Raw genomic sequence first — 288,358 nt, forward strand, 5'->3', positions numbered from 1 at the left:
CATAAGAACATAAGAATTAGGAACAGGAGTAGGCCATCTAGCCCCTCGAGCCTGCTCCGCCATTTAAAAAGATCATGGCTGATCTGGCCGTGGACTCAGCTCCATTTACCCGCCCGCTCCCCATAACCCTTAATTCCCTTATTGGTTAAAAAACTATCTATCTGTGATTTGAATACATTCAATGAGCTAGCCTCAACTGCTTCCTTGGGCAGAGAATTCCACAGATTCACAACCCTCTGGGAGAAGAAATTCCTTCTCAACTCGGTTTTAAATTGTCTCCCCCTTATTTTGAGGCTGTGCCCCCTAGTTCTAGTCTCCCCGACCAGTGGAAACAACCTCTCTGCCTCTATCTTGTCTATCCCTTTCATTATTTTAAATGTTTCTATAAGATCATCTCTCATCCTTTTGAACTCCAACGAGTAAAGACCCAGTCTACTCAATCTATCATCATAAGGTAACCCCCTCATCTCCGGAATCAGCCTTGTGAATCGTCTATGTACCCCCTCCAAAGCTAGTATATCCTTCCTTAAGTAAGGTGACCAAAACTGCACGCAGTACTCCAGGTGTGGCCTTACCAATACCCTATACAGTTGCAGCAGGACCTCCCAGCTTTTGTACACCATCCCTCTCGCAATGAAGGCCAACATTCCATTCGCCTTCCTGATTACCTGCTGCACCTGCAAACTAACTTTTTGGGATTCATGCACAAGGACCCCCAGGTCCCTCTGCACCGCAGTATGTTGTAGTTTCTCCCCATTCAAATAATATTCCCTTTTACTGTTTTTTTTTCCAAGGTGGATGACCTCACATTTTCCGACATTGTATTCCATCTGCCAAACCTTAGCCCATTCGCTTAACCTATTTAAATCTCTTTGCAGCCTCTCTGTGTCCTCTACACAACCCGCTTCCCCACTAATCTTTGTGTCATCTGCAAATTTTGTTACACTACACTCTGTCCCCTCCTCCAGGTCATCTATGTATATTGTAAACAGTTGTGGTCCCAGCACCGATCCCTGTGGCGCACCACTAACCACCAATTGCCAACCTGAAAAAGACCCATTTATCCCAACTCTCTGCTTTCTGTTAGCCAGCCAATTCTCTATTCATGCTAATACATTTCCTCTGACTCCGCGTACCTTTATCTTCTGCAGTAACCTTTTGTGTGGCACCTTATCGAATGCCTTTTGGAAATCTAAATACACCACATCCATCGGTACACCTCTATTCACCATGCTCGTTATATCCTCAAAGAATTCCAGTAAATTAGTTAAACATGATTTCCCCTTCATGAATCCATGTTGCTTCTGCTTGATTGCACTATTCCTATCTAGATGTCCCGCTATTTCTTCCTTAATGATAGCTTCAAGCATTTTCCCCACTACAGATGTTAAACTAACCGGCCTATAGTTACCTGCCTTTTGTCTGCCCCCTTTTTTAAACAGAGGCGTTACATTAGCTGCTTTCCAATCCACTGGTACCTCCCCAGAGTCCAGAGAATTTTGGTAGATTATAACGAATGCATCTGCTATAACTTCCGCCATCTCTTTTAATACCCTGGGATGCATTTCATCAGGACCAGGGGAGTTGTCTACCTTGAGTCCCATTAGCCTACCTCCCTCGTGATAGTGATTGTCTCAAGGTCCTCCCTTCCCACATTCCCTTGACCAGCAATTTTTCCATGGTTTTTGTGTCTTCCACTGTGAAGACCGAAGCAAAATAATTGTTTAAGGTCTCAGCCATTTCCACATTTCCCATTATTAAATCCCCCTTCTCATCGTCTAAAGGACCAACATTTACTTTAGTCGCTCTTTTCCTTTTTATATATCGGTAAAAGCTTTTACTATCTGTTTTTATGTTTTGCGCAACTTTACTTTCGTAATCTATCTTTCCTTTCTTTATTGCTTTCTTAGTCATTCTTTGCTGTCGTTTAAAATGTTCCCAATCTTCTAGTTTCCCACTAACCTTGGCCACCTTATATGCATTGGTTTTTAATTTGATACTCTCCTTTATTTCCTTGGTTATCCACGGCTGGTTATCCCTTCTCTTACAGCCCTTCTTTTTCACTGGAATATATTTTTGTTGAGCACTATGAAAGAGCTCCTTAAAAGTCCTCCACTGTTCCTCAATTGTGCCACCGTTTAGTCTATGTTCCCAGTCTACTTTAGCTAACTCTGCCCTCATCCCACTGTAGTCCCCTTTGTTTATGCTCGTTTGAGACACTACTTCCTCACCCTCAATCTGTATTACAAAAAAGGGGAAGCTCCACCCACCATCTCTCTCTTGAGGTCTTGGTAATAAAGGTAACTGGTCACAGAGTGACCTTCTCTCAAGTATGGGCCTCGTGTGCATTTATACTGTATAGTAAGGACATATTAGCACGGAAGAGGCCACTCGGCCTGTCGAGCCTGTGCCTGCACTCTGCAAGAGCACTTCAACTAATTCCACTCCCCCGCTTACCCCTTAGCTCTGCAAATATTTTTATTTCAAGTTCTTATCAAATACCCTTTTGAAAGCCACGATTGAGTCTGCCTCCACCACCCTTTCAGGTGGTGCATTCCAGATCCTAACCAGACACTTTGTAAAAAAGGTTTTTCCACGTGTCGCCTTTGGTTCTTCTGTCACTTAAATCTGTGTCCTCTAGTTTTCGACCTTCCACCAATGGGAACAGTTTCTCACTACCTAGTTTGTCTAGACCCCTCATGATTTTGAACATCTCTATCAAATCTCCTCTGAACCTTCCCTGCTCCAAGAACAACCCGTTTCTCCAGTCTATCCACGTAACTGAAGTCCCTCATCCCTGGAACCATTTTGATAAATCTTTTCTGCACCTTCTCTAAGGCCTTCACATCCTAAAGTGCGGTGCCCAGAATTGGACACAATACTCCAGTTGAGGCCGAACTAGTGTTTTATTAAGGTTCATTATAACTTCCTTGCTTGTACTCTATGCCTCTATTTATGAAGCCCAGGATCCCGTATGCTTTTTTAACTGTTTTCTCAACCTGCCCTGCCACCTTCAACGATTTGTGCACATATACCCCCAGGTCTCTCTGTTCATGCACTCCCTTTAGAATTGTACCCTTTAGTTTATATTGCCTCGCCTCGTTTTTCCTACCAGATTGTATCATGTCGCACTTTTCTGCGTTAAATTTAATCTGTCCACTCGTGTCCACCAGCCTGTCTATGTCTTCTTGAAGTTTATCACTATCCTCCTCACTGTTCGCTGTACTTCCAAGTCTTGTCTCAACTGCAAATTTTGAAATTATGCCCTGTACACCCAAGTCCAAATCATTAATATATATCAAGAAAAGCAGTGGTCCTAGCACTGACCCTTGGGGAACACCACTGTATACCTTCCTCCAGTCTGAAAAACAACCATTCACCACTCCTCCAGAATTTTGTGTTTGCTTGGAGTAATGCATCATTGCCGGGACAAGTTGAGAAAGGAGTAATGGTAATGGAAGCAAATTCCTGCTTCTAAACTCCCTCACCTGCTGTTTCATCAAGCAATGTGAAGTGTGATTTTCAGGTGACTGTGGATATAGATGGAATATTTGTACAAATTAATCCACAACTTTTTTTATGCTCTGCACGTTCCAGGGGAAAATGTCATTTTAAGTAAAGCCAAAAGTTTAAGTATACGTCTATTTGTACTCACTAAAATGCAGCCATTTCTCTGATTGGCTCTCCAGACCTATTGCTGATTGGTCCTCTTGGAGGATAAGCCACAGCCTGACGTTCCTCTGGAATGTGTAACTGGAACCGCCCAGCCCAAGTTCTCAGTGAATTTCCAATTTGTAATCGATCCATTTTGACTTCAGGAGCCACAGAGGATAGATCTCCCCAAAAGCCATCAAGTTCCAGCCGAAGTCCCTTACCCCAGCAATCCCTCCGCCAGCTGAAGACCCTTACACAAGCGTAAGACCTACCCAACCCCCCACTTCATAGATGGGGCATTGTGTGCGGATTGTTAACACGTTTATTGGGTGTGAAGTGAATCGTGACAGTGCTGTGACTTCTGGATTTCATCCACCCCAACGATGTCCCTTGTAACACACACACCGAGCTTGGTGCTTCATGCACCAGGGGGTAGGCAGAACCTCTCCCCTCTCCAATCCCCCACCCCCACCTATGTCTCTCTCTTCCCCCCCTCACCCCTAGCTCTCTCTCTCTCGCTTCCCCCACCAAGCTCCCTTCCCTCGCCCCCAGGCTCTCTCTCTTGCTCCCCCCCTGCAAGTTCTCACTCTCTCTGTGCCCCCCACAAGCTCTCTCTCCCTCCCCCCGCCACCAAGCGCTCTCTCTCTCCCCCCAAGCTCTCTCTCGTCCCAAGCTCTCTCTCCCCCAAGCTTTCTCTCCTTCCCAACAAGCTCTCTCCCCCCCACAAGCTCTCTCTCTCTCCCCCTCCCAGCTCTCTCCCCCACCCCACAAGCTCTCTCCCGAAAGCTCTCTCTCCCCCCTCACCCCACAAGATCCCTCTCCCCCCCAACAAGCTCTCTCTCTCCCACCCCACAAGCTCTCCCCCCAAACTACCTCTCTCCCCCTCAAAGCTCTCTCCCCCCCAAAGTTCTCTTCCCCCCGAAAGCTCTCTCCCCCCACAAACCTCTCTCTCTCCCCCTGCCTGCAAGCTCACTTTCTCTATCCCCAGTCAAGCTTTCTCTCCCCCCAGCTCTTTCTCCCCCCCACAACCTCTCACTCTCTCCCCCTTCCAAGCTCTCTCTCTCCCCTCCCCCCCACCCCCTAGGATCTCTCTCCCTCTCCCCCCCAAAAAAGCTCTCTTGCACCTGCCCTGAAAAGTTCCCTCTTTCCCCCCCACAAGCTCTCTCCCCACTCCACAAGCACTCTCCCCCACCTCACCAGCTCTCCCCCCCCCCCAGAAGCTCTCTCCCCCCCCAAGCTCTCTCTCCCTCCCCTCCCCAAGCTCTCTCCCCCCTCCCCCACAAGCTCTCTCCCCCCCAAACCTCTCTCGCTCCCCCCTGCCCCCAAGCTCACTTTCTCTCTCCCCCCCAAGCTCTCTCTCCCCCCCAAGCTCTTTCTCCCTCCCCCCAACATCTCGCTCTACCCCCCCCGCCCAAGCTCTCTCCACACATCCCCCAAGCTCTTTCTCTCCCCCCCCCACTCCCCAAGATCCCTCTCTCCCTCTCTCCCCCACCCCACAAGCTCTCACTCACCCCCCCACCCCACAAGCTCTCACTCACCCCCCCCACAAGTTCTCGCTCTCACCCCCCCACAAGCTCAGTCTCCCCCTCTCCCCCCAAGCTCTCTCCCTTCCCCCCCTTCAAGCTCTCTCTCCCTCCCCTCCCCAAGCTCTCTCTCCCTCCCCCCCGCATCAAGCTCGCTCTCCCTCCCCAAGCTCTCTCTCTCTCCCCCCAAGCTCATTCTCCTCCCCAAGCTCTCTCTTTCCCCCACAAAGCTGTCTCTCTTCCCCCCAAGCTCTCTCTACCCCCCAAGTTCTCCCCCCAGCTCTCTCTCTTTCCCCCCAAACACTCTCTCTCTCCCCCATCCACCCCAAACTCTCTCTCTCCTCCCCCCTGTCATGTATCTCACATTACTATATATAACTGTATCTTACCATGCTATACATGACTGTAACTGGATTTGACCTGTAACAATAAGCATACCTTACCACAAGGGGTGCACTTGCAGGAGACACTCCATACCTGTCCCACTGAGGTACATAAAGGGAGGTCTCAGGCAAGTGCAGCACTTGAGAGCTGGAATTAAAGGTGCAGGTCCTGAGTGATCTTGACTTCAGCATGTGTCTCATGCAAGTCAGTACATTAGAGTCAGGACTTAACAGTGGCGACGAGTTACGGGATCACAGAATCCACAGAATGGCTACGAACAGCTCAGATGAGAAATACAATGCTGGAGACAATTGGGATGACTTTATAGAAAGGCTCCAGCAAAGCTATGTGACCAAAGCCTGGTTAGGCGACGATAAGGCAGACAAGAGAAGAGCCCATCTCTTGAGCAGCTGTGGCTCGAAAACATACACTTTAATGAAAGACCTGCTGGCATCCGAGAAACCAGCAAGCAAGTCATTTGAGGAGTTGAGCACACTGGTGAGAGACCACCTGAAGCCAGCAAGCAGCCTACATATGGTCAGACACAGGTTTTACAACTACAGATGCTGTGTGGGCCAAAGCATACCCGACTTCGTGGCTAAGGAGAGAGAAGTACTGAGAGACTTTTTTATTGAAGGAATAGGCCTTGCAGGCATATTCCAAAAGCTTATAGAGACTAAGAACTTGACTCTAGAGGCAGCAGCACTGGTCGCACAGACGTTCTTGGTAGGCGAAGAAGAAACGAGGCTGATCTATACTTCGGGTACGACAACCAACGAGGCATCGGAACAAGGTGTACACATTGTGAAACAAACTGCTACCCCCACACACACACAAAGGCAGGAGAGCAGGCCTTCAACAGCAGACAGTGGCTCCAGAAGCCATCAAAATCAAGGGCCACATGAACGGCCGATCACACCTCATCAATCCACAATGCGAGCAATCTACAACAGATTGAGAGAAGCTCAAGGGAGATCAGCCAGACACAGCTCATCCTTCGGAAACAATGGAAACGGTGTGTGTCGGAGATGTGGGGGAAGGCACTCAACCAGGGTGTGTCGATTTCAGCATGCCGTTTGCAGAAACTGCAACTACACAGGGCATCTGGCTCGCATGTGCAGAAAAAAAGCAGCTCGGCTGGTATACAAATTGGAAGGGTCGGAAAGCGGACCAAAAGACGGTTGGAACAGTGCATGGGATGCAGAGGTACAGCGGGTTAACACGATTAATGTCCACTGTTCTTACACCAAAATGCCTCCAATTATGATGAGGGTTCTACTCAACGGGATACCCGTCAACATGGAACTGGACACGGGAGCCAGTCAATCGCTCATGAGCGTTCAACAATTTGAACAGCTGTGGCCGCACAAAAGCAACAGACCAAAACTCACAAAGATCGACACCAAACTAAGGACCTATACTAAAGAAATCGTCCCAGTCCTTGGCAGCACCATGCTCTCAGTCACACACAAAGGGATGGTGCACCGACTTTCCCTGTGGATTGTCCCCGGGGATCTCCCAGCCCTGTTGGGGAGAAGCTGGCTAGCAGAACTTAATTAGAAATGGGATGATGTTCACGCCATGTCGTCAGAGGAACGGACCTCCTGCTCAAAAGTTCTAAGCCATTTTGAACATCTCTTTCAGCCAGGTGTGGGCACCTTCAAAGGGGCTAAAGTTAGAATCCACATCACACAGAATGCCAGGCCGGTCCATCACAAGGCTAGAGCTGTGCCTTATGTGATGAGGGAAAAGATTGAAAACGAACTGGACCGGCTTCTGCGGGAAGGCATAATTTCTCCCATGGAATTCAGCGACTGGACAAGCCCCATCGTCCCTGTCATGAAGCCTGATGGATCCGTGCAAATCTATGGGGATTACAAGTCTACCATAAACAGAGTCTCCCTACAGGACCAATACCCGCTGCCCAGAGCGGAGGACCTATTTGCCACATTGGCTGGAGGAAAACTTTTCTCGAAACTTGACCTCACATCTGCGTATATGACGCAAGAACTGACCGAAGAGTCTAAGCTACCACCACCATCAACACATATCGAGGTCTTTTTGTGTACAATCGATACCCATTCGGCATCAGGTAGGCAGCTGCTATATTCCAGCGCAACATGGAGAGTCTGCTCAAGTCCATCCCGGGGACGGTTGTGTTTCAAGATGACATACTCATCACTGGCAGGAACACCGACTCTCACCTCCGCAATCTTGAGGAAGTACTAAGTCGATTGGATCGGTTAGGCCGAAGAGTTAAGAAATCCAAGTGTCTGTTTCTCGCACCTGAGGTTGAATTTTTGGGCAGAAGGATTGCCGCTGATGGAATCCGCCCAACCGAATCCAAAACCGAAGCGATTCGCCTGGCAACCAGGCCCCGGAATGTCTCGGAACTGTGTGCCTTTCTCGGGCTACTCAATTACTTTGGGAACTTTATGCAGAACTTGAGCACGCTGCTAGAGCCTCTCCACGTGCTGCTCAGAAAGTGGTGCGATTAGTTTTGGGGGGACGCCCAAGAACGCGCCTTCAATAAGGCATGCAACCTTCTGTGTTCCAACAGTGTTTTAGCCTTTTCTGACCCAGGTAAAAAGTTAGTCCTTACGTGTGATGCGTCAGCGTACGGGGTCGGGTGCGTTTTACAGCACGTCAATGATGCGGGTAAATTGCAGCCGGTTGCTTATGCCTCCAGGTCACTTTCGCGGGTGGAGCGCGGGTACGGTATGGTTGAGAAGGAGGCGCTCGCGTGCGTGTACGGTGTCAAAAAGATGCACCTTTTCGGGGCCAAGTTTGTGTTAGAAACCGATCACAAACCCCTCACACCCCTACTATCCGAGTGCAAGGCAATCAACACCAACACCTCGGCACGCATTCAGCGGTGGGCACTCATGCTGGCGGCTTACGACTACACGATACGGCACAGACCAGGCACAGACAACTGTGCCGACGCGCTTAGCAGGCTACCCCTGACGACCACAGAAGGGTCCGACAAACAGGACTGTGAGATGGTCATGGCAATCAATGCCTTGGAATCCACAGGTTCGCCCATAACGGCTCCCCAAATCAGAGCCTGGACGACCAGTGACCCCACGTTATCTCTAGTTCAGAGATGTGTTTCAACCGGTGCCTGGGCAGAGGCTCGTGATGCCTGCCCCGAGGAGGTCAAACCCTTCCATAGGCGCATGCATGAACTCTCACTACAGGCAGACTGCCTGATGTGGGGCAGCCGAGTAGTTATGCCCTTACGAGGCAGGGAGGCGTTTGTCCGGGAGCTCTATCGCGAGCACCCGGGGATCGTCCTTATGAAGGCCATAGACAGATCTCATGTCTGGTGGCCTGGCATTGACGCGGACTTGGAGCTCTGCATCCGTCGGTGCACCATTTGTGCCCAACCCAGTAATGGCCCCAGAGAGGTCCACCTAAGCCACTGGCCCTGGCTCACCAAACCGTGGTCGCAGGTGCATGTAGACTATGCGGGCTCATTCATGGGCAAAATGTTCCTTGTAGTCGTTGATGCATTTTCAAAATGGATCGAGTGCACCATTTTAAACTCGAGCACCACCTCCACCACTGTGAATAGCCTTAGAACCATGTTTGCAACGCACGGCATTCCTGACATATTGGTCAGTGATAATGGTCCGTGCTTCACCAGCACAGAATTTCACGATTTTATAGTTGACCACGGTATAAATCACGTTAAGACGGCACCTTTCAAGCCGGCCTCCAATGGCCAGGCAGAGCGAGCAGTGCAGATCATTAAACAAGGCATGCTCAGAAAGCAAGGTCCCACGCTGCAGAGCCGCCTGTCGCGACTGCTGCTGGCATACAGATCTCATCCGCATTTGTTGACTGGGGTTCCTCCCGCGCAACTATTGATGAAACGAACCTTAAAGACCAGGTTCTCGTTAATCCTCCCAGACATGCATGAAATTGTTGAGGCTAAGTGTCAAAAGCTAACTGAGTACCATGACCGAAATTTGAGGGGGAGGTGGAATGAGATAGGGGACAAAGTGTTTGTGCTAAATTATGGCCGGGGTCCCAAATGACTTGCAGGGACAGTAACAGAAAAAGAGGTAAACAGACTACTGGTTGTACAAATGGATAATGGCCAAACCTGCTGGAGGCATGTAGACCAAGTAAAAAGTAGATTCACTGATAACACTGAAGAACCAGGGGCAGACTGCAATGTGGAACTCACACCACACCTGGTGGACAGACAGGTGGAACAACCTGAGGAAAGGGCAGTCTCAACAGACAGCCCAGGCGAGATACCAGCAATCACACTTAACGAAACGGACAGCCCAGGCGAGATACCAGCAATCACATGGAACGAAAAACAGGCACCAAGGCAAACAAATGAACCACAACTAAGACGCTCCACGCGAGAGCGCAGACCGCCTGAGAGACTGAATCTATAAAGGCAATAAGACCTTGGGGGAGGGTGATGTCATGTATCTCACATTACTGTATATAACTATCTTACCATGCTATACATGACTGTAACTGGATATGACCTGTAACAATAAGCATACCTTACCACCAGGGGTGCACTTGCAGGAGACACTCCATACCTGTCCCACTGAGGTTCTAAAGCGAGGTCTCAGGCAAGTGCAGCACTTGAGAGCTGGAATTGAAGGTTCCGGTCCTGAGTGACCTTGACTTCAGCATGTGTCTCGTGCAAGTCAGTACATTAGAGTCAGGACTTAACACCACCTAAGCTCTTTCTCTCTCCCCCCAAGCGCTCACTCCCCCCACACCCCCGCCAAGCACTCTCTCTCCCCCCCCAAGCTCTCTCTCTTCCTCCACTTCTAAGCTCTCTCTCTCCCTCTCCAAGCTCTCTCTCTCTCCCCCCCCCCTCTAGTTCTCTCTCTTCCTCCACTCCCAAGCTCCCTCTCTCCCTCCCTCAATTTCTCTCTCTCTCTCCCCCCCAAGCTCTCTCTTTCCCCCCAAAGCTCTCTCTCTCCCCCCAAAGCTCTTTCTCTCCCCCCCACCCCCAAGCTCTCTCTCTCTTCCTCCAAGCTCTCTCTCTCTCCCTCTACTCCCAAGCTCTCTCTCTCCCCACAAGCTCTCTCCCCCCCGCAAGCTCTCTCTTCCCCCCCAAGCTCCCTCTCTCTCCCCCAAAGCTCTCCCTCTCCCCCACCCCAAGCTCTCTCCCCAACCCCCTCTCAAGCTCTCTTCCCCCCTTGCCCCCCATGCCCCCAAGCTCTCACTCTCCCCGCTTGCCGCCCGCTCTCCCAGTGCTGCGGGAGCCTTGGGGACCACGGATGCTCAGTGGACGCAATGTGGTGTTGGTTGCATGCGCAGAAAAGGTTTAGTGGGAATTGTGCTGGGGCGGGGGTGAAGGGAGACTTAATACAAATAGTTTCTCCGAAAGTTTAAGTGCAAATTTATTGGACTATATGGGGTGCGTCTGTAATTTGCCAGTGCTATTGGGAACCAACGAAATAGAGGAAATAGTCCACTATTTACTATCTGTTTATGCCAATAGTTGGCGGGGGGGGCGAAATTCACCGTCCCCAAAGGGACGGCTACCGTGGAGTTTGGGCGGGCGATTGAGGTATTCGAGTCTGTGCTCAAACGGGACACCGCTGGAGTGTTGCTGCGATTGGGGCCGTTTGGTAGGGAAATCGTTTTAATAATTTTAGTATTTTTATTTAAGATTACAGCATCCACTGTATTTATCTTAATAGTTTTATTAATTATTAGTGTTTTTACTTAAGATTACAGTATCCACTGTATTTATCTTTCAATAGTTTTAATAATTGTTTTGGCTCCATTCAACCTGCTGAGTGCTGCTCAGAGGTTTTCACATACCCCTGTACTTTTGTACAACTTTCTGGTCTGAATCTTTAGTGGAGGCCTGTGGGCTGCAGAGACCTGCTTGGCAGGGTTCACCCTGAGGATGGGAGGAGTGTTGGGAGGGCGGCACCTGGTACACCTGCTCAGAAGCAGGGCGGCACACAGGAGAAGGCATCGTCATCAGCACCGTGCAGACAGGCAGCGGGCAAGGGAGGAAGCAGCCATGCTGCACCAGACCAGTGTGCCTGCCGTCTTCACCGGCCCAAATCAGGATTGCGGTTGGTTGCTTGGGGACAAGGGATATCCCATGTACACTTGGCTGCTCACTCCACTGGGGAACCCCAGGACAGTGCCAGGTTATGCATACAATGACACTCATTGCGCCACCAGGTGTATCGTCGAGCAGTGCATAGGCATCCTTAAGCAGAGGTTCCAATGTCTGGACCGCTCTGGTGGCACCTTGCAGTACTCTCCTCAATGGGTCTCCATCATCATCGTGGTCTGCTTCATACTGCACAACCTGGCCACCATGAGGGGACAGCCGCTGGAGGTCAAGCCAGCAGTATCACAGGAGGAGGAGGAGAAGAAGGAAGTGCAGGAGGGGTAGGAGGAGGTGCCAGAGGAGTATAAGGAGGTAGCGGTGGAGGAAGAGGAGGAGGCGGTGGTAGAGGAGGCGGTGGTGGAGGAGGAGGCGGCAGAGGAGGAGGTGGCAGAGGAGGAGGTGGAACAGGAGGTGCAGGAGGAGGAGGAGAAGGATCCCCGTCGCCCCAGAGCTAGGAGGCGTCGACCCATTGCCACTCTGGAAGGGCCGGGTGCAGACTGGCCAGCACCCTACAGGGAGGGTGCGCCCTCACATATATGGAGGTGCCTGACACCGCCCCTGCAATCTCCCTCCATGCATTATGTACTGGGTCTGCCAGGTCTCCCCATGTCAGGAAACAGTATTCTTCTTCTGTCCTCCACACCGTCCATCAGTGTCTCCAGCTCCATATCTTCTTAGGTGGTTCCTCGTATCGAAGGGCAAGGGTTAACCAAGACGACATATCGGAGTGTGGGCTGGCCCGTGCTGCCCCTGGGCCCTCGCCTCTCCTGGGCCCCGAACTCACACCTCTCCTGGGCCCCAATTACATCACTCTGCAATCTCTCACTGCTCTTTTGCCCCAACCTCGCTGCTACCCCTTTATCTGCCCACGCTCCCATCAGCGACCTGGATTATGGCTACAAAAGAAGCAGCATGGAGGCGGCCCAGCACAACATGGCCCTGACCTGCGAGGGATCATCAAACATCCCCCTCCAAGTCGTTACCCTCCTGAACTGGCTCGCGCTGCTCCCTGCAGTGGCATGCCACCTCCTGCCGTTCCTTTTGTAGCCATATAATTCAGTTTCACTGTCCTGCTTGTTTCCCACATGTTTTAATAGTTCTCTTTTTTAAGCAACCATCTAAATCTCTTTCAAAAGAATTGATGGATTCTGCTTCACCAAGCGTTTGTGGAGAAGAGTTCCACATTCCAACCATTCCCTTGTAAAGATGTGTTTCCAACCTCCCCTTCAATTTTTGGCTCCATATCAGTGAACCTATTGGCTCTCCTTACACCATCCATCCTTCCAAACTCCTTCCCCTCCTCAGGGCCTTGCTGCAAACACTGGCGAGCAGCTGGCTCATTAGAAACTCTTACCTGCATGCTGAATTTCTCAGTGGTGATAACGTTCAAATTAAGACAGCCACACCGCTGAAAAATCCACTTTGGAAGGGTTCATTAGCGCTGGAACCCATTTGTTCACTTTTGGAGTGGCCCAGCCACCAAACATTTCCGGCGCTCATGGCCACAAAAAGGTGGTGGGAGCACCAGCTTTCCAGTGGTACTGAATTTCGGGCCCAGGAAGTCATGAGGGACATACCTGTAATAACCCAAAATGCACACGTTACGAGTACTTCTCCCCACTAGAAGCAGACAGATCATGGAATAATTACTCCTATAGATTCAACCTGAAACATTTACTTTGATACACAGTATAGTTTACCACTGACTCTCTGCTCGGAGGAGGGGAAAAATAGCCAGGTTTTCCACTCTCAATTGCTATTCAATAACTCCTACACAAAAGTACAAATGTTAAACATTGAATGAGGATTAGGTTGGACTTGGGTGGGATGTCCCCACGATTGAATAGCCGACTGACACCCACTAGGTTCACAACTAATATTGGACACTTAGTCAAGTTACGCAAGGGCAGCCAGTGCATTTGGGACTTGAGGGAGAAAGGAATAGAAGGATATGCTGATAGTGTGAGATGAAGTAGAACAGGAGTAGGTTTATCTGGAACATAAATACTGGCTCAGACCAGTTGGGCTGAATGGCCTGTTCTTGTGCAGTAAATTCTATGTAATTCTATATAAGTTTTAGGAGAGGAAGAGAGAAACAGGATAACAAAATATAGATTCCCACAATTATTCCTCAGTCTTCTCGTAGGATTTTCGTCCAATTGACAGTTTAGCGGCAGGATGGGACTACTTCCTACCCATGTGACTCCACCAGCAACTTGACTTTTGTTTTCTCCCAGGGCCCTCACTAGCTATGCAGGCCAGGTTTGGAGTGGTAATACCGCCCCCTCATTGGTTTACTGCCAATGGGAAGGAGGAACATTTAGTGCTTTAGCATTTAAAATGAAGGAGGCAATTAATATAGAAACATAGAAAATAGGTGCAGGAGTAGGCCATTCGGCCCTTCGAGCCTGCACCACCATTCAATAAGATCATGGCCGATCATTCACCTCAGTACCCCTTTCCTGCTTTCTCTCATACCCCTTGATCCCCTTAACCGTAAGAGCCATATCTAACTCCCTCTTGAATATATCCAGTGAATTGGCATCAACAACTCTCTGCGGCAGGGAATTCCACAGGTTAACAACTCTCTGAGTGAAGAAGTTTCTCCTCACCTCAGTCCTAAATGGCCTACCCCTTATCCTAAGACTATGTCCCTTGGTTCTGGACTTCCCCAATATCGGGAACATTCTTCTCGCATCTAACCTGTCCAATCCCGTTAGAATCTTACATGTTTCTCTGAGATCCCCTCTCATCCTTCTAAACTCCAGTGAACAAAGGCCTAGTTGATCCAATCTCTCCTCATATGACAGCCCAGCCATCCCTGGAATCAGTCTGGTGAACCTTCGCTGCACCCCCTCAATAGCAAGAATGTCCTTCCTCAGCCTAGGAGACCAAAACTGAACACAATATTCCAAGTGAGGCCTCACTAAGGCCCTGTACAACTGCATTAAGACCTCCCTGCTTCTATATTCAAATCCCCTAGCTACGAAGGACAACATACCATTTGCCTTCTTTACCGCCTGCTGTACCTGCTTGCCCACTTTCAATGACTGATGAACCATGACACCCAGGTCTCGTTGCACCTCCCCTTTTCCTAGTCTGCCGCCATTCAGATAATATTCTGCCTTCGTGTTTTTGCCCCCAAAATGGATAACCTCACATTTATCCACATTATACTGCATCTGCCATGCATTCGCCCTCTCACCTAACCTGTCCAAGTCACCCTGCAGCCTCTGAGCGCCTTCCTCACAGCTCACACCACCACCCAGTTTAGTATCATCTGCAAAATTGGAGATATTACACTCTATTCCTTCATCCAAATCGTTAATGTATATTGTAAAGAGCTGAGGTCCTAGCACTGAGCCCTGCGGCACCCCACTAGTCACTGCCTGCCATTCTGAAAAGGATCCGTTTATCCAGACTCTCTGCTTCCTGTCTGCCAACCAGTTCCTTATACACGTCAGTATACGTGCTTTGATTTTGCACAACAATCTCTTGTGCGGGAAATTGTCAAAAGCCTTTTGAAAGTCCAAATACACCACATCCACTGGTTCTCCCTTGTCCACTCTGCTAGTTACATCCTCAAAAAATTCCCGAAGGTTCGTCAAGCATGATTTCCCTTTCATAAATCCATGCTGACTTGGTCCGATCCTGTCACTGCATTCCAAATGTGCTGCTATTTCATCCTTCATGATTGATTCCAACATTTTCACCACAACTGATGCCAAGCTAACCGATCTATAATTAGAGTTTTCTCTCTCCCTCCTTTTTTAAAAAGTGGTGTTACATTAGCTACCCTCCAGTCCATGGGAACAGATCCAGACTGTTGGAAAATGATCACCAATGCATCCACTATTTCTAGGGCCACTTCCTTGAGCACTCTGGGATGCAGACTATCAGGCCCCGGGGATTTATCGGCCTTCAATCCTATCAATTTCCCTAATACAATTTCACGCCTAATAAGGATATCCTTCAGTTCCTCCTTCTCACTAGACCCACTGTCCCCTAATACCTTCAGAAGGTTATTTGTATCTTCCTTCGTGACGACAAAACCGAAGTATTGGTTCAATTGGTCTGCCATTTCTTTGTTCCCCATTATAATTTAAAGAGGCATATATGTTTATGGAGAGCAGGGAACCAGAGTGGCTAATGTATCAGGGAGCAGTAGCCTTCGGGGTGTGAGCAGCTGGAAGGGCCCCAGATTTTCAGATGAATCTGTGGAGCATCTTTTGACAGAAATGAGGGCCAGACGGATAAGACTGTTAGGGACTGAGGACAGGACATAAGAACATAAGAATTAGGAGCAGGAATAGGCCATCTGGCCCCTCGAGCCTGCTTTGCCATTCAATGGGACATCCCATGAGGTGTTTCAGGCAGTAAGGAGGATGATTACAGCAGTCATTAAAGTAGTTTCCACCAGCCCATGACTGCCACACCGTGTCAAAAGAGAGTTCATTTCCATCACTGCCTCAAAACTGGCAGAAAACGGGTGGTAATTTAGAGGAAGTTTCCGGGCTGGATTTTCTCCGCTCCGTTTTTCACCCTGGAGCAGCGGCAATGTCGGCAGTGAGGGTTTTGGCTGGGCGGTCAGCCTCTAGCACCCCGCAGCACTCCTCGGGTCCGGTTTTGCGGTGGCGCGGAGCAACACTGCCTGGAGGAGCTGCGCCCGGTGTGCAACGCCCCTGGTTGCAACACCAGCACAAGTTTTGACTATTGCCTGACCCGTCTGCCGGAAAGCACGCCTCGCACTGACTGCCTGGGAAATCAGGGCGGTCCAACCATCCCGTCGGTGGTGAGGTGAGTAATACACTCCTACGGTAAGTGTGATTGCTTTTTCTTTTAATATTTTTGGTGATTTGTGTTGTGATGTTGTGGATAATGTTTTGGGAATGAGTATGTTTTTTTTTAGTTCCCCCCCCCCACCCCCCACCCCACAGCGTCTCTCGGAGCGCTCCCGGTCCAGCTCTTTAGCTTGGGAGTTTCCCATGCTAGTGCCCAAGAGAGGTATACAAGGCCTCCCTTAGCGCTGCAGCCCCTGACACAGGGCCCAGCTGACCAAACTTAATTAGTGAGGCGCAAACCATTCCCGGGCACTAATTTTCCCGCCTCGCCGTAATTATCGCCCCAAAAACATCAACGCTGAAAATCCAGCCCTCAGGGTCTAAAGGTGAACAGGCTGTTCATTTTTTGCTTCTACATTTTACAAATGAAAACATTCTAATGGATAGTAATTAACTTTAGAGCGTTCAGTTGCTTGCAGTTATTTATTGATATTCATTTGTGATTATGAAAAAGTAGACAAGTTTATAGAACAAAGTAAAAATGTTGCAAAGATTCCTGTATCCCATTTTGAAAAGCAGTTGAAAGTAACTTATTTCTAATGACATTTTGTTTGGTCTTGTATAATATTTGGCTAAAAGCAGTGAATTGGAAATTACTTTCTAAAGATAATTGTAAATTGGAATCAACTTTAGGTTTCAATATCTAGATAGGTGTTACAGATTTTAGTGATACGGTGAAGGTGCAGGACAGACAATAGCATTGCAGTCACATGACTTGATGGACGTATAGGTGTACCATTCAGTTCCTCCGTTTAGACAATTAAGTTTCACTCTCTTCTCTTCAATCTCTATCTCTTGGCAGCATTCACACATATGCTCCATGGTGTTTGATTGGGTGTTAAATCTGGAAAATAAGTTGTAGTGGTATAAATGTAGGAACAATGTGACAAAATTATATAGTTTTGATACCAGATTACGACAAAGATAGACTTTGGTTTTTCATGATGCCCGATTCTGTCTGAAATGTCTAAAAGTGCTTCACTTATAATGAATTGTGGAATGACTTATGTTGGATTAAAGAACATCTTGCCACATTCATGATATGATCAGATATTAAACGATATTAGAATAACTTACAGATACATACAGAGAGAGAGAGAGAATTAAAAGAGATCAGATGCAGAGTGAACTACAAACACTGCATCAGATTGGTTATGTTAGTTATTTAAAGCTGTCACTGTGGAATGGGTACTGAAACAATTAATGAAAACTTGGCAATGAACATTTGGCAACCACGCAAAGTCTAATGTACATTTAACAGGAACCTTTCTCGCTCTACTACTGTAGGCACCAGTTGGCTGCTTGAGATTTGTATATGGCCATTTTAGTTGCACATTGCTATATATAAATCTATATTCAGTCAAAAAACAATCAAAAATGATTTCTAAATATGGAAACAATTTTTCTAGTTCCAATCTCAGTAAATACATATTCTTTGTTGTGAGAAAATATTTAATGATTCTTATTTAAATCACAATTAAATACATAAAGGAAAAATACTTACTGAGCTGATCCAGGACAAGTGCCTTCACATATGTTCATCATAATTATTTTTGAACAGGTTGTATTGTTCACTTCTTTTGTGACACTTGCGTTACGATTGATCTTCTTACAAATGCCTGCTGGAACTAATAAAATGAACAATAGTTTAAAACTTCAGCTACAATTGAATATAGAAAACATTTTTTAATTTGCATTATTAGGAACTTGGATGGCTCAGGTACAAGGTGATCATAGATTTTATCAGATTCATTTCTATTGTATTATTTTTACACGTATTCAAAGGTTTTGTTTCCCCAGTGGCCTGTATCTGCATAATAACTAATAATACCAAGTAACTCCAGGTAAAACAAAAATAAAGCATTCAAAAGAACTTGACGGATTCTATGATTTGAAACAGAAAGATTTCACATGATCTTCTGTAGCTCACCATAACTTGACTTTTTAAGGTGAATTTTCTGTGCTCGAGGTGAGAATTGATTGGGCTGGGGGATCAGGTATAGGGTGGATAGATGCAGAGTGAAGCTCCTGATACTCTGTTCCAACAATGACCCTTAACATCAGCTTAGAAAGCACTGCTTACTGTACAACTGTGGTATTTTCTATTGTATCCCTTTCCCATTCCAGCATCTTTAGTGTTAAATAGTGCTGAAATGGGTGGGTTTTGTGGCATGAGTACATGTCCTCAAAAGCTGGGCTGAAATTGCCCAAACCCATTTCAGATATGACCCTTACATTATTAAAGATCCCATGGCACTATTCGAAGAAGAGCAGGGGAGTTTTCCCAGTGTCCTGGCCAACATTTATCCTTCAACTGACACCATAAACAGATCATCTGGTCATTTATTTCTTTGCTGTTTGTGGGATCTTGCTGTGCGCAAATTGGCTGTGGTGTTTCCTGCTTTACAGCAGTGACTACATGTCAAAAGTACTTCATTGGCTGTAAAATGCTTTGGGACATTCTGAGTTTATGAAGGGTGCTGCATAAATGTAAGTTCCTTCTTTACAGTCACAAGACGGGGGAGATTTTCATTCCTTCATTCCGGATTGGCTCTGAACCCAGGTCCGATTTCAATGTGTAATTAACCGCATCACAGTTTATCACTCACTGCACCATCCAGCACAAAGCTTTTGCTGGGGGAGAGTGAATCATTTGGACCTAGCAAATGGTAATCCCTGAATAATGATTGATTTAGAAATTGGAATTTCTAATACATTGGGGGCCATGAATACTACCCCATAATTAGCAAATTGGTTCGGGCAAATTATAACAAATTTTCAAAACTGTTTCACATTGCAGAAATCCCAAACATCAACACACTGGGAAATCTGTAGATGAAAAGCAAACAAAGTGATTTGCAGAACAAAATGCAACAGAAAATTAGCTGCACAATTGGAGCACCAAAAAGACTCAAAATCAAATGTTAACAAAACAAAAACAAAGTGATTGGTACTGAGCCATAGAGACCAGGGTTGGAACAGAGCTGCTACAGCTGGCCTTGGTGCATCTGAGCTAGGAAGGGGAAAAAGCAACTGGATTCGTGCATCTGAGGAAAAATCAACTGGATTCGTGCTCCTAGATAGTGACCCCTAGTGGAAATGCAGATGTTAGACAGGAACAAATTAACGATGGGCTGTGATGCACAACATGACCAAATAGCCAACTGACACTTCAGTTGAAATTCTTCTCCACGAGCCAATCCAAAATTGGACGCAGCAGAGAATGTTGAGTTTAGGTGGTGATGTTAAATAAAGTTGAACCTTTTTACTTCTGTTTACGTTCTTTTTCTGAATGCGTTCTTCTATGTACAGGTTGAGCGTCTGAAATCCGGAGTTCCAAAACTCGGAATGTTTTGTGGTGGGGTCGTCCAGAATCAGGAAAATGTTCCGAGACCTGCAGCCGCTCTTCCCCCGCCCCCCTGGCTGGGCCGTCGGAATCACCTCCACCGCTGGGCCGCCGGACTCACCTCCACCGCTGGGCCGCCGGACTCACCTCCACCGCCGGGCCGCTGGACTCACCTCCACTGCTGGGCCGCTGGACTCACCTCCACCGCTGGGCCGCCGGATTCACCTCCACCGCTGGGCCGCTGGATTCACCTTCACTGCTGGGCCGCCGGACTCACCTCCACTGCTGGGCCACTGGACTCACCTCCACTGCTGGGCCGGGCTCACCACCCCCGCTGGGCCGGGCTCACCTCCCCCGCTGGGCCACCGGAGTCACCTCCCCCACTGGGCCGGGTTCACCTCCCCCGCTGGGCTGCTGGACTCATCTGGGCCGCCGGACTCACCTTCCCCGTTGGGCTGGACCCTCCCCCCCACCCCTTGCTGGGCCCACCTCCGCCCCGCCCTACCTCGGCCCGGGCATTTCCGGATTCGAGAAATTGGAAAGCCGAAATCTGGAACGGCCTCGGTCCCGAGGTTTCCGGATTTTGGACGCTCTACCTGTATTTGTTATTCTTTTTCAAGTTTTCATACACTTTCATATTCCTGTCCACAACCTAATTTTTTTGATACACTAAACCTCTACACATCATCGCTGCACTTGACCAAGTGGTTTGTGAACGTAGCTGTCCAATCAGCTGTAACCAGATTACATGGACACATTCTCAGCTCATGAGAATGGAGAAATGTGGCAGTCGCCTCCGGCCCCAATTGTAATGGGTTGAGCTCGAAGGGTTTGCACACTTGTTGTTAGAGTGACTGTTAGAGTGACTGTTGATCACTGGCACACAAGACAGGGGCCGAAATTGCCCCCGACTGAAAGGGGGCGCACCTACCGGTTTTTTGAGCGAAATTGAGCTCTTAACATTTTTATTTCTTCGGGTCTGTGTTCGGAAGTCGGCGTGGAGCGGGGAGGATGTTGGTCGGTGTCAGTGCGACAGACGTTCCGGGCCGCGCTGATGCATAGCAACGTCCTTTCTCCTTCAGGTAAAGGAGAGGGCCGCTGTAAACTCTGCAGCCACGTTAGTGGCACCCACTGGGCCATCAGGGAGGGTTTCGGCCGGGCCAGCGGTCCACCCAAGAGGGGTTGCCAGGCTGCCTGCTGGCGGCCCGGCTGAACCCATGGCCGCCATTGTCGGGCCGACTTCAGAGTTGACCGACAATTAAAATAAAACTGTACCCTGAATTATCCTAACTGATATCACTAATCTCCACACAGACCAAGGTTAAAACCTGGAACCTTCTTGATCTATATAGATCAGTACCACACCACATGATGCACTTACCTCATTACGGACCTTACTTTTATTTAAATACTAACTCAATATTGCTTTAAGGAAGAATAACCATCTATTTGTGTGTTACAAATGGTTGGTAGACCACAACATTCCATTTCAAAATACATTGAAATGGCCACTATCAATCTGGTCCAATGGAAAAGCCCATTTATAAAAGTGTCCAAAGTTAGCTGCAGTACTTGTTACTTCTATAGGTGACACTGTAATCAGGATTTTCAGTGTAGAACTTTGCTAACAATTGTAATGCCAGAATGCCTCACACCATTATACTTTATGTCAGGAACAAACCTGAGGAATTGTTGTCAGTTCAGAAATGAATGCAGTCATCTCTTTTTTTTAAAAAAAGAAACATGATTTTTTCAAAATTGAAGTACAGGAATCCTTTCAATGTTTGCAAAATCTGAACCTATTCATTAAAATAAAATCAGTGCCTATTAAAAGCAAAACAATTGGAACATGTTTTTAAAATATCAACCCCTTCAATGTTAGAAAAAACTTGCGGCCTCCTCATTTGGTGAAAAGTCAGAAACGCTTTATTTATTGGAAAATCAGGGCAACCCTCACCCCCCGAGGTACTTTTTCAAACAGCTCTGCTGAGATATTTTTCTAAACCCCACCCCTCTTTGAGATACTTTTCCGACTCACAGTCTCCCCCACCACGCACTGCAGTAGTGTGGTCTTGATTACTCAGTGCAACATCACAAGAGATCGACTAGTATTAATATTAATAATACATTTGAGGTAACATAATTAAATGGTTACCTTTATTACATTCATAGCAGCAGTGATCGTCATCCCATTTTTTGTCAGACTAAACAAAGAGAATTAACAGTAAAGAGTTAATATAGTACATGCTCTTTGAATCTATAGCGATAAGACTTTTATACATGTAAGAATGTGGAGATGATCATATGTGTATGACTGAAAATAGGAAGAAATTAAATCTTCTATTTATATTTTGTTCATGTCTTTCAGAAATGCCACAAACCACTTCACGAACAATGTGCTCAATTTAAAATAAATTCTCCAACACATGGAAGAATTACCATTTTTCTTTTTAAGAACTGTTACCTGGTAACCTGTTTCTGTGGATCAGAGTCTCCACTGATGTATTTATCTTTTCACTACTTTTATTAAATCCATTTTTGCTGCCTGTTTGAGTTGTTGAGAGTCCCTGTCACCCATTTTATATATTTGTTAAGAGAAGGAAAGAGTAAGTGACATACAAAAATGAAGAAAGAGAAAGAGAAACATACGCACAGAAGATTCTAGAATTTTTGGTGGAGATTTTGCTCTCCTTTGTGCCTAGGGAATGTTTAGTTTTTAGCCAGGAGACAGAAGGCCGCTCAGTTGGCAGTCAGTACTGCTACTACAGGCCTACACTGGATGTACGCTCGGACTCTGCTAGTGACCTGAACCCAGAAATATGTGCAGATTCAGATAGAAGGGCCGGAATCTTCCCAGCCCTGCGAGTGAGGGTTTGGAGATGGTCTCGCTGTCAAAATGGCTCTGATTGACAGCGGGCCGGGATCCCACTCTGAACCCGCCTCAGTGTCAGTTTCTCAACTGTCAGGTCTGCGTGCGGATCGCAGACCCAACAGCATGCGGCGGGCCAGTTAATTAAGATAATTAGGAGGTAGTTGAATGCTACTTAAGAGGGGATTAAAAGCAGGCGCTTAAAATTTTACCAACCTGTTGATGGGTTTGCTGTCCCTCGGGGAACACGGCAGGTAAGTGGAATCGGGTTCTCAGTGACTCTCCATGACTTTGGCTCATTGACAGCTGCAGAAGTGGTATAAAAGCTACCATTTCACAGCTGTTCACTTTCCAATGTCAGAAGCGGAAGCCTTCAGGATTTGGAAGAGACACCGACCTTCGACTCGCTCACTCCAACCCTCGACCCTCTCACTCCGACCCTTGACTCTCTCACTCCGACCCTTGACCCTCTCACTCTGACCCTCGACCCTCTCACTCTGACCCTCGACCCTCTCACTCCGACCCTTGACTCCCTCCCTGCCTGACCTGTATGCAGGTTGGAAATGTTTGCAGTGAACTCTCTATTCACTGTCACCTCTTTGGAACAACCTCTCTCACCATTGACAGATCGCTTTTGACATCTCAACCTCACTTGCCATCTATTCCAGCAGCATCAGTGCCCTTGAAAAAATCTCACCTTGGTCCTCAGAATCCCACCATGATCAGCCCCAACACCAACATCACCAGGCACACCAGCATCACCAACAACAGCACCAACCTTCTCCACAATCAACTGGTGCTATACAGGGCATCAGCACCCAACCACATTGCTGCTTGAGACGCCAGGAATAGCCTCACCATGGCCCGATTTACTTCAGTTGACGTTGTACACCCTGGTTGTCACACGATGGGCCAGGTTTCACCACCCCACACCAGCTTCATAAAGCATCCCTGCAATGCCCAAGCCATTCCTTTCACACTCATCACCATTGTGGGGGGTACCCTTATGTCTCACCATTCACTACAACTCACTTCCAAAGGTGCTCACAAATGTGTCAAAGGACACAAACTGCTGAAAATAATGATTTCAATGTTTGACAACACATCAACATAACGTTTACATGAATATTGGCTAAAGGACCCAAGTGCCTACTCTTGTGTGTTGTTAGTTGGTATGATGGGACAAGGATGAGGATGAGTGTGAGAGGTGGCTAGTGAGATGGGGAACTGATAATGTAGATAGAATATAGCATTTAACTAAATACTAAAAACTAACTGTTATGTATGCAACACCTTGTAATCAGCATTCTACCGTCACCAGAGGACGCATCTGTTGGAGTCCCAAGGGATCCCAGCATCCCTTGGGAGCACTGCATATAAGCAGGCCTCCCATGCTGTGTGAGCACTCTGGAGTCAGAATAAAAAGACTAAGGTCACACTTACTCAAGTCTACAGTACTCAGTCACATTGCTTTATTTGAGACATAACAACTGGCGATGAGTAATAGATAACGAATCATCACGTGAAATGCAGAGAACTGTTGGTATCCTGGAGAAATTCTCAGAAGGTGATGATTGGGAAGCCTTCGTGGAGCGACTCGACCAATACTTCGTGGCCAATGAGCTGGAAGGGAATGAAAACGCTGCCAAACGAAGGGCGATCCTCCTCACCGTCTGCGGGGCAACAACCTATAGCCTCATGAAGAATCTTCTTGCTCCGGTGAAACCAACAACCAAATTGTATGAAGAACTGTGTACGCTGGTCCGGGAGCACCTAAATCCGAAGAAAAGCATTCTGATGGCAAGATATTAATTTTATACATGTCAACAGTCTGAAGGCCAGGAAGTGGCGAGCTATGTCGCCGGACTAAGGTGCCTTGCAGGACATTGCGAATTCAGTGGATTCCTGGAGCAAATGCTAAGAGACTTTTTTGTGCTTGGCATTGGCCATGAGGTTATCCTTCGCAAACTATTGACTGTTGAAACACCGAACCTAAGCAAAGCCATAATGATAGCCCAGGCATTTATGTCCACCAGCGATAACACCAAACAAATTTCCTAGCATAAAGATGCATCGACAAGTACTGTACACAAAGTTAATGACGTTTTCAGGCAGGAATGCATATGGCAGAATGTATGCGCCTGCAGCTGCATGACCTCAGATGACTCAGAGTCCACCATCAAGTGTGAATGCGAGGCAATTAACACCTTGTTGGCGCTGTGGAGGTGATCATCGAACCCATCAATGCTGCTTCAAACATTATGTGTCCAAAAGCTGTGGAACAATGGGATACCTCCAGCGAATGTGCAGATGAGCTGCAAACCCTGCAAACCACCACGTTGCAGAGGAAGACCGATCCATGGCGGATCAAACTGAATGAGAGACGCGAACCGAGGAGGCAGAAGTGTACGGGGTACACACCTTCACCACAAAATGTCCACCGATCATGTTAAAAGTTGAACTGAACGGAATTCCAGTCTCCATGGAATTGGACACGGGTGCGAGTCAGTCTATCATGAGCAAAAAGGCCTTTGAGAGGCTGCGGTGCAACAAGGCACAAAGGCCCAAGCTGAGCCCTATTCATATCAAGCTGAGAACTTACACTAAAGAGCTGATCCCTGTAATTGGCAGTGCAGCAGTAAAAGTCTCCTATGATGGAGTGTTGCATGAACTACCGCTATGGATTGTACCCACACTGTTCGGCAGAAGCTGGCTGGGAAAAATCCGCTGGAACTGGGACGACATCCGAGCGCTTTCGTCCATCGATGACGCCTCATGTGCCCAGGTTTTGAGCAAGTTCCTGTCATTGTTTGAGCCAGGCATCAGAAATTTCTCTGGGACGAAGGTGCAGATCCACTTGGTTCCCGGTACACGACCCATCCACCAAAAGGCACGTGCGGTGCCATACATGATGCGAGAGAAAGTGGAGATCGAGCTGGACAGGCTGCAACAAGAGGGCATTATCGCGCCGGTTGAGGTCAACGAGTGGCCCAGTCCGATTGTTCCGGTTCTCAAGGGCGAAGGCACGGTCAGAATTTTTGGGGACTATAAAGTAATGATTAACCGTTTTTCGCTGCAGGACCAGTACCCGCTACCCAAGGCATACGACCTATTTGCAACGCTGGCAGGAGGGAAGAAGTTCACCAAGTTGGACCTTACCTCGCAGGAGCTGGCAGAATCTTCGCAAGGTCTCACCTGCATCAACACGCACAAAGGTCTGTTCCTCTACAATAGATTCGATCGGCCGCGGCTATTTTTCAAAGGAACATGAAAAGTCTGCTAAAGTCGGTTCCACGCACCGTGGTTTACCAGGACGAGATATTGATCAAAGGTCGGGACACCATCAAACACTTGCAGAACCTGGAAGAGGTTCTAAGTCGGCTAGATCGTGTTGGGCTCAGGCTGAAACGCTTGAAGTGTGCTTTCCTGACGCCAGAGGTCAAGTTCTTTGGGAGAAGAATCGCGGCCGACGGCATCAGACCCACCGAAGCCAAGACGGAGGCCATCAAGAACGCGCCGAGACCACAGAACGTGACGGAGCTGCGGTCGTTCCTGGGACTCCTCAATTATTTTGGTAATTTCCTACCCAGGTTAAGCACCTTGCTAGAACCTCTACATGTGTTGCTACGCAAGGGAGATAACTGGGTATGGGGGAAATCACAAGAGATTGCTTTTGAGAAAGCCAGAAATCTGTTATGTTCCAACAAACTGCTTGTTCTGTAAACGTTTAGTGCTAGCTTGCGATGCGTCTTCGTACGGGGTCGGGTGTGTGTTACAACAAGCAAACGAATCGGGAACATTGCAACCGGTCGCTTATGCATCCAGGAGTTTGTCCAAGGCCGAAAGGACCTACAGCATGATTGAAAAAGAAGCTCCGGCATGTGTTTAGGGGGTGAAAAAAGTGCACCAGTATCTGTTTGGACTTAAGTTCGAGTTGGAAACTGACCATAAGCCGTTCATATCGCTATTTTCAGAGAGCAAAGGTATTAATACCAATGCCTCTGCTGGCTTCCAAAGATGGGCGCTCACGCTGTCTGCATATAACTATGTAATTCGCCACAGGCCAGGCACAGAGAACTGCACTGATGCTCTCAGTCGGCTACTATTGCCCATCACCGGGGTGGAAATGGCACAACCAGCAGACTTACTCTTGGTGATGGATGCATTTGAAAATGAAAAGTCACCCATTACGGCCCGCCAGATCAGGACCTGGACCAGCCAGGATCCTTTACTGTCCCTTGTAAAAAACTGTGTCCTCCATGCGAGCTGGTCCAGTGTCCCAGCGGAGATGCATGAAGAGATCAAGGCGTTCCAGCGGCGCAAAGACGAAATGTCCATACAGGCGGACTGTCTTTTGTGGGGTACTCGCGTGGTTTTGCCGAAGAAAAGCAGGAAAACGTTCATACGCGACCTACACAGTACCCACCCAGGCATAGTAATGATGAAAGCTATAGCCAGATCCCATGTGTGGTGGCCCGGCATCGTCTAAGATTTGGAGTCTTGCGTGCGCCAATGCAACACTTGCTCTCAAATGAGCAATGCACCTAGGGAGGCACTGCTAAGTTTGTGGTCATGGCCCTCCAAACCGAGGTCTAGGATCCATAGAAACATAGAAACATAGAAAATAGGTGCAGGAGCAGGCCATTCAGCACTTCTAGCCTGCACCGCCATTCAATGAGTTGATGGCTGAACATGAAACTTTAGTACCCCCTGATCCCCCCGAGTAGTAAGGACTTCATCTAACTCCCTTTTGAATATATTTAGTGAATTGGCCTCAACTACTTTCTGTGGTAGAGAATTCCACAGGTTCACCACTCTCTGGGTGAAGAAGTTTCTCCTCATCTCGGTCCTAAATGGCTTACCCCTTATCCTTAGACTGTGACCCCTGGTTCTGGACTTCCCCAACATTGGGAACATTCTTCCTGCATCCAACCTGTCCAAACCCATCAGAATTTTAAACGTTTCTATGAGGTCCCCTCTCACTCTTCTGAACTCCAGTGAATACAAGCCCAGTTGATCCAATCTTTCTTGATAGGTCAGTCCCACCATCCCGGGAATCAGTCTGGTGAATCTTCGCTGCACTCCCTCAATAGCAAGAATGTCCTTCCTCAAGTTAGGAGACCAAAACTGTACACAATACTCCAGGTATGGCCTCACCAAGGCCCTGTACAACTGTAGCAACACCTCACTGCCCCTGTACTCAAATCCCCTCGCTATGAAGGCCAACATGCCATTTGCTTTCTTAACCGCCTGCTGTACCTGCATGCCAACCTTCAATGACTGATGTACCATGACACCCAGGTCTCGTTGCACCTTCCCTTTTCCTAATCTGTCACCATTCAGATAATAGTCTGTCTCTCTGTTTTTACCACCAAAGTGGATAACCTCACATTTATCCACATTATACTTCATCTGCCACGCATTTGCCCACTCACCTAACCTATCCAAGTCACTCTGCAGCCTCATAGCATCCTCCTCGCAGCTCACACTGCCACCCAACTTAGTGTCATCCGCAAATTTGGAGATACTACATTTGATCCCTTCGTCTAAATCATTAATGTACAATGTAAACAGCTGGGGCCCCAGCACAGAACCTTGCGGTACCCCACTAGTCACTGCCTGCCATTCTGAAAAGTACCCATTTACTCCTACTCTTTGCTTCCTGTCTGACAACCAGTTCTCAATTCACGTCAGCACACTACCCCCAATCCCATGTGCTTTAACTTTGCACATTAATCTCTTGTGTGGGACCTTGTCGAAAGCCTTCTGAAAGTCCAAATACACCACATCAACTGGTTCTCCTTTGTCCACTTTACTGGAAACATCCTCAAAAAATTCCAGAAGATTTGTCAAGCATGATTTCCCTTTCACAAATCCATGCTGACTTGGACCTATCACGTCACCATTTTCCAAATGCGCTGCTATGACATCCTTAATAATTAATTCCATCATTTTACCCACTACTGATGTCAGGTTGACCGCTCTATAATTCCCTGCTTTCTCTCTCCCTCCTTTTTTAAAAAGTGGGGTTACATTGGCTACCCTCCACTCGATAGGAACTGATCCAGAGTCAATGGAATGTTGGAAAATGACTGTCAATGCATCCGCTATTTCCAAGGCCACCTCCTTAAGTACTCTGGGATGCAGTCCATCAGGCCCTGGGGATTTATCGGCCTTCAATCCCATCAATTTCCCCAACACAATTTCCCGACTAATAAAGATTTCCCTCAGTTCCTCCTCCTTACTAGACCCTCTGACCCCTTTTATATCCGAAGGTTGTTTGTGTCCTCCTTAGTGAATACTGAACCAAAGTACTTGTTCAATTGGTCTGCCATTTCTTTGTTCCCCGTTATGACTTCCCCTGATTCTGACTGCAGGAGACCTACGTTTGTCTTTGCTAACCTTTTTCTCTTTACATACCTATAGAAACTTTTGCAATCCGCCTTAATGTTCCCTGCAAGCTTCTTCTTGTACTCCATTTTCCCTGCCCTAATCAAACTCTTTGTCCTCCTCTGCTGAGTTCTAAATTTCTCCCAGTCCCCAGGTTTGCTGCTATTTCTGGCCAATTTGTATGCCACTTCCTTGGCTTTAATACTATCCCTGATTTCACTTGATAGCGACGGTTGAGCCACCTTCCCTTTTTTATTTTTACGCCAGACAGGAATGTACAATTGTTGTAATTCATCCATGCGGTCTCTAAATGTCTGCCATTGCCCATCTACAGTCAACCCCTTAAGTATCATTCGCCAATCTATCCTAGCCAATTCACGCCTCATACCTTCAAAGTTACCCTTCTTTAAGTTCTGGACCGTGGTCTCTGAATTAACTGTTTCATTCTCCATCCTAATGCAGAATTCCACCATATTATGGTCACTCTTCCCCAAGGAGCCTCGCACAGTGAGATTGCTAATTAATCCTCTCTCATTACACAACACCCAGTCTAAGATGGCCTCCCCCCTAGTTGTTTCCTCGACATATTGGTCTAGAAAACCATCCCTTATGCACTCCAGGAAATCCTCCTCCACCGTATTGCTTCCAGTTTGGTTAGCCCAATCTATGTGCATATTAAAGTCACCCATTATAACTGCTGTACCTTTATTGCATGCACCCCTAATTTCCTGTTTGATGCCCTCCCCAACATCACTACTACTGTTTGGAGGTCTGTACACAACTCCCACTAACGTTCTTTGCCCTTTGGTGTTCTGCAGCTCTACCCATATAGATTCCACATCATCCAAGCTAATGTCTTTCCTAACTATTGCATTAATCTCCTCTTTAACCAGAAATGCTACCCCACCTCCTTTTCCTTTTATTCTATCCTTCCTGAATGTTGAATACCCCTGGATGTTGAGTTCCCAGCCCTGATCATCCTGGAGCCATGTCTCCGTAATCCCAATCACATCATATTTGTTAACATCTATTTGCAGAGTTAATTCATCCACCTTATTGTGGATACTCCTTGCATTAAGACACAAAGCCTTCAGGCTTGTCCTCCCAACACCCCTTGTCCTCTTAGAATTCTGCTGCACAGTGGCCCTTTTTGTTCTTTGCCTTGGGTTTCTCTGCCCTCCACTTTTCCTCATCTCCTTTCTGTCTTTTGCTTTTGCCTCCTTTTTGTCTCCCTCTGTCTCCCTGCATTGGTTCCCATCCCCCTGCCATATTAGTTTAACTCCTCCCCAACAGCACTAGCAAACACTCCCCCTAGGACATTGGTTCCGGTCCTGCCCAGGTGCAGACCGTCCGGTTTGTACTGGTCCCACCTCCCCCAGAACCGGTTCCAATGCCCCAGGAATTTGAATCCCTCCCTGCTGCACCACTGCTCAAGCCACGTATTAATCTGCGCTATCCTGCAATTCCTACTCTGACTAGCACATGGCACTGGTAGCAATCCCGAGATCACTACTTTTGAGGTCCTACTTTTTAATTTAGCTCCTAGCTCCTTAAATTCGTTTCGTAGGACCTCATCCCTTTTTTTACCTATGTCGTTGGTACCAATGTGCACCACGACAACTGGCTGTTCTCCCTCCCATTTCAGAATGTCCTGCACCCGCTCCGAGACATCCTTGACCCTTGCACCAGGGAGGCAACATACCATCCTGGAGTCTCGGTTGCGGCCGCAGAAACGCCTATCTATTCCCCTCACCATTGAATCCCCTATCACGATCGCGCTCCCACTCTTTTTCCTGCCCTCCTGTGCAGCAGAGCCAGCCACGGTGCCATGAACTTGGCTGCTGCTGACCTCACCTGATTAGTCATCCCCCCCAATAGTACTCAAAGGGGTGTATCTGTTTTGCAGGGGGATGACCACAGGGGACCCCTGCACTACCTTTCTTGCACTGCTTTTCCTGCTGGTCTTCCATTCCCTATCTGGCTGTGGACCCTTCTCCTGCGGTAAGACCAACTCATTACACGTGATACTCACGTCATTCTCAGCATCGTGGATGCTCCAGAGTGAATCCACCCTCAGCTCCAATTCCGCAACGCGGACCGTCAGGAGCTCGAGGCAGATACACTTCCCACACACGTAGTCCCCAGGGACACCGGAAGTGTACCCGAGTTCCCACATGGTGATTTCGCTGGCCCATTTCGAGGCAAAATGTTTTTGGTTGTTGTGGATGCTTATTCAAAATGGATTGAGTGTGTAATAATATCTGTAAGCACGTCCACTCCCACCATCGAAAGCCTACGAGCCCTGTTTGCCACGCACGTCCTGCCTGATGTCCTTGTCAGTGACAATGGGCTGTGCTTCACCAGCGCTGAACTCAAGGAATTCATGACCCGCAATGGGATCAAGCACATCATATCTGCCCCATTCAAGCCCGCATCCAATGGCCAGGCAGAACGGGCAGTCCAAACCATTAAGCAAAACTTGAAATGTGTGTCAGAAGGCTCCCTGCAGACCTGCCTGTCCCGAGTCCTGCTCAGCTACCGCACAAGATCCCACTTGCTCACTGGGGATCGCCCTGCCGGAATGCTCATGAAAAGGGCACTCAAAACAAGTCTCTCTCTAGTCCATCCTGATCTCCATGATCACATTGAGGGCAGGTGGCATCAACAAAGCATGTACCATGATCGTGCAAATTTGTCACGCGATATTGAAGTCAATGACCCTGTATTTGTACTCCACTATGGACATGGTCCCAAATGGCTTTCAGGCACTGTCGTAGCCAAAGAAGGGAGTAGGGTGTTTGAAGTCAAACTTGCAAATGGACTAACTTGCAGAAAGCATTTGGACCAAACCAAACTGCGATTCACAGACAGCCACGAGCAACCTGAAGAGGACACCATCAACTTCACCCTCCAACACACACACAAGTGGCAACCGACATCATGGTTGACCACGAAGCTGAACTCATCATCTCCAGCAGCCCAGCAAGGCCAGCTGCACAGCAGCCCAGCGAAGGCCTAACCAACTCACCGACACCTGTGTTTATACCGAGACGATCAACTAGGGAGCGGAAAGCCCCAGATCGTCTCACCCTGTAAATAAGTGCACTATTGACTTTGGCGGGGGAGTGATGTTATGTGTGCAACACCTTGTAACTAGCATTCTACTGCCACCAGAGGGCAGCATCCCTTGGGAGCACTGCATATAAGTTGGCCTCTCATGCTGTGCGAGCACTCTGGAGTCAGAATAAAGAGACTAAGGTTAGACTTGCTCAAGTCTACAGTACTCAGTCACATTGCTTCATTTGAGACATAACACTAACCTTTATTTGTTTAACTAATTTAATAAACTAGATAGGTAAATACTTGATTAATGCTAAACTAATTAATTAAACAATATAATGGGAAAACAGGAGATGTGCTGCTGCTGCAATATGTGGGAGCTTCTGGACGTTTTGGTCCAGGGCGACTACATCTGCGGCAAGCGTCTATGGCTCGACGAACTTCGGTTCCGAGTTGAGGAGCTGGAGTCCGAGCTACAGATATTGCGAGACATCAGGGAGGGAGAAAGTTACCTGGATCTTTTGCTGCAGGAGGCAGTCACACCCTCTAGATTAAATACTTTAGAATTGACACGTGGTCAGGGACAGGAGGGTGTGGCTGCGAGTGAAGCAGGTAAGGGGATCCAGGAGGTAGTATTGTAGGAGCCTCAGTTCTTGCACTTGTTCAATAGATTTGAGGTTCTTGCAATCCTTGAGGACAAGTGTGCAGACTGCGGGATGGATGAGCAGACTGACCTGGGCACCATGGTGCAGAAAGCCATTCAAGTGGGGGGAGTAAAGAGACAGGTGGTTGTAGTAGGAGACAGTATAGTTCAGGGGATAGATAGGGTTCTCTGCAGGCAAGAGCGTGCGCCCCGAAGGCTGTGTTGCCGACCTGGTGCCAGGAAAAAGGACATCTCCTCCGGGCTGGAGAAGAACTTGGAGTGGGAGGGGGAGGATCCAGTTGTGGTACACATAGGTATCAATGACATAAGTAGGACTAAGAAAGAGGTTTTGCTGAGAGGGTTTGAACAATTAGGGACTAAATTGAAAAGCAGAACCACAAAGGTAATAATCTCTGCATTATTACCTGAGCCAGGAGCAAATTGGCATAGGGTCAATAGAAGCAGGGAGATGAATGCGTGACTCAGAGGTTGGTGCAGGAAAGTGGGTTTTGATTCGTGGGGCACTGGCACCAATACTCGGGAAAGAGAGAGCTGTTCCATGGGGACGGACTACACCTGAACTATGCTGGGACCAGAGTTCTAGTGAACCGACTAACTAGGGAGGTAGATAGGGCTTTAAACTAAATAAGGCGGGGTGGGGGGGGGGGGGGGGAAAGGAGACTGTCGCAGCAGGGGGGGGGGGGTAGATGGTCGCGGGGGGGGAGGCGGGGGGAGATGGTCGCAATAGAGAGCAATCTAGAATACTAAAGAGGAAAGAAAAGGAAGCAATGCAGGAAAGTGATTGTGGTAAGGATAACCAGATTATGTCAGGAAGGGACAGAGCATACAAAGAAAAGAGTGCACTAGCAAATAGGGTCCAGGTAAGAAAAAATAGTGACAAGATAAATAGGGCTATAGTACAAAATAATGTTAAGATATCTAATAATGTTAAAAAGACAAATTAAAAACATTGCATCTGAATGCATGAAGCATCTGTAACAAGGTCGTCGAATTAACAGCGCAAATAGATGTAAACTTATACGATACAGTTGCAATTACGGAGACATGGTTGCAGGGTGACCAGGGTTAGGAACTGAATATCCAAGGATATTCGATATTTAGGAAAGACAGGCAAAAAGGAAGAGGGGTTGGTGTGGCATTTTTAGTAAAGGATGAAATCAGAGCAGTAGTGAGAAAGGATATTGGCTCAGAAAATCAAGATGTAGAATCAGTCTGGGTGGAGCTAAGGAGCACTAAGGGGCAGAAAATATTGGTGGGAGTTGTCTATAGGCCTCCAAACAGTAGTGGTAGTGTAGGGGACGGCATCAAACAGGAAATTAGAGATGCATGTAGCAAGGGTACGACAGTAATCGTAGATGACTTTAATCTACATATAGACTGGCCAAACCAAATTAGTAATAATGCTGTGGTAGATGAATTCCTGGAGTGTGTACAAGATGGTTTTTTAGACCAGTATGTTGAGGAACCTACTCGGGAACAAGCTATCCTAGAATGGGTATTGTGCAATGAGAAGGGGTTAATTAACAGTTTTGTTGTGTGAGGTCCTTTAGGAAACAGTGACCATAACATGATTGAATTCTTTATTATGATGGAAAGTGAAGTAGTCCAATCCAAAACTAGGGTCCTAAATCTAAACAAAGGAAACTACGAAGGTATGAGGAATGAATTGGCTATGATAGATTGAGAAGATTCATTAAAAGGCATGACAGTGGATAGGCAATGGCTAATATTTAAGGAACGCATGCATGAATTGCAACAATTATACATTCCTTTCTGGCGTAGAAACACAAAAGGAAAAGTGGCCCAATCATGGCTAACAAAATAAATTAAGGATAGTATTAGATCCAAAGAGGAGTTATACAAAGTTGCCAGAAAAAGTAGCAAGCCTGAGGATTGGGAGTAGTTTAGAATTCAGCAAAAAATGACCAAGAGATTGATTAAGAGGGGAAAAGTAATGAGAGTAAACTTGCAAGGAACATAAAAAACAACTGCAAAAGTTTCTACAAGTACGTAAAAAGAAAAAGATTAGTGAAGGCAAATGTAGGTCCTTTACAGACAGAAACAGGAGAAGTTGTAATGGGGAACAAAGAAATGGCAGAACACTTAAATAAATACTTCGATTCTGTCTTCACTGAAGAGGAGACAAATAACGTCCCAGAAATGCTAGGGAACCAAGGGTCTAGAGCAAGAGGAATTAAAGGAAATGATAATTAGTAAGAAAATAGTGCTGGAGAAAGTAATGGGACTGGAGGCAGATAAATCCCCAGGGCCTGATGATTTGTATCCCAGAGTACTAAAAGAGGTAGCCATGGAAATAGTAGATGCATTGGTTGTCATCTTCCAAAATTCAAGAGATTATGGATCAGTTCCTGCAGAGCGGAGGGTGGCACTATTTAACCCCACTATTTAAAAAAGGAGGGATGAGAAAATGGGGAAGTACAGACCGGTTAGTCTGACATCAGTACTAGAGAAAATGCTGAAGTCTATTATAAAAGATGTGATAACGGCACATTTAGATAATATCAACGGGATTAAACAAAGTCAACATGGATTTATGAAATGGATTTTGACAAACCTACTGGAGTTTTTTGAAGTTGTAACTGATAAAATAGATAAGGGAGAACCAGTGGATCTAGTGTATTTGGATTTTCAGAAGGCCTTTGATAAAGTCCCACATAAGAGGTTAGTGTGCAAAATTAAAACACATGGGATTGCCGGTAATGTATTGGCATAGATTGAAAATTGCTTAACTGACAGTAGGAATAAACAGGTCTTTTTTGGGGTGGCGGGCAGTGACAAGTGGGGTACCACAGGGATCACTGCCTGGGCCCCAGGTATTCACAATATATATATATAAATGATTTGGATGAGGGAGCCAAATGTAATATTTCCAAGTTTGCTAACGACACAAAACTAGGTGGGATTGTGAGTTGTGAGGAGGATGCAATGACGCTGCAAGGCGATTTAGATAGGTTGAGTGAGTGGGCAAACACATGGCAGATGCAGTATAATGATAAATGTGAAGTTATCCACTTTGGTAGGAAAAACAGAAGGACAAAGTATTATTTAAATGATGATGGCTTGGGAAGTGTCGATATACAGAGGGACCTGGTGTCCTTGTACACCAGTCATTGAAAGCAAACATGCAGGTGCAGCAAGCAGTTAGGAAGGCAAATGGTATGTTGGCCTTCATTGCAAGAGGATTTGAGTACAGGAGCAAGGATGTCTTACTACAGTTAGACAGGGCCTTGGTGAGACCGCACCTGGAGTATTGTGTGCAGTTTTGGTCTCCTTACCTAAGAAAGGATATACTTGCTATTGTGTTCCTAACACAGATGAGACTGCACACAGGGAGGTTAAAGTAACAGTGACCTCAGTCTTTATTAAGACACTCCAGAGTGAGGAACAGGCCTTAGGGACCGGCTTATATACAGTGCTCCCAAGGGATGCTGGGATCCCTTGGGACTTCAGGGGATGCATTCCCTGGTGGCGGAACATGGGAGTGCATGCTAACAGATACACAACATCACTCCCACCCGCAAAGTCAAAATGGAAACTATTTACAAGGTGAGCCTTTCTTTCCCTGGTGGACTGCCTTGGAAATGTCTGTTCTGGTGTGTTGGCTGTGACCTCGCTGGGCTGGCGTGTTGTTGGCCCTGCAGGGCTGCTGGGTGAGCCTGGCCTTGCTGGGCTGTTGGGCGTGATGGGTTCGATTTCCTGGTCTGGGGTGGTGTCATTGATCCTTTGGGTGTGTGTTGTGGGCCCAAAAAAGGTGGTGTCTGCTGTGGGTTGTTCAGGGCAATCTGTGAACCGCAGCCTTGTTTGGTCCAGGTGCTTTCTGCAAATTTGTCCATTGTCTAGTTTGACTACAAACACCCTATTCCCTTCTTTAGCTAATACCGTGCTCGCGATCGACTTGGGACCATTTTCCATAGTTTAGCACATACACAGGGTCATTCCCATGACACAGTGGCGCGACCATCGTTTACCTTTTGTTGCTGCTGCCTGCTCTCTACCTGATCATGCAGGTTGGGGTGAACCAGCAAGAGTCTGGTTTTAAGTGTCCTTTTCCTGACTAGCTCAGCCAAGGGCACCCCTGTGAGTGAGTGGGGTCTCATGCGGTAGCTGAGCAGTACTCGGGACAGGCGGATTTGGAGTGAGCCTTCTGTGACTTGTTTAAGGCTCTGTTTGATTGTTTGTACTGCCCGCTCTGCCTGCCCATTGGAGGCTGGTTTAAGCGGGGCCGAGGTGACATGTTTGATCCCATTGCGGGTCATGAATTCTTTAAATTCGGCACTGGTGAAACATGGCCCGTTGTCACTGACCAGTATATCAGGCAGGCTGTGGGTGGCAAACATGGCCCTCAGACTTTCAGTGGTGGCGGTGGCGGTGCTTCCCGACATTATTTCACATTCAATCCATTTTGAAAAAGCATCCACCACCACCAGGAACATTTTACCGAGAAACGGGCCCGCATAGTCAACATGGATCCTTGACCATGCTCTGGAGGGCCAGGACCACAAACTTAGTGGTGCCTCTCTGGGCACGTTGCTCAACTGAGCACATACGCTGCATTGCCGTACACAGGACTCGAAGTCAGAGTCGATACCGGGCCACCGCACGTGGGATCTGACTATCGCTTTCATCATTACTATACCCGGATATGTGCTGTGGAGATCCGAGATGAACATCTCCCTGCTTTTTTTGGGTAGCACTCCGCGGCTACCCCACAATAGGCAGTCTGCCTGAATGGACAGCTTCTCCTTTCGCCGCTGGAACGGCTTGATTAGCTCTTGCATTTCAACGGGTATGCTGGCCCAACTCCCATGCAGTACACAGTTTTTTACTGGGGACAGCAGAGGATCTTGGCTGGTCCAAGTCCTAATCTGGTGGGCCGTGACAGGTGATTTATCATTTTCAAACGCTTCCATGACCATCAACAAGTCTGCGGGCTGCGCCATCATCAACAAGTTTGCAGGCTGCTCGATTTCCACCCCCGTGGTGGGCAATGCTAGCTGACTGAGAGCATCTGCATAGTTCTTGGTGCCTGGCCTGTGGCGAATGGTATAGTTATACGCTGATAGCGCGAGTGCCCACCTTTGTATGCGGGCTGAGGCATTAATATTTATCCCCTTGTTTTCAGCGAACAGGGCTATGAGGGGCTTGTGATCGGTTTCAGCTCAAATTTGAGGCCAAACAGGTACTGATGAATTTTCTTTATCCCGAACACACACACACACACACACACACACACACACACACACACACACACGCTAATGCTTCTTTCTCAATCATGCTGTAGGCCCTCTCGGCCTCAGACAAGCTCCTGGAGGCATAGGCGACAGGTTGCAACTTCCCCGCAACATTCACTTGTTGTAATACACACCCAACTCCGTACGACGATGCATCACATGCTAGCACGAGTCTTTTACATGGGTTATACAATACAAGCAGCTTGTTGGAGCATAAAATGTTTCTGGCTTTCTCAAAAGCAATTAGTTGTTTTTTTTCCCCATACCCAGTTGTCACCTTTACGCAGTAACACATGCAGGGGCTCGAAGAGGGTGCTTAACCCCGGTAGGAAGTTGCCAAAGTAGTTGAGGAGTTTCAGGAACGACCGCAGCTCCGTGATGTTCTGTGGCCTGAGCGCGTTCCTGATAGCCTCTGTCTTGACGTCTGTGGGCCGAATGCCATCCACCGCGATCTTTCTCCCCAAAAACTCCACTTCTGTTGCCATGAAGACGCATTTCGACCTCTTCAGCCGCAGCCCTACGCAATCCAGTCGCTGGAGGACCTCCTCCAGGTTTTGTAGGTGGTCGACGGTATCCCAACCCGTGACCAATATGTCGTCCTGAAAAACCACTGTTCATGGTACCGACTTGAGTAGGCTCTCCATGTTTCTCTGGAAGATCGCTGCAGCCGGCCGAATTCCAAACGAGCATCTGTTGTAGATGAACAGTCCCTTGTGCGTGTTGATGCAGGTGAGGCCCTTCGAAGACTCCTCCAGCTCCTGCGTCATGTAGGCCGAAGTCAGGTCGAGCTTGGTGAACGTCTTGCCTCCTGCCAGCGTCGCAAAAAGGTCATCTGCCTTAGGTAGCGGGTATTGGTCCTGTAGCGAGAAATGATTAATAGTTACTTTATAATCGCCGCAAGTCCTGACCGTGCCATCACTTTTGAGTACTGGAACAATTGGGCTGGCCCAGTTGCTGAATTCCACTGGGGAGATGACGCCCTTGCGTTGCAGCTTGTCGAAGTCGATTTCCACTCTCTCCCTCATCATGTGAGGGATCGCTCGCGCCTTGTGGTGAATGGGTCGTGCTTCTGGGACCAAGTGGATCCGCACCTTCGCCCCGGAAAAGTTTCCAATGCCTGGCTCAAAAAGGGAAGGAAATTTGTTAAGAACCTGGGTACATGAGGCCTCATCGACATGTGATAGCGCTCGGATGTCATCCCAGTTCCAGTGGATTTTGCCCAGCCAGGTCCTTCCAAGCAGTGTGAGGCCATCGCCCAGGACAATCCAGCGTGGCAGTTCATCAACGTGCCCTCGTAGGTGACCTTGACCATGGCGCTGCCCAGGACAGTGATAAGCTCTTTGGTGTACATTCTCAGTTTCGTGTGGATGGAGCTCAGGGCTGGTCTGAGTGCCTTGTTGCACCACAGTCTCTCAAACATCTTTTTACTCATGATGAATTGGCTAGCACCAGTGTCCAATTCCATGGCTACAGGTAAGCCATTCAATTTTACATTTAGCATTATAGGTGGACATTTCATCGAAAATGTGTGCACCCAGTGTACTTCAGCATCTGCCTCCTCTCTCTGAGGCTCGAAATTGCTTTGATCCACCATGGACCGACCTTCCTCTGCCACGTGGTGGTTAGCAGGTTTTGCAGAGCTTGCAGCTCATCTGTAAGCTCATTGGAGGTGCTCCATTGTTCCACAGCTCTTGCAAACATACCCTTTGAAGCGGCATGAATAGGCTGAATGGAAGCCTCCACAATGCCAACAAGGTGTGAATTGCCTTGCATTCATCCTTTGTTGCGGACTCTGAGTCATCTGGGTCACCTGAGGCCTGCTGGCAGTTGTAGACTCGGGGTTTCTGCCCTGTACATTTCTGCTCGCAAACACAGTTCCAGTTAATTTATGAACATTGCTAGCAGTTGTGTGCTGAGAGATTTGTCTGGTGTTATCACTGGTGGATATAAACGCCTGTGCTATCGCAATGGCCTTACTGAGGGTCAGTGTCTCTACAATCAAAAGTTTTCGTAGGATGGTCTCGTGGCCAATGCCCAGTACAAAAAAGTCTCTGAGCATTTTCTCCAGGCAGCCATCAAACTCACATTGTCTTGCAAGTCGCCTTAGCTCGGCGACATAGCTCGCCATTTCCTGACCTTCAGATCGCTGGCACGTGTAGAACCGATACCTCGCCATCAGCACGCTCTCCCTCGGGTTAAGATGCTCCCGAACCAGTGTACACAGCTTCTCATATGACTTATCTGTGGGTTTCACCGGAGCCAGAAGACCATGAGGAGGACTGCTCTCCTTTTTGCAGCGCATCCTTCTCCGTCCAGCTCGTTGGCTACAAAGTAATGGTCTAGCCGTTCGACATAGGCTTCCCAGTCCTCACCCTCCGAGAACTTCAAAAGGATGCCCACAGTTTGCTGCATCTTTGCATTGGATTCGTATACTCATTGCCAGTTATTGTGTTCCTAACACAGATGAGGCTGCACACAGGGAGGTTAAAGTAACAGTGACCTCAGTCTTTATTAAGACACTCCAGAGTGAGGAACAGGCCTTAGGGGTCGGCTTATATACAGTGCTCCCAAGGGATGCTGGGATCCCTTGGGACTTCAGGAGTTGCACTCCCTGGTGGCGGAACATGGGAGTGCATACTTTTCAGATACACAACACTTGCCATAGAGGGAGTGCAGCGAAGGTTCACCAGACCGATTCCTGGGATAGCAGGACTGTCGTATGAGGTGAGATTGGGTCGACTAGGCCTGTATTCACTAGAGTTTAGAAGAATGAGAGGGGATCTCATTGAAACGTATAAAATTCTGACCGTGTTGGACAGACTGGATGCGGGGAGGATGTTTCCCCTGTCTGGGAAGTCTAGAACAAGGGATCACAGTCTCAGGATACAGGGTAGGAAATTTAGGACCGAGATGAGAAATCTTTTCACTCAGAGCGTGATGAACCTGTGGAATTCTCTGCCACAGAAGGCTGTGAAGGCCAAGTCACTGAATATATTTAAGAGGGAGATAGATATTTAGAAACAAATGGCATCAAGGGGTATGGGGGAAAAGCGGGAATATGGTGTTGAGATAGAGGATCAGCCATGATCATATTGAATGGCGGTGCAGACTCGAAGGGCCGAATGGCCTACTACTGCTCCCATTTTCTATGTTTCTATGAAAGAGAGGGATGGGTGGAGGGGAAAGGAAAGTTGGTGTGAGAAAGAATTTGCAGGGGTAGAGCAGGGAAGGCAGAATGATGGGAATGTGATGAATGTCACAGCAGAATGATTTGAGTGTGGCTTTGCAGTAACATTTGTGATCTACTGAGATTATTGAAAGGTTTGCGCCAATGCAGCCAGGTCCTCCTGATGACACCCTACTTGTGCCCTTCTATGCAATCAGGCTGAGTTGGTGTCCTGGAGAGGTCTCATCCACCCATGCGAAGTGAAGAGAATATCTCTGCATGTTGTGACTCTCTCCATAAGCATCTGGAGGGCGTGATGGGAGAGCCTGGGTGCAACCGTGCAATGCTTGTCCGTGTTTGCAGCAGCTCAATGCTGCAGATCACTGACAGAAGAACTGTCAAAGCAATGTGCACATGGTGCCTTTAAAGAAACCGACTGATGACACGTCATCAAATGACATCATTAGACCAGCTCCCTGTTAATTGGACGGGAACCTGGCAGGGTGGCTTATCAAGCCCAATCATCGGAAGATTGCTGTGAGAGGGCGGGCTGGAGCCAGGAGTGCGTTTCCCAGACTCCACCAACCCCGGCACGCACTGGACTAGCATCCGTTAGCAAAATCATGGCCATAATGTGGAATGCATTTCTGGTATGCTTTGCCTGTAGCTCATGTAGTAGGGTTTCGGAGTTGGGGGGAAGTCAAAGGTCAAAAATCAGAGCCAATGTGCGATAGGAATACAGAGAGACTGTAAGGCACAAGAAAAAAAGTTAAAGAGAAACGGTAACATTGATGGCCTGGAATTTGCGGCCCTGAAAACAGCAAAAGGGCAGCGTTCACCGTCATTTCGCCTTTGAAACTGACTGCAACTTCAGGATTTAGTGCCTGCGCAGCCTAATCTGGAAATTCTGAAGTTGTGGTCCATCATTCGCTGATCCTCCACAGGCTGCAGAGAAGGGCAACTGGATTGGACGGCACCAAGATCAAGGTCGCTGATTGGAGCATGGGCAGGTACAACAGGAGAGGCGGCAAGCAGCAGAGGAGTGGCGAGGTCGGGGCGAAGGAGCGGCGAGAGATTGTAGAGCGACGTGATCGGAGCCCAGGAGAGGCGTGAGTTCGGGGCCCAGAAGAGGTGAGGGCCCAGGGGCAGCACGGGCCAGCCCACACTGTGATATATGTGCGCACTTGGTCCGTGCAGCAGAGCTGGTCTCCAGTCGTCTTGGTTAATCCTTGCCACTGGAACAAGACCTAGCTCTGTCAAGCCCGTGTGGTGGCTGGTGTGTAACAGCCATCACACGTTTAAAAAATCCATGCACAGACATCTTCCACCCTTCAATAACTAGTTCAGGACCTGGAATGTCAGGTCCTTCATTGAAACATCTGTGAACTCATCCTCTTTTGGTGTAGAAGCAAGTCATCCTCGATATGAGGGACCGCCAAAGAAGCAGAAGCACTGTGGACCACTCACAGAGCCAGCAATCAGTGTAATCGCTCACATCATGGAAACTGATGAAAACTTCAGCTCTTTCACGGTAATTGCACTGTTAAATACCCAATTAAAAGTTCGACCCAAAGAGATTAGGTGTAATTGGGGTTTCGACAATGTATTGACAGTTAAACAAAGGTTATGGCCCTGAAAAACTCATTTTAATTTTGTGTAGTGTCAAATTTATCCATTTTAATAAAAATGAAAAATTTTAAGAAACTTTAAAGTTTGTCCATTTTTATTCCAGGTTTGCCTTGCCCCACATGAGAGTCCCAATCATTGTTTTGTTCTCTAACATTTTTGAAAAGTTACAATTTTAGGAGCTTACCCACTTCCTGGTTCACTGTGAGAATTCTGCATTTTGCTTGGATGCTTCGACAGCTTGTTGTAGTCACAGCAACTCTTCGCTGGGAAATCCCATTAACTTCTGTTGATTTGAATTACTCGTCGGAAAACCCAAATTTCTCGCCAAAGAGATGCGAGACCTTTGTGCAAAGCTTACTTCGGGGTCAGCGGTGGATGCCTTTGCTTCACCGCGAACCACAAATTCCAGGCCAATGAAATTGTGTGACAGCCACATAGAAACCAGATGGAAATGGAAGTTGGAGATGGGGAAAGGAGAATTAGAGAAGAGATCAAGCAAAGAGACAATTACAGATAGAGAAAGAGGCATTATTTTAGTCTGTGTGCATTGGCACGGGAGATCAACTAGTGACTATAACCTGTAGATGTAACTCCTGTAATAAGTATAATAAGCCTGCAAACCACATGGATAATTTCAGTAATATTCATAAACACCTTGCAGTTATTACATTTTCTACTGAAATACACTATTACCTTATCCTGAATTGCAGAAATGTACGATTACGTTCCACATCGTCATAAAGTGAGCAGAAAAATCAATTCTGCATCCTACAGTAATATTAATCCTGACACAAAGGCAACAGCAAAGTAACAGTTTCCTTTTTGGATGATGGATAATTAAACTATACGGTTGATGATATAAAATTCCTGCATTCTATAACCCACATTTTTTTGAATGTATATATTTAAAGAGAATATTGTGGTACATATTTTGTTTCAGATTTTCAAAAAAGAAATAAATCATCTCAGTTCATGCTGGATTATTTTCTACAGTTAAAATTCTTTTGTAATTTTTATGCTCTGAAATGTCATGTTTATTCATCAAGTAATAATGTTTATAGTAATTTCATACAAACAATGGTTGTCATCCAACCATTTATCTGTACTTGATTAACATCCCTCACGATGAAGAAACATCTGGTAAATAGAAACAATATTGTACAAACCTCTTTGCAACTTGGCTGATCGGCGCACATCTTTTTCTGTGTTGAAACCTGCTGTTTAGTACATATGTAGGAGGTACAGTTATTGTTGCGATCAATCCATCTTTCACCATTCTAGAAAGGAAAGATAACAAGTAATAAAATAAGTAAATTCAACTGATGTTTCCCAAACAAATAAAACAAACAGTTTACTGTCACCAGTTCCTGCGTGAAGGGGACAGTTTTCCACAATTAACACTGTAAATAATTCCAATACATTTGTTAAATATAATGGATCTAAAGATCCAGAGAGTGTGGGCACCCCAGTGGGACTTCTGTTCCTGACCTTACCAAGGTTTGCGAGGTTAGGCATGGATCCCTTCAGTTCCACACCCATGCCACTAGAGTTGCATCTTGGATGCCCGCCCACTGAAGAGGCTGGAAAGTCTTTGTAAGGGAACTGCATGTAAAAGTATATTAAAAAACTCTTGACTCTTTCAGGGTTCCAAGCCATGATCTTGGCCTCTCATCCACTGTCCAGCTCTGCTTTCTCATACACGCTGTAAGAGGTGGGCTGAGGCTCCATACTTTACAAGGCCTCACGGGAAATTTTGCACCAGGCTGGGATTTGCCACAATCAGAGTCCCAGCCTAGCTTCCAAACCTTCTGGCGGACTCCTGCCGAAGTATCAGCGGGAGTATATTGAAGGGCTGTGAATTTTCAGGACCAATGTCCTGGTTACACGTAAAACAAACATTGACAACTATTACAGAGAATAGGAATTGCTAACCTCAGTAGTAAAGCAGAGTTACAACTGTGCTTGATAGAAATGTCTGCCTGGAATTTCCACAGGGGTCATCCAGTGGGAGATCAGTGAAAGCCCCGGAGAGATTACATAAACGGTTATTTACACAATTTATCTGGGGTTTCTGCTGAAGTTACAACAGAAGTTGGGGAGAAATGCACAGAAATTCTCCTCTATCATGTTTGTGTTTGTTAACAGGTAGAAATTACAGCTGTTGTAGAAAACTAAATGTAATTGCGTTTCCATGGTTGTTTCTTTATTTGGTTGTACTCAAACCTACAAGCCTGGAAACTGCCATCAATGTAAAGTCTTAAAGCAACAATATCCAGAGTTATGACTCTTGTGCACTTCCCATCTGCTGCAAGCCAGCCTTCAAATTACTGCAGATCTTTTCACCAGGTGATGTGCTTTCTCAACAAAACTGCAGTAACAACGTTACCAATCTGGGCAATATTGACACTTAAAGCAGGAGTACAGTAAATCACCATTTTAGTGCATTGCTTTTTACCGTTTGGTATGTCTGGTTGAGATGTGCAACTCTCAGCCAGGTTCTTGCATTTTGGGAACCAAGGCAACTGCTGTATTTAATTTATTGAACATATTCGATGTACCTTATTTGGTGATGAACATCTTACAGTTAATAGAAGGCACCACTGGTCAAATGTAATAAAATGACACGATTGTGAAAGGCAGATGATTGCTTCGAGCCTATTTTCTTTTCCAAATATATCCTCCATAACTGATCAAAGGTCCCAACGTCATTGTTCCAGTGGGAGCAATGGAGTGAAGAATAAGATTGTATCCCCTAATATCACAAGTGCAGCACAGTTAATAGAAATATATTCTGTATTAAAAATGACTAAATTCTGAATCACTTACCTCTCTCCGTTTTCCTGTACTGTCCAGGCAACCTGTTTTTTTTTAAAAAAAAGCTTAATCAGTTGTGTGATTTTAAATGACACAGTGATCAAAATTGATCAACAATACCGACAATTTTTATTGACTAAAAAACTATCAAGAAGATTTTCTATTGAGTTGAGGTAAATAAACCTACATGTACGAACACATGTGGTCTTGTCTTCAGAGAGCTTCATTCCACTTGGACAAAAACAGCCTTCTTCAAAAGCAGTCAACTTCATCCCCACTATCACTTTACTGAAAATGAGAATGCAGCAGTTAGTATTTTAAAGAGTAACAGACAATGGTCCCAAAAATCTGTAGACCTATATCCCAGTGATTGTGCCAGAATCATGCCTGCAGGGACCCCCTTTTTTTTTTGAAGTGTAGTTACTATAGTAATGTAGGAAACGCGGCAGCCAATTTGTGCTCAGCAAGCTCCCACAAACACCAATGTAATAATGACCAGATAATCTGATTTTGTGATGTTGATTGAGGGATAAATATTGTCCAGCGCACCTGGAGTAACTCCTCTACTCTTTGAAATAGTGCTCTGGGATCATTTACGTCCACCTGAGGGGGCAGACAAGGCCTTGGTTTGACGTCTCATCTAAAAGACCTCCAACAGTGCCGCACTCCCTCTGTACTGAAGTGTCAGACTAGATTTTTGTGCTAAGTCTCTGGAGTGGGACTTGAACCCACAACCTTCTGACTTAGAGGTGCACAGTGCAACCCACTGAGCCACAGCGGACACACATCCAGTGTCATCTTCTCACTATACGTGCCAGCCATCAGATGGGTACAAGTGGACCCCACTGGAAGGGTCAAGTTGAGGGGAGTGGCCACCTGAAGAAAATATCTTTTTTTTTTTAAGAAGGTGGGTTCTGGCTCTTACAAGGCCGATCAGGAAATCTCAGAATTGGTGGGGACCTAGCACAGCCCGGAGCTACAGCTGGAGTCTTGTGGAAATCCTGAGGAAATTCAAGGCCATTAAAATATTTAGTATGCCTAAAATAACAGGCTAAATATTCAAGGTCTTACTACCAGCCGTTATCGCCCGATTCAAGGGGAAAAAATGGTGCCACTGCACTTTCGCCTGCTGGCGGCGGGTCTCGCAGCTGCCGCCATTTTCGGAAGGTCAGCATTGCCTGTGCTCACCGAAAGTACTGTAATGAGTCGGAGCATCACATCAATCGGCCGCTCCTCTTGCCCCCCCCCCGGCTCCAAAGCACGCCCATGTGTGCAGCCGCTAAAAGCACTTCAGCAGCGTTAACAGCCATGAGCACACTTTAAATGTCAAATGTAGGACAGCCAGGACTGGCAAGACTTGGCAGATTTTAGATGAAGATAGAGGTTGACAAGTGGAAAACAGCTCAGATGGATGCCAGAACTTCGAATACCTCCTTTGTCAAGGTTCTTCCTTTATACTTTAATTTTTTGCCCATTAAGAGGGGCGGGCTTGCATTTTCTGGTGGATTTCCAGGAGGCCGACAGTGTTTGTGGGTCAATTAATCAATGGGTGAAACCTTGTGGAACAAGCTTTTTGTTCAGAACTGAACACCAGTGCAAAACTACAAATCCCTCGGTGATTCCCAGCAAATTTAAAAAAAATGTATTCCTAAAGAGCATCAGATTGCCTAAAACTCCATTACAATGTTTGAAGATCATCAATGAAAGGTCTCTTAGCTTTATAATAGCGTCACCAGAACCCTAGCAAACCGGGACAAAACTGCTTAAGATTTTAAGATTATAATAAATGTATTCAAAATTCTGTAACTAATTATTTATCAAATAATTATTTTGCGTTGAGTATGCAAGACCCACTAAAAGCTGGCATGATTACTACACATTTAAACACTTTCAAGAGTAACTATTGTGGAAAGATTAGTGTTAGATAAAACAGATACATTCATTTCATGAACTATTAAAAAATCAACAAACAAAGTTAACAATCGGGTGGCAGGTAATATTGTTGTAACAAGTACGGCACTGTTCTGTACATGGCCGATAGGTTCGCTACTTTCTTCCCCTTTCTCCTTCACTGCAAGCGGGAGACAAACACGACCTTCGGCCTCCTGCTGAGCTTAGCACCGGAAAGAGCGCGTTACACCACAAAATCTCCATACCGCTGATGCTATTTAGCAGGCAGCACCAAAATTCAGCGGATCGGAAGTCGGTCAGAATGGGGGTGGATGTACGGCGGTGCGCGGAAGTTCGCAGTCTCGAGGGGCGGATGTTGGGGGCGGGTGTAGTGATCGCCGCTTTCCGTCATCGGCATGGCGCTGATAACATCATCACGGTACCGTGTCACCACGGCTCTCCCTTTCACTTAAAGGGAAGAGCCTGTGCGATTCTTTAAGTTCGATCCACTGGACCACCAGGTAGGAATTTGGCCGGGCCAGTGGCCTGGCACCGAAGAGGGGTGCCAAGCTGCCTGTTGGGGGCCCGGCCAAACCCGGGGGTATAATTGCCGGCCCGACATGGCAGTCGGCTGACCAAAAAAAACATGGTGGCAGCGGCAGCAGCTCCTCTTTAATGGGAGCCGCACCGCCATTTTAGATGGACTCCAAACTCTGCACCGGCCGGCAGAAAAAGCAGCCCTTGGCACCGTGAGGCGGGAGCAAGGTCTTTTCGGCGGACTTTCGCCATCGGGGGGGGAACATTGGCTGTGTGTGCTCTGATAATGCATTTAGGACAGATCAGCAGCAGCGGAGCGGTGGTGGGGGGGAGCGGATCACTCCCGGGATGGCGCAGGAGCGGAATTTTCAAATTACACAAAAAATAGGCAGCCATTCCACTCCGTAGCGTGGCCATTGAATTCTGGCGGTAACAGGCCTTAAGGGAAGGGGCAATTTTGGACCCCAAGAGTTTTAGTCTAATCATTCAAATAGGACGTACTAGTTCAGTATGTGAGGCATTACGCATGTTGTCTGGGCAAGCAACCGAGCAAGGCGCAGTGAGTCATTTTATGAATTTGTATGACTGCAGAGCACAGCTTCTTGAGTCAGGTGCAACTGGATTTAAGATCGATTTTAAATTTTATCTTTACCATACAAAGTGTGCTAAATTGCCCTGCACCCCGTTTGGGGTGCACAATTTGAATTCAGTGAAGATTTAGCACCTGGCGAGATGGGCTGCTAAATCTTGCTGCATTGGACACTTCGAAAGAGATAAAGTTGCGGGGCGATATCGGAGGCGGGAATGGGCTCCGCGGAGCGCAGCTGGGGCATTAGCGGAGCGGAGGTGGGGCGCTATGGCCGCCGCCACACCCAGGTGATAAAAATTTAGCATCCTGTTAGCGCCTCCTTTCCCAAAGGGACAATTTCACCCCCTAAATAATTTAATAGCCTTGAATTTCCTCAGGAGTTCTGCAAGACTCTGACTGTGACTCCAGACTGTGCAGGGTGAAATTTGATTCTGGTGCACAAAGCCATGTGGCAGGAGGGAAAATTGGTAAATTCCACTCACCAGTTTGTTTCCTAGTTGTACTCAAACTGGTGAGGAGGAAATAATTTTTAATGCTAATTATTTATAATAAGCATATTGTAATATAAAAATCAGAATCAAATTGAAATTGTATTTTTTAAAAAGTGCGTCATTACTTACTTGTCTTCACAATAATCATCATTCCTCAATTCACAAGGCTTAAAAACAAAAGTTTCATTGCAGGTAAAATCTATTAAAAAAGTGCAAAAAATTAGTTATAAAATACACAAAACATTGTAATTGCGCAGTCAGATAAACCATCAGAAATGAAAGAAATCATGATCTAATTTTAAATGAAATGAAACTAGAAGTGCCAATGTTCTGACACAAACACCAACATGCATTCCTACTATAGCATTTCAAAACTTTGAAATTAAAGTAATTAGTATTATCAGTGAATGTTCTGCAATATGCTCATGTAGTTTTTTCATTCCTTGACCGTAACTTGTTCTCTGTCGGTTGTTCAAAAGGAGAAAATCAGAGCGAAATGTGTCCCTTTAAGAAGTTTTGATCATGGTATCTTTGTATGTGAAAACTACTATTCCACATTCCCAATCTATGGAAGAGCCATGGAGCCTGATTTTGGTCTCCCAGCGTAGAATAGGTGGGAGCTGGACGGAGCAAAATTAACGACCAGTGTTAGAGTCGGGAGTGGGTGGGGAGCCAATCAAGAGTTATATGCCTTTGCTCAGGACCCATGTTTACCCATTTCTTCCCTTCTTGCAGGAAGGAGACAACCAACACTAAGGATCATCCTGTCATTCCACAGACACTACAAAGGACATTGACATCTTGGGATCAGTCAGCACTGGAGAAGGCGATTCTCAAGGTGGAGTCTCTACCTATTCTCTTCCTGCTCTCTCACCCACCTTCTGAACATAACTTTGCATGGCATAGCACTACCAGTGAACTGACAAGTGTTTGGCATCAATACAAGATCCCAATCCTTGTCCCTCTCTCTAATTTAACTAGATCCAAGATGCTGTGGTGTTAGTTGCATACCAGTTACACATGAGGAGGATTGATAGATGGTGCCCGGAAAGACACATGTACTATCTATAAGCCCCTTGCACCTTGAGGAAGTCAGCCACTCTGAAAAATGTGATTGATGCTTCTTTAACACGCTGGGAGCTCATTCCAAATAAAACAAGTTGGTCTGCCTTGGTGAACAAGGCACCAGTTACTGTTGTATGCAGGTCTAACCTGCGCACTGATTAAAGTTCCCCTGTAGCACACTGGAAAGGTCCAATCATGAAAATGTTGAGAGCTACACTGACTATTATGGGCACGGTCAGAGTGGTGGAGGTGGAGTGGAGGTCTGGTCACAGCAGGAAGCATAGTTTATCCAAGGCTTCTGTGGTGAAGCACATCATTCTCACACAGAGCTCACAGTACCACAGAACCAAAGTAGCTTACAACATAGAAGGAACACCAGAGCTGGTAAAATCTAGCTACTGGGTACCAATAGGAGAGTCTCAGCCTCCTCTGGTGGCCATTCCATTGCTCCTCCTCCTCTTTTGCTTCACGTGCATTGTAAACAAAGACCAAGTAAACAAATATGATTGTATAACCAAAAGTTCCAATACAACGAGTGTCCTTTCAAGAATCCACTTCTGTCTTGATCAGCTGGCCCTGGTAAGTACACCTGATTTATACAGTGTGTACTTTACACTTAGGGAAAGGCAGATGCAAATGATGGAATTATGTAATTCTGTCATTATCCTGTACCTGCACAGAGGGAGCAGGGTGCACTTCTTTCATCTGCCCTCACTTTCAACAGCAATTACAATGAATGTAAAAGAGGGCAGAGACTAGCCTTAATGAGGTCCCACCCAAAATCTGCTCCCATCAGAACAGATAATGCGAATTATGCATTCTCTGGCCCAACTCTAAATACCAAGTTAACCCTTTGTGGATAACATTTAAACAATAGTGTTTCCTTTCCCTTGAGTTTCTTACCGCTGTGGCAACCTAATTACTCTGAACTGTTTCTCGAAATTAAGTCCAATTTTTCTCTCTTTAAGAAGTTTCAAATTGATTGGTTCCTTCTCTGAAAATTTTAAGCAGCTTCCTTGATTTGAATAGAGTAGCTTTTTTCATATCTCAGAAAAGTTACTGGAGACTTCCTGGGCTGGAAATAGCCCTTCACCTGGAGGTCCTGCCCCCGATGTGGAATTGGGCTGTACTCAAAGGTAGTGAAGCACAGTCTCCGGCGCTCCACTTCCTTTGAGGGGCGCTCCTGAGGCGGTAGCACGGCGCTCAGTTCAGCGCTACGCGGAGCAGGCCAACGCTACGCAGATGCTCTGCATAGCGTTGCAACCTTTAAAAAAGTGGGCAGACAAAAGGCAGGTAACTATAGGCCGGTTAGTTTAACATCTGTAGTGGGGAAAATGCTTGAAGCTAGCATTAAGGAAGAAATAGCAGGACATCTAGATAGGAATAGTGCAATCAAGCAGACTCAGCATGGATTCATGAAGGGGAAATCATGTTTAACTAATTTACTGGAATTCTTTGAGGATATAACGAGCATGGTGAATAGAGGTGTACCGATGGATGTGGTGTATTTAGATTTCCAAAAGGCATTCGATAAGGTGCCACACAAAAGGTTACTGCAGAAGATAAAGGTACGCGGAGTCAGAGGAAATGTATTAGCATGGATAGAGAATTGGCTGGCTAACAGAAAGCAGAGAGTCAGGATAAATGGGTCCTTTTCGGGTTGGAAATCGGTGGTTAGTGGTGTGCCACAGGGATCGGTGCTGGGACCACAACTGTTTACAATATACATAGATGACCTGGAAGAGGGGACAGAGTGTAGTGTAACAAAATTTGAAGATGACACAAAGATTAGTGGGAAAGTGGGATGTGTAGAGGACACAGAGAGGCTGCAAAGAGATTTAGATAGGTTAAGCGAATAGGCTAAGGTTTGGCAGATGGAATACAATGTCGGAAAATGTGAGGTCATCCACCTTGGAAAAAAAACCAGTAAAAGGGAATATTATTTGAATGGGGAGAAATTACAACATGCTGCGGTGCAGAGGGACCTGGGGGTCCTTGTGCATGAATCCCAAAAAGTTAGTTTGCAGGTGCAGCAGGTAATCAGGAAGGCGAATGGAATGTTGGCCTTCATTGCGAGAGGGATGGAATACAAAAGCAGGGAGGTCCTGCTGCAACTGTACAGGGTATTGGTGAGGCCGCACCTGGAGTACTGCGTGCAGTTTTGGTCACCTTACTTAAGGAAGGATATACTAACTTTGGAGGGGGTGCAGAGACGATTCACTAGGCTGATTCCAGAGATGAGGGGGTTACCTTATGATGATAGATTGAGTAGACTGGGTCTTTACTCGTTGGAGTTCAGCAGGATGAGTGGTGATTTTATAGAAACATTTAAAATCATGAAAGGGAGAGACAAGATAGAGGCAGAGAGGTTGTTTCTACTGGTAGGGGAGACTAAAACTAGGGGGCACAGCCTCAAAATACGGAGGAGCCAATTTAAAACCAAGTTGAGAAGGAATTTCTTCTCCCATAGGGTTGTGAATCTGTGGAATTCTCTGCCCAAGGAAGCAGTTGAGGCTAGCTCATTGAATGTATTCAAGTCACAGATAGATAGATTTTTAACCAATAAGGGGATTAAGGGTTACGGGGAGAGGGCGGGTAAGTGGAACTGAGTCCACGGCCAGATCAGCCATGATCTTATTAAATGGCGGAGCAGGCTCGAGGGGCTTGATGGCCTACTCCTGTTCCTAACTCTTATGTTCTTATGTTCTTATAACGCCCCTCCCCTTCCATTAAAAGGGAGGGCCGCTGTGCAGTCTGCAGGCCCTTTGGTGGCCGCCACTGGGCCACCAGGGACCCGATAGACCGGGCCAGCAGCCCCGCAACCAAATGGAGTGCCGGGCTGCACGATAGGGGCCCGATCGACGTATCAGGACAGTGCCCCCAAACCTCCGGGGCAATTTCCCAGGAGGCAGTAGTGCCCCCCTGCCCTGGGCGAAAGCGTCATTGCGACCCATTAGCGACCTCCCCAGAATGTCTCACAAACAACAATGAGATAAGTTATTCGACTTATCTGTATGTTGGTGATGGCATTAGTAGAAGCATTAATTTCGGCCAAACTATGACCTAAATAGTGCTGAATAGGGATCTTTTATCTCCACCTGAACAGGCAGACGGGGCCTCGGTTCAACACCTCATCTGAAAGACAACACCTCTAACAATGCAGCATTCCTGCAGTGCTGCATTGAAGTCTCACCCTAGATTATGTATGCAAGTTTTGTAGTGGGGCTTGAACACAAAACCTGGGAGGTGAGTTGGCACTAGGAAGTGGTGGTGAATTTGTACAAAACATTGGTTAGCTTACAGTTCAGTATTGCATATAGTTCTGGTCACCCATTATGGGAAGGGAAAGAGTCCAATGAAGATTCACGAGGCTGATAGAAGGAATGTAAGATTCTTTAAAAGTTTTTAAAATTGCCCTTATTTCATTGGAACAGAGAAGGTTCGGGGCGGGGTGGGGGGAAGATTTCTAATGGAGGTTGTGAAAATGATGGCAGGAATTTTATCCCAACACACCCGGCGGCAACTGACTGGGAGTCGGGGGCGAACTTTAAAAGGCAGCATTCAGCCTTTCCGCCCCATTCCCACTAGAATCCCATTGGTCACCATATTAACTACTCGGTGCAGTTCAGTGGCTGAGGCGCACACTGCAAGCAGGCGGCAGCCTCATACATTTATGATGATCGGGCTCCCATGGAGTGGGGAAGGCTTCACAACTTTCCGGCAAGGCACAAGTAGCTGGAGGAACAGGCCCTCCAAGGAAAGTTGAAATCTTTTCTTTATTGAACCAGGAGGCTCCCCTGCCTGGACTCCACCGCCAACACCTCCCTCCCTCGAGCCCATCCTGAAACCGCCTCCCTGCGGCTTACCTGCTTGTCGGCGCGCTTTCCTTTGCTCCCAGCCTGTGTCCTCAGGCCACCTGAACTACTCCCACCCGCCGGCCAGTTGTGGCTTTCCGCCTGTTTCAGCCTGATTGGCAGCCGTGTACAGGTGAGGCTCATGAGTTAAAATACCCTGCGCCAGCAACTTGCTCCATCACCCTACACCCAACCCAAAATCCACACAGGATTAAAATCCACCCCTATGTCCAGGCACAAGGGGCGATTTTAATCCTGCGATTTTAATATATATTAACATAGACTCTAGGTTGTTACAAAATTATAGTGTAAATCAAAATAGAATATCGAGAGTACTTACTGCATCCATCTACAAAAGATCTCCAGTCAACACATGTATTTTCTCTACAGCTGTCAGCAGCAGCTTTTATGTTGATACAGTCAAGTTGTGTGGAATTCACGAGACAATGGTCTTCTCTGCAGCTATCTTGGTAAAGTTTAAGTAGAGTATTGTCGCATTTTTCAAATGGTCTGTATGGTGGGGAAAACACAAATATCATTAAAGGTAAGCCTCACCATTTTATTCAACATCTTATTAAATTTCAAACTATATTTTTGGTAAATTATAAGCATCATCTATGTGACATCTAAAACAGCAGTTTATTTGGTTAAATCTAAAGTTGAATAAAATAACATTGTTTTAAATTATTTATGAACAAAACCGGGGTAGAGTGAAATCCACCTCTATAGTTTAGATAATATCAATTTATCTATATCTTATTAAACAGCTTACAGATGAGTGTGCAGTTGCAAGTTAATATATTACCAGTGAATCTCCCATTGAGTTTCTCATTCCTAGGGTGGGGAGGTGGTGGAGGTGGTGGAGGTTGGCAAGGGAAGGACGAGAGGTTGAGTTGGCAAAGGAGGGGGTTAGAAGCTGGGAATAGCTGTTTTACAACGTTAGTAGATAATGGGATGAAATTGCTCATGTGTGGGGAGCATAATTTGATTTAAGTGAACACTTAGCGCTGTCGCAGGAAGTTATGCCCCCGGCGCGGGATTGGACCTTCCCGCCCCCTCAATGGAGGCGGAGTGTTATCGGAAGCGCTCCGTGGTGGGGTGGTAGCGGGACACTGATGACATCAGCACGACGCAGACGTGCCCCGTCACGTTGAGACATCACAACGTCCTTCCCCTTTTAAAGGAGAGGAGCGCTGCGAGCTTTGCCGCCGCTTTAGTGGTGCCCACTGGGCAACCAGCGAGGGTTTTGACTAGGCGAGCGACCCGGCAACCAAGAGGGGATGCCAGGCTGCATGTTCGCGGCCCAGCCGCACTAGCAGCCACCATTGTTGGGCCAACTACAAAATCGTCCGACACAAAAAAGATGGCAGCCACGACAGCTTCGCGCACTGTAAAGCTGTCGTCGGCATTGCCCCACGCCAGTCTCGTGTCCCGTAGGGCAATTTCCCCCGCGGTCCACAAAGGTGGCAGCGAGGGCAATAACGGATCGGCGCACATGGCGATGACGTCATCACACTGCTTGTGCCAGGGCGTAAACAACAGGGTGCGGAGCTAACCCCTTTTCGCCTGACGAGTCCCGGGGTCAATTCCAGGGGGTGGAGCTCTGGCTGCCACGCCTGGACGAAAACTAATTAGTGCCCCGTTAGTGTCTCTCACAGGCAATAACGGGCCTTTCTCAGAGGACCAATTCCACCCCTAGTGTGTCCTGGCGAGCAGAAGAGAGTTGTAGCATCTGATGGGAGCCGAGTTTCCCCACACCCCGCCCCACTGTTCCCCCACCCCCCGTAGTGGCTGCTGTGAAGGCAAATGTAGTAGCTATTTTATGTCAGCAATGCCCAACAGACAGCAATGAGATGAATGAATGGTTAACGGTGGGAAAATTATTTACGCTCACAATTTCCCTACAATGGCATTGTGAGATAGGAAACCACCATCTGGGGACTGGCTGAAGAGTATACCGAACGCATTTGCCCTCAAAATGACCTTTTAAATGTACGGGAATGATTCCACAAGTGGACACGTAGTGAGGACCAGTGCTCGGGGAGAGTACAGGTTCAATTAATGCACGGAAATCACAGGTTGGGGGCCCCAGAACTTTCTGTGAGCACCGCTCCCCGTTGAAAGCATCCAATATCACAATCAACCTGTTTATATAAGCGTATGTGTATACACACACACACACACACACACATATATATATCATGGAATCATAGAAGTTTACAGCACCGAAGGAGGCCATTTCGGCCCATCGTGTCCTCGCTGGCCAACAAGAGGCTATCCAGCCTAATCCCACTTTCCAGCTCTAGGTCCATAACCCTGCAGGTTACGGCACTTCAAGTGCACATCCAAGTACTTTTTAAATGTGGTGAGGGTTTCTACCTCTACCACCCTTTCAGGCAGTGAGTTCCAGACCCCCACAACCCTCTGTATGAAGAAATTTCCCCTCAAATCCCCTCTAAACTTTCTACCAATTACTTTAAATTTAATCCCCTGGTTGTTGACCCCTCTGCTAAGGGATATGGGCCCTTTCTATCCACTATATCTAGGCCCCTCATAATTTTATACACCTCAATGAGGTCTCCTGTCAGCCTCCTCTGTTCCAAGGAAAACAATCCCAGCCTATCCAATCTGTCCTCATAGCTAAAATTTTCCAGTGCGGGATACATCCTTGTAAATCTCCTCTGTACCCGCTCTAATGCAATCACATCTTTCCTATAATGTGGTGACCGTAATACGTAATACTTTAGCTGTGGCTTAACTAATGTATTATACTGTTCAAGCATAACCTCTCTGCTCTTGTATTCTATACCTCGGCTAATAAAGGCAAGTATTCCGTATGCCTTCTTAACCGCCTTATCTACCTGGTCTGCTACCTTCAGGGATCTGTGGACATGCACTTCCATGTCCCTTTGTTCTTCTACACTTCTCAGTGTCCTACCAATTACCATGTAATTCCTTTCCTTGTTAGCCCTCCCCAAATGCATAACCTCACACTTCTCCAGATTAAATTCCATTTGCCACTGTTTTGCCCAGCTGACCAGTTGATTGATATCTTCCTGCAGTCCGCAGCTTTCTTCTTCATTATCAACCACACAGCCTATTTTTGTACCATCTGTAAACTTCTTAATCATACCTCCTATATTCAAGTCTAAATCATTGATGTATACCACAAAAAGCCAGGGACCCCACTGGAAACATCCTTTCAATCACAAAAACACCCATCAACCATTACCCTTTGCTTCCTGCCTCTAAGCCAATTTTCAATCCAACTTGGCACTTTGCCCTGGATCCCATGGGCTTTGAATTTCGTGACCAGTCTGCTATGTGGGACCTTATCAAAAGCTTTGCTAAAATCCATATGTGCTACATCATATGTAGTGCCCTCATTGACCCTTCTGGTTACCTCCTTGAAAAATTCAATCAAGTTAGTCAGACACGGCCTTCCCTTAACAAAGCGGTACTGACTGTCCCTGATTAATCCGTTTCTTTCGAAATGTAGATTTATCCTGTCCTTCAGGAATTTTTCCAATAATTTTCCCACTACTGAGGTTAGGCTGACTGGCCTGTATTATTCGGTCTATCCCTTTCTCCTTTCTTTAACAAAGGTACCACATTAGCAGTCCTCCAGTACTCTGGCACCACACCTGAAGCCAGAGAGGATTGGAAAATGATGGTCAAAGCCTCTGCTATTTCCTCTTTTGCTTCGCTTAATAGCCTGGGATACATTTCATCCGGGCCTGGGGATTTATCCACTTTCAAAGCTGCTAAACCCCTTAATACCTCCTCTCTCACTATGTTTATTTCATCTAACATTTCACACTCCTCCTCCTCGATAGCAGTGTCTGCATCACCCCTCTCTTTTTTGAAAACAGACGCAAAGTATTCATGAAGAACCATACCCACATTTTCCACCTCCACACACAGATTACCTTCATGGTCTCTGATAGGCCCTACCCTTTCTTTAGTTATCCTCTTGCTCTTAATATATTTATAAAACATCTTTGGGTTTTCTTTGATTTTACTTGCCAAGAAATGTTCATGGCATTTTCATGCTCTTTGCTTTCCTAAATATCCTTTTTAATTTCACCCCTGGACTTTCTATACTTCTCTAGAGATTCTGCAGTATTTAGCCTTTTGTATATATACACAGACACACACGTGCACATATATATAATATACACACACCCATATGTGTGTATATATATACACAAAAATATATACACACACATATATACACAATATTTTTGAAACTGATTTTGAAATAAATTAAATTACAATTTGAAGCTTTACATACTTTTGTGAAATTATGTCACATACAGATGCAATGGGAGAGCAGGGTGTGGGAGTTGGTTCAACAGTACAAGGCAGATTTTGAGGTGCTGATTTACAATACGGCTTATTGGGGACATCAACCTTCCAATCAAATGCAGTTTGGTGGCAGCAATTCGAAGGCTCTATTATCCCATTTGATCTCATGCAATCATCATCAGGAACATCTGTGCAAGAGCCTAAGAGAAAAAAAGAACAATCTTTGTCCTAATTGCACGACAAACATCAAATCAGCAGCATCTTTGCCTCTGCAATGAAATATAAAAGTGGCCGCAACATAATATGAAAACGTGAAACCACATACCACACTGTCCTTGGGTATTATTGAAGAAAAATCGTTCTGCCACTCTGATTTTAAAACTGTTTAGAGCAGCAGTGATTGTTGTTTTAATGTCAGTAAAATAAATACGCACACTCCTGGAGTTCAATTCAGTAATGCTTATTTCATCTGTGTTGTAGGGAACAGTTTCTTGATTTCCATTAACTGTTAACTGTAAGATTGAAAATACAATTTTATTTAAATCATCAATGCCACAAACCAGCAATAGCTTAATAAGTTTTGGAGATTATCGTGGACATTGTTAACTATGAGATGTTTATCTCTGTTCAATGAACTGAGATAAAAGTGATGTAAAATTCCCCTAATGGGATATATATATATATTATTTCTATTCCCTCCCCTACCCACTCCAAAGGCACTGACTCATTTTGAGATGCAATTCCATTGGTGCCAGTAGCCCTCTAATAAAAGTAGCCATCTTTGTGTGTAATCTCAGTGTTATTATCAGGAGATGATTCAATCACGGGGGAGGGAGCCATTATAGGGGAGGGAGCATTTTACTTTTCTCCTAATCCTTTTATCCACGGTGATCACATTGAGCAGGAAATCTGGCTGATTTTTCCCCATCCCTTTCCCAGAGATCTGGGGTCCAATTGTGGCCCCATTGCTCTAGCTAGCTCAACACAGACCAGTAACTGCCCAGCCTGTGCAATTTATTATCACACCACACAATGCATTTGGATTCAATCAGTTATTGCTCTTTAAATATTTTATTGATATATTGTACTAGTTAATTATTTGGCCAAGATGTTGGGCAGTAATACAAAATAGAGATGAATACTTACCACATAGTTATTGTCAGTTGAAATAGTGATCTTAACTCCTTTGTAAAAAATAATTAACCCTTTTGGACAAGAATAGGGTACAGAAGGAAAGCAGAAGTAATTATCTAATAGAACTGTGAAATTGTATTTTGGATTTTGTTCCTCCACAAGAATGTACGTGCAATTCTTGAAGAAATTATACGCTAGTCCATTGAAGGTAATATAGTGTGGGTCGCCATATACGCTACATTCACCTAAAAAGTAAGCAAAACACAGTTTGCATGTTTTTTTGTGATGAGGGAAACAAAACAATGTTAATGTTACTAATAATGTCTAATTATATAGTAATTAGAACAAGCAAAAGATACTAACATCCACATTCCCAAGACTGGCAACCACATTCATTTATGACTTCAATGGGCTTTAAATTATTACGACATTTAGGCTTTTCTTGATTGCAGGTTTTTTCTTTAACAATTCCATTCACACATTCTTTAATAGAACAGTCTTCTGTCTGTGTTCCAGGGCACTAGGGTTAAGAAAAGTTAATCAGATCAATAACCATGTGGATTGCTTTAACAGTACTCATGTAACTCATGCCAATTTAACACAATAATGTCTCAGAACGTAGCTGATAAGAATGAAATAATTCGACCACCTTTTACATTGATTTTGGCATCTGCCATTTTCACTCACTGCACCTGAATCCAAGGACCAATTCCTTGGTTGTTACAAAAAATGGCAGTAATCGTAGCACTCCCTTGCACTCCAACTCAGTCAGATGTGACAGGGTCACTTAATTTACATAATCTCAATACACTCTGCGCATTTGCTACTACAATAGCTACTTTGTAATGGAACCTGGCTATTGTGAGTAAGGTGATGTCTGCAAGAACTGGGAGAGCCACGTTCTTCACTGAAAGGATACTTGGACATGCTGCTGCAGCAGGTGCAGCAAGAAAGTTGGATACTTTATGGGCTGAGGAGCACCCTCTTACCGAATCAAAGTTCAGCAAACATGGCAGGGAGGTAGCCAGCCATCTAATCACAGACTTTCATATCCATAGCTCATGGGAGCAAGTGGAGAAAGAGGTTCCCTGGATTGAGGAAGAATACCTAACTAGGATTATTTCCAAGGTGCCCTGCTCAAAACAAAGTCTGCACTACACTTGCATGAAGCACTGAGCCCATCAGCAGTCCAGCCGGGAAATCACTGGACAACCCTCGCATCTTCCACCCCCGAACTACTGTGTCTGTAAAACTGCAGCTACAACTCAGTGGCTGCTAAAGGGACAGGCGTCCTTTGTCTCAGAAGAGCTCCACTTTATGTTAGCAAATTAATAAGGCACCTCAAACTACTTGCTTGCAATGTACTCATGCTTTCGCTCCATGTGGAATATAAGCTGACCATTGCAGTACCCCTCATGGAACATCCCACTGCTGAAAGTGTCTGTCTGGTCTCTTTTGAAAGGTGAAGGCAGCCCACAACTACTGAGAGAGAATCTGCACTGGACCAGCCAATCTGTGCCTCGTCACTCAGCATGAGGAGTTGGACCTCCAAAGTATTGGGTTGGTGACCATGGAGGATGTGGAAGTGGGAGAATGTAGTATCTTCATGGTAGCCCTACTAGACAGTGAGTCATGTGCAGACATATCTGGTTATCAGTAGCGTGGCACTTTATAAGAACATAAGAAATAGGAGCATTAGTAGACCATACAGCCCCTCGAGCCTGCTCCACCATTCGATAAGATCATGGCTGATCTGATCATGGACTCAGCTCCACTTCCCCGCCCACTCCCAATAACCCCTTATCATTTAAGAAACTGTCTATTTCTGACTTAAATTTATTCAATGTCCCAGCTTCCACAGCTCTCTGAAGCAGCGAATTCCACAGATTTACAACCCTCTGAGAGAAGAAATTTCTCCTCATCTCAGTTTTAAATGGGCGGCCCCTTATTCTAAGATCATGGCCTCTAGTTCTAGTCTCCCCCATCAGTGGAAACATCCTCTCTGCATCCACCTTGTCAAGCCCCCTCATAATCTTATACGTTTCGATAAGATCAGCTCTCATTCTTCTGAATTCCAATGAGTAGAGGCCCAACCTACTCAACCTTTCCTCATAAGTCAACCCCCTCATCCCCGGAAACAACCTAGTGAACCTTCTCTGAACTGCCTCTAAAGCAAATACATTCTTTCGTAAATATGGAAACCAAAGCTGCACGCAGTATTCCAGGTGTGGCCTCACCAATACCCTGTACAACTGTAATAAGACTTTGTTGCTTTTATACTCCATCCCCTTTGCAATAAAGGCCAAGATACCATTGGCCTTCCTGATCACTTGCTGTACCTGCATACTATCCTTTGTGTTTCATGCACAAGTACCCCCAGGTCCCGCCGTACTGCGGCACTTTGCAATCTTTCTCCATTTAAATAATAACTTGCTCTTTGATTTTTTCTCTGCATTGATGTTGTTACTGTGTGCACAGTTTTGACCTCACAGTTCATGCTAGCACATGTTGCCTTTCTCTTGGTCTACGGAGCTCCAAAAATGGTGTAACTGACCCCAGGAAAAACAAGAAGGTAGTCATATCACAAATTCTCGTGATGTACTCTTCAGCACACAGGCATCAGCACAGAAATGTGCACTTCAGGGGAAATCATATGAAAAGAGTCAGGAGCAAGCATCTGGTGAAGCACTGGAGAAAAGCAGCAAGTGAGCATCAACAAGAGGAAGGGAGAGTTAGAAACATCTGTGCAGTCTGACTGTTCCTTGAAACAGTGCTGGCACAATGGACTGGTTCAGTTGAAGGCATTGTGACTGCTACCAATATCACACATTCTCCTGCATTATTCTGTTTCTGTGGTTTGACACTGCCCACATGTTGATGGAATGAAAGCCTTCCAGATTCATATATCCAAGGTAGTTAATTGGCAACTAAATCTAGTGTTAAGGTCCTACCTGACACCTGACCAAACTGTAGCAAGACACCCATAATAAGGAATCTCATTCTACCTCACTCCAGGACTAGTTTGGACATTAACATCTGATTCATACCATACACGTTTGAAGTCCGTATAATGCCTTAACTGCTTTGCATCAATGCCAAGCTTGTAGGCCCTGAAATTCCCGAGGGCTCTCTCCACTGCCGCAAGTGCAGCACAACAAAACTCCTTTCCTGCTATTCCCCAGATACAGATGATGTTCCAAATGGCACTGCCAGGGTCGTTTACATGGTATGGGTGAACGCATTGCATCGGCAAAAACGCCAACCCCAAAGTGCCAGTCAGCATGTTGGAGCAGAACCATGCCACTCCTACAACAGGAGGCCCAGCAAGGATCCAGCAGAATAACTGCTCTCAATGGAATGAGCAGACCTGTCAAAGGTTCAAGCCTTCTAAAGGTTTTCAGCAGGACTTATGCTAAATCTCAGATACTGTGAGTTTCTGTGAGGCCTAATAAGGGCAGAATTGGTGAAATTTCCAGGAACTCCCAGTGACACACTCCCTTGTTGCAAGGTGAGTGGATGGGCCAAAGATCTGCTCATGGCCCCCATTGGAATTTTGGGGCCATAGCATAGATGCATCCTGAAATTCAATTCAAGAGCATTTTTGTTATCACAATAGATAAGCAGGTAATGACACTACCAATGCTTGGTCAACTAAGTCCCAAATTTCCTGTACAGATTTTGGAAGCACTCAGAACTGTCATTTGGTGGACCAGTAAGTTAAAAGCCCTCAGTAGGTAGCACTCCAAACACAATAACCAACAAAAATATTACAACCTACTCAAGAAACTTAATGGAATTGTATGTTGAGGAAAGTATTTTGAATGGAAACCAACAGCTGATGAAGGCTTATTGACGATATAGCACAATGGTTACTATTTCAAAAGCAGAACAACATAAAGTGCAGTATAAAAGCAATGTATGAGCAATCACGTGCTGAAGCTTTTAAATAGTGTAAGAGGAGAGCAATTATTCTGACTAAACAGAGCTATTACTAAAAGGGTGAGGAAAATGGTTAAGAAAAATGTCTTTATGCAGAGAGTTTTTAGTTGAGGTAGAGACCATTACATATTTCTACAGGAAGAGATAAAGATTTAAAGCAGAGAAAGGTACAGGACTAGGGGAGAGCCAGCAGAGACATAGTAAGCTGAATAGTCTCCTTACACGGTAAGCTTTTATCGTTTTAAACAGAATCAATCATGGTCAGAAAGGGAACTGAAGGTAATATGGGTAACACCGTCTCCCATGGGTTACATAAAGGGGTGGATAGGCAATGCTTGATCATCCCTACGTTGAACTTTGGACCTAGTTGATAGGTGGAGGAAAATAATCCAAGAAAAAAAAAAAAACTACAAATTACAGTGAAGTAACGTTTTTCTGAGCAGGAGCAATATTTATTTCCTCCGGGAGTATATTCAAGTACAAAAACTAGTCTAGGAATCAAAACTGTAAACTCAACTTTTGCAAAACACTTTGCATTCTGGTCTATTATGACATTAATTTTATTAAAAAACTTACCACTTTAGATTCATTCACGTTGCAATGACATGTTGTAGGTGTTGTGGTTGGTATTGTGATAGTTGTGGTAGGTACTGTGATAGTTGTGGTGGTGGTTGTTGTGGGGGTTGTTGTGGGTGTGGTGGTTGTTGTGGGGGTTGTTGTGGATGTGGTGGTTGTTGTGGGGGTTGTTGTGGATGTGGTGGTTGTTGTGGGGGTTGTTGTGGGGGTTGTTGTGGGTGTGGTGGTTGTTGTGGGGGTTGTTGTAGGTGTGGTGGTTGTTGTGGGGGTTGTTGTGGGTGTGGTGGTTGTTGTGGAGGTTGTTGTGGGTGTGGTGGTTGTTGTGGGGGTTGTTGTGGGTGTGGTGGTTGTTGTGGTGGTTGTTGTGGGGGTTGTTGTGGGGCTGGGGGTTGTTGTGGGGATGGTGGTTGTTGTGGGGCTGGTGGTTGAAGGGCTGGTTGTTGTGGGGCTGGTGGTGGAGACAGTAGTGCTTGTGATGGTAGTTGCAGAGGTGGTTGTGCTGAATATTGCACAACATACTCTAATTCTGTAGTCAAGACACATGAGGGCAGTATTAGAAGATGGTGGGGTGCATTTGAGTCCATTTTGTAAATCACATGTCACAGAGTCAGGTGTTACTGAGATTGGCTGATTGGGGTATTTAAGGGCTTCACACTGAATGCTATTAAATGAATTATCGGGACCACATAGATTCTCCGGCGACTCTTGATCTCCTCTGTTCGTCATATTTGGTGTAAATGTATTGCTCCAGCTTGACCAATAACCATGACAAGGCTCCACTATAAAGTAAAGAGAAAAACTGATCAACTTATGCAAATGCTTAATAAAAAAAGACTGAAGTGCATTGATATAGTGCCTTTCATGTCCTCAAGGTGCCCCAAAGCACTTTACAACCAATGAAGTCCACCTGGGAGGCCACACTGGGCCTCGATTTAACATCACATCCGAAAGATGGCACCTCCGCCAGTGAAGCACTCCCTCAGTATTGCACAGAAGCGCCAGCCTAGATTACGTGCTCAAGTCTCAGGAGTGAGGCCTGAACCCACAGCTTTCTGATTCAGAGGCAAGAGTGCGACCACTGAGCAAAGGTTGAGAGATGGTGTTATGAAGATATTACTAAAATTGACTGGATTTCTGAGGTAATAGTAACTTCATGTCTCAGGTATAAAATGTAGACTGTTTAACTCTGCTTCCTCTCCACAGATGCTGCCTGACCTGCTGAGATTTCCAGCATTTTCTGTTTTTATTCCAGATTCCAGCATCCGCTGTATTTTGCTTTTGCAGACACTTGTATATTAACTGATCAGTAAAGTACTAAAAACATTTCTACGCTAATGCACAGAATGCTCAAATAGTTTTTTTATTAGTGGTGGTACAAATTGTGAAAATTAACATCTTCACTTGTTCTGATCCAGCAACATTTTGCTCAAAATAATTCACGTGTACAGAAACTAGTGGATTGTAGTACTTTCGAAAACAAACTAGTTAGTCTGATCATTACATCGCCAATCTTTGTGAATTTGAGTGTCATATTTAACAACATGATTCCAAAAATAAGAATGGCTATTACCTTTTAATGCCAATTACCGAGGTTAATCATTTGGCCTCATCAGTTGCTGTCACTATTGTTTCAACATCAAGGTAAATATTTGAACTTATTACAGCACTGGTATTTTGTGCGAAGGACAGGGGGCCCAAATTTGGCCCACCCGTTTTTTCAGCGCACTCGTCGGAAATCGCCGACTTCCGAGGGTGAAAACGGCGCCAAAAAGATCTCCCCCGATTCTGGCAGCTCTGTGGCCTCTCCCATGGCTTGGTGCGACGTGGTCTGGCGAACAGAAAGCAGAGAGTCGGGATAAATGGGTCCTTTTCGGGTTGGAAATCGGTGGTTAGTGGTGTGCCACAGGGATCGGTGCTGGGACCACAACTGTTTACAATATACATAGATGACCTGGAAGAGGGGACAGAGTGTAATGCAACAAAATTTGCAGATGACACTAAGATTAGTGGGAAAGCGGGTTGTGTAGAGGACTCAGAGAGGCTGCCACGAGATTTGGATAGGTTAAGCGAATGGGCTAAGGTTTGGCAGATGGAATACAATGTCGGAAAGTGTGAGGTCATCCACCTTGGGAAAAAAAACAGTAAAAGGGAATATTATTTGAATGGGGAGAAATTACATCATGCTGAGGTGCAGAGGGACCTGGGAGTCCTTGTGCTGAATCCCAAAAGGTTAGTTTGCAAGTGCAGCTGGTAATCAGGAAGGCGAATGGAGTGTTAGCCTTCATTGCGAGAGGGATGGAGTACAAAAGCAGGGAGGTCCTGCTGCAACTGTATAGGGTATTGGTAAGGCCGCACCTGGAGTACTGCGTGCAGTTTTGGTCACCTTACTTAAGGAAGGATATACTGGCTTTGGAAGGGGTACAGAGACGATTCACTAGCCTGATTCCGGAAATGAGGGGGTTACCTTATGATGATAGATTGAGGAGACTGGGTCTTTACTCGTTGGAGTTCAGCAGGATGAGTGGTGATTTTATAGAAACATTTAAATTAATCATGAAAGGGAGAGACAAGATAGAGGCAGAGAGGTTGTTTCCACTGGTAGGGGAGACTAAAACTAGGGGGCACAGCCTCAAAATACGGAGGAGCCAATTTAAAACCGAGTTGAGAAGGAATTTCTTCTCCCATAGGGTTGTGAATCTGTGGAATTCTCTGCCCAAGGAAGCAGTTGAGGCTAGCTCATTGAATGTATTCAAGTCACAGATAGATAGATTTTTAACCAATAAGGGAATTAAGGGTTACGGGGAGAGGGCGGGTAAGTGGAACTGAGTCCACGGCCAGATCAGCCATGATCTTATTGAATGGCGGAGCAGGCTCGAGGGGCTAGATGGCCTACTCCTGTTCCTAATTCTTATGTTCTTATGTTCTTATTAGGGAGCGGAGCTAGGGCCCTGAGCGAAAAACAGTGCCGGCAGCTCAACGCATGCGCACTGGAAGTTTTGCGCATGCGCAGTAGCTCCTGCCCCCAGCCGGAGAGTACTCGGTGAGAAGTCCTCATCGGACAGAAAAGTCCTCGTCGGAGAGAAGTCCTGGAAGTCGTCGAGAAGTCCTGGAAATCATCGAGTAGTCCTGGAAGTCGTCGAGAAGTCCTGGAAATCATCGAGTAGTCCTGGAAGTCGTCGAGAAGTCCTGGAAGTCGTCAGAGAGAAGTTGTCGGAGAGAAGTCTTGGAGGTCATCGGAGAGAAGTCATAGAGAGAAGTCCTGGAAGTCGCCGGAGAGAAGTCCTCGGAGAGATGTTCTGGAAGTCGCCGGGGCGAAATCCTGGGAGATATCTCCTGGAAGTCGTCGGAAAGATGTCATGGAAGTCGTCAGAGAGAATTCCTGGAAGTCGTCAGAGAGAAGTCCTTGGAGAGAAGTCCTGGAAGTCGCCGGAGAGAAGTCCTTGGAGAGAAGTCCTGGAAGTCGCCGGAGAGAAGTCCTTGGAGAGAAGTCCTGGAAGTCGCCGGAGAAAAGTCATCGAGGGAAGTCCTGGAAGTTGCCGGAGAGACGTCCTCGGAGAGAATTCCTGGAAGTCGTTGGAGAGAAGTAGTCGGAGAGAACTCCTGGATGTTGTCGGAGAGAAGTCCTGGAAGTCGTCGAGAAGTCCTGGAAGTCGTCAGAGAGAAGTTGTCGGAGAGAAGTCTTGGAGGTCATCGGAGAGAAGTCATAGAGAGAAGTCCTGGAAGTTGCCGGAGAGAAGTCCTGGAAGTCGTCGGAGAGAAGTCCTGGAAGTCGGCGGAGCCATGTACTTGGAGAGATGTTCTGGAAGTCGCCGGAGAGAAATCCTGGGAGATATCTCCTGGAAGTCGTCGGAAAGATGTCATGGAAGTCGTCAGAGAGAATTCCTGGAAGTCGTCAGAGAGAAGTCCTTGGAGAGAAGTCCTGGAATTAGTTGGAGAGAAGTCCTTGGAGAGAAGTCCTGGAAGTCGTTGGAGAGAAGTAGTCGGAGAGAACTCCTGGATGTTGTCGGAGAGAAGTACTGGAAGTTGTCGGATAGAAGTCGTCAGAGAGAATTCCTGGAAGTCGTCAGAGAGAAGTCGTCAGAGAGAAATCCTGGAAGTCGCCGGAGAGAAGTCCTGGAAATCGTCAGAGAGAAATCCTCGGAGAGTCCTCGAGAGAGTCGGAGTTGGAGAGGAGTCGGAGTCAGCTCACTGACTTCCCGGGCCGAGTTAGGAAGGTAGGACTTAAGTTTTATTTTTTATTTATTATTGATGGTTTTTATGCTTCTTGAATGTTGTCGTAAAGGTGTTTAGTGCTTTGCTAGGTCCTCTCCGCTTCCCTTCGCCCCTCACATCTCTGGCTACCTGCGCTTAATTCTTAACTCTCCGCAAGGGTTTTCTGTGCGGCGACAAGTCGCCACATACGCTGGCCTAAGTTAGTTTGCAGCAAGTTTTAGCTGTCCAAACAGGCTTAAATAGCCAAAACGGACATTGGTGGCTGGTAACACTCCCTTTTGAAAAAAAACCAAAACTAAATAAATCTTAACAAACTCACTTACACTGACACAAATTATATGTGCAGATGAGGATTTTTAAGATTGTATCGTCTGGCCTTAATGGAGTGATCATAACCCCAAAACTTGGCTGGTAACCTGACTGCCCTGTTAAGGCCATCCAAGCAGCTGGTGCCATTTTGAAAGGAGCCTACCACTGAGTGCACAAAGAGCTTACCTGTTTTAGCTAAGTCGGCCCATTTCAATATACAAATATGACACCGATTGCCAAGCTAGGTTGTAAATGGTTGGAGTGAATTGCCAGTCACGCTCCGATCATTTCCATGGGCGATAAAGCAGAAGAAACCCAGTCAAGGTAAGTCTTGCATAATTTGTGCAGGGCAGTAGGAGCGGGATTGCTGTTCCGGGCGCCACAAAAATTAATCTGTGCCGCTGTTACCCCATGACCTCCGCCCTCCTCAAACTTCCCTCCCATCCACCCCCCTTGCCCCGCACTTACATGTCGTGGTTATGGTGGTTGTAGATGACGTGGTTGGAGTTGTCGTGGTTGGAGTTGTTGTGATTGTAGGTGTCGTGGTTATAGATGTCGTGGTGGTTGTGGGGCTGGTTGTGGAGACAGTAGTGCTTGTGCTGGTAGTTGTAGAGGCGGTTGTGCTGATTATTGCACAACATACTCTAATTCTGTAGTCAAGACACACGAGGGCAGTATTAGAAGATGATGGGGTGCATTTGAGTCCATTTTGTAAATCACATGTCACAGAGTCAGGTGTTACTGAGATTGGCTGATTGGGGTAGTTAAGGGCTTCACACTGAATGCTATTAAATGAATTATCGGGACCACATAGATTCTCCGGCGACTCTTGATCTCCTCTGTTTGTCATATTTGGTGTAAATGTATTGCTCCAGCTTGACCAATAACCATGACAAGGCTCCACTGTAAAATAAAGAGAAAAACTGATCAACTTATGCAAATGCTTAATAAAAAAAGACTGAAGTGCATTGATATAGTGCCTTTCATGTCCTCACGGTGCCCCAAAGCACTTTACAACCAATGAAGTCCACCTGGGAAGCCACACTGGGCCTCGATTTAACATCACATCCGAAAGATGGGACCTCCGCCAGCACTCCCTCAGTATTGCACAGAAGCGCCAGCCTAGATTATGTGCTCAAGTCCCAGGAGTGAGGCCTGAACCCACAGCTTTCTGATTCAGAGGCAAGAGTGCGACCACTGAGCAAAGGTTGAGAGATGGTGTTATGAAGATATTACTAAAATTGACTGGATTTCTGAGGTAATAGTAACTTCATGTCTCAGGTATAAAATGTAGACTGTTTAACTCTGCTTCCTCTCCACAGATGCTGCCTGACCTGCTGAGATTTCCAGCATTTTCTGTTTTTATTCCAGATTCCAGCATCCGCTGTATTTTGCTTTTGCAGACACTTGTATATTAACTGATCAGTAAAGTACTAAAAACATTTCTACGCTAATGCACAGAATGCTCAAATAGTTTTTTTATTAGTGGTGGTACAAATTGTGAAAATTAACATCTTCACTTGTTCTGATCCAGCAACATTTTGCTCAAAATAATTCACGTGTACAGAAACTGGTGGATTGTAGTACTTTTGAAAAACAAACTAGTTAGTCTGATCATTACATCGCCAATCTTTGTGAATTTGCGTGTCATATTTAACAACATGATTCCAAAAATAAGAATGGCTATTACCTTTTAATGCCAATTACCGAGGTTAATCATTTGGCCTCATCAGTTGCTGTCACTATTGTTTCAACATCAAGGTAAATATTTGAACTTATTACAGCACTGGTATTTTGTGCGAAGGACAGGGGGCCCAAATTTGGCCCACCCGTTTTTTCAGCGCACTCGTCGGAAATCGCCGACTTCCTAGGGTGAAAACGGCGCCAAAAAGATCTCCCCCGATTCTGACAGCTCTGTGGCCTCTCCCATGGCTTGGTGCGACGTGGTCTGGCGAACAGAAAGCAGAGAGTCGGGATAAATGGGTCCTTTTCGGGTTGGAAATCGGTGGTTAGTGGTGTGCCACAGGGATCGGTGCTGGGACCACAACTGTTTACAATATACATAGATGACCTGGAAGAGGGGACAGAGTGTAATGCAACAAAATTTGCAGATGACACTAAGATTAGTGGGAAAGCGGGTTGTGTAGAGGACTCAGAGAGGCTGCCATGAGATTTGGATAGGTTAAGCGAATGGGCTAAGGTTTGACAGATGGAATACAATGTCGGAAAGTGTGAGGTCATCCACCTTGGGGAAAAAAACAGTAAAAGGGAATATTATTTGAATGGGGAGAAATTACATCATGCTGAGGTGCAGAGGGACCTGGGAGTCCTTGTGCTGAATCCCAAAAGGTTAGTTTGCAAGTGCAGCTGGTAATCAGGAAGGCGAATGGAGTGTTGGCCTTCATTGCGAGAGGGATGGAGTACAAAAGCATGGAGGTCCTGCTGCAACTGTATAGGGTATTGGTAAGGCCGCACCTGGAGTACTGCGTGCAGTTTTGGTCACCTTACTTAAGGATATACTGGCTTTGGAAGGGGTACAGAGACGATTCACTAGCCTGATTCCGGAAATGAGGGGGTTACCTTATGATGATAGATTGAGGAGACTGGGTCTTTACTCGTTGGAGTTCAGCAGGATGAGTGGTGATTTTATAGAAACATTTAAATTAATCATGAAAGGGAGAGACAAGATAGAGGCAGAGAGGTTGTTTCCACTGGTAGGGGAGACTAAAACTAGGGGGCACAGCCTCAAAATACGGAGGAGCCAATTTAAAACCGAGTTGAGAAGGAATTTCTTCTCCCATAGGGTTGTGAATCTGTGGAATTCTCTGCCCAAGGAAGCAGTTGAGGCTAGCTCATTGAATGTATTCAAGTCACAGATAGATAGATTTTTAACCAATAAGGGAATTAAGGGTTACGGGGAGAGGGCGGGTAAGTGGAACTGAGTCCACGGCCAGATCAGCCATGATCTTATTGAATGGCGGAGCAGGCTCGAGGGGCTAGATGGCCTACTCCTGTTCCTAATTCTTATGTTCTTATGTTCTTATTAGGGAGCGGAGCTAGGGCCCTGAGCGAAAAACAGTGCCGGCAGCTCAACGCATGCGCACTGGAAGTTTTGCGCATGCGCAGTAGCTCCTGCCCCCAGCCGGAGAGTACTCGGTGAGAAGTCCTCATCGGACAGAAAAGTCCTCGTCGGAGAGAAGTCCTGGAAGTCGTCGAGAAGTCCTGGAAGTCGTCAGAGAGAAGTTGTCGGAGAGAAGTCTTGGAGGTCATCGGAGAGAAGTCATAGAGAGAAGTCCTGGAAGTTGCCGGAGAGAAGTCCTGGAAGTCGTCGGAGAGAAGTCCTGGAAGTCGGCGGAGCCATGTACTTGGAGAGATGTTCTGGAAGTCGCCGGAGAGAAATCCTGGGAGATATCTCCTGGAAGTCGTCGGAAAGATGTCATGGAAGTCGTCAGAGAGAATTCCTGGAAGTCGTCAGAGAGAAGTCCTTGGAGAGAAGTCCTGGAATTAGTTGGAGAGAAGTCCTTGGAGAGAAGTCCTGGAAGTCGTTGGAGAGAAGTAGTCGGAGAGAACTCCTGGATGTTGTCGGAGAGAAGTACTGGAAGTTGTCGGATAGAAGTCGTCAGAGAGAATTCCTGGAAGTCGTCAGAGAGAAGTCGTCAGAGAGAAATCCTGGAAGTCGCCGGAGAGAAGTCCTGGAAATCGTCAGAGAGAAATCCTCGGAGAGTCCTCGAGAGAGTCGGAGTTGGAGAGGAGTCGGAGTCAGCTCACTGACTTCCCGGGCCGAGTTAGGAAGGTAGGACTTAAGTTTTATTTTTTATTTATTATTGATGGTTTTTATGCTTCTTGAATGTTGTCGTAAAGGTGTTTAGTGCTTTGCTAGGTCCTCTCCGCTTCCCTTCGCCCCTCACATCTCTGGCTACCTGCGCTTAATTCTTAACTCTCCGCAAGGGTTTTCTGTGCGGCGACAAGTCGCCACATACGCTGGCCTAAGTTAGTTTGCAGCAAGTTTTAGCTGTCCAAACAGGCTTAAATAGCCAAAACGGACATTGGTGGCTGGTAACACTCCCTTTTGAAAAAAAACCAAAACTAAATAAATCTTAACAAACTCACTTACACTGACACAAATTATATGTGTAGATGAGGATTTTTAAGATTGTATCGTCTGGCCTTAATGGAGTGATCATAACCCCAAAACTTGGCTGGTAACCTGACTGCCCTGTTAAGGCCATCCAAGCAGCTGGTGCCATTTTGAAAGGAGCCTACCACTGAGTGCACAAAGAGCTTACCTGTTTTAGCTAAGTCGGCCCATTTCAATATACAAATATGACACCGATTGCCAAGCTAGGTTGTAAATGGTTGGAGTGAATCGCCAGTCACGCTCCGATCATTTCCATGGGCGATAAAGCAGAAGAAACCCAGTCAAGGTAAGTCTTGCATAATTTGTGCAGGGCAGTAGGAGCGGGATTGCTGTTCCGGGCGCCACAAAAATTAATCTGTGCCGCTGTTACCCCATGACCTCCGCCCTCTTCAAACTTCCCTCCCATCCACCCCCCCTTGCCCCGCACTTACATGTCGTGGTTATGGTGGTTGTAGATGACGTGGTTGGAGTTGTCGTGGTTGGAGTTGTTGTGATTGTAGGTGTCGTGGTTATAGATGTCGTGGTGGTTGTGGGGCTGGTTGTGGAGACAGTAGTGCTTGTGCTGGTAGTTGTAGAGGCGGTTGTGCTGATTATTGCACAACATACTCTAATTCTGTAGTCAAGACACACGAGGGCAGTATTAGAAGATGATGGGGTGCATTTGAGTCCATTTTGTAAATCACATGTCACAGAGTCAGGTGTTACTGAGATTGGCTGATTGGGGTAGTTAAGGGCTTCACACTGAATGCTATTAAATGAATTATCGGGACCACATAGATTCTCCGGCGACTCTTGATCTCCTCTGTTTGTCATATTTGGTGTAAATGTATTGCTCCAGCTTGACCAATAACCATGACAAGGCTCCACTGTAAAATAAAGAGAAAAACTGATCAACTTATGCAAATGCTTAATAAAAAAAGACTGAAGTGCATTGATATAGTGCCTTTCATGTCCTCACGGTGCCCCAAAGCACTTTACAACCAATGAAGTCCACCTGGGAAGCCACACTGGGCCTCGATTTAACATCACATCCGAAAGATGGGACCTCCGCCAGCACTCCCTCAGTATTGCACAGAAGCGCCAGCCTAGATTATGTGCTCAAGTCCCAGGAGTGAGGCCTGAACCCACAGCTTTCTGATTCAGAGGCAAGAGTGCGACCACTGAGCAAAGGTTGAGAGATGGTGTTATGAAGATATTACTAAAATTGACTGGATTTCTGAGGTAATAGTAACTTCATGTCTCAGGTATAAAATGTAGACTGTTTAACTCTGCTTCCTCTCCACAGATGCTGCCTGACCTGCTGAGATTTCCAGCATTTTCTGTTTTTATTCCAGATTCCAGCATCCGCTGTATTTTGCTTTTGCAGACACTTGTATATTAACTGATCCGTAAAGTACTAAAAACATTTCTACGCTAATGCACAGAATGCTCAAATTGTTTTTTTATTAGTGGTGGTACAAATTGTGAAAATTAACATCTTCACTTGTTCTGATCCAGCAACATTTTGCTCAAAATAATTCACGTGTACAGAAACTAGTGGATTGTAGTACTTTTGAAAAACAAACTAGTTAGTCTGATCATTACATCGCCAATCTTTGTGAATTTGCGTGTCATATTTAACAACATGATTCCAAAAATAAGAATGGCTATTACCTTTTAATGCCAATTACCGAGGTTAATCATTTGGCCTCATCAGTTGCTGTCACTATTGTTTCAACATCAAGGTAAATATTTGAACTTATTACAGCACTGGTATTTTGTGCGAAGGACAGGGGGCCCAAATTTGGCCCACCCGTTTTTTCAGCGCACTCGTCGGAAATCGCCGACTTCCGAGGGTGAAAACGGCGCCAAAAAGATCTCCCCCGATTCTGGCAGCTCTGTGGCCTCTCCCATGGCTTGGTGCGACGTGGTCTGGCGAACAGAAAGCAGAGAGTCGGGATAAATGGGTCCTTTTCGGGTTGGAAATCGGTGGTTAGTGGTGTGCCACAGGGATCGGTGCTGGGACCACAACTGTTTACAATATACATAGATGACCTGGAAGAGGGGACAGAGTGTAATGCAACAAAATTTGCAGATGACACTAAGATTAGTGGGAAAGCGGGTTGTGTAGAGGACTCAGAGAGGCTGCCACGAGATTTGGATAGGTTAAGCGAATGGGCTAAGGTTTGACAGATGGAATACAATGTCGGAAAGTGTGAGGTCATCCACCTTGGGGAAAAAAACAGTAAAAGGGAATATTATTTGAATGGGGAGAAATTACATCATGCTGAGGTGCAGAGGGACCTGGGAGTCCTTGTGCTGAATCCCAAAAGGTTAGTTTGCAAGTGCAGCTGGTAATCAGGAAGGCGAATGGAGTGTTGGCCTTCATTGCGAGAGGGATGGAGTACAAAAGCATGGAGGTCCTGCTGCAACTGTATAGGGTATTGGTAAGGCCGCACCTGGAGTACTGCGTGCAGTTTTGGTCACCTTACTTAAGGAAGGATATACTGGCTTTGGAAGGGGTACAGAGACGATTCACTAGCCTGATTCCGGAAATGAGGGGGTTACCTTATGATGATAGATTGAGGAGACTGGGTCTTTACTCGTTGGAGTTCAGCAGGATGAGTGGTGATTTTATAGAAACATTTAAATTAATCATGAAAGGGAGAGACAAGATAGAGGCAGAGAGGTTGTTTCCACTGGTAGGGGAGACTAAAACTAGGGGGCACAGCCTCAAAATACGGAGGAGCCAATTTAAAACCGAGTTGAGAAGGAATTTCTTCTCCCATAGGGTTGTGAATCTGTGGAATTCTCTGCCCAAGGAAGCAGTTGAGGCTAGCTCATTGAATGTATTCAAGTCACAGATAGATAGATTTTTAACCAATAAGGGAATTAAGGGTTACGGGGAGAGGACGGGTAAGTGGAACTGAGTCCACGGCCAGATCAGCCATGATCTTATTGAATGGCGGAGCAGGCTCGAGGGGCTAGATGGCCTACTCCTGTTCCTAATTCTTATGTTCTTATGTTCTTATTAGGGAGCGGAGCTAGGGCCCTGAGCGAAAAACAGTGCCGGCAGCTCAACGCATGCGCACTGGAAGTTTTGCGCATGCGCAGTAGCTCCTGCCCCCAGCCGGAGAGTACTCGGTGAGAAGTCCTCATCGGACAGAAAAGTCCTCGTCGGAGAGAAGTCCTGGAAGTCGTCGAGAAGTCCTGGAAGTCGTCAGAGAGAAGTTGTCGGAGAGAAGTCTTGGAGGTCATCGGAGAGAAGTCATAGAGAGAAGTCCTGGAAGTTGCCGGAGAGAAGTCCTGGAAGTCGTCGGAGAGAAGTCCTGGAAGTCGGTGGAGCCATGTACTTGGAGAGATGTTCTGGAAGTCGCCGGAGAGAAATCCTGGGAGATATCTCCTGGAAGTCGTCGGAAAGATGTCATGGAAGTCGTCAGAGAGAATTCCTGGAAGTCGTCAGAGAGAAGTCCTTGGAGAGAAGTCCTGGAATTAGTCGGAGAGAAGTCCTTGGAGAGAAGTCCTGGAAGTCGTTGGAGAGAAGTAGTCGGAGAGAACTCCTGGATGTTGTCGGAGAGAAGTACTGGAAGTTGTCGGATAGAAGTCGTCAGAGAGAATTCCTGGAAGTCGTCAGAGAGAAGTCGTCAGAGAGAAGTCCTGGAAGTCGCCGGAGAGAAGTCCTGGAAATCGTCAGAGAGAAATCCTCGGAGAGTCCTCGAGAGAGTCGGAGTTGGAGAGGAGTCGGAGTCAGCTCACTGACTTCCCGGGCCGAGTTAGGAAGGTAGGACTTAAGTTTTATTTTTTATTTATTATTGATGGTTTTTATGCTTCTTGAATGTTGTTGTAAAGGTGTTTAGTGCTTTGCTAGGTCCTCTCCGCTTCCCTTCGCCCCTCACATCTCTGGCTACCTGCGCTTAACTCTCCGCAAGGGTTTTCTGTGCGGCGACAAGTCGCCACATACGCTGGCCTAAGTTAGTTTGGAGCAAGTTTTAGCTGTCCAAACAGGCTTAAATAGCCAAAACGGACATTGGTGGCTGGTAACACTCCCTTTTGAAAAAAAACCAAAACTAAATAAATCTTAACAAACTCACTTACACTGACACAAATTATATGTGCAGATGAGGATTTTTAAGATTGTATCGTCTGGCCTTAATGGAGTGATCATAACCCCAAAACTTGGCTGGTAACCTGACTGCCCTGTTAAGGCCATCCAAGCAGCTGGTGCCATTTTGAAAGGAGCTTACCACTGAGTGCACAAAGAGCTTACCTGTTTTAGCTAAGTCGGCCCATTTCAATATACAAATTATGACACCGATTGCCAAGCTAGGTTGTAAATGGTTGGAGTGAATCGCCAGTCACGCTCCGATCATTTCCATGGGCGATAAAGCAGAAGAAACCCAGTCAAGGTAAGTCTTGCATAATTTGTGCAGGGCAGTAGGAGCGGGATTGCTGTTCCGGGCGCCACAAAAATTAATCTGTGCCGCTGTTACCCCATGACCTCCGCCCTCCTCAAACTTCCCTCCCATCCACCCCCCTTGCCCCGCACTTACATGTCGTGGTTATGGTGGTTGTAGATGACGTGGTTGGAGTTGTCGTGGTTGGAGTTGTTGTGATTGTAGGTGTCGTGGTTATAGATGTCGTGGTGGTTGTGGGGCTGGTGGTGGAGACAGTAGTGCTTGTGCTGGTAGTTGTAGAGGCGGTTGTGCTGATTATTGCACAACATACTCTAATTCTGTAGTCAAGACACACGAGGGCAGTATTAGAAGATGATGGGGTGCATTTGAGTCCATTTTGTAAATCACATGTCACAGAGTCAGGTGTTACTGAGATTGGCTGATTGGGGTATTTAAGGGCTTCACACTGAATGCTATTAAATGAATTATCGGGACCACATAGATTCTCCGGCGACTCTTGATCTCCTCTGTTTGTCATATTTGGTGTAAATGTATTGCTCCAGCTTGACCAATAACCATGACAAGGCTCCACTGTAAAATAAAGAGAAAAACTGATCAACTTATGCAAATGCTTAATAAAAAAAGACTGAAGTGCATTCATATACTGCCTTTCATGTCCTCACGGTGCCCCAAAGCACTTTACAACCAATGAAGTCCACCTGGGAAGCCACACTGGGCCTCGATTTAACATCACATCCGAAAGATGGGACCTTCGCCAGTGAAGCACTCCCTCAGTATTGCACAGAAGCGCCAGCCTAGATTACGTGCTCAAGTCCCAGGAGTGAGGCCTGAACCCACAGCTTTCTGATTCAGAGGCAAGAGTGCGACCACTGAGCAAAGGTTGAGAGATGGTGTTATGAAGATATTACTAAAATTGACTGGATTTCTGAGGTAATAGTAACTTCATGTCTCAGGTATAAAATGTAGACTGTTTAACTCTGCTTCCTCTCCACAGATGCTGCCTGACCTGCTGAGATTTCCAGCATTTTCTGTTTTTATTCCAGATTCCAGCATCCGCTGTATTTTGCTTTTGCAGACACTTGTATATTAACTGATCCGTAAAGTACTAAAAACATTTCTACGCTAATGCACAGAATGCTCAAATTGTTTTTTTATTAGTGGTGGTACAAATTGTGAAAATTAACATCTTCACTTGTTCTGATCCAGCAACATTTTGCTCAAAATAATTCACGTGTACAGAAACTAGTGGATTGTAGTACTTTTGAAAAACAAACTAGTTAGTCTGATCATTACATCGCCAATCTTTGTGAATTTGCGTGTCATATTTAACAACATGATTCCAAAAATAAGAATGGCTATTACCTTTTAATGCCAATTACCGAGGTTAATCATTTGGCCTCATCAGTTGCTGTCACTATTGTTTCAACATCAAGGTAAATATTTGAACTTATTACAGCACTGGTATTTTGTGCGAAGGACAGGGGGCCCAAATTTGGCCCACCCGTTTTTTCAGCGCACTCGTCGGAAATCGCCGACTTCCGAGGGTGAAAACGGCGCCAAAAAGATCTCCCCCGATTCTGGCAGCTCTGTGGCCTCTCCCATGGCTTGGTGCGACGTGGTCTGGCGAACAGAAAGCAGAGAGTCGGGATAAATGGGTCCTTTTCGGGTTGGAAATCGGTGGTTAGTGGTGTGCCACAGGGATCGGTGCTGGGACCACAACTGTTTACAATATACATAGATGACCTGGAAGAGGGGACAGAGTGTAATGCAACAAAATTTGCAGATGACACTAAGATTAGTGGGAAAGCGGGTTGTGTAGAGGACTCAGAGAGGCTGCCACGAGATTTGGATAGGTTAAGCGAATGGGCTAAGGTTTGACAGATGGAATACAATGTCGGAAAGTGTGAGGTCATCCACCTTGGGGAAAAAAACAGTAAAAGGGAATATTATTTGAATGGGGAGAAATTACATCATGCTGAGGTGCAGAGGGACCTGGGAGTCCTTGTGCTGAATCCCAAAAGGTTAGTTTGCAAGTGCAGCTGGTAATCAGGAAGGCGAATGGAGTGTTGGCCTTCATTGCGAGAGGGATGGAGTACAAAAGCATGGAGGTCCTGCTGCAACTGTATAGGGTATTGGTAAGGCCGCACCTGGAGTACTGCGTGCAGTTTTGGTCACCTTACTTAAGGAAGGATATACTGGCTTTGGAAGGGGTACAGAGACGATTCACTAGCCTGATTCCGGAAATGAGGGGGTTACCTTATGATGATAGATTGAGGAGACTGGGTCTTTACTCGTTGGAGTTCAGCAGGATGAGTGGTGATTTTATAGAAACATTTAAATTAATCATGAAAGGGAGAGACAAGATAGAGGCAGAGAGGTTGTTTCCACTGGTAGGGGAGACTAAAACTAGGGGGCACAGCCTCAAAATACGGAGGAGCCAATTTAAAACCGAGTTGAGAAGGAATTTCTTCTCCCATAGGGTTGTGAATCTGTGGAATTCTCTGCCCAAGGAAGCAGTTGAGGCTAGCTCATTGAATGTATTCAAGTCACAGATAGATAGATTTTTAACCAATAAGGGAATTAAGGGTTACGGGGAGAGGACGGGTAAGTGGAACTGAGTCCACGGCCAGATCAGCCATGATCTTATTGAATGGCGGAGCAGGCTCGAGGGGCTAGATGGCCTACTCCTGTTCCTAATTCTTATGTTCTTATGTTCTTATTAGGGAGCGGAGCTAGGGCCCTGAGCGAAAAACAGTGCCGGCAGCTCAACGCATGCGCACTGGAAGTTTTGCGCATGCGCAGTAGCTCCTGCCCCCAGCCGGAGAGTACTCGGTGAGAAGTCCTCATCGGACAGAAAAGTCCTCGTCGGAGAGAAGTCCTGGAAGTCGTCGAGAAGTCCTGGAAGTCGTCAGAGAGAAGTTGTCGGAGAGAAGTCTTGGAGGTCATCGGAGAGAAGTCATAGAGAGAAGTCCTGGAAGTTGCCGGAGAGAAGTCCTGGAAGTCGTCGGAGAGAAGTCCTGGAAGTCGGCGGAGCCATGTACTTGGAGAGATGTTCTGGAAGTCGCCGGAGAGAAATCCTGGGAGATATCTCCTGGAAGTCGTCGGAAAGATGTCATGGAAGTCGTCAGAGAGAATTCCTGGAAGTCGTCAGAGAGAAGTCCTTGGAGAGAAGTCCTGGAATTAGTTGGAGAGAAGTCCTTGGAGAGAAGTCCTGGATGTTGTCGGAGAGAAGTACTGGAAGTTGTCGGATAGAAGTCGTCAGAGAGAATTCCTGGAAGTCGTCAGAGAGAAGTCGTCAGAGAGAAATCCTGGAAGTCGCCGGAGAGAAGTCCTGGAAATCGTCAGAGAGAAATCCTCGGAGAGTCCTCGAGAGAGTCGGAGTTGGAGAGGAGTCGGAGTCAGCTCACTGACTTCCCGGGCCGAGTTAGGAAGGTAGGACTTAAGTTTTATTTTTTATTTATTATTGATGGTTTTTATGCTTCTTGAATGTTGTCGTAAAGGTGTTTAGTGCTTTGCTAGGTCCTCTCCGCTTCCCTTCGCCCCTCACATCTCTGGCTACCTGCGCTTAATTCTTAACTCTCCGCAAGGGTTTTCTGTGCGGCGACAAGTCGCCACATACGCTGGCCTAAGTTAGTTTGCAGCAAGTTTTAGCTGTCCAAACAGGCTTAAATAGCCAAAACGGACATTGGTGGCTGGTAACACTCCCTTTTGAAAAAAAACCAAAACTAAATAAATCTTAACAAACTCACTTACACTGACACAAATTATATGTGCAGATGAGGATTTTTAAGATTGTATCGTCTGGCCTTAATGGAGTGATCATAACCCCAAAACTTGGCTGGTAACCTGACTGCCCTGTTAAGGCCATCCAAGCAGCTGGTGCCATTTTGAAAGGAGCCTACCACTGAGTGCACAAAGAGCTTACCTGTTTTAGCTAAGTCGGCCCATTTCAATATACAAATATGACACCGATTGCCAAGCTAGGTTGTAAATGGTTGGAGTGAATTGCCAGTCACGCTCCGATCATTTCCATGGGCGATAAAGCAGAAGAAACCCAGTCAAGGTAAGTCTTGCATAATTTGTGCAGGGCAGTAGGAGCGGGATTGCTGTTCCGGGCGCCACAAAAATTAATCTGTGCCGCTGTTACCCCATGACCTCCGCCCTCCTCAAACTTCCCTCCCATCCACCCCCCTTGCCCCGCACTTACATGTCGTGGTTATGGTGGTTGTAGATGACGTGGTTGGAGTTGTCGTGGTTGGAGTTGTTGTGATTGTAGGTGTCGTGGTTATAGATGTCGTGGTGGTTGTGGGGCTGGTTGTGGAGACAGTAGTGCTTGTGCTGGTAGTTGTAGAGGCGGTTGTGCTGATTATTGCACAACATACTCTAATTCTGTAGTCAAGACACACGAGGGCAGTATTAGAAGATGATGGGGTGCATTTGAGTCCATTTTGTAAATCACATGTCACAGAGTCAGGTGTTACTGAGATTGGCTGATTGGGGTAGTTAAGGGCTTCACACTGAATGCTATTAAATGAATTATCGGGACCACATAGATTCTCCGGCGACTCTTGATCTCCTCTGTTTGTCATATTTGGTGTAAATGTATTGCTCCAGCTTGACCAATAACCATGACAAGGCTCCACTGTAAAATAAAGAGAAAAACTGATCAACTTATGCAAATGCTTAATAAAAAAAGACTGAAGTGCATTGATATAGTGCCTTTCATGTCCTCACGGTGCCCCAAAGCACTTTACAACCAATGAAGTCCACCTGGGAAGCCACACTGGGCCTCGATTTAACATCACATCCGAAAGATGGGACCTCCGCCAGCACTCCCTCAGTATTGCACAGAAGCGCCAGCCTAGATTATGTGCTCAAGTCCCAGGAGTGAGGCCTGAACCCACAGCTTTCTGATTCAGAGGCAAGAGTGCGACCACTGAGCAAAGGTTGAGAGATGGTGTTATGAAGATATTACTAAAATTGACTGGATTTCTGAGGTAATAGTAACTTCATGTCTCAGGTATAAAATGTAGACTGTTTAACTCTGCTTCCTCTCCACAGATGCTGCCTGACCTGCTGAGATTTCCAGCATTTTCTGTTTTTATTCCAGATTCCAGCATCCGCTGTATTTTGCTTTTGCAGACACTTGTATATTAACTGATCAGTAAAGTACTAAAAACATTTCTACGCTAATGCACAGAATGCTCAAATAGTTTTTTTATTAGTGGTGGTACAAATTGTGAAAATTAACATCTTCACTTGTTCTGATCCAGCAACATTTTGCTCAAAATAATTCACGTGTACAGAAACTGGTGGATTGTAGTACTTTTGAAAAACAAACTAGTTAGTCTGATCATTACATCGCCAATCTTTGTGAATTTGCGTGTCATATTTAACAACATGATTCCAAAAATAAGAATGGCTATTACCTTTTAATGCCAATTACCGAGGTTAATCATTTGGCCTCATCAGTTGCTGTCACTATTGTTTCAACATCAAGGTAAATATTTGAACTTATTACAGCACTGGTATTTTGTGCGAAGGACAGGGGGCCCAAATTTGGCCCACCCGTTTTTTCAGCGCACTCGTCGGAAATCGCCGACTTCCTAGGGTGAAAACGGCGCCAAAAAGATCTCCCCCGATTCTGACAGCTCTGTGGCCTCTCCCATGGCTTGGTGCGACGTGGTCTGGCGAACAGAAAGCAGAGAGTCGGGATAAATGGGTCCTTTTCGGGTTGGAAATCGGTGGTTAGTGGTGTGCCACAGGGATCGGTGCTGGGACCACAACTGTTTACAATATACATAGATGACCTGGAAGAGGGGACAGAGTGTAATGCAACAAAATTTGCAGATGACACTAAGATTAGTGGGAAAGCGGGTTGTGTAGAGGACTCAGAGAGGCTGCCACGAGATTTGGATAGGTTAAGCGAATGGGCTAAGGTTTGACAGATGGAATACAATGTCGGAAAGTGTGAGGTCATCCACCTTGGGGAAAAAAACAGTAAAAGGGAATATTATTTGAATGGGGAGAAATTACATCATGCTGAGGTGCAGAGGGACCTGGGAGTCCTTGTGCTGAATCCCAAAAGGTTAGTTTGCAAGTGCAGCTGGTAATCAGGAAGGCGAATGGAGTGTTGGCCTTCATTGCGAGAGGGATGGAGTACAAAAGCATGGAGGTCCTGCTGCAACTGTATAGGGTATTGGTAAGGCCGCACCTGGAGTACTGCGTGCAGTTTTGGTCACCTTACTTAAGGATATACTGGCTTTGGAAGGGGTACAGAGACGATTCACTAGCCTGATTCCGGAAATGAGGGGGTTACCTTATGATGATAGATTGAGGAGACTGGGTCTTTACTCGTTGGAGTTCAGCAGGATGAGTGGTGATTTTATAGAAACATTTAAATTAATCATGAAAGGGAGAGACAAGATAGAGGCAGAGAGGTTGTTTCCACTGGTAGGGGAGACTAAAACTAGGGGGCACAGCCTCAAAATACGGAGGAGCCAATTTAAAACCGAGTTGAGAAGGAATTTCTTCTCCCATAGGGTTGTGAATCTGTGGAATTCTCTGCCCAAGGAAGCAGTTGAGGCTAGCTCATTGAATGTATTCAAGTCACAGATAGATAGATTTTTAACCAATAAGGGAATTAAGGGTTACGGGGAGAGGGCGGGTAAGTGGAACTGAGTCCACGGCCAGATCAGCCATGATCTTATTGAATGGCGGAGCAGGCTCGAGGGGCTAGATGGCCTACTCCTGTTCCTAATTCTTATGTTCTTATGTTCTTATTAGGGAGCGGAGCTAGGGCCCTGAGCGAAAAACAGTGCCGGCAGCTCAACGCATGCGCACTGGAAGTTTTGCGCATGCGCAGTAGCTCCTGCCCCCAGCCGGAGAGTACTCGGTGAGAAGTCCTCATCGGACAGAAAAGTCCTCGTCGGAGAGAAGTCCTGGAAGTCGTCGAGAAGTCCTGGAAGTCGTCAGAGAGAAGTTGTCGGAGAGAAGTCTTGGAGGTCATCGGAGAGAAGTCATAGAGAGAAGTCCTGGAAGTTGCCGGAGAGAAGTCCTGGAAGTCGTCGGAGAGAAGTCCTGGAAGTCGGCGGAGCCATGTACTTGGAGAGATGTTCTGGAAGTCGCCGGAGAGAAATCCTGGGAGATATCTCCTGGAAGTCGTCGGAAAGATGTCATGGAAGTCGTCAGAGAGAATTCCTGGAAGTCGTCAGAGAGAAGTCCTTGGAGAGAAGTCCTGGAATTAGTTGGAGAGAAGTCCTTGGAGAGAAGTCCTGGAAGTCGTTGGAGAGAAGTAGTCGGAGAGAACTCCTGGATGTTGTCGGAGAGAAGTACTGGAAGTTGTCGGATAGAAGTCGTCAGAGAGAATTCCTGGAAGTCGTCAGAGAGAAGTCGTCAGAGAGAAATCCTGGAAGTCGCCGGAGAGAAGTCCTGGAAATCGTCAGAGAGAAATCCTCGGAGAGTCCTCGAGAGAGTCGGAGTTGGAGAGGAGTCGGAGTCAGCTCACTGACTTCCCGGGCCGAGTTAGGAAGGTAGGACTTAAGTTTTATTTTTTATTTATTATTGATGGTTTTTATGCTTCTTGAATGTTGTCGTAAAGGTGTTTAGTGCTTTGCTAGGTCCTCTCCGCTTCCCTTCGCCCCTCACATCTCTGGCTACCTGCGCTTAATTCTTAACTCTCCGCAAGGGTTTTCTGTGCGGCGACAAGTCGCCACATACGCTGGCCTAAGTTAGTTTGCAGCAAGTTTTAGCTGTCCAAACAGGCTTAAATAGCCAAAACGGACATTGGTGGCTGGTAACACTCCCTTTTGAAAAAAAACCAAAACTAAATAAATCTTAACAAACTCACTTACACTGACACAAATTATATGTGTAGATGAGGATTTTTAAGATTGTATCGTCTGGCCTTAATGGAGTGATCATAACCCCAAAACTTGGCTGGTAACCTGACTGCCCTGTTAAGGCCATCCAAGCAGCTGGTGCCATTTTGAAAGGAGCCTACCACTGAGTGCACAAAGAGCTTACCTGTTTTAGCTAAGTCGGCCCATTTCAATATACAAATATGACACCGATTGCCAAGCTAGGTTGTAAATGGTTGGAGTGAATCGCCAGTCACGCTCCGATCATTTCCATGGGCGATAAAGCAGAAGAAACCCAGTCAAGGTAAGTCTTGCATAATTTGTGCAGGGCAGTAGGAGCGGGATTGCTGTTCCGGGCGCCACAAAAATTAATCTGTGCCGCTGTTACCCCATGACCTCCGCCCTCTTCAAACTTCCCTCCCATCCACCCCCCCTTGCCCCGCACTTACATGTCGTGGTTATGGTGGTTGTAGATGACGTGGTTGGAGTTGTCGTGGTTGGAGTTGTTGTGATTGTAGGTGTCGTGGTTATAGATGTCGTGGTGGTTGTGGGGCTGGTTGTGGAGACAGTAGTGCTTGTGCTGGTAGTTGTAGAGGCGGTTGTGCTGATTATTGCACAACATACTCTAATTCTGTAGTCAAGACACACGAGGGCAGTATTAGAAGATGATGGGGTGCATTTGAGTCCATTTTGTAAATCACATGTCACAGAGTCAGGTGTTACTGAGATTGGCTGATTGGGGTAGTTAAGGGCTTCACACTGAATGCTATTAAATGAATTATCGGGACCACATAGATTCTCCGGCGACTCTTGATCTCCTCTGTTTGTCATATTTGGTGTAAATGTATTGCTCCAGCTTGACCAATAACCATGACAAGGCTCCACTGTAAAATAAAGAGAAAAACTGATCAACTTATGCAAATGCTTAATAAAAAAAGACTGAAGTGCATTGATATAGTGCCTTTCATGTCCTCACGGTGCCCCAAAGCACTTTACAACCAATGAAGTCCACCTGGGAAGCCACACTGGGCCTCGATTTAACATCACATCCGAAAGATGGGACCTCCGCCAGCACTCCCTCAGTATTGCACAGAAGCGCCAGCCTAGATTATGTGCTCAAGTCCCAGGAGTGAGGCCTGAACCCACAGCTTTCTGATTCAGAGGCAAGAGTGCGACCACTGAGCAAAGGTTGAGAGATGGTGTTATGAAGATATTACTAAAATTGACTGGATTTCTGAGGTAATAGTAACTTCATGTCTCAGGTATAAAATGTAGACTGTTTAACTCTGCTTCCTCTCCACAGATGCTGCCTGACCTGCTGAGATTTCCAGCATTTTCTGTTTTTATTCCAGATTCCAGCATCCGCTGTATTTTGCTTTTGCAGACACTTGTATATTAACTGATCCGTAAAGTACTAAAAACATTTCTACGCTAATGCACAGAATGCTCAAATTGTTTTTTTATTAGTGGTGGTACAAATTGTGAAAATTAACATCTTCACTTGTTCTGATCCAGCAACATTTTGCTCAAAATAATTCACGTGTACAGAAACTAGTGGATTGTAGTACTTTTGAAAAACAAACTAGTTAGTCTGATCATTACATCGCCAATCTTTGTGAATTTGCGTGTCATATTTAACAACATGATTCCAAAAATAAGAATGGCTATTACCTTTTAATGCCAATTACCGAGGTTAATCATTTGGCCTCATCAGTTGCTGTCACTATTGTTTCAACATCAAGGTAAATATTTGAACTTATTACAGCACTGGTATTTTGTGCGAAGGACAGGGGGCCCAAATTTGGCCCACCCGTTTTTTCAGCGCACTCGTCGGAAATCGCCGACTTCCGAGGGTGAAAACGGCGCCAAAAAGATCTCCCCCGATTCTGGCAGCTCTGTGGCCTCTCCCATGGCTTGGTGCGACGTGGTCTGGCGAACAGAAAGCAGAGAGTCGGGATAAATGGGTCCTTTTCGGGTTGGAAATCGGTGGTTAGTGGTGTGCCACAGGGATCGGTGCTGGGACCACAACTGTTTACAATATACATAGATGACCTGGAAGAGGGGACAGAGTGTAATGCAACAAAATTTGCAGATGACACTAAGATTAGTGGGAAAGCGGGTTGTGTAGAGGACTCAGAGAGGCTGCCACGAGATTTGGATAGGTTAAGCGAATGGGCTAAGGTTTGACAGATGGAATACAATGTCGGAAAGTGTGAGGTCATCCACCTTGGGGAAAAAAACAGTAAAAGGGAATATTATTTGAATGGGGAGAAATTACATCATGCTGAGGTGCAGAGGGACCTGGGAGTCCTTGTGCTGAATCCCAAAAGGTTAGTTTGCAAGTGCAGCTGGTAATCAGGAAGGCGAATGGAGTGTTGGCCTTCATTGCGAGAGGGATGGAGTACAAAAGCATGGAGGTCCTGCTGCAACTGTATAGGGTATTGGTAAGGCCGCACCTGGAGTACTGCGTGCAGTTTTGGTCACCTTACTTAAGGAAGGATATACTGGCTTTGGAAGGGGTACAGAGACGATTCACTAGCCTGATTCCGGAAATGAGGGGGTTACCTTATGATGATAGATTGAGGAGACTGGGTCTTTACTCGTTGGAGTTCAGCAGGATGAGTGGTGATTTTATAGAAACATTTAAATTAATCATGAAAGGGAGAGACAAGATAGAGGCAGAGAGGTTGTTTCCACTGGTAGGGGAGACTAAAACTAGGGGGCACAGCCTCAAAATACGGAGGAGCCAATTTAAAACCGAGTTGAGAAGGAATTTCTTCTCCCATAGGGTTGTGAATCTGTGGAATTCTCTGCCCAAGGAAGCAGTTGAGGCTAGCTCATTGAATGTATTCAAGTCACAGATAGATAGATTTTTAACCAATAAGGGAATTAAGGGTTACGGGGAGAGGACGGGTAAGTGGAACTGAGTCCACGGCCAGATCAGCCATGATCTTATTGAATGGCGGAGCAGGCTCGAGGGGCTAGATGGCCTACTCCTGTTCCTAATTCTTATGTTCTTATGTTCTTATTAGGGAGCGGAGCTAGGGCCCTGAGCGAAAAACAGTGCCGGCAGCTCAACGCATGCGCACTGGAAGTTTTGCGCATGCGCAGTAGCTCCTGCCCCCAGCCGGAGAGTACTCGGTGAGAAGTCCTCATCGGACAGAAAAGTCCTCGTCGGAGAGAAGTCCTGGAAGTCGTCGAGAAGTCCTGGAAGTCGTCAGAGAGAAGTTGTCGGAGAGAAGTCTTGGAGGTCATCGGAGAGAAGTCATAGAGAGAAGTCCTGGAAGTTGCCGGAGAGAAGTCCTGGAAGTCGTCGGAGAGAAGTCCTGGAAGTCGGTGGAGCCATGTACTTGGAGAGATGTTCTGGAAGTCGCCGGAGAGAAATCCTGGGAGATATCTCCTGGAAGTCGTCGGAAAGATGTCATGGAAGTCGTCAGAGAGAATTCCTGGAAGTCGTCAGAGAGAAGTCCTTGGAGAGAAGTCCTGGAATTAGTCGGAGAGAAGTCCTTGGAGAGAAGTCCTGGAAGTCGTTGGAGAGAAGTAGTCGGAGAGAACTCCTGGATGTTGTCGGAGAGAAGTACTGGAAGTTGTCGGATAGAAGTCGTCAGAGAGAATTCCTGGAAGTCGTCAGAGAGAAGTCGTCAGAGAGAAGTCCTGGAAGTCGCCGGAGAGAAGTCCTGGAAATCGTCAGAGAGAAATCCTCGGAGAGTCCTCGAGAGAGTCGGAGTTGGAGAGGAGTCGGAGTCAGCTCACTGACTTCCCGGGCCGAGTTAGGAAGGTAGGACTTAAGTTTTATTTTTTATTTATTATTGATGGTTTTTATGCTTCTTGAATGTTGTTGTAAAGGTGTTTAGTGCTTTGCTAGGTCCTCTCCGCTTCCCTTCGCCCCTCACATCTCTGGCTACCTGCGCTTAACTCTCCGCAAGGGTTTTCTGTGCGGCGACAAGTCGCCACATACGCTGGCCTAAGTTAGTTTGGAGCAAGTTTTAGCTGTCCAAACAGGCTTAAATAGCCAAAACGGACATTGGTGGCTGGTAACACTCCCTTTTGAAAAAAAACCAAAACTAAATAAATCTTAACAAACTCACTTACACTGACACAAATTATATGTGCAGATGAGGATTTTTAAGATTGTATCGTCTGGCCTTAATGGAGTGATCATAACCCCAAAACTTGGCTGGTAACCTGACTGCCCTGTTAAGGCCATCCAAGCAGCTGGTGCCATTTTGAAAGGAGCTTACCACTGAGTGCACAAAGAGCTTACCTGTTTTAGCTAAGTCGGCCCATTTCAATATACAAATTATGACACCGATTGCCAAGCTAGGTTGTAAATGGTTGGAGTGAATCGCCAGTCACGCTCCGATCATTTCCATGGGCGATAAAGCAGAAGAAACCCAGTCAAGGTAAGTCTTGCATAATTTGTGCAGGGCAGTAGGAGCGGGATTGCTGTTCCGGGCGCCACAAAAATTAATCTGTGCCGCTGTTACCCCATGACCTCCGCCCTCCTCAAACTTCCCTCCCATCCACCCCCCTTGCCCCGCACTTACATGTCGTGGTTATGGTGGTTGTAGATGACGTGGTTGGAGTTGTCGTGGTTGGAGTTGTTGTGATTGTAGGTGTCGTGGTTATAGATGTCGTGGTGGTTGTGGGGCTGGTGGTGGAGACAGTAGTGCTTGTGCTGGTAGTTGTAGAGGCGGTTGTGCTGATTATTGCACAACATACTCTAATTCTGTAGTCAAGACACACGAGGGCAGTATTAGAAGATGATGGGGTGCATTTGAGTCCATTTTGTAAATCACATGTCACAGAGTCAGGTGTTACTGAGATTGGCTGATTGGGGTATTTAAGGGCTTCACACTGAATGCTATTAAATGAATTATCGGGACCACATAGATTCTCCGGCGACTCTTGATCTCCTCTGTTTGTCATATTTGGTGTAAATGTATTGCTCCAGCTTGACCAATAACCATGACAAGGCTCCACTGTAAAATAAAGAGAAAAACTGATCAACTTATGCAAATGCTTAATAAAAAAAGACTGAAGTGCATTCATATACTGCCTTTCATGTCCTCACGGTGCCCCAAAGCACTTTACAACCAATGAAGTCCACCTGGGAAGCCACACTGGGCCTCGATTTAACATCACATCCGAAAGATGGGACCTTCGCCAGTGAAGCACTCCCTCAGTATTGCACAGAAGCGCCAGCCTAGATTACGTGCTCAAGTCCCAGGAGTGAGGCCTGAACCCACAGCTTTCTGATTCAGAGGCAAGAGTGCGACCACTGAGCAAAGGTTGAGAGATGGTGTTATGAAGATATTACTAAAATTGACTGGATTTCTGAGGTAATAGTAAGTTCATGTCTCAGGTATAAAATATAGACTGTTTAACTCTGCTTCTTCTCCACAGATGCTGCCTGACCTGCTGAGATTTCCAGCATTTTCTGTTTTTATTCCAGATTCCAGCATCCGCAGTTTTTTGCTTTTGTAGACACTTGTATATTAACTGAACCGTAAAGTACTAAAAACATTTCTACTCTAAAGCACAGAATGCTCAAATAGTTTTTTTATTAGTGGCGGTACAAATTGTGAAAATTAACATCTTCACTTGTTCTGATCCAGCAACATTTTGCTCAAAATAATTTACGTGTACAGAAACTGGTGGGTTGTAGTACTTCGAAAAACAAACTAGTTAGTCTGATCATTACATCGCCAATCTTTGTGAATTTGCGTGTCATATTTAACAACATGATTCCAAAAATAAGAATGGCTATTACCTTTTAAAGCCAATTACCGAGGTTAATCATTTGGCCTCATCAGTTGCTGTCACTATTGTTTCAACATCAAGGTAAATATTTGAACTTATTACAGCACTGGTATTTTGTGCGAAGGACAGGGGGCCCAAATTTGGCCCACCCGTTTTTTCAGCGCACTCGTCGGAGATCGCCGACTTCCTCGGGTGAAAACGGCGCCGAAACGATCTCCCCCGATTCTGGCTGCTCTGTGGCCTCTCCCATGGCTTGGTGTGACGTGGTCTGTCCATTAGGGAGTGGAGCTAGGGCCCTGCGCGAAAAACAGTGCCGGCAGCTCAACGCATGCGCACTGGAGGTTTTGCGCATGCGCAGTAGCTCCTGCCCCCAGCCGGAGAGTCCTCGGTGAGAAGTCCTCATCGGACAGAGAAGTCCTCGTCGGAGAGAAGTCCTGGAAGTTGTCGAGAAGTCCTGGAAGTCGTCGGAGAGAAGTCCTCGGAGGGAAGTCCTGGAAGTCGTCGGCGAGAAGTCCTGGAAGTCGTTGTCGAGAAGTCCTCGGAGAGAAGTCCTGGAAGTCATCGGAGAGTTGTCCTGGAAGTCGTCGGAGGGAATCCTGGAAGTCGGTGGAGAGAAGTCCTTGGCGAGTCGGAGGAAAGTCCTCGGAGAGTCTTCGAGAGAGTCGGAGTCCTCGAGATTATCGGAGTCGGAGAGAGTCGGAGAGGAGTCGGAGTCGGCCCACTGACTTCCCGGGCCGAGTTAGGAAGGTAGGACTTAAGTTTTATTTTTTGTTTATTATCGATGGTTTTTATGCTTCTTGAATGTTGTTGTGAAGGTGTTTAGTGCTTTGCTAGGTCCTCTCCACTTCCCTTCCCCCTCCTATCTCTGGCTACCTGCGCTAATTTCTTAACTCTCTGCAAGGGTTTTCTGTGCGGCCACAGGTGCCCACATACGCTGGCCTACATTAGTTTGGAGCAACTATTAGCTGTCTCAACTGGCTTAAATTGCCAAAATGGGTGTCGGTGGCTGGTAACGCTCCTTTTTGAAAAAAAAACTAAATAAATTCTAACTAACTCACTTACATTGGCGCAATTTACATGTGCAGAATGGGGATTTTTAAGATACTCCAGAAAAATCAAGTTGTTCCAAAAAAAACGGAGCAACTCCTGGCCAAATTTGGGCCCAGGATTTGTACTCCAAGTTAATTTAGAATATGTGTGCATTCAAATTCCTCATCGATTCCGTGAGTAATAAACTTGTGTTTGTTTATTCATTATAAAACTTTTTCTTTTAACTTTCCATCCGAACATAATAGGTCGGCTGTTGTCACTGACCAGTTTGGTTCCCTTTAAGTACAATCATCTTATAATTGCCTGGATTTTGTGGGGCTGAGTCCTCAGAATGGTCCTGCAAGTTCTGGTTTCCATGTGCGCGAAAACCCGGAACTCACAATCTGTCAAGTTTCGCATTGACAGAACTTTCGCTTCTGCTGAAAAAACACTTTCACTGGTATAGAGTTCGGCTATTTGCTCAAAATACTACCCAGTGAAAAATAAAGGCTACATTAGAGGGAGCAGTGTGTGGCGGCCCGTCCTGGAAATTGGCGCGGTCCCGGCCTGCAAGACCATCAGCAGGCCGGGGCCATCGGAGGGAGCAGCGTGTGGCGGCACACCACTGCAGGAGGGCGACAGCTGCGAAGTCAGGTCGCTGATTGCGGTGCGGTCAGGCACAGCAGGAGGGGCAAAGGAGCAAGAGTTTGTAGAAGGAAGTGACTGGGGCCTAGGAGAGGCGAGGGCCCAGGAGCAGCATGAGCCAACCCACATTCCTATATATGTGCATGCTCGGTCTGTGCAGCAGAGCTGGTTGCCAGTCGTATTGGGTAATCCTTGTCACTGGACCAAGACCTAGCTCTGTCAAGCCCGTGTGGTGGCTGGTGTGCAATGGCCACCACACGTTAAAAAATCCAAGCACAGGCATCTTCCACCCTCCAAGATGTAGTTCGGGATCTGGAATATTAGGTCCTTCATTGAAACACTTGTGAACTCATCCTTTTTTAGCGTGGAAGCAAGTCATCCTCGCTTCGAGGGACTGCCTATGATGATGATTATGACCCAGCGAATGCCCACTAAACTTTTGCAGCTGGTAAAAGCAGACATAAAGCCTTCTTTTACCAGTGTAAGGGTTAAAATAAATGTTAAAATAACATTTTTCAAATGATTAAAACATACACATACGTTTGAATTTAGTTTAGGTAAATGTTGGCTTATTTTAAAATGTTTAAATTTATTTTTGAAAAAGTTAAATTTTTATTTTAAATGCTTAATTAAAGGGTCTTTTAATTAATTTTTACATAGGAACACTTATTTTTATTTAAGTGGTATGAATTCTTATTTATTTGGGGATTTCTAATATCCTTATGGGGATTCCATATGTAAATGGAATCCCGAAAAGCATCATAAGAATCCCCCTTTTTGATTGGTTGACGTGATCACAGGGATGTTTGCGAACCACGTGCGCCCCTGGGATCTGTGGGCCTTTACGCAGGCGTATGCCTGCAGGCTCAGGACCTGAAGAGTCCCAAGCTCCGGAGACACCTGGTTCATTCGGATTTTTTTTTCAGTTCAAAGGCGTATTCTTCTGCTATGCTGCTAACCCCAAATTCAGGGCCATTGAGTTTGCTGGGTAGGAACTGGAAGTCCTCACATGTAGTATTGTGTAGCTGCCTTGCACCTTCCCAGTGTGGCCCCTGTGCACCATTTCATGATGCTTTCTTATGCATTACTGTTTTATATATTATAATTGTCAAATCTTCCTTTGCTTTGACAAGCAAGAAAACACTTAGGGGTACAAATTTCCCTCTGCCCGTAACGGGGCGCTCCCACGCCATTTCGGTGGTTTTTACCACAGTTGCGGTTCAGGTCGCCTCATTCGTGAAATTGCACTGTTCATAATTTTTTTGTTTTGATCCAGAAGTCGGTCATAATGGGGGCAGTGACTACACCCGAGAGGCAAAAACGCGGCGGTGACAGCAACTGAGGGTCGGAAGTTGAGGGCAGTGCGGAGCGGCCCCTGCGATGACATCATCATGGTGCCGTGTTACCACAGCTCTGCCCTTCACTTAAAGGGGAGAGCCACCCTGCTTTTAAACCTTCGGGCCACTGGGCCACCAGAGAAGGTTTCGGCCAGGCCTGTGGCTTGGCAACCCAAGTTAGTTGCCTGGCCGAACCTGGGGTCATATTTGTCAGGCCGACTTTTCAATCGGCCAACAAAAAAAAAACATAGCGGCAGTAGGCCCTCCCCTTTAAGGGAAGCTGCACCGCCACTGTAGAAAGCCACAACTCACTGGACCACCGGGTGAAAGCTTGTCTTGGCACCGCCAGGCAGGCTGAAAATTTTCAGAGGGGAATGTCGCCTTCGGAGGGTTAGATCGGCGGTGGACACGGTGATGACACGCATACTGTGGATCGACAGCAGTGGAGTGATAAGGGGGGATTGGGGCACCGCTGGGAAAACTCGGGAGGGCAATTGGGCTAGCAGCGGCCATTCCACCAAAAGTCAGCAGCCACTCCATTCAGCAGCATGGCAGCCGATTTGCGGTGGTAACAGGCCTTAAAAAAAGGGGCAATTTTAATCCCTTAGAGTCTTTTGTAATCTCTTTTGCATTATTTCTAGAATATTGTTTCCATAATGGGGTTGATTTTAACTTGTATCTTCTGGCCTTAATGGGGTGATCATAACTTCACAATTCGGCCGGTAACCTTACTGCCCTGTTAAGGCCAACCAAGTGGCTGGCACCATTTTGAAAGGGGCCTGTCACGGAGTGCCCAAAGAGCTTGGCAGTTTCAGGTAGGAGTCCCGTTTCAATAGGGAAATAGGTTCCTGATTGCCAATTTAGGTCGGAAATGGTTGGAGCAATCGCTAGTCATTGTTTGATCATTTCCATGGGAGATGAAGCAGAAGAAACCCAGTTAAGGTAACTATTTGCATAATTTTTGCAGGGCCAGTAGGAGCGGGATTGCTGTTCCAGGCGCCACAAAAAATAATCTGTGCCGCTATCGCCCCATGACCTCCGCCCTCCGCAATCTTTCCCCCCGTCCACCCCCTTGCCCCGCACTTACATGTCGTGGTTATCATAGTTGTAGATGTCATGGTTGTAGATGTCGTGGTTGGTGATATTGTAGATGTCGTGGTTGGAAATGTCGTGGTTGGAGATGTTGTAGATGTCGTGGTTGGTGATGTTGTAGATGCCGTGGTTGTAGACGTTGTGGTTGGTGATGTCGTGGTTGGTGATGTCGTGGTTGGTGATGTCGTGGTTGGTGATGCCGTGGTTGGTGATGCCGTGGTTGGTGATGTCGTGGTTGGTGATGTCGTGGTTGGTGATGTCGTGGTTGGTGATGTCGTGGTTGGTGATGTCGTGGTTGGTGATGTCGTGGTTGGTGATGTCGTGGTTGGTGATGTTGTAGATGTCGTGGTTGGTGATGTCGTCGTTGTTAATGTTGTCGATGTCGTGGTTGGTGATGTCGTGGTTAGTGATGTCGTGGTTGGTGATGTTGTAGATGTTGTGGTTGGTGATATCGTGGTTGTCGATGTCGTGGTTGTCGATGTCGTGGTTGGTGATGTCGTTGTTGGTGATGTCGTGGTTGGTGATGTTGTGGTTGGTGATGTCGTGGTTGGTGATGTCGTGGTTGGTGATGTCGTGGTTGGTGATGTTGTAGATGTTGTGGTTGGTGATGTCGTGGTTGGTGATGTCGTGGTTGGTGATGTCGTGGTTGGTGATGTCGTGGTTGGTGATGTTGTAGATGTCGTGGTTGGTGATGTCGTCGTTGTTAATGTTGTCGATGTCGTGGTTGGTGATGTCGTGGTTGGTGATGTCGTGGTTGGTGATGTTGTAGATGTTGTGGTTGGTGATGTCGTGGTTGTCGATGTCGTGGTTGTCGATGTCGTGGTTGGTGATGTCGTTGTTGGTGATGTCGTGGTTGGTGATGTTGTGGTTGGTGATGTCGTGGTTGGTGATGTCGTGGTTGGTGATGTTGTAGATGTTGTGGTTGGTGATGTCGTGGTTGTCGATGTCGTGGTTGTCGATGTCGTGGTTGGTGATGTCGTGGTTGGTGATGTCGTGGTTGGTGATGTCGTGGTTGGTGATGTCGTGGTTGGTGATGTCGTGGTTGGTGATGTCGTGGTTGGTGATGTCGTGGTTGGTGATGTCGTGGTTGGTGATGTCGTGGTTGGTGATGTCGTGGTTGATGATGTCGTGGTTGGTGATGTCGTGGTTGTAAATGTTGAAGTTGTAGAGGTTGTAGTTGTTGGACTTGTCACACTTGTACTTTCTATAGAAGAAAAATGATTTTAGATTATTCAATCAACAGCAAACATTTTGATTATTAATCATATGTAGCAACTAAATTACAAAAATAACAATACCAATACCACTCCTATCAAGAGTATCTTTACTTGCCTTAAGATCTCAGTAAGCTTTTTGTAATCCACCCAGGAGTGAACATATCTGGTAATTGTTTTTAGCTGCTGTCTTTGAAAACCATAGTGCATCATATTAGACTGCGTTTTAAGTAACAGATGTCAAGCAAATTAATTTTACCCAAGCACATAAGAAACAATTATATAATTATTATATATTAGCTCCAGGGATGTGGATCTCAGTATTACCCAAGAAAGAGGTAGTGGGCCTTCTTCTAATTGTGCTTTGTAGAAATTAACTATACACTTAAGTGGTTGGCCAGATCATATCAGAGGTCATTAAGAGTCAACCACATGTGTGGACGAGAGTAGGCCAGATGGGGTAGGGATAGCAGGTTACCTTCCCTGAAGGACATTGGTGAACAGTCTTTTACAATAATCCAGCAGCTTTTATGATCCTTTTTTCTGGTGCTAGTTTTGGGCCAGAATTTTACTGTCGCCGATAGGGCAGGATCTAAGGCAGGTGAGCTGTCAAAAATGAAATGATTGACAGCGGGTCAGGAGCTGCTTCCACGTTAGTCCCCCAGGGGTCGGGTCTGTCACCGCTGAACAGACCCGACACCAAGCAGCGGGAGAGACAATTTAGATTATTAAGAGGTTGTTAAAAGGCAATTAAACACCATTCTGCACTGTATTTCCCATTTTTCCAGCTTTTTGATGAGGTTCACAGAGCTCGAGGATCACGTCAGGTAAGTAGTTCGGGTGTAGCATCAGTATCCATTCTTCTGACTAGTTGACAGCTACAGATGTGGTATAAAAGCTATCATTTCACAGTTGTTCACTTTCCAATCTCAGAAGCTGGAGCCTTCAGGATTTGGAAGATAAATTTGCGCTTTATGTAGGTTGGAATTTTGAGTAAACTCTCTCTCCACTGTCACCTCTTTGGCACACCGTCTCTCACCATTGATAGATCGCTTCTGTTATCTCAACCTCACCTGCTATCTATTCCATCAGTATCAGTGCCCTTTAAAAATTCTCACCTTGGTCCTCAGAATCCCACCACGATCAGCCCCAACACCAGCATCACCAGGCACAACAGCAGCACAACAACAACATCAACGTACTCCGCAATCACCTGATGCTGCACAAGACAGAGGGCATCAGCACTGACCACATTGCTGCCCCTGACCACATTGCTGCCTAGAAGGCAAGGGCTGGCCGTACCATGGCCAGGTTTACTACACTTGACGCTGTATACATTTACTGCCACATGATGGGTCAGGTTGGCACCATCCCACACCAGCACCATAAACCATCGCTGCATGCCCAACTCATTAACAGAAACGTTACATGAATATTGGTTAAAACACCCCATTACCTACCCTTGTGTGTTGTTAGTTGGTATGATTGGACTAGGATGAGAATGAGTGTTTGGGGTAGCAAGTGGGATGGGGAAGTGATAATGTGGACAGAGAGAAGGGGGTGGGTGGAGGTGTAAAGTAAATTGTGTGAGTAAGGATGTGCAGGAGTCGAGTAGGGAAGTCAGAGTGGTGGGGATGTGATGAATGGCACAGCAGAATGAGGTTGAGTGTGGCTTAGCAGTAATGTTTCATCATCTACTTAGATCATTGAAAGTTTTGCACTGTTACAGCCAGGTCCTCTTGACGACATCCCTGCTTGTGCCCTCCGGTGCAATGTGCAACCAGGCTGCGTTGGTCTCCTGGGAGGTCTCTTCATCCATTGGAAGGGAAGAGAACCTCCCTGCGTGCTGTGATTCCCTCCATAAGCATATGCAGGGAGTCATGGGAAAGCCTGGGTGCAGCCATGCACCTTTGTGCAGTGCTCGTAAGTGTTTGCAGCAGCTCAATGCTGTAAAACACTGACAGCACAACTGTCAACATCAATTTGGACATGGTTCCTTTAAGGAAACCGGCTGATGAAGCATCATCAAATGACGTCATCACATCCGCTTCCTTTTAACTGGCCGGGAAACGTCCCGGACTCGCCATGGTAGACAAAATCGCAGCTTTGGATTTTCAACTTCTCAGTTGCCAGCCCAAATCATAACCTTTACACTGCTGCACCTATCTATTATTTATAGCGGATAATCTTCCACCTAGCTTCTTGAGTAGACAATGAAAAAGAATGCACCCCAAGAACTAAGCTAAACTAAGTGTTAAATGCACATAGCAGCTGCAGTTTCACCTACCGGGACGGAAGCAAGGCGGCCGTAGTCTGTAGCGAGGTCCTGGTCCGGTGCTGGTTCCATCCCTCTCTCTACAATTGATTTTTATCTTGATTGGGTTTGTTAAGCCCGCCCAGTGAGGTTCCCGGCCAATTAAAAGAAAGCGGATCTGATGATGTCATTTGATGATGCGTTATCAGCCGGATTCCTTAAATGGACCATGTCCACATTGATTTTGACAGTCGTGCTGTCAGTGTTCTACAGCATTGAGCTGCTGCATACATTGACAAGCACTGCACAAAGGTGCACTGCTGTGCCCGGGCTCTCCCATGACTACCTCCATATGCTTCTGGAGGGAATCACAACACGCAGGGAGGATGTTTTCCCTTCCAATGGGTGGAAGAGGCCTCCCCAGGAGACCAACGCAATCTGCTTGCACATTGCACAGGAGGGCACAAGGAGGGATGTCATCAGGAGGACCTGGCTGCAGTGGCACAAACCTTGCAATGATCTCAGTAGATGATGAATCGTTACTGCAAAGCCACACTCAACCTCATCACATCCCCATCATTCTGCCTTCCCTCCCCGACTCCTGCACATCCTTACTCACACCAACTTGCACCTCCACCCAACTCCCTCTCTATCTACATCATCACATCGCCATCTCACTGCTCACCCCTCACACTCACCCTCATCTTCATCCTGGTCCACTGGTACCAATTAACAACACACAAGAGTAAGCACTTGGGTGTCAGTGCCAAAATTCATGTAAAGCTTTTGTTAATGTGTTTCAAACATTGAAATCTTTACTTTCAACACTTTGCCTTCTTGGACAGATTTGTGTGCACCTTTGGAAGTGGCTCAGTGAATTGCAGTGAATGGTGAGATATAATGGTACCCCCTACCCCTCCCTCAATGGTGATTTGTGTGAAAGAAATGGCTTGGGATTGCAGAGATGCTTTATGATGTTGATGTGGGGTGCTGCCAACCTGGGACATCAGTGTGGCAGCCAGGGTATAATCCTGGTCATGGTGAGGCTATCCCTGGCCTCCCGGGCAGCAATGTGGTTAGATGCTGATGCACCTGCATCCTGTGCAGCATCAGGTGATTGCGGAGAAGGTTGTTGTTGTTGGTGCTGCTGGTGGTGCTGTTGGTGTGCCTGGTGGTGCTGGTATTGGGGCTGACCATGGTGGGATTCTGAGGACCAAGGTGAGATTTATTCAAGGGCACCAATGCTGATGGAATAGATGGCAGGTGAGGTTGGGATGACAGAAGCGATCTGTCAATGGTGAGAGAGGTTGTTCGAAGGAGGTGACAGTGGATAGAGAGTTTACTCCTAACACTTACAACCTGCATACAGCTCAAATGTGTCTTCCAAATTCTGTAGGTTCTAGCTTCTGAGATTGGAAAGTGAACAGCTGTGAAATGGTAGTTTTTATACCATACTTGCAGTAGTCAACTATTCAATAGAATGGATATTGATGGAACACCCGACTTATTTACCTGACGTGATTCCCGAGCACCGTGAACCTCGTCAAAAAGCTGGAAAAATGGTAAGTACAGCGCAAAATGGTGTTTAATTGGCTTTTAACAATCTCTTAATAATCTAAATTGTCACCCCCGCCACTTGGTGTCGGGTCTGTTAACCGCTAACAGTCCTGACTCCTAGGAGACTAATGTGGAGGCAGAATGACAGCGGGCTCCTGATCCACTGTTAATCATTTCTATTTTGACAGCTGACCCATCTCTTATCCCGCCCTTTCAGTGCCGGTAAAATTACAGCCATAGTATTTCTTCTTTCTTTCAGGAGTATTAAACTGACTGGTTGTTTTTCTGACATTCAAAGTGCTTCCTCTCAGAGATTTCCAAACTCAATTTATATTTGGGGAAAAAAGTTATCACGACTACCTTGAATTTGTATATCTGACCTCTTCAAAAAGGAACCGCCAGTCAAATATAAATGCAATCAATCACACAGCATTATTTAAGTTTGAATGATATAGTTCTTAGGTATATGAAAAATCATATTGGAACATGCCCAACATATCACTCTGGCTTTAGCTGGCTGATAAAGTCCACATGCACTGTGACTGTGTTTAAAGGGGCAACTACCAAACCAACACGAAACAAAAATAAAAGAACATCTTTGTCACACCTGGAAGCACGCATTAATTATTACTAAGGTGGGGTGATTTTCAACTACCAGCTGTCTGTCTCTTGCCTGAAAAATTTGTGGCCGCTGTTGAAGATCGGGGGAGGGGAGGGGGCACATCGGCTGCCCCATTGATGCTCAGAGGATACAATCTTGAAGTGGGACAAGTAAATGGGCGAGCAGCACAACCGCCTGTTTCAGGCATGAGGCTGCTTAAATATGCAAATCAGAGACCAACGGCAATTGCAGGACCCTGTTTGCAACCTTCAGATGCAAATGGGTGGAGAATGCATTCGTCCTGAAAAGCCAAGCAGAAAGTTCAGGTGGAAAAGGATCTGTGCTCAATTTTCATGTGTATAGCATACATTTATCAGGTACTATATGAATGCTAAGTGCAGGAAAATCACCCCTCATGTATTTTAAGGTGTAATTAGGCTTTGGTCAGTTGTAAAGGCCGCGAACGGGTTTTTTCACACCACCTGGGAAGTGATTTGGACACAATAGGCATATTTTACTCCCCCTCTCCTCCCAACCTCCCGAGCCCATTGCATGTCTGTGTGATGAGCCCACCCCATCGGGAAATTCACTACATACACGTTAACTTCAACAACTACCAATAATACTGACATTTATTTCAAATCATAGCCCCAAATTATTACATCACACAAACATATGTTATTGACCTGTTGTGGTGGCAGTTGTCGTAGATATTGTAGAGGTTGTACTTTCTAAAGATGAAGATAGATAAGAGTTACTTCAAACATCACATTGTCAAATGTCCTTTTGATTTACAACATCAGTCATATTTGGAGAAAAAATGTCAAAATTATCGCCGGTGATTACACTGTCCCTTGAAGTGGACAGTCGGGGCAGAAATTCACTGCTACCTGAATCGGGTCGCACCTACCGCTTTTGATGTGTTTTTGCTGCCCTGGTGGATGAGGTGGCCTCTAGTGCGAAATTCAGCTCTTTGTCACTTTTTTTGAGCAGACCGGAAATTGGTCATAATGGGGGCGATAATGCAGCTTGAACACACGAGAGGGGCGGAAGTGGAGGCGGGACGGAGTATCCGCCACTGTCAGTCATCAGCTGATGACGTCATGACGCTTGTGCGACACCACGTCTCTCCCCTTCACTTAAAGGGGAGAGCCGCTGCGAACTCTGCGATTATTTTAGTTAGGACCACTGGGCCCCCAGGGAGGGTTTTGGCTGGGCCAGCGGCCTGACACCCAAGAGGGGGTGCCAGGCTGCCTGTTGGCGGCCTGGCTGAACCCGGGGGCATAACTGTCCAGCTGACCTATGAGTCGGCCAACAAAAAAAATAAAATGGCGGCCGCGGCTGTGCGCCCTCCTCTTGAATGGCCGCCGCATAGCCATGTTGTACACACAGCGAACATAGTGCACCAACAGAATAAAACTGTTGAGGCACCACTCGATGACCCGAAGATTTTTTCCCCTGAAATTAGGTTGAAGTGCGGGAGATGGGTGGTGCGCGCTTTGATGATGCATTTAGTAGGGGGCAGCAGCAGCGGGGCGGAAGTGGGGACCACCGGGAAAAGCACCAAAGGGAATTTCGCGAGCGGCGGACATTTGACTTCAAATTGGCGCCGTGACTGCTGCTTTCTGGCAGTAAGAGGCATTTTTGGGAAGCTGAATTTCGACCCCGAAGTCTCCTCAGTCGTTAGAAACATAGAAAATAGGTGCAGGAGCAGGCCATTCGGCCCTTCGAGCCTGCACCGCCGTTCAATATGATCATGGCTGATCACACAACCTCAGTACCCCACCCCTGCCTTCTCTCCATACCCCCTGATCCCTTTAGCCGTAAGGGCCACATCTAACTCCCTTTTGAATATGTCCAACGAACTGGACTCAACAACTTTCTGTGGTAGAGAATTCCACAGGTTCACTACTCTCTGGGTGAAAAAGTTTCTCCTCATCTCGGTCCTTTTTGGCTTACCTCTTATCTTTATACTGTGACCCCTGGTTCTGGACTTGCCCAACATCGGGAACATTCTTCCTGCATCTAACCTGTCCAGTCCAGTCAGAATTTTATAAGTTTCTATGAGATCCCCTCTCATTCTTCTAAATTCCAGTGAGTATAAGCCTAGCCGATCCAATATTTCCTCATATGTCAGTCCTGCCATCCCGGGAATCAGTCTGGTGAACCTTCGCTGCACTCCCTCAATAGCAAGCACATCCTTCCTCAGATTAGGAGACCAAAACTGCACACAATACTCAAGGTGTGGTCTCACCAAGGCCCTGTACAACTGCAGTAAGACCTCCCTGCTCCTATACTCAAATCCCCTCGCTATGAAGGCCAGCATGCCATTTGCCTTCTTTACTGCCTGCTGTACCTGCATGCCTACCTTCAATGACTGATGTACCATGACACCCAGGTCTCGTTGCACCTCCCGTTTTATTAATCCGTCACCATTCAGATCATAATCTGCCTTCCTGTTTTTGCCACCAAAGTGGATAATCTTACATTTATCCACATTATACTGCATCTGCCATGCATTTGCCCATTTACCTAACCTGTCCAAGTCACCCTGCAGCCTCTAAGCTTCCCCCTCGCAGCTCGCACTGCCACCCAGCTTAGCGTCATCTGCAAACTTGGAGATATTACATTCAATTCCTTCGTCTAAATCATTAATGTATATTGTAAATAGCTGGGGTCCCAGCACTGGACCCTGCGGCACCCCACTAGTCACTGCCTGCCATTCTGAAAAGGACCCATTTATTCCCACTCTTTGCTTCCTGTCTGCCAACCAGTTCTCTATCCACGTCAATACATTACCTCCAATACCATGTGCCTTAATTTTGCACACTAATCTCTTGTGAGAGACCTTGTCAAAAGCCTTTTGAAAGTCCAAATACACCACATCCACTGGTTCTTCCTTATCCACTCTACTGGTTACATCCTCAAAAAACTCGAAGATTTGTCAAGCATGATTTCATTTTCATAAATCCATGCTGACTTGGACCGATCCTGTCACTGCTTTCCAAATGCGCTGCTATTACATTTTTAATAATTGATTTCAGCATTTTCCCCACCACCGATGTCAGGCTAACCGGTCTATAATTTCCCTGTTTTCTCTCTCCCTCCTTTTTTAAAAAGTGGTTTTACATTAGCTACCCTTCAATCCATAGGAACTGAACCAGAGTCCATGGAATGTTGGAAAATGACCACCAATGCATTTACTATTTCTAGGGCCAGTTCCTTAAGTACTCTGGGATACAGACTATCAGGCCCTGGGGATTTATCGGCCTTCAGTCCCTTCAATTTCCCTAACACCATTTCCTGACTAATAAGGATTTCATTCAGTTCCCCCTTCTCACTGGACCCTCGGTTCCCTAGCGTTTTCGGGAAGTTATTCGTGTCTTCCTTAGTGAAGACAGAACCAAAGTATTTGTTCAATTGGTCTGCCATTTCCTTGTTCCCCATTATAAATTCACCTGATTCTGACTGTAAAGGACCTACATTAATCTTCACTAATCTTTTTCTCTTCACATTTCTATAGAAGCTTTTGCAGTCAGTTTTTATGTTCCCTGCAAACTTACTCTCATACTCTATACTCATACCCTAACCCTAACCCTAACCCTAAATTAAACCCTTAGTCCACCCCTGCTGAATTCTAAATTTCTCCCAGTCCTCAGGTTTGCTGCTTCTTCTGGCCAATTTACTCGCCTCTTCCTTAGATTTAACACTTTCCCTAATTTCCCTTGTTAGCCACAGTTGAGCCACCTTCCCTTTTTTATTCTTACTCCACACAGGGATGCAAAATTGTTGCAGTTCATCCATGTGATCATTAAATGTATGCCATTGCCTATCCACCATCAACCCTTTAAGTATCATTCTTCAGTCTATCCTTGCCAATTCACGTCTCATGCCGTCGAAGTTTCCTTTCTTTAAGTTCAGGACCCTAGCCTATGAAGAATTCTACCATATTATGATCACTCTGCCCCAAGGGGCCCCGAATGACCAGATTGCTAATTAATCCTCTCTTGTTACACAAGACCCAGTCTAGGATGGCGTGCTCTCTAGTTGTACCTAGATCGCTCTTTTATTCTACTCTGTTAAGAATCTTATCATGTTCTATTTTCCCAAGTGTACTCTGCAATGAACTGTATCTGCCATCTATCTGTCCACTCCTCCATTCTGCCTCATAGTTTGACAAACTTCTAATTTGGTATTATCAATAACCTTCATTGTCATTGCCCTTGTGACTATCTGTTGCTCTTTGCTCCCAAGGAATCTCACTATTCATGTGACTATATTCCTTTTAGTTTCAGATGCCTCAAATTTGGTAACATTTGGAAACCTATTAAATATTTTCTGAATTTTTTTATCCACACACAGCATTCAATGCACTGACTTCCTCAGAAAAGTCATCAAATGTGAAATGCCCTTCAAAAATCCATGTTAAATAATTGTTAACTAATTACCTCATCATAACTAAGTGTTCATTATTTTTATCCTGTATTATGCACTCTAGAAGTTTACTCGTCATCAAGGTAAGACAAACTGGCTTTCAATTTCCTGGGGCTTCCCTTTCCCCTTTCTGGAATGGGATGTAATACCTGCCGTCCTCTAGTCCTGTTTCAAAACATTTTAGAAAATTATGGCTATTGCCTCCTCTATCACCTGACCAACATCATTCAGTATTCTGGATTCATGCCATCTGGTTCTGGTGACCTTGATATTTTTAGTCCCATTCATGCCGATAGTTTCCTTTTCGAATATTTGCTTCCAATAGTAGCTCTTCCACATCCTCCTTATGCATTCCTAAAGTTCCCTTTTCACTTTCCTTCACAATATGACAATAATTTTCTTTAAATTCTTGGCATATATAGCAACCAAAATGTGAAACAGAATTATAACTTGGAACTGCTTTCACAAATCCATACATAATATCCAATAGAGCTATTCACCTGTTGAAGTAGTGGTTGGAGTGGTGGTTGGAGTGGTGGTTGGAGTGGTGGTTGGAGTGGTGGTTGTCTCTGGAGATGGAGAAAAGTTATTTCAGTTCATTACATCACAACAATATCTTTTTAATTTTGAGTATTAGCCACATTTTGTAACACGGCTTCATAGAAACATAGAACATAGAAAATAGGTGCAGGAGTAGGCCATTCGGCCCTTCGAGCCTGCACCGCCATTCAATGAGTTCATGGCTGAACATGCAACTTCAGTACCCACTTCCTGCTTTCTCGCCATACCCCTTGATCCCCCTAGTCGTAAGGACTTCATCTAACTCCTTTTTGAATATATTTAGTGAATTGGCCTCAACAACTTTCTGTGGTAGAGAATTCCACAGGTTCACCACTCTCTGGGTGAAGAAGTTTCTCCTCATCTCGGTCCTAAATGGCTTACCCCTTATCCTTAGACTGTGACCCCTGGTTCTGGACTTCCCCAACATTGGGGACATTCTTCCTGCATCTAACCTGTCTAAACCCGTCAGAATTTTAAACGTTTCTATGAGATCCCCTCTCACTCTTCTGAACTCCAGTGAATACAAGCCCAGTTGATCCAGTCTTTCTTGATAGGTCAGTCCCACCATCCCGGGAATCAGTCTGTTGAACCTTCGCTGCACTCCCTCAATAGCAAGAATGTCCTTCCTCAAGTTAGGAGACCAAAACTGCACACAATACTCCAGGTGTGGCCTCACCAAGGCCCTGTACAACTGTAGCAACACCTCCCTGCCCCTGTACTCAAATCCCTTCGCTATGAAGGCCAACATGCCACTTGCTTTCTTAACCGCCTGCTGTACCTGCATGTCAACCTTCAATGATTGATGTACCATGACACCCAGGTCCCATTGCACCTCCCCTTTTCCTAATCTGTCACCATTCAGATAATAGTCTGTCTCTCTGTTTTTACCACCAAAGTGGATAACCTCACATTTATCCACATTATACTTCATCTGCCATGCATTTGCCCACTCACCTAATCTATCCAAGTCACTCTGCAGCCTCATAGCATCCTCCTCGCAGCACACACTGCTACCCAACTTAGTGTCATCCGCAAATTTGGAGATATTACATTTAATCACCTCGTCTAAATCATTAATGTACAGTGTAAACAGCTGGGGCCCCAGCACAGAACCTTGCGGTACCCCACTAGTCACTGCCTGCCATTCTGAAAAGTACCCATTTACTCCTACTCTTTGCTTCCTGTCTGACAACCAGTTCTCAATCCACGTCAGCACATTACCCCCAATCCCATGTGCTTTAACTTTGCACATTAATCTCTTGTGTGGGACCTTGTCGAAAGCCTTCTGAAAGTCCAAATATACCACATCAACTGGTTCTCCCTTGTCCACTCTACTGGAAACATCCTCAAAAAATTCCAGAAGATTTGTCAAGCATGATTTCCCTTTCACAAATCCATGCTGACTTGGACCTATCGTGTCACCTCTTTCCAAATGTGCTGCTATGACATCCTTAATAATTGATTCCATCATTTTACCCACTACTGAGGTCAGGCTGACCGGTCTATAATTCCCTGTTTTCTCTCTCCCTCCTTTTTTTAAAAAGTGGGGTTACATTGGCTACCCTCCACTCAATAGGAACTGATCCAGAGTCTATGGAATGTTGGAAAATTACTGTCAATGCATCCGCTATTTCCAAGGCCACCTCCTTAAGCACTCTGGGATGCAGTCCATCAGGCCCTGGGGATTTATCGGCCTTCAATCCCATCAATTTCCCCAACACAATTTCCCGACTAATAAGGATTTCCCTCAGTTCCTCCTCCTTACTAGACCCTCTGACCCCTTTTATATCCGGAAGGTTGTTTGTGTCCTCCTTAGTGAATACCAAACCAAAGTACTTGTTCAATTGGTCTGCCATTTCTTTGTTCCCCATTATGACTTCCCCTGATTCTGACTGCAGGGGACCTACGTTTGTCAGTATTAGGAATGATTCTCATTTTTAAAGCACACATTAATGGAATGTTGAGATAGAGAAAGTGAGGCATGTGGCCTCTTCAGCTGCTGTCACTGATGTTTCAAAAAAGCACAGTAAGTATTTGAAGCCACTGCGTCATTGCTATTTTGTGATAAGGACAGGGGCAGTACCCCAGGCTAATCCTGAGCATGTGTCCAACTCAAATACTCACTGATACATTCGTCATAAAGCTGTGATGCTGTCACTGAAAAAATGTTCCCATTAAGTTGGATCCACAATAAAATTTGAGATTTATCCCTTTTCTGTTTTCTTGATTTAAGACTATTATTTTATAATGAGATATTCCAAAGGCAAGGTGGAAATCCTGCACAAGTAACCACAGTGCAATCATCCCTATTGCACTCCCATGTTTTATTCTGTCACATGCCTAACCTGCCTGTCAAGGAACAGATCGACGGCCCATTTTACACACCGTCGGATTTTATTTTGAATGGAAAGAAAAATTGTCAGAATGTGAAATGGGCACTTCATCCGAATCGATTAGTTTCTTGCCGGGCGGGTTAGGTTAAAATTGCCCCATGTTTCTCAATTGCAACATCTCCTTTTACTTCCATGTTTAACAGTCAATTTACAGTCTCTGAATCATTTTAGTACAAAATTTTTGAGTAAACATGAAAGTTTGAATGATACTAAATATCTTCACTTGTCCTAATTTTACATGGTTTGCATAAATCATTTGGTATATTCAGGAAATGACAATAGTCAAAAATTCTTGAATCATGGGGGTTTTGTTCTAAACAAATGTACATATTGGAACATAATTGTTCAGGAAGAGAAAAGCTATTGGCAGCAAGATTGAACACAAGGGCTGATTGCACAATTGGGCACTTGCATGAGGTACCGGTTGGGAAATCAGAAGCTCGTAGTCCCGAATCTTTTTCCATTAATTTAAATGGATATAAGATCAGGGCCTGCTGGTTGCAGTTTCCCAACCAGTGCTCCTAGTGACACCACTCCTCACCGGAGCACCCATTTAGGGAATCAACCCTATACTTTGCCAAACTGCACTTAAACGCATGCGATTCATTTGTGGGTGGAATCTTGTAGTTGTGATTGTACTTTCTAAAGCTGAAGAAAAGCCATTTCATATCATTACATTGGCACCTATCGTTTAATTTTAAGCATTTTTTATTTGGTGGCACGTTAAGTATAAAAAGTTCAGTTAACTTGTGTAAACAGGAGGTTTCAAAAATACATTGGCATCTATGAATTCCAAATTTAAGAAGACACAGATTCCTGTATTGTTCTGGAGTGTTATTTGGATGTCTTGAACATGATATTTGCTTGGCCAATGGAATAATTAGTGGCAAATATCCCTTGTGAACAATTAGTGTATATTCTTGAGCATATAACACGAAAACAGCCAGTGCTTTGAACAGAAATTGCAATATTACACAAGGGGAAGGAACTGTTGTCACTATGTTAAGGGTTGGGAGCAGAATATATTCAAAAGTTCAATATCACGATTACTATGGATTTAGAATTGAGGGGAGAGTTGTCCTTGTTTTAAAAAAAATATTATTCTTTGATTAATATGCAGTGAAAACAATTTTATATTAGAAAGTAGATTTATAAACTGCTTGACTTATCACAAGTTCTGCACGGAGTTCACACACTATACAGAGGGTTAAGTTGGGGAACAGTACTTGGTAGATGATTTACTGTGCTGTATGCATTACTGAAAAATAAAGTTTACTTACCACAGCTGACCATTCCATCAATGCACATACTGTAAAATATTAAATGTTCAGATTTATTTTTAGGAAATCAATTTTAAAAATCCTTACACTGTATATAGTTTCCATATGCTTTTCAATCATCTTTACACTACAGGTACCAGTTAGAGATCGGTACATTTGTAGAAGTAGATCAGAATTATACTGCTGACTCTACTTCGCTCTCTGGTGAGGGAAAAACAGAGTTTTTTGCCTGTCTAATCCCCAGTACCCATAAGTCATTTACATTTTCACATGAATATATTGCTTTCAGCTGACACTGAAAGGATTAAAATGAACATTTACAATAATTGGGGCTGGATTTTTGACTTTTGAGATTTCGGGGCTGTAATGGAGGCAGGGCAGGCCTGATACTGCCTGGAAAAGGTTTGCGTCCTCCTCTGCAAAATTCGGAAAAAAATTAGGTTCCATGATCGGGGGTGCAAAATCAGGCTTTACACGAGGACGTTTTTGCGCCCCAGCTGAAAATCGCGGCGTTAAATAAGTCAGAATAATGTGCAGGACAAGGTTGTGCAGATGCCCTGATTTTTGTTGATTGCGCTTGTAAATAGTTTCTTTAATTTAATGCATGTCATTATTCTTCAGTGCCCTGTATCATAACATTGTCTATTGTATGGTTTTCTTTTGGTGGGGGAAGTTTTTGTTACTTTGTTGCAGTAAAATGTATGTTTGATCCTTTTCCGTTGGTGTACAATGTTCACTGGAGATGTGCCTTTAAGGGGGCACATCGTGTCCAGTATTATCTCCATCCCTCAGTTTCCTCCATTTAGGAGAACCGGTCCATTATGAGCTGGCGACGTGTGATTCTTGGTTTGGCAGCATCTCCACGCTGCCTCCCCGTGGATGGTGTTGCTATCCAATGGGGGCCTCACCAGGCTCCTCTTCATCAGCCTCCTCCTCCTCCTGAGGTGGGCCTGCAATCCCCACTGGCAATGCCTGGCCCCTCATGATGGCCAAGCTGTGCAACATGCAGCACACCACAATGCATTTGGAAACCTGTTGAAGGTTGTAGGAGATGGCATATCTCTGTCAGCACTTCCTTTCAGAAGTGCAGTCTTGTCACACACTGCTCCTCAGAGAGCTTGAGGTATGAGCATTGGTGCCTGTAAACCCATGGGGGGTAAGCCCGCCTCTCTAGACGTCTTCGGCCTCTCCTCATCCGTGGCCCAACATGGCCAAGAGCCCCTGTTGTATCCTGACGCCGCCTAGCAATAGCATGGAGCATGATACGCTGGTGAACTAGTAATGCCCCCATTAAATTCTTTCAGTGAAGAAGTAAGGACACTGTAATGGCAGATAAAAGTACCGCTTTCAAGTCAGTGCTTCATGCAGCGTGCTGTACGCAAACGTTACAGTCAATGAGACCTGCGATATAGAAGTCTCCTCCCTCAATTACATACGCCACAAATACCGCCTAATGGACCGTGGAAACGCTTGGTTTTTCAGGCATTTCCTGGGATGGACGTATAATGGGGCATTAGGGCCTAGTCCGGGGCGCTAACGTAACGTTGCACGCTTGAGGTCATGATCTCACTGAAACTAGAGGGCGGGGCGGTAATTTTTTGCGGTGCCGCAAACCCTGAGTCGAACTTGCCGACCGAGCGGTAAAAGCTGCATGCCCATCGTTATGCCTAAAAACACCCTTTACCGCCCCTCCGAGGCACTACCAGAGGTGATAGGGAGCCAAAAATCCAGCCCTTACACTATTTTGACAGACAGCATGTGAGTATTTTGAATTTAGCTTTGCACCAGTTTTACTTGTATTGTAGCCAGAGTAACATCAAAGCATCTGAGGATATATTCTGCAACTTTAGCATCACTGCAGAAAGGCCGAGGGGGATGAGGAGGGTAGGAGGGAGAGAAACTAGAAGTTCAAAGTTCTCAGGGTTTTCCTCCTCTTTTAACACCCGGTACTGTTCTCACCAATCAAGAGTGAAAAACATCTCCAATATTCACAGATTACTAAATCACCTTATTTTAAACTAGTTTACTCATTAAAGGCACAATCAAAACCACTTTATATTAATAAATCATGTTTAGCTCATTTTGAATTGTTTAGGATGAAGTTGCTATTCAATGACAAATCCTGGGGCTAAAAATTGTGTTTGGATAGCGAGTTGTTGGCCCATTTTAAATCCTGTCCGATTTTCTTTTGCATTGACTTCAACAGAAAAAAAAAATCGGGCAGGTTGTAAAACGAGCTATTGATTTGCTATCACCGAAGAGCATTTTCACCCTCTCCCCTATGCTTTAAATAGCATTTATACTAACAATATTCTGGTGATAAACTACTTTTTAAACAGTACATGAAACTGAAATTGGCCTTTTTTGAATAAATAAGAGGATTTGTTATTCTGTTCATGTGTTTAAAAATATGGGACCCAGAAGCGGCGGAGTCGAGGAGCAGCAGGGTCATGGCCCAGGAGCAGCGGGGTCATGGCCCAGGAGCAGCGGAGTCAGAGGTGAGGTGCGGCGGGGTCGAAGTTGAGGAGCGGCGGGATTGTGGCCCAGGAGCGGTGGGGTCGTAGCCCAGGAGCAGCGGAGTCAGAGGTAAGGTGCGGCGGGGTCGAAGTTGAGGAGCGGCGGGGTCATGGCCCAGGAACGGCGGGGTCGTGGCCCAGGAGCGGCGGGGTCAGAGGTGAGGAGCGGCGGGGTCAGAGGTGAGGAGCGGCGGGGTTGAAGTCGAGGAGCGGCGAGGTCGTGGCCCAGGAGCGGTGGGGTCGTGGCCCAGGAGCGGCGGGGTCGTGACCCAGGAGCGGCGGGGTCGTGGCCCAGGAGCGGCGGGGTCGTGGCCCAGGAGCGGCGGGGTCGTGGCCCAGGAGCGGCGAGGTCGTGGCCCAGGAGCGGCGGGGTCGTGGCCCAGGAGCGGCGGGGTCGTGGCCCAGGAGCGGCGGGGTCGTGGCCCAGGAGCGGCGGGGTCGTGGCCCAGGAGCGGCGGGATCGTGGCCCAGGAGCGGCGGGATCGTGGCCCAGGAGCAGCGGGGTCAGAGGTGAGGAGCGGCGGGGTTGAAGTCGAGGAGCGGCAGGGTCGTGGCCCAGGAGTGGCGGGGCGGAGTCGAGGAACGGTGGGGTCGTGGCCCAGGAGCGGCGGGGTGGAGTCAAGGAGCGGAGGGTTCGTGGACCAGGAGCGGCAGGGTCGAAGTCGAGGAGCGGCGGGGTCGTGGCCCAGGAGCGGCGGGGTGGAGTCGAGGAGCGGAGGGTTCGTGGCCCAGGAGCGGCAGAGTCCAGGAGCGGCAGGGTCATAGCCCAGAAGCGGCGGGGGTCGAGGAGTGGCGAGGTCGTGGTCCAGCAGCGGTGGGGTCGTGGCCCAGGAGCGTCGGGGTTATGGTCCAGGAGCGGCGGGGGTCGAGGAGCGGCGAGGTCATGGCCCAGGAGCGGCGGGGTCGAGGAGCGGCGAGGTCATGGCCCAGGAGCGGCGGGGTCGTGGCCCAGAAGCGGCGGGGTCGAGGAGCGGCAAGGTCGTGGCCCAGGAGCGGCGGGGTCAACGAGCGGCAAGGTCGTGGCCCAGGAGCGGCGGGGTCGTGGCCCAGGAGCGGCGGGGTCGTGGCCCAGGAGCGGCGGGGTCGTGGCCCAGGAGCGGCGGGGTTGTGGCCCAGGAGCGGCGGGGTTGTGGCCCAGGAGCGGCGGGGTCAACGAGCGGCAAGGTCGTGGCCCAGGAGCGGCGGGGTTGTGGCCCAGGAGCGGTGGGGTCGATGAGCGGCGAGGTTGTGGACCAGAAGCGGCAGGATCAACGAGCGGCAAGGTCGTGGCCCAGGAGCGGCGGGGTCGTGGCCCAGGAGCGGCGGGGTTGTGGACCAGAAGCGGCAGAATCAACGAGCGGCAAGGTCGTGGCCCAGGAGCGGCGGGGTTGTGGCCCAGGAGCGGTGGGGTCGATGAGCGGCGAGGTTGTGGACCAGGAGCGGCAGGATCAACGAGCGGCAAGGTCGTGGCCCAGGAGCGGTGGGGTCGTGGCCCAGGAGCGGCGGGGTCGAGGAGCGGCGAGGTTGTGGACCAGAAGCGGCGTCATGGCCCAGGAGTGGTGCAGCATATAACAACAGCGGGGTCGGGGCCGAGGGATGGTGCAGCAGAGCTTGGTCTCCAGTTGTCTTGGTTAACACTTGCCACTGGACCAAGGCCTTGCTCTGTCAAGCCCGTGTGGTGGCTGGTGTGCAATGGTCACCCCACATTCAAAGAATTCAGGCACAGGCATCTACCACCCTTCAAGATGTAGCTCGGGACCTGGAATGTCAGGTCCCTTATTGAAACACCTGTGAACTCATCTTTTTTTTGGTGTAGACGCAGATCATCCTCAAGACGAGGGACTGAATAATACTACTATACTAATCTAATGGTTACAATTTCAGTATAAGTCATCTGTACTTTCAATCTAATTTAAGTATCAGGGTAGCAATATGCATTCACCAAGTTACTTACTGTTTAGCAAATTAATGCAAGTTTTAAAGAAATTTTCAGTTGGATTTCAGTTTTGATAGCAAGAGAATATGGCGCTACAGAAACTATAGCAACTGATATCGTAATGTGAATGGGTCTAATAGCAAACGATCATATTCAGCTTTAATATTACATATTACAATGAATTTAAAGCACAGAAATGAGCTCCTTGGCCCCAGGTCTATGGCAATGTTTATGCTCCACATGAGCCTCTTCACACTTTATTTCCTTAATCTAACCCCATCAACACATTCCTTTATACCTTTCACCCTCATGAGTTTATCTAGCTTCCCCTAAAATGTATCTATGCTATTCGCCTCAACTGTTCCCTTTGTAGCGAGTTCCGCATTCTAACCACACTCAGAGTAAAGAAGTTTCTCCTGAATTCCTTATTGGTTTATTAGTGACTATCTTATATATATATATATATATATGGCCTTTAGTTTTGGATTCTGCCAAAAATATAATTATTTTGATTACACATTAGTCGTAATAACTAAAAATAAAAATACATGTTACGGATACTTTACCAGTTTCCACAGGCAGGTACGTTTTCATTTGCAATATATATTTGACCATTGTAATAACAAGTACACTCCTCTATGTTGACACATTTCATTGTATTTTCATCCAGATAAGGAGCACTTTCTGGGCACTTTGGATAGCAGCCTAATTATTAGAAAAAGTTATAAAATTAGTACGAGGCACTGATAATATCAGGATCATATTATAAATGGATTATATCATAGTTTTATCATAATTATATCACAGTAAATGTTATCATAGTTTATTAGATATTAGACAAGAGAGAAATTTCATACTTATTTTGCCTGTTTCCATCTTTTCTATTAATAATTCATTCTTTGAAACCCAAAATAAATTAATTATGTAGCTACCACTGGGCAATGAACTGCTGAAAACGGAACCTGTAGTCATCTGAGGGCGATATCCCAAACTGAAAATGTTAAGACACTTCAGGCAGCTGAGTGACAACAAATTGCTTTGCTAACAGGAGCCCCTCAGATTACAAGCAACTTAGAGAAGTCTATCTGTTCGAAGCATTAAGCCCCCATCAGTATCACCTCAACACGATTCAATATGAAATTCACTCATCGTCACTTGTGAAGCATCAAATTTTCTGCTTCGTGGATACCCACTCTTTCAGAACTCCTTCCTGCTCAGCCACTCTGATGATGTAACTGATGTGAGTGATGTGGGCGGGAGGAGTGGAGAGTGCCCCATCTATTCCAGAGCAGTTTCATTCACTTCAATGAGAACTGGCACTTTAAACTGGCCCATGAAACCAATCCCAAGAGACTTGACCACAGGATGTTCAATACCAACCAGTTCTGCAGCAGTACCCAGCTGGCAGGACTGTTTCCATGGTCAGGTAACTCCGAATTAACGCTCTTAGTCCATTAAACATGCCAGCTCCCACTGAAATGAACAGAGCTGCTGATGTCACTACATTAGTTAAGTGCCTGAGCACCTCAAGTCTCATTGCCAAGAGCATGCAGAAACCAGGCGCAGGCAGCGGAAGGAGCATGCGGCAAACCAGTCCCGCCCACCCTTTCCCTCAACGATTGTCTGTCTCACCTCTGACAGAGACTGTAATTCCCGTATTGGACTGTTCAGTCACCTAAGAACTCACTTTTAAAGTGGAAGCAAGTCTTCCTCGATTTCGAGGGACTGCCTTAAATGGCAGCAAATTACATACATTTTCTAACTTATCATTTAAGAGTGGAGCTGAGTCTTTACTTTGAAAAGAAATGTGAACAACACAGCAAAAAGGTGCTGAAAGAAAATCACTTAGCCTGAAAATGTGATCACCCAGCAGTTTCTTCTGCTCGATGAGGGAGAAAGTATTTCCCAAGAATCTGCGAGCTATTGAAATACACCATACATTAAAGATATTTTTCAAGATTTCAATCAGATTGTCTTTAGTTTAATGGAATAATTTCATTAGTGCATATAAATGTATTGAAAATTTGCAGTATTACTGGAATTCATTGAATCTAACCTTCCGTCTGCCTCCTTCAACTTAGTTGATCACGTTGATAGCGAAATATATGCGCCACCATCACTCTCGGATCGGAACCAATGTCCTAGGGGGAGTGTTTGCTAGTGCTGTTGGGGAGGAGTTAAACTAATATGGCAGGGGGATGGGAACCTATGCAGGGGGACAGAGGGAAATAGAAGGGGGGCAAAAGCAGAAAGGAGAATAGTAAAAGTGGAGGGCAGAGAAGCCCAAGGCAAAAAGCAAAAAGGGCCACATTACAGCAAGATTCAAAAGGGGCAAAGTGTGTTAAACAGACAAGCCTGAAGGCTCTGTGCCTCAATGTGAGGAATGTTCGGAATAAGGTGGATGAATTAACTGCGCAGATAGCAGTTAACGGATATGATGTGATTGGCATCACGGAGACATTGCTCCAGGGTGACTAAGGCTGGGCACTCAACATCCAAGGATATTCAGCATTTAGGAAGGATAGACAGAAAGGAAAAGGAGGCGGGGTGGCGTTGCTGGTTAAAGAGGAAATGAATGCAATTGTAAGGAAGGACATTAGCCTGGATGATGTGGAATCGGTATGGGTGGAGCTGCGGAATTCCAAAGGACAGAAAACGCTAGTGGGAGTTGTGTATAGACCACCAAATAGTAGTAGTGAGGTTGGGGACAGCATCAAACAAGAAATAAGGGATGTGTGCAATAAAGGTACAGCAGTAATCATGGGCGACTTTAATCTACATATAGATTGGGCTAACCTAACTGGTAGCAATGCGGTGGAGGAGGATTTCCTGGAGTGTATTAGGGATGGTTTACTAGACTAATATGTCGAGGAACCAACCAGGGAGCTGGCCATCCTAGATTGGGTGATGTGTAATGAGAAGGGACTAATTAGCAATCTTGTTTTGCGAGGCCCTTTGGGGAAAAGTGACCATAATATGGTTGAATTCGTTATTAAAATGGAGAGTGACAAAGTTAATTCGGAAACTAGGGTCCTGAACTTAAGGAAAGGTAACTTCGACGGTATGAGGTGTGAATTGGCTAGAATAGACTGGCAGAGGATACTTAAAGGGTTGACGGTGGATAAACAATGGCAAACATTTAAAGATCACATGGATGAACTTCAGCAATTGTACATCCATGTCTGGAGTAAAAATAAAACGTGGAAGGTGGCTCAACCATGGCTAACAACGGAAATTAAGGCTGGTGTTAAAACCAAGGAAGAGGCATATAAATTGGCTAGAAAAAGCAACAAACCTGAGGACTGGGAGAAATTTAGAATTCAACAGAGGAGGACTAAGGATTTAATTAAGAAGGGGAAAATAGAGTACGAGAGGAAGCTTGCAGGGAACATAAAAACTGACTGCAAAATCTTCTATAAATATGTGAAGAGAAAAAGATTAGTAAAGACAAATGTAGGTCCCTTGCAGTCGGATTCAGGTGAATTTATAATGGGGAACAAAGAAATGGCAGACCAACTGAACCAATACTTTGGTTCTGTCTTCACAAAGGAAAATACAAATAAACTTCCGAATGTACTAGGGGATAGTGGGTCTAGTGAGAATGAGGAACTGAAAGATATACTTATTAGGCGGGAAATTGTGTTAGGGAAATTGATGGGATTAAAGGCCGATAAATCCCCAGGGTCTGATAGTCTGCATCCCAGAGTACTTAAGGAAGTAGCCCTAGAAATAGTGAATGCATTGGTGGTCATTTTCCAACATTCTATAGACTCTGGATCAGTTCCTATGGATTGGAGGGTAGCTAATGTAACTCCACTCTTTAAAAAAGGAGGGAGAGAGAAAACAGGGAATTATAGACCGGTTAGCCTTGACATCGGTAGTGGGGAAATGTTGGAATCAATTATTAAAGATGTAATAGCAGCGCATTTGGAAAGCAGTGACAGGATCGGTCCAAGTCAGCATGGATTTATGAAAGGGAAATGATGCTTGACAAATCTTCGAGAATTTTTTGAGGATGTAACTAGTAGAGTGGACAAAGGAGAACCAGTGGATGTGGTGTATTTGGACTTTCAAAAGGCTTTTGACAAGGTCCCACACAAGAGATTAGTGTGTAAAATTAAAGCACATGGGGGTAATGGGGTTAATGTATTGATGTGGACAGAGAATTGGTTGGCAGACAGGAAGCAAAGATTAGGAATAAACAGGTCCTTTTCAGAATGGCAGGCAGTGACTAGTGGGGTATCGCAAGGTTCAGTGCTGGGACCCCAGCTATTTACAATATGCATTAATGATTTAGACGAAGGAGTTGAATGTAATATCTCCAAGTTTACAGATGACACTAAGCTGGGTGGCAGTGTGAGCTGTGAGGAGGATGCTAAGAGGTTGCAGAGTGACTTGGACAGATTGGATGAATGGGCAAATGCATGGCAGATGCAGTATAATGTGGATGAATGTGAGGTATCCACTTTGGTGGCAAAAACAGGAAGGCAGAATATTATCTGAATGGTGACAGATTAGGAAATGGGGAGGTGCAACAAGACCTGGGTGCCATGGTAAATCAGTCATTGAAAGTTGGCATGCAGGTACAGCAGACGGTGAAGAAGGCAAATGATATGTTGGCCTTCATAGCGAGGGGATTTGAGTATAGGAGCAGTGTCATCTTAATGCAGTTGTACAGGGCCTTGGTGAGGCCACACCTTAAATATTGTGTACAGTTTCAGTCTCCTAATCTGAGGGAGGACGTGCTTGCTATTGAGGGAATGCAGCGAAGGTTCACCAGACTGATTCCCGGGATGGCAGGACTGACATATGAAGAAAGTCTAGATCGACTAAGCTTATTTTCACTGGAAATCAGAAGAATGAGAGAGGATCTCATGGAAACATATAAAATTCTGATGGGATTGGACAGGTTCAATGCAGGAAGAATGTTCCCGATGTTAGGGAAGTCCAGAACCAGGGTTCACAGTCTAAGGATAAGGCGTAAGCCATTTTGGACCGAGATGAGGAGAAACCTCTTCACTCAGAGAATTGTGAACCTGTGGAAATCTCTATCACAGAAAGTTGTTGAGGCCAGTTCGTTAGATATATTCAAAAGGGAGTTAGATGTGGCCCTTACGGCTAAAGGGATCAAGGGGTATGGAGAGAAAGCAGGAATGGGGTACTGAAGTTGCATGATCAGCCATGATCATATTGAATGGTGGTGCAGGCTCGAAGGGCCGAATGGCTTACTCCTGCACCTATTTTCTATATTTCTAGTCCATCCTCCTTCTGTACTGAGCATCTGTGACATCATGAATGGAGCAATAGGCAGCGTATTGGGAGATGTTGGATGATGTCTGCTGTGGCTCCCTGGAAAGATCCATTGGCAGAGAAATTGAGGGCGATGGTGACCTTCACTGCCACTGAGAGAGCCGTTCTCACCCTGGTTTGAGACACAAGGTCTGGCTGCAGCAGATGGCACAGTTCCGTCACCACGTATTTTGTAAATCGCAGCCTTCGGACACACTGGTCCTCAGAGAAGTGGGCGTATGAAAAGTGTTGGCAAAATATCCTGGGAGCGTACGGCTTTCTGTTGGATCGTCTGTGTATTCGTCGTTCTCTGCCCACGTCCTCATGGGCCTCCTGATGTTGATCCTACTGTTGCTGTCCCTGTGCATCCTCCTGCTGTTATGCCTCTGCCTGCTGATCTTGCTCCCTTAGCCTCCCCCTGCACCTTTCCATCTGCCTCTGTCTGTCCCTCTCCCTGTTCCTCTCTCTGATCCTCGGAGCATGGCCCTCGCCATGGTCCTCTCCCAGTGCAGGTGTCTCTCCCAGTGCCAGTGCAGGTGCCTCTCCCAGTGCAAGCGCCTCTCCCGGTGCCAGCCTTTCTCTTTCCCTCTCCCGATGCCTCTGCCTGGCTAAATGATGGCGCTGTTGTCTTCTCCGAACCATCCTCCATTGGTGAAGATGCAGGAGGTGGTCCACTGCCAGCACTGAGCCCATGATTTTCACAGAAAGTTGTGCTGTGCAAATGGAGTTGGCTGAAGCAGGAAGAGCGATAGAAGCCAAAGGAAACTGAGGGCCAGCAATCAATGTTGGCCATTACAGAAGCAAAAAACAAAATTCTTTCAAAGTGTCCATAAAGTTTGTCGACAAAAAATTATCTCAACCCACAGGCCTTTAAATCTTGCAGATGCTGCAGCCTGAAGACTTCAAACCAATAGCAAAAGCTGGCGTTGGCATCGCCAAGGGTTAGTTGAAGGAGCGCAAGGCAATTTAAGCTTCCAGGGCGGTCACGAGGCAATGCACATAGTGATGACCTCATCAGTGCCGTGTGCAGAGGAGCGTCGCGAGTGATGCTGGAGCGGTGCGCAAAGCCGTAGCGCCATCGGCAAACAGGTGGGCAAATCCGCGCGGGTCAATGTGGTTGCTCCTCCTGTGCGTTAACTTACTAGCGCACCATTATCGCCGGCGCTAACTGGCACCGTGCAAAGGGCAGTTTCGGTCCCTTTATCTTTCATTCAGGCCGTATTCAGAAATTAAGGGGCCGAAATTGTCCCCCCCCCCCCCTTTAAGATACAAAACCGCCTCTAAAAGACCTTTCCGACCAGGATCAGGCGGATGGTCTAACTGACCCCGGACCAAGGGCAGCAGAAACGGATTTCCGCCACGCCCCATGTTCCCGCCCCGTCGGCACATACCGACCCTTTACCGCCTTGCGGCGTTCCTTTCCACCCCATGAGGGAAATTGCCCCACAGAAGCAGAGCCGCCGCCAGTGAGTGCCCCCGACAGCCTTACCCGGCGGTAAGCTGCCAGTGACTGGGCGGTGCATCCACCCTTAATGGGGAGGGCACATTGCCGCGGCCACCATTTTATTTTAATTGTCGGCCGGCTCTGCAGTTGGCCCGACAATGGCGGCCACAGGTTTGGCCGGGCCACCAACAGGCAGCCCTCCACCCCTTCTTGGGCTTTAATAAAAGGAGACAAACCTGAAATTTCAGCACTGAATACTTCTGAAGATAATTCATTGCTGATGGTTGTTTACTTTAAAGCTATGTTACACTGTGCTGCTATTACAAAATCTATAAAGGCACTGGTTAAAATAGGTTAAGTTTTGAAGAATAAAATAACAAGTAATACTTTTCTGGGAAAATTTAAGATACGACTTTGTGAACTTCTGTTATATTAATGAAGATTTGTGAGACTTACTTCATAGCAATGTTTCTCAATACAACTTAAAAAAATCCTGAAGCAAAGTTCGAAAAGCATGCTTAGCAAGGAAAATATTGTGACAAGTAGGAGAAAGTGTGAGCTGCAATATCTAAGAAATTAGAAAATTATGTAATAATATAGCAGTAAAATGCTAGCACAAAAACTAAGGTACAAACGTGTTATCATCAAAGCAACAAACTAATAATACCTTTTGTACACTAATGAGAGATTAACAGCATGCTCCTTATCTGAATCATTTAAAAATGAGGATAGTTCTTACAATAAGTTTAGTTGTGATACACTGATGTGGGCTATTCGCCCAACAACTACCCAGCAATTGTCCACGAAACTCTTACCGTTGGTAAAAGCCGAACTCTCCACAGCTTGGACGACAGCAGGTAGGTGCGCAAATGCTTCGCGGATCGGAGGCGTTCTCCGGAGGTACACCTCCAATCTTAATTTCAGGGCCAATATCTTATTTGTTATGGCTATCCTCAATCATTGTGTACACATTCACTCAAATGTATTTGAACCCCAAATTATGTAATTCCTTTTCTACAATTTTCTTCCTCTACTGAAGGTAATGACTTTTGCTGGAACACAATTCCACAGTTACCTCTCTCAAGTGACCATTCATCTGTAATCTTAGATACTGAGTATTAGCAGGCTCTTTGACTATAAGGGGACATTGCAGTTATGTCCAATCCTATCCTCATCTGCCGTTCACACACAATGATTTTTTTAGCAAAACCTAACCGGTTCATTAATATCTTTGAGGGAAGGGAACTTGACACCTCTACCCGAGTCTAGCCTACGTGTGAGTCTAATCCCACAGTACATGGTTAACTCTTAATGCAGTCAGGACAAATAGGGATTGGTAATAAATAGTGCCATGCCAGTGTCACCCATTCCAAGAACTGAGAAAAAGCCAGAGGTAATGATCAGGAGTGGAAACCCTGGATGATCTTTCTCCTCACTAGCCCAGGGAGATTGAGATCAATGCTGTGCTCCCATATCCACCCACTGCTGATCTGACCTAGTGACACAGCATAACAAGAAACTGAATCTTGATGGGTGTGACTCATCACTACACCAGGTAGTGCACTAAATCATTTGTGGTAACAGAAAGAAGGACTCTTCAGCTGCTTAATATTAATATATATATCAAGAAAACAAATCGAGAAATGCCTTTTAGCATACCTAAACTATAGTAGAATTATGAAATAATACCACCTTCAAGAACTGCAGAGAGCTTTTTCCGAATTGTATGGTCACTGCATGTTTTTGCTGTTAATGTTCCACATGGCTGATAGTGCCAACTGCATTCACCAGGGCTGTTATAATAGTCACAATATACAGCTGTAATGTAAAATAGAAATAGTTAATATGTAATCACCAGTAATTAGTTCAACAAAGGGACCTGTTCACATAAAAGTCCAAGGACCAGAAATTGATAACCCTACCGCTGGCCGCCGCCGAGTTTTCTCGACGGTCTCCCCGTTTTTTCGGCGCTCTCCCCTCCGTGCGAGATTGGTGAGGTCCTCACACCGGCGGGGAGAGAAGACTGCTGGGGAGCGTACGCTGGCATGTGCCGGCGTACAACGCCGAAAAATGTCCTCCCGCCTGCTCCCGCCCGAGATTCATCCGAGCGGTCCTCCACTCCTGCAGGAGAAAAGACCGCCACATGGAAGCAGATCTTACCTGGACGGTAGGTATGAAGATCTGCAAGAAAAGGTTAATGAGATTTTTTTCTTTAATTCTTTTGCAGTGATTTTGTTTGAAAGGGGCCTCTGAAGGTTTTGTGGTGTTTTGTTATTAATTTATTGAACATTTTTTTAATGCATTCCCCCTCCCTCGGCCAAACTGCAGCCTCAGCGGAACTTTCTCCAGGATTGCATTTGCCGCCCAGAATCCCACCCACCACCCTCTACCGCCCAGAATCGCTGTGTAACGCCCATTTTTTTCCACTGGGCGCTTTTCTCCTTTTTTCACCAAACTTCCGCCCAAAGTATTGTCAGCATATTATCTTAGCGGTGTTTCGACAGTAAATAGGCGGAACTTGGCTTCAATTAAATTTGAGCCCCAAATATTGTTGAAATAGATTAGAAATAATTATCACTACTCCAAAACCTTGCTACGATTGCCAGATGGATTATCTCATGGTGCAGTTCATCAGGGCAAACAGATCAACCTTACAATGTCTGTGTACCAGCTAATGTAATGAATCACTGAAGGCTACTACCCAAAAGTCTGTGAATCAGACCATTCAGCATTGCCGGCACAAGCAAGGTAGTATAAAGGTGAGAAAATGGCAAAAAGAGCAATTTAAAGAGTGATTTTAAAAAACGTCATTAAGGCTATAATGTAAAATTAAATATCAGAACGTTGCTACTTTACCTATTTCTTTCACCCATAAACACTAATCTTTGATAAATCCTGCAACTTTGGAATAACCCATCAAACTCTCCTGCATTTACTAAGAAGTTTCAATTAATATTTCTAATGAAACCAATAATTTAGACTTACGACATCGTTCAGGGGTTCTCCAGCGAATACAAACACCAGCTTTATTACAAGCTTCAGCATACACTGCTACAGCGGTACAGAAACCCAGATATTTTCCCTCCTTATCACAGGCACAAGCCTCTTGGATACAGGCAGCATAGTATGGTTCTGGGTTAACCTGATAAATAGGGCACAACACTGTGTGTAAACAAATGAACACTTGGAAGAGGTTTTACAATACTTCAATTAACCAACCAGAATATTGACTACGATGTTTATTTTACGTGAAAGACTCAATTTATGAGTATTACCCTATGCATGAACAAATTATGAGGTCTTTCATATAAGTGGAATAAGTTACTAATGCACCATCCAACAGTAACATTTTCTGTCCCCCTCTCCTCGTGATGGTTTGATTCCTTGCTGTGGAATATCTCAAATCCAGAATCACAAACACTACACAAGCAGAACAGAGGAATTTGTCTAATCTCAGCCTCAACCCTACCCTTAAGTCCCCACACCCACCCCAACAATTAAACAAAGTCCGTGAGAGACAATTGCAAGTCCTTAATGAGAAATTTCAGTTCAGTTCAAGTAGCATATCTGTTACACTACCCTCTGAGCATTAACCACTTGCAAGCATGGAAGATTTATATCCCACCCTCTGCCCTACTTTTGCAGCTATGTTGTTGGTATAGCTGGTTCACTTAAGCTTCTGGTCAATGTTGCTGGTGAGGATTCAACAATGGTGGTGCTGTTGAAGGTTCGAGGGAGATGGCTGGACCTTGTTTTGTTGGTGATAGTCACTGCCTGGCTTGTATAAAGAACAAATGTTACCTGCCACTGCTCAGTCCAAACCTGGATGTAATTCTGGTCGTGTTTAAGAGAAGGTAATTGAGGAAGCAGCAGATGATGATTGGGACAAGAACACTACCCTGAGGAATTCTTAGAGATGTCTTGGGGCTACCGTGAAAGGCCTCCAGCAAACACCTTACTTTGTATCTGGAATGATTTCAGAAATTTGAGCATTTTCCACTTGACAGTTCGCCCCCCCCCCTGTCCATTCTGATCTCAGTGTGCAGAAATTACTTGATGCCATACTCGGTTAAATGCTGCCTTAATGTCGGGGGCAGTTACTCTCACCAATCCTCTGCCGTTCATCTCTTGTGTCATTGCCTGGATAAATGTTGTCATGGGAAGTGAAGTGGAAGCGAATCATTCTTTCAGAATCCGAACTGAGTGTTGATGAGCACTTTGTGGGAGGGGGAGCTGGGTGTTGTTTGATGGCATTCTTGATGATTCCTTACATTACCTTACTGATGATTGGGAGGAGACCAATAGGGCCATATTTGGCTGGATTAGATTTGTCCTGCTTTTTGTTGATAAGATACACCTGGGTAATTTTCGACATTGTTGTGTAGAAGCCAGTGTGGTCTAGCTTGATCTTTCATTTTTAGTTCTTTTGAGTGTTGCTTCTGAACACCCTTCTACACTCTCTATTGAACTCTCTACTGTTTTGTTTAATCCCTTATTTTGGACAGTGACTGAGAAAAGCAAATGGTGGATGTAAAATCCAAATGAAATACTTTTGAAAAACATTTTTTGAGTGATTGATGAAGAAAAAAACGATACATAGACCTAGCTGGTGATCAGATTGTTAAATTACATTGGGAATAATGTTTAATTTTTAAAACATGTGATTTTGTGGAATGTGATAAAAGTTGGTTGCTACAATTATGACATTAGGACCTTTCAGTTTCCATCCCTGAGATGGCAAGATACTGTGCGTATTCCACTTCGAGAGTGGTTTAATATGTGGCAGTGCACTCTCGTAGAGACTGTATTTTTTATCACATATAACTAATTATGTTTTCACAGCTATAAAAATATTAAAATTGTGAAAGTAGTAGCAATAGATTTGTAATGAAGTGTCTTACCTTATTGTGACATTTTTTAAACACTTCGTTTCCATCATTAATTATGGCGCATTTTCTCTGTGCCCATGGAGAACAAAATGGGTTTTTCTCACAAGGGAATGTATAATTCACTGAATTAGAGCAGGGCTGTGTAGACTGCCAACTGTTTCCAAACTCAACGGCGCTGCTCACCCTCAAGTTAAATTTTGTTGTTAGATCATCTTCAGTGTCATCATTGGAATTTCCACAGAGACCACATACTTTGTTCTGTTGTAAAAGTTACAAATAATCAAAAAATTGTTAAGGACACTAATCTGTCATTTCAAAATCAATTGTCAAAATAAACTAATTAGGCTGATATGATCTGCAAGTCATTAATATGTACAACAAGCTGACACCTGAACACCAATTATCTGAGAAAAATTGTGATCACTGTTAATTTTACATGTTCATTGTTCTGTGCTGAGTTAGTTCATCGCGGCTGATGTGACAGCAATTGACCTCAGCACTGCAGGACTATGCAAAGGGACAGGGAAGAAAATAAACTCAGATTCTCATTATTGACCATTAACTAATGACCACTGTTAGAAATGGCATATGCAAAAGATGTGCCAGGACAGGATTGGACTGGGCTACAAACCTGCTGACCTCCCCTGTTTTGGGTCACATTTGAAGAATGGCCTATTGGCCAAAGTATTGGATGGCCACTAGTGCCTCTGCAACCACACTCCAGCATCCATCAAAATCTTTGGGAAAGGGGGAAAATTGGGAAAATAATATTTTGATCTCATTGAGCTAGGTTATTGATGCATGGCATTCATGCCTCTTGGCTGGTAACATACTGCCTGCCGACCCATTCGCATCTCTTATCATTTTTCTCTCTAATCTGGAAGAATCTGACACCATGCAGGGCAGGCTCATTTACTTGTGAGACAGTGCTACAAGCTTGAATGGGCATTTTGCTTCTCCAATGCTTTACCTGGCAATTCACCTCTCAGGTTTAATCTCGTCATACTGTTATTTCCCCTCCACAACCTGAAGGGCCATTTTATACATTGGAATATAAGAGCAAGGAAGTCTGGCTGCATTTATATAGGGCTTTAGTGAGACCACACCTGAAGTACTGTGTACAGTTTGGGTCTTACCTAAAGAAGGATATACTTGCCTTAGAGGAAGGTGGGTGCAATAAATGTTCACCAGATTGATTCCTAGGATGAGAGGGTTATCCTATGAGGATAGACTGAGTAGAATGTGCCAATATTCTCCGGAGTTTAGAAGAATGAGAGGTGTTTTTATTGAAATGTATAAAATTCTTAGAGGGCTTAATAAGGTAGATGCTGAGAGGCTGTTTCCCCTGGCTAGAGAGTCTAGAACTAGGATTTGGGGGTAGGCCATTTAGGACTGAGATGAGGAGAAATGTCTTCACTCAGAGGGTTGTGAATCATTGGAATTCTCTACCCCAAAGGGCTGTGGATGCTCATTCATTGAGTATATCCAAGACTGAACCAAGAGAATCAAGGGATGTGGGGATAGGGCGTGAAATGGAGTTCAGGTGGAAGATCAACCATGAACTTATTGAATGGCGGAGAAGCTTTTAGGGGCCTACTCCAGTTCCTATTTCTTATGTTCTTATACATAGTACGTATGATTGCTTGGATATAGAGGGACATATTAGAGACACCAAACACGGTATAATAAAAAGGTTATGTCTTACAAATCTAATTGTATTTTTTGAAGCGTTTACAATGATGATGGATGAAGGAAGCCCAGTAGACTTTGTCTACTTACATTTCCAAAGAGCTTTTAATAGGGTACCGCACAAGAGATTTCTCTACAAGATTAAAGCCTCTGGTATTAGTGGTAATATATTGAGCTGGATTGAGAACTGGCTGGCAAAAAGTAGTTACAGATGGATTTGGATCTGTTGTAAACTAGTTACAATGGTGTTCTGCAGGGATTCGTGTTGGGGTTGTTGCTACTTACTATTTTTATGAATGATCTGGCTGTAGGTATTGGGGGCACGATCTTCAAATCTGAAGATGATACAAAAATCTGTGCGAGTGTTCAGACTGTAGACAATGCTCAATTGCTTCAGGTGAATTTTAATGTGCAGGGAGTTGGGCTCATGACTGCCAAATGATGTTTAATTTGGATAAGTGCAGTATTATGCATGTGAACTGGGTGAATGCTCAAAATTCATAAACCCTTCAGAGAAAAGCATTAAAGAAGATGGAGAAAGAAATAGATCTGGGCATTCTAGTGCATGAGCAATGCCATGAAGTGATAGCTAGAGCAAATAGGGTGTTGGGGTGCATTCATTGGACAGTTGATTATAAGATGAGACATACTATTTTGTCCTTGTACAAGACCTTGATCAGGCCTCACTTGGAATACTGTGTCTAGTGTTAATCTCCTCACATAGTGTGTGATATTGAGGTTTTGGAATGGGTGCAGGGGAGGGCTACTGGACTAATTCCCAGTATAAAGCATCTTAGTTATCAAGATATGCTAAAAGAGTTGGGAGAGAATGGAGAAGACTAGAATTATGAGTGAGCTGATTGAGGTTTAAAAGATGATGAAGGGAATAGATTGTGTTCCAGTTGACAGTTTGTTCCAATAAAATAGATTAGGGAGGACCGGGGTCACAATTTAAGTTGTGGAAGGCCAGATCGAGGTTCGATGTCAGGAGATGCTTCTTTTCCCAGAGAATAGTGGATTTCTGGAACGGGCTGCCATCTCACACGGTGGTCGCAAATTCAACAAATTCCTTCAAACGAGAGCTGGTCCTGTTTCTCGTCGGGGCGGATATCACCTCTTACAAAAGGTAGGTACTTGAAGGAATTCAGGACCAGCGTAATCGCCTGGACTAGTTTTGATTGCCTAGATGGGTGGGAGAGAAAGTTCCCCTCACCCCTCTCCCCGCGCTCCCCCCCAAAATTGGCCTGGGTTTTTAATCTGTTTTTTCACCTCCCTCGAGATCACATGGTTTTGTGTGAGGTAGAGAGCGTATTTCTTGTGACACACAAGGTATCTCATAGAAACATAGAAATTAGGTGCAGGAGCAGGCCATTCGGCCCTTCAAGTCTGCACCACCATTCAATGGCTGATCATTCAACCTCAGTACCCCTTTCCTGCTTTCTCTCCATACCCCTTGATCGCTTTGGCCGTAAGGGCCATATCTAACTCCCTTTTGAATATATCTAATGAACTGGCCTCAACAACTTTCTACGGAAGAGAATTCCACAGGTTAACCACTCTCTGAGTGAAGAAGTTTCTCCTCATCTCGGTCCTAAATGGCTTACTCCTTATTATTAGACTGTGACCTCTGGTTCTGGAACTCCCCAGCAATGGGAACATTCTGCCTACCTCTAATATGTCCAATCTCGTCAGAATTTTATGTGTTTCTATGAGATACCCTCTCATTCTTCTAAACTCCAGTGGATTCAAGCCCAGTTGATCCAGTCTCTTCTCATATGTCAGTCCTGCCATCCCGGGAATCAATCTGGTGAACCTTCGCTGTACTCCCTCAATAGCAAGAACGTCTTTCCTCAGATTAGGGGACCAAAACTGAACACAATATTCCAGGTGTGGCCTCACCAAGGCACTGTACAACTGCAGTAAGACCTCCCTGCTCCTATACTCAAATCCTCTAGCTATGAAGGCCAACATGCCGTTTGCCTTCTTCACCGCCTGCTGTACCTGCATGCCAAACTTCAATGACTGATATACCATGACACCCAGGTCTCGTTGCACCTCCCTTTTTCCTACTCTATCACCATTCAGATAATATTCTGTCTTCCTGTTTTTGTCACCAAAGTGGATAACCTCACATTTATCCACATTATACTGCATCTGCCATGCATTTGCCCATTCACCTAACCTGTCCAAGTCACCCTGCAGCCTCTTAGCAGCCTCCTCGCAGCTCACACCGCCACCCAGCTTAGTGTCATCTGCAAACTTGGAGATATTACATTCAATTCCTTCATCTAAATCATTGATGTCTATTGTAAATATCTGGGGTCCCAGCACTGAACCCTGCGGCACCCCCACTGGTCATTGCCTGCCATTCTGAAACGGACCTGTTTATTCCCACTCTTTGCTTCCTGTCTGCCAACCAGTTCTCTATCCACGTCAGTACATTAACCCCAATACCATGTGCTTTAATTTTTCACACTAATCTCTTGTGTGGGACCTTGTCAGAAGCCTTTTGAAAGTCCAAATACACCACATCCACTGGTTCTCCCTTGTCCACTCTACCAGTTACATCCTCAAAAGATTCTAGGAGATTTGTCAAGCATGATTTCCCTTTCATAAATCCATGCTGACTTGGACCGATCCTGTCACTGCTTTCCAAATGTGCTGCTATTTCATCTTTAATAATTGATTCAAACATTTTCCCCACCACCGATGTCAGGCTAACCGGTGTATAATTCCCTGTTTTCTCTCTCCCTCCTTTTTAAAAACGTGGTGTTACATTCGCTATCCTCCAGTCCATAGGAACTGATCCAGAGTCAATAGAATGTTGGAAAATGATCACCAGTGCGTCCACTATCTCAATTGTGTGGGACAGGCTGAATGGCCCAGAGGGATTTTATCTATCTGTCATTGTTCGTACAATAGAAAAGACTTTTGAACCTATTACACTTCAGTATCTTTTAGGATTGACAAAGGCTCTAGATGTGGGAATTGGCCATCTCACTGACTGCCTTCTGAATGTTACAGGATTGCAAGCTCTGGAACATTGCCCAATCACAGAGATTTCTGTAACTCTCTGGCTAAATCAAGTGAAATTTCTCCAGATATATGATCTTCCTTATATTGATTCACATAATAGCCATGGAAGTTTAGTGATCTTTGGGGATTCCCTAGAGGGAACGAAATTGAGGGATGAAGAGAAAAATTAAGATTTAACATCTCCTTTTAATAGTTGAACCAATTCCCTGGAGTTATAGTAAGATGCTTCACTTAATTGCATTTATACAATCCCTCTTTTCTCTAGTGTTAGCTGTGGCTCAGTGGGTAGCACTCCCGCCTCTGAGTCCGAAGGTTGTGGGTTCAAATACCACTCTTGGAACTTGAGCACATAAAACTCTAGGCTGACACTCCAGTGCAATGTTGAGTGCTGCACTGTTGGAGGTGCCGTCTTTCGATGAGATGTTAAACCGAGGCCCCGTCTGCTTGCTCAGGTGGATGTAACAGATCCCATGGCACTATTTCAAAGAAGAGCAGGGGAGTTATCCTCAGTGTCCTGACCAATATTTATCCTTCAATCAACAACAAAAACAGATTATCTGGGCCTAATCACATTGCTGTTGGCTGCCGCATTTCCCACATTACAACAGTGACTATACTCCAAAAATATTTCACTGGCTGTAAAGCGGTTTGAGACATCTGGTGGACGTGAAAGGCGCTATATAAATCCAAGTCTTTCTTTCTATCTCTCCTATTTGACCCATTATCGGTGCATATTTGATACTGAGCCATCACTATGATAGCTTTCTTCTCTGCTGAAGTCATTATGATGTGCTTTGGGCCCAGATACAGATCTTTCATATTGGTTTTACACAGAGTCCTATCTAATTAAGAACAATTATATGTCTCTATTTGTTTCACTCAGCTGGTAAATGTTCATGTTACACGCTTCTGTATTATTACAACTTCCATGTGACTTATTGCTTTCAGAAAAAGTGAAGAACATATGTAAGAGAAAATATTTTAGCTGAAAGCCACACTTACCCTCCATTGTTCTTCCAATGTGACTGAAAGTCTTGTGTGTTTGTCCCAAATCACAGTGATCCCATTGGAAAGTGTAAGGATTAAATAGAGCCCAACAGTGTGAAATGAATAGGAATTATCTAGGCAATTTGTTACAGAATTTGTATCAGAAACTTCCACTTTCCCATCTTCCAAAGTTAGTTCTTTATCCTATAAGGCACAAGTGGATTTGAAAACAGAATGCTTTATAATGTATACAATCATTAATGGTCCCAACTAAAATTAGTATTTTGAAAACTTCTAATAAAATGGCAAATGGCTGCTAATACTAACATAGCTACCTAATAATTGTAAATTAGCATATATACCTGAAATATAATTTTGATATTTCTTGAACATGTCACTCCATCTTCACAGCAAGCAACATTTTCTGTTAGTATTTGGAATGTACCCATTTTTCCTTCACAATGGTCCTAAAATGAAGATAGCAACAAAGAAATGTGCAACAAAGTATAGTCTGTACAGTTGTATATGACTCAAACAATTCAATAATTAGTGCCAGTGTGTAGTATATCAGTATATTCAGAAAAATAATCAGTACAATTTCAACTGTAAACTATTGCTGTGTTTTATTACAGAGTGGGGCTGAAATTGAACCTCATTGCTGCACTTTTCCAAGCAGAAAATGGGTGTGGGGGTGCAATTTTGGTGGTCTAATTCCCATGCCTGAACATCATATTTTTTTGAGCACTATGGAGGCATCCCTGGCGACTGCCTAACACAGATGTTAGGCTCCTTGAATGTGCTAATAAGATCCTAAAAAGAAAAGTTTAAAACAATATTTACCTGAATGTGGACCTAGGAAAAGCAGGTGTGCTCCTCCCAGCTTCACATTTAAAATGATGGCCGCTGCCAGCCACTGCTTGACCCCCTCCCGAACTCACCTGAGCCCCTCAGGTGGCATTGCAGCCAGCCAAATACACTCCCCTCGCCGCCTCCCGCCCACCGCCCCCCTCCCCCGTGAGCTGCCTCTGGGGCTATGACTGACGCTTGCACCTCGCCCACACTGAACTAACGAGACCAGCGGACCAATTTGCCGTGGTCCTGCCGCCAGCCTTACTAAAAACAAAATGAAACATTGCTCGGTTTAAACAGAATATCACTGATAATTTGAGATAATTAGCAAAAGAACCAACGAGTGATGAGGAGAAATTATTCTATACAGCGACTTGTTATGATCTGGAATGCACTGCCTGAAAGGCTGATGGAAGCACATTCAGTAGTAACTTTCAAAAGGGAATTGGATCAATACTTGAAGAGGAAAAACTTAGAGCTATGGGGAAAGAGCGGGGTGTGGGACTAATTGGATAGATCTTCCAAAGAGCTGGCACAGGCACGATGGGCTGAATAGCCTCCTTCTGTACCATATGATTCTATGACGGATGATATGTGCACATGATTTGAACTCATTCATTAGTTTGTTGCTCATGAATTCTGAAACATTTCAAACACATACAAAAGTCAAATCTCATCCACCAGTTTATTCATTTTAATCATTAAAGCCTGTATTCAAAGAACGGTGTGAATACGCTAAATGTGGTATAGGTCTGTATTAATGATTTGCTCGTATCAAGGTTTTTATTTTTGTGTCTGTACCATATTATTATTCAGGTTTTGGGAAAGATTAATAAATAGTGTTTCTGAATCTTCAGAAATTTGTAATATCTGTTTAGGACCTTAACTTATCCTCGAACAGAATAAATGCTAAGCTATGACTCATTTCCTATTTAGAATAAGTTAAATATTTAGTCACTGTAACTTACCTGAACAAATATATATTCACAGTTGCCCTCATAGGTGTATCTCTGTTCATCAAAGGTTATATAATGACCTTCACCATAAACCTTACAGGTCTTTGGACATGGCTTCTCAGTGCAACTCCATGATCCACCCTGGCATGTGCTGCAATATAAAGAATGGTGAAATTGTGTTCGGTAATATTATACAGCTTTTAATATATGAAATGTATTCATTTTTACATTTGGTGAATCTCACCACTTGTTACAATCCTTTGTGATTACTTTTCCTTCAGTATAACTATCTCCTCCAAATAAACAAGGGCATTTTTCAAGCAAAACACAGTTTCCGCTGTCATCTTCAGCTTTGCCTTTAGGACAGACACAGCCAGGTACACATTGTTCTGGCTGTTATAAAAGAGGAAATCTTCAGTGATTTGTCCAAAATATTTATATGTTGTCAGCTAACATGAAATAATATAAACGTATGCATACTCTCAGACAATACATATTACTGGATTAGTAAAGAATTTAGACAGTAATTACTCAGTATGGATTACTCTCATACACACTATTTATTACTTTTATGAACATAAGAACATAAATAGGAGCAGGAGTAGAGCATATGGCCCCTCGAGCCTGCTCCGCATTTCAATAAGATCAATAAGCTACACTGTCAATAAGTTACCTCAGCTCCACTTTCCCACCCTATCCCCATATCCTGTGATTCATTTGGTGCCCAAAAATTTATCGATCTCAGTCTTGAATATAATCAATGACTCAGCATCCACAGCCCTCTGGGGTACAGAACTGCAAAGATTCATAACACACTGAGTGAAGAGATTTCTCCTTAACTCAATCCTAAATGGCAGACCTCTTATTCTGAGATTGTGACTCCTAGTTCTAGACACTCCAGTCAGGGGAAACAGCCTCACTTAATCTACCCTGTCAAACATTCAAAGAATTTTACACATTTCAATGAGATCACCTCCCATTCTTCGAAACTCCAGAGAATATAAACCCATTCTACCCAATCTCTCCTCTTCGGACAACTCTCTTATCCCAGAAATCGATCTAGGTGAACAGCTATTGCACCCGGTCTAAGGTAAGTATATCCTTCCTTAGGTAAAGAGACTAAAACTGTACACAGTACTTAAGGTATGGTCTCACCAAAGCTCTATATAATTACAGCAAGACTTCCTTACTCTTGCACTCCAATCCCCTTGCACTAAAGGCTAACCTACCATTTGCTTGCTGTACCTGCATGTTAACTTTCTGTGATTTGTGTACAAACACACCCAAATCCCTCTGAACACCAACCTTTACTAGTCTCTCACCTTTAAAAAAAATTCTACTTTTTTATTCATCCCATGAAAGGGCATAATTTTACATTTCCCCATATTATACTTCATTTGCCAACTTTTTGCCCAATCATTTAACCGATTTACATCCTTCTCAGAGGTTACTTTCCCACCTAGCTTTGTATCATCATCAAACTTGGATATATTACTCTTGGTCCCCTCATATAAGTCATTGCTATAGATTGTAAATAGCTGAGGCCCAAACACCGATCCTTGCGGCACTCCACTAGTTACAGCCTGCCAACCTGAAAATGACCCGTTTATTCCTACTCTTTGTTTTCTGTCCGTTAACCAATCCTTAATCCAAGCTAATATATTACCCCTAATCCCATGAGCTCTAATCTTGTGTATGAACCTCTTGTGTCATCATCATCAAAGGCAGTCCCTCGGAATCAAGGAAAACATGCTTCCACTCCTGACGCGAATTCTTTGGTGGCTGAACAGTCCAATACGAGAGCCACAGACTCTGTCACAGGTGGGACAGATAGTCATTGAGGGAAGGGGTGGGTGGGACTGGTTTGCCGCACGCTCTTTCCGCTGGCTGCGCTTGATTTCTGCATGCTCTCGGCATTGAGACTCGAGGTGCTCAGCATCCCTCAGATGCACATCCTCCACTTAAGGCGGTCTTGGGCCAGGGACTCCCAGGTATCAGTGGGGATGATGAACTTTATCAGGGAGGCTTTGAGGGTGTCCTTGTAGCGTTTCCGCTGCCCATTTTTGGCTCATTTACCATGAAGGAACTCTGATTAGAGCACTTGCTTTGGGAGTCTCGTGTCTGGCATGCAGACTATGTGGCCTGCCCAGCAGAACTGATCGAGTGTGGTCAGTGCTTCAATGCTGGGCATGTTAGCCTGAGTGAGGACGCTGATGTTGGTGCACCTGTCCTCCCAGGGGATTTGTAGGATCTTGTGGAGACATCGTTGGTGATATTTCTCCAGCAACTTGAGGTGTCTACTGTACATGGTCCATGTTTCTGAGCCATACAGGAGGGCAGGTATTACTACAGCCCTGTAGACCATGAATTTGGTGGCAATTTGGAGGGCCTAGTGTTCAAACACTCTTTTTCTTGCCACCATGCTCCACCTCACAGTCAACCTCTTGTGTGGCTCCTTATCGAATGCCTTCTGAAAATCCAAATATACTACATCCACTGCTTTCCCCTTATCTACCCTGTCAGTTACACCATCAAAAAGCTCGAATGGATTTGTCAAATGCAATTTCTCTTTCCTAAAACCAGTGTTGGCTCTGTCTAATCATATTATGATTTTCTCAGTGCCCTGCTAACATGCTCTGAATAATAGATTCTAGCTTTTTCCCAACTACTGATGTCAGGCTAACTGTTTTCTCTGTTCCTCCTTTCTTCAACAGCAGCGTTATACTTGCTATGTTCCAATCTGCAGAGACAGTTCTAGAATCTGGAAGATCAAAACCAATGCTCAAAACTTCTTCAATTCTGTCTCCCATCAACAAAAAACATTTATTCCATGAGTGAAGTCAAAGAAAAAATATTTTGCAAAACTCCGCAATGTAAGATTTTCTATATCAAAATATGTCCCCTATTGTTTAGAATGGCTTGTTTAATTATATTTTGGAGTTTCACTTAAAACAGATTATTTTGCCTGATTGCTCAATCTTCTGTGTTGCATGGCAGTATGTACAATCACAATCTTGTAATGTTAGATATCACTTACACAAGGTAAATTCAAGCTACTACATTTCTTTCCACAGTGATTCTGTTTTAAGTTTCCAGCTAGGGAACAATTAAAATGTTCCTTTTCCCCAGCACACCCTAATGGGCAAAAAATGCAAAAAGTTATTTCATACAGATTCCAATTCATGCATCAGATACTGACAGCTTTAGAAGACACCAATAATTTACCTGGGGCTTGTGTAGTGGAAATAGGCTTGCACAGAAATGATCCATCTACACAAAAGCTGAAGAGAGAAAAGAAAAGCTAAGACTCTATTTTCATGTTTAATGATTCAACTTTGGTAGATTGTAACAAGTATGCTTACCAATTACCAGCACTCTGTCCACGTTTAATATACGTGCCCCTGAAGTAACATGAGCAGTCACCTTTATCAACACAGACTCCATTTTCATTCATGTACTTTCCCTCAGGACAGCCACATCCATAAACTGGAACATCCTCAACTGTACAGGTGAAATCAGCTTTTGACAGTAATTTGCAGCTCCGGTTACAGGCTCTCATGTCAGTGTCAAAAACCTGGTTCTTCTCACAGGTTGTATCTAGAAACAAAAACATCAAAATACATTGGAATATTGCTGAAAGCAAAAGACAAGGATGAAGCGTTCGCAACCATCTTCAGCTGGAAGTGCGAGTGGATGATCCATCTCAGCCTCCTCCTGAGGTCCCCACCATCACAGTTGCCAGTGTTCAGCCAATTCGATTCAATCCATGTGACATCAAGAAATGGCAGAGTCCACTGGATACATCAAAGGCTTTGGGCCTCAACAACATTCCAGCTGTGGTGCTGAAGACTTGTGCTCCAGAACTAGCTGCACCTCTAGCCAAGCTGTTCCTGTATAACAGTGGCATCTACCCGACAAAGTGGAAAATTGCTCGAGTATGTCCTGTTCACAAAATTACCACTTACCAATCCCCATCAACCTACTCTCAATAATCAGCAAAGAAATGGAAGGTGTTGCCAACAGTGCTATCAAACTGCACTTACTCACCAATAACCTGCCAACCGATGCTCAGTTTGGATGCAGCCAAGACTACTCGGCTCCACACCTCATTACAACCTTGGTCCAAACATGAACAAAAGATCTGAATTCCAGAGGTGAGGTGAGAGTGACTGCCCTTGACATCAAGGCAGCATTTGACTGACTGTGGCATCAAGGAGTCCTAGTAAAATTGAAGTTAATGGAAATCAGGGGAAACACGCCACTGGCTGGAGTCATACCTAGCACGAAGGAAGATGGCTGTGGTTGTTGGAGGATAATCATCTCAGCCCCAGGACATCGCTGCAGGAGTTCCTCAGGCCACTGTCCTGGGCCCAACCATCTTCAGCTGTTTCATCCATGACCTTCCCTCCATCATTAGTTCAGAAGTGCGGATGTTCACTGATGATTACAGAGTGCTAAGTTCCATCCACAATTCCTTAGATAATGAGGCAGTCCGTGTACGCATGCAGCAAGACCTGGTCACCATCTAGACTGATGAGTGGCAAGTAACATTCGCACCACAAAAGTGACAGGTAATGACTATCTCCATCAAGAGAGACTATAACCACCTCCCCATGACATTCAATGGCATTACTATCATCAAGTATCCCCCATCAACATTCTGGGGGGTCACCATTGACCAGCAACTTAACTGGACCAGCCATATAAATACTGTGGCTACTAAGAGCCGGTCAGAGGCTGGGTAATCTGCGGCGAGTGTCTCATTTCCTAATTCCTCAAAGCCTTTCCACCACCTACATGGCACAAGTCAGGAGTGTGATGGAATACTGTCCACTTGCCTGGATGAGAGTAGCTCCAACAACATTCAAGAAGCTCAACACCATCCAAGACAAAGCAGCCCGCTTGATCGGCACCCCATCCACCACCTTAAACATTCACTCCCTCCACCACTGGCGCACCGCGGCTGCAGTGTGTACCATCTACAAGATGCACTGCAGCAACTCACCAAGGCTTCTTCAACAGCACGCCACAACCTGCGACCAGTACCACATAGAAGGGTAAGGGCAGCAGAGGCGCATGGGAACACCACCACCATCAAGTTCCCCTCCAAGTCACACACCATCCTGACTTGGAAACATATCATCGTTCCTTCATCGTCACTGGGTCAAAAACCAGGAACTCCCGACCTAACAGCACTGTGGGAGTACCTTCACCACACGTACTGCAGCGATTCAGGAAACCGGCTCACCGCCACCTTCAAAAAGGCAATTAGGGATGGGCAATAAATGCTAGCCTTGAAAGTAATGCTCACATCCCGTGAATAAATAAATAAATAAAAAAGCATAAATAGTCAAAATATTTCACTCCTTCATGAAAATGTCTCTGTATTATGACTGTAATGGAACTGCACTTTCATTTGGCAATTAAAATGCAGGTTACATTTGGTAATGGTGGCATTATCCAGGCTCCATTTTAGATAAGGATTTCCATCTGCTCAAATTAAATTTTTTGCCCTAAACCCTAATTTTCTGAGATTTATAAGAGAGCTTCTCATATTTGCTGTTTGTATCAATTCTGCCAAATTGGTTAGTTTTCTTCTTTATTGATTAAGTGTTCACTTGCCCTATCCAATTTGTTATTTACTACTTTTGTTATCTAGCAATCATCCTCCAGAAACTGTTCTCTCCAATTTCAATTTATTTACAATCAATCACTCTGCTGAATATTATAGTCAAGCACATTCAACCCAAAAACAAATCTCCAACAGTTCCTTATCCATACCCACGATATATTCCTAAAAATAAAATTCAATCATAACAAATAAATTAATTCAACATTTCAGGAAAACAAATTCAACAACTTTCCCATCTCACCTTAACTCCAAGATGGCAGCCTTAATACTTTGTTATCGCTTCTCCCTACTGTAGCTTTGGCCAATCCAGTCCCTGCTTGCTCAGTTCCCTCTCTTCTAATCAAAGAATAACCCAAACATCTTTGCTTACTCCCTTTCCTTTTTCTTTATATAAATATAATAGACACTGGTCAGGATTTTAACTTGGAGGTAGATAGGGAGTGGACTGGTGGGGGGTGGTGGGGGGTGGGGTGTGGTGGTGCTGGATTACGATCAAGAAACACGAGAGAATGAGTATCAGGCCCTGCTGAATTTAATGGCTGGGCCTGTTGCTCCCACCTGCCTGCAGCCAGCCAGCTTGAGAGGCTGGCTAGCTGTTGAGTGGGTAGACCTGTGGCACCAAGCCACAGCCAGGGAGCAGAGCAGAGGAAGGGATTGGGTGGGGGGTGGGGTTCGTAAACCCAGGATCGGAGGGGCGAGGGACAGAGATTAGCAGGGGTCAGAGACCAGGGTGCGGAGTTCGGAAGATTGGGATCGGTGGGCTGGAGGAGTTTGGGGGCCTAATGGGGTATCGGAAATTGGAGATCAGAGGCCTTGTGAGGGAGGGGTAGATCGGAGATCTGGTGGGGGAGGTTAGGGGTTGATCAAAAGGGTTGGGAACGGGGGGTGTCTGATCGCAGGGGTGAATAAGGTAGGGACGCTGGATCCAACAGGTAAGTGGAAAGACACTTACCTCTTGCATCCAACAATCCTTGGCTCCCTTTAGCTGCTGGGTTCCTTGAGGCCTGGGAAACCCAACCGCCCAAAGCTAAATTTAAAATGGAGGATCAAAATGAGTCATGCAGCCTCAGGGGCAGCACGGGCCAGCCCACACTGTGATATGTGTGCGCACTGGGTCCGTGCAGCAGAGCAGGTCTCCAGTTGTCTTGGGTAATCCTTGCCACTGGACCAAGACCTAACTCTGTCAAGCCTGTGTGGTGGCTGGTGTGCAACGGCCACCACACATTAAAAAAAATCCACCCACAGGCATTTTCCACCCTTGAGGATATAGTTCGCGTTCTTCTTTCGAAACACCAGTGAACACATCCTTTTTTTTGGCGTGGAAGCAAGTCATCCTCGTTTTGAGAGACCGCCTATGATGATGAATATTTAAAGTACCAGCCCACCTCCTGGGAACCAAACCCGCCCCTTTTTTGGGCTTTAAAATTCCCCCCATTGAATTGAAATTGGGTGTAATATACCAGTGCCAGTGGCAGTGGTCTCTGCCTTTTTTCCTCTGCTTGGCACCCAGGAACTAAGTGCCCCCTAAGACAATGAAGGAGACAAATGGTGCCTTTATTTTCTAAGCTCCAAGTAGACAATCTTAAATGGGATTCCACATCCCTCCGTCTTCATAATGTTGAAATTGTGACGTTGCAGTCTCTTACTTGAGAGACTTAAAATGTGTAGAAGTCTGTCTTTCCTTCCTCTTACAATGTACACGCATCTAAAACCCAAGCTTTGCATCATCTAATCTCTATGATTTGATTTACCATTCCTTCTTGTCTGCTCTTTCCAACCTTACATATGTTAAGTCCCCCCCAGCCTAGTGGAAACGGGACACCAATTTGTCCCCTGGGATCCCACTGTTTCCAGCAGGTGTGCAGGACACCCACCAGAAGGCATCATGGTCCTGCAGATCGGGTCCCGATGATATTATTGGGAATCAACTGCAATTTTATCCTGAGGCCTCAGCAGGGCAGCAGTGGTGGTTTCCTCAGGCCAAACCTGCCAGGAGCTGGATCGAGGGCTAGAAGAGGCCCAGCGAGATTCACATAAAAAAAAACTTTCCTTGTAGGATCGGAGGAGCAGGATTATTCCTCCGGGCCCCACAAGGAAACCTTGTGCCACTCTTGCCCCAGGCTAACCTCCCCGCCCCCCCATTCACTTAAAACCAAAGCCTATGGGTCTCAGCCCCGAACCCAGGTTTCTCAAAAAAGAGCAAAGTCCTGATAAGCATCTTCTTTGCACAATGGTGGACTCAAATGATCAGCCAAGATCTCACAAATAGAACTTGATCGGTTTTGTACCTGTGTAAATGAATTTCAATATGAATAACTGCAAGGTACTGTAGGTCAGAAATAAAAACAGGAGGTACACACATTCCATGGATAAGATAGAAATTACCAAGGGTGGATCTGAAATCATTCTCAAGATGTTAGTTGACTCAGTGCTCACCATGTCCAAACAGTGTGAAGCAGCAATAAACAACACAGATAAGATGCTGGGCTATGTTGTTGCCCAATTGGTTGATTTCAAATCTTCAGGATTGTGCTAAAACACTTCCATTCATGTAAAGTTTATAAACTGTTTTCAAGCAACTCATTCTGTCTGCAGAAAATGATGTGAAATTCTATGAAAGGTAAAGATCTCAACTTACTGCAAACTCTTCCAGTCCATTTCTTCAGTATGACACCACTTGCAGCACATGCATGAACGTATGCCCCCAATGCAGCACAGATACAGTGATCAATATTCTGACAGTTGCATATGGAATCCTTACACATCTTTAAAACAAGTACAATTAAAACAATCATTTTTTTCATTAATCTTTGGTAAATTCATGTATATTTTGCAAACTTAAATCTAGAGCTCGCAATGCCAGAACATAATAAGGGGGAGAAATTGGCCTGCTTTGCACCACCCGTTAGCGCCTGCTGGGGGCGGTAACGGGGCGCTAAGTGGTTACTGACCAGGCGTGGGGAATTCAGCGATGTCCACGAACTTCCCTGGCAGTTTTGCACTGGTGCTAACACTTACCGGGGCCGAAATTCAGGCCCACCAGAAAGCTGGCACACCTACCTTTTTTTAGATGTTTTTACTGTCGGGTCCGACAAGGCAGACTCTTGATCCATTTTTACCTCTTTGGCAATTTTTTTGAAGCGGACCAGAAGTTGGTCATAATGGTGGTGGAATTGCGGCAGTAAGTGCTGGTGAGAAGCGGAAGTGGGAGTGGGAAGGAGCCTCCGCTGCTGTCATTCAGCAACGGAGCAGTGGTGCTGTCAGTGCGCATGTGTGTTACCACGTCTCTTCCCTCATTTAAAGCGGAGAGAAGCAGCAATTTTTTAGGTTCGGCCACTGGGCCACCAAGGAGGATTTCGGCCGGGCCAGGCTGCCTGTTGGCAGCCGGCTGAATCCGGAGCCATAATTGTCTGGCTGATCAGGAAGTCGGGCGGCAAAAGAAAAACATGGCTAACGTGGCAGTGCGCCCTTCCCTTGAAGGGCTGCCGTGATGCCCTGACTCACACACAGAAAACAAGGTGCACCAACAGAAAAAGCTGTCGGGGGCACCGTGCAGCGGATCATGGACTCTTTCAGGTAAATTTCGCGCAGAGTGGGATGGAGGTGCAGGAGATCGGTGGTGCGCGCTTTGATGACACATTTGGGGCGGACAGCAGCAGCGGGGCGGAAGTGGGACTGCCCGAAAAATCCCCACGGTGAATTTGGAATGTGGCGGCCAATCGACTGCAACGCGGCGGCCACTCGATTCCGCCACATGGCCATCACAAAATGGCGGTAACGGAACTTATTCGGGCCCTGAATTTTGGCCCCAGCATCTCGCTCCATAGATCATGATATCATCCAGTGCACAGCGCACTGTTACCGCCCCAGATGCGATATTCACTTCCGCCCCCTGCAGCATCACCAGCCATCAACAATGGCAGCTGCGGGAAGCATTATCACCTCGCTGACAGCTTGGGGAGCGCTATTTAAAGGCACTGGTGGTGAGGTAGGGCAACATTTATTTATCTCCCCAGTGTGCTTTTTTGCTTTGTTTCGACCCCGCGATTGCTTAGCCCTGCACTCTCGTCACACAGGTGTCATGGCCCAACACAGACAGCAGGAGATCTCAGTCACCCCAGCACTGGCACTTCCCTTTAAGCGAACATTGTTCAGCACTCTGCCAGCACCACCCCTCTCACTCTCTTTAGCACTCTTAGGGAAGTGATAGCGTTTGATTTAGTGCTCCACTTCCCTCTTGGAGCACTAAAGCAGAAATTCTCGTCAGCGAAATTGTTTTCACCCAGCGATACTTTTGCGTTCCCGCAAAATTTAGCGCAATGGGGCCCCAAGCAATTTCTACCCCTAGGAGTCAAATGATCATAGCCTTTAAAACACAAAGCAATCGAATTTGTTATTGGCGACTGTCCGGCAATGAAACGGCTACCTGGTTTTGAGGCCCTGGGCTCATCTAAATTTGCCAAGCGAGCTGCTGGGAGCCAATCAGGCTTCCCAATGCAACTCGCCAGATTGAGGCCTCAAGATCAGGCTAAGATGGGTGCCCGCAAGGTAAGTTGTGAGAGGGGGGTCACAATTATGGAGGGTGGGGCTCCTGGAACAGCAGCGGCCCAGATCATTTTTGTGAGCACTCCTGTTCCTCAGAGGCCCACAAAATAATACAACACTTACAGTGCAGGCTGCAACCAGCTACCACTTAAAATGGCAGTTGAGGTCCTATTTATGTCAAAGGACCCTGATTAACATATTAAAAAGGGCCTGTCGCTTGAATTGGTCTTCAGAGTAGACCTGGAGATAGGCCCCTTTCATGTTCTACCAGTTATTTTGTAGAGTTTTTGATGACTTCCATTCTATTTTTCCCCACAATACTTCCTGATGAAGTATGCTGGCAGTCTTTTGTACCAGAATAATTACATTTACAGTAAATTTAACATTGTGATGTGAACTACAAAGCAGATCTAATTACTTTGTAATAGGTTTATAATGAAAATGAGTGATTTATTTTAACTTCCTTGAGTTCTTCAGGAGTTTTACTACTATTGCAGCTTTAGCTGGGGGAAAATTACTTTTCAAATTAGCATCCTCAGTTTTAATTCAATAAATTACCTGTCCTTTTTGATTCCCCTATATGAGTTGCCCAAATACTTGAGCTGTTTCTGCATAAAAACAGTAGGAGGCTCAGTTCAATGCCTTTTTGTCTTGACCTGCACAATTCCTTAGTTTATTTTAAAACATTCTCATTGAGTTTTAAGCAAATGTAAGTTTTATATTTGTAAATATATATATTGTACTTATCTATGTTATTGCTAATCAACTTTTTAAATTATTAATCCTGACTAAAAGCTTAATAATTATCCAATTAAGCATTTTTGATAATTGTATGACTAGATGACTTAATAGTGGTCCGAGTTCTAATTGACCAATAATTGTATTAATGTGAATATGGCCACTTATAAAATGAATGCCTGATTTTTTTTTTTTGCGTTTGTATATATCTTACTGCAAGTGATTTATGAAAGAATTATCAGACATATCTTACTTTTAGTTTAATTTAGTTTAGTCCCTAATAAATATTCCACAGATGTTAAATCTTTGAGGATGTAATGAGCTGGGTGGATAAGGGGGAACCAGTGGATGTGATGTATTTAGATTTCCACAAGGCATTCGATAAGGTGCTACATAAGAGGTTGTTGCACAAGGTAAAAGTTCACGGGTTTGGGGGTAATATATTAGCATGGATAGAGGATTGGCTAACTAACAGAAAACAGAGAGTCGGGATAAATGGGTAATTTTCCAGTTGGCAAACAGTGACTAGAGGGATGCCGCAGGGATCGGTGCTGGGTCCTCCACTATTTACAGTCTATATTATTGACGTGGATGAAGGGACCGAGTGTAATGTAGCCAAGTTTGCTGACGCTACAAAGATGGGTGCGAAAGCAAATTGTGAGGAGGACACAAAAAATCTGCAAAGAGATATAGACAGGCTAAGTGAGTAGGCAAACATTTGGCAGATGGAGTACAATGTAGGAAAATGTGAGGTTATCCACTTTGGCAGAAATAATAGAAAAGCAAATTATAATTTAAATGGAGAAAAATTGCAAAGTGATGCAGCAGAGTGACCTGGGGGTCCTTGTGCATGAAACACAAAAAGTTAGTATGCAGGTACAGCAATTATACAGGGAAGCAAATGGAATGTTGGCCTTTATTGCAAGAAGGATAGATTATAAAAGCAGAGAAGTCCTGTTACAACTGTACAGGGTATTGGTGAGGCCACACCTGGAGTACTGCGTACAGTTTTGGTCTCCATATTTAAGGAAGGATATACTTGCATTGGAGGCCGTTCAGAGAAGGTTCACTAGGTTGATTCCGGAGATGAGGGGGTTGACTTATGAGGATAGGTTGGGCCTATACACATTGGAGTTCAGCAGAATGAAATGTGATCTTATCGAAACATAAGATAATGAGGGGGCTCGACAAGGTTGATGCAGAGAGGATAGTTCCACTCATAGAGGAAACTAAAACTAGGGGACATAGTCTTAGAATAAGGGGCCACCCATTTAAAAGTGAGATGAGGAGAAATTTCTTCTCTCAGAGGGTTGTAAATCTATGGAATTCTCTTCCCAGAGAGCTGTGGAGGCTGGGTCATTGAATATATTTAAGGTAGCCAAATTTTTGAGTAATAAGGGAGTAAAGGGTTATGGGGAGTAGGCAGGGAAGTGAAGCTGAGCCCATGATCAGATCAGCCATGATCTTATTGAATGGCGGAGCAGACTCGAGGAGCCAAATGGCCTGCTCCTATTTCTTATGTTTTTATATTTTTAAATATAGATTGTGTAACTTTTCATTTTATTTAGATTATGAAAGGTTTCCATTTACATATGTTTTCAAAATATTCATACTTACCTCATAGTATTTGATGTAATCTACTGTAGAATGACATTCAGCAAAAACGCTATTGCGTTTTATCAGCTCAGAGCAATGTTCTTTTGCATAGTAATCTATAATATAATTTGAAGAAGTGATTGCTTATATTCAACAATGGAATACATTGAATTCAGATATTATCAGTAACTTAATTTAATACAGATATAGTGAGAATAAATTATCCCTGAATCAATAATATTTTTGAGAAGTTCCACATTAGCTGAAAATTTTAAGGGGCTGAAAATTCCTCTTTTGGCTACAAATGAGAACAAAGCATGTTTTCTCTAATGTTATTCAAATGGCAATGGCAGTTCTGGAATGTGTTGCTTTCACATGCTTTGTGGGAGAAAACAATTTAATTAGAACAATGAAAACTTAGCAGTCGATCACAATAGAAAAATCCAGTCATCCAGAATGCACCAGTGAGAAAATATCTGAATGTAAGCTGAGCAAAAGTTGTCAATGCTGTTAAGCACAATAATGGAGCAGCTTTAGGCACTGCGCTTCACCTATGCCAGTGTAGCTGACTCTATTGCAGTACACCTGCTGCCTGGAGCGGCATACTCTTTGCACATGTCCAAAACACACTTTGTTCGCATTTGTACCCCCTCTCCTGCAACAATGTGATAAAGCTGTCAATGCCTGATGCACCCAAGGTCCTGGACAGAAAACGCTTCTCGCAATTGTGGTAATACTTTTACATCTTCCCTTTAGTTAAACTCATGAGCTGAGTCTGACAGAAAGTAAAGTAATTCAGCAAAGTATTTTATAAGCTAAATGGACCATTTTGTCTCGCTCTTCGCTTATGCGTTATTTTTAAGTTTTTTTCATTGTTTGGAATGCTCAGATTAGTGCAAAACATGGATCGATTATCCTTCCAAGGTTAGTTCATTATCATAATTATGCACAGCTTCAGATACAGTTTTGGGCATGTGCAGAGAGTGTGCCAAAAGGTGGGAATGGAAAATTGCAGGTTGGTGAAATTGAAAGTGATTCAGGCAGTTAAAGGGAAGGGATAGAATAAGGTGACAAAAATCCTTACTGACATGGGAAAGGTTCAGAAGGCACTTCAACCCACTGGCAGCCTTTCCCATGTCTGAAGGGGAAAGGGGCAAAGACGTGTGCCAGGCAAATAATGAAAGGATGCAGGCACAAGTTTGCAGGAAAGCATGAAGCAGCCCAGCACCCAACTCCCAGGTTGATGGGTGTAGAAGTGGAGGTGGCACTGCATGAGATGGTTACAAGAACATTACAGCACTCTCAGCCTGCTCCGCTGCATCAACTCAATAGGTCAGCCTTGGAGTATGTCTTGCAAGAACATGGAGTTAAATATCAGGCCACAGTTGGCTGTTACTGTCACTGGATGTGCCTGCCCTTTACTGCATAGTGGCTGCAGGTTACATCAGGCTCTCCAATAACTTGTGTGATTGCTGCCACCATAACATATTGCAAAGTGGGTGCTCATGAGGAAACATTGATCAGGCAGTCACCTATCTTAGTGGTACAAGAGGCAATTAGCCCAGTTTCCTTTAGAAATAGTAGCCTCTATACACACTAATCAATTTCCAAAGTGAGTTAGGTTCACCTGTCGGCAGTGGGTTTTAGCCAATAGACACAGAATACCTTGGGTTAGAAATTCCGTTTTTGGTGAAAGCAGTACTTTTTCACTAAAAATACCACTTTCACTCCGCTGCTGTTAAGAGGCCTAAAATTCAGGCTTCAATTTGCGCAGCGGTAAAAATCAGCGTTGTACAATGGCATGAGGGTTCGTGGCGTAAACTGTGAATTTTCTGCAACTTTAGTCCAAGGCCGATAACGCTGCAAGAGAGGCCTTGGGAGGGGGGAAAATACCCCTCAAAAATTGCAAAAAACAAAAAATAAAAAAATCACAAAACATTCACAAGACACTTAACTATCGTATCGCTGAAAAAGAATTAAAAAATAAAAACTTTAACTTACTTTTTTGCAGGTCTTCATACCTACTGCATTCCAAAGGCCCAGTTCCAAATGCAGGTTTTTCATGGCGGTTTTTTTCACACATAATACGGGTGCACGCCGAGCCAAATTTTTGGCGAAAGCGCTATTTCGAGTTTTGCATAGCAGCGGTCTGCTCACCAGCGGTACTTAAAAACCGCCTCCACAAGACCTCCGAATTCCCCTCCGCATTGTTTTCTGCCAAAAACGGTGAAATATCGCCAAAAAAATGAGCGCAAGGTTGTCGAATTTTTAGCCCCTTATGTGCAGCCTGATCTGTTTGGCACACCTTAGTTGGTCCTTCCCTTTTTCCAAACACCTTAAACTGGGAATTCCTATTGGGGAATGCATTGGTGCCAATCATAGTGCAGGGGGAGGGGTGGGACAATTAGCATAAAGCTTCAAGAAAACCTATGCACCAGACGGGGAAAAACTATATATTTCTCAAGAAATAGTTTTAAAACTGAAGAATTGATTTATTTACTGTACTCAACTGCCGCCCACAACCGATTCCCTAGCAACCCTGAAAGCCTATTTCACACGGGTGTCATTTTGGAACAAATGTCCTGTGTGCAGAATATCCCCACCAGCTTTTTTTTTTAAAAGCCCAATCCTGATAAACATGGGAGTCCCATTTTCAATAAGGCATCAAATGAAATGCTGGGCAGCCAGAAACCATAAATTTTTATGTGTTGCCTCGCTGTAACACTGGCTAAAGTGGCCTGGGAAAATAGATTAAAGGGTAAGACGGTAGATGAACAGTGGTAAACATTTATGGAGATATATCATTTCATAACTCTCAGAAAAGATATATTCCAGCGAGAAAGAAAGACTCTAAGAGAAGGATGAACCATCCATGGGTAACTAAGGAATTAAAGGATGGTATCAAATTGAAAACAAAGGCATACAATGTTGCAAAGAATAGTGGAAGGCCAGAGGATTGGGAATTTTTTAAAAACCAGCAAAGGATGACTAAAAAGAGAATAAAGAGTGAGAAGATAGTTTATGAGAGTAAACTAGCAAGAAATATAAAAACAGACAGAAAGAGCTTCTACAGTTATATAAAAAGGAAAAGAGTAGCTAAAGTAAATGTTGGTCTCTTTGAGGATGAGATTGGGGAATTAATAATGGAGAACAGGGAAATAGCAGACACTTTGAACAAATATTTTGTATCGGTCTTCATGGTAGAAGGCACTCATGGCTGTATTTTCCAGTCCTTTGCGCTCCGGGTTTCGCTCCAGAGCAGCGTGAAAGTTGCCGTTCAGATCTCCTGTGCTCCTTCGCGATCCTCTGGTCCGATTTCACGTCGGCACTCAGCAGCACCGCTGGGAAGAGCTGTGCCGGGTGTGCAATGCCTCTCGTTGCAACACCGTCCGAGTTTTGACACCTGCCCGACCCATATGCCTAGAATCAGAACTCGGAATGGTCGCTGGGAAATCAGTGCGGTCCAACCATGCCGGCAGCGGTGATGAAGGTAAAGTACTGTACTAGTAAGTGCAAGTGTTTGTTCTTTTAAATTTTTTTAGCAATTTGTGTTGTGGTGGTATGGCCAGTGTTTCGGGAATGTATTTGTGGGTTTTCTTTAAGTGTTTTCCGTGCCGCCCACCCTCCCACCACCCTCAAAGCCTCCCTTGGAGCGCACATGGCCCGGCACTTTAGTTTGCGAGTTTCCCATTTTTACCCCTCGAAAAGTGTCCAATGCCGTGCTTCGCACTACGCCCCTGATGCAGGGCCCAAATGGCGAAAATTCCTGATCAAAGTGCAGACTATTCCCGGCTGGTAACTTTCCTGCCCCACCTCCGTTTTTGCTCCGAAAACAGAAAAGCCTAAAATCCAGCCCTAAAAGCATCCCAATAATTGATAATCAAGGGGCTATTGGTGGGGGGGGGAATCTTAAAACAATCACTATCACAAGAGAAAAAGTACTAGGCAAACTAATGGGACTAAAGGTGGACAAGTCCCATTGACCCAATGGCCTGTATCCTCGGATCTTAAAAGAAGTGACTGCAGAGATAATGGATGCATTGGTTGCAATCTACCAAAATTCCCTGGATTCTGGGGCGGTCCCAGCGGATTGGAAAACCACAAATGTAACGCCCCTATTCATGAAAGAAGGGAGACAGAAAGCAGGAAACTATAGACCAGTTATCCTACCATCTGTCATTGGGAAAATGCTGGAGTCCATTATTGAGGAAGTAGAAGCAGGACATTTAGAAAATCATAATACAGTCAGCAGAGTCAGCATGGTTTTATGAAAGGGAAATCATATTTAACAAATTTGATGAAGTTCTTTGAGGATGTAACAAGCAGGGTGGATAAAGTAGAACCAGTAGATATCATGTATTTGGATTTCCAGAAGGAACTCACAGGATTAAGGGTAATATATTAGCATGGATAGCAGATTGCCGAACTGACAGAAAACAGAGTCGGGATAAATGGATCATTTTCCGGTTGGCAAACTGTAACTTGTGGACTACCACAGGGATCACTGCTGGGGCCTCAACTATTTACAATCTTTATTAATGACTTGGATGAAGGGACCAAGTGTAATGTAACCAAATTTGCTGATGATACAAAGATAGGTGGGAAAGCAAGTTGTGAGGAGGACACAAAGAATCTGCAAAGGAATATAGATAGGCTAAGTGATAGGACAAAAATTTGGCGGATGGAGTATAATGTGGGAAAATGTGAGTTTATCCACTTTGGTAGGAAAAAAAAGCAACTTATTATTTAAATGGAGAGAGATTACAAAATGCTGAGGTACAGAGAGATTTGGGGGTCCTTGTACATGAAACACAAAAAGTTAACATGCAGGTACAGCAAGTAGTTAAGAAGGCAAATGGAATGTTGGCCTTTATTGCAAGGGGGATGGAATATAAGAGCAGGGATGTCCTGTTACAACTGTACAGGATGTTGGTGAGACTATACCTGGAGTACTGTGTACAGTTTTTGTCTCATTATTTAAGGAGGGATATACTTGCATTGGAGGCAGTTCAGAGAAGATTCACTAGTTTGATTCCTGAGATGAAGGGGTTGTCTTATGAAGAAAGGTTGAGCAGGTTGGACCTATACTCATTGGAATTTAGAACAATGAGAGGTGATCTTATTGAAATGTATAAGATTCTGAGGGGGCTTGACAGGGTAGATGCAGAGAGGATGTTTCCCCTTGTGGGGGAATCTAGAATTAGAGGGCATAGTTTCAGAATAAGGGGCCGCCCATTTAAAACGGAAATGGGGTGGAATTTCTTCTCTCAGAGGGTTGTAAATCTTTGGAATTCTCTACCCCAGGGAGTGGTGGAGGCTGGGTCATTGAATATATTTAAGGCCGAGATAGACAGATTTTTGAACGATAAGGGAATAAAGGGATATGAGGAGTGGGCAGGGACTTAGGGCCCAAGTTTAGAGCCGCGCCTAGAACGGCGAAGTCCCGACCTGGACGCCCGTTTTTCGCGCCACAAAGTGCGCCTAAAAAAAACTTCCAGATTCTCCAGCTCCCTGCAGGTCGTTTGCAGCTCGGCGCAGCGCAGCAGGAGCTGTAGGGGGCAAAGCCAGGTCCCTGCACTGAAAACAGTGCCGGGACCTCTGCACAGGCGCGCTACAGTGGGCGCGCATGTGCAGTAGCTCCAGGCGCCCAAAACTGTGTGGGAGGGGCCGAAGCACGCAGCCCCTAGCCCTGGCTGAATGGCCTCACTGGGGCTGCGTGCATAAGGCTGCCTCCCACGCCCAGCTCCTGCGTCCTCCTGACCCGACTCGACACCCGCTTCCCGCCCCCCGCCTCCGGATCGGACCCGACTCCTGCTTCCCCCCCACCCCCTGGACCGGAACCGACCCCGACCCCGATTTGACTCCCGCTTCCCCCCACCCCCGCCCCCGGACCAGACCCGACCCGACACCTGCTTCCCCACCCCCCACCCCCCCGCCTCCGGACCGGACCCGACACCGACCCGACTCCCACTTCCCCACCACCGCCCCCCCGCCCCCGGACCGGACCGGACCCGACCCCCCGGACTGGACCCGACCAGAACCCCAGACTGGACCCGACCCGACTCTTGCTGCCCCCCCAGCGCGACTCCGGACCGGACCCGACACCGACCTGACTCCCGATCCCTCCCCCCCCCCACCCCGCCTCCGGACCGGACCCGACACCGACCCGACTCCTGCTTCCCCCCACTCCCCCCGACTGGACCCGACCTGACCTCCCTCTCCCTCCCTCCCCCCGATCCGAACCGAATCGACCTCCCTCCCACCACCCCCCCGACCCGACCCAACGCCACCTACCTGTAAATCTGGTGCTGGGGACGGGCCCTGCCCGAAGTCTTGGACCCTGCCCAAAGTCTCGGGCTTGACCGGGCCCGGCCATTCAGCCTCCCTCCCCCTTCTCCTTCCCCCCCCACTTCTCCTTCCCCCCCGATCTCCTTCCCCCCATCTCCTTTCTCCCCCCCCTCCTCCCCCCTCCCCTTCTCCCCCCTCCCCCTTCTCCCCATCCCGCCGCTCCCCCCTCTCTCCCTCTATCCCCCTCCTCCTCTTCCCCTCGCTGTCAGAAACACAGACACTGACAGACAGAGAATGAGAGACACTGACAGAGACACACTGGGGGGGCGGGGGGGGGGGGGCATCCCAGCACGCTGTTGGAGGACTCCCGGTGCTGCAGTCGGTAAGTAGAAAATGTTTTATTTATTGATTTTAAAAAAAATTATTTCTTATTAATTTTTTTTGATTGATTTATTGGTTGATTTATTGATGTTTTTATAATTTATTATTGATGATGGCTCTTTATTTGTAAAACTGAAGTGTTTAATGTTTGTAAACTTCCCTTTAAACCCCCCCTCCCCATTCCCTACGCCTGATTTGTAGCCTGATTTGTAACCTACGCCTGATTTTCTAAAGTGTCGACAAGGTTTTTTCGAGCGTACAAAAATCTTCACTTACTCCATTCTAAGTTAATTTGGAGTAAGTTTTCACTGACGAAACTTTGAAAATAGGCGTAAGTGGCCGGACACGCCCCCTTTTGAAAAAAAATTCTATTCCAAAGTGAAACTGTTCTAACTGACTAGAACTGGAGCAAACTAAATGACGAGAATTCCGATTTCTAAGATACTCCGTTCGACACTAGTTGCTCCTAAAAATCAGGAGCAAATCATGTCGAAACTTGGGGCCATGGAGTGGAGGCCAAGATCAGATCAGCCATGATCTTATTGAATGGCGCAGCAGGCTGGAAGGGCCGGTTGGCCTCCTCCTGTTCCTATTTCTATGTTCTTATGCATCTTCCTCTGATGGCCATTCTGCCACTTTTAGCACCATAGTTGGCTCTAAAATATTTCTACCACAATGGGAAAAACAGCTTAGTGGAAATTAAATACCCCTCAGCCATAATCTAATTGAATGATGGAACAGACTCGATGGGCTGAATGGCCCACTCTTGTTCCCATCTTCACAGCTGACTAGTAATAAAACTGTTGAGAATGGACAGCAATGCATTTACCACGAATGACAATCCATCACTGCTCAACAGAGTCAGATCTGGGTCACTTACACTCATTTTGTTGTATTGTCTCCTATAAAGGGTTAGAAACATAGAAACATAGAAACATAGAAAATAGGTGCAGGAGTAGGCCATTCGGCCCTTCTAGCCTGCACCGCCATTCAATGAGTTTATGGCTGAACATGCAACTTCAGTACCCCATTCCTGCTTTCTTGCCATACCCCTTGATCCCCCTGGTAGTAAGGACTACATCTAACTCCTTTTTGAATATATTTACTGAATTGGCCTCAACAACTTTCTGTGGTAGAGAATTCCACAGGTTCACCACTCTCTGGGTGAAGAAGTTTCTCCTCATCTCGGTCCTAAATGGCTTACCCCTTATCCTTAGACTGTGACCCCTGGTTCTGGACTTCCCCAACATTGTGAACATTCTTCCTGCATCTAACCTGTCTAAACCCATCAGAATTTTAAACGTTTCTATAAGGTCCCCTTTCATTCTTCTGAACTCCAGTGAATACAAGCCCAGTTGATTTAGTCTTTCTTGATATGTCAGTCCCGCCATCCTGGGAATCAGTCTGTTGAACCTTCGCTGCACTCCCTCAATAACAAGAATGTCCTTCCTCAGGTTAGGAGACCAAAACTGTACACAATACTCCAGGTGTGGCCTCACCAAGGCCCTGTACAACTGTAGCAACACCTCCCTGCCCCTGTACTCAAATCCCCTCGCTATGAAGGCCAACATACCATTTGCTTTCTTAACCGCCTGCTGTACCTGCATGCCAACCTTCAATGACTGATGTACCATGACACCCAGGTCTCGTTGCACCTCCCCTTTTCCTAATCTGTCACCATTCAGATAATAGTCTGTCTCTCTGTTTTTACCACCAAAGTGGACAACCTCACATTTATCTACATTATACTTCATCTGCCATGCATTTGCCCACTCACCTAACCTATCCAAGTCACTCTGCAGCCTCATAGCATCCTCCTCGCAGCTCACACTGCCACCTAACTTAGTGTCATCCGCAAATTTGGAGATACTACATTTAATCCCCTCGTCTAAATCATTAATATACAGTGTAAACAGCTGGGGCCCCAGCACAGAACCTTGCGGTACCCCACTACTGCCATTCTGAAAAGTACTCATTTACTCCTACTCTTTGCTTCCTGTCCGACAACCAGTTCTCAATCCACATCAGCACACTACCCCCAATCCCATGTGCTTTAACTTTGCACATTAATCTCTTGTGTGGAACCTTGTCGAAAGCCTTCTGAAAGTCCAAATATACCACATCAACTGGTTCTCCCTTGTCCACTCTACTGGAAACATCCTCAAAAAATTCCAGAAGATTTGTCAAGCATGATTTCCCTTTCGCAAATCCATGCTGACTTGGACCTATCATGTCACCTCTTTCCAAATGCGCTGCTATGACATCCTTAATAATTGATTCCATCATCTTAGCCACTACCGATGTCAGGCTGACCGGTCTATAATTCCCTGTTTTCTCTCTCCCTCCTTTTTTAAAAAGTGGGGTTACATTGGCTACCCTCCACTCGATAGGAACTGATCCAGAGTCAATGGAATGTTGGAAAATGACTGTCAATGCATCCGCTATTTCCAAGGCCACCTCCTTAAGTACTCTGGGATGCAGTCCATCAGGCCCTGAAGATTTATCGGCCTTCAATCCCATCAATTTCCCCAACACAATTTCCCGACTAATAAGGATTTCCCCCAGTTCCTCCTCCTTACTAGACCTTCTTATATCCGGAATGTTGTTCTTATATCCGGTTGATTGAGAATAAGCTGTTCTGTTTCATAATTAAGAGGCATTTGCACAGTTGCAAAGATTAACAAAACATTTCTCAGGATTTCAATAGAAATATATAATAGTCCTGCCTCAGTGGAAAATTCTTGCCAGAATTTGAATCTGTAAATGAAACACTCGTGTCAGCAGAGTGATCCATGTCAATGTTGAAGGGATGTTAGGATAATGGTCTGTGACATAACCACACACTCAAAAAACAAAATGAAGCTATTACTGTTACAGCAAAAGATTGGATCTGAAACAGAGCATTACCTTTTTCTGAACTAACGCAAGTGGGAATTTCCGTTTCAGGAGGGCTGCATTTAGCGTCAACACTCCACGAATGAGCAAAATCGACATGCGATTGTTCCACCACTTTCTGCGCGGATAAGAAGTCATCAGCGGCATTGCCATTAAAGTTGCCACATAAGCCTAGGGAATAAATAATTGCAAAACATCACAAAAATGTAATGATCTGATTTTGATTGAGCAGTTGTTTTCACTGGGCCACGTCATCAAAGCATAGTCCAGTTTGTGTGAACAATTTTACAGTTTGTTCTTCAGACAGTATTGAACAAAATGACATTGAGCATTTTATCACACTAATTGTTTTAATATTTGGCATTGCCTCATGACTAAACCATCTCTGTTATAGCCAATATCTGACATACAATTGCCTTCAATTTCATTTCTATTATTAGCCCCTTTCTAAAATCACTGCCCCATCTCCAAACTCCCTTTCATCTTCAAAGTCCTTGAACCATTGTTGTCTCCCAAATTCGTGCCCACCTTTCCCTTAATTCCATATTTCAATTAGGCTTCTGTCCCTACCACAGCGCTAAAATTGGGCCTAACCAAAGTCACAAATCACACCCATTGTGACTGTAGCGCATTTTCCCTCCTTGTTTCCCAAACTCTCTGCAACCTGTGACATGCTTAACCTCCAAAACCTCTGCTCCATTGTCCAGCTCAGTGGGATTGCTCTTGATTGGTTCCACTTTTACTTGTCCAATCATAGCTACATCATCTCCAGCAATAGATTCACTTCCTGCCCCTGCAATGTTGCCTCCAGAGTCACCAGGGATCTACCGTTGGCCCCCTTCTCATCCTTAGCTACATGCTGTCTCTCGGCAACATCATCCACAGACCACAAATGTAATGGCCCTATTTAAAAAAGGAGGCAGACAAAAAGCAGGAAACTATAGTCCAGTTAGCCTAACATCTGTTGTTGGGAAAATGCTGGAGTCCATTATTAAGGAAGCAGTAGTGGGACATTTGGAAAAGCATAATTCAATCAAGCAGAGTCAGCATGGTTTTGTGAAAGGGAAATCATGTTTGACAAATTTGCTGGAGTTCTTTGAGGATGTGACGAGTAGGGTGGATAAAGGAGAACCAGTAGATGTGGTGTATTTGGATTTCCAGAAGGCATGCGATAAAGTGCCACATAAAAGATAAAAGTTCACAGGGTTGGGGTAATATATTAGCATGGATAGAGGATTGGCTAACTAACAGAAAACAGAGAGTGGGATAAATGGGACATTTTCCGGTTGGCAAACAGTAACTAGTGGAGTTCCACAAGGATCGGTGCTGGGGCCTCAACTATTTACAATCTATGGATTTGATGAAGGGACCGAATGTAATGTAGCCAAGTTTGCGATGATACAAAGATGGGTGGGAGGCCACAAAAATATCTGCAAAGGGATATAGACAGGCTAAGTGAGTGGGCAAAAACTTGGCAGATGGAGTATAATATGGGAAAATGTGAGGTTATCCACTTTGACAGAAAAAATAGAAAAGTAAATTATAATTTAAATGGAGAAAAATTGCAAAGTGCTGCAGTACAGAGGGACCTGGGGGTCCTTATGCATGAAACACAAAAAGTGAGTATGCAGGTACAGCAAATAATCAAGAAGGCAAATTGAATGTTGGCCTTTATTACAAGAGGGATAGAGTATAAAAGCAGCAAAGTCCTGCTACAACTATACAGGGCATTGGTGAGGCCACACCTGGAGTACTGCATACAGTTTCAGTCTCTGTATTTAAGGAAGGATATACTTGCATTGGAGGTTGTTCAGAGAAGGTTCACTAGGTTGATTCCGGAGACGAGGGGATTGACTTATGAAGATAGGTTGGGCCTATACTCATTGGAGTTCAAAAGAATGAGAGGTGATCTTATCGAAACATATAAGATAATGAGGGGGCTCGACAAGGTGGGTGCCGAGAGGATATTTCCACACATAGGGGAAACTAAAACTAGGGGATTGAGGGCTAGAATTACCCCAAAGTCCTCCAGCGCCCAATTGCTGCCCAAAAACTTGCTAAGGCTGGGAAGATTATCGCCGGTGAAAAAGTCCCCCAAATTTTTTTTTTTTAAATCCGCCCAGCGAAAAATATGGGCCTTGCACCTCCAATATGGGCGGAAAAGTGCAATTTCAGCTAGATTGGGCGGTGTCTAAAGAAAATGGCAATAAATTTTAAAAATCAATAAAAATTTACCCCGAGGCTGCGGATTGGGCCGAGCACGAGAAAAAGAATAAAAATAATTTTTCAAAAAACCTAACTAAAAAAAATCAAAAAAACATTCCCAACACACTTTTATATTTAATCGCCCCAACAGATTTTGAAAATAAATAGTAAACAACCAATCACTTACCATTTACTTGCAGACCTACTTACCTACCGTGCAGCTCTGCTGATCCTCGTGGGCGTTTTAAAAAAAAGTTATACTTACCTACGGGTCCCAACTCAGCCAAAGATTGCGCCAGGGTGATCTGAGGATGCTGCACACTGGCGGTTCGCTTCCCAGCAGTACTTCGAAACTGCTGCTGTGCCTCAGCTGGGGAATTTTTCGCTGACCCGGCTCTCGCCCAAAACGGCCAATATCGCCATGAAACCGGCGGTGAACCAGTGCAAATTCTAGCCTATAGTCTCAGAATAAGGGGCTGCCCATTTAAAACTGACATGAGGAAGAATTTCTTCTCTCAGAGTGTTGAAAATCTATGGAATTCTTTGCCCCAGAGAGCTGTGGAAGCTGGGTCATTGAATATTTTTAAGGCGGAGATAGACAGATGTTTGAGCGATAAGGGAATAAAAGGTTATGGAGAATGGGCAGGGAAGTGGAGCTGAGTCCATGATCAGATCAGCCATGATCTTATTAAATGGCGAAGCAGGCTTGAGGGGCCAGGTGGCCTACTCCTGCTCCTATTTCTTATGTTCACAGAGACAAACCCTTTGGGCTGGATTTTCGGCTTTTCCGATTTCGGGGCGCTAATCACGGGCTTGATACCGCCTGAAAAAGGTTTGCGCCTTCGACTCGAAATTTCAGCAAAAATGAGGATCCATGATTGGGGGCGTTAAATCAGGCATTACATAACAGACTTTGTTCGCCCAAGCCGAAAATCGCAGCGTTAAAAAAGGTGGCCATTTCGCGCATGCGCAGTCGCGTTTTCAATTTCCCGGGTGCGGACGTTATTTCAGGCCGCGGTGGCTTCCTCTGCACATGCACAGATGACCCGCCCGACTTCTGGCACTTCTACAGATATGGAGCAGCAGGAGGGCAGACAGCCTGCCAGGCGTTTCTCAATGGAGGCTGCTGAGGCCATAGTCCACGCGGTGGAGATGGGGTGGACATCACTCCATCTGGTTGGGGACAGGAGAATGCTGCCAACAACTGTCAAAAGGTTATGGCGTGAAATTGCCCAGGAAGTATCTGCAGCAGACACAGTTGCCAGAACTGGCACCCAATGCTGCAAAAAGTTCAACCACCTTACCAGGATTGAGGGTGAATATCCTTCACATTTATGTATGCCTGCATTCCGTCCAACATGAATGTCAGACACTATGTGAAGTCTTTCATGTATCTGCCCATTCTTAAAGTCTTGAAGTCTGCGGTGTGGGTTTCACAATGCATCAGGAAACTGAAGGTTGACTTCTCCAGCCATTTCCTCTTAAATAAGCATGCACATGCCCTCTTGTTCCCTAATCATTGCGAACCTTCCTCGCAATACACTCCCACTGCTGATATGGGTTTGATAAAGATCACCTGCAGCCCCTATGCTACGTCCCTCTCACCTCCTACCAATTGCTCACAAAGCTCATGCAACATACACACAGATTGAAGTGAAGACATTTGCATATCCACACAGTCTGAGCTATGTGACACAGCAGGAGGTGTACTTTTTCTGATTCTTCCTATTTTTCTCATTGCAGGCATGAGCAGTGCCAGACAGGTGGGGGTCTGCCTCAGCTCCTCAATTTAACAGATGTGGAGGAATGGGTTTCTGCCGTCATTGGAGCACCAGCTTGGACAGTTGCCGGGGGCGATGCTGAGCCCCCTTCAGGTAGTGAGGGTATGTAAATGGATTGCGCGACTGATGTGACTTCATTGAGACATATTATGAAGTGGCGTGGGGCCTTCACATGTACATGTGCAATGCCACCTTCATGCTATCACCCTGCGCCCTACCCAGCTACTAACCACACGTCTGTTGTTTTCTGCTTGCAGAAGAACAGCCACAATCACGACAGGCGTCCAGGGAGGTATCGACATCTGGCCATGGGGGAGTTGATGAGGTGTGTGAGGAGACTGTCATGCTCGAGTCGCAGAGCTCACCACTTGGCCCGTCGGAACAAAGAACATCTGGAGACTAGCCCAATTTCCCTGGCTTTGAGACGTCGGAGGCTCCTGGCCCCAGTCGCCTACAGCAACGTGCGACGTGGGCGGAATCTCGGAGGCCAGCTCTCCAGAGGGTGAGTCGGCAAAGTAGGTCTGCTTAACACCAGGCAGACATGGAACGGGACTTGGTGGAAATGTCCAGGGAAAACACAGACATGCACCGTGAGCTCATAGGTGCATTGGATCGGATCCCAGAAAGCATCGACAAACTTTCTGCGACTGATGCGGAGTCAGCGTCACGAATTGTTGGTGCATCTTAGTACTCCAGTGAGGCCATCATTGCCCACTCACAGAGACAGGTGGCCTCCAGCAGCAACAGGTGGCGTTCCAAATTGTGTGGCGTGTACCATTGATCATGTTGCAGCACTGATCAAATTGCAGGCACAAGCTACGCTGCACCTTGGTAATGTGATGCGGTCGATGAATGGTGCCATCCTTTCTGTGTTCCCCACTGTCCAACAGGGAAGGGACGGTGCCGAAGCAGGCCAGCAAGTTGTGGAGGCACATCATTGAGGCCCAGCCCCATCAGAGTCTCAGTGACTCCCAGGAAATGGAAGGTGCTGTCCTTCCTCAACATGACAGCATTCCGGCTCCCATCACTGACTCTCCAACCATGCACCCTACACGGTACACACCCAAGCCACCAGTGACTGCTTCCACCAAAGATGAGGAGCAGTAGTCCCCAGGTGGGCCTTTCAGGCTCAGAGCTTGTCCAGGGCATGGTGGGACAGCCTTCTGCAGATGCCTTGCTATATTATGAGAATGCCTGTAAATAGTTGTTTTTTAATAATGCATTTGTTGTTAAGTTACTTGCAGCAGAATGCTAGTTATTGTATCGTTTGGTTCTGATGGTTTATTGTCTTCTTTGGTTTTGTTGGGGGTGAATTGTTTGTAACGTTTTTTGATAAAAATGTCACTTTAACCCTTTGCCGTTAGTGTTGTTTGTATCATTCAAAAGCTCAACGGAGATGTGCCTTTATGATGGCACATAGCATGGCCAGTATTAGCTGTATCCCTCCGCTTCCTCCATTCAACCAAAGCAGTCCATTATGAGCTGGCGATGTGCGGCTCTTGCTCCCGCAACATCTGGATGCTGCCTTCTCCGTGGATGGGGTGGTTGTGCATTCGGGGCCTCGCCAGGCTACTCATCGTCGTCCTCCTCCTCCTGAGGTGGGCCTGCAATCCCCAATGGCAATGCCTGACCCCTCATGATGGCCAAGTTGTGTAGCATACAGCACATCCCAATGAATTCGGAGACCTGTTGAGGGGAATACTGAAGGCTGCCTCCAGCGCAGACCAGGCATTGAGAGCACCCCAATTGTCTGCTCGATGATGTTGCGGGTGGCTGCATGGCTCTCATTGTAGCACTGCTCAGCTTCTGTGGTGGGGTTGAGGAGGGGGCGGTCATGAGCCAGGTGGCTAGGCCATATGCTTTGTCCCCGACCAGCCAGCCCTGCCTTTCCTTTTGTAGCAGAAACATTCGTGAGACAATGCTCTCACAGAAGATGAAAGCATCATGTGCGCTCCCTGGATAGCGAACATTCACTGCAAGGATGCGTTGCGTGTGGTCACACACCAGATGGACGTTTAGGGAGTGATATCCCTTTCAGTTTCTAAATAACTCTGCATTGTCCAATGGTGCTTGCAAGGCCACATGTGTGCAGTCAATGGTTCTTTAAACCCTCGGGAAGCCTGAAATTGTCAAACCCACATGCCCTGATTCTGGCTGTCCCTGCTCATTTGGAACTTTATGAAGTCCATTCTGCAAGCGTACAGAGCCTTTCTGACGTGGCAAATGCAGTGATGTGTAGCGTATTGACAGATGCTGTATATGTCCCCGGCTGCTGCCTGGAAGGAGCCGGAGGCATAGAAGACCATCACCACAGTCAACTTCACTGCGATGAAAGATGCGGTCCTGTTGGCGCTGGAAGGCTGTAGGTCTGCCTGTAGGAGCTGGCATATCTCTGTCAGAACTTCCTTTCGGAAGTGGAGCCTTCTCACACACTGCTCCTCAGAGAGCTGGAGGTATGAGCGTTGGTGCCTGTAAACCTGTGGGGGGGGGGGGGTAAGGCCTCCCCAGACATCTTTGCCCTCTCCTCATCCATGGCTCGACATGGCCAGCAGCTCTTCTTCTAGCTTGATGCCGCCTGCCAATAGTAGCCAGCATGTTACGCTGTTGAACTAGTAATGCCCCCATTAAATTCTCTCACTGACCTTGTAAGGGCACTGTAATAGCAGATAAAAGTGCCGTTTGCAAGTCGGAGCTTCATGCAGCATGTTGTGCGCAACCGTTGCAGTCAATGTAACCTGCGCTGTAGGATTCTCCTCCCTCCATTTAAATACACTGCATCTGCGCACACCTGGAGGCTGAACTCCAAGCCATCGTCAACACCTTCACTGAGGCGTACGAGAGCATGGGCCTCACACTGAACATCCGTAAGACAAAGGTCCTCTAATAACCTGCCCCGCCACCCAGCACTGCCCCCCAGTTTTCAAAATTCACGATGAGGCCTTGCACAACGTGAACTATTTTCCATACCTCGGGAGCCTACTGCCAACAAGGGCAGACATTGACGACGAGGTCCAACACTGCCTTCAGTGTGCCAGTGCAGCCTTCGGTCGCCTGAGGAAGAGAGTGTTTGAAGACCAGGACCTTAAACCCGGCACCAAGCTCATGGTCTACAGAGTAGTGGTGATACCCACCCTCCTATATGGCTCAGAGACATTGACTATATACAGCAGACACCTCAAACACTGGAGAAGTACCACCAATGCTGCCTTTGCAAGATCCTACAAATCCATTGGCAGGATAGGGGCATCGCATCAGTGTCCTCGCTGAAGCTAACATCCCCAGCATCGAAACACTGACCAAACTCGATCAGCTTCGCTGGACGGGCCACATCGTCCACATACCTGACACGAGACTCCAAAAACAAACACTCTACTCAGAGCTCCGCCATGGCAAGCAAGCCCCAGGTGCACAGAGGAAACACTTCAAGGACACCCTCAAAGCCTTCTTGAAAAAATGTAACATCCCCATCGACACCTAGGAATCCCTGGCCCAAGACCGTCCAAAGCGGAGGAAAAGCATCCGGGAAGGCGCTGAACACCCCGAGTCTCTTCGCTGAGAGCAAACTGAAGCCAAGCATCGACAGTGGAAGGAGCGAGTGACAACCCAGGTGCCCCAACCTCCCGTTCCTCCAACCACTGTCTGCCCCACCTGTGACACAGACTGTCGGTCCCACATTGGACTCTTCAGTCACCTGAGAACTCATTTCTAGTGCGGAAGCACGTCATCCTCGACTCCGAGGGACTGCCTATGATGATGATGAAATACACGGCCAAGACTGCCTGCTGCACCCTGGGAATGCCGTTTTTTTCAGGCGTTTCCTGGGCCAGATGTTAAATGAGGCGTAAGGGCCGAATTTTCCATCCGGGGCGCAAATGCAGCGTTGCATGACGATTGATAACATGATCTCAGTCAAACTGGATGGTGGGCGGTAAGTTTTTGCATCGCTGCAAATCAGGAGCCTAATTTACCGGCCGGGAAGTAAAACCTGGATGCCGAGCGTTACGTCCAGAAAAACCATTTACCGCCACTCCGGGGTGCAAACAGAGGGGCAGAAGAGCAGAAAATCCAGCCCATTGTCTTAGAATGCTGTAGAAGAAGATTTTTTAAAACTATTTTATATAATACATAAAGACTATATACAGGCAACTCTCGAGTATCCGTAGACGGAATGGGATTTAAAATTCTGTTGCTAACAAGTGAAAAGACAGCCCCAAATAATTTGGAAAAATCACCTTCCAAACACTGTGCTCATTTGTATTTGCTCATTCTCTCTCTCACACAATCTCTCTCTCTCTCACACTCGCACTATCTCTCTCCCTGGCCGAAGGGACCCCGTACCGGCCGCTTCTATCCCAGGCCAAAAGGACTCTGCACCGAGGGGACTCCAGGACGACCTGCCAAAGGGTCTCTCTCACACACACACTCTCTCTCTCTCACTCACCATAAAAATCACCCTCCCCTCCCTTGCTTTGCTGGTATGTTGTGTGTATGTGTGTGCGCGCTGCTGCAGCCGCTGTCTCTCGCGGCCGCCGCTGATTTTGGGAACGGGGGCAATGCCAGCACTGGGTTCCAGGCACAGACTTTAATCAGAAGACTGCTAACTTCACCAGCGTACCAGCAAACCAGGCACAGAATCGGTACATGCATGCTGGTAATGTCCATCTTTTGTTACTGTTTGTAGCTGATTGTATTGATTCATTAAAGTTTTAACTTATAAATGTAAACTCGCCCTAACGGAATAGCCCAATCCCCGAGGAACCCGGATAATCGAGAGTTGCCTGTAATACATAAAGACATGTGGACAGAATCACTCAATTTGTGTCACAAAAACTTACCTTGAAACTGCTATTGTGGGGTATACAGTTAATGAGTTTAAATGTTGTCTGCAGCTAAGTAATTATTTATCCATACCTCTTACACTTCCTTTTTTAGCTTCCAGCAGTGAAATGTAAAGCTGCATAGTGTGGGATGTCTGCACTTGCATCGTTAGCCCAAATGTTGTTGCAAATTGAATAAACTGTGAAGACTGTTGAAATATTATTATTCCATCTGTGGAGTAAAACAACTCTCATTTAATTTAAGATTGAACAATGTTAGTTTTTTGTTTAATTTTCTTCAATGTTGTTTTTACCCTGATTTAGAGGAAGTCTAATTTCTTCTCCACCGGAATGAAGATCACCATTGTTACTGAATTCATATGTGATCTACAAGGAAAAAGAATACGTTTTCTAGGATAATTTAAACAAATAATATACAACACTAAAATAAACAAATTCTTACCTCATCCTTCGAATATATAACCCGTTGTAAGCATATCTGTTTCACTGCTTGTTGACATATATGCATCTCAACCTTCACTGACCAGTTTCCTCCCTGTGGGGTTTTAAAAATTCAGATTTTAAAACATAAAGCTTAAAATCCTGCCAAACAAGGATGGATATCATAGAGTCGACCACAAATGTAGCAAAAAATATCACATACAAGAACTGCATAGTATGAGCAATCTCCTCTCAAATTATAATATTTCCCATCAAATGTTGTAATGTGTGTTCCTTCTTCTATTTTGCAACTTCTGGAACAGTTACGATGAGAGCACTCCCACAGTCCACTCTTACAGATACTAAAAAAGAAGAGACCAATGTTTTTTGTGAAATATTTAACAACAGATTTAATGAATGTTCCAGCGTGAGCTGAATTCGGAACCATTACCATGTCTGGCAGGAAGTCTGTCTTCTCTCTCCAACTTCATAAATGTTTCCGCTGTATTCACAAGGACATTTTGATTTTTTGATGCATTTGTTGGTGTGTCTTATGTTATCAAGAACAGTGCCTGAAGTAGAATAGAATAAATGTATATGTACATTGATTCATAACTAAAGCAAAGTTCAAGGTTTTCATTTATAATTTTAGCACCGTTAGTGATATTCTTGTTGTGGTACAGTCTCTTGCCTAGAACTGAGATTTTGGTGTTGGGTTTAGGTTGGGATTTCCAGATTTATCTGACAAAGGACATTTCCAGTTACAGAAGGTAAGTTGTTACGTAGCTAGGATGGCGATGAGTAATGGACTATTGTAGGCCCCGAGAGCCATGCTTGATTGCCTTCGGGAGCAGAGGAATTTCCCAGTTTTTCCTAGATTAGCCACAGGTTGCTTCTCTGGTTATTTGGCTCCCCAGGAGATTGCATGGTTGAGGGCTGGGTAAAGGATGTATGTGGTTCTGCCACCTTTGGATGGACAGACTCAATTGGCCAGATGGCCTGATCCTCTCTTTTTCATTTGGAAATTAATTGGGTCCCTTGGTACAGTAAGACAGATTCTGGCTCAGCAGATGTTTAAATTATCAATGTTCAGAAAACTATTGTGGAACTGTTAACTCACACGATTAGGTGCTGCCAATCAACTATACATATGCGAACATTGCAGCAATGACTGGACACTAAAATGCTCTTTTCAATTTTAGTGTAACCAGTTGCATTTCACTCCTTAGCTGCTAACATTCACAAGCAGAATTTCTGTTCGTAAAGTATTAATTTACAATGAGGCAGTTGAGTGTTTCTCGCTGATCAAATAGCAAATTACATTTTCATGTAGGGAGAGTGAAACATGTGCTGCATATATCCACAAATTATTCATCATGTTAGAACAGGCAATCACTTAGAATCCACTGCTTTGATTTTAACATAGCAATATTAAATTTGAGTATTTTTCCACGTAAAATGTTGCTGTCGCCGATTACAGACAATGATCTTCTATTCTCAGTCAATCGCTAAATGACTTTATTGTATTTTTCAAACCATTTACAACGTTGCATTAGTAGACATGCTGTACTGCAATACAAGGGCCATTACCACTTGCATTTGCCTGTTAATCTATATTATAGATCCCCATTCCTACTTAATGGTTCTGTGGGCCCGAATTTGCGGTCGGAGGCTTCCCGCGGGTGGATGCCTCCAACCGGCAAAAAATCTACGAGACTGCCTGATGGTCCTGGATCCACAGAGACTCAGGTTCCTGGGCCTCTATACGTAGACATGCGTAGAGCCCACGTACCTCAGGGGCACAGGCTGGCCCAACCAATGAAAGAAGGGGGATCCCCATACATACTTATGGGGATTCTGTACGTACTGAAAACTCCATAAGCATAATGGGGATTACATAAAAAAACCATTTACATAATAAATAAATAAATACAATTACATATTTAAAATTAATAAATATACAATTTAATTAAACATTTAAAACAAACATTTATTTTTTGAAAAGTAAAAGTTTTAAATAAATGTAAATATTAATACAGGTGTTTTAATATTTAAATAATTGAAAAAACATTTTTTTATATTCATTTAAACTCTTACACAGGCATAAGAATTTCATGGGCATTTGCTGGGCAGTAGTTCGCGGCCCCAGATGCCCTTTTCTCGGGAATGCGGAGGATCTGTCAAGAATCTTCGCAAGTTCCGGGTTTTTGTGCTTGCACTCCGCATGCGAAATCCCGGAACCTGCGCTGCTCTTACGGGTGCATACACACCATGTACACACCCGTAGGGCCAGCAAAATATGGCCTATATTTTGCCACAAAAATTTGAGCAAATAAAGTAGGCATTCATGCAAATAAATCTACTAGGAAAACTAGGAATTAACTGTTTAGTCCTACAGTGCCCAGGATTCAAAGCAATTGCATACTTAAACTCGAACGTTAGATTTCTATTTACTGCTGCCAGCCTGTGTGGTGTGAACTAATTTGCTGTTTCAATGTATATCCTGTTTTTGATAACCTTAAAGAATTTCTGGACCTAGTGCTTGTGTGTTTGATTCTTTGAAAGGTGAATGGAATTAGGAATCGGATTCATGAACACAGCCAAGGTCACCAGGAGAGAGGCGCTCCCATTATTATTTGACTAAAATTTTGATTGGGTAGAAATTGGTTTGCGCCCGTTTTTTTAGGCATAAAGCAGCCAAAAAGCATAGCAATTTAGCAGTGGGACGGCCTGTCCCAATCTACGCAGGCATTGGCCACACTACCAAATTTGTGGGGCCCAATGTTAAGGCGTCCCAGGCTGACCAGCGCCCACATCTTGCCTCAATTATTCAGATGAGGCACAAAGACCGATTTCTATCAATCCTCGGGACTCTTGTTTCTAGCGCGTATTGTTTCCATAATGCCGGGTCTGGGCCCGAAAATGGGCCTGGACTGATTCCTACCCATTTATTTCTGCTGGGTGACTATCACTCTGACACATCCAGGCCCTGTACATTAAAGAGCAGCCATGCGATGCTTCTGTTATACCTAGTTTTCTTTACCTATGACAGTGATTATACAAGTTGTACCTTGTGGAATATTGATGTTTTATCGGAGGCTTTTCTTTAATTCTCCATTGAGTCTCTAATAGAGTGTTCCCCTAATTTTACTTCATCTACAAGACAACAAATGGCATGGTGGTCCTCAAATTTCAGGCACCAAGACTTGGGTCACCAGAGACAAATTGCTGGTGTCAGCCATAATATTGTGCAGAAGTCGAAAAGAAAGTCAAATGCAGTGCCTCACATAGAGGAAAAATAATAAAATGGAAAGTTTCACCTGCTGCACTCTTGTGCCTCCAGACTGACAACCAGAGCAAACTAAAGCCCCACTACTGAGAAAGTTATTGGCAGTCCACCATTTCCCCCACCCCACGCCAGCAAAGATGCTTCTTGTCCTCAACGCCTGTGAGATTAAGGCCCTGAACCTTACCCCCATTCCAAATGAAATTTTGATTCTCAACACCCCTCACCCCACATCAAGCAACATTTCAGCTCTGTCCCGCCCCTCCACCACATCTTCCCACCCTGAACAAACAATGGGCATCACTTCTCCTCAGATGATCAAGATGTTAACCCCCTTTTCCCCCAGTGGCTGCCAATCCAATACCACCCTCAATTCCCCACGGACTCAGTTGTCCCTCACAGGTTACCGCTACCCCACTTCCTATCTACTTTTACACTAACCCCCTCCCTGACTACATTTCCCATCCACAGAACCTCCAACCCCTGTTGGTCCTATTTCTTCTCGCTTGATGGCTGGTTGTCGCATGCCTGATTCCTCCTTTCTTTTACCCCTCCCCTCCCTGCTCTGCTTTCCCTCTCCTCACACATCCTCCATTCATTCCCTAAATTGGTACCATTATCCCCCAATCTCCAAACCTGCGAGACCTGAAAAATTCTAACTGGTCTCAACTACCCATATGCAACACCATAGGAGGCTGGCTTAATATATTAAATGCAATATAATGTATCTGTCTCAGTCAAAACAATATTGTTACCTTCTGGACATTCACAAGTATTTATACAAATGTCTTTCTGTTGTTGAGGATTTGGATCAGTACATGTTGGAATAATTGCTTGTCCACAATCCTTGTAAATCCGATTCTCAGGACAAACAGGCTTTTCTAGAAAGGAAAATACATGCATTTTACATTTTGAGTTATAATAAGTGCAAATACACAAATATCATTGTTCTATTTAAGAGGAGTGAAAATATTTAGGAGCTTTAACCTTTAACTATTTATTTGTTTTATTTTCTAGATATGCAGGAAAACGTACCACATCCTGAGGTGTCCCTCCAATTCCCTGTCGGTGTGCACAGATGTGCAAATTCTGTTAAACTCGGGCATTGGGCCTGATGTTTAATTGGAGAAGCACAGACTTCCTTTTGGCACAATTCGAAATAGGAGTTAAAATCAACACAGGATGTAAAATGCTGTGAGATGGGAATGCGACAGCTCTGATGAAAATAAACACATAAACAATGAAAATTATATAAACACAGACCTCTGCAGAGTCTTCAAGCAGTGAAATCTACTAAAACAGAATGTCACTAATTAAACTCAAGTGCTTTATGCATCAGTTTTAAAACAATTATATTTAGCAAGTGATTCCCAGTTTTCCAAAGGGGAGCATATACATTTAGTCAGGATTTAAAAGCACTTTTATTCATTGTTAGATCCAGGAGGCTGACTGTTTATAGAAACAGCACTGTACAGAGAAGAACTTTAACATTTTCCAATTAAACTTTCAGTGGGTGGTCACAAATCAGCAACAACTACAGAAAAGTTGGGGGTAGATTTTCAGCTTGCTGCCGCAATGTAAAAGTGACATTATGGATTGGCCGCCCATGATAGATATTTTGCCCAATTTTCATTTCCATGCTTTCAATGGAAATGAAATCATGTGGTTTCTATAACAGGTGATCAATCTGCAGTGCCAGTTTTACATGCTAGCTATGAAAAGAAAGAAAGAAAGACTTGGATTTATATAGCACCTTTCACAACCACCGGACATCTCAAAGCCCTTTGCAGCCAATAAAGAATTTTGGAGTGTTGTCACCATTGTAATGTGGAAAACATGGCAGCCAATTAAGCAGCAATGTGATAATGACCAGATAATCTGTTTTTGTTATGTTGATTGAGGGATAAATATTGGCCAGGACACCGGGGATAACTCCCCTGTTCTCTTTGAAATAGTGCCATGGGATCTTTTGCGTCCACCTGAGAGAGCAGATGGGGCCTCGGTTTAACATCTCATCCGAAAGATTGCACCTCCAACAGTGCAGCACAGCCTCAGCACTGCACTAGAGTGTCAGCCTAGATTTATGTATTCTAGTCCCTGAAGTAGTACTTGAACTCACAACCTTCTGAACTCCAAGATGAGTGTGCTACCCACTATATTGATACTATGCCAGATAGCAAGGTGAAAATCCATCCATCTATTTCCCAATAACTAGAAACATTCGCTGTATTCATCAGGAATATTAAAATAACGCGTATAGTTGAGTAGGTTAATGAAACACATTGTAATTTGATTCTCTGAAATCTGCCAAGTGAGAAGACAAAAGTTAATTTTCCTTTCCTGCCTGTGGTGAAGGGACCAGCCTCCCCTAATGAGATAGCCAAAACGGCAAACCTGCACAACTCTTTTAGAGTAAACAAATAAACATTAGGTCAAGTGCCCCCCGATCTGGGGGACACTCCAAATATTTCGCAAGGCCCTTTTCTTTTGTTTTTTTTTGTTTTTTTTTGGCAAACCTGCACAACTCTTTTGGTTGGATAACAATAAAACAGTTAAGTCAAGTGCCCTCCAATCTGGGGGACACTCCAAACATTTTTCAACTGCCCTTTTTTGTTTTCTTTTGTTTTTTTTTACTTTTTTGGGGTTTTTTTTGTGATTTTTCTTTTGGGCAATAAAATCATAAATTTTACAAGTGCCCCCTATAAAAGGGGAGGGGGACACTAAAAATCCAGCAATAAACAAATTAAACTTTAAAACATGTAAAATCAAATTAAAATTTGGTTGCCGGGGGTGATAATGCACTCCAGTCCCTCCGGCGCCCACCTCTCGCGGAAGGCCGCGAGCGTACCGGTGGACACCGCGTGCTCCATCTCCAAGGATACCCTGGCGCGGATATACGCGCGGAAGAGAGGCAGGCAGTCAGGCTGAACGACCCCCTCGATCGCCCGCTGCCAGGCCCGGCTGATGGAACCCTTGGCCATGCCCAGGAGCAGTCCTACGTGGAGGCCCACGGACCTACCCCATTCCCTCGCAAACCTGCACAACTCTTTTGGTTGTAAACAAGTTAACCAATTAAATCAAGTGCCCCCCCTGATTAAAGGGGAAGGACACTCCAAACATTTTTCAAGCTCTACAACTCTTTTGGGGGGGGAACAAAACAAACATCAGATCAAGTGCCCCCCAATCTGGGGGACACTCCAAACATTTTTCAACTGCCTTTTTTTGGGGGTTTTTTTTTGGATTTTTTTGGGCAATAAAATCATAAATTTTACAAGTGCCCCCTATAAAAGGGGAGAGGGACACTAAAAACCCCATCAATTAAAACAAATTAAACTTTAAAACATAAAATCAAATTAAAATTTGGTTGCCGGGCGTGATGATGCACTCCAGTCCCTCCGGCGCCCACCTCTCGCGGAAGGCCATGAGCGTACCGGTGGACACCGCGTGCTCCATCTCCAGGGACACCCTGGCCCGGATGTAAGCATGGACGAAAGGCAGACAGTCAGGCTGAACGACCCCTTCGACCGCCCGCTGCCTGGACCAGCTGATGGCACTCTTGGCCATGCCCAGGAGCAGTCCTACGAGGAGGCCCTCGGACCTACCCGATCCCCTCGCAAACCTGCACAACTCTTTTGGTTGGATAACAATAAATCAGTTAAGTCAAGTGCCCTCCAATCTGGGGGACACTCCAAACATTTTTCAACTGCCATTTTTTTTTTGTTTTTTTAAAACTTTTTTTTTGTTTATTTTTGTGATTTTTTTGGGCAATAAAATCATAAATTTTTACAAGTGCCCCCTATAAAAGGGGAGGGGGACACTAAAAACCCGGCAATTAAAACAAATTAAACTTTAAAACATATAAAATCAAATTAAAATTTGGTTGCCGGGGGTGACAATGCACTCCAGTCCCTCCGGCGCCCACCTCTCGCGGAAGGCCGCGAGCATACCGGTGGACACCGCGTGCTCCATCTCTAAGGACACCCTGGCCCGGATGTAGGCGCGGAAGAGAGGCAGGCAGTCAGGCTGAACGACCCCCTCGACCGCCCGCTGCCTGGACCGGCTGATGGCACCCTTGGCCGTGCCCAGGAGCAGTCCTACAAGGAGGCCCTCGTACCTACCCGCTCCCCTCGCAAACTTGCACAATTTGGAATCTGTTCTCCACACCTGCCTTAGATGCTGTTCATTGAATTTTCAATTAGATATTGAACTTTACAATTGAAACTGACCTCTGTAACACCGGCCACTTTAATTGTGTGACCTAATCACCTAGTTGATGGTGTGCCCTTGTGATGTAGGTACTCAGATCATAGATTGAGTTTAACCTGTGTAAACTAATTGCCTAGTTTAGATTAGAACAAATTAACTAAAATGCAGAATTAAAATCAGATGTGTGGTCAGCAGATTCACACAGTTGAAAAGTAATTAACTGCAGAAAGAAAGTATTAAGCTATAAAATAAAATTAATCTTTATTACTCATTTTTTTTTCATCGGCGGTCCCTTGGAATTGAGGAAGACTTGCTTCCACTCTTAAAATGAGTCCTTGAGTGGCTGAACAGCCCAATACGAGAGCCACAGTCCCTGTCACAGGTGAGACAGATAGTTGTTGAGGGTAAGGGAGGGTGGGACAGATTTGCCGCACGCTCTTTCCGCTGCCTGCGCTTGATTTCTGCATGCTCTCGGCAATGAGACTCGAGATGCTTAGCGCTCTCCCGGATGCCCTTCTTCCACTTAGGGCAGCCTTTGGCCAGAGACTCCCAGGTGTTGGTGACGAAGTTGCACTTTTTCAGGGAGGCTTTGAGGGTGTCCTTGTAATGTTTCCTATTACAAGGGGGTTGGAGTATAAGAGTAAGGAAGTCTTGCTGCAATTATATCGGACTTTAGTGAGACTTCCGTGTACAGTTTTGATCTTACCTAAGAAAGGATAAACTTGCCGGGGGGTGGGAAACAAAGGTTCACTAGATTGATTCCTGGGATGAGCGGGCAGTCGTATGAGGAGAGATGGAGTAAAATGGGCTTATATTCCCTGGAGTTTGGAAGAATGAAAGATGATCTCATTGAAATGTATAACATTCTTAAAGGGCTTGACAGGATAGATGCTGAGAGGCTGTTTCCCCTGGCTGGAGAATCTAGATCCAGGTGTCACAGTTTCAAGAAAAGAAGTTGGCCATTTAAGGCTGAGATGAGGAAAAGTTTCTTCACTCAGAGGTGTTATGAATCTTTGGAATTCTCTCCCCCAGAGACTATATTCAAGACTGAGATCGATGGAATCTTGGGCATCAAGCAATATTGTGAGAAGGTGGGAAAGTGGAGTTGATGTATAAGTTCAGCCATGATTGAATGGTGGAACAGGCTCAAGGGGCCATTTGGCCTACTCCTGCTCCTATTTCTTATATCCTCATAACAGAAGTAAGTACTAATCTCATTATCTCAACTGCAGGAATATATCTGTTTATTATTTAACTGCTCCATGTTCTGCACCATCACCATACTAAATTTAGAAATAATTATTATGAGAGCCCAAGTCAGGTTAAAGTTGTACATGTACTAATTTTAATATGGTACTCTCTGGAAATTAATAACTTACGAAGGATGATGCACAACTTCTGTCTTCAGTTACTTTGATAGGACAGGAACCAGATGTAACCGAGTACTCACGGAGCGAGACTTCATTCACTAGAATAGAGAAAGTGACATTCCATGTTTTTATAATTTGGTTAATATCATGTGTGCTGCAAATCCTTTAGTGAGCTTGGATTGTTTGAATAGAAAACTAGAGCTAAATTTCACGGTAATGATAGCAAGCGACGTGCAGAATTTTTGAAAGTGCTAAACATGCAAAGTCATTTTACAGCAAAACTCGGCTATTTTCTCATTGGTGCACAAATGGCCTCCTTCTGTGCTGTAACCATTCTATGATTCTCTGGGTAACGATGATCCTCCTGAATTCCCTGCTGGATTTATTGCTGACTATCTTATATTTATGGTCCCTACATTTGGTCTCTCTCCCAAGTGGAAACATGTTCTCTGCACCTACCCTATTAAACGCTTTTATAATCTTAAATACCTCAAATTAAGTCACCCCTCAGCCTTTTCTTTTTCAGAGTAAAGAGACCCAGCATGTTCAATCTTTCCTGATGGGTATAACTCTTAGTTCTGGTATCCTCCTTGTAAATCTTATTTGCACATTCTGCAGTGCCTCTGTCCTTTTTGGAGACTAGACGTGTGCAGCGTACTTTTAAGTTATCTTATGAGTTGTCCCATCCACTGGATCCTAGCTTCCGATGATAACTGACACAAGGACAGCACTGCTTGTTGTGGGCAAAATGCTCACTGTGTTAAACTTTTTACGTTACGGACTCATTTAAAGTCATCACTGTTGAACTTCCCCATATCAGTCAGTCCTCCTTACGCGAAAGCATCCAGCAGGTCTGTGACGCCTTATTTGCCAAGAGGCAACACCTTTGTTACTTTACCAATGGAAAGGAGGAAACAAATCCAGAGGGTGCAGCACTTCTACAACAAGAACTTGTATTTATGTAGTGCCTTTAATGTAGTAAAACATCCCATGGTGTTTCACAGGAGCATTATCAAACAAAACTTGACACCGAGCCACATAAGTTGATATTGGAGTAGATGACCAAAAGCTTTGTCAAAGGTAGGTTTTAAGGAGCGTTTTAACAAGGAAAGGAAGGTAGAGATGTGGAGAGGTTTAGGGAGGGAATTCCTTGGCAGCTGAAGGCATGGCCGCCAATGGTGGAGCGATTAAAAGCGGGGATGCACAAGAGGCCAGAATTGGAGGAGCGCAGGTATCTCAAAGGGTTGGAGGAGGTTACAGAGGTAGGGAGGAGTGAGATCATGGAGGATTTGAAAACGATAATGAGAACTTTAAAAATCAAGTTGTTGTTTAACCAGGAGCCAATGCAGGTCAGTGAGCACTGGGGTGATGGCTGAACGGAACTTGGTGCAAGTTAGCACTTGGGCAGTAGAGTTTGAGGTTGTAGGGTTCCTAAGAAAGAAAAATCTGACTAATGGCACCTTTGAATCCATCAAATCTATGACATACATGAGTCGCAAAGAATTTCATTACATCAATGTAAAGGTGTCTTAGACCAGTACAACAGCAGGAGACGAAGGTACACCAGTAGCAGCAGCCACAACGTTTATATCTTGTGACAGCCCATGGTGCCACAACTATATAAAGGAGTCGCAAATGGACAGATGCATGCTGTGCAACGAAAGCCAAACTTTGCTCCCTCACTTACTAACATGATTCAGGGACCTCCATACTAAAGCTGAGGTTTATGCCTCCAACTGCATTCTGGTAGAATGTACATTCCTGTACAATCAGCAAGGCTGTCAAAGCAGCACTTCTGATGTCTGGAAAGATTAGTTGGTACAGTCTGGAGAAAGCATTAAGATAATTCTGCATCTGCTGTGTGCTGCACAATTTCACCAGATATAGCCAGAAGACAAGCCTGACGCCTTGGCTACAGAGAAGGAGGAGGAAGAGGACGGAGAAGTTACTGAGGTTAAGGCACAGCCAGGCAGACTGCTGCATCAGGGACTGATTGACAGGACTTTCTCTTAAAGACAACGCTTGTGCCCTAACATGAATAGTGCTATGCCCACTCTAGCACTCTGAATGTTAACAACATGATGCTGCCCATATTTGCTCTATTAAGAGGGTTCCTTGCTGCCCCTAAAATGGCCACTTTGTTGAATGCCACCTACCCCGACAGCTGCTCCAGGTTCTCTTCAATGAAGGGGCAGTTCTTGCAACTCCTCCAGCCACCTTCTTTATCCAGCAGGCAACCTCCACCAAGAATAGCGCAACAGTCCTTTTAAGAGCAACTGCACTTTAGATTCACAGCCAGCAACCCCCCACCCCCTTCCCCCAGTTGGTTCAGCACTCGTTGCATATGATAAAAACATGCTGGAAGAATAAATAAGTTATTTAAATGAGCAAACACTGCAGAAACTGGCCGACCACATAATCTCACAAGCAATACCCAGGAACCTAGGCCATTTTTTGGCCTGACCATGAAGGTAGTCCTTAAATTTCTGGGAGAGCTGGTCAAGAAATCACAGGCCCGCATCCATTAAATTAAATGGATGGATTTTCAGGCACTGTGGGGATGGAGTTTGCTGACCAGCATTTCCTGTGAGCACTGCACCTACATGCTCCCCTTGTCGAAGATTTGGGGCCAACTTCCACAGGTACTTTGACGACACCTAGCTTGACCTCTCCACCACTGCCCTTGAGCTCTCCAATGCATCTGTGCTGTCAGACTGCTTGTCTGACATGAGCCTCAATTTCCTCCAGTTCAACATAGGGAAAACTGAAGCCATTACTTTCAGTTCCTGCCATGAGCTCTGTACCATTGCCACAGATTCCACCCCATACCCCCTGGCACTGTCTGAAACAGACTGTTTGTAACCTCAGCATCCAATTCCACCCTTAACTGATCTCCGAACTACTTAGTTATTTTATCCTTTAGCTCGCCATGTCTCATCATGGGATTGCAATGTGGAATAAGGAAATTGTGCTGAAACACATAGCAAGTCCAGAAGGGAAAATAGTTCAAGTTTAATCCAAAGATAACATTTGCACTAAGAATTCAATTACCATAAAAAATTACATGTTCTGCACCTTGGATATGAAAAAATAGTTAAACACAATAGAAAAAATAGATGTTCATTTAAAAATGGAGTGTTTATTCTTACCTTTTGTAAAGTTCTTTTCATTTCCTTTCTTTTCGAAGTTTCCACAAAGTCCCCAAACATTTCCTCTGTATCTAGGGTGAAGTTTTAGCTTAAAAACAAAATGGATGCAATATTTAAAGTATGGGTGCAATCATTTTCATAGTTTGGTAATGTTAAATCTTATGGTAACAGTATCACCCTCAAACCACATCACCAATAACTAATCTAAAATTTTCCAAACAAAACATTGTCTGATTGGTAAGTATGAACTGTTTAGGACAAACCCATAAAATCATATCAAATTGACAGTGCCCATTATTTCACAAGTATTTCTCAGCAACATCACAGAACAGCCATCAAAAAAATTGGAAATGTCTGAGGCTTGTGTTAAGCACCAGGATAACAATATGCCTGTACACAGCAGAGAAGAAGACCAAGGTAAGGAGACAATGGTTTGAATCAGTAGGCACTGGGCTTCATAGGTGAGTTATAGGATAGAAAATACTGGACAGACGGCAAAGAGATAACAACAACAACTTGCATTTATATAACACCTTTAACATAGAAAAACAGCCCAAGACACTTCACAGAGCGATAATCCAAAATAAATGAACGCGAAGCAAAGAAGGAGATTTTACGAGGAGTGACCAAAGGTTTAGGAACATGGGAACAGGAGGCCATTTGGCCCCTCGAGCCTGTTCTGTCATTGAATTACATCATGGATGATCTGAACCTCAACTCCATTTACCTGTCTTTGTTCCATATCCTTGGTACCCTTACCTAAATAAAAATCTAGTGATCTCAGTTCTGAACATTTAAATTGACCCAACATCCACAGCATTTGGGGAAGAGAGTTCCATTTCCAGGTATCCTGTGCACTAGCTATTAATGATTTGTGCACATGGATACCGACACCCCTTTGTTTCTCTATAGCTCCTAATCTCTCATGATTAAGAAAATATTCAGATTTGTCTTTCTCGGATCCCAAGTGGGTCACTTCCTCACATTGAGCTCCAACTGCCAAAATTTACCCACTCACATAATCCATCTGAAACTTCTTGTTCCCATCCACATAACTTACTTTGTCTCCTGACTTAGTGTCATCTGCAAATTTGGATATACAAATTTCTATTCCTATACAATGAGGGTATTAAAAGAGGAGAGAGAGATAGAGGAACATTGAAGCTTAGGCAGGAAATTACATTGTGGGACCTAGGTGGCTGCACAGGTCGGAGATGCAAAAAAGACCTGGTTTGGAGGAACAGAGAATTCTAAAGAGGGAGGGGGGAGCAGTTGTAGTGCTAGAGGAGTTAGAGAGATATAGAGGGGCAAGGCCATGAAGGGACTTAAACACGAGGATGGGAATTATCAATTGGAGGTTTTGGGGAACCAGGAGCCAATGTAGGTCAGCGAGAACAGGAGTGATAGGTGAGTGGGACTTGGTGCAGGTTTGGATACGGGCAGTCGAGTTTTGGATGAGCTGGAGTTTATGGCCAGGAGAGCATTGAAATAGTCATGTCTGGTATGTCAATTCATGGTGCCTTTCTTGTAATAAGGTTCCATATGTACGAAATCATGAATGCGAATATCCACAAAAATACATCTACACATCAAATAAATAAAAAATACTTAACATATTTAAAATTAATTAAAATGTCATTTAATTAATTATTGAAACAAGAATTTAATCTTTTGAAAAATAAATTTAAATGTTTTAAAGGGCTAAAAATAAATTTACCTCTATTGTACAGGTTTTTTAATGTATAAATGATTGATAAAAAATTATTTTAATGCTTTTTAAAACTCTTGCGCTGGAAAAAGTAGACCTTATGGTTGCTTTTACCAGGCGTAAGAATTTCACAGGCATTCGCTGGGCAGAAGTTGGGCAAATATCCCAACTCTTTGCCTGTGAATGCCCTTTTCCTGGGGATGCATTGGACCTGTCAAGAAAATGCTTGACAGATCACAAGTTCCGTTTTTTCCCGCATGTGCATTGCGCGCGAAAACCTGGAACTTACATGGCCCTTATGGGGGCGGCTTTCATTTAATCTTCATTTAAAATATTTTTATCGTGTTATAATCTAGCATTATTTGAGAAGACAGTTAATGGATAACATTCTTTATCAAAAGATTATATAAAACAGATTTGATAGTTAAAACTTGTAGTAACTTGCAAAGCAAACAGTTTCCAAAATAGCTGTTGTTACTGGTCAAAATAGACGTCAGTATTAATCCCAAGAAGAAAAGTTGCTAGCGGGAAAGGTTCACGCATGACCTTTTCCGTCACTAGAACTCTGTCGAGACAATTTCATCGAATAATCATTGCCTTTTATATAGAGAAATTTAAACACAGATTTAACTATTAATTACTACATCAGGATTGTAGAAGCACCCATTATGCCACTGAAAATTTGTGAGTTGCCCATTGGCATTCCAGCATGAAATCTCCATAGCTTTCGAGTCTTTCAGCATCAACTGCAGTGAATTTTATGAAGCATATATTCTTGTTGTAGATAAACCGTGTTTTGTCACCAAATATATAAATAAGTGAAATTAAGCTAGACATTATTTCTGAAGTTCTGCACCATTACATCTTGCCTATATATAAAATATTATGTCCTATAATATTATCATTATTTGTGCTCAGATGTAAGAAAAATCAGTTTTCACAACGTAACTTAGATCAGTAAAAGCTGCATGACACTGACTAACAAAGTGTTAATTTCTCTGATGATGCATAGAGCCGTTCTTGAGAAACATGATTTCACCTACATGCACAAACTTCTCATCTGGAGAACACATATCTCCTTTCTACTAAAAAAAGTTCAATAAATAAAGTGTATTGTTATTATTTACTTCATTTGAAGATTGAATAAAAATAAAAAGGAATACTGCACTTAAAAGAAATCTCACCGACAATGCGTCTTTACCGTTCCAGATCAAGGATATGGAATGCTTCTTGTTTGAAAACTTGACGTTAATTCCATTGTTACGAATATTGACCACCTTGTCATCATATGGCAAATTTATTCTATAAAATAATGGTGATATGGGAATTAAGTTGATAAAATGTGAGTTTGTGCAACATTTCTTAAAATCTTTTCTTTGATCCATACTGATTTAACACCTTTTTTTCTGGATTAATAATCTAGAGAACATGAGTTCAAATCCCTCCATGGTAATTTGAACATTTAAATTAAAGTGGCATGGTGCCTTCCTTACCAGGCCTGGCCTACATGTGCTTCAAGTCCCACACCACATAATGGCTGACACTTAACTGCCTGAAATTGCTTAGCAAGCCACACAGTTGTATAAAACCACTGAGCAGCTTCATCACATGGACTTAGCCTTGCTAGTGACACCCAGAACACGAGAATGGGGAAAAAACACCTTGGAGGGTGGTAAGAAATAGAAATGGATATTCATCATAAAATGCCAAACAATTTAGATTTTTGTTTGTTTTCATGGAGGTTACTCCATGTTGCTAAACTATCATCTTGAATAGGATTTTCTTTTAACCAAAGAAACATTGTTTTTTTTTAAATTCCCAGCAACAAGTTTTAAAATTCCATTGACCCTACTTAGGTAATTCTCATTAAGCTTCCTCTATTCTACTTGAATGTGGAAAGCTAATGTATCTATTATATGAAACATGGTTCTATTTATACCATTGCCTGACAAGTATATTTATCAGAATCCTAAACTGACTTTCCCTCAACTTAATCTAAATGAATCTGAAAAGTCTAAAATGTGGATGCTGAAGAAAAATGTGAATTCACTGCAAAACCGACACAAAACTGGTGGTGGTTGTTAATACCTGTATCAGTATCGATAAAATAATTAGAAGGGCTGTGATGAGAAAGGCTCACTCATTTAGGCTATGCCCCAACATTTTGGCATTCTGGACAGTATTAAGGGAGGCGACTCCAGACCCACAGCAATGGGTCTTAACTGTCCACTGAAATGCCACTTGTTCAAGTAGGCAGCTCACCACCACCATATGCTGCCCCTTGGTGACATCATCCACAGATATAGTGTTTGCTGTCCATATCCTATCCTGCACCATCCTGCTTATCCATCACCCCTGTCCTCCCCTACCTTGGCTCCCAGTCCCCCAACACCTCAAATTTACAATTCTCCATGGTCTTGCCCCTCTCTAGCTCTGTAATCTCTAGCCCTACAATACCCCCCGGCCATGAACTTTCCATTCCAGCCTTTTGTGAATCCTCTCGCTTCATCCCACCATTAGCAACCGTACCTTTAACCACCTAGGCAATATGCTCTGGAATTTCCTTCCTAAAATCCCTCTTCCTGTTCACCTCCCTTTCCTCCTTTAAAACCCACATCTTTGACTAAGCTTTTGGTCACCCTTCCTACAATCTCCTTTATTTGGCATCCATTTTTTTAATTATACCTCTGTGAAATGCTTTGAGATGTCATTCTACATTTAAGGTGCTACCCAACAATATCTTGCATTTATATAGCACCTTTATTTTTATTGTTGTTTAATATATTATATCTAGTGACATCTAGTGTAGAACATCAGTGTTACAGCAACTCTTCTTCACTGGTGTCTAACTTGGATCAAAAAGTTGGGGTTATGTCCAATGCCAGGAGAAGTGGGATCATATGCTGTAGATAATGACACCAAAACATCTGAAAGGAGTGGTTTCAAGCTTTTCAATGTAGTGACCTCTTGAAATATTCACACACTTCCGGGGTCCTTTATTCTAACTTCTAAAAGATTGTCAGCTACCCATGAAACATAGCTCCATCACTGCAGAAAGTATTTTTATATAGTGACAGAAATGAAGTGATAGTGAGTCAAGAACAGAAAAAATATAGAAGTATATTTGTAGTTGCCTGGCATCAGACAGACAGAAATCTAATCTCCAGTGAGCTTGTGCTTTTACCATTGATAATTTGGACTATCATTTGGAACATGAAGAATATTTACTCTCGAAAGCTTCTTGTAGTAGATAGTTGGAACAGAGAAACTCAAGCAGATGAAATATTCCAGTGTAGAACGTGGTGCAAACCACACAATTCTGATGCTCACTGACTGATACAATTAAGATATGTGCATTTAAAATTTTCATCGTTAACATGAAAGAAAGGAACCACTTCTAAAAAGGAACCCAAGGTTGAGCAGGGCTGCTGCAGGAGATGTATATTACAGGTCAGCTTTTAAAATTCAGTTGTCATTATATAGTTCCATTTTATTTACTTGCAAAAAGGTTAGAAAAGAAAATCCATAAATGAGTCCACCTACGTATCCTTTCCATGTTCAGTAGCCTTATGTGATAACATTGGCTGAAGGGTTTGAGTATAAAACAAATCTGAGGAAGGACCGAATGAGACTGCACTGGTTTGCTGCAAGACCATCAGCAGGCTGGGGCCAATAGAGGGAGCAACGTGTGGCGGCATGCCACTGCAGGGAGCAACGCATGCTGGTGCAGGAGGACGACGGCTGTGAAGAGGGCGTCTAGATTTGATGTCACCCAAATCCAGGTCGCTGATTGGAATGCGGGCTGGTACAGCTGGAGCGGTTAGGTCGGGGCGAAGGAGCGGCGAGGTCGGGGTGGAGGAGCGGCGAGAGTTCGCAGAGGGATGTGATCAGGGTCCAGGAGAGGTGAGGGCCCAGGCGCAGCATGGGCCAGCCCACACTGCGATATGTGTGCGCGCTAAGTCCGTGCAGCAGAGCTGGTTTCCAGTCGTCTTGGTTAATTCTTGCCACTGGACCAAGACCTAGCTCTGTCAAGCCCATGTGGTGGCTGATGTGCAACGACCATCACATGTTAAAAAAAATCCACACACAGGCATCTTCCACCTTTCAAGATATAGTTCGGGACCTGAAATATTAGGCCCTTCATTGAAACACCTGTAAACTCATCCCTTTTTGGCGTGGAAGCAAGTTATCTTCGTTTCGAGGGACTGCCTATGATGATGATGATGAAGGGAGGTCACAGGGAACATAGCAGGATTCATTGCCCTCCCCATAATAAAACCTGTGGAACATAGGCCAGTTGGAACATTTAGGATATAGACTCTGCCTGCAAGTATCAGGCAGTCTGAAGTCCTTTTGCTAGTAATCTACATGACTCAGACATCTCCCAAGCAGGTAACAATGGAGCAATTCAGAACATGGGCAAAGCTAACATAAATAAGAAAACAGCAGCGGGGAAAAATTCGGTAACACTCACGAGGCGCGAGACTTTGCGGCGAGTGCAGGAGTCTTGCCTCTTGCGAGAAATTGGGGTTACCACCTCCAAACAGAAGTGGAGTGCTAAATGAAGCGCTGCACTTCCTTTCTGGGGTGTTAACGGGGCGGAGGCCTCAGAAGCGGGATGAAGCACTACACACTGGGTCGTGTAGCGCTGCCGCATAGGATGGACTCTTCCCTGAATTAAAGGGAAGGGCCCAAGCTGCATACTCTGCAGCAAAAACAGGGCCCTACCTAGACCACCAGACAGCGGGGCTGCCGTGTCAACAGCCCAGCATTCAAGCAGGTTGCTGAGTGCCGGGCTGCCATGGATCCTGCATTCAAAGTAACAACAGGACACACGAAAAAAAACGAAGAATTTGTTTTTCACCAGCAGCACACCTTCCCCTTAAGTTTCACCCCATGAGCAGTCGGCCGGTGCAGCTTCAGGGGGCAATACCCAATTTAGGGTCCGGGTGCTAATGGGGCACTGCACGCGGTAATGACGTCAACATTGCTGGCGCAGCAGAGTGTGACGCAACAGGTTACCACCGCCACTAAACTCATGCCGAATTTAGCGGGCGTTGCTAGCAGTCGTAAAGTCAGTTGCGCCCCGTTAGCGCCCACCAGGGTCGCTAATGGGAGGCACAAATGACCCGAATTTCTAGGCCCATACATATGGTAAGAATCAAATCCTGAGAGATCACTTCACAAAACATTAGTATGCAATCTTTTCGCGAATATTTTTACAAATACTTTACAATCTTAAAGTTTTCACCTATGCTAATGACAATAATTGAGAACCATCACCATGTAACGATGTATTTCTTGGATCGGGCAATTGTATCACCACCTACCAGCCATTCCATTAGGCTATCAAGGATCAGATAGATGTCCAATACAAGTCACACAAATTACTATCCCTTACTTGACTCAACTGATGAACCTAAAGTTGTCAAATTGGAATTCATTGGGTTTTAATTCAATGTCAGTTTTGCTCCCAATTTTGTTTTCGAAAGCTCTGCAAAGTATTAAGTTAAACAAAAACCAACAAGAGATATCCAATATAATGGAAATGGCCTAGCCTCCATGTCTTCACAACTAGAACAGCCTCAAGTAATTAGCATGTCCTCAGTATTGTGTTCCTAACACAGATGAGACTGCACACAGGGAGGTTAAAGTAACAGTGACCTCAGTCTTTATTAAGACACTCCAGAGTGAGGAACAGGCCTTAGGGGCCGGCTTGTATACAGTGCTCTCAAGGGATGCTGGGATCCCTTGGGACTTCAGGGGATGCACTCCCTGGTGGCGGAACATGGGAGTGCATGCTTTATAGATACATAACACTCAGGAGAGAACAAAGAAAACATAGTAAAATCACGATGATGTCCAAATGGTTGCCTGATCCACCCAGAAACAGACTAGTACAACTTCAAAAGAGCAGTAATACAAAAGCAAAACACTGTGGATGCTGGAAATCTGAAATATAAACAGAAAATGCTGGAAGTACTCAGCAGGTCAGGCAGCATCTGTGGAGAGAGAAACCGAGTTGATGGCTGGAATTTTCTGTAACTGGATGGGTCGGGTGTGGGCGGTCTCTGTGGCAGGTTGCGACCCCACTCTTTGGGGCCAAGTTTCGGCCTGAGTTGCTCCTGATTTTTTGGAGCAACTGGTTTAGAATGGAGTATCTTAGAAATTTGAATTCTCGGCATTTAGTTTGCTCCAGTTCTAGTCAGTTAGAACAGTTTCATTTTGGAACAGAATTTTTTTTTTCAAAAGGGGGTGGGTCCGGGCACTTACGCCTGTTTTCAAAGTTTAGGCAGTGAAAACTTACTCCAAACTAACTTAGAATGGAGTAAGTGAAGATTTTTGTACGTTCGAAAAAACCTTGTCTACATTTTAGAAAATCAGGCGTAGGTTACAAATTAGGCGTAGGGAATGGGGGGGGGTGGGGGGGTTTAAAGGGAAGTTTACAAACATTAAACACTTCAGTTTTACAAATAAAGAGCCATCATCAATAATAAATGATAAATACATCAATAAATCAATCAATAAATCAATCAAAAAAAATTAATAAAAAATAAATTTAAAAAAAAATCAATAAATAAAGCATTTTCTACTTACCGACTGCAGCACCGGGAGTCCTCCAACAGCGTGCTGGGACGGCCCCCCCAATGTGTCTCTGTCAGTGTCTCTATCTCTCTGTCTGTCTGTCTGTCTGTCTGTGTGTGTGTCTCTCACTCTCTGTCTGTCAGTGTCTGTGTTTCTGACAGCGAGGGGAGGGGGAGAAGGGGGGTGGGAGGAGAAGGGGGTGGGAGGAGAAGGGGGGGGAGAAGGGGGGGGAGAAGGGGGGGAGGGAAAGAGAGAGGAGGGAGGGAAGGAGGGAAGGAAGGAGAGAGGAGGGAGGGAGGGAAGGAGAGAGGAGGAAGGGAAGGAGAGAGGAGGGAGGGAAGAAGAGGGGGGGTGGGGGGAAGGGAGAGAAGGAGGCTGAACGGCCGGGCCCAAGACTTCGGGCTGGATTTACAGGTAGGTGGCGTCGGGTCTCGGGGGTGGGGGGGTCGCGGAGGTCCGGGAGGGGAGGGGGAGGGTCGCGGAGGTGGGGGGGAGTCGTGACGGTCCGGGGGGAGTCGCGGAGGGTGGGGGGGGAAGAGGCACGGAGGTTGGGGGGGGGCGCGGAGGTCGGGTCGGGGGGGGAGAGCGGAGGTCGGGTCGCTGGGGGGGTGGGGGTCGGGTCGCCGGGGCGGGGGGAAGCAGAGGTCAAGTCGCCGGGGGTGGGGGGGGGGAGCGGGGTTCGGGTCGGGTCCGGTCGGTTGGGAGGAGCCTTATCCACGCAGCCCCAGTGAAGCCATTCGGCCAGGGCTAGGGGCTGCGTGCTTCGGGCCCCTCCCACAGTTTTGGGCACCTGGAGCTACTACACATGCGCACCCATTGTAGCGCGCATGTGCAGAGGTCCCGGCACTGTTTTCAGCGCAGGGACCTGGCTCCGCCCCCCACAGCTCATGCTGTGCCGCGCCCAGCTCCAGAGGACCTGCAGGGAGCCGGAGAATAGGCGAGTTTTTTTTTAGGCGCGCTTTGTGGCGCAAAAAACGGGCGTCCAGGTCCAGGCTGCGCCGTTTTAGGCGCGGCCCGAAACTTGGGCCCTTCATACCATAACACTCCTGACATCGACTTTCCGTTAATGGAGCCGATTAAGGTTGCCCTGTGCATTTCTCGACCCTATTAAACGGTGTGGGTCTGATGATGTCATCGATGACATGCTGTCAGCCGGGATACTTAAAGCAGTCTTGGCCACATTGCATTTGAAGGTTCATCGAGGAGTATGCTAATGCTATTTTTGCCTTCCTCTAAGATTTTATTCAGAATTTAACTTTCTAATCTATTCTGCCTTTAGCAGTGCTGCACTGCCATCCTGTGGTAGACTAAGTAAGTGGGTCAATGAGCCACCTTGGGGGAAGATTTGTTCACATGAAGACCACGATTTCCCCTACCTGGATGGCAGGAGATGGTGGCAGCGGGTGACGAAATTGCTTCTGCGACGATCCCGGCCAAAAATAGTGTCTTACCATAACAGGCCTTGCTGGCCCACCTGCGCATTTCCCGCTCCGATTAATGGGAGCGGGCCTGGTGACATCACCGGATGACACGATTCTTGCTGATATATTTAAAGGGACCAAGGCGCCGTCTCCTGTGAATTCATGTTCCAGGCGTTAACCTGGTGTGAGTGAGTGCAGGTCTGCACCATGTGAACAGAAAGGCAGAGATCAGCTCCACGCTTTTGCTATGAGTCCCTCCATCGTCTTGTGGAGGGAGTGAGAGGGCATAGGAAGGTTCTCTTCCATGCAGACGGCAAGAAGAGGCCTCCCCAGCAGACAAAGGCAGCATGGCTACAGATAGCCCAGGAAATAACGGCGCCTTCACTAGTGCCTCGCACCTGGGTCCAGTGCCGCAAAAGGTTCAATGATCTTCTAAGATCTGGAAAAGTGAGTATAAAGCTATACTTACCTTGATACTGCTGTGTCTGTCATCACACCCCCACCACTGTGCATTGCCAACCATACTCCTGCACAATGTCGCTCACCCCAAGATCTCTTGGACCTTAATCCATTCCTCTCTCTATTGACATTATCAGGTCCCCATCTTACTTTCCACTCCTCATACTCAGCATCATTGTAATGCAAGGACAACAAGTAACAGCAACTGGTTAACGTCTGGAAAATGAACTGGCGGGCAACTTGGTATCGCCAAGCTACTCCATCAAAGTCTCCCTGTAAAGCTGTATCCCTTTCCATAAATGATGCTCATTCCAACAATTTCAATCAACCTTCTCTTTTTTACTCTCCTTGCAGGAAAAGATTGCCCACAATAAGAGGGAGAGAATGGAAGAGGGCCTCAATCGATGATTAATTTGACGAATGCGGAGGAGGCAGCACTCGACATAGCTGGAGTGCTGGAGGTTCTGGAAGTGGGCGATGGAGACACCTGCGGCTGTTCCTCATCACACTCGAAGGAACAAGATGAGGGAGCATAAATCGTGCCCATTTTGATTGTTGATACACCACATCCAGTTGAGTTGTCAGAAGCAATCTGTCACTGGTCAGACATTTTCTTGAAGGAAGGTTACTGTGAACACAGTTCACTACAAACAATTCCAAAGTGTATGAAGCTGAAAAGTCTCTTCCTAACACTAAAGGTTACAGCTTCTGATATTTGAAAGTGAACAGCTGTAAAATGGTAGCTTTTATATCACTTTTGCAGCTGTCACCTATTGAAAGTCATGGAGAACCTCACTCCACGTACCTGGTGTGTTTCCTGAGGGATAGCAAACCCATCAAAAGGTTGGGAACATTGTAAGTGCCTGCTTTTAATCCTCTTAAGTAGCATTCAACTACTTGTTAATGACCTTAATAAACCATCCCGCCGCTTGCTGGCAGGTCTGTGATCCACATGCAAACCTGACAGGTCAGAAACTCACATGAATTTAAGGAGCTAGGAGCTAAATTTAAAAAGTAGGACCTCAAAAGTAGTAATCTCGGGATTGCTACCAGTGCCACGTGATAGTCAGAGTAGGAATCGCAGGATAGCGCAGATGAATACGTGGCTTGAGCAGTGGTGCAGCAGGGAGGGATTCAAATTCCTGGGGCATTGGAACCGGTTCTGGGGGAGGTGGGACCCGTACAAACCGGACGGTCTGCACCTGGGCAGGACCGGAACCAATGTCCTAGGGGGAGTGTTTTCTAGTGCTGTTGGGGAGGAGTTAAACTAATATGGCAGGGGGATGGGAACCAATGCAGGGAGACAGAGGGAAACAAAAAGGAGGCAAAAGCAAAAGACAGAAAGGAGATGAGGAAAAGTGGAGGGCAGAGAAACCCAAGGCAAAGAACAAAAAGGGCCATTGTACAGCAAAATTCTAAAAGGACAAAGGGTGTTAAAAAAACAAGCCTGAAAGCTTTGTGTCTCAATGCAAGGAGTATCCGTAATAAAGTGGATGAATTAACTGTGCAAATAGATGTTAACAAATATGATGTGATTGGGATTACGGAGACGTGGCTCCAGGATGATCAGGGCTGGGAACTCAACATCCAGGGGTATTCAACATTCAGGAAAGATAGAATAAAAGTAAAAGGAGATGGGGTAGCATTGTTGGTTAAGGAGGAAATTAAGGCAATAGTTCGGAAGGACATTAGCTTGGATGATGTGGAATCTATATGGGTAGAGCTGCACAACACCAAAGGGCAAAAAACGTTAGTGGGAGTTGTGTACAGACCTCCAAACAGTAGCAGTGATGTTGGGGAGGGCATCAAACAGGAAATTAGGGGTGCGTGCAATAAAGGTGCAGCAGTTATAATGGGTGACTTTAATATGCACATAGATTGGGCTAACCAAACTGGAAGCAATACGGCGGAGGAGGATTTCCTGGAGTGCATAAGGGATGGTTTTTTAGACCAATATGTCAAGGAACCAACTAGGGGGGAGGCCATCTTAGACTGGGTGTTGTGTAATGAGAGAGGATTAATTAGCAATCTCGTTGTGCGAGGCCCCTTGGGGAAGAGTGACCATAATATGGTGGAATTCTGCATTAGGATGGAGAATGAAACAGTTAATTCAGAGACCATGGTCCAGAACTTAAAGAAGGGTAACTTTGAAGGTATGAGGCGTGAATTGGCTAGGATAGATTGGCGAATGATACTGAAGGGGTTGACTGTGGATGGGCAATGGTAGACATTTAGAGACCGCATGGATGAACTACAACAATTGTACATTCCTGTCTGGCGTAAAAATAAAAAAGGGAAGGTGGCTCAACCATGGCTATCAAGGGAAATCAGGGATAGTATTAAAGCCAAGGAAGTGGCATACAAATTGGCCAGAAATAGCAGCGAACCCGGGGACTGGGAGAAATTTAGAACTCAGCAGAGGAGGACAAAGGGTTTGATTAGGGCAGGGAAAATGGAGTACGTGAAGAAGCTTGCAGGGAACATTAAGACGGATTGCAAAAGTTTCTATAGATATGTAAAGAGAAAAAGGTTAGTAAAGACAAACGTAGGTCCACTGCAGTCAGAATCAGGGGAAGTCATAACGGGGAACAAAGAAATGGCGGACCAATTGAACAAGTACTTTGGTTCGTTATTCACTAAGGAGGACACAAACACCCTTCCGGATATAAAAGGGGTCAGAGGGTCTAGTAAGGAGGAGGAACTGAGGGAAATCCTTATTAGTCGGGAAATTGTGTTGGGGAAATTGATGGGATTGAAGGCCGATAAATCCCCAGGGCCTGATAGACTGCATCCCAGAGTACTTAAGGAGGTGGCCTTGGAAATAGTGGATGCATTGACAGTCATTTTCCAACATTCCATTGACTCTGGATCAGTTCCTATGGAGTGGAGGGTAGCCAATGTAACCCCACTTTTTAAAAAAGGAGGGAGAGAGATAACAGGGAATTATAGACCGGTCAGCCTGACATCGGTAGTGGGTAAAATGATGGAATCAATTATTAAGGATGTCATAGCAGTGCATTTGGAAAGAGGTGATATGATAGGTCCAAGTCAGCATGGATTTGTGAAAGGGAAATCATGCTTGACAAATCTTCTGGAATTTTTTGAGCATGTTTCCAGTAGAGTGGACAAGGGAGAACCAGTTGATGTGGTATATTTGGACTTTCAGAAGGCTTTCGACAAGGTCCCACACAAGAGATTAATGTGCAAAGTTAAAGCACATGGGATTGGGGGTAGTGTGCTGACGTGGATTGAGAACTGGTTGTCAGACAGGAAGCAAAGAGTAGGAGTAAATGGGTACTTTTCAGAATGGCAGGCAGTGACTAGTGGGGTACCGCAAGGTTCTGTGCTGGAGCCCCAGCTGTTTAGACTGTACATTAATGATTTAGACGAGGGGATTAAATGTAGTATCTCCAAATTTGCGGATGACACTAAGTTGGGTGGCAGTGTGAGCTGCGAGGAGGATGCTATGAGGCTGCAGAGTGACTTGGATAGGTTAGGTGAGTGGGCAAATGCATGGCAGATGAAGTATAATGTGGATAATTGTGAGGTTATCCACTTTGGTGGTAAAAACAGAGAGACAGACTATTATCTGAATGGTGACAGATTAGGAAAAGGGGAGGTGCAAAGAGACCTGGGTGTTATGGTACATCAGTCATTGAAGGTTGGCATGCAGGTACAGCAGGCGGTTAAGAAAGCAAATGGCATGTTGGCCTTCATAGCGAGGGGATTTGAGTACAGGGGCAGGGAGGTGTTGCTACAGTTGTACAGGGCCTTGGTGAGGCCACACCTGGAGTATTGTTTACAGTTTTGGTCTCCTAACCTGAGGAAGGACATTCTTGCTATTGAGGGAGTGCAGCAAAGGTTCACCAGACTGATTCCCGGGATGGCGGGACTGACCTATCAAGAAAGACTGGATCAACTGGGCTTGTATTCACTGGAGTTCAGAAGAATGAGAGGGGACCTCATAGAAACGTTTAAAATTCTAACGGGGTTAGACAGGTTAGATGCAGGAAGAATGTTCCCAATGTTGGGGAAGTCCAGAACCAAGGGTCACAGTCTAAGGATAAGGGGTAAGCCATTTAGGACCAAGATGAGGAGGAATTTCTTCACCCAGAGAGTGGTGAACCTGTGGAATTCTCGACCACAGAAAGTTGTTGAGGCCAATTCACTAAATATATTCAAAAGGGAGTTAGATGAAGTCCTTACTACTAGGGGGATCAAGGGGTATGGTGAGAAAGAAGGAATGGGGTACTGAAGTTGCATGTTCAGACATGAACTCATTGAATGGCGGTGCAGGCTAGAAGGGCCGAATGGCCTACTCCTGCACCTATTTTCTATGTTTCTATGTTTCTATGGAGGCGGATTTGGAGTGGGATCCCGACCCGCTGTCAATCAGGGCCATTTTGACAGCATCCAAACCCGTACTAGCAGATCACTTGTGGTGCTGCTCATGGTAAGTTGGAGGCTGAGAAGATTCCGGCCGAAATGTGTAACCAAATCTTAAATCCATTTAAAGCTTGTTATTAGTCTATTTTAATATTCTACAATTTAGCACAACTTTAGAAAGTAATATTTTGTAATATTGCATTCAATAGTTATCACAAATGTACCCCATTTTATAGTAACTTGTTTTACTTTTTTTTTAATTCTCAAACCAGTCAATGGGTCTTTTGCACCTTCCGCTAGCGGCCCTGGTGGTCGCTAACTGGGCACAAATGACTTTTCGCCCGGGTGCGATGCTGCTACCGACTCCTGCAAAACTCCACGGGTGTTTAGCGGTGCCAATAACCGGTAGTACCGGGCTGCTGGCGATGACAACATCATCACCGTGCACAGGGACCTGTTTCCGCCCCGGAGTAAAAATTTGGTAGCGCCCCCTGAGGCTGCTACGGGTAATGCATGCGACAGTTTCACGTAGCGCGTACCGGGCTATAGGCCACTCGCGGGGAGAAAATTAAAGGAGAGCTGTGATGCTGAAAATGTGAAAAATGGCCTACTGACCGGTCGCAGCCTTCTCATCTTCATATCGCAGGGTCCGTTCCGCGATGTTGCAGCCCGGCACTCCGCTTCTGTGCCAGGCTGCTGCCATGGCACCCCGTTCCCTAGTAGTCTAGCATTGGCCCCTTCTATCTAATTCAGAGTCAGCAGCGTGCCTTCCCCTTTGCTGGAAGGGGATGGGCCTGTGTTCCTGCCAGCATTACACATCATTTCGCGTAATGCTGTAAAATTAGCGCCTCGGTCCCGAGAGGACGTGGAGCGCGAGATTTTGCGCTCCACTTCCTCTCGGGGGCAGTAAGCCCAATTTAACTGGTGAGGCGGGACTTCTGCACCTGGCGCAGCTGTTACTGCCCCCAACCAGGACGGTATGCAACTTCGTCCCCGATATATCACCTGATAGAGGAAGTATTATGTTATTCCGTTTTCAATTTATTTCCCATGTTCCCACTACAGCATTAGAGTCATTTTAAAGTTAAATATATTAAAAAGTTACATGATAGGGGAATGGGAGCTGGAAGTATACAACAAAGGTATAGTTACCTTGAAGTCTTATAATTAATATCAAAAATAATCCTGCAGAATTTAACTTACATCTGGTTTTTAACCTTAATTGTGTCTTTCGTCACAACAATCTCAGTGGTCTCAATTTTGATGAATATGTGTTCCAGAATCCCATCTGACCCTCGGCGGATTTTCACCTCATAATCATCAAGCTCACGTACGTTTAGCTTGCTCATGATAAGGTCACAGGTTGATGTAAAATGGACAAACTCGTTGTTAAATTGCTTGAATGCTCCCACTCCCCACGTGTTGCATGTATCTGGAAGAAAAGGCAATTCCCTCTGTTACAACAACTGAAGATTACTATTTTGATAGGATCAGTGTCATTTTACATCCTGCCTAAACTTATTTGGACAATCAAATATATTCAATATAATATACTCACGATGGTTTTGCCGCGATTGAGAGGAGCCATCCAATGCACGCTTAAAGACTTGGGTAAGAGAAGCCTGGTCCAGGTCTAGTGCAAAATAGGTTTAATTCAGAATTAACTATTCATGGAGTATATGGTACCAACATATAGTTTAATTTCAAAATGTTATTTTTGTGCTTATACAATCATCTTTTGTTAAACGAATCTAATCGTAATGAAAGAACTTGTGACCATTCTATTACCAAAAATGTTGTATTTCACAGTTTTGTACAATTTTCCCTTCTTTCGGACACTAACAGATCTAAACAATTATATACATATTAATAACATTTCAAGCAGATTTAGAAGTTTAAAAAATTCAGAATGGGATTCATGAAATTGATCCAGACAAATTGGACATACTGATTCATTGTCCATGGATTAGAATGGTCACATTTTTGGGGTTTTACGCTAGATATTTTATGGAGTTCAGTGTCACTGGCCATTTCCATAAGAGGACTTTGCATCCCCTATGATCTGGAGCATACCACTTCCCATTCAGGGCTGAGAGTAATGATAGAATAAATGTCTAATTGTTTAATATTGATAACATTTTTAGCTGCATTATTTTGCCATTTTCAGTGACATTGTAAATTTTCTGTTCATCTTTAGTGTTTCCATGGTATGAACTGGATACAGACTGTGACATTATAATCCCCTCTTATGGAAAGACAAAGGGTTTGAATTTCCATGAGGGTTGCCCTGACGGAGTGCCGGAAAATCCAAGGAAACTCTGGAAAAATGGCATAAATGGGTGTCCACAAGCTTATCAAAGAGGTGGGTTGAAAGGAGAGCCTTAAAGGAGGAGGGGAAGGTGGAAGCAGGGGGGTTTAAGGAGAGAATTGCAGAGTGTGGGGCCGAGATGGCAGAAAGAATGGTTGCCAATGGTGGGGTGAAGGGACGGGGTGATGTACAAAAGGGCAGAGTCAGGGGAATGGAGAGTTCAGGGGAGAGGACAGGGGATTGCAGAGCTGGGGAGGGGCAAGACCATGAAGGGATTTAAGCAGGAGGATGAGAATTTTAAATTGTAAATCAAACTCATAAATGTAAGCGAGCTAAGAACAGAACTTTGGATCATCATGATGATTTTTTTTTAAAACAGCAAAGTAAGGCTCAATTAGACTTTATAGACAGATGTCAAGAAAAAAAACAAGGAAAATTTAATGACAATACCTCACTAGCTGTTTAGAGTTTAATTAATAAATGTTATGCCTAACCTTTTGAGTTTAGTTGTATTTACTACGGCCCTGAAATTCCGGCCTCCCCGTGTCCGTAAGGAGTTTTTATGGACCCGGGAATGCATCGGAAAAGTCGGTTTTCAGCGCACAATGCGCATGCGCTGAAAACCGGCTTTTCCGATCTGGCTTGACAGATCCAACACAGATCGGGAGCGAGGACATTTGCCAGGGCAAGATTGTGGTATTTACCCATATCTTGCCCAGCCAATGTCCTCAAAATTCTTGCACCTGATAAAAGCAGGCGCATAGCCTACTTTTACAGGTGTAAGTGTTGAAAAACATACAAAAATATAATTAAATTAGATAAAAAAAACACATATCATCTTTCAAAACCCTGCCCACTACGTTACATTTATTTTTAACCATAATTTTTTTAACTTTTTAAAAACTCGGAAAAAAAATTTCTCTAAGATATTTATTAACTTTAATTTCAATTAACTTTAAGTATGTGAGGTGTGTTTTTTATTTTTTATTACATGTGTTTAGTGTCTTTGTTTTTTTTTCTCATTAATAGCAATGAGAACTCGTAGTACCTGATTGTCTGAGCAGTCACATGTGACTGCGTGGGTACCTCGAGGCTTCGCAGCGCAGGAAGAGAAGGCCTCCCCAACAGAATCGCAGGCTCCTCCTGAACCATCAGGTAAATTTGTAGAAATGTTTCAGGTCGGAGGCAGCCCCTATATTATTGAAACGGTGTGCTACTTTTTGATGTCAACTTACCAAAAGTGGAATCTGCATAGTCTTGGCTCAACAACCATTTGGCAGAGACATGGTCTGTGATAGAAAAAATCAATTTTACTCGATAAAATAAACATGAGAAATCAAAACATTTAGAACATAATCAGAGCCTTGATTTTACTTTGCTTCAATCTTTCTGCAGGATTTACTGTTTTTCGTATTAAAACATAAACATAATGGGCCAGAATTTACTGTCACAATAATGGGGAGACAAACAGTGCTCACTGTTATTTATGCGTAAATCGTATAGCAACTTCAAGCGACGGCTGATGCATGGTTAAACATGAAAATCCAAAAGTTGCTGTCCGAAATGCATTACTCTGCCGTTAGCTTCCCGAAAACAACATCTCGCTGTCTGACTCGCCATTCAAATACATTGAACGGCGTGAATTTCCTGTACTTGGGTGATAGATACAAACTAAACTCATCACAGAAGGTTAGGGGTTGTCCATTTCAGTCCAAGTCCCCTTTTTTAACGGCATATTAAGTCTTAACGACTGGCAAACACCCTGTCTGGCACTGAAAATCAACTTTTACAAGTGTGGCGTCTCATTCCTTCAGCTTTTAATTGTAGTTTGAGATGTTTTTTTTAATGCTTTTTTTTCTTTTTCTTTCCCTCTTTTTCTCTCTCTTAAACCAATCTTTTCTTTTATTTGTTTTGTTTTCTGTACCTGATTTGACTTTGAAATCATTATTAGAACTTGCACTTCCTGATTCAGACTGCCCTCTTCTCGCTAGTCCCAGATGCCCTGTAGAGGGCACTGCGCTATTTCCATTGCCCACTTGTAGCAACTTGCAGTGCAAAAGCTCATAGAAATAAAACAGGCAAGGGCAGGACACTCTTCGTTCACCAGTTACAATAAATGATGGCCTATTATGTCACATAGAGAAAATTTTAAAAGACCCATGAAGTAAAGCAGGGCAAATCTGCTGCTGATGTTTGTGGGCCATAATTGGCGAGGTCAGATAACTGAAATAGTGAAAAACATGCAGGCTGTGTAAACCCAGTCTGCAAAGCCTCAGACACACGTGGGATGGGGGCGGAAAAATGGTGAAGAAGCAGAAGGTGAGTCTAAGCTGCATGCTGAATGGTGGCCAGATTAGGTGAGGGCAGAAAATAGGTAATAGAGAAACATAGACCTGGTGCAACAAAATGTAAAACCCGCTGTGGTTTAAAAGACCATTGGGGTGAAATTCATCTTGAAGTCAATGGAAAAGAAAATCAAGTGGCGTGTCAAACAGGCAGCCGATTCTGCACTACAGCCCAAGATGAAGTTCACCCCCATTGGCTGCAGTGGAGGAAGCTGGCAACATGGGTGAGGAGGATGACAACCAGCTCAAAGGGAAGAGCAGCAAACTTCAGGGAGCCAGCCCTGACTGTCCTCCTCATGGAGCAAGAGGGACAGGATGTTTGGAGTTTGAGGCCAACGACCGGCCAAGCCTTTGATATACACATTGTGGAGGGAGTTGATTGTGACAGTGAGTGCCCTCTCTTTGAATCCCAGAACTCCTTTGCAGTGTGGGAAATAGTTTAACAACCTCTCCAGAGCAGCCAAGGTAAGCTATCTATCCCCACCGACCCTTCTCTGCAGTCTCTTTATATGTGTGGCCCTCCTTCATTCATTACCTTCCCAGTATTCTTGGACTGTACTCTGAACCTTTGATTTCTTCTCCCAACCTGGCTCACGTGCAACCAACAAATACACCTACTTTCAGTGTGTCATGTACGAGAAATCCTCATTAACTCACCACACCTGTCCTTTGTTTTCAGCCCCTCTTCTAGCCTAATGTCTCAAACTGTAGCCTTCAGTGTAATATTCATATCTTTTCTCGTGTCTCTTACAGGAGAAAGTGGTCTTTAAGCATTGAGAAACTCAGGCCAGGTGGTGAATCCCCCCTACAATAAACCTCTCAGCCCTCGTGAAGCAAAAGGCTTGGAAATACTGCGGAGCTATGATGACGAACCTTTTGGGAGCAAAGGTGTACAAGGGGAAGTGGCATTTTCAGCTTATCTGTACAATGGTTTAGGAGAGCAAACACATTAACAAGAAATATGATTCGGTAACTTCAAAATCTATAAAGGAACTGTATGGGATGCCATATAATATTGTAACATCTCTTCATCTTCATTTCCTTTAGATAATCTTCGCCAGGAAGCCACTGATGAGGAGCAGGAAGAGGAGGAAGAAAATGGCGAATGGCTTTCCAACTGTCCCCAACCAGCCACATCCTTACCCACACCATCATTTATCCTTTCTGTCTCATTCACCATCCCAGAGAAATCCACCTTTTGGGAATGTAGAGTAATCCAATAATGTTTTTCACTGAATGAAACACAACATATGAGGGCATAAAGGAGTTAGAGGTAAAAATGGGGGATCAGAGGGTCGGCAAAAGTCAACCCCTGGCTCCGGAGCTTAAAAATCCAGTTCTCTGGAGTCTTGCCCTAAAAAGGAGGATGCTGGCTGAGCATCACACTCACGTTGAGGTACCGAGGACCATCTTGAAGACCTGAGACAGATGGAAGGGGTCAGCCTTCATCATTGCCACTGTCTGAGAAGAGCTCAATACAATACAAAGCTAAGCAGAGTGAGTGTTAGCATAACAAACATCCTCCACCATCCTCCACAACAGAGATTTTTAAAGTGAATCCAACATAGATGCATTGACCACTGGTCTTCAGGCCTTGGGGGGGGGGGGGGCCGTTTGGAGAGAACAATGGCACCCAGGTTCCCAGAACTACAGAGTACCATCTCTCAGGGTCTGCAGGATAACTGCTAACATGATTTAAAAGCTTCTGTGTGTTCGTTGAAATGGAAGCTCCAACCAGTTATCAGAAGACAGTTTTCATATGATTTGCCATATCTACCTTTGTTGGAAATACAATTGATTTGTGGCTCCAAAGTAATATCAATGTCAATCTGAATTTGTGACAATTTTAAATACTTTTGACAAAAATAGATTTTAGTCCGATCTCTAGAGGTGCCCCCTCAAAAGAGTAAAGGATCATCACATGAACATTAAATTAACCAGGAAAAATTAGAAATGTTAGATATCAGAAATACACATTTTTGCAAAATAACCTTCCTGGGTTCCACTTTGTTTCATAGCAAGCTGAAAAATATAGAGGGATTATTGCCCTAATGGAGTACCTGCTGTCAGATAGAGCTGCTATGTTTCTATCATGATTGTTAAATGTTTATATAGTCAAAAGTCCACCCAATAAACTTTATTCATTGCTAGACCCAATCGATTTAGTCTCTCTGTTCTACAGTGGTTACACAAAATGTCCATGAAATTTATTACAAGACATGTGATGCTTCATCTTAAACTACTCAATGCAGACTGGTAGCACAGGCACTAGAATTCCATCATCCTAATGAGTTTGTTAAGTTCAGAATGACTCCATGAGACTGTGTTGTAGGCTCAAACCATTGTGACCTTGGCCTCTTTAATATAACTCCAAAGTGAGGCAGCAGCGTGGTGGACTGCCTTTTATACCTGCTTGTACCAGGGTACACAGGTGACTCATGGGTCTCCCACAGGTGTGCCCTCTAGTGGCAAGTCTTACACACACAGGTGAGGTTCACATACATAACATCACTTCCCGCCAAAGTCTTGAGTACAAGTTATTTACAGGTTGTTGTGATCTTCCGGCCTGCGTTCCCGGGTCAATCGCCTGAGTTGACAGCCTGGCATAGGTGAGTTGGTCGGATCATTGCTGCACGGCAGCTCGGCTGGTCTGATCGGACTGTCGGGCAAGGTGGGTTCATTCTCGTGGTTGACAGTGAGGTCAATTGCTGGTTGGGTGTGTGTTGGTGGATCATAGATGGTAGGGTCTTCTTCAAACTGTTCTTGGTTGTCTGTGAATCGCAGTTTGGTCTGATCCAGGTGCTTTCTGCACGTTTGCCCATTCAACAATTTCACAACAAACACTCTATTCCTCTCCTTGGCTAAGACAGTGCCAGCAATCCACTTGGGACCGTGACCGTAATTTAGAACAAACACCAGATCATTGACTTCAATCTCACGCGAGGCCGCCGCGCGATCATAGTACACATTATGCTTGTGCCGCCAGGTTTCTACATGATCATTGAGATCCGGGTGGACTAAGGAGAGCCTGGTTTTGAGTGCTCTCTTCATTAACAATTCTGCAGGAAGAACCCTGGTGAGCGAGTGGGGGCGTGTCCTGTAGCTGAGCAGGACCCTAGATAACCGGGTCTGCAAGGAGCTGTCCATAACGCGGTTTATACTGCCCATTCTGCTTGGCCGTTGGATGCGGGCTTAAATGGGGCAGACCTGACATGCTTGATGCCATTGCAGGTCATGAACTCGTTGAATTCTGAACTGGTGAAACTTCATGATGACATTATTATACATTCAATCCATTTTGAGTAAGCATCCACTGCTACTAGAAACATCTTCCCTAGAAAGAGGCCAGCAAAATCTATGTGGACCCTGGACCACGATTTGGAGGGCCATGAGAACAGGCTCATGGGGCCTCCCTGAGTACGTTGCTCAGCTGTGAGCAAGTGTCGCATTGGTGTACACATGACTCTAATTCAAAGTCAATGCCGGGCCACCAGACGTGCGACCTGGCAATAGCCTTCAGCATGACTATGCCTGGGTGGGTACTGTGTAGGTCACGTATAAACGTTTCCCTGCCCTTTTTGGGCAAATTCACATGATTTCCCCCATAGGAGGCAATCCGACTGAACTGACAGTTCATTCTTGCGTCGGTGAAAAGGCTTAATTTCATCTTGCATTTCCCCGGGAACCCCTGACCAGCTCCCATTGAGGATCGATCTTTTTACTCGTGATAACAGGGGGTCTTGGCTGGTCCAGGTCCTGATCTGGTGAGTCGTGATGGGTGATCCCTCACTCTCAAAAGCATCCATTATCAGAAGCAAGTGTGCGGGTTGCGCCATTTCCACCCCGGTGGTGGGCAATGGCAGCCGACTGAGGGCGTCAGTGCAGTTCTCAGTGCCTGGTCTGTGGCGGATTACTTAGTCATGTGCAGACAATGTTAGTGCCCATCTTTGGATGTGGGACGAAGCATTGGTGTTGATACCTTTGCTTTCTGAGAGCAGTGAAGTAAGCGGTTTGTGATCAGTTTCAAGCTCGAACCGGAGACCAAATAGATATTGGTGCATTTTCTTAACCCCGTATACACAAGCCAACAGTTCTTTCTCAACCATACTGTAGGCTCTTTCAGTCTTGGATAAACTTCTGGACGCATATGCAGCCGGTTGCAGTTTGCCTGACCCATTTGCTTGCTGTAACACACAACCGACCCCATACGATGACGCATCACATGCTAGTACTAAACGTTTACATGGGTCATACAATACAAGTAACTTGTTAAAGAATAGCAGGTTTCTGGCCTTGTTAAAGGCTATTTCTTGAGATTTACCCCAAACCCAGTCGTCACCCTTGCGTAGATACAAATTCAAGGGTTCCAGCAAAGTGCTCAACCCCAGTAGAAAGTTACCAAAGTAGTTGAGGAGTCCCAGGAACGAACGCAGCTCTGTCACATTCTGTGGTCTGGGTGCATTCTTGATGGCCTCCGTCTTGGAGTCCGTGGGTCTGATGCTGTCTGCCGCAATCTTTCTCCCCAGAAATTCGACCTCTGGCGCCAGGAAAGCACACTTGGACTGTTGCAGCCTGAGTCCCACTCTGTCCAGTCGCTTTTAAACCTCTTCCAGGTTGTGCAAGTGTTCGGTGGTGTTGCGACCAGTGATCAAGATGTTGTCCTGGAACACCACTGTGCATGGAACCAATTTCAGCAGACTCTCTATGTTCCTCTGGAAGATGGCCGCCACCAAGCGAATCCCAAAGGGGAATCTGTGGTACACGAGCAGTCCTTTGTGCGTGTTGATGCACGTCAACTTCTTTGACGGTTCAGCCAGCTCCTGTGTCATGTAAGCGAAGGTTAGGTCTAGCTTGGTGAATGACTTTCCCCCGCTAGCATTGCAAATAAGTCCTCCGCTTTGGGTAGCGGGTACTGGTCCTGTAACGAGACTCGGTTGATTGTCACCTTGTAGTCCTCACAGATTCTGACCGTCTCATCGCTCTTTAGTACCGGCACGATTGGACTGGCCCACTTGTTGAACTCGACTGGTGATATGATTCCCTCTCGTTGAAGTCTGTCCAGCTCGATTTCGACTTTCTCTCGCATCATGTATGGGACTGCTCGGGCCTTGTGATGAATGGGCCGTGCCCGAGAAACAAGATGGATCTGCACTTTGGCGTCTGTGAAGTTGGCGATGCCTGGCTCAAATAACGCCAGGAATTTGTTCAGCAGCTGGGCGCACGAGGCATCATCCGCAGAGGACAATGTTTTGATGTCATCCCAGTTCCACCGGATCTTGCCTAGCATGCTCCTGCCGAACAACGTTGGGCCATCGTCTGGTACAATCCATAGTGGTAAATCATGCACCCTTCCGTCATACGATACATTCACTGCCACGCTGCTGATAACAGGTATGAGTTCTTTGGTGTAAGTGTGCAGCGTAGTGTGAATCAGGCTCAGTTTTGGCCTCTGTGCCCTGTTACTCTACAGCTTCTCAAAAGCCTGCTGACTCATAATCGATTAGCTCGCCCCCCTTGTCCAATTCCATGGAGACTGGAATGCCATTAAGTTTGACTTTTAACATTATCGGAGGGCTTTTGGTGGTGAAGGTATGTACTTCCTCCTCATCCTCCGGTTGAGTTGCCTCTCCTGCTCATTCAACATGATCCGCGCTGGATCGGTCGCTCTCTGCTAACTTTGCCACGTGGTGAGTCCGAGGTCACTTGCACATTTGCTGGAGGTGCCCCATTGTTCCATAGCCCTTGCACACCTAGTGCTTGAATCGACATTGATGGGCTCTGTGACTGCCCCCGCAGCGCCAGCATGGTGTTAATGGATTCACATTAACACTCCCCAGCAGACTCTGAGTCACCCTGGGCCTGGCCTCTGCGGTCGTGTGGGCCCTACCATATACAGTCCTGCCTGCTGAAGGCATTATTTTAAGCACAGTACTTGCCGGTGAGCTTCAATTCTGTGAAGATATCTGTTTCGTGTTGTCGCTCATGGATGTGAAGGCTTGGGCTATCGTGATGGCTATGCTCAGATCCAGGAATTCGGCAGACAGCAGTTTGCGAAGGATGACCTCATGGCCAATTCCAAGCATGAAAAAGTCCCATAACATTTCCCCCAAGGATCCTGCAAAGTCACACTGCCCCGCAAGGCGTCTTAGGTCGGCGACAAAACTCGCCACGTTCTGTCCTTCGGAGCAATGGTGCGTGTAAAAGCAGTACCTGGCCATCTGGATGCTCTCCTTGGGCTTGAGGTGTTCTTTAGCCAGCGTACACAGCTCTGCATAAGATGTGTCTGTTAGTTTGACCGGTGCCAGCAAATTTTTAAGGAGGTCATATACAGATGACCCACATACGGTGAGGAGAATCGCCCTGCGTTTGATCTCTGTTTCAGCCGTGCCTAATTTGTTGGCCAAAAAGTACTGGTCGAGGCGCTCAACAAAGGCTTCCCAATCATCACCCTCAACAAATCTCTCAAGAATACCAACGACAGCCATTTCCGCGTGAAAGTTCATGATCTGTAACTCGTCACCAGTTGTTAAGTTCAGAATGACTCCACGAGACTGTGTTGTAAGCTCAAACCATTGTGACCTTGGTCTCTTTAATATAACTCCAAAGTGAGGCAGCAGTGTGGTGGACTGCCTTTTAAACCTGCTTGCACCAGGGTACACAGGTGACCCATAGGTCTCCCACAGGTGTGCCCTCTAGTGGCAAGTCTTACACACACAGGTGAGGTTCACATACATAACAGAGTTCATCATGGATTTGAAACCTCCTGTTAACTAGCTACAGCAGCACTGAACACCATCATAAAATAGTTCCAAATCTCAAATGGATTATTAGGAGGTGCTGCTATACATTTCACCATCTGGAGAAAAGGAAAAATTAAGATAGTCAGCCCAGCTCTTTCTCCTGGACCTCGAAAAGTGGCATTGGTAAAAATCTGGAAAATCTCTTGTTATAGAAATAACATGCAACTTAGGAAGATAGATAGAAAAAAAGATAGAAAAGAAAAAGGTAGTACAGAAAAGAAATATATGGGCCCGAACTCGGTCGATGCCAAGGCCCGCCCAAGTGCTGCCCAAAGGACCGCTGATGGCCGCCGAGAGACTGGGCGGTACTTTGCCTGGAAGATTCCTCTAAAAGAGGTGGCAGTATTGCCCGGCGGCCAAACAACAGCTTACGCCATCAATCTGGGCGGCAGTGGGCGGGAGCTCTCAATCTAGACGGCAAATGCACTTGCCGCCCAAGTGCCACCAAGGAAGGAGTCGGGCCCAGGGAGGGTGATAGACCTGCAAATAAAAATCATAGAAAAAAAAGCACCACACCTTCAAGGGATCCCATCCAGGTTAGTCACTGTAAAAAAAACCTTTCAAATATGTTCACTAACTTTTTTTTTCCGTTCTTCATACTTACCGTCGGGGTTAGAACAGCCTCCACGCAGCGGTCCTTCCCCCTGCTGGCGCCGACTCCCGTCGACTCCCGCCTGCACCAATCTAGTATCTCGGTGGGCAGGAGGCCACCGGCTGCCAGAGGACGTCAGCGGGCGGTTCCCGGCAGTACTCCCCTCCCGCCTGCTCCAGCCCAAGTGGAAAATGGCAAAGCGGGGAGACCGGCAGCAAAAGTCGGTGGCAGCTAGCAGCAGTGGGTGGTAAGGCCACCAATATCGGGGCCAAAGAAAAGAAAAAGATGGAAAGGAAGTGGGAAAGAAAGGCAGCTTCATATCCAAAATAGCACCTTTTATGACCTCAGGACATCCCAAAGCACTTTGCAGCCAATTGAGTACTTTTGAAGTGTAGTCACTGTTGTAATGTAGGTAGAAAATACATAGACTGCTCATTTACTACAAAACATTGAATGGTGTGTGGAACACAGCAAGTGCAAAAATCATGAGTTGTATCAGCTGCACTATTATTGCTTGTGTGAATTGTAAAAGTAAATTGAACCACTCTTTTCCTAACCACCAGCCTGTGCCAAAAACCAATAAAATAGAGATGGAACACTCCTGCAGAAGAAACACTACAAATCAACGCAGTTCATTCTGAAAAATTAGAATGATCTCCAACTCACTCCAAGTTTCAGCCACTAGACACCAGTATTGATCTGGAGTGATTATTTTACCTGCGTTAGTGTCAGCCTTCTCAAATCAAATTGCAGTTCCAGACTGGATCACTAACTCATCTAAATGATTAAGTGACATATTCTTACACTTGTGAACATTCATTACCAGGTTGAAATTGCTTTCAGAGTCACTGGATAGTTGGAAAATACAGTATTATCCCTTATATAAAAGCAGTTATTGAAAGTAGATTCAGTCTGCTTTCTGCTTCTCAGATCTTGTCTTTCCACCAGATGACTCTAAAAGCTGTGGTATTTTTTGTGTTTATTTGCTGTTGTCCAGTCACATAGCAGTACTGCAAACAGCTCTAACATTGAACAGCTGGACCATGCCACTGCCTGAGCACTTTACAACTGCTCTAACCTCATCGTGAAACAGAGTTAAATCTGCCAACAACTAAAGTTGCAGAGGACATTACTCAACACTTTAAATGTCCTCATAGGGTTAGAATTAAATAAAATCTATAATGTCAAAAAAAATGAAAAATGTCCTTCTCTGGAAATGAAAAACAAACAATATACATAACACACCACTTCTGGTCCATAAAGTTGTTCAAACTAATAAACAAATCAGTGAATTCATCTTTTTTTGTATGAGAACAGACTATTCTTCATTTTGCAAAAAATCATCAACGTAGTCCAATTTTTCTAAAGGTCTATCCAAATCACATGTATTTCACCTAGCACTCTGTCCATGCTGCTCACTAAAGTGTAACTTAGAAAGCATTAAAGCTAAAAGAAAATCAAAGAGTGAGAATTGGAAAACTGTCTTTTAGAAAAATCTTTGGTTAACATGCCCATGTGATTTTCTGCTATTAAAGTGTATTGACAGCCATTATAACTTAAAAAATTTGAATAGTTTTAAGTTATTTCAAACATGTGAATCATAATTTAGAAAAAGAAATGGTACTAACCTTGAAGACTTGTGCAAAACTATGTACAGACCCCACCAATTATAGCAAGCATGTTGGTGTCAACGTGCTTTGCCCGCTATACACGGTGGACCATGTAACCAGAAAATTTAAAGAGTACTTTTTTTTACATTAGTTTTCAGAATAACATTAGTTTTGGCTGAATTCTTTACTTTCTCCTTTATCTTAATGTATATACTGTGGTGCAAACGTGTGCTCGCCTCCTTCCAAAGGTAAAGCCTGTACGAAAGCATCGGGGCAGTGTCTTCGAGTACCCGATGGCTGAGATCCTGGGCAACGCAGTGCAGGACAACAGTCGCACATCATCCCCCGCCATCTGCAAGGAGCTCAACAAGTCGACAAGAAAATGACTCACAGCAGGCTCAGGAGTTCGAGAGGCCCCCAGGGTAGTGGTGGCGAGAGGGAACTGGAGCCGGCGGGGCTGCCTAACCCATTATGAAAGGACTTAATGGCACACATATCACTAAGGTAATAGCACTTTAGCAAGATGTGAACAGCTGATTGAAGCTGCCTGAACTGCCCGAAATAGCCGGTACCTTTAATACATTATAAGCGGCGCCTTTGCAATTGACAAATGGTCAGCGCCATGTGTCCAATATAGGTGGCTGCCCAGGGTAAGCACGAAAGGTGTAAGCAGTGGTGACAGTACTAAAGGAGCTGTACTGGTTTTTAATTGTCATCTGCAATATGTTATTTCTTATCCATTGGCAATTTGGCAGTAAGTTATGCACAAAATAAAATTACAAGTTATCAGTTAAGAGCTTTAGGTAACTTGCACTATAAAAGGAAAATATAATCAATTATTTGTTTAAATCAACTAATCACAAGTTCCTCATAAATTGTTTTCGATTCTCCTATACAATGATTCAGTGAGTATGTTTTAAATATATACAAACCTCGGTACAAACAAAATGTGCAAACTTACAAAACGATCCAGAAAAGTCTTACCTTTAAAGAGAACAAGTAACCAGATCACCGCTAATATAGAGTATTTCATTGTATTAGTTTGAGGCTAAACTAGAAACTCAATGTCATTCTAGTTGCTGGCTACCTGAGGTTCACTTGTATGGCCTTACTTTTATAGTACAGATCCATTTAAATTATTTCAATGGAATGAGGAAGAGAAAATGAAGAATGTTGATTTCCTGTATTGAAACTTCTGGCAATTGTAACAGACATATAGATCCGACAGGTGTAGACATTATTTTCTGTAAATTTCTAAAGTAAAACGGCTGCAATGTAAAGAACTGCACTGAAATGAAGATTACCGTTTTTATTTTTTTGTGCATTCACTTTCAATTCGTCTTTGTGACTTTGAAAGTCCAAAGTCTTTGGCCTTTGGTCGCCTGAGGAAGAGAGTGTTCGAAGATCAGGCCCTCAAATCTGGCACTAAGCTTATGGTCTACAAGGCTGTAGTGATACCCGCCCTCCTGTATGGCTCAGAGATGTGGACTATATATAGTAGACACCTCAAATCGCTGGAGAAATACCACCAATGATGTCTCCGCAAGACTTTGCAAATCCCCTGGGAGGATAGACGCACCAACGTCAGTGTTCTCAACCAGGCCAACATCACCAGCATCGAAGCACTGACCACACTCGATCAGCTCCGTTGGGTGGGCCACATTGTCCGCATGCTCGACACAAGACTCCCAAAGCAAACGCTTTTCTCGGAACTCCAACACGGCAAGCGAGCCCCAGGTGGGCAGAGGAAACATTTCAAGGACACCTTCAAAGCCTCCTTGATAAAGTACAACATCCCCACCAACACCTGGGCGTCCCTGGCCATATACTGCCCTAAGATGGAGGAAGAGCATCCGGGAGGGCGCTGAGCATCTCGAGTCTCATCGCTGAGAGCATGCAGAAAACAAACGCAGGCAGGAAGGAGCGTGCAGCAAACCAGACTCCCCACCCACCCTTTCCTTCAATGACTGTTTGTTCCACCTGTGACAGAGACTGTAATTCCCGTGTTGAACTGTACAGTCACCTGAGAACTCACTTTTAGAGTAGAAGCAAGTCTTCCTCGATTACGAGGGACTGCCTATGATGATGATTTCAACTAGGGTCTGTTACATGTCTAAGCTGATGGATGTTTAGATTCTGTCACTTCTTTACAGCTCATCAGTTGCCAGTTTTGGCAATAAAAAATGAGATCAATGAAATGCAAGAAAATTGGCAGACGGACGCAAGGTGACATGACAGAGAAAAAAATCTTTCGTCTACATTTCACTAACACTTCTGAAATTGGTACACTAGGGGGCACCAACGTAGAATTATGCATATCATTCACTAATATTTATTACACTTAAAAAAAATCTTGATAAACAATTTTAGGGTTCTGAAATTTCTTTTCAACGGGTGTCAATTTGCAAAACCTGACCAACTGTTTTGTAAAAGCTGATAGGATCTGTGTAGTGAGGCTATAGGAAATGTAAATAGGGTATTAGGGTATACTGCTACTACAGTACAATATAAAAATAAGAATGCTGCACTTAGATGATATAAGGCCTTGGGACAGCCACATTTCAAGTATGTGTGCCGTTTTGATACCCACACATTGCAAGCGATATCAAGAACGTGGAAAAGATTGACAAAAATGATACACAGTCTTAAAGTCTTTCATTGGAGAAACAATAGAGCTATGTTTGAGGTTTTTAAATTGATGAAGATGATCAATTTTAGTCTAGCTTGAAAGACTCTTTGGAATTAATAGTGTTGGGAGAACTAGTGTAAAATATGAAAGCCAAGAGTTAGGGTAGATGTCAAGAAGTCTCTTTTTCCCCACAGAGAGTCATCAACCGCAGGAACAGATTGCCAAAGCAGCGGTTCCTTGTGGTCGATAAAAAGGGAGCTGGACAACTTTCTATGAAAGAAGGGAATCTCAAGTTGTAGAGGATAGGGATAGGGTAGGTTAGATTATTGTTACTCCTGTGTTGCTGTGGTCTCCTGGAGCTTGCTTGATTGGCTTCAGGAGTTGGAGAGGCATTCTCAAAAATGTTCTTGAATTGACATCCAGATCGCGATTTTGCCTGCCGAGGTGGAAGCAAGGCGGGTGATGTGACACGTTCCCAACCCGCTGCTGGCTCTATCTTACTCTGTACAAGTGATTTTACGGTGATTGGGCCTGCCCAGCCAATTAAAAGGAAGCAGGTCTGATGACGTCATTGGATGACGCGTCATCAGCCAGTTTCCTTAAAGAGTCCATGTTCACATTGATTTTGACAGTTGTGCTGTCAGTAGCATTGTCTACAGCATTGAGGTGCTGCAAACATAGAAAAATAGAAACATAGAAACATAGAAAATAGGTGCAGGAATAGGCCATTCGGCCCTTCGAGCCTGCACCGCCATTCAATGAGTTCATGGCTGAACATGCAACTTCAGTATCCCATTCCTGCTTTCTCGCCATACCCCTTGATCCCCCTAGCAGTAAGGACTACATCTAACTTCTTTTTGAATATATTTAGTGAATTGGCCTCAACAACTTTCTGTGGTAGAGAATTCCACAGGTTCATCACTCTCTGGGTGAAGAAGTTTCTCCTCATCTCGGTCCTAAATGACTTACCCCTTATCCTTAGACTGTGACCCCTGGTTCTGGACTTCCCCAACATTGGGAACATTCTTCCTGCATCTAACCTGTCTAAACCCGTCAGAATTTTAAACGTTGCTATGAGCTCCTCTCTCATTCTTCTGAACTCCAGTGGACACAAGCCCAGTTGATCCAGTCTTTCTTGATAGGTCAGTCACGCCATCCCGGGAACCATTCTGGTGAACCTTCGCTGTACTCCCTTAATAGCAAGAATGTCCTTCCTCAAGTAATGAGACCAAAACTGTACACAATATTCCAAGGCCCGATACAACTGTAGTAATACCTCCCTGCCCCTGTACTCAAATCCCCTCGCTATGAACACCGACAAGCACTGCACAGAAATGCAGGGCTGCACCCAGGCTCTCCTATGACTCCCTCCAGATGCTTATGGAGGGAGTCACAGCACGCAGGGAGATTCTCTTCCCTTCCGATGGGAAGAACAAACCTACCCAGGAGACCAACGCAGCCTGATTACACATTGCATAGGAGGGCACAAGCAGGGATGTCATCAAGATTCCTGGTTGCAGTGGCACAATCCTTTCAATGATCTCAGTAAATCACGAACCATTACTGCAAAGCCACACTCAACCTCATCCTGCTGTGTCACTCATCACATCCCCATCACTCTGCCTTTCTGATCCTACTCCTACAAATTCTTACTCACACCAACTTACCTTGCACCTCCACCCATCCCAGTCTCTCTATCCATTTTATCACTTCCCCATCTCACTAGCCATCCCTCACATTTACTCTCATCTTAGTCCATTCAACTAACACGCAAGGGTAGGCACTTGGGTCCTTTTGCCAATGTTCATGTAAAGTTTCTGTTAATGTGTTGTCAAACATTGAAATCTTTTTTTTCAATACTTTGCCTTCTTGGTTAGATTTGTGAGCTCCTTTGGAAGTGGCTTAGTGAGGTCCAGTAAATTGTGATACATGAGTAGCCCCCGCTCCACCCCATCGCAATGGTGATGAGCGTGAAAGGAATGACCTGGGCATTGTAGGGATGCTTTATCGTACTGGTGTGGGGTGGTGCCAACCTGGCGCATCATGTGGCAGCCAGAGTGTACAGCATCAAGTAAAGTAGATCTGACCACGCTGAAGCCATCCCTGGTGTCATGTATCTCACATTACTATATATAACTGTATCTTACCATGCTATACACGACTGTAACTGGATATGACCTGTAACAATAAGCATACCTTACCACCAGGGGTGCACTTGCAGGAGACACTCCATACCTGTCCCACTGAAGTATATAAAGGGAGGTCTCAGGCAAGTGTAGCACTTGAGAGCTGGAATTAAAGATGCAGGTCCTGAGTGATCTTGACTTCAGCATGTGTCTCGTGCAATTCAGTACATTAGAGTCAGGACTTAACAGTGGCGATGAGTTATGGGATCACAGAATCCACAGAATGGCTACCAACAGCTCAGATGAGAAATACAATGCTGGAGACAATTGGGATGACTTTTTATAGAAAGGCTCCAGCAAAGCTTTGTGACCAAAGACTGGCTGGGCGACGATAAGGCAGACAAGAGAAGAGTCCATCTCTTGACCAGCTGTGGCTCGTAAACATACACTTTAATGAAAGACCTGCTGACACCTGAGAAACCAGCAAGCAAGTCGTTTGAGGAGTTGAACACACTGGTGAGAGACCACCTGAAGCCAGCGAGCAGCCTACACATGGCAGACACAGGTTCTACAACTACAGACGCTGTGTGGGCCAAAGCATACCCGACTTCGTGGCGGAACTTCGGAGGCTGGCTAGTTCATGTGAGTTCCTCGATGAACTAAGGAGAGAAGTACTGAGATACTTTTTTATTGAAGGAATAGGCCACACAGGCATATTCCGAAAGCTTATAGAGACTAAGAACATGACTCTAGAGGCAGCAGCACTGGTTGCACAGACGTTCTTGGCAGGCGAAGAAGAAACGAGGCTGATCTATACTTCGGGTACGACAACTAACGAGGCATCGGAACAAGGGGTTCACATTGTGAAACAAACCGCTACCCCTACACACAGACAAAGGCAGGAGAGCAGGCCTTCAACAGCAGACAATGGCAACAGAAGCCATCAAAATCAAGGGCCACATGAACGGCCGATCACACCTCATCAACCCACAATGTGAGCAATCAATAACAGATTGAGAGAAGCTCAAGGGAGATCAGCCAGATGCAGCTCATCCTTCAAAAACAATGGAAACGGTCTGTGTTGGAGATGTGGGGGAAGGCACTCGACCAGGGTGTGTCGATTTCAGCATGCCGTTTGCAGAAACTGCAACTACACAGGGCATCTGGCTCGCATGTGCAGAAAAACAGCAGCTCGGCTGGTATACGAATCGGAAGGGTTGGAAAGCGGACCAGAAGACGGTTGGAACAGTGCATGGGATGCAGAGGTACAGCAGGTTAGCACGATCAATGTCCACTGTTCTTACACCAAGACGCCTCCAATTATGATGAGGGTTCTACTCAACGGGATTACCATCAACATGGAACTGGACACGGGAGCCAGTCAATCCCTCATGAGCGTTCAACAATTTGAACAGCTGTGGCCGCACAAAAGCAACAGACCAAAACTCACAAAGATCAACACCAAACTAAGTACCTATACTAAAGAAATCATCCCAATCCTTGGCAGCGCCATGCTCTCAGTCACACACAAAGGGATGGTGCACCGACTTTCCCTGTGGATTGTCCCCGGGGATCTCCCAGCCCTGTTGGGGAGAAGCTGGCTAGCAGAACTTAATTGGAAATGGGATGATGTTCACGCCATGTCATCAGAGGAACGGACCTCCTGCTCAACAGTTCTAAGCCGTTTTGAACATCTCTTTCAGCCAGGTGTGGGCACCTTCAAAGGGGCTAAAGTTAGAATCTACATCACACAGAATGCCAGACCCCGGTCCATGTGATGAGGGAAAAGATTGAAAACGAACTGGACCGGCTTCTGCAGGAAGGCATAATTTCTCCCATGGAATTCAGCGACTGGGCAAGCCCCATCGTCCCCGTCATGAAGCCTGATGGATCCGTGCGAATCTGTGGGGATTACAAATCTACCATAAACAGAGTCTCCCAACAGGACCAATACCCGCTGCCCAGAGCGGAGGACCTATTTGCCACGTTGGCTGGAGGAAAACTTTTCTCGAAACGTGACCTCACATCTGCGTAGATGACGCAAGAACTGACCGAAGAGTCTAAACTACTCACCACCATCAACACACATCGAGGCCTTTTTGTGTACAATCGATGCCCATTCGGCATCAGGTCGGCAGCTGCTATGTTCCAGTGCAACATGGAGAGTCTGCTCAAGTCCATCCCGGGGACGGTTGTGTTTCAAGATGACATACTCATCATGGGCAGGGACACCGACTCTCATCTCCGCAATCTTGAGGAAGTACTAAGTCGATTGGATCGGGTAGGCGTAAAAATTAAGAAATCCAAGTGTCTGTTTCTCGCGCCTGAGGTTGAATTTTTGGGCAGAAGGATTGCCGCCGATGGAATCCGCCAAACCGAATCCAAAACCGAAGCGATTCACCTGGAACCCAGGCCCCGGAATGTCTCGGAACAGCGCGCCTTTCTTGGGCTACTCAATTACTTTGGGAACTTTATGCAGAACTTGAGCACGCTGCTGGAGCCTCTCCACGTGCTACTCAGAAAGGGGTGCGATTGGTTTTGGGAGGACGCCCAAGAACGCACCTTCAATAAGGCACGCAATCTTCTCTGTTCCAGGAGTGTTTTAGCCTTTTTTGACCCAGGTAAAAAGTTAGTCCTTATGTGTGATGCGTCAGCATACAGGGTCGGGTGCGTTTTACAGCACGTCAATGATGTGGGTAAATTGCAGCCCATTGTTTATGCACCAGGTCACTTTAGCAGGCGGAGCGCGGGTACGGTATGGTTGAGAAGGAGATGTATAGTGTAAAAAGTTGCACCAATACTTTTTCGGGGCCAAGTTTGCGTTAGAAACCGACCACAAACCCCTCACGTCTCTACTATCCGAGTGCAAGCCAATCAACGCCAACGCCTCGGCGTGCATTCAGCGGTGGGCACCCATGCTGGCGGCTTACGACTACACGATACGGCACAGACCAGGCACAGACAACTATGCCGACGCGCTTAGCAGGCTACCCCTGGCGACCACAGAAGGGTCCGACGAACAGGACTGTGAGATGGTCATGGCAATCAATGCCTTTGAATCCACAGATTCGCCCATTACGGCTCACCAAATCAGAGCCTGGACGACCAGTGATCCCACGTTATCTCTAGTTAAAAGATATGTTTCAACCGGTGACTGGGCAGAGACTTGCGATGCCTGCCCCGAGGATGTCAAACCCTTCCATAGGCGCATGCATGTACTCTCACTACAGGCAGACTGCCTGATGTAGGGCAGCCGAGTAGTTATGCCCTTACGAGGCAGGGAGGCGTTTGTCCGGGAGCTCCATCGCGAGCACCCGGGGATCGTCCTTATGAAGGCCATAGCCAGATCTCATGTCTGGTGGTCTGGCATTGACGCGGACTTGGAGCTCTGCGTCCGTTGGTGCACCATTTATGCCCAACTCAGTAATGCCTCCAGGGAGACCCCCCCTAAGCCCCTGGCCCTGGCCCACCAAACTGTGGTCGCGGGTGCATGTCGACTATGCGGGCCCATTCATGGGCAAAATGTTCCTCGTAGTCGTTGATGCATTTTCAAAATGGATCGAGTATACCATTTTAAACCCGAGCACCACCTCTACCACTGTGGAGAGCCTTAGAACAATGTTTGCAATGCAAGGCATTCCTGACATATTGGTCACTGATAATGGTCCGTGCTTCACCAACGCAGAATTTCACGATTTTATAGTTGACCACGGTATAAATCACGTTAAGACGGCACCTTTCAAGCTGGCCCCCAATGGCCAGGCGGAGCGAGCAGTGCAGATCATTAAACAAGGCATGCTCAGAATCCAAGGTCCCACGCTGCAGAGCCGCCTGTCGCGACTGCTGCTGGCATACAGATCTCATCCGCATTCGTTGACTGGGGTTCCCCCTGCGCAACTATTGATGAAACGAACCTTAAAGACCAGGCTCTTGTTAATCCTCCCAGACATGCATGAAATTGTTGAGGCTAAGCGTCAAAAGCTAACTGAGCACCATGACCGAAATTCGAGGGGGAGGTAGAATGAGATAGGGGACAAAGTGTTTGTGCTAAACTATGGCCGGGATCCCAAACGGCTTGCAGGGACAGTAACAGACAAAAAGGGAAACAGGCTATTGGTTGTACAAATGGGCAATGGCCAAACCTGCCGGAGGCATGTAGACCAAGTAAAAAGTAGATTCACTGATAACACTGAAGAACCAGAGGCAGACTACAATGTGGAACTCACACCACACCTGGTGGACAGACAGGTGGAACAACCTGAGGAAAGGGCAGTCTCAACAGACAGCCCAGGCGAGATACCAGCAATCACACCGAACGAAACAGACAGCCCAGGCGAGATACCAGCAATCACACCGAACGAAAAACAGGCACCGGCAAACAACTGAACCACAACTAAGACGCTCTATGCAAGAGCGCAGACCACCTGAGAGACTGAATCTATAAAGGCAATAAGACCTTGGGGAAGGGTGATGTCATGTATCTCACATTACTGTATATAACTGTATCTTACCATGCTATACATGACTGTAACTGGATATGACCTGTAACAATAAGCATACCTTACCACCAGGGGTGCACTTGCAGGAGACACTCCATACCTGTCCCACTGAGGTATATAAAGGGAGGTCTCAGGCAAGTGCGGCACTGGAGTCCTGAGTGACCTTGACTTCAGCATCTAATTCATGTAATTCACTACGTTAGAGTCAGGACTTAACACCTGGCATCCCAGGCCACAATGTGATCGGGTGCTGATGCCCTCTATCCTGTGCAGAATCAGTTGATTGTGGAGAATGCTGGTGTTGTTATTGCTGCTTTTGGTGTGCCTGATGTTACTGGCATTGGGGCTGATCATGGTGGGATTCTGAGGGCCAAGCAGAGACTTTTTCAAGGGCACCATGCTGATGGAATAGATGGCATGTGAGGTTGAGATGACAGAAGCGATTTGTCAATAAGAGCTTGTTTCAAGGAAGTGAGAGTTTATTCCAAACACTTCCAACCTGCATAAAGCCCAAATGAGGCTTCCAAATCCTGAAGGCTCCAGCTTCTGAGTTTAGAAAGTGAACAGCTGTAAAATGGGAGCTTTTATACCACATTTTCAGCAGTTAAGTATTCAGAAGAATGGATACTGATTGAATACCCGCCCTCTTACCTGACGTGATCCCAGAGCGCCGTGAACGTCATGAAAAAGCTGGAGTGATGATAAGTACAGCTCAAACTGGTGTTTAATTGCCTTTCAACAATCACTTACTAATCTAAATTGCCTCTCCTGCATTTAGTGTCAGGTCTGTTCAGTGCTAACAGACCCAACACCTGGGAGACTAGCGTGGAGGCGGGTTAACAGCGGGGTCTCTCGCAGAAAATTGTCTGACTGGAAGAGGTGGGAGTGGGGTTGCTGGTACATATAGGCTGCACCATGTCTGGAGCTTGATGGATCAGATAGTTTATACAGTTGCCAGTGACATGGAGGCATTCTTCGCTCTCCTCTTCCTAATTCAGATGCAATTTCCTTCTCTTCCCCTTCAATTCAAACTAGCAGTCCCCTCACTTCATGCTGACACTCTCCTTACATCCCATCCAGCACGAATCCCAACTATGCGCACCCCCCAACACCCGCAACCAACCAAATGCCAATACTGACTCTTGCATCTGGCTGCTCTTCCAGGGATTCAATGTCACTGCAGACTGTGAAAGAGATTTCCTCATCTTGAAGAATTCTTGCCCTCAACAGAATTCAATCTCAGTGCAGCACTAACATGAAGGGAGGAACTAGGAATGATGCTGAGAGGCAGAGATAGGAGCAAAACTGATTTTTGTCCCTGCTTTTGCCCTATGCCCATGTACAGAATGACAGAAATTTCAATAGTGACCATTTATACCCCTACCTGTAGACTGACCAAGCTCTACTCATATATGCAGACATACATTCAACAACAACATCTTGCATTTAACATAGTAAAATATTCAATAGTAAAAAGTTCCAAGGTGCGTCACATTAGCGTACAGACAAAAATTGACACCAAGCTAAAAAAGGAGACATTAGGACAGTGACCAAAAGAGGTACGGTTTAAGGAGTGCCTTAAAGCAGAAGAGAGTGGCGAGGTGGAGAGGTTCAGGGAGACAATTTCAGAGTTTCGGGCCTAGATGGCTGAAAACATGGCCACCAATGAATGGTTGGGTGAAGAAAGTGGAGGTGCACAAAAGGCAAGATTTGGAGGAACGCAGAGTTCTTGCAGGATTGTAGAAATTTTCAATCAATGGAAAATAGAATTGTTGTACAAAAGGCTGCCAAAGCTTCAGATGCAAGGCAGGTCTGTAAGCTATACTACACCAGGTCCAAAATAAAAGTGATTCTAGGTCATATTGACATTTTCAAGACTGAGCCAGCATCAAATCCAACAATGAAAATATCACATTAGTAGCAGAACCAACAGTAGAATATAAAAATTGTAACAATTTCTACATATTGGTTGTTAAGAATCTGGTGTACACATACATCTGTTCAAGACTGAAAATAAAATATATATAGACTGGTTACAAAACATTTCAAGATTATATTTTAAAATATTTTGAAAAGGTAAATGCTTTATGGCAGCTCTTATCCATTATATAAAACCGGTTATTTTTTATTTCCTGCTTGAAACTCTTCTATAGAAAACAAAATAATTCCAGTTCTGCATGTTTCAGCAAATATCCTTACATTCTGCCAAGCCAACATGTTCCATGCCAAGACAAACCTGAGCAGATTCACAGTCTATAATTATTAGGCCTGAAATTGCTACAATGAGGGGATTGGTGTTGAAAGCTGTAATTTAACTTTTTACACTCACTACTCACCGCAAATTGCTGGAATGCTGATTCGATAACGCCGCAGTGAGGTCCATGTCGAATCAGATACCTTGTGGATGATGTCGGATTTGCTTATCTATTGACCACCCTCATGGCACTATAATAAGCTGAAAACAAATCCCATAACTTAGGCTATGTGTGGCACTGAGAGCTGAGTGACCTGCAACTTCTGATAAGACTTTGATTCAGCTTTTAAAAAGTTACTGACATTAAAAAAAACTTTTTAAACCTTGTTTTGCATATACACTTTTCCATAGACATGTCTCAAGACGAATCCAAAAAGAGCGCCCAGAACTTTGGAGAGGAGAACCAATGGGCCCTCCTGGATGGTCGAGAGGAGGCGTGAGTGGCTGCTGGAGACTGTGACGGTGAGGGCTTTTTGCAAAATTAGTGTGGTGGCCTGGAGGGAGGTGGCAGCGATTTCAGAACTCTCTATTAAATGTACAAAAGTTGTTTGCTTTTTTAGAGTGGGAGAAAATTAGCTGGTTTATTGTTTGTTTACTTAAGGCAGAACCCAAATGGCAAATAAGTTGTAATGCCGTGGGACCTGACAGCTTTTTTTTCTGCTGAAGGGAATATTCTAATGTCTGAAAAGAAACCTCTCACACTAATCAACCCATGACACATTCTCTCTGTCTCCTCCCCATAGTTGGTGCACAATGTGCGAGGGCGTCCACAGTCCGAAGGGGATCCTCCCCATGAAGAGCTCTCCTCCATGAGGATAGGTCCAGCAGCTCCGGAGGTTTCAATGATGCAGCAACTGTGGCCCATGTGGAGTTTGGAGCATTATTGGTGTGGCAAGGTGAGTTTAAAGCCTCTTGCTTAGTCCCCTGGCCAGGAGCCACCCAGAGATGAGGCTGGAAGGAGGGACATTTGAGATTTGTGAAATGCATGTGCTGCATAGGCTAGGGGAAACCTGTTGAAAATTTGTTTCATGTAAAAAAGAAATTAGAGTGGGGGGATGTGCATTGTTGTGCGGGCAGTTGACCTGCTTGCCACAAGAAGTACCTGGAGCTGAAGCCCATGTCCCCATTGCAGCACCACCCGCTGCGGAGACAACCCAGGATTGTGAGGGACTTGCTGCTGATGTATTGTATCGTGATTGAGGGGGGACTTGGATGAAATCCAGACTGCTTGGTACTTTACCAATTATATACAGAGGGCCCGAAATTCACCATCACTGAAGGGACGACTACCCCGGGGTTTGGGCGGCCAGATGTTTTTCCCTCCCCGAGCCATATTCAGCTCGGCTGGGGGGGGGGGGGATTTGAGCGGTGCGCACTTCCGCTGAAATCGGCGGGGCTAAAGAAGTTAGTGGCATGGTGAGGTCATCAGCGGGTGGAGCACGACCGCAATTTTCAGCAACAAAAACGGAGGACTTCTTCAGGCAGTGCCCCCGCGAGGCTTTCCAGTTGGTGCACAAATGCAACACCGCTGGAGTTTTGCCACGATCGGGGCCGTTTGGTAGGAAAATAGTTTTATTAATTTTTAATTTTAATTAATTGTGCAATAAGTTGTATTAATTGTTTTGGCCCCATTAAACCTGTTGAGAGCTGCTCAGAGGTTTTCACAGACTTTTGTACAACTTTCAGGTCTGACTCTTTAGTGGAGGCCTGTAAGCCTCATTGTGGGCTGAAGAGACCTGCTTGGCAGGGTTCACCCTGAGCATGGAAGGAATGTTGGGAAGGCGTCACTTGGTACACCTGGTCAGAAGCAGGGCGGCACGCAGGAGAAGGCATCGCCATCAGCACCGTGCAGAGAGGCAGCGGGCAAGGGAGGCAGCAGCCAGGGCTGCACAACAGAGAGAAGGGCGTGCAGATGTGCGCAGTGTAGAATTTACCAATATCTCACAAAGATTCCAGGTACCTTTCCCCTGCAGAGGAGAAGAATCCCTTTCTGGGCTTTTAAAATGAGTTTAAAGGGGCAGATGAAGCCTGCGGGGGATAAAAGGGGATGCATTCATGAAGACCCCCCCTCCCCCCGATGTTTGGACTCATAGGAAAGAGAATTCAAAATGGACCTAAATTACAGAAGCTTGAGATCCCCGAAACATCTATGGGAAGGAGCATATCAATTTTAAGATCCTACAACATTTTGGCTGCGAAAAAGAGTTACCAAATACAGGAGTTGGGGCTAACCTCTGAAGCAAATTCGTGTATTAAGGATCCCAGACTGTCTGGTGGTGGGGTTTGGGGGAAACTATTCACCCCCTAAGAGATAATCGAATTACCCAATGAAGCACAATGGAATTCATGGTCAGGAAACTGGACAATCCTAAAACAATGCAAAACCAGTGATAGCACATTCTCACGCTCTAATCGAGTTACTGCTGACAAAGGAGACATTTGAAAATCAATGGACAGAACAGTTTAAACAGAGCCCAAGAGATTTGATGGGAGATAACGGAGCTTTTTTGGGGAGGATATATCTATCCCCCAGTTTTACAAGGAGAAACTAACAGAACACAGACTGGAACTCGCACGGACTCAAACAAGGACACAGACGGGAACACAGACACAGACACAAGCAGCCTGCTTCGTCTACAGTGAAGAAATGGAATAGTGAAGGAAACTACCAGAACTCATCAAGAACTGACTGAGCACGAGGCCCACGAAACGGAAGGTTGTCAGCAACCACTCTACAATCTACTTTTGAATGACCCAACGGGGAGAAATTACCAAAAAGGACTAACTAAAACTATTCCGAACCAAAGAAAGTGAGTACTTACCCCATACATCCAAAACGCAACTTAGCGCATCAACGGACGCACCCCAACCGAAGACTATGCAGTCCGAAGTCTTCTCCTCCGTCCGGGGTACGGTTCGCCTAGAAGGCCAAGTGCAGTGAACCCCGAAATCGCGATTCACCGGCAACTGTCTAAAGGGATTGGTGAGTATAGCCCCTGAACCCTCAGAGCTATAACTTAGTTAGTTAGGGGAATTGAGATGGGGGAGGCTGGGATAACTTGTGTAAATGTATCTGCATTCTCCTCTTTACCCCATTTAGAGTTTAAGCTGTATTCTTTTCCCCACAGGCTGTAATTTGACAATTTATTCAATATGTTGTACCCCTCAGTGTGTATTGGTCTGTGTGTGTTATTAAAGGTGTGCCTTTTACTTCTTTTTAAACACAATAAAGCCATACCTGCTTCCTACCTTGAAACCGATTGTCTGTCCAAGTCTGTCACAGTCCCTTCATAATTCCAGTGTCTAGAACCAAGGGTGTGGGAGCGATTCGGAACCGCTCATATAAGGTCAGAAGGGAAAGCTCATCCCCTGCAAACCACCCCTTACAGCAGACCTGCAGCTAGAGAGTGTGACCAGCAGGGAGATGGCATCAGGAGGAGGGTGAGGGATGCTGCCCCACAACCCCCCTCCAAATACTGGGAGAGAAGCCTTTCTAGCAAGAGCCTCCAGAGGAGCCCGAGAATGAGGAGGACCAGAGAGATGGCCAGCGGACAGCTGCCAAGGGAGGTGGCCAATGCAGACGAAGGGGAAAGAGGCCATACCCTCAAAGGGTCTACAGACCTCAGTTCTTCCTCCTCCAGTTTAATGTTGAGCAATGCCTGCAAAGGTTACGATTTCAGACAGAAGTACTCAGGGTGCTCTGCACTGTTCTGCATGAAGATCTACAACCTTAAACAAGGCTCAGGACCGCCCTCACCATGGAGACCAAGGTCACCATCGCCTTGAATTTTTACGCCACAGTGTCTTTCCAGTCTGCCACTGCAGACATTGGCAACATCTCACAATTCTCGGCACATCGGTGCATCCAGCAGGTCACAGATGCACTGTACAGGAGAAGGGTCCAGTACATCTCCTTCCTGATGACAAGGGACAAACAGGTGGAGCGCTAGGCTGGATTTGTCCAAATGGCAGGCTTCCCGAGGGTGCAGGGTGCCATTGATTGCACACACGTTAGGCTGAGGGTGCCACATCATCACCCTGAGATCTTTCTCAACTGAAAAGGCTTCCACTCGCTGAATGTGCAGCTCGTTGTGTGACCACCAGTGCTGGATCCTGGCAGTTGTTGCGAGGTACCCAGGCAGCAGCCATGTTTCGTTCATTCTGCGCCAGACCTGTGTGCCTGCCGTCTTCACCGGCCTGAATCAGGTTTATGGTTGGCCACTTGGGGACAAGGGTTATCCCCTGTCCAATTGGCTGCTCACTCCACTGCAGAACCCCAGGACAGCGCCAGAGCATACATACAATGACGCTCATTGTGCCACCAGGTGCATCATTGAACAGTGCATAGACATCCTTAAGCAGAGGTTCTGGTGCTTGGACTGCTCTGGTGGCACCTTGCAGTACTCTCCTCAACAGGTCTCCATAATCGTCGTGTTCTGCTTCATGCTGCACAACCTGGCCATCATGAGGGGACAGCCGCTGGAGGTCGAGCCAGCAGTACCACCTGAGGAGGAGGAGGAAGAGGTGCAGGAGGAGGAGGGGGATCCCCCTCGCCCCAGAGTGTCGCCCCCATCAAAACCTTGTAGGGAGGTGCAGCTGCATCTCATAGCTGCTCGCTTCAGATAATCCCATCCACACATGACCCTTCAGCTCCCACTTACAATGGCCATCGCAATGAGTATCTTAACACAGAATTGCCCACTCCCAAATGAAACACCTGGCCAGATATATTTGCCAAAAATAAAGATTTGTCCAATTATCCAAATCACAGCAAAAACAGAACATAGAGAACAATATAATAATATTGTAATAATTTTTTACCCCTGTGCATCTCACTATAAGACCTGTTACGTGTGACTACCCTAACACTATGCCTAACTGTCATTCCTACATCATGGGTCCAGGAAGGCTGCTGTGGTTGTAGTCTGGGACCTGCAGCTGTCCTTCTAGGATGCCCTGGAACACCTCTGGACCTGGAAGGGCCGGGTGCAGACTGGCCAGCACCTTCCTGGGAGGGTGCGTCCTCACATATATGGAGGTGCCTGACACCTCCCCTGCAATCTCCCTCCATGCGTTATGTACTGCCTGTCTGGCAGGTCTCCCCATGTCAGGAAACAGTATTCTTCTTCTGTCCTCCACACCATCCATCAGTGTCTCCAGCTCCATATCAGTGAACCTGTTGGCTCTCCTTGCACCTCTTACACCAGCCATCCTTCCAAACTCCTTCCCCCCTCAGGGCCTTGCTGCAAAGGTCAGGCTCGTTGGAAAACCTTCCCTGCATGCTGAATTTTTCAGTGGTCGTAACGCTCAAATTAAGACAGCCACACCACTGAAAATCCACTTTGGCATGGTTCATTAGCGCTGGAACCCATTTTTTCACTTTTGGAGCTGAATATGGGGCGGCCCAGCCACTCAAAAATGTCAGCGCTAATGGCCCCAAAAAGGTGGGGGGAGCACCAGCTTTCCAACGATACTCAATTTTGGACCCAGAGGCTATACATCATGGTATTTGTCCCATAGCTGTTTAATCCACACACTATTGGTGGGAAGGGTAGGACTATGTTCCAGTGAGGATGGATCTTCGCACCACGTGCAGTTAGAGTTGTGCTCATTAGTGTAACTCATGTAGCTCTTGGGCTCCAAGGAATAGCTCTGAGGGAATCATTATTTGGGGATATGGATCTTGCTCAAAGGTTCCATTGAAGCTTTCTATGGAGTCCATTAATGTGAAGTGAGTATGAATTTGGGATGGGGTGGGAGTAATACGGACAGCCTGGCAGAACAGCTTTTACAGCATAACTGACTCCTAGAGGATATGCATGTTTTGAAGATGTGCTGCTGGGTAAGTTGGAATTTGATAATTATTGGGATATTCCCGTGGAAAAACTAGCTAGGCTCTGATATCATTTGTGCTAAGTGCACCTGGGGATTGTTTGTTGTGCCAGATTGGGAAGACTGAAGAGAGCTAGCCACAAAAGCAAAATACTGTGGATGCTGGAATCTGAAACAAAAACAGAAAATGCAGGAAATCTAAGTGGAGAGAAACAGTTAATGTTTCAGGTTGTTGACTATATTCGTCAGAGGTATAGTGGAAACTTTAGTAAAATGAAGGACTCCTTTCAGTGGCATTATAAGATGGTTCTGCTCCCCTTCTGATCACTTGCCAGGGTGTATGAAAGGCAGGTTTGAAAGGTCAAAATTCATGGGAATCCCCCAGTGTTTGGGCTCATTGGAAAGGAAATTTAATTTGGGACTATCTACCGGAAAGTTTGAAATCCTAAAGTGCTTATGGAAGAAACTACGAACTTTAATCGAATTTTGGACTTTTACAAGACAAATTCAAGCCTAAGGAACTAAAGAAGTCAACTTGATTATTGGAACTGTCTGGGTGTTGGGACTAAGTTAAATTGTTTGGAGGAATGTACATTCGAAATCCTTCTTCACAAGAGACATTTACATTGCAACAATAACTCAGAGATGGCCAGCCATCAAACCAAACTGAGAAAAGCCATCTTCAACATGAATAAGAACAAAGGGCCCACTGCAGCCTATATGCGAAAAACTAAGCACAAAAGGACATTACGATTACTAAGCTAATATTTCCATCAGGAAACAGATTGAGAAATGCAACCCACCCAAGACATATTAACTTTTAACGAGCCTGCTGAAACATTACAAAGAAAAGTCAAGCCCACCAAATTTAAACAAAGAATTCTGGACTGATTTGGTGCGAAGATTAGGACAACCCAAACTGTATAACTAGCCTCCTGTTTCAACAAAGGGTATGCCATATTGTTCATGCCATACTATGACTATGCCATCAAGAAGGGAGAGAGACCAATGCGACAGTTGAAAACTAACTTCTCCAGCCTCGAAGTCCTGAAGTCCTGAAGGAAGGAAGGACATCACCATTGCGGCAGCAACCGACCACAGCCAACGTGGTACCAACGAAAAACCATTGCGATTGACCAAACGCGAAACAAAACTCCAACAGAAAGAAACTTAAGAATCAGAAGTTTCCACTCTACAATCTAAGTCCTGACTACCAACAGGTGAAAACATTACCTAAAGAGACTTTGAACCTATTTCTAATGAAGAAAATCGGATACTTACCCCATAGATCCAAAACGCGCCCTACCGCATCAGCGGACTCAACCCAACTGAAGATTGTGCAGTAAGAAGTCTTCTCCGACATTCGGGGTACGGCAAGCAAAACTTACAGAATTCAACGAACCCCGAAACCGCGAACTACCGCTAACTGATCAGAAAGGATTGGTAAGCATAGTCCCTGCCTGCCCTGGAGTCTAACCTAGCTAGAATTAGGTATTGGGAGGTGGGAGATGTAATTTTTACTGTAACCCCCTTTAAATCTGCAATGTATTGTTCTTTATTAGAGTGATATAAGTTTGACATTGTATTTTCTTGTCTGTAATAAAATCAAAGTTCTCTTGCATCAAACCAGTTGTCCTTTGCACTTTGTCACACCCCCGCAAATAAACCCAGAGTCTAGAACCCAAGGAAGTGGGAGTGATTCGAACCACTCAAGTAGGTCAGAGGGGACCACCCCTTACAAAATGGCGACCATGGCAGGACTATGGTACAAGGGGTGTGATGCAGAGTGTGCTGGTTTGGGGCAAAGAACCAAGATGGAAGAGAGGATTTCCTCCTATGTGTATAAGAAGGTCAATGCCAGTAAGGAATGGGTGCTTGGTCTATTGCTGGCTGAGCATCCAGCTGATGCTGCAGTCCAGTGGACAGCAAGCAAGGATCACAAAGAAGGTAATTTGGTTGGTCTGTCTGCAGCGACAGGTCCAACTCCTCGACAAAACCAATGAGACACTACAGGCAGAGTTATGAGAATGCGCAGAGAACTATCAGGAAAGGGCTATGGCAGAAGAAAGGTTATGGGAAGGACTCCGTAAGCTAAAACAGGAAAGGACCCAGATAATGGAAAGGTTTAAAAACAGTCAGGACTATTTTCAATGTCAGGTTACCGAGGCCAAAAATAATGAGAAGTCACTGCAGGAGAAAAGCACTTGCCTCACCCTACAAGTAAAAGATCTCCAGGAAAAATTAAAAGATGTGCAGGCAGCATATAAAGTCGCTAGCACTAATGGGTTAGCACCACGGTCCCTGCCAGCAACAAATTAAAAGTCTAAACCTTGCTCTGTCCAAGGCAAAAGGCATGGTATGCCTAATAAGCCCAGGTAGACCCCAGGTAAGTCTGGAAGAGAAGGAAGAAACTGTTCAGCCACCACCTCTGGCACCGGTGACTACACCGGTGCAGCAGCAGGAGGGGCGAATGAGTTGTGAGGCAGACAGGGATAGCGAACCACCACCACCTGTGGCACTGAGTTTCAGTTCAGTCTGGCAGCAGGGAGGAGGGGTAGATGAGCCAGAACAGGGAGAGCCAGAACCAGGGCCAATGCGCCCGGTCCGCCTACCAGTGCCAGGGGTCAAGGGCCCCTGGAAAGTCAGTTTGTGGTCACCCACACTCCCCAACAGCTTAGAGCTATGATAAGCCACCTGGGAAAGCTAACTCCAAAGGGAGACCCCTTGGTCCACTTTATTGAGGTGGAACAGGCAGGGGATATTAATGGGTGCGATAATGCAGAAATGGCAAAGATGCTCCTCCTATCCCTGGACAGCTAGCTGTTCCAGTCCCTCTCTACTGAGAGCAAAAGGGGACAGAGAACACATGCCGCTGTCCAGAAATACATTTTAGAAGCCATGGGCTGCAATGACGGGAGTCCCTTCTCCAGAGTGGAGAAAACGATGCAGCTCGCAGGGAAACCCCACAGGCTTTCGCAGACCGACTGTGGCTTGTGTACCAGAGTGCTTGTAGTGGGACATCGACTGAGATAACTTAAGCCCGGACGAGTTAGCCCACTGGCTCCAAAGCCTAGTAGCTAACAGTTTACACCGAATAAGAACCAAAGCTGAAGCCTGGTTTGACCCAATAAATCCCCAAACCACACAACAGGGAGTGGTTAGGCAACTGACCCTGGCTTACCGGAACGGCAGAGGGACGGAAGAGTTCCCACAAATGGGAAGGGTCAACAAAATCCGACCTAGCCAGGATAAGAGGGAATGATGCCACAAGGGGGGCAACCCCTCCGATACAAAACGTACCTGTTTCGGGTGCGGAAAAAGTGGGAACTGGAGAAAGGATTGTAGAAACCCATGGAAGAGTAGCGCAGGAAAGAGTTCTCCAGCCCTGGCCAAAAGGGCCGAGACAGATAAGTCAGTCCCTCCCCACTCGATACCTTCCTAACCGCACTCTGGACCATGTTAGATAGCCCTGGGAAGGTAGCCATCGCCACCGGTACTGAAATCCCATCTGCCCCCTCCCAACCAAAACCGTGACTAGACAGGTGCAGCCTGTCCACCTGTGTTCCCTCAAGTATGATGCGTGGGGGAGACTGACCGTTCAGATGGAAGTGGAAGAGGTGAAAGGGACTTACCTGCTGGACATCGTTTTTTCTTGGACAGAGCAAGGTTTAGATTATAATGGGGAACAAAGAAATGGCAGACCAATTGAACCAATACTTCGGTTCTGTCTTCACGAAGGAAGACACAAATAACCTTCCGAATGTACTAGGGGACAGTGGGTCTAGTGAGAAGGAGGAACTGAAGGATATCCTTATTAGGCGGGAAATTGTGTTAGGGAAATTGATGGCATTGAAGGCCGATAAATCCCCGGGGTCTGATAATCTGCATCCCAGAGTACTTAAGGAAGTGGCCCAAGAAATAGTGGATGCATTGGTGATCATTTTCCAACAGTCTATCGACTCTGGATCAGTCCCTATGGACACCACTTTTTAAAAAAGGAGGGAGAGAGAAAACGGGTAATTATAGATTTCAGTAGTGGGGAAAATGTTAGAATCAATCATTAAGGATGAAATAGCAGCGCATTTGGAAAGCAGTGACAGGATCGGACCAAGTCAGCATGGATTTATGAAAGGGAAATCATGCTTGACGAATCTTCTGGAATTTTTTGAGGATGTAACTAGAAAAGTGGACAAGGGGGAACCAGTGGATGTGGTGTATTTGGACTTTCAAAAGGCTTTTGACAAAGTCCCGCACAAGAGATTGGTGTGCAAAATCAAAGCGCATGGTATTGGGAGTAATGTACTGACGTGGATAGAGAACTGATTGGCAGACAGGAAGCAGAGAGTCGGGATAAACGGGTCCTTTTCAGAATGGCAAGCAGTGACTAGTGGAGTGCCGCAGGGCTCAGTGTTGGGATCCCAGCTCTTTACAATATATATTAACGATTTAGATGAAGGAATTGAGTGTAACATCTCCAAGTTTGCGGATGACACTAAGCTGGGTGGCGGTGATAGCCGTGAGGAGGATGCTAAGAGGCTGCAGGGTGACTTGGACAGGTTAGGTGACTGGGCAAATGCATGGCAGATGCTGTATAATGTGGATAAATGTGAGGTTATCCACTTTGGGGGCAAAAACACGAAGGCAGAATATTATCTGAATGGCGGCAGATTAGGAAAAGGGGAGGTGCAACGAGACCTGGGTGTGATGGTTCATCAGTCACTGAAAGTGTGCATGCAGGTACAGCAGGCGGTGAAGAAGGCAAATAGTATATTGGCCTTCATAGCTAAGGGATTTGAGTATAGGAGCAGGGAGGGCTTGCTGCAGTTGTACAGGGCCTTGGTGAGACCTCACCTGGAATATTGTGTTCAGTTTTGGTCTACTAATCTGAGAAAGAACATTCTTGCTATTGAGGGAGTGCAGCGAAGGTTCACCAGACTGATTCCCGGAATGGCAGAACTGACATATGAGGAGAGACTGGATCGACTGGGCCTCTATTCACTGGAGTTTAGAAGGATGAGAGGGGATCTCATAGAAACGTATAAGGTTCTGACGGGACTGGACAGGTTAGATGCGGGAAGAATGTTCCCAATGTTGCGGAAGTCCAAAACCAGGGGACCTAGTCTTAGGATAAGGGGTAGGCCATTTAGGACTGAGATGAGGAGAAACTTCTTCACACAGAGAGTTGTTAACTTATGGAATTCCCTGCCGCAGAGAGTTGTTGATGCCAGTTAATTGGATATATCCAATATATGGCCCTTACGGCTAAGGGGATCAAGGGGTATGGAGAGAAAGCAGGAAAGGGGTACAGAGGGAATGATCAGCCATGATCTTATTGAATGGTGGTGCAGGCTTGAGGGGCAGAATGGTCTACTCCTGCACCTATTTTCTATGTTTCTATGTTTCTATGCCTCAAACACTCTTGTCTATGCAGCTAACTCCGCCGCCTCACCTCTGTCTAATGGGATTCCCTGCAGCTTGGTGGGTTTCACAGGCACTGAACAGATTGGCTCATTCTCCATTCCGCTCGCCATTCATTTAGGTACACTCCACACTAAGTGGACTTGTGTCCTGATGAAGTGGGAGCAGGAAGGGAGAGGAACCCTGGAGGCTGACTTCATTCTGTGCCACGGGATCCTAGTGGATTTAAGAAACCACTGTCTTTGGGGGTCAGTCTGTACGGGACAGGAGAGTGAGGTGATGGTTATCCCAGGAAAACAGGGTAAAGGGACGGTGTGCACCATAAAGCCAAAGGAAGGTTACGACCTTGAATCACTGGTCAGTAACACTCCGATAGAATACCAAGACTATGTGAGGAAAAACCTTGCAGCGTTTGTCATTCACAAGCACGACTGTGGGAGAATAAACAGGGTCGAGGTTAGCATAGATGGGGATCCCATGACCCAATCACAGTATAACTTCCCCAGGAAGGTGGAGGCAGACAAGGAAACCTTGGGTTCTCTGGTTAAACAGGGTGTATTGAGACCAATAGCTACCCATGTGAATTCTCCATTGTGGCCGGTTAAGAAACCGGACAACTCCTGGAGAGCCACAATGGACTATCGAGTACTCAACCGTAACATCCCCGCCTGTGCACCCACCGTTGCTGCTGTCGCCGACCTCATTGGAAGTATCACAGCCTCAGCGACTACCTTCACGGTGCTGGATATTTCCAACGAGTTCTGGTCCATACCTTTAAGAAGGGAAGATCAGTACAAATTTGCTTTTACCTTTAAAGGACAGCAATACACTTGGAACTGTCTCCATCAGGGCTTCCACAACAGCCCCAATATTTTCCATCAGTGTATGGCCAACTGTTTAAAGAGCTTCAGCAGACCCCAGCAGCTAGTACAGTATGTGGATGACCTGCTCCTGTTCACCGATGACGGGGAGGAGCATGGCCCACTGCTGGCTGAGCTGCTGGAGCTGCTGAAAGAAGAAGGATTTAAAGTAAACCCCAAGAAGGCACAGATCGGCCTGAAGGAAGTAAAATTCCTGGGACTGGCTGTGCGTGATGGGAAAGAGCCATTGACAAAGCTAGAAGGGAAGCAGTGCAGAAGTTACCTGCCCCCAACACAGTAACAGGAGTAAGATCTTTTCTAGGGCTAACCGGGTAATGCAGAGATTTAATTGAGGATTATGCAGCCAACACAGCCCCTCTGCTCCGAATCCTACACAAGAGAGTGGAGTGGGAATGGGACAAGGGTTGCGAGGCAGCATTTATCAAACTCAAGAAAGACCTGCAGACTGTGCCAGCTCTAGGGGCCATCGATGGGGGTAAAGAGTTTTTCCTGGAGGTAGCAGCCAGTGGGGACAGCCTGAGTGCAGTACTGCTCCAAGAGCGGCTGAGGCCAGTGGTCTACTCCTCCAGGATACTCACGGACGTGGAGAAGGGATACTCCAACTGTGAGCGGCACCTCCTAGCCACTCACTGGGCTGTGAAAAGATCACTGATCTTCACAGGGGGGGGGTCCCCTATCACACTCCTTACCCACCATACGCCCACCCAAATGCTCCTGGACGGGAGAATCAAGGACGGGACAGTGAGCAGTGCCCGCATTGCTCGCTGGACCCTATTCCTCTCTCAAATGGAGCCAAGATTCGCAGCCAATATGATTTATCCAGGGATAGCCCACCGGTGTTCCGTAAAAGGAGTATAGGAAATTAACATAGGCTTTCGGGCTGGGTTACACCCAACAGGCCGAGAGATCTATGTGGATGGTTCAAGCACAGTATCTGCGGGTGAACGACTCACAGGCTGCGGAGTTTATGACCTCGAGGCAGGCATTGCCCTGGCGATTAAACTCCCCAGTACTATGAGCACCCAGCACGCTGAACTGTCTGTGGTGGTGTACGTAGTCACACAACCTGAAGAATTCCCTACCCCATATACGATTTGCTCGGACAGTATGTTCACATGCAATTCGTGTACGGAGTACCTGGCTATCCGGTCCCATCGTGGATACACATCCGCAGACGGGAGACCCCTGGCAATTTAGCCCCTACTGGAAAAGATCATGAAAGCCAGAGGGGAGGAAGAGAATATATACAAAAGGTGAAGGCACATTCCGCCACTGAACTCCGTGCGAAGGAAACCAGCAGACATGTTGGCCAAGCACGGGCAAGCTCTGGGATCCGTACAACCCAGGACCCATCGCAGCAGTCAGGGGCAGGATGGGGACGGCAGGAAAGGCAGGGATAGCTTTGCCCCCGGACCTAAAGACAGTTCAGACCAAGACCCCATCCTCAAAACTGTCCTGAACACGCTAGCTGAAGGGGAAAGGATAGATAGCCCGTATGGCACAGAAGCAATTGCCATTAAAGAAGGCATGCTATTCAGGGGGGAGCAATAGGTAGTACCGCAACGACACTGGAGAGAATTCCTCCAGCTGGCCCACGAGGGTCCAGGAGCAGCACATCCCGGACCTGAGACCACTTGGCAACGAGTGGTGGCCAGGACTCAGGGAAGAAGTCCGCGAGTTCTATGCTAGCTGTCTGGTGTGCGCGGCCAACAACTCCGACCCCCAGAAAAGAAAGGTGTTGATGGGACATATCAGGAGGGTAGAGGGACCCTGGCAGTCGATCCAAATCGATTACATTGGGCCCCTAACCACTGCCCAGGGAGGCTACAAGTACTGCCCAGTATCGGTGGATATATTCACCAAATGGGTGGAAGCCTTCCCATGCCGAACAGCCACTGCCCTGGTAACAGCCACGATCCTGGTCAGAGAAGTGATCTCCCGATGGGGACTACCACAATACGTGGAGTCCGAACAAGGGAGTCACTTCACCGGGCAGGTGATGCAGGAGACCGTTAAGGTGCTCGGCATCAAAGGAAAATGGCATGTCGCCCACAACCCGCAGTCATCCGGGCCTGTCAACTGCACCATCAAAGAAAGGCTGCGTAAAGAGACAGGGTCTCACCCAAGAGGTGGGTAGAGGTCCTACCACTGGTTCTCATGGGGATCCGGGCCAGCCAGTCAAAGACCACAGGGTACTCCCTGTACGAGCTCATGACCGGCAGAGCCATGCGAACCCCTACCCATGTATTAGCCCCGGTACTCACGGAAGGTCAGCTTAGGGAAGCGAGCTGGGACAGCTTTGTCAGAAATCTGTTTGAACACCTTAAACAGATCCACTGGCAGGTTGGTAACAACATGGGAAAACAGCATCGGAGCAACTGACTGCTGTTAGAACCCCACAAACACTATGGGGTTATGGTTATGGTAAGTAATGATGCTCGAGTAGGGGTTTTTGAGGCACTGTACATGGGACCGTACCACATTGTCGAGAAGGCAAGCCCCATGGTCTATGCCATAAAATTGCCCCGCCGTACAAAGTGGTTCCACATAAATTAGTGCAAACTTTTCAACCCAGAGGCAGCAGCTAAACGTAAGGGACAGTCAAAACCTGTAAACCGTACTAAAGACAGGGACTCCCAGCCAGCAACCCCTGACTATGGAATTCCCACAGGGGACGTGGCAGACCCACAGACTGCAATTGAGGGGCGGTGGGCTGTGTTACTGGAGGAACTGTCCCCGCAATCATTTGGGACTCAAACGCACCCCCAGCAGCCAGAGCCTTAAGAAGGACTCCCCGCACACCATGGCCAAAGACGCCGTGGTCACCAGCACTCCAATTTGAATGGTTGAGCCCCAGGAAAGGGACCAGCTGCAAAAGGGTACCTAAGGTCAGAGACCAGCCCGCAAGCAGGGACACCCAGCCTGTAGCCTCGGGCAACGAGGTACCCTCAGAAGAGATAGCGGTGGACCAGCCACCAAGTGGGAGTCCATAGCCTGTAGCCCTCGACCAGGCAGAACCCCCAGGGGAAGAAAGGAACCAGGCAGCCACCCCCAAAGGAGCGGTGTGCTGTAGCACCGGAGGGGACATTCTCCCAATATTGTGGGACTCAGACCCATGTCCGGTCAGTACACTCCGGGTCCTGCGGTGCAAGCCGACTTACTACCGGCCCCGCTGGATACCCAGAGGGAAAAGAAGAAAGAAAGAAGGCAGAAATTAACCTGGCCACCCGAAGACGGGTGGCAGATGTACATATATAGTACAATATGAATTTAAGTATGTCTAGTGAGTAATTTAGAGTAGTGTAAGATTATCTGTGTAATGATAAGTATATATGTTTTAGTTACTGGGGTAAGGAGAAGAATTTAGCTGTGCAGCTATTAAAAGAGGCACAGGCCGGGTAACACCCGGGAGTAAGAAGAATCTACCGGTATAACTATTAAGGGAAGCACCGGTGAGATAACCAGCAAAAACGACTGTGAGATAAAAGTTAGAAGCAGACATCAGTCCACAAGGAACTGAATAAGACAGCCAGTCGATTAAAGACTATACTATGTCAGAAAGGAAGAGAGCCCAATTTGGAACTCGGTCACCTTTGTCAAGCCAGAGAGTTTTCTCAGGGCTCGACAGTCTGTTTTGTGTGCCCCTACAGGAAAGAGAACAACATGGGAAGGGTCCTGTTCCTGCTTGCCCTGATGAGCAGTGGCGACCGAGGAGACGTGGAAGAATCCCTCATTTACGGGTGTTCAGGAGAAAGAGTACCGATCGTAACCGCCGGGTGTGGCACCCCAGGCATGGAAGAACTCGCCGTTTACGCCCACGAGGGAAGATGGCCAGGGTGGCTGGGATCTAATTCTACCCGCTACTCCAGCCAGGAAGGGTTTATCTACGGGGAGGCCTCAGTTCCATGCCCCCGGATACGGATCATCACTGCCCGAGTCAGTGTTACAGAGGGAAAACGTGTATGTTTGACTTGCAAAGGAAAGATTCCCCTGGGAAGATGGTGGTGGCTCAGAAAACTCAGCAAGGACGCATGGGACCAGGAATCGGACTGGGAAAGACTGGTAATGATACGTACCGCACCATCACGGGGACACGGGGAGGAGTAAAGTGTGTTGGGACAAATGATGGGAATCCGAACAAGGAATTTACGTTTGCATGTGGGGATCAGAGAATATTTGTCCCACAGGCATATCGATCGTCTTCGTCAGGCAATGGCAAGGTGAAGGGGAAGGGATGGGGTGGGATTCTAGCCTACACGGGTGCGTGGTCCCACACTCCCCACTCCCAATTAACGCTACCGAACTAAGAGCACACATTAAGAAACCCCTGCCCACAACCCTGCCAATATGCACAGTAATAGAAAGGTGTCCTACCACCACCAAGGGGCCTGGGAACGGATTAATATTGGTACCGACCGAAAAGATGTTATACCAGGGGGTACATTATGCAGTAGCTTCAGTAATTTTAAACCTTACTGAGGTACACCTACCTGCATGGTGCCCAAAGGAAACAGAGCTGTAATACCACGCCCTACTTAGAGACATGTTCAAGAAATTTTATGAGATAGACTTTGAAAATGTAGACAAAGCAAACCTATACACCCTAAACACTAGGGACACCATGGGCTCGGGGAGACCTAGAAGGGGAATCATAAACAACATTTTTGCTGCCTACATTACAGGATCCTCTGTAATAAATAGCTAGATGACATAGAACTGAAAACACAGGTAAACAGTTTAAAGAACCAATTGAGGAAAATCCTGAAACAAGAGAATACAGTAGTAGGCTCAGAACTACACGAGGACCAAGCTATGACTGTCGATTTAAAAGAAATAGTGGCCGAGCTGGAAAAACATGCACAGACAGTGAATGCACTCATGCGGGAGGATAGAAACGCTTCGGACCAGGCTGCACAGAACGAGGTGTGCGTACTGTATGGGGCATGGTTGTTGGGCGAGGGCTGCAACAACCTGGAGGATTTAAAACAAGGTTTAGTTCCCTCCTGGATCAGGAACAAGCACCTCGCAGCCCTCCACCCGTACAGCAATTCACTAAGCGGGTGCCAGCTCCGCCTAGCCTCTGAAGCCTACCCTGTCCCAGTAGACTGTGGGAAATCTAACCACACCATTAAGGATGCCGGTCATGGGTGGGACAGCCCGACCCACACCAGTATACTGGGTGGAGAACATTGGAGTTATTCAGGGAGGTGCACACATTCGTTTCACAGCGGTCCCACCCTATGTCATAAAGTGGGAGCACGCTGTAACGGGTACTGACCTCACCGGGTGCCGGAGCCGGGGTGCACACGTAATATTGTGTCCCCAAGCTGCTGGCGCACAGCCTATTAACTGCACCATGGAGGTAATGACACAAGACCATGTCCCTCCACAGGTAACATACATAGGGGGTGGGACATATTGTGTCACCACCAGTGCACCCCACTACCAACATGGACACTGTTGGTGTCCGGTGAGTGACAGCAGTTTTTGCTTCAAATCTGAGGCATCAGGAATGGGAACGGATTGTCCCCATTCCTGAACCCTCCACTGTCCACCACACTGTGAGGGAAAACATTACAAACCTGCAGGATTATGTTGTACATTTTGGCTTTGCAATTCCCCCTCTACCCGAACATCTTACCGGTCTGCTGAAAGCTGTAATTATCTCATTATTGCCGCAAGCACTGGAACAGTCTGGTTTCATCCAGAAGAGTCTTAAATTTATAATTGTAATGATGCACTGACTCATTAATTAGAATGTAAATCTGCCGGATTGTAATTAAGCTGGTAATCTTGGGTAGCATCCCTGTTAAGATTTGGACTGGGGTCGGAATTTGCGACCTTTAACTCTAATCTTGCTGAGATGCCTTAAACTAAATTGACAGTATTAATTATTATTTAAATGCTTTGATCGAAAAGTGGGGCCAAAGGAATGACTGGAAACAGACAGACCGCAAACACCCGACATTTTTGTCACTTTAGTTTAGAAATAGAATTATTAAATTATATCGCTGCTTGTGTGCTGTGAATAACTCTTTAACTTCGGCAACATCTCCTTTTTGGTTAGGTTGGTGGATGGGGACACGACTGAGCGCCGAGGGGGTCGCTCAGCTTTGCCCAGACAGTGAGTCTCTCCGACTGCTGTCAGTCACACAGTGATCCAGCCTGGACTGGGGGAGAGCTGCCCTGGCTCACTGTCTGCCCTGGGACACTTGGGACATTAGCTCCGGACACACGGAGGTCCAGGGACACTGTGCAGCCTCCCCTCATGGTCCAGTCATTTCCAAGCTCACTAGCTCAACAGCGGCCCCGATTTTCCCCCCCCCCCACTTCGGGAACCTCCATCGATAGCAATAACCCGGCTCCCTCCCCTCAGGCGCCGAATGGCACAGCCTGTGGATGGGGCCTTTTCTGGGGATTGTACGCGAGAGGGTTGGTGTCAAGCATTAGTTCCGAAACATGATCTTATTAAATATTTTCTCTGAACGTAGTTGTTATAACCATGCATCCATTGGATACAAACCGTATTAGCATATAATGTTAACCGTTAACGATGAATAGCATGTGGGGTGACTAATTGTGGATTACATTATCTGTTGTGATTCCATAATAGTACCTAGGCAATTAGCTTATGTCACGTTTGCAGAGGAAGATATCTAAGAATCAGGAGGAGTGGAGGCGGACAGGAGGAGTGCATGCTGACTTTTACGCATTGACTGATCTCAAGGAGCATGCCGCAGCCTTCGGAGACATGCATAATCGTTCTGCCACCCGTGGTGGTGCAGATCCCATTCTTGCGCCATGTGAGTACTGTGTAAACCAGTGGTAATTTAAAGTAATTTAATGCCATTTTATTATAATATATGAATGATGTAATGTTATGCAGTTTCTGTACTCATGTTAATTATATGTAACGTCTCTTGTTCACATTTATTGCAGTAGTGTTGCTCCTCGTACATATGCCAGCATAGCGCATGTATTTTCATGTCTCCCTTTCTCTTCTACTAACCTCAGTTATGTTTTCCAGCTCCCCAGGCACAACTGGAGGCCCCTGGAGCATTACCCCAATCGCTGCAGGTCGTGCTGACCACGGGGAAGAACAAGATACAACCAAGGAGGATGATGCGCCTGAAGAGTCGTCTGTAGTACCTGCGGCCACGTCATCCTCAACAGATGAAGTAGGGGGGCCAAGCGGCTTGCAGCAGGGCACTCCAAGTAGTCCAGTTGGGTCGGCAAGGTAGGCACGCGCAGCGACAGGCAAATGTGAATGAGGACATGGTGTCTCTGTCGAGGGCAAGCGTCGACAGTGGTCGAGGGCTCCTCCAAGCGATTGGTGGGTTGACCGGCAACATTGGCACACTATCTGCTCGACTCGGAGGATATGGGGCAGATGGTTGCGGCAATGCTGCGAAAGGCCGACTCAGTCGATGCCATGTGGCAGCCGATAGTTTCGGGATACGGCATTGCACCCCAAGGTGCCGTACCACCATCAACTTCGACAAATGCGAGTCAGGAGGAAGTAGTTGCTTCTGACTCGGAAGAAGTTTCTTCGAAATCATTTTCTCCACCCCCCCGCCACCACAGCAGCAGCCCTCGAGGTGCTCTACTGCAAGACGACTTGGCCCTATTACTGAGGGAAAGGGGGGGTTATGATGAGGGGAGGGAAGTCTGGCCACAGGTAGGGAGGGGGGCTAATCTATTTTAATTAAAATTGTTGACTGTTCTTATTGTTAATAAAAGTTTGTTGAATGTTGGGGGTGGTGGGAGGGTGTTTTTGTATTGTTATCGTTATTTTAAATTTATTGTTGGGTGAAAAATGTTTTTGACTATTGGAGATGGGGGGGGGGGGGGGAGATGGGTGTTATAGTTTGTTTTAAAAATTTTACATCAATTGTTACATTATTAAAATTTTTCATTGAACTTTACAATTGTGCAGTGTCTTCTAATACCGTACGGTTAAACATCAATACAAGGGTTGCAAACAATGGCCAGGCCAGGATGAAATGTTATGCAACTGTAACTGTCACCAACGTAAGTTCACACAAAGCGTTCATTTATGAGTTGCTGGCGCAACAGTCTTGCAGCTGCGTAACTACCACGGGGCTTTTCCAGTGGTGTGGGGGTGGAGGTGGGGTGGGGGCATGGATTCATCGGCAGGCTGATTGTCCTCCCGGAGATCCTCGTCCTCGTATTCTGCCTCCCCTCTCTCCTGAGGTGGACCATCAATCCCATCTGACAATTGTTGTCCTCTCCTGATAGCTAGGTTATGCAACATGCAGCACACCACAGTGAACTCAGCAACCTGCTGAAGGTGGTATTGTAGGTTGCCTCCAGGCACTTCAGAACTCCAATTGTCTTTTCGATGACATTGCGTGTGGCTATATTGCTTTTGTTGTAGCGCTTCTCGGCTTCTGTCTGGGTATTACGCAGGGAGGTCAATGGCCAACTGGCAAGACCATATCCTTTAACTCCCAGCATCCAACCGTGACCTTGTGGCTGACTCTTAAACACGTCAGAGACAGTGCTCTCATGCAAGATGTGCGCATCATGGATGATCCCTGGAAAATTTGCATTTACTGCCATGATTATTTGCTTGTGGTCAACAACGAGCTGCACATTCAGGGAGTGGAATCCCATTCAGTTCCGAAACACCTCTGCATCCTGTAAAGGTGCTCGAAGGGCGATGTGCGCACAGTCTATTGCTCTCTGCACCTTGGGGAAGTTTGCTATTCTCGAGAACCCCAAAGTCCTCTCACTCTGTGCCTCCCTGGTCATAGGGAAGTTTATAAAGTCCATCCTGCTTGCCTAAAGGGCTTCAGTCACATGTCAAATGCAGCAATGTGTGGCGTGCTGAGAGATGTAGCAAATGTCGCCAGCTGAGGCCTGAAAGGAGCCCAATGCATTGAAGGAAAGTGCTGCATTAACCTTAACCTTTCGGGCAGTGCTGTCCTGATGGTGCTGGTAGGCTGCAGACCTCCCTTAATTAGCTGACATATCTCACTGATGATCTCCTTTCAGAAGTGCAGCCTTCTAACGCACGTGCTATCGGACAAGTCCCGGTGCCATGAGCGAGTGAGTACAGAAACAGGAGGTTAGAGCAGATGAATACATGGCTGGAGAGATGGTGCAGGCAGGAGGGCTTTAGCTTCCTGAGGCATTGGGACGGCTTCTAGGGGAGGTGGACCTCTACAAGCCGGACGGGTTGCACCTCAACAGAGCCGAGACCAATATCCTCGCGGGATGGGCCCGGGGGCGGGGGGCGGGCGGGCGGGGGTTTGCTTTGTTGGTGCTGTTGGGGAGGGTTTAAACTAACTTGGCAACGGGATGGGAACCTGAAAATAGATTCAGTAGGGAGGGGAGTAAAGCTGGAATTAGAAAGCAAAAGTAAAGAAGGTGAGTTTGAAGAAGAGAGGAAACAAGCAGGAAAAAAGGGTAAAAAAAAAACAAATTTAAAGGCTCTTTGTCTAAATACACGTTGCATTCAATAACAAAACAGATGAGTTGACATCACAAATAGATATAAATCGGTATGATCTGATAGCCATTACAGAGACGTGGTTGCAAGGTGACCAGGACTGGGAACTAAATATTCAGGCGTATTTGACAATCCGGAAGGACAGACAGAAAGGAAAAGGAGGTGGGGTAGCTCTATGGACAAAGGATTGAATCATTGCAATAGTTAGAAACGACATTGGCTCAAATGATCAGGATGATGAAACAGTTTGGGTGGAGATAAGGAATAATAAGGAGAAAACGTCACTGGTGGGCATAGTCTATATGTCCCCTAACAGTAGCAACTCTGTTGATCGGAGTATAAACCAGGAAATAGTGGGGGCTGGTAAAAAGGGAACAGCACTAATCATGGGTGATTTTAACCTCCATATTGATTGGACAAATCCAATTGGTTAGGGTAGCCTTAAGGAAGAGATCATAGAGTGCATAAGGGACGGATTCATTGAGCAGTATGTAACGGAACCAACCAGGGGGCAGGCTATCTTAGATCTGGTCCTATTTAATGAGACAGGATTAATAAACAATCTCCTAGTAAAGGACCCCCTTGGAATGAGTGATCATAGCATGATTGAATTTCAAATTCAGATGGAGGGTGAGAAAGTTAGATCTCTAACCAGCATACTAAGCTTAAATAAAGGAGACTATGAAGGTATGAGGGTAGAGTTGGCTAAAGTGGACTGGGAAAATAGATTAAAGTGTAGGACGGTTGATGAACATTGGCGTACATTTAAGGAGATATTTCACAACTCTCAAGAAAAATATATTCCAGCGAGGAGGAAAGGATGTAAAAGAAAAGATAGCCATCCGTGGCTAACTAAAGAAATAAAGGACGGTATCCAATTAAAAACAAGGGCATACTAAGTGGCCAAAACTAGTGGGAGGACAGAAGATTGGGAAGCTTTTAAAAGCCAACAAAGAATGACTAAAAAAATGATTAAGAAAGGGAAGATAGACTATGAAAGTAAACTAGCACAAAATATAAAAACCAATAGCAAGAGTTTCTATTGGTAAATAAAAAGGAAAAGAGTGGCTAAAGTAAATGTTGGTCCCTTAGAGGACGAGACCAGGGAATTAGTAACAGGGATCATGGAGATGGCAGAAGCTCTGAACAAATATTTTGTATCAATCTTTATGGTAGAGGACACTAACAATATCCCAACAGTGGATAGTCAAGGGGCTATAGCGGGGGGGGGGGAGGAATTTAACACAATCACAATCACTAGGGAGGTGGTACTCAGTAAGATAATGGGACTAAAGGTGAATAATTCCCCTGGACCTGATGGCTTGCATCCTAGGGTCTTAATAGAAGTAGCGGAAGGGATAGTGGATGCATTGGTTGTTGTTGTGGAGAAATCTTCCTTTCTCCCGAGCGGACTCACTAAAATAGAGGATCGATGTCCGATTGATGACAGACTTCAGTGATAGGTTCGAAACGATCTTTATTCTGGTATATGCAGGGAAAGCTCTGTCTTAGCAGCCTAAGACAGAATCTTCAAAAAAGGGTTCACAGATTATTATACAGATTTCGAATAGGCTGGCCTACAACTAATCATTGAAGTGACAGGGATAGAAAACACTGCAAGTGGCAGTGAGATGCTAAGAAAAGTTATCTAACTGCCAGATAACACAAATGGGAGAATAGAGACAAAGAAGGGGATTCAGTCAAAGCATTTGTTAACCCTTATCAAACTGCCTGCTGAGTGGCCTGTGATCTCTTCACCCTCCTGAGTGGAACCACACTCAGCCTCTTGGAATGTGTTTGTTTCTACAGGTTTGATCTTGCCCTGGCCTTTTCAGACTGTTTTGCATCCTTTAAAAGATCTTGATGTTCCCTCAAAATCTTGAATATTTAAAGTTTCATTTTATGTTATACGGCCATTTCCTATCATTTATAAGCGAGTTTTACATAAAATCTGTTGGTATTTTCTTCACTCCTACAGTTGTAATTTACCAAAATTCCCTGGATTCTGGGGAGGTCCCAGCAAATTGGAAAACTGCAAATGTAACGCCCCTATTTAAAAAAGGAGACAGACAAAAAAGAGGAAACTATAGACCAGTTAGCCTAACATCTGGGGAAAATGTTGGAGTCCATTATTAAAGAAGCAGTCGCAGGACATTTGGAAAAGCATAATTCGGTCAGGCAGAGTCAGCATGGATTTATGAAGGGGAAATCATGTTTGACAAATTTGCTGGAATTCTTTGAGGATGTAACGAACAGGGTGGATAAAGGGGAACCAGTGGATGTGGTGTATTTGGACTTCCAGAAGGCATTTGACAAGGTGCCACATTAAAGGTTACTGCGCAAGATAAAAGTTCACAGGGTTGGGGATAATATATTAGCATGGATAGAGGATTGGCTAACTAACAGAAAACAGAGAGTCAGGATAAATGGTTCATTCTCGGGTTGGCAATCAGTAACTAGTGGGTGCCGCAGGGATCAGTGCTGGGACCCCAACTATTTACAATCTATATTTATGACTTGGAAGAAAGGACCGAGTATAACGTAGCTAAGTTTGCTGATGATACAAAGATGGGAAGAAAAGCAATGTGTGAGGAGGACACAAAGAATCTGCAAAAGGACATAGACAGTCTAAGTGAGTGGGCAAAAATTTGGCAGATGGAGTGTAATGTTGGAAAGTGTGAGTTAATGCACTTTGGCAGAAAAGATCAAAGAGCAAGTTATTATTTAACTGGAGAAAGATTGCAAAGTGCTGCAATACAGCGGGACCTGGGGGTACTTGTGCATGAAACACAAAAGGTTAGTATGCAGGTACAGCAAGTGATCAGGAAGGCCAATGGAATCTTGGCCTTTATTGCAAAGGGGATGGAGTATAAAAGCAGGGAAGTCTTGTTACAGTTATACAGGGTATTGGTGAGGTCACATCTGAAATACTGTGTAGTTTTGGTTTCCATATTTACGAAAGGATATATTTGCTTTGGAGGCAGTTATGAGCAGGTTCACTAGGTTGATACCGGAGATGAGGGGGTTGACTTATGAGGAAAGGCTGAGTTCAGAAGAATGAGAGGTGATCTTACCGAAACTTATAAGATTATGAGGGGGCTTGACAGGGTGGATGCGGAGACGATGTTTCTACTGATAGGGGAGACTAGAACTAGGGGGCATAATCTTTGAATAAGGGGCTGCTCATTTAAAACTGAGATGAGGAGGAATTTCTTCTCTCAGAGGATTGTAAATCTGTGGAATTCGCTGCCTCAGAGAGCTGTGGAAGCTGGGTCATGGAATAAATTTGACAGTTTCTTAACTGATAAAGGAATAAGGGGTTATGGGGAGCAGGCAGAGAAGTGGACCTGAGTCTATGATCGGTTCAGCCATGATCGTATTAAATGGCGGAGCAGGCTCGAGGGGCCGTATGGCCTACTCCTGCTCCTATTTCTTATGTTCTTAAGTCAAAGGCTTCAGAGAGATCAAGAAGGGTGTGGAAGAATAATGAGCCACAGTCACCATCACACATGATATTATTTTAATCAGGATAGTTTTGGTGTTGTGGTTTGGAAGTAAGCTGGAATCCTGACAGGGAGAGGTGGGTGCATGATGATGCATTCAAGGACCTTAGAGAGGAAAGGATTAAAATGGGACAGCAGCTGACATGGACGGAAGAGGTCAATGGAGGTCAGTAGCTGAGGAAAGGGATGGTTGACATTGTCCACAAACACTGCGCCAAGGAGAAATAGTTTAGTGATCAGGAATTGGATCAGGATGGTGTCACAGGAGCAGACCCTGAATCTCATGGAGGAGATAAGTCTGATGAGGACTTGGGGAGGGAAGGATTGGTTACAATCTGCAGCATATTCTGGGATCAGGGTTAGTGGAGGTGTTGGGTGTGCAAGATGATGTGACAAAGAAGCAAAGAAATCCATGAACTTCCCTCATCTGGTATCAGGTGTAGAGGAGGAAGATCGAATAAGGCAGCATTGTGCTGGTTTGAAGCTGCCCTTATCTTGCAAGATGATCCTGGAATAGTAAGCTTTGCCAGCAGACAGGAATAGTACTTGAGTTGGTTTAACAAGGTCTGGTAGTGAAAGCAAGCAAAGTGCAGTCAGTCCTTAGTTGCAGGACACTAAAGAACAATGTAGTGCACTAAATGAACAAAATTATTTACAAGCGAAATGAGCAAAAATCAAGACATCTGCACAACCTTGTCCTGCACTGTGCTTTTCCACCCCTGCCATTCATCCCTCTCCCACACCTGCTGCTCCTCCTCAATGAGGTCTCAGTATCTACAGCAACACTTATTGAGGGCTGCTATGTTAGGGAGGCAGTCAATGCAGATGACCTAGGAAGAGGCCATGGACCAGCTCTGGGCCTGGAAGGCCCAGTTGCGGACTGCTGCGCCTCAGCATTGGCGGCAGCAGTCTCTGATGGCTTGGGTGTGGACGACAACTTGCTGGCCTGCTTCAGCACTGTCACTTCCCCGTTGCACAGTGAGGAACACAGAGAAGATGGCAGCAGTCTGTGACCGCATGACATCACCAAGCTGGAGCATAGCTTGTGCCTGCGATGCGATCGCTGCTGCAACGTCACCCATGGCGCGCTCCACATACTCTGGAACGCCACTGTCGCTGCTGGTGCCTCTGTGAGCAGGCAAGGATGGGCTTGCTGGAGTCCTCAGATGCATGTGCAATACGTGAGGTGGCCTCTGACACATTCACAGCAAATGTGTCTATGCTCTGGGGGATCCTACTCAATGCACCCATGAGCTCACGGTGCATTTCTGTGTTCTCCTTGGACATTGCCACCAATTGCAGGTCCACGTCTGCCTGTCCCTGAGCAGGACTACTGTGCCAACTTACCCTCCGGGGAGCTGGCCTCCGAGCTTCCCCTCCCGCTGGTGGTTGCTATAGGCCACTGGGGCCAGGAGCGTCAGAGTCCTCAAACTCCTCGAAGTCGCCTTCGTCCTTTGATGTTGTGTCCCGACACGGTGGGATTGAAGGGGTCTGATGCTCAGGTGGCAGACTATCCTCCCCTCCCTCATCATCTCCTCCGTGGCCAGATGTCGATGGCTCACGGGAAGGCTGGCACGCTTCTGGCTGGTTATCTGTAAGCACAAAACAACAGACGTGTGATTAGCAGCAGGGGAGGGGGCAGGCAGATAACAGTAAGGTGGCATTCGACATTTATATGTAAAGGGGCTAGGTCATTTGATATTAGGAGTCAAGGAAGTCACATCAATCGCATGTGCCATTCACATACCATCACTACCCAAAGGGACTCGGCCTCGCCCCTGGCCACCGTGAGAACCGGGGTGCCCATGAGGGCCGACACTCTCTGCTCGTGCTCTGCAGTTCAGGCTCTGGTGCAATATTGCTCCCTTCTATTGTGGGAAATCTTGGCCTGCAAAAAGAGCAAGAAGAAAAGTTGAGTAAGTGTCCACCACCTCTTGTGCCACATGTGCCTTCCATAGTTCAATAGTTGCCGCTGTGTGGAAGTGCAAATGTGTTCAGTTCAATCTGTGTGGCTGTTGACTGATGTTTTTCAAAGACTGGGAGAAGGTGAGAGCCACATAACATTGAGGTCTGTAAGGTTGCAAAATTCGTGGGAAAACCCCCCCAGTGTTTGGACTCATTGGAAAGGAAATTTAATTTGGAACTATCAACCAGAAAGTTTGAGATCCTGAAGTGCACATGGAAGAAACAACGAGTTTTAATCGAATTTCGGATTTTATAAGGCAGATTTGGTCCATGTGGGAAGGGCTGAAAACTAAAGGATAACTATCCTTCAAAAGAAACCAGTTTTGAGTATTGAAACTGTCTGGGGTATTGAAGCTAAAACAAATTGTCTGTGGAATTGTGTAAACTCGAAAACCCTTCTCCCCGGGAGACATTAACATAGCAACAATTAACCCAGTGATCACGCTGAGTAGGGAACCCATCCAGCATATATATAATGACAATGGCACATCCAACCCGCATGGAAAACCCAGGCCTAGGCAGACATTGCAAATACCAAAGCTAATTTTTCCCCATCAAGAAACAAATTTAAAAGATCGACACATCCGAGACAGGTCAACATTAATAGGCCCGCCAAAATATGACAAAGAGATATCAATCCCGCCAAAAATTAAACAAAGAATCAGGGCTGATTTGGCACGAAGATTAGAACAGCTCCCAAGGTATAACTGGGGCCCTGTTTTAACAGGTTTAGGCAATGCATCAGAGGGAGATAGGAGAGAGACCACCGCAGCAGTTTTAACAAACATTTCCAGCCTCGACGACACTTCCGGGGCCGCACTGCCCTGCTATCGAAGAAGGAAGAACATCACCAGGCAGAGAAAGCAGCCCCAGTAAATCCGGACATCACCATCGTGACAGCAACCGACCGCAGCCAACGTGGCACCATCGAAAACACCACGATCAACCAACTCCGAAACAAAACTCCTCAAAGAGCAAACCGAAGATTCAAAATTTTCCACTCCACAATCTAGTCCTGACTACCAACAGGTGAAGCATTATCTAAAGGGACTTTTGAAACCTATTGCTAATGAAAGAAAGTGGGTACTCACCCCATAAATCCAATACGCGCCCTACCGCATCAGCGGACACCACCCAACTGAAGACTACGCAGTCAGAAGTCCTCTACGACGTTCGGGGTACGGCAAGCAGAACCTACAGAGTCCGGCGAACCCCAAAATCGCGAACCACCGCCAACTGATAATAAAGGATTGGTGAGCATAGTCCCTGTTTGCCCTGGAGTTTGACCTAGCCAGAGTTAGGCATTGGGAAGTGGAAGGTGTATTATTTCTGTAACCCCTTTTAATGTGTGATATAGTGTTCTTTATTTGAATGATTACAAGTTTGACATTGTATTTTTTTGTCCTTAATAAAATCGAAGTTCTTTGCACCAAACCAGTTGTCTCATGCACTTTGTCACATTCTCCAAATAAATCCAAAATCTAGAACCCAGGGAGTGGGAGTGATTCGAACCGCTCAGAAGGTCAGAGGTGAACCTGACCCCACACATAACCCCCTACAGGGTGATGTTTGGACAATGCAAAAAAATATGCATGGGAATGGAGTGCGAGGATGGGTGACAATGATTAGGGAACAAGAGGATATGTGCATCTTGAATTCAGAGGGCATGGCTGGAAAACTGAGCCTCCAGTTTCAGGTGGCTTCAACAACCCACTCCATGGCCTGCATAGAGAAGGGGCAGCTCCATCAAGGACTTAACATTGTGTGAGACAGTGATCTTGACAGCATGGCAGGCCCACATAAATGTGAAGGGTACTCAGCCCGATGACCCTCATGAGGTCGTTGAACTTCTTGCAGCATTGTGTGCCAGCTGTGGCCTCCTGGAAAATCTGCCTCCATATCCTTTTGAAGATGCTGGGCACAGGCCTCCTTCTACCAACCAGATGCAGTGCAAACCACCTCCTCTCTCTGGCCTGCAATAATGTCTCAGCAGCCGCTGGAGAGAATCACCGTGAACGTTGTCTATCCTCCTGCCGCGCCATTTCTCCCGCTGTGTTGGAAGTGGGTCAGGTCATCTGCGCATGCGCGAAGGAACTCGCCACGCCCTAAAGTACCGCCTACACCCAGGAAAATTGAAACATGCCTGCGTATACGCGAAAGGTTGAACTTTTTTAACGCTGCGATTTTCGGCTGGGATGCAAAAACTTCCTTGCGACACGCCTGATTTTGCGTCCCCAATCTTGGAACTGCTGAATTTTGATGACGAGGGTGCAAATCTTTTCCAGAATGTATCAGGACCGCCCCACCACCATTACCGCCCTGAGATGTCAAAAGCCAACAACCCAGCCCAGAATGTTGTACAACCAGCTTTGCAGAGGACAAGAAGTTAGGAGGCACAGTAAGCTGTGTGGATGGGAGGATGAAGTTACAAAGGGACATACACAGACTGAGGCCTGCCATGCTGTCAAGATCACTGTCTCACACAATGTTAAGTCTTTGATGGAGCTTCCCATTCTCTATGTGTTGCAGGCCATGGTGTGGGTTGTTGAAGCCACCTGAAACTGGAGGCTCAGTTCTCCAGCCATGCCCTCTGAATTCAGGATGCACATACCCTCTTGTTCCCTAATCATTGTCACCCATCCTTGCACTCCACTTCCATGCATTTTTTTTGCCTTGTCCAAACGTCACCCTGAGCCACTATGTTATTTGGTGCTCACCTTCTTCCAGTCTTTGAAAAACCTCAGTCAACAGGAGTGGACAAAACTATGGCACATGGAGGTCAATGTGGGGAAATGTGAGGTCATCCATTTTGGATTCGAGAAAGACAAAATCAGAATATTTTCTTAATTGTGAGAGACTAGGAGGGAGGGGCAAAGTGATGTATGTGTTCAGTAGATAAACTATGAAAAGCTAGTGCAAAGGTAGAAAAGATAAATCAAAAAGGCCAATGGAATGTTGGCTTTTATCTTGAGGAGTTAGAATCAAACGTGAGTTAAGTTATGCTTCAGTTGTACAGAGCATTAGTCAATCCCATCTGGAGGACTGCATTCAGTTTAGCATAAATTTGTCTTGTATTCCCTTTAGTTTAGAAGGAAGAGAGATTGATCTAATTGAGCTGTTTAAAATGATAAAGGGATTTGTCAGATACAGAGAAACCATTTCCTCAAGTGGGGGAATCCAGTACAAGAGAGCATAATCTCAAAATTAGAGCAAGACCATTTAGGAGTGAAATAAGGACGCACTTTTTCACAATAAGGGTAGTTTAAATCTGGAACTCGCTTCCTCAAAAAACTGAGCTTGATAGAATTTTATTACATGAGGATATCAAGGGACATGGAACAAAGGTGGGTAAATGGAGTTGAGGTGCATATCAGCCATGATCTATTTGAGTAGCAGAACAAGCTTGAGAGGCTGAATGGCCTAATTCTGTACGTATGTTGCTATGGTTCTATGAATGGTCTCCCTCATTTATATGTATCATTCTGGATTCACCCCAGCATGGTCAATTATACATTTATAGCTGGTTATCACAAGCAAAATGTAAACTGTGGATGAGCTTTGTTGGGCATTTTTGAGGCTACTGTCTATGCACAATGGGAAGACAATGGCTAATCCTGTTATGTTCAGAATAACTCCACAAGACTGTGTATATAAGTTCAAACTGTTGTGACTTTGGTCTCTTTAATGTAACTCCAGAGTGAGGAAGCAGCCTGGTGGACTTCCTTTTATATCTGCTTGCCCGGGGTGTGCAGGTGACCCTCGGGTCTCCCACAGGTGCACCTCCTGGTGGCAAGTCTTACACACTAGTAAAGTTTACATGCATAACATCACTCGCCACCAAAGTCTTAGATACAAGTTATTTACAAGTTGAGGCGATCCGGGTTCTATGTTCCCGGGTTGATCGCCTGAGTTGAAGTCCTGGCATGGGTGAATTGGTCGGATCAATGCTGCACTGCAGCACGGCTGGTCTGATCGGACTGTCGGGCATGGTGGGTTCATCCGCGTGGTTGACCGCGAGGTCGATTGCTGGTTGGGTGTGTGCTAGTGGATCAATGATAATAATGTCTTCTTCAAACTGTTCTTGGTTGTCAGTGAATCACAATTTGGTCTGATCCAAATGCTTTATGCATGTTTGTCCATTCAAAAGTTTGACAACAAAAACTCTATTGCCCTCCATGGCTAAAACAGTGTCAGCAACCAATTTGGGACCATGACCGTAATGAAGAACAAACACAGGGTCATTGACCTCAATGTCACGCAATACAGCCGCGTGATCGAGGTACACGTTATGCCGGTGAGGCTGGGTTTCTACATGATCATTGAGATCCGGATGGACTAAGGAGAGCCTGGTTTTGAGTGCTCTCTTCATTAACAATTCTGCAGGGGAAACACCAGTAAGCGAAAGGGGTTGCGTCCGGTAGCTGAGCAGAATCTGAGATAACTGGGTCTGCAGGGAACCGTCCGTCACACATTTCAAGCTCTGCTTGATAGTTGGGACTGCCCGTTCCGCTTGACGATTAGAGGCGGGCTTAAATGGGGCAGACCTGACATGCTTGATGCCATTGCGGGTCAAGAACTCGTTGAATTCTGAGCTGGTGAAACATGGTCCATTGTCACTAACAAGAACGTCGGGCAAACCATGGGTGGCGAACATGGCCCGAAGGCTTTCAATGGTGGCAGTGGGCGTACCTGATGACATTATTATACATTCAATCCATTTAGAGTAAGCATCCACTGCTATTAGGAACATCTTTCCGAGAAAGGGGCCAGCGAAATCTACGTAGATCCTGGACCACGGTTTGGAGGGCCATGACCACAGACTCAGTGGGCCATCCCTTGGTGCACTGCTCAACTGTGAGCAAGTGTTACATTGGTGTACGCATGACTCCAATTCCGAGTTAATGCCGGGCCACCAAACGTGAACCTGGCGATAGCCTTCATCATGACTATGCCTAGGTGGGTACTGTGTAGGTCGCATATAAACGTTTCCCTGCCTTTTTTTGGCAAAATTACATGATTCCCCCATAGGAGACAATCCGATTGGATGGACATTTCATCCTTATGTCGGTAAAACGGCTTAATTTCGTCTTGCATTTCCCCGGAAACCGCCGACCAGCTCCCATTAAGGACACAGCTTTTTACCATTGATAGCACAGGGTCCTGACTAGTCCAGGTCCTGATCTGGCAAACCTCGGTGGTGGGCAATGGTAGCCGACTGAGGGCATCAGCACAGTTCTCAATGCCTAGTCTGTGGCGGTTTACATAGTCATACGCAGATAACGTTAGTGCACATCTTTGGATGCAGGACGAAACATTGATATTAATACCTTTGCTTTCTGAGAAAAGCAAAATGAGCGGCTTGTGGTCAGTTTCGAGCTCGAACCGGAGTCCAAATAGGTAATAGTACATTTTTTAACTCCATATACGCAAGCTAATGCTTCTTTCTCAACCATACTGTAGATTCTTTCAGCCTTAGATAAACTTCTGGACGCATATGCAACCGATTGCAGTTTGCCTGACACATTTGCTTGCTGTAACACACAACCGACCCCATACGGAGATGCATCACAAGCTAGTACTAAACGTTTACACAGGTCATACAATGCAAGTAATTTGTTAGAACATAGCAGGTTTCTGGCCTTATTAAAGGCTGTCTCTTGAGATTTACCCAAGCCCAGTCATCACCCTTGACTAGCAATAATTGCAAGGGTTCCAGCAAAGTACTCAACCCCGGTAGAAAGTTACCAAAATAGTTGAGGAGTCTCAGGAACGAACACAGCTCCGTCACATTCTGTGGCCTGGGTGTATTCTTGATGGCCTCCGTCTTGGAGTCCGTGAGTCTGATGCCGTCCACCACAATCTTTCTCCCCAGAAATTTGACCTCTGGCGCCAGGAAAACACACTTGGAGCGTTTCAGCCTGAGTCCCACTCTGTCCAGTCGCTTTAGAACCTCTTCCAGGTTGTGCAAGTGTTCGGTGGTGTTGCGACCAGTGATCAGGATGTCGTCTTGAAACACCACGGTGCGCGGAACCGATTTCAGCAGACTCTCCATGTTCCTCTGGAAGGTGGCCGCAGCCGAGCGAATCCCAAAAGGCCATCTGTGGTATATGAACGGTCCTTTGTGAGTGCTGATGCACATCAATTTTTTCGAATGTTCAGCCAGCTCCTGTATCATGTAAGCAGAGGTTAGATCCAGTTTGGTGAACGACTTCCCCCATGCTAGCGTTGCGAACAGGTTATCCGCTTTGGGTAGTGGGTACTGGTCCTGTAACAAGACTCGGTTGATCGTTATCTTGTAGTCCCCACAGATTCTGACCGTCCCATCGCTTTTCAACACCGGAACAATTCGACTGGCCCACTCGTTGAACTCGACTCGCGATATGATCCCCTCTCGTTGAAGTCTGTCCAGCTCGATCTCGACTTTCTCTCGTATCATATATGGAACCGCTCAGGCCTTGTGATGAACGGGTCGTGCATCAGGGACTAAATGGATCTGCACTTTGGAGCCTGTGAAGTTGCTGATGCCTGGCTCAAATAACGGCAGGAATTTGTTCAGCACTTGGGCACACGAGGCATCATCCACCGAAGACAGTGCTTTGATGTCGTCCTTGTTCCTTCGTTGGGCCATCGTCTGGTACAATCCATAATGATAAATCGTGCACAGTTCCATTATACGATACCTTCACTGCCGCATTGCCAATGACTGGAATGAGCTCTTTGGTGTAAGTGCGCAGCTTGGTGTGAATCGGGCTTAGTTTTAGCCTTTGTGCCTTGTTGCCCCATACTTTCTCAAAAGCCTTTTGGCTCATAATTGACTGACTCACCCCAATGTCCAATTCCATGGAAACTGGAATGCCATTTAATTTGACTTTCAACATTATCGGAGGGTTTTTGGTGAAGGTATGTACCCAATACACTTCCTCTTCAGCCTGCGGTTGAGTTGTCTCTCTTACTCGTTCGGCGTGATCCGCGTCGGATCGGTCATCTTCTGCCGCCTCTGCCATGTGGTGAGTCGCAGCACATCTGCACATTCGCTGGAGGTGCCCCATTGTTCCGCAGCCTTTGCACACGTGGTGCTTGAATCAACATTGATGGGCCCGATGATTACCCCCACAGCGCCAACATGGTGTTAATGGATTTGCATTCATGCTCCACAGTGGACTCTGAATCATCCTAGATCTGGCCTCTGCAGGTGTGTAGACTCTGCCATGTAATAGTTCTGCCTGCTGAAGGCGTTATTTTATGCACAGTACTTGCCGGTGAGCTTCGATGCTGCAAAGATAGCTGTTTAGTGTTATCGTCCATGGACATGAAAGCCTGGGCGATCGTGATGGCCTTGTTAAGATCTAGGGGTTCAGCAGACAGCAGTTTGCGAAGAATGACCTCGTGGCCGATTAAAAGCACGAAAAAGTCCCACAACATTTCCCCCAAAAATCCAGCCACTATGCACGGTCCCGCAAGGCGTCTTAGGTCGGCGACATAGCTCGCCACGTTCTGGCCCTTGGAGCGATGGTGCGTGTAAAAGCGATACCTAGCCATTAAGATGCTCTCCTTTGGCTTGAGGTGTTCACGAACGAGCGTGCACAACTCTGTATATGTCTTCTCAGTTGGTTTCATCGGTGCTAGCAGATTTTTGATGAGGCCATGTATCATGAACCCACAAACGGTGAGGAAAATCGCCCTGCGCTTGACCGCGGTCTCTTCCGTATCCAGTTCGTTGGCCACGAAGTACTGGTCAAGACGCTCAACGAAGACTTCCCAATCATCACCCTCAACAAATCTCTCAAGAATACCCTCGGCAGCCATAATCGCATGAAAGTTTGTGATTTATTACTCGTCGCCAATTGTTATGTTCAGAATAACTCCACAAGACTGTGTACTGTAAGGTCAAACTGTTGTGACCTTGGTCCCTTTAATGTAACTCAAGAGTGAGGAAGCAGCATGGTGGACTGCCTTTTATACCTGCTTGCCCGGGTGACCCTTGGGTCTCCCACAGGTGCGCCCCCTGGTGGCAAATCTTACACACTAGTAAAAGTTACATACATAACAAATCCTTTCTTCAGTAGTGCTCTATCATCAATGCTCAGGGGAAAAAAGGGCACAGGGGAAATTGTTGATATTCAATAGCAATTGTGTGTTTGTGGCTGTATAGATCAGTACCACTGCAAACATTAGAAACATAGAAACATAGAAAATAGGTGCAGGAGTAGGCCATTCGGCCGTTCGAGCCTGCACCACCATTCAATATGATCATGGCTGATCATGCAACTTCAGTACCCCATTCCTGCTTTCTCTCCATACCTCTTGATCCCTTTAGCCGTAAGGGCCACATCTAACTCCCTTTTGAATATATCTAATGAACTGGCCTCAACAACTTTCTGTGGTAGAGAATTCCACAGGTTCACAATTCTCTGAGTGAAGAAGTTTCTCCTCATCTCAGTCTTAAATGGCTTACCCCTTATCCTTAGACTGTGACCCCTGGTTCTGGACTTCCCCAACATCGGGAACATTCTTCCGGCATCTAACATGTCCAATCCCATCAGAATTTTATATGGTTCTATGAGATCCCCTCTTATTCTTCTAAATTCCAGTGAATATAAGCCTAGTCGACCCAGTCTTTCTTCATATGTCAGTCCTGCCATCCTGGGAATCAGTCTGGTGAACCTTCGCTGCACTCCCTCAATAGCAAGCATGTCCTTCCTCAGATTAGGAGACCAAAACTGTACACAATATTCAAGGTGTGGCCTCACCAAGGCCCTATACAACTGCAGTAAGACCTCACTGCTCGTATACTCAAATCCTCTCGCTATGAAGGCCAACATACCATTTGCCTTCTTCACCGCCTGCTGTACCTGCATGCCAACCTTCAATGACTGATGTACCATGACACCCAGGTCTCGTTGCACCTCCCCATTTCCTAATCTGTCACCATTCAGATAATATTCTGCCTTCTTGGTTTTGTCACCAAAGTGGATAACGTCACATTTATCCACATTATACTGCATCTGCCATGCATTTGCCCACTCACCTAACCTGTCCAAGTCACCATGCAGCCTCCTCACAGCTCACACTGCCACCTAGCTTAGTTTCATCTGCAACCTTGGAGATATTACATTCAATTCCTTCGTCCAAATCATTAATGTATATTGTAAATATCTGGGGACCCAGCACTGAACCTTGCAGTATCCCACTAGTCACTGCCTGCCATTCTGAAAAGGACTTGTTTATTCCTGCTCTTTGCATCCTGTCTGCCAACCAGTTCTCTATCCAGATATAACTCTGCTGTCTATCATCTTTAATATTCTTCCACCTGCGTTGACAAAGTCAATAATCATACTGTTGCTACGCGAGAACATGTTTCCACACCTGCAAAGAATGACAAAAATAACACCTGGTGCTACAGTCTTGTATACATGGCTTTTCCTAGCTAGTATAAATTTGCATGGCTCAATTGTTTATAGCAAAGGATTGGCCAGGTATAGTGCAACTGGAATGCACTCAAACCCACTTGCACAGCAGGAATTTCTGATGGTTACACGTCAGATGGTTACACGTAAGAGATAAGATCAGAGACCGAGAGGAGCAAACCGTGTTCAGCAACATGCCAGAACTCAATATCTACAAATGTAAAACCAGAACCAGGTTAAAGCTGGGGCTACCTCGAAGCACATGAAAGGAGCAGACAGGCTGGAGAGCAAGCAGTGAGGTCAATGACGGAGAACGACTTGTTTTAAAATTATAGTTATAGATTTTAAATCTTTCTTTGCAATGAACAATGGGATTTGTTGTATGCAATAGGTTAGGTAAACAAAGTTAAGGAAAGAAAGACTTGCACTTATATAGCGCCTTTCATGACCAACGGACATCTCAAAGCGCTTTACAGCCAATGAAATACTTTTGAAGTGCACTCACTGTTGTAATGTGGGAAACGCGGCAGTTAACTTGCGCACAGTAAACTCCCACAAACAGCAATGTGATAATGACCAGATAATCTGTTTTTGTTATGTTGATTGAGGGATCAATATTGGTCAGGACACCGGGGATAACTCCCTTGCTCTTCTTCGAAATAGTACCGTGAGATCTTTTATGTCCACCTGAGAGAGCAGACGGGGGCTCGACTCATCCGAAAGATGGCACCTCATACAGTGCAGCACTCCCTCATACTGCACTGGAGTGTCAGCCTATATTTATGTTCTCATAAGGTTACATAAACTTATATCATTTCCTGATAAAAGTTCTGTGACTGGCAAATTGCAGTTGACATATGGTTAACTTACCAGAGCTAAGGTGCCTTACTTTGATGACAACAAAATATACATCAAAATGTATGGTGGGGTGGGGGGGGGGGGGCGGGGGGAGGGGACATGGGATGGGGGTGGGGGGTGGGTACACCACGCACTATGGCTGGCTGCTGTAAATTGTACCTCAGATTTGGCCAGTATTGATTGTTCGACTTTAAATAGAATGAAACACATAGAAGTTACAACACAGAAACAGGCCATTCGGCCCAACCAGTCCATGTCGACATTTACTCTCCATGCAAGCAAATGGTTCTAATGCCATTTACCCAATCTATTTTTACATCCTTGCAACCCCTTTTCCTTTATCCACCAATCTAATCTAATCTTGAATGTTGACATGGGGGGTCATTTTACTTGCAGGAGGTTGTGGGTTTGAGAACGGATGAGGGGTTTCAAAGAGCAGAAATTGACAACGTGTCAGGAAACTGGCTGCAACCCGCCAACATCCGCAATTAACCCAAGTGCGTTAGGCTGCGTGCAAGCAACCTCCTCAGGAGAGACGGGTTGTCAATTTCAATATGCTAATAGCTCATTAAGGGCAACATTAACATGGGTTTTTGGATTTAACTGCGGGTGCACGGTTTTCCTGGGCTTCCCGGAACTGGCCAGTGAAAGCAAGGCGCGCTCACAACGGCAATTGAAGGGGCTGAAGCAATAACAGGCAAATATTCCAATAAGTACTGAAATCTCCCAGCTGCTTTCTTGTCTGATTGTATGAAATATTTTTGTTCACAGTACCTGTGCTGAGAGGTTATTGTCACAACTTTCCAGGTTACTTGCACCACTGCACAACTTTGGAGGTTTGTACATCTGATCTCCACGTTGCAGCTGTGATCGATGAGATCAGCCTGGATGCTGCTTATGCTGTTTTACTTTGGGCCTCAGATGAGGACCAAGATGACCAGCAACATCAACAGCACCAGCAACAGGAACTCCACCCGCAGCACCAGCTGGAGGAGCCATAGCCTGCTCCTCACAGACCTGCCGCCCCACAGGAGAGAGGGGAAGAGCAGCTCAAAGGAGGCCATACCCACAACACAGGGTGTACAAGTAGAGGATGAGCTTCCTGGATGTGTCGGAGGCTCAGGGTCTCGCGTCAGGGGCGAGCAGACATTTGCAGCCTGCTGGAAGAAAACCTGCTGCCAAGTGGACCTGGTTGCCATGCTTTACTAGTTGTTATGTTATGTATGCAACAAAGGTACAAACTGAGTACTGTTTAACTAAACAAGATATAACCTTTCTTCTGCTTTATTACGGCGCAAAGTGCCTGACTCACAAAATGGCTGGCCTTTTATATCAGAGCAGCACCATATGTGTGCTGCTCAGTGGCCTCCAACAATGACACCATCTGGTGGCCACAAACAGCATGTACACACATGACAATACCCTCCTCTGAGATCTTATAACAGTCTTTCACAGGTTGAAACAGTCCGGTGCTTTACATTCCCGGGTTGACCGTCTCAGTTCGATTCCAGTCTTGGGTGAATGTGCGGAGTCTGTTGTGGCTGGTGGCTGGATGGCTGACTTGTTGGGGGTGGCAGTGACCATGTCAGGAATTGCAAGTCCATTTTTATTGAACAAGTCTGTGATGGAAATTCTGGGTTCACTGATGACCCTCGAGTCCACTGAAGGCTGCTGGTAGGTTGGTTGGTCGTCGACGGTTTCTTCGTCCGACTGCTCTGGCTCGTCTGCGTGCCTCAGCTTTGTTTGATCCATGTGTTTCCTGCAAGTTTGCCCATTCTTGAGCTTAATAACAAATACTCTGTTGCCCTCCTTGGCCATGTCCGTACCAGCGATCCATTTGGGACCCTGACCATAATTCAACACATATACAAGATCATCGTGGTACCCTTGTTGACTCTGTCTTCTGTATTCAACATGATTACTTAAATCCGGGTGTACAAGAGATAGCTTGGTCTTCAGACCTCTTTTCATCATGAGTTCCGCAGGCGAGACCCCTGTGAGTATGCGGGGTCTTGTCCTGTAACTCAGTAGTATGCAAGACAAGCGGGTCTGCAGTGACCCTTGAGTTACTCTCCTCATGCTTTGCTTGATAATTTGTACTGCACGTTCTGCTTGCCCGTTGGACACAGGCTTGAATGGTGCTGACCTTGCATGTTTTATGTCGTTAAGTTTTACAAATTCCTGAAACTCCTGACTGGTGAAGCATGACCCATTGTCGCTCACCACTATGTCAGGCACACCATGTGTCGCAAACATGACATTGAGATTCTCTATGGTTGCCGTGGACGTACTGGATGACATGATTATGCATTCTATCCATTTCGAATAAGCATCCACCACAAATAAAAACATCGTGCCCAGGAAGGGACCTGCAAAATCTACATGGATCCTGGACCAAGGTTTGAATGGCCATAACCACAGACTCAGTGGCAATTCCGCTGGTGCTTTGCTGAGCTGCATGCTAGTGTTGCACTGATGCACGCCTGCTTCCAGCTCAGAATTAATTCCTGGCCACCATACGTGGGACCTGGTGATGGCTTTCATCATCACTATACCAGGATGTGTGCTGTGTAACTTACGCACAAACTTCTCTCTCCCTTTCTTAGGCATTACAACTCGATTGCCCCACAATATGCAATCTGCTTGAATAGACAGTTCGTCCTTGCGACGAATGTACGGTTTGACCTCCTCGCACATTTGCTTCGGCAGACCAATCCCCTTTGAGGATGCAACCCTTTACCACCGATAATATCGGTTCCTGGCTGGTCCAGGTCTTAACTTGTTGAGCCATGACAGGGGGACCTTCACTCTCAAAAGCATCCATGATTAACATTAAATCTGCCGGTTGTGGCGTTTCCACTTCCGGTGTGGGCAACGGCAACGGGCTCAAAGCATCGGCACAATTCTCTGTGCCGGGTCTGTGGTGAATGACATAATCATTGGCAGATAATGTCAGTGCCCACCTTTGGATGCGGGATGAAACATTGGTATTGATACCTTTGCTCTCGGAAAACAACGAAATGAGCGGCTTGTGATCGGTCTCCAATTCAAACCTCAGACAAAACAGGTATTGATGCATCTTTTTAACACCGTACACATACGCTAAAGCTTCTTTTTCTATCATACTGTAGGCTCTTTCTGCTTTAGACAAACTTTTGGATGCATACGCGGCAGGTTGAAGTTTCCCCGACTCATTGGCTTGTTGTAACACGCAACCAATTCCATATGACGATGTGTCACAGGCCAAAACTAAACAGTAACATGGGTCATAATGTACCAGCAGCTTGTTCAAGCAAAACAGATTGGTGGCTTTCTCGAAAGTTCTGTCTTGCAATGCACTCCACACCCAGTTGTTGCCTTTTCTCATTAACATGTGCAGTGGTTCAAGTAAGGTGCTCAATTTAGATAGGAAGTTACCAAAGTAGTGAGTAGACCCAGGAACAAACGCAGCTCCATCACGTTCTGCGATTTGGGTGCATTCTTGATGGCTTTGGTTTTCACGTCAGTAGGTCTGAGGCCATCAGCGGCGATTATCCTCCCGAGGAATTCGATCTCCGGTGCCATGAAGACGCACTTCGAACGTTTAAGTCTGAGTCCCACTCTGTCCAAACACAGTAGAACCTCTTCCAGGTTGTTCAGATGTTCCTTGGAGTCACGACCGGTGATCAAGATGTCATCTTGGAACACAACATTTCTGGGAACGGACTTCAGTAGACTTTCCATATTTCTCTGGAACATTGCTGCAGCCGAGCGAATTCCAAACAAGCACCTGTGGTAAATAAACAGTCCTTTGTGCAAGTTAATGCATGTAAGTCTCTCCGACATCTCAACCAACTCCTGTGCCATATAGGCGGATGTCAAGTCCAGTTTTCAGAACGACTTCCCTCCGGCTAGTGTCGCAAACAAGTCATCAGCCTTCGATAATAGGTACTGATCTTGTTTTGAAACCCTGTTGATCGTAGCCTTGTAGTCGCCACAGATTCTGACTGTGCCATCACTTTTCAGCACAAGAACAATGGGGCTGGCCCATTCATTAAATTCGACCGGTGATATGATCCCTTCACGCTGGAGTCTGTCCAGTTCAATTTCGACCTTCTCCCTCATCATATACGGCACTGCTCGAGTTTTATGATGGACGGGTCTTGCATCTGAGTCCACGTGGATCTGCACCTTGGCTCCCGTGAAGTTGCCGATACCCGGTTCGAACAGCGAGGGGAACTTGTTCAATACTTGGACACATGTATCTTCCTCCAACGACAATGCCTTTATGTCGTTCCAGTCACATCTGACTTTCTCTAACCAGCTCCTGCCGAGCAGCATTGGGCCATTGCCTAGAACAATCCACAGCGGTAACTCATGAACCGCACCGTTATACGACACATTAATTTGTGCACTGCCAATCACCTTTATCAGTTCATTGGTGTTTATGCGCAGCTTGGCGTTAACAGGGCTCAGCCTGGGCCTCACAGTCTTAGTATCCCACAGCTTATTAAATGCCCTCTCATTCATGATCGATTAACTCGCCCCTGTGTTCAGTTCCATTGATACCGGTATCCGGTTAAACTTCACCTTAATCAAAATTAGTTTACTCTTGGTTAAGAAAGGATACAGTACATACACTTCCTCCTCTGGCATCTCGGATTGTGTATCCGGATCCATGCTAGTCTGACTCTTATGCTCCACGTGGTGTGTTGCAGCTTGCTTGCTCATCTGCGGACACTTGCGCTGGAGATGCTCCACTCTCAGACAGCCTTTGCAACTATATTGCCTCGGCAGATCTGAAGGTGCCCTTCAATACGCACCGGCCAGGGTCTCCAGAATGGTCGCGGTGTGCTGTGCACTACACAACATTGCACAGCAGCGAGGTTTCAACCTTCAGGAGAAATAAGAGCAACTTTGGATGATTCTGAGGAGGAGGAGGAGGAGGAGAAGGAAGTGGAACGAGATGCAGCCAATGCACCAACAGTGGCACACATTGCTGCTCAGGATGCCCTCATTATTGCAAGTTCCAGTTAGCAGAGCTTGGAGCGACCCACGGGCTCCAACTGCTGTCCCTGCCTCCACCATCTGCTCTTTCTCATTTGTGATGTGTGAGTCATCAGGTGAAAACCCGAAGTGTGAGTATCTAAGATGGTGCATGGTCTGCATGAGTCCTGTGATGGTGCATCCTCTACACTACATCCTGCAGGAAGCTTGAAGTGCCTGTGGGAGATTAAAGACATGACTTAGAACTGTCAAGGTAAAAAAAGTGATCATTATGCACATGATCATATTTCACTTGTTGCTGACAGCAAGTCAACATGAGTGAGTATTGTATTCCATGTGGCTGTGTGATATTTAATTCTGTCACCAGGTAGGTGGGATGCCCTCATCTCCCCATCTCTGACGGCCAGACACACCGAGACTCTACTGCCGTCCGGCGCCTCCTCCTCTTTAGCTGTCAGTTGCTGAGGGTGACTATGAGGGAGAGGCATGACACTGCATAAAGATGAGGGTGAGTATCAGTGGTGGATGGACAGATGGGGATGTGAGGAAGTGCATTGGCAGGGGGGCGATGGGTGCCCTTGTATAAGGAGTGATGTGCTGGAGTAGGCTTGAGAAGGCAGAGTGAGGAGGTTGGTGTGATACACACATCAGGATACATTTGAATGTGGCACTGTGCTCACCTTTCCTGCCCTGCTTAGGTCATGAAACCGTTTTCAGCATTGAAACCAGTAGTATGGCATCACACTCCTGCTGCTGACCTCATGAGCAACCTCCTGCCATGCCTTCTTGGTTTTACAATGAATGGCTCACCTTCTGACTGCTCAATGCCTCACCACCATCAACAAGGTTCAAGTCAAGCATATGATGTAATGCTCACTACTTGCCTGGATGAGTGTAGTCTTAACAAAAGAAGTCCAACACCATTGAGGACAAGGTAGTTTGCTTAATCGGCTTCCATGTTATTGAATTCAATATACACCTTCTTCATCACATGTTCACTGTGACTGCGGTACATAGCATCTACAGGACGCACTGCGGCAACTCTCCAAACAACCCCCAGCCCCATAACCTCCTAGAAAGGCAACAACAGCAATGTTGTGGGAACATCATCACTTCTAAGTTCACCTCCAAGTCACACACCACCCATACATCGCCGTTCCTTCATCATCACTGGGTCAAAATCCTGAAATTCCCTATCTAACACAATCCTAGGAGCACCACTATCTCAAGGGCTGCAGCAATCTAAGGAGAAGGCCCAACACCACAAGGTAAGAAGGGATGGATGATAAATGCCCACTTACCATCCTCCCCCAAATCCAAAGAATAAATAAAAAGACACATGGTTACAAATAAATTGATATTATAATGCAGGCTGCTGGGTCCATTATTGTTTTAATACAGATGCAACACAAAATTTAGGATTGTAGTTGACCATATTTTCTGGCCATAACCCTGAGTTGGAGGGCTTGTTCATCTTGACCTTTGGGGAGAGGGCAGGGGGGAGCAAATTTGCACAAACTTGTAGCATTTGTTTTCCCTCAAAAAGCTTTGCAAGGTGTCAACAGTGGTAACTTATTAATTGTTCATTTCCAATTAAGGTTGTGTTGCAGGTGTGTCTTTTTAAATTCAGGGATAATATCACAATAAAGCTACTCCTGGAATTGAATAGTTTCATTTCTGTAACATTAGTTTTTGTTTCAATCTCACGGCTCATGAGCTAAATACTTATGAAAACATCTAGCACAGGAGGCAGTCCTGTTGATGATCTAATGAGTGGGTGATTAAATTTACAACACTTTAGCTAAACCATTATACATTTTCTCTTCTAGATCAACTTAACCCTAGCTTCCCACATCTTAACCTCATGAGCAGCTGCTGAAAAATAAAACCCTTATGTTGAATATCATTGCAAAACTCCTTTACCCCACATCAATATATTTTCTATGTCAACATAACAATTCTATCCCCCACTGAGGTTGCTTTAGATGCCATTATATGGGTCTTTGATTTATTTCCTTTATCCGAGCCTTCACTACACTCTGTATTTGTAGGTAAGAAATTGACCTTCCATCAAATTCTCCCTGTTAAAGGTTTCCGATATTGTTAGCGTTAGTGTTTTCTCTGAAGAATCACTCAACACTCAGAGTCGGTTCCAACGCCTGGCGGCCTTTATTACGCTCAGCGGGGAGGAAAAACTCAGGACCGTATCCAGGTTTCTCTCCACCGAACAAAGGGTTACATGCACCTTTATATGTTTCACAACAGTTACAAAACAGTTTACTACAGCTACACAGACCATCACGGCTGGACACAAGCCAATCACAACGATTATAGATTACATATAGGTTCTTTTAACCCAATAGAATTCCCCTAGTATCCAGGGAATCATATGTTCGGTTATTGTCAGCTTGGGCTGATCGATGACTTTATAGGTTCTCTCCCTAGTTCTTTCATCTGGGAGAAATAATTGGTTTATAACCTTGTTTACAGGAGATGGTTTCCCTCTTATCTTTCTTCCTGGGGAATTAATTGGTTTATGACCTTGTTCACAGGAGATGGTTTCCTTCTTATCTCTGTCTTCCCGCATCCCAGGCATTCCTATAGTGGGCCTCACAGGGTTATTGCTTGGTCATTGAACGTTCAAAAGTTCACAGCTTGACTACCTGATTTCCCATCATGCCTGGGCAGCCATTTTATGTGTGTGTCCATTTTAAGCTGATGTGAGTTTTAAATATCCAGCAGGTGCCTAATGCCTAGTTATATATATATGTTTCTACTCTCTGCAACAATTCCCCCTTTCGGTAAAGGGACTAGTCCGAGTCCCCTTTTAACCGACCGTACTGCCTTTATCAGATATTTGTGCACGGCCCGGTATTCCTTGCCTCAACGTGCTGGCCAGTCACGCGGTTTCAGGAGTCCCGGTTGCTTAGATCAAATTAACAAAGGCGAACTCCTCCCGTCCCCTTATCAAACAGGCTTGTTTAATATCCGGGGAACAGTGATTGGTCCGTCTCCGCCGTTTATGGCGCCTGCATACCTGGCAGGCCATCACGACCCATGTTATTGCTAAGATCAATTGTATTCCGACCAGTATGTGTGAAATAATTCGAATCCATGGGTGGATGTTCACATTTATTCCCCAGTCCCAGACCTTTCTCCACCAACTCTGACTTTGTAAGTCTACATCGATATCTTCTTCCAGTTCTTTGATTTTAGTTTGCAGTTGGTGATAGAGTTTTACGGATTGACCCACTCTGAGCCTCAACTCTCATAATACTTTGGTTAGATGTGGGATAGGGACCTGATCTGGCTCATCATAATCCTGTAAATGATCATGGAGCTGATCAGTTACTTCAATAACTTCAGACTTCCGGCGCCTAACCTGGGTGATGTGCGCTTGCCCGATCGCGACAGGTCGTAGTGGTGTAAAGCAAAAGTTTGGCTGCGGTATAGGGCACTGCAGGTCATTATACTGGTATGAACGCTCTGTGGTAGAGACGCAGTATCTTCCCCTCCCTCCGTAGCCTGCCCTCGCGAAGTGCATGTGTGCGGGCACTATTTCTAGTACACACCCGTCGGTTCGGTTAAACCCGCACTCGTCGAGCTCACCTCGGCCCACCGGGTGAGGGCATACTGTGATTTCCCCCCTTTGCTTGCAATCTGCTAGGGAAATCCCGGTAAGTATGTTGTTTCAACGAACGGCCGAGGTGGTGGTCAGGTAGTAGCGTATGGAGACATTTTCCCGTATTACTCCGATATTCTCTAGTTGGTACAGGGGAAACGGCCCTGAGTCTGGCATGGCTATAGGGATCATTAGGACTATCCCTATCCCGGTAGTCCTACCCAGCAATCTGGAATTGCTGGGTATATTCTGATCAGTCCCTTCAGAGTACAATTATCCAGTGTCCCCCTTTGGTTAGCCAACTGAGCTAAATGCCAATCGGGTACTTCCCTGCGTTGGATCTGGTCGAGATTGTGGCGGATCTGTCCCACCATCCACAGACCATAAGCATGACAGAGTTGCCCCTGTCTTTGCTTTCCCTGTATCTTCCTGTTCTCTATCAATGAGGTGATTGATGGTTCTGGCGTGAGCTTCCAGGACTAAGATGCCATCCAGCTGGATTTTGGCACCCTCCTTTCCTAGGTTGGCTTGGTCTTCCTGGTTTTGCTCCACCCTCTCCAATAACCCCTTCATCACCCCTCTAAGCTGTTCCACCCTCTCATGTCTATCGAGTTCACTACGGAGGTCCCTGTATTGAAAACGGTAGCAACATCATTAACTATTTCCCTCTTCACCCTGGGGGCTAACCCCTGTCCCCGGAACTTACTGGCACCCATTGCATCGGCAGCCTGCTGCATTACGACTTTACTTAATACATTGTACATCTTCCTTGACTGTTCGGTACAATATTCCGGCATCTGGATGCCTGAAATATTGATCAGAACAGGCACAATTTCATGTTTAACATTATCATACAACAGTTCCCCCTCATTGTACATTACAATCCCATTCTCTGGTCCCTTCGTAGTTATGGGACAAGGCAGTTCCTCGGGCAATGTAGTGGTTGTTATGGGGCGCGGTGTCGGAGGGGGTGAGAAACATACATACAATGATATTGCAGCCGCCCCCACCTCCTCGTAATACCCACACAGCCCCACTCCCTTCTTGCGGATGACTGATTGCTGGGATTGTCCCGGAGGCGTGCAAATTATGCCGAAAGTACATTCATCAGGCCCTTTGACATCCCTCCGTTTAATGCATCTGCTCCTTATACCCGTGGAGCACTGTACATATACTCTTATTCTTATTAGGATTCTTATTAGGATTCACTTGTAACCATGCATTAAAATAAGTCCTGTCCTTGCTCCAGTCCTTGGCTGCTGGGATGCACATTCCGTCCGTTAAATTAAACAAGACTCCATAGTTCATGTAGTTGTTTATTTCCAGCGTGCTCTGCTGTCCGTTGGTGTTGCCCAGGGTACGTGCATGTCGCAGGGCTATCCATATTACGAGTAGCGCCTTTCGTATTCCCATTCCGGTAAGTATTATCTGTAATTTTAAACAGACGGCCTGGTCGTCACCAGGGGTTAAGTTTTTTGCTCTACGAGTGTCCCTGTCGCCCTGCAAAATCAGAAGCACAAGGTTATAATCGAACCATTTCGAGCTGAATCTGTAGGGCGTGCGCCTGTGTCTTTACCCACTTAAATATTACCCAAACTCCTATGACCAAGGCCAAAGCTATTCCTCCAAACATCGCTGTCTGCTTTACCGTTAGGTTGGGTTTGTGGACTACACCTACCCACCGTGGGGTACATTGGCTCTATTGCCAGAGGTGATGGTGCTATGGCTGCGCACTGCACTATCCGTCTAGTCCCGTTATCTCTTCCAGCCTGTTTATCTTAGCTTTTAACTCTTCAATTTGTTTTATTGAATATCTATTTCTTTATTGTATCAGGCAAGTATTATTACATAAGCTAGTTCTGTTTTTATTTTTGTTTCCTCTGTTAGGTGAGTTTTTTTTTCCTATTAAGAAATCTAAATTAATAATGTTCAGTATAAAATGGCTGTCAATGGAAAGGGTTAACTCCTTTCCAGGTTTGTAAGAAGACCTGATGTCATTACGTGACTTCACCTAATCATCTGAAAAAAAAGTCTTTGTGGCTTCAAAACTGGCTTCGAAATTAGGAATCCGTTAAAAACAGCATAAATCATTCGAGTAAACTCCAATGTTTTCTGAACTTCTAATTCAAGTACTTGCCAAATAATTTTTTTTTAATTGTTTTAAAACAAGACCACACATACAATAGCAATTTTGTTTACTGAAATTCAATTCTGTTTTTTTTTATTTCTCTCTTTCTCCTCGTTATCTTCAAAACCCTCCTGCTTGTTTTGACTGTTCGGGACATTTTTGATAAACACTGTCCATTTTGGAAATCTTTTCAAACTGCATTGAAACTTTTTCATAATTTAAAATTCGAATCCATGTAGAGTGTTTTTTACCTATTCCAATTTTTTTTTTTTCCTTCTAATTAAACCAATATCTTTTTCACAGCAAACATCAACTAGTATTTAGTAAGTTATGTCTTTTTCCATTTAGTCCGTTACATCTTTTTTTTCTTTCTTCAAATTAGGTTTTGTATTTTACACGGAGGGTTCGTAACTCCATAAAGTTGTTAATTTAAAATCATTTGTTTACTTTCAAAGTGGCGTCTTTATCTTTTTCTTTTTTTTCATAACTGGAATGGAGTCCAGCTTTGAGAGTTTGAGGGCTGCCTTTCGTTATCTCAAAATGCTCCAGTTTCAAAGTCGTTACTAAAGCTTGCTGTTTTTTAACATTTTCCAAAAGTTCCTTTTACACCTTCGTAGATAGCTTGCCACTTGCCCAGGAGTTTGACCTGATCAGATTTAATTTAATCTTTTTCTTTTTTTTAAATCCACCTCAGTATTTCCTGTGCCTTCTCTGAATATCTCAAAATCCCAATTCAAACTTTGTAATTTCAATCTTTATTTAAAACTTTTTTTTTGCTAGAAGCTCTTTTTTTTAAAGCATTCTTTATCTCATTCCGAGACTAAATTTATGTATTTCAACCCAATCAATCATTGCATGTTTTCTTTCGACAAGTAAGTGAGCGTGTCAAATAAATCTTTTGCTCAACAAACCTATCCTTTATACATTTGTTTACTTTCCTAGCTCCGTAACTTATCTTCCTAATAAATCCACACCTGCGTTTCTAACTTAAATGTCTTAAAACTTCCCACATACAGGACAACACTACAAAGGGTTAAAAAAGACTTTCACTCTGTTTCTAAAATAAACATACACTTGCATTCCTCTTCCAACCAGGCTTTCGGAACATGAAAACATAAAAAATTCATTCCGCAGTCAAAAATCACACAGGCACTTCTCATTTAATACACACGTTCACAAAAGTCTCTCTTCTTTCCTATTAATCTTTTTCTTTGGCCGGTTCTATTCCTCTTCCATACTTCACTTAAGACAATCACCGTCAGTTTTTATTTAATCTTAGTTTCCTATGTTAATTTACATGGGCTCGCAGTATCAAGACCACAGCCTTTTTTTTTTTCTTTTTGACTTTCCGTTCCTTCTCCCACATTCCCTTTGCTTTGCTGATAGTTCCTGAGGATTCCACACTGAGCTAATCATTTTTTTTTCGATTAGCTTCTTTTGTTTTTTTTGTTTTTTTCCGCCAGATGGCGGGTAATGGACCCTTCTGATCCCCACTCGAGGTTACTTGCTTTCATGGCCATTCCTGGGTAGGACTAGTACCATTAGGAATCTACTCTCAGAGGTCCGCTTTCTACCTAGCGTAACTTGTAGTAAACCGTCTCCGAGCTACTGTCAGGTCACAAGTTCTGCTGTTACACAAACTTATACAATTCTTAAAACGCGTTTAAGCAATTCCCGCAGTGCTTACGTTAACCTTAACGACTACCTACCACCGCTCGGCCCATTGGTCCGACCCTGTTCACAGGTTTGGATTCCGTTAGCCGCTGTACACCGCTTGGTTCTACCCCGGGGTATTTCAAATTACACTACTGGGTCCGGAAGATGTCTCTCGGTATCACGATCCCACGGTCTAAGTGTGTTCCCTACGCCTACTTGGTTCCTGGCCATCACGTGGGACAAAAGTCCTCTTAATTCAGGCTCAGGCTAGGCGTTTGAGATATTAGACCGTCTCCTCGTGTCGATCAACCAGCTTCCACCTTCCGCACCCTTTATAATTAAACATTGTTTTTTATACTCACCCGGGTTTTTTCCAAGGGCGTCCAGCGACTCCGGGAAATCCCGTCGACTACACCATTGTTAGCATTAGTGTTTCCTCTGAAGAATCACTCAACACTCAGAGTCGGTTCCAACGCCTGGCGGCCTTTATTACGCTCAGCGGGGAGGAAAAACTCAGGACCGTATCCAGGTTTCTCTCCACCGAACAAAGGGTTACATGCACCTTTATATGTTTCACAACAGTTACAAAACAGTTTACTACAGCTACACAGACCATCACGGCTGGACACAAGCCAATCACAACGATTATAGATTACATATAGGTTCTTTTAACCCAATAGAATTCCCCTAGTATCCAGGGAATCATATGTTCGGTTATTGTCAGCTTGGGCTGATCGATGACTTTATAGGTTCTCTCCCTAGTTCTTTCATCTGGGAGAAATAATTGGTTTATAACCTTGTTTATAGGAGATGGTTTCCCTCTTATCTTTCTTCCTGGGGAATTAATTGGTTTATGACCTTGTTCACAGGAGATGGTTTCCTTCTTATCTCTGTCTTCCCGCATCCCAGGCATTCCTATAGTGGGCCTCACAGGGTTATTGCTTGGTCATTGAACGTTCAACAGTTCACAGCTTGACTACCTGATTTCCCATCATGCCTGGGCAGCCATTTTATGTGTGTGTCCATTTTAAGCTTATGTGAGTTTTAAATATCCAGCAGGTGCCTAATGCCTAGTTATATATATATGTTTCTACTCTCTACAACAGATATCAACAATTAAAACCAACAAAAAGGTGTCCGATTCCATTTGTGATGGTACAAAAAGGAAAGTCTCAAAAGTTGCAGATAATTTAATTGCAGGGATCAGCTTTTAAATCAATTTGACTAACATGCTAACAAAAAACTTCATGTGAAATAATGAAGTTATAACCAGCTTTTCTCTTAAAATTGAGTGCATAGAACGTCAGATAAACAGAACTGCAGCTCATGAAATCAGTGACGTTCATTTGAAGCTTCCAAAAGATCTTTTTTGTTATAGCATATCACAGCTACAGTTGAAGAGGAAATCTTATACTATTCATATTGTTGCATTAATTACTATTATTCACTATAGAACATATATGGAAATATTTATTGTATAATTAAAATTTTGGATCCTTACTTCAGATTTATTCCCAAAGCACTGGCAGTTTTCAAAAAGAACCGTGCCAGAATAGAAAGCAAAGCTTTTACCTTTCCAAATTTTACTGTCCCATCATATCTGTCCACCATCTTAAAACTCCATATAACAGGAGAGCTATGGAGCTAGATTTTACACTTTTTTTGCATGCATAATGCCCACTTAAAGTCCATTTCACCGCTGAAATGACATATAATGCCCAGATAGTGCCCATTTAGCCACAAAATGGAAACTGACGCCAATTTTTCAGACATTTATTGCCGAGAATTACTTTCCCCATGTGCGTAACGCCGGGAAAAAATAGTACCGCCCGCCCACTTTTGTTGGGCGGAATGATCAGAATGGGCGAAATCAATGTCCATAATATTGGCCAGTGTTAGTTTCTACACATAATTAACGCCAAGATTCAATAATACCGACTGCCCATATTTTTTTGTCGCCAAGATCACATTTGCCGAAACTAATGGCCAGGAGATCACCCAGCATCACTTTCACCATCTCGCAAGGAGGGAGAGATAAACGGGGAATTATAGACTGGTTAGCCTAACATCAGTGGTGGGGAAAATTTTGGAATCAATTATTAAAGATGAAATAGCAGCGCATTTGGAAAGCAGTGACAGGATCAGTCCAAGTCAGAATGGATTTATGAACAGGAAATCATGCATGACAAATCTTCTAGAATTTTTTGAGGATGTAACTAGTAGAGTGGACAAGGGAGAACCAGTGAATGTGGTGTATTTGGACTTTCAAAAGGCTTTTGACAAGGTCCCACACAAGAGATTAGTGTGCAAAATTAAAGCACATGATATTGGGGGTAATGCATTAATTTGGATAGAGAACTGGTTGACAGACAGGAAGCAGAGAGTCCGAATAAATGGGTCCTTTTCAGAATGGCAGGCAGTGACCAGTGGGGTGCCGCAGGGTTCAGTGCTGGGACCCCAGCTATTTACAATATACATCAATGATTTAGATGAAGGAATTGAATGTAATATCTCCAAGTTTGCAGATGACACTAAGCTGGGTGGCAGTGTGAGCTGTGAGGAGGATGCTAAGAGGCTGCAGGGTGACTTGGACAGGTTAGGTGAGTGGGCAAATGCATGACAGATGCCATATACTGTGGATAAATGTGAGGTTATCCACTTTGGTGGCAAAAACAGGAACACAGGGCTTGTATACACTGGAGTTGAGAAGAATGAGAGGGAATCTCATAGAAACGTTTAAAATTCTGATGGGTTTAGACAGGTTAGATGCAGGAAGAATGTTCCCAATGTTGGGGAAGTCCAGAACCAGGGATCACAGTCTAAGGATAAGGGGATTTAGGACCGAGATGAGGAGAAACTTCTTCACCCAGAGTGGTGAACCTGTGGAATTCTCTACCACAGAATGTTGTTGCGGCCAATTCACTAAATATATTCAACAAGGAGTTAGATGTAGTCCTTACTACTAGGGGGATCAAGGGGTATGGCGAGTAAGCAGGAATAGGGTACTGAAGTTGCATGTTCAGCCATGAACTCATTGAATGGCGATGCAGGCTCGAAGGGCCGGATGGCCTACTCCTGCACCTATTTTCTATGTTTCTATGTTTCTATCTGAATGGTAACAGATTAGGAAAAGTGGAGGTGCAACGGGACCTGGGTGTTATGGTACATCAGTCATTGAAGTTTCGCATGTAGGTACAGCAGGCGGTGAAGAAGGCAAATGGCATGTTGGCCTTCATAGCTAGAGGATTTGAGTATAGGAGCAGGGAGGTCTTACTGCTGTTGTACAGAGCCTTGGTGAGGCCACACCTGAAATATTGTGTTAGTTTTGGTCTCCTAATCTGAGGAAGGACATTCTTTCTATTGAGGGAGTACAGCGAGGGTTCACCAGATTGATTCCCGGGATGGCAGGACTGACATATGAGGAGAGACTGGATCAACTGGACTTGTATCCGCTGGAGTTTAGAAGAATGAGAGGGGATCTCATAGAAACATATAAAATTATGATGGTATTGGACATGTTAGAGGCAGGAAGAATGTTCCCATTGCTGGGGAGTTCCAGAACCAGGGGTCACAGTCTACGAATAAGGCGTAACCCATTTAGGACTGAGATGAGGAGAAACTTCTTCACTCAGAGAGTGGTTAACCTGTGGAATTCTCTACCGCAGAAAGTTGTTGAGGCCAGTTCGTTAGATATATTCAAAAGGGAGTTAGATATGGCCCTTACGGCCAAAGGGGTCAAGGGGTATGGAGAGAAAGCAGGAAAGGGGTACTAAGGTTGAATGATCAGCCATGAATGGCGGTGCAGACTCGAGGGGCCGAATGGCCCGCTCCTGCACCTAATTTCTATGTTTCTATGTATCTATGCACACATCTCGCCCACAATATCGCTCGCCCAAAATAACGCTCAGAAAAAGTGGAACTGTTCTGAACGAATCACAGTGGTGTGGGCGCCATTTTTTAAATCGCAGGTAGCTTCGTTCAAAAGGCTGCTTCAACTTCGGGGGTGTTTTGATTGACTCTGGAGTTCTTCTCAGGTGAAAGACCATCTCAACAGACATATTTTCAGGTTCTGGACTATTGGGGGTTTACTGTAGGTGTATTTTAGTGAGGAAATTATTGTTTCTGAACAATCACTATTATACTTTCATTGGAATGGGGCCAGCCATTTTTCAGGCTGCATCGATTAATACGCAGATGCTGCAGAGTGCAAATGGCTCAATGTCTGATGCAGATCATTATGTGCCCAATTTAAGACGTGCCAGAATGAGGAGGACGGCAAGACCATACACACCCCACATTTACAGGGAGAAGAGATCTTACCTTGACGTGTCCGAGCACACCTGCCTTTGAAGACTGTGTTTCCACAAGGTGGTGATCAATGAAATATGCGAGTTCATCAGGCCACATATGCAGCCTGCCATCAGACATCAGTGTCGGTCAAGGTCAAGGTCACCGCAGCACTGTCTTTCTACACGTCCGGTTCCTTTCAGGCCTCCGCTGTCGAGATTTCCCCTCTGTCTCACCATGTCACCCATCGCTGCATTAGACAGGTCACGGAGGCCCTGTCTGCACGTAGGATGGACTTTATCAGCTTCCCCATGACCACGGAGGCTCAGACTGACAGGGCTGGAGCACTTTACCGCATTGCTAAGTTCCCCAGGGTGCAGGGAGCAATACAGTGCACTGACATCGCCATGCGGGCACCTTCTCAGGACCCAGAACTTTTTCATAACAGAAAAGGATTTCACTCCGTGAAGGTCCAACTAGTTGTCAACCACAACCAGATCATAATGGCAGTGAATGCCAAATGTCTGGGCAGCTTCGATGAGGCTCACATCCTGCTTGAGAACGCTGTCTCTGACATGTTTAAGAATCAGCCATAAGGACTGTTATGTATGTAAACATTACCAATGTATAAGATTTGCCACCAGGGGGCGCACCTGTAGGAGACCCAAGGTTCATCTGCACACCCTGGGCAAGCAAGTATAAAAGGCAGTCCACCATGCTGTTTCCTCACTCTGGAGTTACATTAAAGAGACCAAGGTCACAGCAGTTTGAGCTTATAATATACAGTCTTGTGGAGTTATTCTGAACAGAACAATTGGCGGCGAGTAACAAATTACGAACTTTCACGCGGTTATGGCTGCCATTGGTATTCTTGAGAGAATTGTTGAGGATGATGATTGGGAAGCCTTCATTGAGAGTCTTGACCAGTACTTCGTGGCCAACGAGCTGGAAAAGAAAGAAACAGCGGTCAAGCGCAGGGCGATTCTCCTCACTGCTTGCGGGTCCACGATATATGGCCTCATCAAAAATCTGCTAGCCCGCCGAAACCAACGGAGAAGACATATGAAGAGTTGTGCATGCTGGTTCAGGAGAGCCAAAGGAGAGCATCTTGATGGCCAGGTATCGCTTTTATACGCACCATCGCTCCGAGGGCCAGGACGTGGTGAGCTATGTCGCTGACCTAAGACGCCTTGCGGGACCATGCATATTTACTGGATTTTTGGGGGAAGTGTTGCGGGACTTTTTCGTGCTTGGAATCGGCCACGAGGTTATTCTTCGCAAACTGCTGTCTACTGAATCCCTAGAGCTGAGCAAGGTCATCACGATAGCCCAGGCTTCATGTCCACGAACGGTAGCACTAAACAGATATCATTGCAGCATTGAAGCTCACCGGCAAGGACTGTGCATAAAATAATGTCTTCAGCAGGCAGAACTTACAGGCCTGCAGAGGCCAGACCTAGGATAACTCAGAGACCGCCGTGGGGCGTGAGTGCGAATCCATTAACACCATGTTGGCACTGCAGGGGTAATCATTGAGCCCATCAATGTCGATTCAAGCACTATGTGTGCAAGGGCTGTGGCACAATGGGGAACCTCCAGCGAATGTGCAGAGGTGCTGCGACTCATCACGTGGCAGAGTTGGCAGAAGATGACCGATCCGGCGCGGATCACGCTGAACGAGTAAGAGAGCCAACTCAACCCGAGGCTGAAGAGGAAGTGTATGGGGTACACACCTTCACCACCAAATGCCCTCCGATAATGTTAAAAAGACAAGCCTGAAGGCTCTGTGCCTCAATGCGAGGAGACATGGCTCCAGGGTGACCAAGGCTGGGAACTCAATATCTAGGGGTATTCAACATTCAGGAAGGATAGACAGAAAGGAAAAGGAGGTGGGGTAGAGTTGCTGGTTAAAGAGGAAATTAACGCAATAGTAAGGAAGGACATTAGCTTGGATGATGTGGAATCAGTATGGGTGGAGCTACGGAATACCAAGGGGCAGAAAACGCTAGTGGGAGTTGTGTACAGACCACCAAACAGTAGTAAGGTTGGGGACAGCATCAAACAAGAAATTAGGGATGCATGCAATAAAGGTACAGCAGTTGTCATGGGTGACTTTAATCTACATATTGATTGGGCTAACCAAACTGGCAGCAATACAGTGGAGGAGGATTTCCTGGAGTGTATTAGGGATGGTTTTCTCGACCAATATGTTGAGGAAGCAACTAGGGAGCTGGCCATCCTAGACTGGGTGATGTGTTATGAGAAAGGACTAATTGCAATCTTGTTGTGCGAGACCCCTTGGGGAAGAGTGATCATAACATGGTAGAATTCTTTATTAAGATGGAGAGTGACACAGTTAATTCAGAAACTAGGGTCCTGAAATTAAGGAAAGGTAACTTCGATGGTTTGAGGCGTGAATTGGCTAGGATAGACTGGCAAATGATAATGAAAGGGTTGATGGTGGATAGGCAATGGCAAACATTTAAAGATCATATGGATGAACTTCAGCAATTGCACATCCCTGTCTGGAGTAAGAATAAAACTGGGTAGTTGGCTCAACCAAAAAGGAGTTAGATGTAGTCCTTACTACTAGGGGGATCAAGGGGTATGGCGAGCAAGCAGGAATGGGGTACTGAAGTTGCATGTTCAGCCATGAACTCATTGAATGGCGGTGCAGGCTCGAAGGGCCGAATGGCCTACACCTGCACCTATTTTCTATGTTTCTATGTTTCTAACCGTGGCTAACAAGGGAAATTAAGGATAGTGTTAAATGCAAGGAAGAGGCATATAAATTGGCCAGAAAAAGCAGTAAACCTGAGGACTTGGGAGAAATGTAAAATTCAGCAGAGGAGGACAAAGAGTTTATTTAGGAGGGAGAAAATAGAGTATGAGAGGAAGCTTGCTGGGAACATAAAAACTGACTGCAAAAGCTTCTATAGATATGTGAAGAGAAAAAGATTAGTGAAGACAAACGTAGGTTCCTTGTAGTCAGAATCAGGTGAATGTATAATAGGGAATAAAGAAATGGCAGACCAATTGAACAAATACTTTGGTTCTGTCTTCACGAAGGAAGACGCAAATAACCTTCTGAAAATACTGAAGACCAAGAGTCTAGTGAGAAGGAGGAAGTGAGGGATATCCTTATTAGGTGGGAAATTGTGTTAGGGAAATTGATGGGATTGAAGGCCGATAAATCCCTAAGGCCTGATAGTCTGCATCCCAGAGTACTTAAGGAAGTGGCCCTAGAAATAGTGGATGCATTGGTGATCATTTTCCAACAGTCTATCGACTCTGGATCAGTTCCTATGAACTGGAGGGTAGCTAATATAACACCACTTCTTAAAAAGGGAGGGAGAGAGAAAGCGGGTAATTATAGACCAGTTAGCCTGACATGTGTATTGGGGAAAATGTTGGAATCAATTATTAAAGATGAAATAGTAACGCATTTGGAAAGCAGTGACGGGATCGGTCCAAGTCAGCATGGATTTATGAAAGGGAAATCATGCTTGACAAATCTTCGAGAATTTTTTGAGGATGTAACTAGTAGAGTGAACAAGGGCGAACCAGTGGATGTGGTGTATTTGGACTTTCAAAAGGCTTTTGACAAGGTCCCACACAAGAGATTGGTGTGCAAAATCAAAGCACATGATATTGGGGGTAATATACTGACGTGGATAGGGAACTGGTTGGCAGACAGGAAACAGAGAGTCGGGACAAACGGGTCCTTTTCAGAATGGCAGGCAGTGACTAGTGGAGTGCCGCAGGGTTCAGTGCTGGGACCCCAGCTCTTTACAATATACATCAATGATTTGGATGAAAGAATTAAGTGTAATATCTCCAAGTTTGCAGATGTCACTAAGCTGGGTGGTGGTGTGAGCTGTGAGGAGGATGCTAAGAGGCTGCAGGGTGACTTGGACAGGTTAGATGAGTGGGCAAATGCATGGCAGATGCAGTATAATGTGGATAAATGTGAGGTTATCCACTTTGGGGACAAAAACGCGAAGACAGATTATCTGAATGGCGGCAGATTAGGAAAAGGGGAGGTGCAACGAGACCTGGGTGTCATGGTTCATCAGTCATTGAAAGTTGGCATACAGGTACAGCAGGCGGTGAAGAAGGCAAATGGTATGTTGGCCTTCATAACTAGGGGATTTGAGTATAGAAGCAGGGAGGTCTTACTGCAGTTGTACAGGGCCTTGGTGAGGCCTCACCTGGAATATTGTGTTCAGTTTTGGTCACCTAATCTGAGGAAGGACATTCTTGTTATTGAGGGAGTACAGCGAAGGTTCACCAGACTGATTCCCGGGATGGCTGGACTGACATATGAGGAGAGACTGGATCAACTGGGCCTTTATACATTGGAGTTTAGAAGGATGAGCGGGGATCTCATAGAAACATATAAGATTCTGACGGGACGAGACAGGTTAGATGCAGGTCGAATGTTCCCCATGTTGGGGAAGTCCAGAACCAGGGGACACAGTCTTAGGATAAGGGGTGGGCCATTTAGGACTGAGATGAGGAGAAACTTCTTCACTCAGAGAGTTGTTAACCTGTGGAATTCCCTGCCGCAGAGAGTTGTTGATGCCAGTTCATTGGATATATTCAAGAGGGAATTAGATATAGTCCTTACGGCTAAGGGGGTCAAGGGATATGGAGAGAAAGTAGGAAAGGGGTACTGAGAGAATGATCAGCCATGATCTTATTGAATGGTGGTGCAGGCTCGAAGGGCCGAATGGCCTACTCTTGCACCTATTTTCTATGTCTTTGGTGGATGATGCCTCGTGTGCCCAAGTGCTCAACAAATTCCCGTCGTTATTCGAGCCAGGCATCGGCAACTTCACAGACGCAAAAATGCAGATCCATCTAGCCCCTGATGCATGACCCGGTCACTACAAGGCCCGATGGTTCCATACATGATGCGAGAGAAAGTCGAGATCGAGCTGGACAGACTTCAATGAGAGGGGATCATATCACCAGTCGAATTCAACGAGTGGGCCAGTCCAATTATTCCGGTGTTGAAAGGCGATGGGACGGTCAGAATCTGCAAGGACTACAAGGTAACATAAGAACATAAGAATTAGGAACATGAGTAGGCCATCTAGCCCCTCGAGCCTGCTCCGCCATTCAAAAAGATCATGGCTGATCTGGCCGTGGACTCAGCTCCACTTACCCGCCCGCTCCCCATAACCCTTAATTCCCTTATTGGTTAAAAATCTATCTATCTGTGATTTGAATACATTCAATGAGCTAGCCTCAACTGCATCCTTGGGCAGAGAATTCCACAGATTCACAACCCTCTGGGAGAAGAAATTCTTTCTCAACTCAGTTTTAAATTGTCTCACCCGTATTTTGAGGCTGTGCCCCCTAGTTCTAGTCTCCCCGACCAGTGGAAACAACCTCTCTGCCTCTATCTTGTCTATCCCTTTCATTATTTTAAATGTTTCTATAAGATCATCCCTCATCCTTCTGAACTCCAACGAGTAAAGACCCAGTCTACTCAATCTATTATCATAAGGTAACCCCCTCATCTCCGGAATCAGCCTAGTGAATCGTCTCTGTACCCCGTCCAAGGCTAGTATATCCTTCCTTAAGTAAGGTGACCAAAACTGCACGCAGTACTCCAGGTGCGGCCTCACAATACCCTGTACAGTTGCAGCAGGACTTCCCTGCTTTTGTACTCCATCCCTCTCACAATGAAGGCCAACATTCCATTCACCTTCCCGATTACCTGCTGCACTTGCAAACTAACTTTTTGGGATTCATGCACAAGGACCACCAGGTCCCTCTGCACCGCAGCATGTTGTAAATTCTCCCCATTCAAATAATATTCCCTTTTACTGTTTTTTTCCCAAGGTGGATGACCTCACATTTTCCGACATTGTATTCCATCTGCCAAACCTTAGCCCATTCGCTTAACCTATCTAAATCTCTTTGCAGCCTCTCTGTGTCCTCTACACAACCCGCTTTTCCACTAATCTTTGTGTCATCTGCAAATTTTGTTGCACTACACTCTAACGATCAACTGAGTCTCATGACAGGACCAGTACCCACTACCCAAAGTGGATGACCTGTTCGCAATGCTAGCAGGAGGGAAGTCGTTCACCAAGCTGGATCTAACCTCTGCTTACATGACACAGGAGCTGGCTGAACCTTCGAAAAAATTGATGTGCATCAACACGCACAGAGGACTGTTCATATACCACAGATGCCCCTTTGGGATTTGATCGGCTGCAGCCATCTTCCAGAGGAACATGGAGAGACTGCTGAAATCGGTTCCGCGCATCGTGGTGTTTCAAGATGACATCTTGATCACTGGCCGCAACACCACCGAACACTTGCACAACCTGGAAGAGGTTCATAGTCGGTTGGATCGCGTGGAGCTCAGGTTGAAACGCTCGAAGTGTGTTTTCCTGGCGCAGGAGGTCAAGTTCTTGGGAAGAAGAATCGCAGCAGATGGCATCAGACCCACGGACTCCAAGACGGAGGCCATCAAGAATGCACCCAGACCACAGAATGTGACGGAGCTGCGTTCGTTCCTGGGACTCCTGAACTATTTTGGTAACTTTCAACCTGGGTTGAGCACTTTGCTGGAACCTTTGCATTTATTGCTAAGCAAGGGTGATGATGGGTTTGGGGTAAATCTCAAGAGACAGCCTTTAACAAGGCCAGAAACCTGCTTTGATCTAACAAGTTACTTGTATTATATGACCCGTGTAAACGTTTAGTAATAGCTTGTGATGCATCTTCGTACGGGGTCGGTTGCGTGTTACAGCAAGTCAATGCGTCAGGCAAACTGCAACCGGTTGCCTATGCATCCAGAAGCTTATCTAAGGCTGAAAGAGCCTACAGTATGGTTGAGAAAGAAGCATTAGCATGCGTATACGAAGTTAAGAAAATGCACCAATACCTATATGGACTCCGGTTCGAGCTCGAAACCGACTACAAGCTGCTCATTTTCCTGTTCTCAAAAAGCAAAGGTATTAACACCAAAGCTTTGTCCCGCATCCAAAGATGGGCACTAACGTTATCGGCGTATGACTATATAATCCACCACAGACCAGGCACTGAGAACTGTGCTAATGCCCTCAGTCGGCTACCATTGCCCACCACCAGGGTGGAAATGGCGCAACCCGCAGACTTGCTTCTTGTAATGGATGCTTTTGAGAGCGATGGGTCACCCATCACGGCTCGCTAGATCAGGACCTGGACTCGCCTGGACCCTGTGCTATCACTAGTAAAAAGCTGCGATCTCAATGGGAGCTGGTCGGTGGTTCCCGGGGTAATGCAAGACGAAATTAAGCCATTCCACCGGCACAAGGATGAAATGTCCATCCATTCAGACTGTCTCCTATGGGGGAATCATGTAATTTTGCCCAAAAAAGGCAGGGAAGCGATTATACGCGACCTTTACAGTACCCACCCAGGCACAGTCATGATGAAGGCTATTGCCAGGTCGCACATTTGGTGGCCCGGCATTGATTCAGAATTGGAGTCATGCTTACGTCCAGGATCCACGTAGATTTCGTTGGCCCCTTTCTAGGAAAGATGTTCCTCGTAGCAGTGGACGCTTACTTTAAATGGACTGAATGTATACTCATGTCGTCATGTACGTCCACTGCCACCATTGAAAGCCTCCGGGCCATGTTCGCCACCCATGGTTTGCCCGACGTCCTCATTAGTGACAATGGACCATGTTTTACCAGCTCGGAATTCAATGAGTTCTTGACCCGCAATGGCATCAAGCATGTCAGGTCTGCGCCGTTTAAGCCCACATCCAATGGTCGTGGAACCTGCAGTCCAAACCATCAAGCAGAGCTTGAAACGTGTGACGGATGGCAACCTACAGACCCGGTTATCTCGGATTCTGCTCAGCTACCGCACGCAACCCCAGTCGCTTACCGGGGTTCCCCCTGCAGAATTGCTAATGAAGAGAGCACTCAAAACCAGGCTCTCCTTAGTCCACCTGGATCTCAATGATCAGGTAGAAACCTGGCGTCACCGGCATAACGTGTACCACGATCACGCAGCTGTATCGCGTGACATTGAGATTAATGACCCTGTGTTTGTTCTTAATTACGGTCATGGTCCCAAATGGGTTGCTGGCACGGTGTTAGCCAAGGAGGGGAATAGAGTGTTTGTTGTCAAACTTTTGAATGGATAAATGTGCAGAAAGCACTTGGATCAGACCAAACTGCGGTTCACTGACAACCAAGAGCAGTTTGAAGAGGACATTACCATCAATGATCCACCCACACACATCCAACCAGCAATCGACCTCGCGGTCAACCACGAGCATGAACCCACCATGCCCGACAGTCCGATCAGACCAGCCACACCGCAGTGCAGCAATGATCCGACCGACTCACCCATGCCAGGACTTCTACTCAGGCGATCAACCCGGGAACGCAGAGTCCCGGATTGCCTCAACTTGTAAATAACTTGTATCTAAGACTTCGGGGGAAATGATGATATGAATGTAAACATTACCAATGTGTAAGACTTGCCACCAGGGGGCGCACCTGTGGGAGACCCAAGGGTCACCTGCACACCCTGGGGAAGCAGGTATAAAAGGCAGTCTACCATGCTGTTTCCTCACTCTGGAGTTACATTAAAGAGACCAGGTCACAACAGTTTGAGCTTATAATATACACTCTTCTGGTGTTATTCTGAACATAACAAGGACAATGCTGGATGCTTGGTGACAACCGATATGGCCTTGCCATCTGGCTGATGACCCCCCTGCGTGACACCCACACTGAGGCTGAGAAGCGATACAACCAGAGCCACAGAGGCACACACAATGTGATCCAGAAAACAATAATTGTGCTTAAGCAGCACTTCAGATGCCTGGAGCACTCAGGAGGGGAGCTACAATACAATCCTGAGCAAGTAGCTAAATTCGTGGTCGTGTGCTCCATGCTGCACAACCTGGCTATCAGGAGAGGCCAAGAATTGCCAGAAGGGACTGATGCTCCACCTCAGGAGAGAGAGGAAGAGGAGGACGAGGGGCTGGACACTGACCTAGGGCCAGCCAATCAGGCTAGCTATGCAACCATGCCCACGCCCCCCGCCAGACCACAGGAAAAGGCCCGTGGTGGCTACATAGCTGCAAGACTCTTACGTCAGGAGCTGATATCTGAATGATTTGCCTGAAAGTACGTTGCTGTGAGTGACAATGCTGACACACTGCTGTGTGTGTGCAGCTCAGACATCAATGGTGGCCATCATCTTGGTGCCAGTTAAAGTTTAAATTGATTGAAGTTAAGTTTTATTTATCCCTTTCATGTTAAGGAATCATCAGTGTGTCACGATCCAGATATCTGAGACAATGCGCAACAAGGTTATGTTGAATAAAAACATTTTTATACCAACATTGGTCTGAAATCATAAGTATCATGGCCAAAAGCACTCCACCCCCGCCCACACCCCACTTTTTCGACCATTGACCTCAATCAAATGGTCAACATGTCAAGCAACACAGAATACAAATGCAAAGCAGGAAGGTGGCCCTCTCCCACCATACATTACAACAAATTGCATACACCCAGATGGAAATATAACACAGCCTTCACCTGTGGACATGCACCTCACTTTCCTTCCCCCCCTCCCCTTCTTCTCCCCACCTCTACCCCCTCTCGCGCCTCACCGTCTGGACGAAGAGCTCCTCAGGCGGTGCCTCATTGGGGGGTTGAAGGCAGAGGCGGTGGTTGGATGGGTGCGGAAGTGGAGGGTGCCGAGGAGGGAACATTCTCTGATCCAGGAATAGGATCTTGGTCCTGCCTCTCATCTGTCGTTCGCAGTCGTTCGCAGTCGTTCGCAGTGGTGGTGCGGAACCTAGGGGTGGAGTGCCATGCTCTGGGACCACTGGGAGGCCTGTGCCAGCAGTGTTCCTGGCTATCGCCTCCAGGGCCTCCGCTATCCGTACTCAGTCATGGTGGCCAGCTGTCGGGTATGCCCCCCAATGCATCAAGGATCTGGTCACCAATGTCTACAGTCCTCCTGGACAACTGTACCATCTATCCGCTCTCATGTCGCGCTCGTGGATCACACCTGCTGCGTCCACGAAACCTCTGCAGGGTTGGCGCCATCCTGGGGACAAATGGGGTGCCCTGTGACAAGGTGCTTAGGCCAATACCTCCAGAGTGGAGGCGGGAATGACTGGAAGAGCGCTAGATGGCCTTGGGGTGGAATGGCTTCTGGAGCGTGGCGATGCAGGTTCCTCGAAGTCCGCGTTCTCATCCGTAGAGAACAGACCCAGCGGATTGATGGGCGAGAATCGGAGCTCCTCAGCACCAGATGCAGGATCGTCTGGTGAGTCCGGCCCCACGCCCCCACCTCCTGGTCTCTGTGGTCTTGCCTGGGGCTGCGCTGCTGGCTGAGCTGCAAAACACAAATGAAGTTATTAGAGGTGAAGGGGGTGCTAAGGTCACAAGATGATTCCAGCACTACACACAGCATATGCAAAACAAAAGCACCACCACTATCAAGATCATCACAGACATCAGCACATGACCATCAACACATTCTGCATTGCAATGCTTTTCATTCGGCCAGCATTATTTATAGGACAATTTTAGAAATCATCTATCATATATGATTGTTCGGTTATGAGTGAGTGTGGCATCTATTGACTTTACCGCATGCAATGGTGTAAACTTTACTCACGTCGCATCACTTCAGCATCTGCAGATGCTTGTGTGGCCGTCCGAGGATGCTTCCCCACGAATGTGAGCACCCGCTCCTCCATGTCAGTGATGATGCTGATGACTGGTGATCCCCACCCGTTCGCCTCTGCACGGACCTCATCGTCGATAGCTTCTTCTGTAAAAGGTGACATTGTGTGATATCATTGCTAGTACTGTCACAGAGACTGATACAACACATAACCGATAAATGTAATCATGATCATTATGATAATTATCATTCTTCACCTAAAGACGTGCACCGTGACCGCAGGCTTTGACTACAACATTCCCAGTAAAAGTGCAAGACCTCACATCTGCTGATAGTCACTCATGACTCTTACAATTCAAATTATATAAATACGTTAAGTACATGTAAATAAATGTAATACTTACTCTTACGGATCCCACAAGGTCGTTCCATCGTTTGTGGCACTGGTTGCCCTCACGTACCTCGTTGGTTGCAGACGAGACCACCTCTGTTATCTCGGTCCTTTCTGGTAGGCCTTTGGGGTGGGCTTCCCACGCCCTCCCTGGGTCAAATCACCCCAGCGTAATTCGACCTCCTGCAGGAGGGAGGCATTTGCCTCATCCGAGAACCTCCTTGCTCTTTTGTGTCCTCCAATGTGCTCCTCTCCCAGCTCACTGCTCTCGCCAGCGTCAGTCTCCACAGCGTGCTGTGATGCCTCCTCCTCCCCCTCCATTATAGGCCAAATTCGGGCAAATATCTGACTGGTAACAGCTAATTTTTGTTTCCCTATTTGCTCTAAAGCTCTAAACTCTCCCTCCTTCCTCCCAAAGCACCCACACATGCCTTCAGTCCCTCTCAGCTCCCTCTCTCTCTCTGTCTCCTCTTCTGCGCATGTCATGATGATCCTTGACCTCCTGAATCACGGGAATCGAGCGTTGTCATGCCGTTGCTAAAGACGGCGACACTTTACGGCAGAAGGTCAGAGAGATTTAACGCTACTGCCCATTTCATATCGCTCACGGTAACGGCCAATTTCAAAAATGGAGACTCGGGTCTTTGAGAATGGGCGACAAGCCAGCGATCTGAAAACCCATTTTTACCGCCGACACCAGAAATATTGCCCATTTTTGGGCGATCTGCACAAAAGTGTAAAATCTAGCCCATGGCCTAGGATAGCAAAACAGGAAGGTCTATAGCTCAATTTTGTTTATGAATGATAATTTGTTGTATTTTCCAACACTGCAATTCTGAATATGAGATGGATGATTATTCTGGCATTTACTGTGCACCACATTATAGAATGAAGAGTACCTTGGAGTATTTCACAGCATAGAAAGACAACTCGGTGTTATTTTTCATCACAATGCAGGGGTTGTTTTTGTCCTTGCTAAATTCTTGTATCTACTGAAAAATTGAAACCAATCAAGGTGATTTGATATTTGCATATTTGTACAGATCAGACTGCTAAAGGCATTTACTTCCTCTCAAATTTCTGCAGCAGATACTCAGTTTGCAAACTTTGACATTTAAGCATCCACCATGCTATGACTCACAGGTATTCTGAAACTGGGATGCTGGTATTCTGTCTATTAACAGGTTTCATTAACATTTTAAAATGTCAAGACTGACCTACATTTGCTGGAAATGAATCAAAGGACTTATCTCCCAAGCTCATCTTGTGAGCTTCATGGGTGTTTACGTATGAATGTTCTTAATGATTTTTTATGTACAGTATGTAACTGAAATTTATGAGGATGCTGCCTGGACTGGAGAATTTTAGCTATGAGGAAAATTTGGATAGGTTGGGTTTGTTTTCTTTGGAACAGAGGAGGCTGAGGGGAGACCTTATCGAGGTCCTTTCCACTCTATATAGGCCCTTATTGGGCCTATATAAAGTGGATAGGTAGGACCTACTTCCTTTAGCAGAGGGATCAACAACTAGGGGGCATAGATATAAATAATTGGTAGGAGGTTTAGAGGGGATTTGAGGGGAAATTTCTTCATCCAGGAGGGTGGGGGGAGGGGGTGGGGGGTGCGGTCTGGAACTCACTGCCTGAAAGGGCGGTCGAGGCAAAAACCCTCACGACATTTAAAAAGTACTTGGATGTGCACTTGAAGAGCCATAACCTACAGGGCTACGGAGCAAGAACTGGAGAGTGAGATTAGGCTGGATAGTTCTTTGTCGGCTGGCGCGGACACGATGGGCTGAAATGGCCTTCTTCCGTGCTGTAAATTTCAATGATTCTATGAAGCAAAAATATGCATTTCCAAACTTAACCCTTGGTAGTGCCAACCATGGCAAAATAGGCAGAAGTCACTCAACGACGTCTCATACATGAATAATGGTATTTGGGCAATGTGTAAGAGAGACAGAAATCACACCCCAGCAAGATGTTACCACTTCTGTAGAAGAGTTGAAACTAAATCACAGAGGGAAAAAATATTAGGTATGATATCTTGCGCTCGATCCAATGATGACTATACTGAAAAGAGGCAACATCCTAATTCTCCACTTCATAAAGCTTGTGAAGTCTTGCAGAGCACTTTACCATTTGCTGTCTGGCTATTGTTACGTGATCAATTTGCTTCGTGTAATTCAGGAATGTTGCTTGTCAGAATTTTATTGGAATGTTCTGAATTATTTGGTCTATATTGAGTGTGCCTGGTGTGCCATTCCATGCAGAGATTGACTGTTCTGCCACTTCTTCCTTTCAAAGTTGTAGCTCAATAATGATAGTGGGTCTTGAATCATAGAATAGTTATGTTATGCTCATAATAAAGGATGAAACTGAATACTGTGTACAATGAGCAAGTGTGACCTTAGCTCCTTTAATGCGACTCCAGAGTGCAGGTACCGCGTGGGTGGCCTGCTTATATACCACGTTCCTAAGGGATGCTGGGATCCCTTGAGACTCCAACAGGTAGGCCCTCTGGTGGTAGTGTAATACAGGTTACAAGGGGTTAAATACATAACATCACTCCCCCGTGAAGTTAACAGTACACTTATTTACAAGGAGAGATGATCTGGAGCTTTTCATTCCCTTGTCGATCGTCTCGGTACAAATGCGGGTGTGGGTGAGTTGGTTAGTTCTTCTCTGGGCTGTTGGGCAGCCAGCCTTGCCGGGCTGCTGGGGATGGTGAGTTCGGCTTAGTGGTCAACCATGATGTCAGTTGCCACTTGTGTGTGTGTTGGAGGGTCAAAGTTGGTGGTGTCTTCTTTGGGTTGTTTGTAGCTGTTGGTGAACCGCAATCTGATTTGGTCCAAATGTTTTCTGTGCGTTTGACCATTGGCCAATTTGACCTGAAACACCCTATTCCCCTCTTTGGCTGTGACTGTGCCAGCGAGCCATTTGGGACTATGTCCATAATAGAGCACAAACACAGGATCATTGATCTCAATTTCGCGTGACAAATTTGCGTGGTCATGGTACACACTTTGTTGATGCCGCTTGCTCTCCACGTGATCATGGAGATCAGGGTGGACAAGCGAGAGCCTTGTTTTTAGCGCCCTTTTCATGAGCAGCTCGGCTGGGGGAATCTCGGTGAGTGAGTGGGGTCTGGTGCGGTAACTGAGCAGCACTCGGAACAGCCGGGTCTGCAGGGAGCCTTCCGACATGTGTTTCAAGCTTTGCTTGATGATCTGAACTGCCCGTTCTGCCTGGCCGTTGGATGTGGGCTTGAACGAGGCAGATGTGACATGTTTGATCCCATTGTGGGTCATGAACTCTTTGAATTCAGCACTGGTGAAGCACGGCCCATTGTCGCTGACTAGGACATCAGGCAAGCCTTGCGTGGCAAACATGGCTCACAGGCTTTCAATAGTGGCCGTGGACGTGCTTACGGACATTATCGCACATTCAATCCATTTTGAGTACCAAGAACATTTTGCCTAGAAATGGGCCCGCATAGTCCACGTGGATCCTTGACCACGGTTTGGAGGGCCATGACCACAAACTTAGCGTTGCCTCTCTGGGTGCATTACTCAGCTGAGAGCAAGTGTTGCACTGGCGCACGCATGACTCTAAATCTGAGTCGATGCCGGGCCACCACACATGGGATCTGGCTATGGCTTTCATCATTACAATGCCTGGATGGGTGCTGTGCAGTTCACAAATGAATGTTTCTGTGCCTTTCTTGGGCAAGACCACGTGATTGATCCAGAACAGACAGTCCGCCTGCAGGGACATTTCGTCTTTGCGCCTGTGGAACGGCTTAATCGCCTCCTGCATCTCTGCTGGGACACTGGACCAGCTCCCATGGAGGACACAGTTTTTGGCCAAGGCCAGTAAAGGATCCTGGCTGGTCCGGGTCCTGATCTGGTGGGCTGTAACTGGGGACTTTTCGTTCTCGAATGCTTCCATGACCATGAGCATGTCCACTGGCTCTGCAATTTCCACCCCGGTGGTGGGCAATGGCAGCCTACTGAGAACATCTGCACAGTTCTCTGTGCCCGGTCTGTGGCGGAGTACATAGTTGTATGCCGACAGCGTGAGTGCTCATCTTTGGATGCGGATGGACAGAGGCATTGGTGTTAATCCCTTTGCTCTCAGAGAACAACGATATCAGCGGCTTGTGGTCAGTTTCAAGCTCAAACTTGAGGCCAGATAAGTACTGGGGCATTTTTTTTACCCCGTAAACACACGCCAAGCTTCTTTTTCAATCATGCCGTAGGTCCTTTCGGACTTGGACAAACTCCTGGACGCATACGCGACCAGTTGCAAAATCCCCGATTCGTTAGCCTTTTGTAACACAAATCTGACTCCGTATGACGACGCATCGCATGCTAACACTAATCTTTTACAAGGGTTATATAGGACAAGCAGTTTGTTTGAACACAACAGATTTCTGGCTTTCTTAAAGGCAGCCTCTTGTGAATTTCCCCATACCTAATCGTCTCCCTTGCGCAGTAGCGCATGTAGGAGTTCTAGCAGGGTGCTTAACCCAGGTAGGAAATTACCGAAATAGTTAAGGAGTCCTAGGAATGACCGCAGCTCCGTCACGTTCTGTGGTCTCGGCGCGTTCTTGATGGCCTCCGTCTTGGCGTCGGTGGGTCTGATGCCGTCTGCTGCGATTCTTCTTCCCAAAAACTCGACCTCCTGCGACAGGAAAACACACTTCGAGTGTTTCAACCTGAGCCCCACGCAATCCAACCGACTAAGAACCTCTTCCAGATTCTTCAAGTGCTCAATGGTGTCCCGACCTGTAACCAGTATATCATCCTGGAAAACCATGGTGCGAGGAACCGACTTTAGCAGGCTCTCCTTGTTCCGTTGGAAGATTGCCGTGGCCGACCAACTCCTGAACGGGCACCTGCTATAGATGAACAGACCTTTGTGCATGTTGATGCAGGTGAGGCCTTTTGAAGACTCCTCCAGCTCCTGCGTCATGTAGGCCGAGGTCAGGTCCAGCTTGGTGAACGTCTTCCCTATAGCCAGGGTGGCAAATAGGTCGTCTGCCTTGGGTAGTGGGTACTGGTCCTGTAGCGAAAAACGGTTAATCGTTACTTTATAGTCCCCACAAATTCTAACTGTGCCATCCTCTTTAAGTACCGGGACAATCAGACTAGCCCACTCGTTGAATTCCAACTGTGCGATGATGCCTTCTCGCTGCAGCCTGTCCAGCTCAATTTCTACTTTCTCACGCATCATGTTCGGTACCGCCCATGCCTTGTGGTGGATGGGTCGCATACTGGAAACCAAATGGATCTGCACTTTTGCCCCTGAGAAGCTTCCAATGCCTGGCTCGAACAACGATGGGAAGTTGCTCAGAACCTGGGTAGATGAGATGTCATCGACGGACGAAAGCGCTCGGATGTCGTCCCAGTTCCAACACATTTTTCCCAGCCAGTTTCCGCCAAACAATGTGGGGCCATCCCCTGGCACAATCCACAACGGGAGTTTGTGTACTGCTCCGTCATAGGAGACTTTGACTTCTGCACTGCCAAGTACAGGGATTAGTTCCTTGGTGTAAGTCCTTAGTTTGGTGTGAATGGAGCTGAGCTTGGGCCTGTGTGCCTTTTTGCCCCACAGCCTGTCCAAGGCCTTTTTACTCATTGTGGACTGACTCGCACCCGTGTCCAGTTCCATAGATACTGGAATTCCGTTCAGTTCAACTTTCAGCATTATTGGTGGACATTTCGTTGTGAATGTGTTTACCCCGTATCCTTCTGCCTCCTCGGTACAAGTCTCCAATTCAACCTCATCCCCAGTGGATCGATTTTCCTCTGCAACGTGATGGTTTGCAGGTTTGCAGCTCTTCTGCACATTCGCTCGAGGTGTCCCATTGTTCTGCAACCGTTGCACGCATAGTGCTTGAAGCGGCATTGATGGGGCCGATGATCACCTCCACAGCGCCAACAAGGTATTAACTGCCTTGCATTAATGATTGATGGCGGACTCTGGGTCATCTGAGGTTGTGCAGCAGCAGCCGGTGTGTACGTTCTGCCATGTATATTTCTGCTCGAAACCGACATTACTTTATGCACAGTACTGGCCGAAACTTCTTTACTCTGCGGAATCTGTTTGGTGTTGTCGATGGTGGATATAAATGCCTGGGCTATCGTTATGGCATTACTTAGATTCGGAGTTTCTACATTCAACAGTTTGCGAAGGATTGTTTCATGGCCAATGCCCAGAACAAGAAAGTCGCTTAGCATTTGTTCTAGGAATCCCCCAAATTCGGAATGTCCTGCGAGGCACCTTAGTTCGGCAACATAACTCACCACTTCCTGGCCGTCCGATCGTTGACACGTGTAGAACCGATATCTCGACATCAAAACGCTTTCCTGAGGACTTAGGTGCTCTCGGACCAGCGTACACAATTCTTTGTCAGATTTCTCTGTCGGTTTTGCTGGAGCTAGGAGGTTCTTCATGAGGCCATAGGTTGTTGCCCCACAGACAGTTAGGAGGATCGCCCTTCATTTGGCAGCGTTCTCGTCCCCTTCCAGCTCGTTGGCCACAAAGTGTTGGTCGAGTCACTCCACGAAGGCCTCCCAATTGTCCCCTTCTGAGAACTTCTCCAGGATACCAACTGTTCTTTACATTTTAGCACGGTTGTTCGTTACCTCGAGCTTGTTATGCTCGTAATAAATGATGAAACTGAGTACTGTGTACAATGAGCAAGTGTGACCTTAGCTCCTTTAATGCGACTCCAGAGTGCAGGTACCTTGTGGTGGCCTGCTTATATACCGTGCTCCCAAGGGATGCTGGGTTCCCTTGGGACTCCAACAGGTAGGCCCTCTAGTGGTAGTGTAATACAGGTTACAAGGGGTTAAATACATAACAGGTTACAGCACGGAAAAATTTTTTACGCAGCACTTAATCTAGTCGCACTTACCCACCCTTTCCCTGTAGCCATGCGACTTTATTCCCTTCGGGTATTTATCCCATTCCTCTTTAAAAGCCAAGACTGAATTTGCCTCCCCCATCATTTTAGTCAGTGCATTCCAGATCTTAACCACTTGCTGCATAAAAAAGTTTTTCCTAATGTCGCCTTTGTTTCTTCTGCCAATCACCTTAAATCTGTGTCCTCTGGTTCTCTAACCTTCCGCCAATGGGAACAGTTTCTGTCAAGACCCCTCATGATTTTGAACACCTCCATCAAATCTCCTCTTAACTTTCTATGCTCTAAGGAGAACAACACCAGCTTCTCCAGTCTATCCACGTAACTGAAGTCCCCCAACTCTGAACCATTCTTGTAAATTTTTTCTGCACCCTCTCGAAGGCTTTTACATCCTTCCTAAATTGCAGTGCCCAGAATTGGACACAATACTTCAGTTGAAGCCAAACCAGTGTTTTATAAAGGTTCAACATAACTTCCATGCTTTTGTATTCTATGCCTCTATTTATGAAGCCCAGGATCCCATATGCTTTTAAATTGTTTTCTCAACCTGCGCTGCCAC

General features: G+C 45.7%; 1 protein-coding gene and 1 long non-coding RNA gene across 4 annotated transcripts; one reads left to right on the forward strand and one right to left on the reverse strand.

Moving 5' to 3' along the window:
* Positions 1-17,013: 17,013 nt before the first annotated feature.
* On the reverse strand, positions 17,014-186,535 carry LOC139278099 (mucin-2-like). The gene is made up of 49 exons (XM_070896758.1): positions 186,325-186,535; positions 184,371-184,443; positions 178,958-179,075; positions 176,066-176,153; positions 172,926-173,014; positions 168,376-168,556; positions 168,096-168,221; positions 164,506-164,626; positions 164,278-164,416; positions 164,077-164,169; positions 163,928-164,000; positions 163,708-163,845; positions 154,823-154,981; positions 145,268-145,362; positions 141,006-141,132; positions 136,098-136,332; positions 135,961-136,016; positions 135,773-135,870; positions 132,980-133,128; positions 132,748-132,886; positions 131,293-131,397; positions 130,946-131,134; positions 125,231-125,476; positions 123,315-123,471; positions 122,022-122,147; positions 114,163-114,301; positions 109,166-109,194; positions 105,432-105,500; positions 101,184-101,228; positions 94,867-96,075; positions 89,553-89,987; positions 85,455-85,889; positions 81,354-81,788; positions 77,282-77,716; positions 73,184-73,618; positions 69,083-69,517; positions 64,094-64,872; positions 59,942-60,098; positions 59,591-59,823; positions 58,770-58,956; positions 58,431-58,644; positions 54,477-54,646; positions 49,347-49,416; positions 45,898-45,998; positions 45,723-45,754; positions 44,063-44,173; positions 22,022-22,070; positions 18,025-18,148; positions 17,014-17,364 (listed from the first exon to the last, which is right to left on the reverse strand). Exons 1-49 carry the CDS (start codon positions 186,533-186,535, stop codon positions 17,184-17,186), a joined length of 9,840 nt encoding a protein of 3,279 aa, XP_070752859.1. The 3' UTR covers positions 17,014-17,183.
* Positions 186,536-191,193: 4,658 nt separating this feature from the next.
* On the forward strand, positions 191,194-197,398 carry LOC139278568 (uncharacterized). Of its 3 annotated transcripts, XR_011596303.1 has the most exons (6): positions 191,194-191,766; positions 191,905-192,235; positions 192,822-192,986; positions 193,962-194,087; positions 196,031-196,165; positions 196,325-197,398. It is a non-coding gene; the product is annotated as an uncharacterized lncRNA (long non-coding RNA). The 3 variants fall into 3 exon arrangements; XR_011596301.1 differs by having other exon boundaries at positions 196,031-197,398; XR_011596302.1 differs by having other exon boundaries at positions 191,905-191,954; positions 196,031-197,398.
* Positions 197,399-288,358: the final 90,960 nt, after the last annotated feature.

Source organism: Pristiophorus japonicus, chromosome 13 (genome assembly GCF_044704955.1).
Source record: "Pristiophorus japonicus isolate sPriJap1 chromosome 13, sPriJap1.hap1, whole genome shotgun sequence".
Lineage (NCBI taxonomy): Eukaryota > Metazoa > Chordata > Chondrichthyes > Pristiophoridae > Pristiophorus > Pristiophorus japonicus.

What these genes read in the sequence shown, in the direction of transcription:
- LOC139278099 (XM_070896758.1), bottom strand. Translation starts at nt 186,535, where the DNA reads ATGGAAAGGGATACAGCTTTACAGGGAGACTTTGATGGAGTAGCTTGG. An exon ending in GTAGCTTGAATTTACCTTGT is followed by an intron (nt 133,129 to 135,772) that starts GTAAGTGATATC and finishes CTTTTATAACAG; the next exon opens with CCAGAACAATGTGTACCTGG. An exon ending in GACAACTGCCACCACAACAG is followed by an intron (nt 96,076 to 101,183) that starts GTCAATAACATA and finishes TTTCTTCTATAG; the next exon opens with AAAGTACAAGTGTGACAAGT.